This window comes from Sturnira hondurensis, unplaced genomic scaffold (assembly GCF_014824575.4).
Source record: "Sturnira hondurensis isolate 20B ecotype Veracruz unplaced genomic scaffold, ASM1482457v3 Scaffold0014584, whole genome shotgun sequence".
Lineage (NCBI taxonomy): Eukaryota > Metazoa > Chordata > Mammalia > Chiroptera > Phyllostomidae > Sturnira > Sturnira hondurensis.
In genome coordinates, this window is record NW_028087215.1 from 539,177 (window position 1) to 827,534 (window position 288,358).

The 288,358-nt window shown below is 37.4% G+C and overlaps 2 protein-coding genes across 8 annotated transcripts; both read left to right on the forward strand.

Moving 5' to 3' along the window:
- The first annotated feature begins 29,945 nt into the window (after positions 1-29,945).
- On the forward strand, positions 29,946-186,294 carry ANKRD17 (ankyrin repeat domain 17). Of its 5 annotated transcripts, none has more exons than XM_037063434.1 (34): positions 29,946-30,865; positions 95,711-95,864; positions 102,439-102,595; positions 105,962-106,109; positions 106,355-106,502; positions 107,586-107,819; positions 110,363-110,457; positions 112,539-112,776; positions 114,406-114,597; positions 114,953-115,062; positions 116,958-117,045; positions 120,591-120,718; positions 120,967-121,110; positions 121,509-121,611; positions 123,050-123,802; positions 127,988-128,136; positions 136,107-136,218; positions 136,360-136,505; positions 140,926-141,068; positions 141,626-141,839; positions 142,573-142,748; positions 143,865-144,027; positions 147,283-147,378; positions 148,877-148,993; positions 159,829-160,000; positions 160,995-161,445; positions 161,916-162,071; positions 163,931-164,080; positions 165,346-166,982; positions 172,544-172,741; positions 182,539-182,787; positions 183,295-183,473; positions 183,835-183,999; positions 184,874-186,294. In XM_037063434.1, exons 1-34 carry the CDS (start codon positions 30,422-30,424, stop codon positions 184,931-184,933), a joined length of 7,869 nt encoding a protein of 2,622 aa, XP_036919329.1. In that variant the 5' UTR covers positions 29,946-30,421; the 3' UTR covers positions 184,934-186,294. The 5 variants fall into 5 exon arrangements, with proteins under 5 accessions (XP_036919329.1, XP_036919330.1, XP_036919332.1 ...); XM_037063435.1 differs by having other exon boundaries at positions 127,991-128,136; XM_037063436.1 differs by lacking the exon at positions 29,946-30,865 and adding an exon at positions 60,172-60,378.
- A 4,831-nt stretch (positions 186,295-191,125) lies between these two features.
- COX18 (cytochrome c oxidase assembly factor COX18) lies at positions 191,126-201,970 on the forward strand. 3 transcript variants are annotated; one of them, XM_037063439.1, is made up of 6 exons: positions 191,126-191,625; positions 192,733-192,833; positions 195,703-195,881; positions 196,552-196,676; positions 198,679-198,786; positions 201,451-201,970. In XM_037063439.1, exons 1-6 carry the CDS (start codon positions 191,287-191,289, stop codon positions 201,622-201,624), a joined length of 1,026 nt encoding a protein of 341 aa, XP_036919334.1. In that variant the 5' UTR covers positions 191,126-191,286; the 3' UTR covers positions 201,625-201,970. The 3 variants fall into 3 exon arrangements, with proteins under 3 accessions (XP_036919334.1, XP_036919335.1, XP_036919336.1); XM_037063440.1 differs by having other exon boundaries at positions 195,703-195,866; XM_037063441.1 differs by having other exon boundaries at positions 195,703-195,866; positions 196,555-196,676.
- Positions 201,971-288,358: the final 86,388 nt, after the last annotated feature.

A 288,358-nucleotide genomic window follows, 5' to 3' on the forward strand; every position in this document is an offset into this window, starting at 1 on the left:
TGGGCCTTCCTGTGCTGCTTTTTCTGACTACATATCATATTATATCATATTTATTATATTATCTTATATGTTACATTATGTTTTTGCTCACTTAATTCTTTTGCAATTTGATTTGCATGTCTAAGGGCATGTTAAATTTAATAATTATACATATTGAAATAGGTTAAAATAATATTCTTCAAAGTATAATAAATTATCTCTGTTACATACACCAGCTATCAAACTCTGCAAAAAGAAAAATGAAGAAAAGGGGAGAAGAAGAGATGAAGCAAGAGAAAATGAGAACTTAACAGTTATGGTCATGTAACTTTTTGCAGCATAGAAATAAAAACACAAACTGTATTTTTTATATTATTTGTAAGTGACTGCTATTTTCACTTCCGAGGTGGAAGGCTCTCTACATTCCTGAGAACAAGTACTATCCTAGGCTTCAGTCACACTTAGACACTCTGTAAGGTATGATTTTGTTTATCTCCCATCCTTTGTGTTTCCAAATTCTGAAAACAGGAATGTAGAGATTTAGATACGCACCGCTCAGGGCAACGAAGAGAGCTTCTCAACTATGCAGACAAGTCTTTTCCTGTTAGGCTGGTCTCCTCTGTTTCACTGAACCTTTTATGTGTGTTTCTGAATTGTCACAATGTTCATCAGTGAAGTATCAGAAAATGGAAAGTAAAAAAACAGTGCAGAAGACTCTGGATTAATAGCTCTAAAATAATTAAGGCACTTTGAGGTGGCGACAACTAGCACTTACAAGAAGGTATTGTTAGAATTCCTCACTCTTAGTGTAATACGAGTATAACAAGGAGGGGAGTTGGGGGAAAAGTCAAATATTAAGATGCTTATGCAACTCCTGGGTTAGCCCCACGACTGCTTTTAAACGATCCCTCTTATTCACCCAATGTATTCAAGTCACTTTGAAGGACAATGATTTTTAAGTCTTTACCACCCTCAAGAAACATATTTGAAGGTGAATTAGCATTTAAGCGATTAACAACTATGTTTTCAGTTAAGACTTTTGGGCCAATAGGTGGTTTAGTTTGCAACAAAAATTATTATTTGTCATTTGAACATGGAACCAACCAAAAGTATTGAAAGTTGTAAACTGTCACAATTGATTTATTATTTTTTTCAATTTTACTTTTTAATTACAGTTTACATTCAATATTATTTTTGGTTTTCTTGGTTGATTTTAATATATTGGGTTTAACATTAACTCTAAAACCCTAATTGAAAAAAAGTTTTTAAAAAAAGAATATATCTTTGATAAGGATATCTAACTTAAATTTTCAAAAAGATATTATCGGCACCTAAATATCCTAGGAAGAAACTGATTTTTAAAAATCTATTTATGTTTTTAAAATATAAAGTCTTAATAATCGTGCCATAAAATTAAATAAAAATAATTTCTGCTTCTTCTTTACATGTTTATGACCATCAGTTATAGAAAACAGAAGTTTCNTTTTACTTTTTAATTACAGTTTACATTCAATATTATTTTTGGTTTTCTTGGTTGATTTTAATATATTGGGTTTAACATTAACTCTAAAACCCTAATTGAAAAAAAGTTTTTAAAAAAAGAATATATCTTTGGTAAGGATATCTAACTTAAATTTTCAAAAAGATATTATCGGCACCTAAATATCCTAGGAAGAAACTGATTTTTAAAAATCTATTTATGTTTTTAAAATATAAATCTTAATAATCATGCCATAAAATTAAATAAAAATAATTTCTGCTTCTTCTTTACATGTTTATGACCATCAGTTAAAGAAAACAGAAATTTCAGCCTTTAGATTTTATGTACTGTTGATTTTTTTCTATTAATGTTTCATCATCCCTGTTTTTACATGTTCTAACTTCTAGCTAGAGGTTTGAGTAGAAGGAGCAGAGTAGGACTGTTGCCAATATGATCTCCTTTGAAAGAGTATTTTCAACAATGAGTCCTTATTCAAACCACCTCCAGTCTAATCTACTTCTCAGGCCCTAGAGTTTCCATAATCTGAACCTATCTTTCCTACTTTATTCCCAATAAGGCTGAGGGGTCTTCCTCTCTTCTGGGCGGACCTATTAAATTTGTTGGTTCAATAAATATGTGTTGAGTGCTTACTATATGACAGGCACCAAATCACAATGTTATGGTGGCACAGCTCCAGAATCAAACAGACCAAGTTAAAATACAGACCAAAATCCCATTACTATGAGGCTCCTTAACATCCATGTGTCTCCGTTTTCTATCTGTCATAAGGAAGTAAAGTAGTATAAGTTTATTCTAAGAATTAAAGGAAATAATATATGTCAAGTGCATAGGACAGTTTCTAGCAAATAGTAAGTCTTCAACAAATGTTAGTTGTTACTAGGGAGGATATAGTGTTTAAGAAAAAAAATTAAAACAACATTGGGCATGTGTGGTTCTAGGGGAAGCAAGGGTTTCATGGCAGGGCCAAACAAGTCAACTGCGTTGTCAGGAAAGGCTGCCCAGGGGGAGTGACCTTGAAGCTGGACCCTGAGGTATGAGTTGCAGTCAGCTTGATGATAGGTAAAGGAGTGGTCTAGGCAAGGAGAGCTTTTTGCGAAAAGGCCCAAGAATGAATGAACGTGGTACTTTGGAGAAACTGAATGAAATTTAGTAGGGCTGAAGAATGAGAGATGAGTCCAGAGGGGTGGTGTAGGATTCAGGTCAAAAGATGCTGTGAGAGAATTTCAACTTTACCCCCCAAATAATGAGAAGCAATATGGGGATTTTAAGAAAAAAAGACAATTGACCATATTTGGGTTTGCAAATTAAGGGCTGCAGGATGGAAAATAGACTGGAGAAGAAAGGGAAGAATAGGATCATCTCTTGTACCCTACAATTATCACATGCTTTACTGTATTTCAATGACCAATCAATACCACAGTGATTCGAAAGGCTTTCTTTACTGCTTGAACTCTCATTGAGCACTTTTTTCTTTTTACATTCCAATAGATTTTTTTTATTCTGACAATACACCTTTAATCTATAACCTCATCACAATGCCAGTATCTGAAGAGAGAAGGGTTGAGAGGAATGTTAGTCATCTGTCTTTCTAAGCACAGCTCCAAGAAAAACTCACAATATATACAGGTGTTGTAGGTTGAATTCCCAGAAAGTACACTCTGAGACTGAGTTTAGTGTACAAGGAGTGCCCATAGGATCAACAGCTGTGGAAGGAGGGAAAGGAAACAGGAGTGGGGAGAAGTCAAGCAACAGCCTTAACCAACATTATGAAAAGATTTGGAGCTAGAATGGACTTTCAGACGGTAAAGCCTTTATTCTCTAAATCCATCAGCTATTGAGGATGGGATTTCCTGTGCCTCTGTAACTAAGGCAATTGCTAAAGGCGCTGAAAACTCTGTGTAAATATCTCCTTCAGCAGCTGAGGCCTCAGTACTTCATTGAAGGGGATCTGGGTGGAGTATCACATACTGGGATAAGATAGCCTGGACTGCTTATCCAAAAAACCTGACCAAGTTAATCAAAATCTTTTATCAAGCGTCATACATAGCAACCTAATCATACCTCCTAGTAGCTGTGACCTTCTTCTTGGAAGGATGAATTTCCAGTACAGATAGACAAGTAGAGAGGAGGACTGTGGGAGAGAAGAAAAAGAAGCTGAGTTTGTACTGAGGTCCAAACAGAGCCAGAACATTTGGGGGGAACATATCCAGGCATATATGTTAAACAGGCATGTGCTGTTAGAAGGCCATTATCAACTAACTAGAGACATACAGTTCTGTGAACTCCTGAAGTAAATTAGACACAATACTTTCCCTGAGTCTAGCATTCCCATAAGTCATGAATTGTAGTACCTGGTGCTCTCGCTCTTGAGGAAATACACACACACACACACACACACACACATACATACATGTGTATTATATACATGTGTATATATCCTTAAGATATATCTAGAATATTATATACCATGTACATATATATTATGGTGTTCTTTTAAAATATTTTACTTATTTATTTTAGACAGATGGGAAGGGAGGGAGAAAGAGAGGGAGAGAAACATCAGTGTGTGAGAGAAACATTAATCGGTTGCCTCTTGCATACCCTCAACTGGGGATCTGGCCCACAACCCAGCCATGTGCCCTCACCAGGAATTGAACCAGCAACATTTTGGTTTGTGAGATGACTCCCCACTCGCTGCATTACACCAGTCAGGGTTATTATGGTATTCTTGAAACAGGAAGCAGATATTAACTGTGAATCAACAGTTGACCACATGACCTATTTTGCATCTGTGGCTCAAATGCAAAAAGAAAAATGTATGTACTCTACTCTTTGAAGATTCCTATGTCCTCTAAAATTTCATAGATTACATATCTATGGCAATCTCACAACTCTCTTTGCTTTTTTTTCTTTTGCTGGGGGCTCTTTAAGAAAAGAATGAGAAAACCTCAATTCTTCCAGGAATTATTGCAACTGGAAAGCTGCCCTGGTATGAGGCTGCTCATTCCCAAGGCCTTAAAAAAATTCAGAGAGAGCATGGAATCTAACCCCTATTCAAGAGAATATTATCAGTCCCTGGCTGGGTAACTCAGTTGATTAGAGCATCAACCCAATAGTCCATGGTTTTGGGTCCAATCCCCAGTCAGGGCACATACAAGAATCAACCAATGAATGCATAAATAAGTAGAAAAAAATGATACTTCCCTCTCTCTCTAAAATCAGTAAATAGAAAAAAATTTAAAGAGTACATTATCAGAAAAATGGTCTTCTAGATACACTTGGAGTAATTCAAGTACTTGGTGATACTCTATAGTCACTGGAACATTCAAGTAGTTTTCTGATTATCCATGATCAAAAATGTAGCTTCACATGATGTCCTGGGTGTTGTGGCCGTAGGACCACTATATAATCTTTACCTCTGAGGAAACTCCAACAAATGTATCTTTGAGAGCTTTGGATTTGAAATGTCTGTGCTGGATTGTATCAGCAATGTAGGTAATATTGAAAACTACATTTCTCAAAATTTTCTTCCTTCTATACTATTAGGTTAGAGTTGACCAAAAGAAGAACTGCATGAAATCTGGAAGGCAAAAGTGAAGCAGAAGTCATTACTCTGTGTAGGTCATTGAAGTAAGACATGGTGACAGACACATAGAAAACATCAGCAAGTCCACACTTGTCCTCCCCTGCGTTTGGCTCGTTTCCCCCGATCCTGGCCTTGTTGGCCAACGGTGATCCCAGGCCTTCCACCAGCTGCTTGACTGTGGTCCCGCCAAGGCAATAGCTATGTGAAGTAATAACTTCCAAGAGGCAGCAATTTCCATTGACCTCAACACCAGTCTCCCCTTGCTGTTGCACTTTGGTAGCCTGAAGTAATGGGCTTCTTGCTTTTTCCTGCATATTTTGACTTGTCAACTAGGCAGGTATTTTTAAAATACTGAGGCTCATTTCTCTGAGGCTCTAACTCCCTTCTTTCAAGATTTCATTTCCGTGGCTCCTTTCACATTTTATAAGTCCCTTGTTCCCATAAATTTTATAGTGGCTCTGTCATCCTGACAGAACTCTAAATGATACCCTTTCCAGTCAAGCAAGTTAGAGGAATCAGATATCAGTGGTCTACACATGGTAATTACCTTTCAAAAGTGAAAGAGCTTCTTCACCTCAGTCTCAATCATACCCTGTCATCCATTTCCTCCTCACATCATAAAAAGCAGCCTCCATCATCTCCTTGGAGGGATGCATGCCACAGGGGTACCTCAGGTTGAGGTGAACTCTGCCCCTGCCTGTATTTCTGGAGAACATTATATAGGGCAATGATTAATTACACAATATATGAGGCTGGACAGGGTCACTGTAAACATGGTCTTTAAAACCTAAATCCATTTACTTGAGAGGACTTCAAACTCTTCCATGGCCTGATATTCTTAACAAGGAACAGTACAAATGACAGGGAAGCGAAACACACGTCAGGTGCAGTGTACCATATTCTTCCGGGAAGTCAAACTCCATATCATGTATATACTGGGTACATATAAGGCAAGAAGATTCTATTAATTTATTGAAAGACAAGGTATATATGTCCGAGTGTCTTTGTTCAATGACTGACATGGCCCTACAACCTTGGCCCTGCAGATAAGAGTAAAACATGTCATCATGGGGTAACATGAGACAGACACTTGGTCCAAGCAGCATCTGAAGGAGTTCCAGAATTACTGCAAGTAGCCTTGAAGAAGCCTCAAGATGTTGCTCAATCACCTTGGCCAGGTAGCTGGGTTGGAGTGTGGAGTGTCATCCTGATATGTCAAGGCAAGGTTGCAAGTTCAATCCCCAGGCAGGGCACACACAGGAATCAAACAATGAGTACATAAATAAATAAGTGGAACAACAATTTGATGTTTCTCTCTCTCTGAATCAACCAATAAATTCAAAAATTATAAGATGTTGCTTCACCAAAGAGAATCCCAGACAAATGTTGACCTGGCTGCTTACTGAGGTCCATTCAAGACCCTAAATATGATGCATGAGGATGTCTGGTGACCCTTTTTCTGACAAAACTTTCCAATGTATACCACTGCTTACAAGATTTGCATCTGGAATCAAAGCAAGTTCAGGATGCGCTAGGGAAAATTATGCTCTGGTCTCTCAGAACTCATTAAAAAACCATTTCCATGGTTTGTAGTAGCCCTTCTCTTTCATATAGATTTGGTATAATTCTTAGTGCTTCCACCAAGATGGGGCATGAAGTATTCTTTACATTTGGTCATATTCTGTTTCAGGGCTTGCTGCCTTGCTGAGTAAGGAGGTATTTTATCTCCTTAAACTACCTGAAAATTGGGAGTGAGTCTATGCATTGCAATTAGTCGTGCTTCTAAAGTGCATCCCTCAAGATCTTCAATTTACTCCTCCCCTATTCATTATCCACAGACGAAGTTTAAAAAGAATGATCAACCAGATATAGAAAAACTTTTATGGCTACATAGCAGATAAACAATATTACTGGGTCACCCATCTTACAGCAGAGAAGTTGGCCTTTAACAATTTTTATATATTACTTCATCAACAAATACGGATGCCATGCCCACTGCTTTCCTTTATGCCCAGTATCACCAACACTTTTGCCACAGGTTTATTCCTGGAAGAAATCCAAACCAACCCAAAGGGCTTATGGACATCTGATACAAAGCTTTTGTGGTTTCCACTACCGCCCATGCCCCAGGGTACGTGAGTTTTAATTTCTACAGTCAGCATTGTCCAAATTTTCCAACCTGTGGATTGCCAATTTCTATACCTATGGCCAAGCTGGCCAAATCCTTTAGCTACTTCCCACCATCTGTCCCCATCAAAAATATTCACCATGCCTTTCACCCATACTTCCATTATATGGCAAATTGTATGGTCACCCAATCTCTATTTCAACTTCATCATCATATTACTTTCCATTCCCTTTCTTCAAATCTGTCCCCACCCTTTCCTTCACTTCCGAACTTTAGTAAAGAGCCCAACGCAACTTCCAGGACTTGTTCAGAAAACTCCACTATATCCTTAGAAACTTCTCTGAGCTCCCATTTTACTCCCTTGCTTTTACTGAAATCTGGCTGTTTGTCCCCTGAAGACACCACTTCTCCTAAGTCCCTCTCTAGTGCATGTTTGTTGGCAGATGAATAAGAAAGCTATTGTCTAATAGCTTCTATTTTCTTAGTAAAATAGGAGGTGAGATCATCTAAACATGATCAAGGAGGTATGTGGGGGTGTGGTTGGAAATTGGAATAAAAATTGTCCTTCATTTTCAAATCATCAGCAAGTTTTATTTGCTCTGATTTCAAAATGCATCTTGCATCCAACAATGTCCAGCTTCCTCCACCACAAACACAGTCTAAGCCAGCATCATATCTTGCCTAAAGATAGCAAATCAGCATTGCAGACTGGTCTCCCTACACTCCTTTTGTCTCCTCCACATACACAACTGAGACAATCTTCAATACACATAGCATAGCACTATCTGGCTTGATACACTCCAATGGCACCCCATCTTTCTTTGGGTACAGACAGAAATCTTTGCAAAGCCCCTTTATGATTAGCCTTTACTTGCTCCCTAGACTCATTTGGCAACATGCTTTTATAGTTTTCTGACACAATGGCAACAATAGTGTTCTTTCAACTACTTGAAGCCACCATAATTCCTTTTACCACAGGGATTTTGGATGAATATAGTTAATCCCTCCTTTGCCTAGCTAGTTCCTACTTTCCCTTAAGATCTCAAATCAACCATAATTTCTCAGGAAGTCACTATTATATTCTCTTATAGTACCATGTACTTCTTCATTATAGTACTTAACATAGTTATAGTTTTCTCTTAATTAGAGTTATACTATTATATTTATATTTGGCTATATGAGATAGTTATAACATTATATTTAGTAATTATGCTCATTAAATCATTTTTGGATTAATGTAAAATTTCTTTCCCCCACTTAGCTTGCACACTCAGTAACAATAGGGGCCATGTCTGTTTTTGCTTGCCATTGTATTCCCAGCTTCTAGTCCAGTGCCTAATACATAGATGGTCAGTGCTCAATAAGAATCTATTAGATAAATGAAATCTTAAGTTGACCATCTTGAACACCGAGGGAGACAAATACAGGAGCACATTCTGTGGCTTTTCTCATAATAGATAGGTACAACCCACCCATCACTACTTCCTAGCCTATAAAGAACAACATTCCTGACCCATAAAGTGCAGACCTTCCACGTCTAGGTTTACCATCCTTGTATTCTATATTCATTTTTATTAATCCTTGTACACATGGCCTTAGAACTCTACTTTGAAACTAATACCTTTGCCACTTACCCCAGCTGCTAGGGATGAGGAGCCAAAATACACAATAGAAAATGATCTGGACTTTGCCATGATTATAGCTAGCCCTGGTACTTCATCTGGTAGAGACAGTACTTAGAGAGAAAACATATAAACAACCACAGATGTGATTCCCTCATGTAAGGTCCAGTGGTCTTGGCTGAGGCACTGCTCCATAAGCAGAAATTGGATGCTGGTCCCCAAAGAAATGGGGTTAGATTCCTACAGAATAATGAAAATGAAGTAGTCTGAAGTGGGAATAATCATTAGAACATTTTTTTTTTTTAGAGCAAGCCAAGAATCAGAAAGAGGAAGCCAAATACCAAGTCTAGTTCAAAGGACAGGAGCAGGACTATAAAATGGGAATGGAGCCACCATCCGAGGCCAGATGGACTATGGAATGAATGAGTGCAGGCTAGGAACCGGGGCAGGAGGGTTGTACACTATAATTACAGTAAACAGATCAGAGCAGGCAAATGCCTAAGGCCATGGACATACATAAGTTATTTAAGACACATAAGAGGAAGAGAACTTCAGACCAAGGAGAACTGATACCTTCCAGGGCAGGCCCTGGGAAAGTTTTCCCTTGCTTGAGAGGAGAAGCCTGGGTGTTTGTGTAGAGATCAGAGGGAAAATCACCCCACCAGCCAGTTTCCTTTAATTCAGACCCCTCACATATTCAGCGTGGGACCCATACCCAAGATTCTCTGGTAACTAACAGGGAGCTTCCCACAGTCTAGCCCTTCTCACATCTAGGGTTCTAATACACTACCTCACTGCTCCTGCCTCCCACTATATTCTTGTGCTGACACAACTCGTGACTCTGATCTGTCCTCTGCCTTTTGGCCCAAGGAATATCCATTCCTTGTTTGTGACAACATATTGAATTTTATCAACTTGCTCTCCAGCTTTTTACTTTGGGCAATGATTTATACGTATTTTTTTCTTCCTTTTGTTTCTAGCTACCCCAGATAATGAACTAAATGACCTGATTTTGCCTCTGGAGTCCCTTGTCTAGCATAAACTTGAGTGGCTGAGTTCTCTCAATATGTCTTAAACCTTCCCACTCTCAGAGCAGCAAGGACAGAATTTATAGAATATATAACTTCATGTGCATTTAGTTATTATCTTTTATTTGTATTTATATTCCAAAAATCCTCACCCAAGGATATGTTTATTGATGAGAGAGAGAGAGAGAGAGAGAGAGATATCAGTGTGAGAGGAAACACCGATCTGTTGCCTCTCATATACGCCCTGACCAGGGACCCAACCCACAGCTAGGTATGTGCCCTGGCTAGGGATAGAACCCACAACCTTTTGGTGTATGGGATAATGGTCCAACTAACTGAACCATGTGGCCAGGGCTAGTTAGTTTTTAAATAATTGGTCTATTTATTCTGTTTCCTGTATACAGGCCTTACCACACTAAATAAATATTTACTTTCTTGAGGAATAATATTGATTTTATATTACCTCTCTGGTGCTTATAATACTGAGTACCTACCTAATCAATGCATTGAATTTGCAAATAGTGACAAATTGTAGGTGAGATACAATGGGTCTGGGAATGCTAAGACTAATTAAATACTATCAGATCCCACTGAACACTTCTACAATCAAATTTAATAAAATACTATAGTCTTAAAAAATAAAATAGTTTTCAAAATTATGCGTTCATTTTCAAAGAATGCACTGGCCTGGTAGTTCAGTTGGTTAGAGCATCATCCAAATACAACCAGGTTGTGGGTTTGATTCCCCACCAGGGTGCATACAAGAAGCAACCAATGAATAAATAAATAAGTGGAACAACAAAACTCTCTCTCCTTCCCTCTCTCTCTCTCTTTTTCTCTCCCTCCTTTCCCTCAAAATCAATAACAAAGAAGAATACATATTATGTCAAGTCATATGAATTTATCATTGGAAAGACCCTCAGAAATTATTTAACCTAATACTTTGATGTATTACTGATAATCTACTTAATATTGATTTCTGAGCCTATGATATATTACTGATAAACTACTTAATATTGATCTCTAAGCCTGTTAATAATAGAAAGTTAACTTACAAGGTAGACCAAGGGCAGTTTCCATGAAAAAAATGACATTCAAAGAAAACTCTGAATTATAGGTATGAGTTAGCTAGACAAACAGAGGATGCACAAAGTATGAAGTAAAAGCATGGGGTAGGAGAAACAGAAGTCTAATATATATGTGAATACACACACACACACACACACACACACATATATATATATATATATATAATTAGACAAAATAGATTTCAAAGCAAATAATATTACCAGAGTTAAAAAAGAACATAAAATGGACAAATTCCTTAAAATACACAAATTACTAAAGTTCATTCCAGAAAATATATAACCTAAATAACTTTATAACCATTAAAGAAATTGAATATTTAGTTAAAAATTTCCCACAAAGAAAACACTATGCCCATATGACTTCAATGGCAAGTTCTACCAACCATTTAAACAAGAAATAATACAATTCTACACAAACTTTTCTAGAGAATTGATGAAGAGGGACTATTTCCCAAATCATTCTGTGAAGACCACATTACTTGATACCAAAACCAGAAAATAATATTATAAGAAAACTAAAGGCCAATGTATCTCATGAACATACATGTAAAACTTATTTTATTGATTGACTGAATTTTAGAGAGACAGAGGAAAGGAGAGCGAGAAGGGAGAGAGGGACAAAGAGGGGGGAGGGAGAGAGAGAGAGACCGATTTTGTTGTTCCATCTACCCATGCATTCATTGGTTGCTTCTTATTTGTCCCCTAACTAGGGACTGAACCCACAACCTTGGTATATTGGAATGGTGCTCTAACTAACTGAGCTACCTGGCCAGGGGCATGCAAAACTTCCTAAAAAAATACAATAATATACAATATGGATAATGAATCATGGCCAAGTGGAATTTATCTCAGGAATGTAAAGTGTATTTAATAGTAGAAAATCAGTGAATATAATTCATTGTAATAACAGACTAAAAAAGGAAAACCACATGTTCATCTCAATAAATACAGGAAAAGCATTTAAGAAATACAAAATTTATGCCTGGTAAGAACTCTCATAAAACTAGAAAGAGAAAGAAACTTCCTCAACCTGATAAATGGCATATATAAAAAACTTACTGTTAACATTTTACTTATAGTGAAGGACAATGTTTTCTTCCAAAAATCAAGAACAAGGAAATAATGCCTATCTTACCACTTCTAATAAACACGATAGTGATGACTCTAGACAGTGAAATCAGGCAAGAAAAACAAATAAAAGACATCAGACATCAAGAAAAGAAGAAATACAATTCCCTTCATTCACAGACAACATGATTACTTAAATCCACTCATTATTGTCCATCAGCAAATGACTATAACCACTCCAGAATAATTGTAACTAGTTTAATTGAGAACACTGTATCAATAAATTTGACTCTATCTAACATCATGTTCCTTTTTCCTTCATCTTTATATATATTCCAGTTTGAGGTAGCTGAATATAAATGAATAAATCTTACCACACGTCTGTACACAAAACTTTGCCTAATGGATTATGGTTCTAGTTTCAGGTCTGGACTGGCTACAAGAATTGGTAGTGGTATGACATGAGGAAGCTCCCTCAGGGAGGTTGCTACAGGGATTGCAGGCCTGGAAAGGACAGTTTTGACATAAAGAGAAGAGGGGATGCTGGCAAGGAAGACACACTAAGGTTCCAGATGTTTTGTGGAACAGTTCATTATCTGAACTCACCCAAATGTTCTCAGGGTCCCATGATATCCCATACCTAAAATTCCTGTCTACACATCGGTCCTAGAAATTCTGTAAATTCAACCTTCATTTTAATTTGATTTGGAAGACCAGACTCCACATTTAATTTCAGGTGTGATTGTTTTGGATTTAAAGGTACAAGAGTTTCTTTTTCTATTTATTGATTGAGTGATTGATTGATTGATTTACCCTTCAAATACTCACCCAAAGATATGTTTTTTTTTATTGCTTTTAGAGAGAGAGGAAGGAGGAGAGAGAGGAACATCAATTGTTTGCTCCCCTAACCCTCATACAGCCCCAAATCTGAAACCTAGGTATGTGCCCTGACCGGGGACTGAACCCACAACCTTTTGGTGTATGAGATAATGCTTCAACCAACTGAGCCACCTGGCCAGGGTACAAGAGTTTCTTATAGGACAATTATAGAAGCTCCCTGAATCTTTAATCTTGCCCTAGCCTAGAATTTAAAATCCAAGGTTTATCATGGCCTGTATTTAATGCTTCTTGGTACACTAAAAAGCAGACAGCCCACCTCACAAAACTTGTACTACTCATTCTCACTGTAGTAATGTGGTTTCAGTAGACGCCTCATTCCAGGCTATCACAAAGTGGTTATTTATGTAAAAGACTTCCTGGTTCCCACCTGCATTGCTAGAGTATTTTTGCTTCCATAAAACCCACCCAGGTCAGATAACCAATCACAGGTCCCCATTTTCTTGAAAGGATGCTGTGTATAGCAATTTTTGGTACGTCTCTATTGGTCAGAGTTACATTCAAGACTGTAGAATATACTGTAGTTTAAGCAGAATGAGATATATATTTAGGGCAATAAGTGATTTACAAAATTGTTTTAGTGGACAGATGAAATTGATTTTAGGTGAGCTTCCAGAATTAATACTTAAAGCCCACTTCTGGGGTGGGGGGCAACTGATGCTCCTGCCAAGGTCAGGAAGGTACCTGCCAAGTTTAAATCATAGCTGAAGCATCTGGCTCCAAAACCCGGTATAGCTCTCTTGCTAAAAGTTTTGGGTAAAAAGTATCATCATGGTTATAATCAGAAAACTTCCTCCCAAGTCCTGTTTATGTTTTTAGAAGTTTTTGTCAAAATTTGTACCAGCAAAATGCATGTTCTGTACACTTTTTCTCTCTCCTTTTCTTAGTTCTGACTTCAAGACTTTCATGATTTGAATGTGTTTGGAAGAGCCTATATCAACTACGGACCCATATTTGCAAGGAAGGCTGAGAAAACTAGTTTTTACTTTCCCAAAGTCTTCTGTGCAGGAAGACACATTAGGAGGAGGTGGGACCTTTCTGTTGCTCTGACCTGCACCCCACCACCCCAACGACTTTCCTGCTTGTCTTGTTCCTCCATCAGTTCTTTATTCAGCTGACACTTCTAGAGGATAGTTTCTGACTATCTTGTGGCAGATACAAGTCTCCCCCCCACCATTCAGCACACTCTGTCTCTCTTTTCTTTTTAATTTTTCTTTAGGTTTTATTCTCCAACTAAAATAGAAGTTAAATATGGGCAGGAATTTGGCTTATCTTGTTCACAGCTGGGTCATCATTGTCCTTTAGTCCCTTACTGGGACGAAGTAAGTGTTGATCATGTGCATGAACTAATGGTGAGCCGCCAGATTCACTAGATGCATTGTGAATATCTTTGGTCATAAGAAATGTTTCCTTGTTTGGTTGGTGACATTTATCATATTTTCCTTATGGATTATGCTTTTTAGTATTGTGTTTAAGAAGTCCTGACCTCATAGGTAACACACACCCATATATATATATATATATATATATATATATATATATATATATATATATATATATTTGTTTCAAACTTTTACTTTAAGATTAGTTGTTATGTATGTTACTAAGTGGGGTGCTAGTTTCATTTTCTCCAGTTGTCTCATCATTTATTGAATAGTCCGTTTTCCCCTCTAAATTATAATGCCCCCTCCATCATGTACCAAGTTACATGAGCTTCCCCAAACTGGAATTCATTTACAAAAATTTGTGTATTTATTCTTACATGTTTAAACCACGATCACTTTCCAAGTCCTCTCCATTTGATGCAATATACCTATCACAACTTTTTTCCACTGTTCAAAACAATTTTTGAACTCGTTAATTTTGATGCCTTTTTATGCTTCCACCATTTTTTGTTTCACCTCTTCCACATTGGCAAAATATTTCCCTCTGAAGACTTTTTTTCACCCAGGGAAACAAAAAGAGTCACTTGGGGTGACGGGTGAAGTCAGGTGAATAGGGAGGGTGGGACACGGCGGTCATGCCATTTTTGGTCAAAAACTGCTGAATACTCAGTGTGGTGCGGGCAGGTGTGCTCATAAATCACCCAGCGTGAAAAGAGCAAACACACTGAAAGATTCTTAAAAGAAAAATTTACTGAAGCCTCTCACAGCCTCTCACAACAATGTCAGCTAGTCCACCAATACAGATGGGTTCTTAGAGCACTCATGTAGCGTGGGAAGCCTGTACTACAAGGGGCCCACCCTCCACAAGATATTTCCAGTTTTGGGGGGTGCCCCCTCACATCTCTGTTTCTGATTCTGGACTTGCTATTGCATTGGTCTATTTCTGTATTCTTGCTCTATTGTTTTAACTGCATGCTTTCTTTGATCCACCCTGAAAATCCATATGTTTTGATTACTATATTTACACCATTTACATTTGAAGTGATTATTTATAAAGTTAAATTAATATTTACATATTTGTTACTGTTTTCTATTTGTTGCCTTTGTTCTTTGTTCCTACTTTTTGACTTCCATATTTTTCTTTCTTTTGTGTTGCTATTTGATTCTATTTTCTCTCCTGCCTTAGCACATCAATTATAATTAAAAAAAAACACTTTTAGTGGTTTTCCTAAGGTTTGCAATATACATTCACAACTAATCTAAGCCCATTTTCAAGTAACACTATACTATAGTGTAATTTACAACAAAATATTTCTAATCCCCTCCTACATCCATTATATCAATGTTGTTATTCATTTTACTCATACACAAGCATATACAGGCATACTTTATTTTATTGCAATTCACTTTATTGTGCTTCACAGATATTGCTTTTTTTTTTTTTTAAACAAATTGAAGGTTTGTGACAGCCCTGCATCATGCGAGTCTATCAGGGCTGTTTTCCCAACATTTGCTCCCTTTGTGTCTCGGTGTTACATTGTAATATTTGCAATATTCCAAACTTTTTTCATTATTACTATATATATAATGGTGATATGTGATCAGTGATCTTTATTACTATTGTAATTGTAATATGGGGCACCACAGCAGTACCCATATCAGATGATGAACTCTACCAATAAATGTGTGTGTTCTGACTGCTCCACTGATTAGCAGTTACCCCATCTCTTTCCCTCTCATTGGGCCTCCATATTCCCAGAGACACAACAATATGGAAACTAGGACAATTGATAACCCTACAAAGGCCTCTAAGTGTTCACTGAAAGGAAGAGTCCCACATCTCTCACTGCAAATCACAAACTAGAAATGATTAAGCTTAGTGAGGAAGGCATGTCAAAAGCTGAGACAGGCTGAAAGCTAGGCTGCCTGTACCAAACAGTTAGCCGAGTTGTGAATGCAAAGGGAAAGTTCTTGAAGGAAATTTAAAGGGCCACTGCAGTGAATACACAAGAGACAAGGAAACAAAATGGCCTCATTGCTGACATGGACAAATTTGTAATGGTTCAAACAGATCATACCAGCCATGACATTCTTTTAAGCCATAGCCTACTCCAGAGCAAGGCCGCAACTCACTTGAGTCCTATGAAGGCCTAGAGAGATAAGGGAGCAGCAGGAGGAGAGTTTGAAGCTAGCACAGAATGGCTCATGAGGCTCAAGGAAAGAAGCTGTCTCTATAACATAAAAGTGCAAGGTGAACAGCAAGTGCTGCTGAAGAAGTTGCAGTGAGTTATCCAGAAGATCTAGCTAAAGACAGTTGATAAATGTGGCTACTCCAACAGACTTTCTATTCAGATGCAACAACCTTATTATATGTATTGAAAGTAGATGTCATCTAGGATTTTCATAGCTAGAAAGAATTCAATGCCTGGCTTCAAAGCTTCAAAAGACAGACCAATTCCCTAAGGTGCTAATGCAGTTGTTGGCTCTAAGTTGACACCAATGCTCATTACTTATCCAAAATCCTGGAATACTTAAAAATTATGTGAAATCTACTCTCCCTGTGATCTATCAATAGAAAACAAAGCCTGAGTGACAGCCCATCTGTTTACAACATAGTTTATTGAATATTTTAAGCCCACTGTTGAGACCTACTGCTTAAAAAAAAGATCTCTTTCAAAACATTATGGCTCATTAACAATGCACCTGATCACCCAAGAGCTCTGATGCAGATGTACAATGAGATTGATGCTGTTTTCATGCCTGCTAACACAACATCCATTCTGCAGCCCATGAATCAAGGAGTAATTCTGACTTTTTGTTTTATTATTTAAGAATGTACATTTTGTAAGGCTATTGCTACCATAAATAGTGATTCTTCTGATGACTCTGGGTAAAAGAAACTGTAATGGTGAGGTCTGGGGAGGGGGAGTGTTCCATTGTCCTCTTGGTCTCTGGTGAATCTCTGTCCCCAGACCAGCGATTGTCAACCTTTTTTTAAAATTTCATGGCACACATAAACTAATTACTAAAATTCTCTGGAACACCAAAAAAATTATTTTTTACCAATCTGAGAAAAACAGGTATAATTTTTATTGATTTAAAAATTAATAATACAAAGAATATCCCACCTTTTTGCTCCAAAGCAACTTTGCTGTTGTCCTGGTTCTGTGAAATACACCATTGGTATCTTGATAGAAATTGCATTGAATCTAGGATTTTTTAAAACATATTTTATTTATTATTCACCCCCCCCCTTATTCTCCTCCACCCTGCAGACACCCTCCCACCTGCATTCCCCCTGCCTTAGTTCATGTCCATGGGTTGTATATATAAGTTCTTTGGCTTCTCCATTTCTTATACTGTTTTTAACTCCCCCCTGTCTATTTTCTACCTACCATTTATGCTACCTATTCTCTGCAACTTTCCCCTTCTCTGCTCTTCCCACTCCCCCACTGATAACCCTCCATGTGATCTCCATTTCCGTGATTCTGTTCCTGTTCTAGTTGTTTGCTTAGTGTGTGTGTGTGTGTGTGTGTGTGTGTGTGTGTGTGTTTAGGTTCAGTTGTTAATAGCTGTGCGTTAGTTGTCATTTTACTGTCCATATTTTTATCTCCTTTTTCTTAGATAAGACCCTTTAACATTTCATATAATAAGGGCTTGGTGATGATGAACTCCTTTAATTTGACCTTATCTGGGAAGCACTCTACCTGCCCTTCCATTCTAAATGGTAGTTTTGCTGGATAGAGTAATCTTGGCTGTAAGTCCTTGCTTTTCATGACCTTGAATACTTCTACCTAGACCCTTCTTGCCTGCAAGGTTTCTTTTGAGAAATCAGGTGGTAGTCTAATGGGAACTCCTTTGTAGGTAACTGTTTCCTTTTCTCTTGCTGCTTCTAGGATTCTGTCCTTCATTTTCATCTTGGCTAATGTAATTATGATGTGCCTTGGTGCATTCATCCTCGGGTCCAACTTCTTTGGGACTCTCTGAGCTTCCTGGACTTCCTGGAAGTCTATTTCCTTTGCCACATTAGGGAAGTTCTCCTTTATGTTTTCAAATAAGTTTTCCATTTCTTGCTCTTCCTCTTCTCCTTCTGGCACCCTTATAATTGGGATGTTGGAACATTTAAAGATGTCCTGGAGGTTCCTAAGCTTCTCCTCATTTTTTTGAACTCTTGTTTCTTTATTCCATTCTGGTTGAATGTTTCTTTCTTCCTTCTGTTCTGAACAATTGATTTTAGTCCTGGTTTCCTTACTATCACTGTTGGTTCCCTGTAGATTTTTCTCTATTTCACAAAATGCAACCTTCATTGCTGCCTGGGTCTTTTTTATGCTGTTGAAGTACCCAGTGAGTTCTTGGAGCATCCTGATTACCAGTGTTTTGAACTGTGCATCTGATAGATTGGCTACCTCTTCATCGCTTAGTTGTATTTTTTTCAGGAGCTTCGATCTGTTCTTTCATTTGGGCCATTTTTGTTTTGTCTCAGCACACCTGTTACATATGAGGGGCTGCATGTGGGGAAGGGGTCCGAGAGGGAACAGTGCCACTTGCTCTGCTCTCTGCTGGTTTTCAGTCACTTCCCCTGCTACCCACAATCAAATTGGCCCTTTTGGTGCTGATTCCGTGAGTGGGCTTGTGTATGTTCTAAGACCCCATGGGGTCTCTCCAGCAGACTCTCCTGTGAGGCTGGGAGTTTCTCTCACTGCCACCTCAACCCCCACAGGTATTTTCGATCAGAGGTTTGAGGCTTTATTTCCCCGGCTGGGACCCTGGGTTGTGCGTTCTCGCTCCCCAGTTGTTCCTCCCGGTTTATCCACACATGAATATGGGACCACCCAGTCCGCCAGCTGCCTCAAGTCCTCTCTGTTCCAGCTGCCCATCTCTGCCCTTCCTATCAATTTGGATGAATGTTTCTTCTTTAACTCCTTGGTTGTCAGACTTCCATACAGTTCAATTTTCTGTCAGTTCTGGTTGTTTTTTGTTTATAAATCTGTTGTTGTCCTTTTTTTGGTTATGTGAAGAGGCACAAAGTGTCCATGTATGCCTCCATTTTGGCTGGAAGTCCATGAATCTGGCATTTAAAAAAAAACAGGTGTCTAGCCCTGGCTGGTGTAGCTCAGTGGATTGAGCACAGGCCTGTGAACCATAGGACCGTGGTTCAATTCCCAGTAAGGGCATATTCCTGGGTTGTAGACCAGTTCCCAGCAGGGGACCCACAAGAGGCAGCCATACATTGATATTTCTCTCTTCTCCTTCCCTTCCCCTCTAAAGATAAAAAATTTTTTTTAAAAATTAAAAATTAGGTACCTATATTTGTATATGAGAACTTCTGGTACCGAGTATTAACCAGAATACTTATTATGCAACCTTATCCTGCCATGTGACTAATAAGATACAGCTGTATCTTATGACCTATATTTTTATGGTTCAAGACAAGGCATTCACACCTGACAAGTACTGTATTGGCTGTTGTCATTTTTCTATTTGACAATGTAAGGGAAAAGAGGTCAGTGTCTCTGACTAAATAGTCAGGTATTGCATGTTTTAAAAATTTTTGTGGCACACCAGTTGAAAATTGCTGTCCTAGAAAGAATTTCAATAAGCCTTCTTAGTCTCTTCCCTTCCTTCTCCCATCTCCCCTTAGGAGGGACAGGATGTCTAGAGGGAGCAAGTGTTGGGTGTTTCCCTTCCCTAGGTAGGTTAGACTCTGATAAACACCCCCAGCAGGTTGGGCTTTGATAAAATAGTCTTTCTTCAGGGCAGGCCTTGTTAAGATCATGATGCTCTGGCATATTTCAAAATGGTGACTTTTCCCCTCCTCCTGAAAAAAATATAAACACCAAATTTCCCTCCAATATTCACTGAGAGGACCTGTTGGGCTACTGAAGGTAAAATGCATTAAAGCATTGGGCTCCCCTTTGATTAGATCTCCTGGCGTTTTTACCTCTCAGACTTATTCACTGTAATAAGCCTGTAGCAACTTTTTTTAAAATTACGGTTCAGGTTCCTACCACACGGCAGGTTCTCATGGAGGTTTCTGTGCTAGTATGTTGCAATTGTGTATCCATTTGTCTGTGTATCCATTTTGGGCTAGTAGTTTGTTCTGTGACCTCCTTTCTCTAATAGAACTACATAGGGCTGTTTGCAGTTGGTCCAGCTTTTTTGCTGAGGATGGAATGGCAACTTTTAAGCTTTTTATATGCCAGACCAGAAGCTGTGCCTTTAAAAAATTCATTGTGTGTGAAAGTACCAAAGGGTGGTTTTAATTTATTCAATTTTCTGGGTTAAGCTATATAAAATATTTGCATATTCCAGGATTTAAGGTTATGGGAGAATCCCTTGTGTGTATGTCAAGGGCCTATTATACTATTTCCTGCACAAAATGCATTAATAAATTGTGCACTTTTGTATGAGCTATATCCAGTGCCCTCAATAGTATATATCACACAGTAGTTATTTAATAAATATTTGTGGGATAATCAATAAATGAATGACTAAAAGATTACCTTGGGAATCCCTGGAATCTTTCAGGTATCACCAGGTCACGCCCCAGCTTTCTAATGGACTTAATTTGTCCTGAGAAAGAAACAAGCTAGGAAATGTTGTAACTATTAATATTGCTTCTAGTAGTTCATATACTTGCTTGCTCTGAACCTGAACTCACCAAATGTGTCTCTTGATGTTCAATTTGAAAGTTACAAATTTAGGAGCTCACAGATCTCTATGGAGGAACTGTCCTATGCAATAACTGCTTCAGATCTTCCAGACAAAAGGGCAAAAATTCTCAAGCTGACATAAAATGGAACGTGAAAGTTGAATGTGGGTAACCTATTTGTTTAATAACCAAGAGCTAATGCACATTATCAGTTGTAGATTATCCTTGGCATATTTTAAATCTCAGACTCTTTCTCTTTCTATCCAGGAATCTCTACATTTTTCCATACAAATTTATTCCCCTCCTTGTCCAACTTGAGAGTACAAACAGAAAAGCAATCCTGATTTTAATTTTAATCTATGTGAAATACAAGAAATGAGACACATTTTTGAAAAAAGTCAAATTTAAAATGTATATTTATTATTCAACATATTTAAGTGATTATGAATTATGTAGCAACTATGTTTTACCAAAGTGGCCAGTAGTTAATCAGTATTTGTGTTAGATTGTCATCCACCTGGCCCTGTGTTTAACTATTTCTTATTTGGCCCTTTTCAACTCAAATGTAACTCCCCTCCCCCAAAACAAAAGCAAGTAAACAAAGAAGACATCTAAAAACGACAATGAAATAAAAACAGGTGACAAAAATGAGGGAATACACTGGGCATAAGACAATATGAGTTTGTGTTATTCTGGAAACCATGAGGAATTAAAGAGAGTTGATCTTATATAAAAGCATACAAATTCAAATAACTTTGAAATGCTATGATGATAAAATATAGCCATGTCCATACACCAGTTTTAGTTATAGGCTGCCAGATTGTACTGCTTGTCTTAAATAAATTGACATATTCATTATATGCCCCCCAAAATGCTCTTATAGAGGAAATTTAATGCCATGATAATATGCTCACATATTTTTAAAAAGTATGTTAAAAAGCAGCAGCAGCAGCAGCATTCTCATTTTATTTAAAATACACAGAAAACACTGAAAATGTCTGTATTAAAATGTCATCAGTGGTTATCTCTAGCTGATGGAATTACATATTCCACTGAGTGTTTTCCTGTATTTTCTTAATGTTCTACAATGAATGTGTATTGTTCTTGCAGTTGGAAAGGCATTGTTTTTACAAGGTAGAGAAGTCATGTGGCAACATGGAATGAAATGGAGCAGAGTGAGATCAGAGGCACAGATTAATATTCTTGCTTAATGTGGGTGAAAGATGGTAGAAGCCAAACTAAGGCAATGGCTGTGAGAACAAAAAAAGCAATGCAACCTAAAGAACAGGGTTTGAGGATCTTGGATTTCTTTTTTAGGGTGCAGATAAAGGTTAAAGAAACATTAGCTTAAACACAGCATTCCCCTTGGTAATCTTGGATCTATGTGGGTTGGATATACGGGTTATAAATTCATTATCCTCCAACATGATAAATGAAATTGTGACCCTAAATGAGATTCCTTAGGCAGAATATATAAAGTAGAAACAGGGCAATGGCCTGAATCCTGGGGAACTTTTAATAGTCAAGAGCCAGATAGAAGAATAAAAGAGCATATAAAGAAAAGTAAGTAGGAATGATTAGAGAGATAAAGCAACCAGGAGTTCATCACAGAAACTAAAGGTAGGTTTCAAATAGGATTTGGTCTACAACGCTAACAGAGAAAGCTAACAGAGAAAGATCTCAACCAGTTGGAGGTCTTTCTCTGCACTTGGAGAGACTGAGAAACTTATATTAGGAAATTTGTGAAGAATGTCTAGTTTAGCTTTGTCCTCCAGCCTCCAAGAACAAGACTGTCTAGAGACTGAATTCTCATTTGATCCTGCATGCTGTCCTTGTCAAATGTTGCTAGGAGCTGGAGGTATAAACCTGCCTAATACTGAGAATCGGTTGGCAGGCCTACTTGGTTTTCATACAAAGCAGTATCAACCAACTCAGTTTTATTAGTAATGAAGTGATATTTTAGCCCCTATTTCTACCCTTCGCTTTATTTCCCAAATTCTTCAGAACCTAGGCAAGAGGGGGATTAGTTTATTGGGATCTCCTTGTAAGCTGCAACAATTGTCAAATTTCACAAGTCAGGCAAAGAGCAGAAAAGCTAATGATTTCGGCAGTTAGGAAGTAATCACAAATTGCTATCTTCCTTAATAAAGTTAGTTTCTGTAGGAAAGGCAATTAAGGGGTGTCTCCATGATGGTGTTGGTGGGGCAGCTGTAACTACTACCCCAATTCTTGTTCTGGAAGGTTATCTAAGAATAGGACACTGCCACGTGGAAACAATACGGGTCAGGGTGATTTTATTGGCAAATTAATAAAATCTACCTTAAAAATGCCTTAAATGAGGGTGGGTGGGAGAAAAGGCAGAACTCAGTGGCCAATTAGTTAATAAAGAACAATGGGTGCATCTACAATCCTGGCTTTCAAATGGTATCATCTGGTCTCTACTCTCTACTGCTCTTATCTGCTTTCTTCTGTTCTTGTTATATGGTAAGAAAGGCTTGCTCCATATTGTGTCAGAGATCGTCAACAGCAGATCTAGCCTGAGGAAAATTTTCATAGATGCCTCTGGAAAGATTGGCTTGGCTTATATACCTTTCTTCATGACAGGGGAAAAAAGTCACATTTTTTCCTTATTCCATGTTGGTTGTATTTTTATCCTCTTTTTTTATTGTTGTTCAAGTATAGTTTTCTGCCTTTTCTTCCCACCCCTCCCTATCACCCCAGCCCTCCCCACCTGCCTCCCATTTCCACCAGGCCTTGTTATTGTCCATGTGTCCTTTATAATTGTTCCTGTAAACCCTTCACCCTTTTTCCCCATTATCCCCTCCCCTCTCCCCTCTGGTCACTGTCAGCCTGTTCTCAATTTCAATGTCTTTAAATGTCACATATTGACAGCTTTATCAGTCAATTAGAGGAAAGGCATTTCCAGAAAGGATAGACATACAGAAAGTAACTCTCGTCTACTACATTCCACTCTTTGGCTGTCCAGCATCTATATTCGTGCTGCTTTCAGTACATATAATTTAAAAAAATGCCCTAGTCCAAGACAATGTAATTATCCCATAGACAACTCTTCTCCCCAGTGGAAGACATGTCCAAGTCTCATCCAACTACTGCGTCTTGCTTGAAAACCAAGAGTTCTGGATAATGGGCATTTCTGTTGGTCAGGTCTGGACATAGCTCTTCATGGTACAGCATAATCAACATAATTTTACAGTGGCATATACTTAACAAGAGTAAGAGCACCCTAATTACCTATTAGATGAGGCCTTGGCCAGTTAATCTAGTGGTCTTGAGTTTGCTCTCTGGAAGGCACTCCCTTACCTCTTGCCCACACATAAAGGATACTGGAATTAGGCAATCATAGGCCTTTGTTTGCAAGGCTTCGTGTTCCTGAATTCTCCTGCAATCTTAGCAGCCTGCTGGCCACTTTGCATTTCAGTAATTCTGTAGTTTAAAAACCAAAAACAGAGACAGTATTTCAATGCTTTCCATCCCTTTGCAATGGGTTTCAAGGTTTCAGTTAAACTAAGTGTTTCTATTTTGACCTTTGTAGCTGAAATTATAATCTGAAGAGTGAGTTTGGGAGAAATACGGCTAGGTTTTATCTGTGTTCCCTTGCCCCAAATTCCATCTCAGTGAATGGCTTCTCACAGTATGACTAATTTGACAAACTTTGCCAGACAAGATATACACAGCAAGAGATGCCTGAGGTGAGCAGGATTAGGCTCTTTTTCCAGGGTTTGAATGACATTTTTTACTGTGTTTCTAACACCCTACCTTTGTTTGCACAAACTTTAGCTCAGGAGAGAGAATATGGGTTTTCCGAACCTTCAAACTGCAGGCTTTTTTGATTCTTAGACACGTGGCTTACTGAGTACATGTGGAAAGGGGGTGTCAGAAATACATTCCTTTTGCATTTAATTAGCTAGCTTGGAATGTATCTCTTGCAGGACCTCATTAATGGACATACTCCAAAATCCTGACATTTTTCTACCAAATTCCCTAAAACTTCAATCTTGATATAATTGTCTAAGACGTAAAATTCAACAGGCTGCTTGCTTGCTACAAGATAGTGAGTTTTGCCAAAATCCTAACCAGAGCTAAGAGCTTCTTATTACTGTGCATCCCACCTAGACTCACCAGTTCCACATTTCAGGGCGGCTCCTTTGTTGATACTGGTACAATCGTGTGTACTTGTCAGGAATAAAAATCCAGACCTTGCTATTTTGAGATTTCATACTCTCTTCCAATTTCACGTACTGTTTTGAATTTCACATCAATTTTGGATTCAAGTTCAGGGAATTTAAAGTTTAAGGTATTATTAGGTTCTTTTCATCTCTCTGAGATTTTATCTGGTTGCTAAAGGTAAGTTCTTCACCAGCATGGTATTGGAAGAGGGGCATCTATTGAATTTGTTGCTGAAAGGTCCATTGTTGCTACAATTTGCATGTATTGTCAAATGTGACTGTTTTCCCTTGACCCTCAACTCAGAACTTACCGATGTTAGTATACTCTCAAGAGGACCCTCTGCCCAACCCACGGATTCACACCACAGACTCTGCCATGAGTTTCCATTACCCTGTACTGCAGCAGGCCCCTGGAAAGCAACTGGGCTCTCACTGTGAACCAAATTCACATTCCTTTCCAAGAATTCTGTATTTCCTTTTCAGTCCACTGTAGTCAATACACAGTCCTTATCAATGCTGCCTGGTCCTCTCTGCTTAAACATATTTTGCTGCCATTTCTACTTGATTACAGTTGCCCATATGAGGAAAATTTCCAGGTGGGTGCTTGGCACAAGCCATAAGCTCCTGTTTTTTAACTCCAAAGTCTTCCTGGCTGTATCTATCCCTTCCTCCTTAGGGTTTCAACCCTGAGGGAAGAGCCAGGAAATATGTCCCAATTTATGGGCTCTTTTCCCCTCTACAAAACCACTGACTCTGCTTCCATTTTCTTCTAATGATTTCATTCTCAGACAGGTTCCCTCTGCATGCTGGCCAAAGCCATAGTTAAAGATTTTGCTCAATTCCAGGGTGAGGTACTTTTTCTCAAGTGTTAACCCAAATGATGAGATTGTCTCTGATTGGCTTCATTTTGTTAATTAACCTGCCCATTCCCGAACCAACCATTATAATTGAGGAATAGGGTACTTTGGCTGGCCTGATTCATGGGACCACCCTGTGGTATGGGAATTTAGGACCAGGTAATGGATGGTTGCACCTGGGGAAAGAAGGGTAGGTCTGTATTACAATAAACGCTCATCTCAATGACTAAACACGAAAGAATGCATATGATCTCTAACACAAGTATTCCTAATAGGCAGGCAGTGATCCTCCAAGTGATGATTCAGGAAACCAGAATCCTTCCACATTGGGTTTCATCATCTTCAATACCTAGCTTCCAGTACAAAGGCGTTCATCTTTCCTCAAGTTGGTAGGGAATGGGGAGACTTTGGAGGACTTCATGTGCTATTTTTATGGACTAGGGCTACAACAGCAGCACATCGCTTCTACTCACATTTGTAGTTAGTTAGAACCTAATTGGCACATGTAACTAGTTAGCTTAATTGCAAGGGAGGCTGGAAAGTGTAACCTGTGTGCTCAGAAAAACAATCTAGTGTCTTTGAGTCCACAATTACGGTCACTAAATATTTATTTTACCTCTCTTCATACACATAAAATACACCCTATCCCAATGGAGACAACCTAAAATTTTAACCAGTCACTAAGTCAGGCTTAAAGTCTAGATTTTTAGGTAACTGTAGTCTTTTCCTTTTGGTCCAGAAGCAACCTGTGAACTAAAAAGACAAGTTCTTTCTCATATCACCCCATGTCCCAGGAAAACAATGTAAGGGAAAGTGAGGGACAGGTTACAATACGTTCATGTTTAGAAAAGAGAAAAATGTGACAGTAAGGAATACGCATGCAGAGCAATAAGGAAATAATGCACAGGCATTTTGTGATCTATTTCCCTCCCTCAGTGGAAGAAGTTTTGATGAGACCTCAATCTAGTGTTTGAGAGAAACTCCCTTGTTCTCTGTCTCTGTATGGACCTGACATTGGCCTCTGAAATGTCCTTTGACCATTACTCTCCTTGACCACATCTTATGTAGATATTGGGGAGTTGTAAAGCATTTATGCCCCATTTCCTACTTAAGTTTGGAGTTTAATGATTGCCTGTTTTAACACCTGAACAGTATTTGAACCGGGTACATGATTTGATTAGTAATAAAATTCCTTCAAAAATTTATTTTAATCTATTTACTTGCAGTAACTCTCCTAAAATTCTTTCTTACATAATCGTCAATCCTGAACTACTTTTTTGCTTCCTTGTTCCCATGTCAGTTTCTCTAAATGTTACTGCAGTGAAAATAATGGTGTTGGAGGTGAAAGCCAGAGCCTTCCATCCGATCTTTGCTCTGGAACTCTATCTTAAAGAAACTGTACTCAAAGCCTTTTTGTTTCTTTTCTTACTATTCAGGGTCTAGAAGAAGTATCTCTTCTAATCTTTTCAAATATCTCTGTGCACTTTAATTTCTGCAATTATTTACAGAGCTTATCTCTATAGTAAAATCTTTCTAAATGTAAAATTCAAAATATACTATTGCTTTTATTTTTTGAACTATTTTCCTCTGGACTACTGTATCAATAGATGAGTGATATGCTTTTCAATTATTGCAGGTAACAGTTTTACCAATTACTTTGCCACTACAAGACAAGTCTCCTTCCAGGCTCTGGTATCAGTTTATTCAACATGTGCTATATCATTGCTAAGCCAATACAATGTATTTTAAGTTACTGTCTAGGCAGTACTCCACTTCTGATACCAATTTCTGGATTAGTTATGGTCATTCTAGTTCCCGTAACATGTAAATTCTCAAATCTAAATTTTATCTGCTATAGTAAGTGCAAAAAGAAGCATTTTCTGATTTGGAGGTAGCTGTCTTCCACATAGTGATTTAGCCAGTCATGCTCCTTCTCCCTCCTAGCTCTAGAATCTCTAACATGTAGTTTTCAGGTCTACCATACTCACTAGCTTCAAGCTCATAGGGAAAGGTAAAGGGAGAATGGGAGGACCCCATCAAGCCTGGAAATGAGCATATTATGTTCATTCATATCTCACTGACTAAAAGTCAACCACATGGTCACAACTAACTGCAAGGGAAATTGGGAAACTTAGTCTAGCTGTATGACCAGGGAGAAGAAATAATTCTCATGAATGGCTGGTCAAGTCTCTGCCACAAGATTCTGTAAGAAAAAAAAATGCTAGATAAAAATAATAGGAAGTCACTCCATTCTAATAGGTTTGATCTTTTCCTATTGGTTCCACCAAGATAGTTTCACTACTATATAAAAAAGTAGTAATTCACTTTCTTCTAAATAATGGGATTACTTTGAAGACTATTTTTCATAGTGTAATAGGTACAGAAGTTAGACTGCAGAGGGTTAATGAATGAAATTAAGATAACAGACATTGAACACAGAATACTCTTTAAAGCTTGACTGTGAAGGAAATACAGTGGAACTAGAAATGTGGAAGATTAAAGACAGAAAAGATAAACGGAAGAGAAAGATGATATGGAACTAGGGTACAGATGAGTAATACATCTTTCATAAGAGTTAGGAGTGTTTCATTCTTCTAATACTGGAGAAAAACAATGAAGTATCTAATTTTCTAGCATTTGGAAAAATTGAAGGAATTTGTACCTAACACCATTAATTTTCTTGTAAAGTATGAAGTATAACATATATACTTCATATAATGTGGCTGGAAGTTAAAGACTGCAAAAAGTATTCTGGTGGGAAGGAAGGCAAAGGTGCTGAAGGATATACAAAGTAGGAGGGAGAAATCTACCTGGGGTTATAGGACTTAAATCTGTAGTGGTAAAATATACAATGTAGCCTATTGTTCTGCACAGGTACTCAGCAACTACTGTAACAGACTTTTGGTACTTTGTGTGTAAATTTACTACAACACTTATTACACTGTAAAGCCTCTGGAAGTAGATACTTTGATGTCCTAAACTATGCACACAGTAGGCACATGACTAATTTTTGCTTGAATGGATTGATTCAGTCACTGCCAATTCTGCTATAGTATTCTGTAGGGTACTGGCAGCTGCCCACATTTCATTCGGTATGCCAACGCTAAAAAGAAAAAAAATGCTAAAAAAACCCAGGCATATGCAGCTAAATTTAGCAGCCTTAACATGGCAACTATGTCAGCTGAGATACACTTTTTATCTTGTGCCAGCACATCTCCTTTTAACGTGTACTTCATTTTCCTTATGCCATTGTGCTTTAATTGGATCAGAAAGAGATAATTCTGTTTAATAAGCCAGGCTATTATTTCTAAAGTCTCACACTTTCGAGGTTCTTCAGACACCAACGATAAATTCAAACCCCCTATGACAATAGTCCTTCATAGAGGTGCATAAACAACGTTGTTCGCGATGCACACTTCAGAAATAAAAGCTGAGTCAGGTGAGGGGTGGGAGAACTACACCGGGGTCTTTCAGCGAATCGCCTGTGAAGTCTGGCACAAATCCTGTTTTTTCCTCCCCTTCGGAAATTTACCGTTGTAGTGATCAGAACTTATTTACAGAAGCGTACACTCAGGTTCAGGAAGTCTATGACTCAACACTTAAACTAGGCAGAGAGCTCTTTTCCTTTTATTAGGCTATGTCTCAAGATCCACCCCCTTAACTCACGATTCGGCTGTGGGCAGAAGGCCGAGAACAAAACAATGTACAACAATGCAAAATGAGGCTCCACCTCCCAGACCCGGTGGTCCCGAGCTCCCGCTAACAAGGTGTCCGGACCGTGCTTCCGTGGGACAGGCTTCCCATCCAGCCGGAGCTACTCCTCCGCTGCCTGTCCCACGCACTGAGGAACTGCCCGCCCGCGGGAGCCGGGCACAGTCCCTGGAAATTTCACTTTCGTCCACTCGCGCGCCACTCAGGCGACGCCTGATGGCGTCACGTGTACTTCCGCTTGCAGCTGCGTTCTAGTCTAAAGCGGGGAAGGAAGAAGGGATGGCTGAAGGGTTGTGAGTGGAGGAAATAGCGAGGAAAGAGAGGAAATCAGGGCACTCGCGGGCGCTACGGCAGTAACCGCGGTCCTCCTCTGTCCCCGCAGTTCTCTCCTCGGAAGTCGCCCTAGGCACACTTTCCTCGCTTCTTTGTAGTCTCCCTCTGTTGAGTCTCTCGACACCCGGGTCTTCCTGTACGTCTCCCCCCCTCCCCCCCCGCCTTACTCCCTTACGCTCCCCCCTTCCTCCCTCCCATCGCCAGGCTCCCCGCCCTTAGTATCGCGAGACGAGGTGAGAGCTGGCGGAGCGGCGGCGGCGGCGGCGGCAGTAGAGGTGACCGAGACGGTGGCGGCGGAGGCGGCACCGAGCGCTGTGTCGGCCCCGGTGCGGCAGAAGTCGCGGTAGAGGTAGCCCCCTACGCCCCTCCCCCGTCCGCGCCCTCCCTCTTTCCCTGGGGATGGAGAAGGCGACGGTTCCGGTGGCGGCGGCGGCGGCGGCGGCGGCGTCGGCGACTGAGCGAGAAGGGAGCCCCCCGGCGGCGGCGGTGGCGGCGGCGGGCCCCCCCGCGGCGGCGGCGGCGGCGGCGGCGGCGGCAGTGGAGGTCGGCAGCGGTGTTGGCGGCGGCAGCGGGGCTCGCTCGGCCTCGTCTCCTCGTGGGATGGTGCGAGTCTGCGACCTGCTCCTGAAGAAGAAGCCGCCGCCGCCGCAGCAGCAGCAGCAACACCACAAGGCCAAGCGAAACCGGACTTGCAGACCCCCTAGCAGCAGCGAAAGCAGCAGCGACAGCGACAACAGCGGCGGCGGTGGAGGCGGCGGCGGCGGTGGAGGCGGCGGCGGCACCAGCAGCAACAACAGCGAGGAAGAGGAGGACGACGACGACGAGGAAGAGGAGGTTTCTGAGGCAAGGGCCTGCTTTAAAGGAAGGAGGGAGGAAGGGGCTGTAAAGGGTAGGGGCCGAAGGTGGGAGGCCACTTGCGGTGGGACCGATTTCCGTGGGCAGATTTGCCTTAGGGGCCAGGCGTCCACTGCCCTCTTTCTTCCCCCGGCCTAATTCGTGAGGTGTGGGGCTGTGGGGGAGGGTAGCTGACACGTGGGGGTGGGAGGGCCACAGAGTCCACAGAGTTGGTGAGCAGTACGTTCCTGGGGATGGAGGGAACTGGTTAGATTCCCTCCTTGCAACTCCAGGTGGGCTCGGCCCGGGGCCGGTGGGGTCTTATTTCTGGGGTGGGGTCGGGACCACAGTGGTAGGGGTAAGGTAATGATGGGTAGATGAGTCTCTTGGGGTACGACTGCAAGTTGGTAAATTTCTCGCAAATACGAGGTTCGAGGAGCAATTTTTGAGGGAGGTAAGGTTGTAATGGATTTAGAGCTAAGTGTATATGTGAGAGACACGTGAGAAGCTGTACTTTTCCATACTCTTCTGCTGCAGGTTTTTTTCATAATGTGGCTGCCGAAGGAACCTTCACTTCCTCCATCTTTCAAGGGTTTTGCGTGAGCTGATCTTATATCCATATACATTTGTATAAAATGCAGTAGATGAGGAATACATTTGATCCTTGCGCGTACACTCACATGTATCTTGAAATGCTTCCTCAGCGAGGAGGAATTGTTAGGTGCTGTTGTTTTCCAGATGATACGGGGCAGCTAATGCGTCTGGTGTGGAGCCAGCTTTGGTAGTGGTGAGTTGGACCGGGAAGGCCTCTTGGTTTGTCCTAGTGCTCTGGTTTCATAACTGTTTATAATTTTTCCTGGGTCCACAGACAGGCGGCGTTGCAGGACCTCTTTCTTCCCAGAAGGCCATATTACCCCGCAGCTCAGTGAAACATACCTTGCTGACAACCAGCTAAGGGTTAGGCTTACTTGTTACCAGCTTTTTGGGTGACTCTCTTGTCCACCCTGAAATGGAAGCTAGAAAATTTTGTTGTGGATAAAGAAGTTGTAACTTAAGGCCGCTGAAGGAAAACAGCTTTAAAGGCTGATTATGCATTTAGTTCTGAGAGAACAACTGAATTTTCTGGAAGTACCACTTGCCATTTATTCTCTTCCACAAACACAGAGCATAACTTGGTGCAAGGCTGGTTTCTTTAAAATTGCATTATTGGATCTTGGGTTCTTTTCAAATAGAGAAGTATCTTTTAAAGAGTTTGAGATGGGCCTGTGAGTAGAACCCCTGATTCTTTTTTACCTTGGACTATATGATGTTATATAAGTAGAGATGTAACCGTTCAAGTTTATATACCAAGGAGATGGACACTCCCTGCTATTTCACTAACCTATTGAATTCTGTGGGTAAGCTTGTGTTGATAGATTTTGTATTGCCCTAGTTGGATGTTTCGGAAGGTAGGCTCAGGCTGCACTTGAAACATTGAAGACAGGCATGTGATGGGATCCTGTTCCCAATAAACTCTATAGGTAGGATTATTCAGTTCATGTGAATTGCATCAATTCTTCACAGAGATAAGAAACATTGTACAGAAATCTAGTCCAACCCTTTTATTTTAAAGATCAAGAAAACAAGGCCTAGAGGAAACTTTGTGGTGGGTAGTAGCAAAAATAGAAATCAAAATTTTCTAATGGTTCACATCAGTACACTTTTTATGACAGTTTATTTCCTTGTATTCCCTTCCTGACCTCTTTCAAAAAATAGGCAGCAAATTGCATGCCTGTTTTTGTGGTAACACAATCATGCAGCTATGGGCAAAATACCAATATTAAGATTTTAGGTTCTCCAACAAAATGTCAAGCTCTGGTTTAGAACTCATGCCAAGTTGAGTGCATTACTTACTGGAATATTATGCTGTAAACTTCACATACCTAGGTATTTTTGTTCATTAGATTGGCCTGATAAGCAGAACTTTGTTACTTCTTAAATCATGTAGAATAGTCTTAAGTTTAGTAAGTGTGTTCATTTTGTGTTGGTTTTCCCCGAAAAGCAGGAAAGGTATATGTTGACTTTGATCAAGTAGGTTTTGTTGTTTTAAATTTATTTTGTCTTCTGCACAGTGGTGTAAACAGCTTTGTCATTTGTTTTGACGATGAGTTGAAAGAAGTAAGAAAGTACAGCCATTTGAAATAAATCTGTATGGGTACATGATAAGGGATGAACAAACAGAAAGGAGCACAGTATGCCTACAACTGCTTCCATCCTTGACCAAAATAAATAAATAAGCCTCAGAGTCGCTGTATATTATAAATCGATCATTTCTGCAATATTTTTCACTTCATTACCATTTTATTGCCATGTCAGCAGAAGTTGAAATTTCTAGTGTTAGGCAATCATGTGGTTAATACTCATATTTAAGTCCTTTTTGTAATTCATTATGTTATTGGCTGTGCAATGAAAAATGTGGATAACATGATCCTTGAGATTATCCTACCATTAAAAATCACAAGGTTAAAGAAGAATATGAAAGGTTATTGTTTTGGGGTATTTAACCTGAAGAGATGGAGAATAATTTAATAACAATATATATGTTTGTTATGAAAAAGTGCTAGCTGGATATTCACTGTATCTGCTGAAAGAGGAAAAGTTGGAAAGAAAGGAGATACAATTTAAACAAGAGCTTTATTTGAATGTTGAAGAACAAGAATCTTAACTCTTATTAAATGTTAGAATAGGTTAATAAGGTTGGATTTTCTGTTCAGTATTTCGGAATAGAGTAATCATGTTTTAGAATATGTGTAACTTTGAATATACCAGGGAACAAAAATATAAGACCAAGACTTCTCCTTTCATCTGACACGAAACTTTAGATCAGAAATGGAAAAAGGTATAATTATCTTGTCTTTCCAGTGGATGGCTGACCAATATGGAAAACAGAAATGTATATGCTAACAGCTTTTATGTCCTAAAAGCTTTTATGTTAGCATATACATTTCTGTTTTCCATATTGCTGTGATGTACTTCTTTTCAAATTAGTGGACTAAATCAAATTACTAACTCAAGTATTGGGAAGAAAAACATGTTGAAATTGGAAGTTCATACTTCATTTCAGAAATAACATTGTGTTCTACTGAATGTGTTTTTAAATGTAATTAAACTGCATCAGCATTTGCTAAAGCAGAAATCAAAGGGGAAGAACTTGCTGTTTAAAAGTAGGATTTGTGTACAAAAGTAACATTTTTGTGTGCATAAAATGGAAATGTAGCAAAAGTTAATCAGAATCTCATATTTGTATAGATAACTTAAGGCTTTAAATTTAAGGGACACACCTAGTAAAGAAATTTTAGACAAAGGAAGCCAGTAAATAAATTAGTACTGACTTAGTTTCTAAAGAATTTGGGAGAATCAGTTTCTTGACATGAAAGAGGTAGGGTTGAAAATCAGAGAGAAATCTATTTCAGAAGTAGATTGTGTTTCCTCACGTTCATTTCCAAATCTTTTTTGTTTGTTTTTTTTTTAATGGAAAAATGCCATCCAAGCTCCTCTATTGTAATGGTAGAATCCCAAATAGCCCAAAGAAGCTTACTTGTTTCCCATTTTCATCTCTTAATTGATAAGCAGTATTTGTAAATCAGACATTAGGTTCTTTGAAGCAATAATTGTGTCATAATTATCTTGTTTCCTATTCTGCATAGTACATGATGAAAAACATTTTCCATGAACTTGTTTGGGAAACCAAGAGAAGTAATAGTGTTTCTTCTTTCTTGGATCCAGGGCTGCTGGATAGTTGAAGTTTGAATTTCAGTATCTTTCAATTACTTAATTTCTTCTCTTAGTGATGGTGATCCTCCATGTGTATTTGGGGGAAAGGCATTTAAGCTAATAGACATTGAACACTGAAGGTCTGAAAATACCTTAAGCCACCTAGATGAGGATACATTTAAAAAACAATAAAAATTGTTACTTACTCAGTGCCTATCATGTGTCAAGTCTAACATAATGGTTAAGAGCATGGGTTGGAACTTGTAGTCAGATCCTTGATCCATCACCTTGATCTTGGGCAAGTTACTTAACTTCTCTCCCCCTCAGTTTTCTTGTATGTAAATGGTGATAATAATAGATCCTACCTAATATAGCTTTGCTGTGAGATTTAAATAAGTTGATACAGTTTTCATGTATTCTCATTTTATTTTCACCATAACCCTATATGAAATAGATGTCATTGTATTTGTTTCATTCAGTAAATGTTTCAGTTTTGTACTCTATGCCAGGCATTTTGCTCTACTGGGTAGGCAGTAGTGAGCAAATCTGTCTTAAGACACATTGGTTTGAAATGTGCAGTGACGAAATGTAGATTTGAGCTGTGAGAAATTGAATGGTTAAATGTATATCGGAATATTTCAGAAACATACAGATGTTGGAAGGAGATATTTTAAAGGCAAAGATACTAGTTTAGAAGGGTTTCAGGTAACTTCATTAGTGTTACATAGCTAACACATGGCAGAGTGGGGCTTAACCTGTGTCGTTTTGGTTCAAACCTGCTCATTCATGCATTCATTCATATACTCATTCACATGCTCTGTTATGTGAATGAGTTTTATGATGTTGAATGTAAAGGAACATCTTTGATGTTGGCATTTCAGATAATGTTAAGATACATTAGGTAATGTAGAATAATACACTTTTTGGCAATGGGGTCACCATTGAAGACAGGTTGACTATCCTGAGTTTTTCTTTCTTCTTCTGAAAAATATTTAAAGAAAGAAATACAGAAAAGTACAGATCGATATATCTATATACCACAATCTGGACTTAACAGTTGTTAACAAAATGAAATTTTGTAATGAAAACTGCCCTCTCTGGAGGAAGCCTGTTGCTTCTCCCACCCTCTCAAGATTTTTACTTTTAAGGTTATCTTCCTTTTTTGAGCTAAAAAAAATTCCTTTTTAAATAGGAGTTACTAACTTGAGGTCTTGATAGGCTCTTGAAGGTGCTTATATATATTTTTTTCTTTCTTCCCTACCTCCACAGTATGTGTGCAAAAGAAGTCTGTGACTGCCTACTCCCTCCCACCATGTTATTTTGAAACTTTCTCACTGCAGTGGTAGTGGGGAATGTGGCAGGCATTTGTGTGGATAGTTTGTAGTTGGGAAACTGTGGTAACAAAGAAGGCCTATTTGTGTTGTGAAGTAGATGAGTCCAAGATTTAGCTGTCCTTTTTGGTAAACTAGCCCTATACTTGCTCTCTCTTCTCTTAAATTCTCATATGTTGTCTTTTAATTGATGAAGCAGTTTTCATCTAGTCTGCTGTGGGCTTTTAGATCTGAAGACAAACTGTCTCACATCTTTTTGTCTCCTATTGCACTGGGCTTACATGTATTCTTTAAGTCTTAGCATCTTACTCCTGTTAGATTTTCATAAAGTCAGATCTCTGGAGTAAAAGTAGTTCATAAGTATTACTTCTTTAGCCAGTTTTCTGGAAATATTTGGAACCTCAAATCTTAAAGTATCCAAATTTGGTTGCAGCTGTTTATGGTGGACCTCTGTCAGATGTTTTAATTGTACTCCACTCAGTTTAATACAGTCATTGTTAAACTTCATCAACCTAATCAGGGTATTGTGAAAATTTTCACTGTTGAATAATCATCAAAGCAGCACATTGTGACTCCCAGAAATCCACTAGATTATTCATTACATGCTTCTGTTGGCATCCAGTTAGTTAACTAGGAAGTTGGGGGGGGGGGGGAGTGCAGGAATGTCCTTGAGGTGGTATATTTGCATTTCTAACTGTATTCTAGTCTACATTTTTATAAAGATAATTTACTGGGTTAGGGAATGTGCATATAGTGAGTTTTTTATGTTTTTCCATATTTGACCATATATGAAAAGGAATTTTTGCTTCATAATTGTAGTGCCTGCTAATACCACTTAGGTTTTTGTTAGGGCCAGTAGGGGGCACCAGTGTTCTTGGTAAACTATGCCAAACCTGATTGCTTTAAATTTTCTGCTTCCGGAAAAGCAAGTATATTAAGGGATTGGAGGTAATGGGTCAATATGAATGAATACACTTATAGTCCCTTGAACCTTTCCTGTCTGGTAGAGTTATGCTTATCCATTTGCTGTCCAGAAGCAAATTACCCTTCCTGACTTACAATGCTTGTTAACTTTTCTTTTTTTTTGGTCTTTAGAAACTGTCTTATCCTGTCATGAGGGGAAGTGGAACTGTGAAGCAGTATAGTTATCATTTACCCTGATTTGTAATTTGGTATTTTAGTTATTGAAAGCAGGATGTTGAATTTTATTTTCACCAAGAATGCTATGAAACTTAAAATTAACATAGGCCAAATTATTGAAAGGAAAACTGAGGTTGCTTTCTGTCATCCTACATAACTCATGTTAGACAGTGATGCTTTGAAGTTTACTTTTGGATGAGACTAGAGACAAAAGAGGGTCAGGTAGAAAAAAGTGTAAAAATCACAATACTTCACAATACTTTGGAGCCAGTGTTATTTAGTTTCTTTATAAAACAAGTTTGATATATGATGTAGTCTCTCTCCGAGGGTGCAGGTAGATCATATTGAACTGTAGGGATGGGAGTGAATAAGAATGTTGGGAATAGGCTGAAAATGTTAAATAGGTTTATTGAGTCAGGGGTAAAACATGTTCTTTTTTCGGTAAATGGTCTGACACAAAGTTCAGTATTATAATGAATGAGATTAAATAAGGCATTGTGGATAACCAAAATCCTAATTCTTATTTAAATAACACAGCTATACAAAATAGGTTTTGTACGTGTGTGTGTGTGTGTGTGTATGTGTGTATATTTCTGCCTCCTGTACCATGAAAATGTCACTAAAACTAAGGAGGTTCTAGAGAGAGGTAGTTTAGAAATGATTGGAGGGTTAGGGATGGAAACCATGAACAAGGAGGACTGGAGATTATACTTAATCATATTCTCGTTGCTTGGTAATTAATGATCAAACTAACCAGTTACCCAAACTGAATCAGAACATGGAGAAAAATGTGAGGTGTATTAAATAGTGATATTTTAGTTTTGAAAATAAGTGAAGTTCTCATTTCTCACTCTTAAAATTATTTGAAAGTACAGAGTAGACATGAATTTATGAAACTAGTCTATAGCTCTGCATCTCCAGTAGGGCATGTCCCTTTCCTAGGTTGTCATTTGGTCCTATTTAATCTTTTATTTTTTTGTCCTCCTCCCCTGCCCCCCCCCCACGAAAATAACCCCCAGAAAAGTTAAAAAAAATTAAATAAAAGTAATTTTAAAATCTTATTCTGGAATTATTTCTTGATCTGAGTTTTTCCTCATAGATTGTCTTTTTTTTTTAAGATTTTATTTATTTATCTCTAGAGGGGAAGGGAAGGAGAGAGGGAGAGAAACATCAATGTATGGTTGCCTTTCGTGCGTCCCCTGCTGGGAGTTGGCCTGCAGGGAACTGGCCTGCAACCCAGGTATGTGCCCTGACTGAGAATCGAACCGCGATCGTCTGAGTCGCAGGCCCATGCTGAATCCACTGAGCTACACCAGCCAGGGCAGATTGTCTTTTAATTAAAGGACCTTTGATTAGAAACTCTTCAGATATTTGGGAAAATTAGTTTTACCAGTTTTGAATTTGGAATAAGTAACATGGAGTTCAATTTCCCTTTTTCTCTTTCCTATCACCCTAAATATGAGGCCTGAGAAGGAAAGGAAGTGTTCCTGCTTGTGTTACACCAGTTCAGTCTTTGACACCGTTATTACCTCTCCTCTATGCCAGGTTTTCCTCTTATTACAAGTTAATAACAAGAATAGTTCTGGTGTAGAGCCTCTGACTATATAGCTTTTACTAGTGAGAGATGCAATATAAGAGTTAATTCTTCACTTGACAAAACATAAATATTTCCTATCTGTGGCTCTTCAAGTATATAATAATCTCAGTCATTGCCCTCTCAGTGGATTTGAAACAGTTTGCTACATTTAAAATCGTAGCTTTATGTGTTGAATTCAGTGATTTTATACGTACTGTAGTTAGTAAAACTTTAAAACTTATATACATAAAAACAGCACAGTGATGGAATTCTGTTTTTTTTATGATTTTTAGAAGATGTATCGCTATTAGTATATTTTTCTAACTAACTATTTAAGAAGCATTGAGACCCAGTATAATTACTTATGGATTATGAGGGATTTGAAGAAACTGAGACAGTATTCCTAGCTTTATAAAATTTAAATCTTGTTAAGATAAAATGATAATAATTTAAAACTATGAAGATGATTTTAATCCTGTGTAAGGCCTTTACTTGGGAGTTTGTTTTCAATGTAACTGTGTGCGTTTAGGATTGGTCTCATTGTAGGGATTGTTTTGTTGTTTTTGAATACTACTAGGGTATACTTTGTATCTTTTAAGAGTATCTTTTGAAATACTCAGTAATTTTTTTTGTAAGATGAGGTCGGTATGTGATATATTGTAGAGCATCCTTAATAATAAATCACACCAAAGAATTATCCTAATTTTTACCCTGGAAATTTTGTTGTAAGAGAAGAGGTAGGTGTATTAGTAAACTTCTCATTGCTGCAGGTGGATATGTGGTGAAATATGAGAAATTGAGTTACTGGACAGTGGTTAGGGTGCAATGTTAAATAGCTTTTAAATTTGATTTTAAATAAAATGTTCCTATTAATATTATTATTAAATATTCATATGCATAGAAACATACAACTTAAGAAAATTTGACAAAATCAAATATATCTAAGAAGAATATAAAAATTACCTAGTAATCTTAAAAAAAGTTTTTTTAAAAGCTTTTATTCATTTATCTTTAGAGGGGAAGGGAAGGAAAGAGAGAAATATCAACATATAGTTGCCTCTCATGTGTCCCCTGCTGGGAACTGGCCTGCAACCCAGGCATGTGCCCTGACTGGGAATCAAACCGCAATCCTCTGGTTCTCAGGCCCGTGCTCAATCCGCTGAGATACACTAGCCAGGGCAAAATTACCTAATAATCTTACTCTCCAGAATTAATCATTATTATTTTAAACTGTCTTTTCTTTTTCCTTGGTGTATTTAATCAGACTATAAATTTTGTCCACTAAAAGTTTCATTGATGAGCATTCTTAAAATAGTTGAAGAGATGAGTTTTCAGATAATGGTTATACATTTATTTAACTTTAAAAATTAATGAGTGCTTTCATAACTTCTAAAAAAGAGAATCTTCTAATACATTAAGGTTTTATCCCACTCTTTGTTAGGATAAATGCTGCTAACAGATTGGTGTATACCAGATGTTCTGCTTGCTTCCTTGGCGAAACACATGTGTGTGTCTGAGAGTATGTTAGGATTTGCCTCATTGTTCTCATTTATTAATGAATGTTCCACAGTATGAATGTGCATAATATAGTTTTATCTTTTATGTTGGTTGACATTTAGGTTTTCTGAATACACTGCTATTGCACATACAGTGCTGAAATGAACATTCTTGTACAGTATTTTTAAGTAAAAAATATCTCTTTGAGATGGATTCCTGGAAATGGAATTGCTGAATCAGAGGGTTTTGCACATGTTAAAATTTGATGAACACTCCCAAGTTTTACTTCCATCAGCAGTGTATAAGAATGCTGCTGGCCATGGTCAGTCTTCTTAGTTTATAAAATCTTTTAAAGATGGTATTTTATTTGTTTTCATTTTACTGATTGCTGTTGATGATGAGTACATTTTCGTGTTTATTTTTTCTATTGGATTTCTTTTGAAAACTTACTGTTTTATCCTTTACCAGTTCTATAAGACTTGTTGTTTTCTTACTGACTTGTTGGTGCTATTTATATTTATGGGTATTAATTCTTCACAGTGTTGTTACATATATTCTCTGTTTACAGTATTTTCAGGATGTAGAAAAATGTTTATTTTTGTATAGTAAAATGAATTTTCTTTGATGAGTTCTGGAGACCTCAACCCTGTATTTTTTAAAAGCTTTTAGAAATATTTTCCAAAGATACCTTGAATTCTTTTTGAGTATAGTAATTTAATTGTGTTCATTTCTTATTTACTCTTTTCATGTAGCATTTGAGTTTGCAGATCAGTTTTTGCCTCTTAAAAAGTGCTACCCTCTTTGTTTTTATATTATCCTCTCCTGTTACTATGTTACTAGTTGGTTTTTGTTGTTCTTTCTTCCTCCTACTCCCCTCACTATACATTCTTTGATTATTTAGTATCTCTTTGCTCAGTTCTGGGCCCTTTTCCATCTGGTATCTGGGCTCACTTTTTAGGTGATTTTATCTAGTCTAGTGTGTTTATATACACATTTGCTAGTGACTCTCAAGTGTAATTCTCCAATTTAAACCTTTTTTTTTTTTTTTTTTAGTATCAGGACCCTCTGGCTATCCAGCATTTGTATAGTCTTTTCTTCCAACACAGTCTTCTTCCCTTCTCAAGAGAATCAATCCAAAGTCCTTATCCAGTTATATAACTTAAAGTGAGGAATATCTATGTAATGCTTTCCCTCCTAATTCAGTAGTTGTAAAATAATAAATAATGTATCTGTCTCTGTTTTGCCCCACCCACTATACAGTGGTGAGTAGGAATAGGATAATAAAGGCTTTTTTGGAGAAGGGAAGAACAGAAAGTAGAAAGCTGTCATTGGTCCATATTAATAATGAAATCCGCTGGGCAGGAGAATACTTTGCCCTGGCAACATGTAAATTCCTTGGTTAAACTCTGATGTAACTCTGTGGGGAGATTGCCTTTTTGACTATTATGTGTGCCCTTGGCTTTGTTCTTAGGTAATTCTTACATGTTTGTTATCTTCCCTTGCCGCATCTAAAGTAGTAGGCATTTGAGAATATGACATCCCTAAGAATTGCACAACTTTTTGTAACTCCCTAAGAGTTGGTATAGATTAGGGACTACAAGGTAAAATTCAATCATAGGTTTTTATAGGCCAGTAATACAATTTGGTGGTAAAACTCTTTCATATGCTTCATAGATTTCTACTGTTGGTACTATATGAGAATAATTATAGCAAGATCTCTTTTATGTCATATTTTTTGAAAGTCTACTCATTCTCTCTCTTACTAGTCTGTCTTAGGTTCCCCTCTCTTTCTCTCCCCTCTTCTCCCCTTCTCCCTGTTCGCCTCTCTTCTCCTCTGTGTGTGTGTGTTACCTCCCCATCTTGAGGGCATCTGAGATAATAGGCTTGGATGGTATTTCAGTTAGGGTTTAATAAAAGAAACAGAAAAAGCAGGAGCTATATAATGTAATAGAAAGTTAGGTATGTACTAAGAGATTTATTACAGGGAAATGGTTTATACAATTCTGGGGGTTGACTAAGCAAGTCCAGAATTTGTAAAGCAGGAAATAGTGAGGGAAGATCTCAAGAGAGGTTGGAACCCATGGGCAATATGCTGTTCTCCATAGGCAGTCAGGAATGAGGATCCAGGAAGAGCAGTTGCAGACACAGCTACTGTTTGGAGTCTTATTTGCCAGGAAAAAACCATCTTCTTTAATAAAGAGTTGGACTAGGTCTGGCTCACTAAGGATGATCTCCCTAGGTTAAAGTCACCTGTTTGGGGATTTTAAACACATTTGCAAAATCCTCCCAACAGCACCTAGGTTAGTTTTTGAATAACAGAGAAGGTACTTACAAAATGGCTGCTGCCCTCCTTTCCTTTTTGTTTAGCCTAGCCAAGTTAACACATACAAAATCATCAAGGGTGGGAAAGCAACACTGTTAACTTGATGGTATTTGTTACTACCTGGCAGAGGACCCTGGAGGTCACAAAGTTATCTCCTTGTGCAGGGAGAAGTAGCTGCCTTTTCCAGACTGAGAGGTCTCAAATTACTGGATTAGTTAGAATTTGCTGTTGAGTGGCATTGTTTTTATGTCTATCTCCACTTGGAAACCGCCTTGTTTTTAGTTTAAGTTGATCTTTCTGGTTGTTCTTTAAACAGCCGACACACATCAGTATTCTGAGTTTTTCTAATTGCTTTTCTTAGAGGTACACATTTGGTAGTGATGTGTATACCTTTTTTTCACAGTGACTTTTGTAAACCACTGTAAAATATGCCCATTGAGATTTTGATTGGGTTTATGTTAAAATTTGTAATATTTTACAAATAGTAGGAAGTAGATAGGTAACACAGAGCATTCCCATCCATAAAAATGGCCTGCCTCTTTTTTTTTCAGGCCCTTCTCCTGTCTTTAATGAAATTTTATAGTTTTCTTACATATTTTGCACATTTCTTGTAGAGTTCAGATTGTTTTGTAATTATTACTATTACAAATGGTATTTTACTATTACAAATGGTATTTTTTCTTCCATTACACTTCCTAATTAGTTATAGTTGGGTAATAGAAACCTACTGATCGTGTGTATGTAGCCCCTAAACTGAATTATTTGGTTGAGTTTATTCTGTGTGTTTTCTGACTAAACTGTTGTATTGACTTCAGTAAATGATTTTTGTCTTTTGTCTGTTCTTTTTCAAAATTTATACCTCCTGTTTGTTTTTCTTCTATTGCATCAGTTTTGAATACTCCCTAAATGCTAACTAGAAATGGTAATACAGGCTTATCTTTCTTTCCTTTATTTTAATGGAGTGCTCTTGTGTCACTATTAAGTATAATGTAAATATTCTGTACTAATCTAGTATATCTCTTTTAGCTTACTATGTTTTATACATACATTTCAGTATATATAAAATACATACTGAATTTTATCAAATGCATTTTTGGCATCTATTGAAATGATTATTTCTCTCCCCTCCCCTACATCTATTCATGTAATGAACTACAGTAATAAATTTCCTAATATTAATCCTAATTTTAGTATGATGTATTGTTCTTTTAACTCACTGTTGGATTTGATTTTATCAACATTTAAATTTATATTTTCTGTGAAGATTATCCATTTTATGTTAGATTTTGAAAGTTCTTGGGAGAAACCATGAATAATTTCCTTCATGAAATCAGTCTTGTAAAGATTTGTGCTTTGTAGATTCAATTTATATGCATTCTATTTCTTTTTAATTTTACATGTTTTATTTTTAACCATATATACCACTGCGAAGTTGGAATTTGATCAGTTGCTTTTTCAGATCTCTTTATAGTTTATTTTTAAGTGACTTATATAATTTGGTCTGTACCTCTTATTTTCTTAATAATTAAAAGTAATTGTGGTAAATGACAAAAATTAGCATTTTATACATTTAAATGTACAGTCAGTAGTGTTAAATATATTCAAAATGTTGTGCAGCATCTCCAGAATATTTTCTCCTGCAAAGCTGATCCTTTGTATGCATTAAACAAGTCCCTCTCTACCCGACTCCGGGCAACCATCCTTCTACTTTCTGTTTTTTTGAACTTGACTACTTTACATACCTCATACGAGTGTTACCACACAGTGTTTGTCTTTTTGTAACTGGCTTGTTTCACTTAGCATAATATCCTTACAGTTCATCTTAAGTAGGCAGTCTTTGGACTTGGACATTTTTATGTATTTTTACTATTAGGGCAGGACCTATGAACTCGATGAATGTGTTTCAGTTGTCTTTCATTATCATTCTAGCGTTCTTTAGTTTTGTTTCCATGTTTTTAAAATATGTTTCAAATAAACCATATATTCCAGTGGCGGAAGTGCTGGACCAAAGGTACATGGGTCTGTTTTTGTAATTCCCATTTTATTATCTGTGTCAATGCCATATGTTTTAAACTACAGTGGTTTTGTAGCAGTTTAGGATGTGCTAGGCTTAATGTCAGCATTCAAGCCCTAGTAATAATCTGTTTTCTCTGGATGTCACTTTCTTTTGGCTGCTAATTTGTCCATAAAGAGCCAGATAAAATATAACTTCTTCTCTGGGGTGTTCATAACACTTAGTGCATTGGGTGATTATAACCTCAGTAACTAATATTTTAATAAGTAATATTTTCATGAATGCTTACTATATGCCAGGCACATTATAATTGCTTTACATATAGTATATCATTTAACTTTACAACAGCTCTAAGGTAGATAATGTTATGCAAATTTTATAGTTAAAAAATCAAGGCAAAGAATAAACTTGCTCAAGGTCATAAAAATGAAATAAAACATAGTCAGTCTCACATCAAAGTCTGCTTTTTTAACTCCTGTAATCAACTCCCTCCTTTCCATTCTTTGTGGCCTCCCTAGTAATTGCTCAAGAAATATGTTTTATGTGAGTGATAGAGCTCAATAGCTCATTTGATCTTGTATCTAGGTCCTTATTATAGATCTTTGTGAATGACCTCTTAACTCTCATTTAGGACCTACCTCTAGATCATTACACTTGAGAATTATAGTAAATCAGTCCTGTAACGTTTTAAGAGTTTGTTAGAACACCAGATTATAAGACAAACCCCTCTTTCCACCCAAATGAGTTTATCATAGTGTAGCTAGTTAATGTAGCTCTGTTCCATTGCATCTCATTTTCCTGATTCCATCCATTTTTGGAAAAATTCATGTGATTGATATTGAAACAGATTTCATAGACTGTGAGTGAATAGTATACTATCCACCTTTGCTAGAACATCACATTCAAGTACCTAACTTGTAGATATGTCTTACTTTTTTATAGTATATATCTTACTTTTTTATAGTAAGTTCTTAAAATGTGACATGAGAAGAATGCAGGTTTAGACCCTCTTCATCTCTGAATGCATGCTGTCGTGTAAGTATGATATGCAGGCTGAATCTCAGATCCTTATGTAAAAGGGACATAAGAATGCCTTCTTTTGGTTGGGGGGGGTCAGATGAGATAATGTATATGAAAACATTTGTAAACTACAAGGATCTCCAAAATTTTAACTAAATATTAGCTATTGAAACTGAACTATGAGGAACAGTGGAGAGCTTTGTGAAAATGGGATTACTGACTAGTAAGTAAGAGGTTTGGCTATTTTTAAAAAATACAATAAAAATATGTAATTTAGAAAAATGTAGCTTTTTTTCTTCTTAATTTCATTTAATTTGAATTTTTATTGAATTCATAGATTGGCACTAAATTTCTTCAGCTGTAATTTTGCATTTGGGCTAATGTATTTTTGGTGGAACCAGGGTTAGCATAGAGAATGGGAATCTGTAATGGAGATTTCACAAATGATAGCTGTATGGGATAGATGTCCTTTTGTGATTATATTCTGGATTCATTAGACTTTAATATTTAAATAGAGTACATTCATAAATTCCTTCAGAATTTAAAAATGTATAGCACTTTATCATACTGTTAATAAAGAGGAACATAACATTAATAGGGAAAAATAAACTCTTTATCTTTTTCTGGAATTATGGAGCAAAATTATATTTCTGTGACTTCTCTCTACTATAGACTTAGCCCATAATTCTCTGGTTCTAGATAAAATTACAGTGCCTCAAAGATGTGGCATGTTCTTTTTTTTTAAAAAGATTTTATTTATCTTTAGAGGGGAAGGGAAGGAAAGAGGGAGAGAAGCCATACATATTATCAATGTATGGCTGCCTCTTGTCCATAAAGAGCCAGATAAAATATAACTTCTTCTCTGGGGTGTTCATAACACTTAGTGCATTGGGTGATTATAACCTCAGTAACTAATATTAATATCAATGTATGGCTGCCTCTAGTGTGTCCCCCGCCGGGAACTGGCCCACAACCCAGGCATGTGCCCTGGCTGGGAATCGAACTGCGATCCCCTGATTCACAGGCCCGTGCTCAATCCACTGAGCTACACCAGCCAGGGCGACCATGGTCTTTTCTAAGTCTTAGAATCTTGAAAACATCCCTAACTTGCTGTAGATTGTTTTCACTTGTACTTTTCTACCTTTCTTTCTTTCCTCTGCTGCCATGTAACCATCCTACACGATAAAATCTTCTCTACCCTTAAGCCCAGCTTTCTGGCTCCAACCCAAACACTAGTACTTGAGTTCTCTTGACCAGATTCAAGTAATGAAGTATGCTTTAAGTTGTGAATGTACCTTAGTATGTGGGAAGTCTTACTTACCTATTTTAGCTTCTCACCAGATTCTTGACTTCTCTGCCAAGATATAAAACACAGAGCTTGGTGTTGCAGCCTTTTGTTTTGTATGCATGAGCAACTTGACTATGTATATCATAGAGTCCAAGGAAGAGCTTTGCTTGCAAGACAACCCATTCATTGGCTTAGGCAGCCTTGAACATTAATAAGATTCATTCGTCTTAATCAAATACTAAGATCTTCCTGATCTCTCTTCCAGAAGCAGAAGTTTCCCTTGAAAATCTTAAATAGCAGTTAGAAAGAAGGGTCAGATTCCAGTCTCGTTAAACCCCAGGCATGTGGGAGCTTGGCAGTTTCTGTGCCTGACATAATATTATATTCCATTATGAAATAATCTGTTGCTTTTGTATTTTCTTATCAATATTTCTGGAAAAAAGGATTACATGGAAAGAATTTGAAATCAACTTGGGAAACTTGCTTTTGAATCCTGCTTTAATAATGGGTAACTTTGGAAAGTTACTACTTAACCTTATTTTCTTCATGTTGGTGCTAATAATATTTTTCTAACAGTTTTTCTAAAGAATGGAGATATCTGTATATCTAGTATACTACTGGCTTATTTGTTGGAGGTATTCATTTCTTATATATTTCTCTGGGTTTAATTATTCATATAATTCTTAAATGAAGTTGTCATTATCTTGCAGTCAGGAGCAGTTTTTACCTTTTTCAGGTCATGGATTTTAATTAGATTCTTATGAAAATTGTGGACCTGTTCTTCCCCAAAATGTACTTATATATGTAGAGCAATTTATACTTTGTTTCAGGAGGGTTATAGAGTTCTTCAGGCCTATGAACCATAAATTATGAGCCTTAGGTAAAGAGTACTGGATTTTTGTCTTCCATTCATTGAAGAGTTCAGTGACGTTCTTTGCTCTTTGTCACCTCCAAAATTATAAAGTGCCTTAAACAACCTTTTCCCTCCCTATGCTCTAATAATCACACTAAGAGCTACAGAATTTTTCTTCCAGGGTTTGCCATTGTGTAACCATTCAGAGAGGGTTTTTTGTATAATAGTAGATTTAGGAAATTTTAAGTCACTGCACTAGCATTGTTTCCTTGCCCTTTTTGAAATAATCGAAATCTTGACTCAGAAAACATCTAAGAGATAATTATGATTATAATTGGATTTTATATGCTTTTTCCTCCCTAGAAGTATGAAGGCTGCCTTATGCAGTGATAAGATATACTTAATGAAGTTTACATCTATTTATTCATTATATGTTTAACACCAAACTATAATGCTTTAATTTCATTTTTTGCACTTATTTTATAGTTATTATCCTAACTTTTCTTTTAAATGTGGTAAGTTGAACAAATTTTTAAAATACATTTTTTATTGATTTGAGGGAGAGAAGAAGGGAGAGGGAGAGAGAAAGAAACATTGATTTATTGTTCCTCTTATGTATTCATTGGTTGATTCTTTTATGTGCCCTGACTGAAGACTGAACCTACAACCTTGGTGTGTAGGGACAGCCTTCTAACCAACTCAGCCACCCAAGCAGGGCAACAAATTTCCTTAACTTCCTTTCTTTTGAGGGTCCCACTGATACTGTTTAAAGATTGAATTAAATTATAATTCTGAAAAGCAGGAACATATGTTGTTATATTAGTCAAAACTACGATAGAGAGGAGCAGAGGACCTCATTAGCTCTCTAACTTTGTGTTTGCATGTGTGCGGGGAAGGAGGGGCCAAGATTCTCCTTAGGCATAGATAAATCCAGATCTGAATAGTGTCATCAGTACTGTTTTTCTCTTAATGTTTTTCGTCTGGGTTCTTCTCTATTTGTTTTCAGCAGGCAAAAATGGCTGCCAAAGGAGAGGGTATGGGATATTCTAGCCAGACCTGGTCATATGACCACCACTGTGGTGGTTGGAAAGAATCACCTCTACCCAAATCACATGCAGTATTTTTCCTGTAGACAATAAGGATTATTTTACTAGAAAAAGGGGGTGGGGGAAAAAGCATGTTGAGCAGTAAAATTACAGTTCACAGTCCACTACAGGTACCATCAGAAGACCAGAAATTTTGGAGAAGATAGAAAGTTCACAAGATCGGATTGACAGCAAAATCTCAGAGGAAACTGGAACCCAAGATAACAGAGGTAAGCTCAGGTTTTCTTAGGGGAATCTCAGAAAGGCTCCAAGCTTGGAGTCAACCAATACAAAGAACAGTAGTGGGCAATTGGGTAATAATCAAGAATTTTTAAAAGAATTATTTTCCAAAGTGCTATGTTAGGTGGGCCTTCTTGCTGCCCTTTCTCCAGTCTAAATGGCTTTGGTGGCAGTGGTGCCTGTCCTCAGGCCTCAAGTCTAAGAACTGTTCTTTTAATGTGTCAGCAGTTCAGTAGGACAGCTACTGAGATGTTGGAACCCGAGAGAGAAGCAATGGCATTAAGGCATGCTACTCTAGAAAAAAAGCAGTTTTGGCAGTACCCAGCAAATTTGACTTCATGTCCAGGTACCTTTCTGGGATGCCTGCTTATCCATGTGCCCTGTTTAATTCATACTACTCTCCCATTTAAAGGAGAAGCCAGTTGGGAAAACAAGCTTGAACAATCTCAGAAAAGGTCACATTGGCTTCCTATACTCTCTCTCTAAAATAATCATTCGTTTGCCAGTATAAATAGGGACAATCCTACAGTTGAGGAGAATAACGATGGAAGAAGATTAACATAATAAAAGAACAACTAACCTCAAATATAATTCAGAAGAAAACTTCAAAGAAGAAGTATAATTTTATTTCATTTAAGATTTAAGAATGTGTTGCAGTGGAAAGGGGGCCCTGAAAAGGGGCAGAGAACCAGAAAGATTTTGAAAAATAAAATGAAAAATTTAATGGATGGGCTAAATAACAATTTAGCATGAATGAAGACTGAATTGTTAATTTACAACTAAGGAGGAGGAAGTCTGTGTGTATGAAGTAAAAGAGAAAAAAAACAACTGGAAAAGCAGAAAGTTAAAGAGGTATGGAAAATACATCACAAAGCTTTCATGTCTGTAAATATGAGTTCTTTAAGCAGAGAACAGGAACAGTGAAAGGAGAAAATACTGAAAGAAGCAACTGAAGAAAAGTTCATGAGCTGAAGAAAAATAATGCATTTCAAACTGAAAGAGCCCATCCTGCACCAGACAGGATGAATGGGAACGATCTGCATCTAGAACCTAAACACATCTGGTAAAATGTCAGAACTCTAAGGATAACACGGTAACCCCAAATTGCTGCTAGAGAGAGGGAATAAAAAATGTAAAACCAAATGACTGAGTTCTTAGCAGACTCGCTGAATGCTTGTAGACAGTGTTGCAGGTCATCGTCATTTGGAGGCAAATAGATTTGGACCTAAATTTTCTATATTAACCATGCTGTCACATGAGGATAAGTACATATTTTACATTAGTCAAAACGATGTATCTTATATGAAAATGTTTGAGATTCTCTAGTTCAATGAAAACTGTAAGATAGAGGATATTGTGATAGGGCAGTCTGGAGGGGAGGAAACAGTTGGTAGCTACAGGGGCAATCTTTGGCCTTACTAAAGAATTGAAGAAAACCAGAAGAAAATTTAAGAGTGTTATCGGCCTAGAGTACATGAGCAATTCTCTTTCAACTAGTAATATCTAAATGACATAAAATTACATTTACTTTAGTGATTAGTATTTACCTATTCACATTATATATACATTTAGTTTTTAGAATCAACCTAGAAAATACATAAAATTTAGGATGCATTATAGTTATGAAGAATGTAGCATAACCATTATATAAATAATATAACCTGTAAAATTAGGATTTAGAGGGCAACATAGTAAAGTTCAGTGCTCATTTCTTCAATGGACAGTTAATCACATATAAAATTGGTGAATGAAGAAACATATAAAATATTAAAGTTTAGCTGGTAACCACACTAGAAGGCTTTTAACATTGTGATAATTTAATGCCATTTGATGCAGGTAGATAACAAGATTCATTACTCTTCTTCCTTTGTGGCCCTTGAATTTTTAAAAAATATCCCACTCTCTTGCATCGCACTTACAATATTAAAAAGATTGTGGACATGCTGCATCTTCCTAGTTACTACTTTTGTTTATAATGTGTCATATAGGACCACATGGTTTTTAGAAACTATCTGAGACAGAAATGAGGGCACATAGGGATTAATTCTAGAAACTGGAAAGTTGCATGGAATATATGTGTGATTACTTTTATGTAAGATGCCTAATTATTTCTTGACTGGCTTACATTCTTGATTTTATGTGTCAAGTCCTGAATCCTTTCCATGATTTTTTTCCCTAAGCTTATTGTTAAAAATGTGGTTACATGGTAAAATTCTGAGTCCTTCCTCCTGATAATGCCTCATTCTGATAAGTAAGGTGACATTTTTCTCTTGATGTATTTATTGAAGACCCAGATTAGAAGCCTGGTTTATCCATACGAGGAAGTCATGTCAGAGCCATAACTGCTGGAGGCTGAGTGTGTCTTCTGGGACAGTTGGTAGGAGGAAGATGCCAATAGAAATGATCTTTTTTACCTTCTGTAGAAGGAGCTGATATCGTGGCCCTAACCAGACAATATTTGTTCAATGAAATAAGTTTATTTTGATGCCACTTAATTTAAAGGCAGATTGGCATCTTGTTTATGCTCCACATAGCTAAATTGTGTTTTGGGAGCTTAGTTTTAGGAGAAGCATGGTCTTTGGGATATAGATTTCTAATTGTATGCTTTTTGGATTTGATTTTTTAATATAAAATCTTACTATATCACACACCTTTGAGTATTGCAAGTGTAAACCGGAAAAGACCCTATGACCTAAAAACGGTATAACTACTTAAATTTGTGTATAGTTTTCTAAGCAAGCTGGAGTGCTAAAAAATCAAGTTATACAAATGTATATCTTTAAAACAATTTAATTATGAGAAATACTTTAAAAACTAAGCATTTTACTGGAAATTATAGAATTTGTGTAAGAGGGAGAAGTTTTCCTTGAGCATTCAAAAGCAAATTAAGTATAAAGTGTTTGACAGTTCAGTTATGCTGTTAAACATTTTGTAAGCACTCCAGTGGCCTCCAGCATTCAGTGGCCTTCCCTTCAAACAATAATACCTTCACTGAGAGACATAGCTTTATGTCTTTGAATAGGATGGGAATTGATAATCTTTCTTAAAAAATTCTTGATTCTGATAATATATTGGTGATAGAGAGGTTGAAATATATGGATGTTGGTTAAATTTAATTTCATAAAGCATCCTAATGAGATAACTATTACACACATCAAAGTTAGTAGATACTGCCTTTACTATTTTTATATTGTTAGTTTTTGTTCTAAATTCAGTAGTAAAATTGGATATCTGAAGTTTGGGGTGAGGGGATTGAAACTGATGATAACATTGCTTCTGACATAGTTGTGTCTTGAGATATCCTCATGATAATTGAAGATAGTTCACAGTTAAATTGACTGAAGAAATTATATTCATTTGTGAGCATTGTGTCATAGTCCTGTCTATATAGCTCCTTTGGGTATATGAGAATGTCACAGTTATGCTCTCAGAATGTCATAACTGCTCTGAGGTTCTTTTTATGTGAAGACCCCTAAAGATCCTCTATCTGGTCAGGACTGGGTGAGTGGGAAGGGAATGGTGCTTCTTTTGTAATTTTTGGTCTACCCATATTTCTCAGGAGATACAATTATGAGTTTGAAAAAGGAGTCTTTTGGTGCTTGGAATAATTGCTTACAGGGAAACCATTAAAGATTTGGTGTAAATAGGATAGAAATGGCATAGTGGTAACAGGCATTTTGAGGGACCAGACTGATAGAGCTTGTTACCAGCGACCCCAGACCATCAAGGAATCAGAGGAAAGCCAGTGACAGCACTTGGATTCCAAGGTTACTTTGGTAGTTTTTACATCCTGATTATTGTCCATGCCTTTGATACTATTTTAAGTGAGTTACCTGGCACTTCTTTTTTTAGTCTCCTGGGGTAGGGCAGTTGTCCTTCAGGAGGGCGGTAGAAATTGGTGACCCTAAAACATAGGCTTTGGACTTAAGTCTTTTCTTGTAATTTGTGTTTTTATTCCCAGCCCCTTCACTCTCCACCACTGTGCATGTGTGGAGTATATGGCGGTGGAGGACGCTCTGGTTATGTTGGTGTATTTTATTTATTTGTAGATCTTGTTACTTTGGAGCAGACGACGGTTTATGTGTTGCTGACCAAATAGAGAATGGTATACTGTCAATAGATAGAGCCTATTTAAAGCAAAACAAAAAACATTGACATAATTTCTTATTACATATGCCCTTATTTTATTTTTATCTGAAGATATATGATACAGACAGATTTGAGGGGTGAATGTAATCTAAAAACAATAAATATGTTTTATCTATTTGTATGCATAGAGCCTATTGTGAAATAATGGAAAAAGAATGAATTCATGGGTAGAGACAACAAATACAAGTGTCCAGCAGGCACAACTATTATTGGAGATGTGAAAAGATGGGCAAGCTGCTTTGTTTTTTTACTTTGTATAATATGTTACTAATATTTGGACAGGACTGTGCTTGTATTTCATTAATCACGCAGGACACATCTGGGTGAAATAGTTTGTTTAAATGTAGTATTTTTGTACTCTTCAAGTGGAGTTTTGGATTTTACTTATTAGTTGGATTATAGGAAAATGAAAAGGTCTGTAAGTCAGAGAAGAGGCAAAAAATGTTGAAGAATTTGATATTAAACTTTGTCTAGAAATAGGATCAATATTATAGACTCAAGAGTCTCGATTATAGATTCTTTGAGGTATACTGATTTTATTTGCCAATTTATTATCTGTTATGTGGTGTAAAGCATGTAGCCTAGTGAGCACTTAGTAATATTTGTTTAAATGAATGGTCAAAATTGGTAAGTATGATCTTTTAAAAAAGTTTACTAGGCCTTATAGTAGCATTAGTCTTGAGAAAAATTTAAGCAATTAAGTAAATTATTGTAAAATATTTTATTTATGAAGTTACAATTTTATATATCATCATCACTTAATCCTTTGTTACCTAAGTCTTTTAGTTATTCCTACATGTATCTGAAATGGTGTCCAACTGTTAACATTTACTTTGAAGGTGCTGCTGAAGTTTAATTGTTCTTATTTTTAAGTATTATCAAAATTAGACTGGGATGTATGTCAAGAAACTAAGATAAAAACTATTTAGGGATCTTTGTATTAATAAAAACTGTTTATGTGTGGCCCTATCTTCTTAGTACACATTTGATTTTGGATTACTTTATTGGAATTTTAGACTTTAAAAATGAATAGTATGAAATGTGTCAGGTAAACTAATTAAATATATCCAACAATACAGTATTTTATTTAGTGACAGTATAGTCAAATAATTCTAGATTTTTTTAATAAAGTGGGAAATAAAGATGAGTAGGGGAGAGGTTGTTTTTTTTTAAAGATTTTATTTATTTTATTTTCAGAGAGATGGGAAAGGAAGGAGAAAGAGGGAGAGAAACATCAATGTGTGTTTGCCTCTTGTGCACCCCCTACTGGGGGACCTGGCCTCACTGGGAATTGAAGCAGTGACCCTCTGCTTCACAGGCCCATGCTCAATCCACTGACCTACACCAGCCAGGGCTAATTTTAGATCTTTAGAATACTACATTCTGGCAGAAACTTTAAAATTTACTCCTAAATTTTAAAAAAGTACCATGAAACCCAGATGGAATTTTACTTTAGCAGAAGTCGATGTATACCATATTTTTCGGACCATAAGACACACCTAGGTTTTAGAAGAGGAAAATAGGGGAAAAATTTTTGAGGCGAAAAATGTGGTAAAATATTTAATAACATAAAAAGCATAATATTTCACCAATGTAAATGTAAACAGAACTCAACAGCAGCATTAACAACCATTATTCCTCCCAAATGGGGGGGGCGGTGCATCTTATCCTCGGAAAAATATGGGTGTGGGGTTTTTTGTTTGTTTTGTTGTTTTTTTTTAAGACAAGATTATTTGACTTCTCATTCTTCTCTCTTCTCCACTCATATATGTATACATATATACATAGTCTGTTGTAGCTTTTTCTTTTCTTTTTTCTTTCTTTCTTTCTTTTTGGTAAATGAAGTTTTTAACCTGTCAGGGAATGAATTTATGTGATTTGGTAGTGTGAAGGGTAAGGGGCAAAAGTTAGATAGGAGGTGTAACTTTCATTTGAGATTTCTTGAAAAATACAGATGATGAGGAACTACAAATAAGTCTAGATACAGGTTTTAAAACTAATGCTGTTTCCTGACCTGGGTTTCATTTGTAGGGAAGCAGACAGTCTTCTTCACTGTCAGAGTATGTATTCAAGTTGTTCAGAGGGTAATTTAGTAACAAAGTTTTATTTAATTTATTTATTTTAAAATATTTTATTTATTTATTTTTAGAGAAGGGAAGAGAGGGAGAAAAACCTCAATTCGTTGCCTCTTGTGCACCCCCAAGTGGGGACCTGGCCTGCAACCCAGGCATGTGCCCTGACTGGGAATTGAACCAGTGACCCTTCAGTAGGCAGACCAGTACTCAGTCCACTGAGCCACACCAGCCAGGGCTGGTAACAAAGTTTTAAATATGTATACATACCCATTAAGAAATTCACCATACAGTTACATTGAGGCATGTGCAGAGTATGTGTGCCCTTTCACTGGGTCTGTTCATTGCAGTGTTATGAAATGTTAGAAAACTACACAAGTGCCATTCAGTAGGGAACTGATGAAGTAAATTGTAGAACGACTCTTCGGTGAAAATTTAAGCAGCTATCAAAATCAAAGAGATGTACATGTGTTAATATGAAAATTATGGAGAAAAGTATGCATACTATGTTTTCTTTTGTATAAAAATAATCTTACACTAAGGTAATGCTTCTTATGTGTAGGTTGTTCTGGAAAAATACACGTAACTGTATCTTTAGGAATTGTGAGAGGTTACTTTCTGGTATAATATTTTCATGAGCATGTATTACTTCATAGATAAAAACCATAGTTAATGAAAAAGTAAACTATGAAGTTAATGAAAAGAATATTACCCTGCTGTATTAGCCATGTATTTGAAACTCAGTCATATTGTGGCATGATCAATTTTGGAGAAATAAATAGTAAAATCACGGGGTTGGTATTGTTTGGTAAATGTATAGGCTTTCAGAAATTTTACCAGAGTTTGTTAGCCTTTTAAATGCTGTTTAACTCTTTAGTACATCTATCTCATTTATGTTCAGTCCAAACTATTTTACAGTTGAGTTTCATATTTCTGCTAAAATATAATTTACAGAGTAAAGAAGAGAAAAAAGATACTGTAAAAGTAATGACTATATTTCATACATTTTATGTGAAAGGTGAAGTGGGTTCAGATTTTGTTTTTATGTAGGTAGGTAAAATCATCGCATTTGTCCTACCACAAATTATCTGTCCTTGTTTTGTTTGAAAATGTGAATTTGAAAAGCCTTGCCTAAATGGAAAAAAATATATAAAAATATATTTGATGGGAACGGAACTCCTTTACAAGTAATTTTTGATTAATATGGGGAAACAAACATCAAAATTTTAAATTTTACAATATGTGGTTGCTTGTTTGTCAGTACATTTCTGTGTGTATGTTTGGTTTTCTTGTTCCTTTTGCAAAAACCCTGTGCTTGTCCTAAGTAAAGTTGTAAATTTTAGAGGATTCCTTTACTGAGCCCTCTGCCGTCATCACCCTCCCCCTGCACTCTGCTTTTAATGGCAAGCTTTTCACTTTGGACATTTGAATCTTCTCATTTTAGTATTTTATCTTATGATTTAAGTTATTTATAGGTATTGGTTTAGTTTGCATAGCTATTAGTATGTTAACTACTAATTAGAACTTAATGCTTTTGCCATTGGCATAAATAAAAGATCTTGTAACATTGAAATCCATTTTAGGCAGATGGAAAAAGGTTTTTTGCCTACATAATAAGGTTGAGGTGGAAGGAAGGTGGCTCTGTTTTTTAAAATATGGAGTCTTAAGGCCGACAGGTGTATATGAATCTCCTTTCATACCCTTTTGCCCAGAGTGTCTTCTACTGTGGCATAAGTCATCATACTAACAAAAAAGGAGCAGAAGATAAAATTAATTTGTTGTATAACAAAGAATTACAGAAATTTTGAAATATATATTGTTTATATTTACTATTTACTATTGTGACCAATAGATATAGTCACAGAACAAATGTTTTTGTCATCAGAAGTTATTCTGATGACAGGATAATTTAAGAAGAATTAGGATGCATCACTGGATATCATATCATTCCTTTATTCATGCATTTGTTATTTAATCAACAAATACTTAAGTTCCTGTCCTATGCCAGAGACTGCTGGCCCTGGCTATACATTGGTTAACAAAGTGTTGCCTACTTTCTTGAAGCTTTTGCTCTGTAAGGGAGAGAGATGACAGATGGTATAAAACACCCATAATTCTGTAGAAAAGCTATAATCACATATTTATTGGTAAAAAGCTTAACAGTAAAAGTCAGAAACCATAAGAGAAGTGCTCTCATAATCCTTTAACAGAAAGGAAGGGGAGCGAGTGGTTTGATGGACTTGAGCCTTAGAAGGCCAAATTTCTTATCATGTAAAGTTGGAAGGACTTTGATTTATGGGAAATGAGTGCCCAACGTGAGAAGCCTTTGAACTCAAACTTGTCTTTGCTTGCTTGTGTTAGAGGAAGGTTGGAGAAAGAAACTTTATTGATGGATTCTCTTAGTCTAAGAATGAAGCAGTTTATTTGACGCATAAAAAGAATTAACCTGGAACTCCTGAAATAGTAAAAACCAGTTTGCTAGGTCTTTTTAAGCTCAGTCTTAACAGTGGAATTATTTTGTTTGAGAACCCTCCAAACGCGAGACTTATCCATACATAAGCATTTTATTGGGTTGGCCAAAAAGTCAGATTGTTTTTTCTATATGATAACTGTTATAATGCTTAGTTGTCTTTAACTTCATTCAAAACAATTTTGTTGTATTGTGACAGTTGTCATATCAGCATGCATTTTTTAAAAAAACTTCTAAATTGGTGAGTTTTTGTGCAGTCATTTTAATATTGAAGATGAAAGTAGATAGATATGCAACGTTTTCATTGAATTACGCTTTATTATTTCAAGAAAGGTAGAAACACAACTGACTTCCAAAAAGAAGATTTGTGCAGTGTATGGAGAAGGTGTTGTGACTGACAATGTGTCAAAAGTGGTTGGCGGGGCTGGGATGGGAGTGAAAGACAGAAAACTGTACTTGAACAACGATTAAATACATAAATAAAAGTGGTTGGCGAAGTTTCTTTGTACTATTGACATTTTGGTCAAATAATTCTTTGCTGTGGGACTGTGTTACGCATTGAAAGATGTTTAGCAGCACCCTGGCCTCTACCCTCTAGAAGCCAAAAGTGGGAAATAGTGGACATACTCAAAATATCCAAATCAATACAGTTACTGGTGAAAATAAAAAATGTGTCTTATTTTACCCAAGAAGCATAACAGACTTTTTGGCCAACCCAGTAAATATATAGAATGAGGGAAAACATTTTAAATAGCATTTGTTTTCCTGTAATTTCACACAGGCTTTGGTCAAATTGTTCTTGGTTTGAGTCCTAGCTTTGCTACATAACTCTGTGTACTGAGACTTGATCTCATCTGGAAAGTCAGGATGACACCACCTGGAGGGAATGTAGTAGATGGTTCAGAAGATGGAGCCAACTGCCTGTGTTCAGATGTTAGCTCCTCAACTTAATTAACTACATTAGGAGTAAGTTTGGTGAGTTGCTTAAGCTGTGTGTGCCTCAGTTTCCATGCATGTAGAATGGAAATAGTAATAGTACCTTATGTTCTTTTAGGATTATTGTGAGAATTAAATGAGTTAGTATATACAAAGCACTTGAAATAGCATATGGCATATAGCAAGCAGTATAATTATTAATGTTATTGTCCTTTTAAATTACGTTTAGGGTTATTTGTGAGGGTTAAATAATATGTTTATGAAAAAAGACACATTTCCTGACAATAAGGGTACCTCCTAAATATTGGAAACTGAGTAGTAGATACTTGATTATATTTCATCTTCATATAAACCTGTCAGGAGAAATTTTACCTGTCCTGTTGACTGTACCTAGGACAGTTTCTGATAAACAGTAGATATTTCATGTTGAATAAATGTTATCTCATTTTACAGATTAGTAAACTGAGGCCCAAGAGAACTACAAAATCTCTTTTCATGGCATCACTTTGGGGAGACATTACTGGCAATACCTTTGCATAGCACTTTCTCAGCATAGATTTGGCCATATGTATTAATAATAATAACTCCCTCCTCCATTTTCTGGACTTTTTTCCTAAAAATTCTTTTTTTTATTAGGAAATTTTAGACTGGAAGAACTCTTTACTTTAGAATTACAGTTAGATTGGTTAATCTGCACATTAGAGGATCACTTCAAATTCAGTTGGTGTGGCAGTCCTGAAATGCAGGGTTATTCTACTAATGCCACGGAGCATAAGACAATGTTCCTTTCCTACTTAATTTTTAATATTGCACATTATATAGGGAAGAAATTTGCAAAGTAACAAACTTTATAAACTGAGGAGCAGTTATAATAATGAATAGAACATAAATTGGTTCTGTCACTCATTACGTTTGCTGTTTAATGATCCAGTGATCCAGATACGGTGTTTCTGAATTTCAGTTATCTGATGTTATGTTTGCCTCTTGTAATATTTATGATAAGGGGAGTGCATTTCTTTGGAGGTAAATGAAATTAAAGGCATTTCTCTCTAGAATATGCCTGTGTGAGTATAACTGCTATGCCTTGCTTCCGTAATTATAAAGCAGTGGAATGGTCATCTCATTCTCATATATTTTCAAACATTTGTTTATAGAAAACCAGTTACGACTTAAAAAAAACTGCATTAACTATTTTTGACACTCTCAAGCCAACACCTGTAATAGGTATATTAATAATTCATTTGATTGCTGTAGTGAATTGCTAATTTTGTATTACCTTGCCTCCTTTGCATGTTTTATACAGCCATTAATCTCACCGCAAGGTTTTACTAAGGATAAATTGCTATGTGACCCACTTCAACCTCTTTTGTTCAACCAGGAAGCCAGGCGTGTTAAATAGCTTTAAATAAATACATATGTATGTGGTTTTTGAAATTTTAAGATTTTAGGTTTTGAAAGGGTAAAATAAGAGACTTTATCTATTTTGCCTATTGAAATTACTTGACAGAAGTTTGCTTTGGAATAAAGCTTCTGTATCTTTAAAAAATACAGAGTGAGTCACCCCCTGCTCTTTTGGTAGGTGCCTGGCTAGTGAACAGCTAAGCCGCTTTAGGCATGTAATAGAACATTCCATTTCCTGTTCCCTTGCTGACACAGAGGAGTGTTCCTGCTGGCAGTGATCTAATCATAGTGCAGTAAGAAACATGGCAGTTTGATAAAACATGGTGGAGACAGCGGCTGAAATGGAAGCATATGTTCTAGAAGACATTCTTGAGGTAGGGCTAGATTTGTAAATGAAATGAAAGTTGAAATCTAAACAAAGAACCTTATGTGACGGAATTATTTTACAGATGAATAGATTAGAGGAGAGAGCAAAGAGAGGCAGAGCATAAAAGCAAGATACGGTCAGACCTTTTTCTGTTTGAGAATGTTCCAGTGTGATTCATGTGATTACTAAATAAGTCTAGAGTTATTTTGGTTAAACTTCATGTTTTATAAATTGTAAGATATATGTTTGATAATAAATTTTAAAAAGAACGGGCCTCGGACTTAATAAAAAGCCTGTGCTGGTGGTGACCTTTAGATTAACTCATTAGAAGGTGGGGTCTGAAAAGCAGCTTTGAGTAGGTTTAGTATCAAATGTCTTAGAATTCATTTATATATCTAAACCTAAAGCTATGTTGGCAGTTAACTATTAAAAACAACTGGTTATTTTACTTTTGAAGATAAAATTAAGTATATATGTATATCAGTGTAATTGCTTAATTTAGCTGGTACATTCTGGTTCTAGATTTTTCATGTGACTTTGATTATTATAAAATAAATTATTAAATAAAAATAAAAGGGTCCTAAAATTTAAGACACTAATGCTTCAGAGCTCACAGTAAAAACCTGCTTTTTGAGTCATGAGAATTTTAAATTTTGCTTTTTTTTTCCTGGTTGTATCAATTTTATAAGAACCTATTTGAATATATAAATCAGTTCAAGGAGATACATGTTAAAGTGAAACTACAGTTGATTTTTGCCTTGGATGTTGTGTGTTGTCAAACATTTGTATTTATAGATATAGGTATTTAAAATTTTCTTATCTGTAGGTTGTAGGGTTCCCCCTCCTCATTAAGATAAGACTGGCTAATTTAAATAAAGAGATTTCATGATGGTGAGTGGTATTCCTAATACTCAGACGGTTAAGATAATTTATTAAATATTTCCCTATTTTCAGGAAGACATTTGATTAGAGAGAGAGGGCTTGAGAGAATAAGCTGCAGAAGGAAGCTAGGCGGGGTTAGCAGGAGAAAAAAGCCTATGCGCATTATAAAGTGCTGCATGATCAATGAGCATTTTCTGGAGTCCCACAGTGTGTGCTTGGAGCTGACATTGCAGCAAGTCTCATGGTGGTTCTGCAGAATGAAAATTGATTCCATTGTACTATCTACCTTCTTTCAGACACCTGCCAACACACTCTTTCCTCCTCTCCTAACAGCTTGTCTGAGTTGAATCCTCTGGTTAATTTCCATTATTTCATTTTTTTTATGCTATTAGTGAGTTTCCTTAGAAATGATACTGTGAATTATCTACTTAGAAATAGTGGTATATACACTTTCATCAAGGAACTGTAAATAGGAGTGGTCACATGATTTTAGTGCTTGAGTTTAAACAAGTCTAATTTGCTTATAAGGTTCCAGTGCTACATTATAATTTGTTTTTAAAAATATTTGCTTTGGAATTTAAAGAAGTGTATTTAGTAAGTTTTAGTAGGTCTCTTTGACTCTTTTTTTGCCCATTTAAAATTGCAGTAGATAACAGATTTCAAAAGTCTTATTTTCTAGGAAAACCTACTTGAACATAGTTTTGTGCCTTAAGTACAGATTTTCCTAATGGTGTCTTAGAAATAGGCTTTATATGATTTCCACTAAATTTTTTAAATGTCATGTTAAGATTTTACCAAACCTAATTAGTTCATTGTTACTAGTTATTAAAATAACCTCTGTAATTTTAATTATTTGTCCTAATTTTAAATCCCTCTTAATTTGGTTCCTATGTACCTGTTGCATTAAACCATAGTGAGTAGTTCTTTCTTTTTTAATATTATTTGATTTAACAATATTTTTCCATAAGTGGCAGGCCAGATATAAGAATTTTCCAAGTAGTAATAAAATACACTTTTATTTCCAAAGTTAAAAGTATTTATAATGACCTAAGTCTAAAAATAAAAGTTCAAAGAGGATAAACTTGCAAACTCTCTGAACCTATGTCTACCATTTTTTGAGCTTTCTCACTGCAAGTGAAGAGATTCAGTCACACAACCAGTTTTCCAAAAATTTACTTTTATTTGTTTAAAGGATTAAATAACTCCTTGTGCAACTGTCCAATAATGAATAATGAAGTCCCTCTTTATACCACAGTGACAATTTTACTGTTTTCACTGTGGCTATTTTAAGTGTGTTACCTTAATATTAATCTTTGTGACTTTATTAAGCATCTGGAATTTTATGTAGGTTTTTGCTTATTTACATTAACCATTGGATCCCTTCTGTTTTCTTCTGTCTTCCAGTGTAACTGGGTTCTTTCTTTGAATCATACATTTTTCTTGTTCTTCTATTACAGTTGTTCCAATTCCCCCATCCCCTTGTTCTCCTGTTCCCCTCCCACAGTCAGTCCCCACCTTGTCCATTTAAAAGGCTTTCTTAAATCTGAATCATCAGTGAATATTGTGTAGATTAATTTATATAATGCTATGGTTCATGGTCATTGTTTTATTATATGACAGTTGTTTTTTAACTCGAATTTTTAAATGATCTTCAAAATTTTAAGGAAAATATTATGTTTCTAAGTAGTTATAAAAAAACTGGAAGAGGTTGATTTCAAATTGTATCATTGCATCTCAGATATCCCAAGGTAATGGATTAAACCAAAAAACTTGGTTACTTAAATTATCCAAATAATCCAGTCAGTAATTTTATCCTCTAAAGTAGTCAAAGTGTTTCTGTTCCTTTTGCTCACCTTAACTAGTTCCAAGGGAGCTAGTCAAATACAAATGGTAAAAAAGGGCTGAGAGCCTGTTTATATGTCTCTTTTCTTGTATTGCTAAGACATAACTATAATTTTAGAATTTTGATACTTTAAGTCATATGTGATAATGGAGCTTAGTATTTAGAAAGGTCAATAAGAAGAGAAAACCCTCCAGATTTTTTTTATATACTCCAAGTTGGTCTGACCAGATGCTGTGTATATAAACCTTAAGGGGTTTTTTGTAATAAGAATATATGTAACATGAGAAGTCATTTTAGAAACTTTTTCTAGTTTTATTTATAATTGAATTAGTACTTTTTCTCTAAGAATTGTGCCCTGGCTGGTGTGGCTCAGTGGATTGAGCCCGGGCCTGTGAACCACACAATCGCGGTTCGATTCCCAGTCAGGGCACATGCCTGGGTTGCAGGCCAGTTCCCAGCAGGGGACTCACATGAGGCAACCATACATTGGTATTTCTCTCCTTCTCTCCTTCCCTTCCCTTCCCCTGTAAAGACAAATAAATAAAATCTTAAAAAAATAAAAAGAATTGTTTTAGAAATGAGAAATTTTCACAAATACTTATTTTCATTTTCAGTTATATTCAGAATGCCTTGTTCAGGGTATTGCATTTGATACACTTTTGCTTAAAAAGGAGCAATTTTTATGAAAATAAAAATATTTACAGTTAAGTGTAACAACTCTCATGTCAAGTCTTGTTCATTTGTTACACAAAGGCAGGGTTTCTAACTTCATCTGTATTTGATTTTACAGGTTATATGTAAGAGAAAAGTCTCAAATCTCTATGATTGTTACTTAGATTACCGTGGGTGTAGGGCTTGGTTGAACCCTTTTGGTTTGTTATGGGACCATATCTTGCTCTGTATTTATTTGGACACCAGAGGTTTAGTGTTTTGTTTTGTTTTTTTAAATTAGATTGAAGGAGTTATGGGGAAGTTGTTTTGTTTTGATTATCAATATTATTGGCTGATGGTAAATAGTGCACTCTAGTTCAAACAGGAAATCTACTTGCTATTATTTTAGTGATGATATGAAGTTACTTTTAGTAATGACATAAAATCTCCATGAAGTAGACTCTTTTGACAGGTCCTTAGTATATTTCTTTTAATTCTATAAGATGTATTGGCTTATGTGATACACATACATTTCTAAAGTTAAAGTCTTCTATTTAGTATAACTATGGTGACCTTTTTCATTAGGAAGAATTGGAGTATCTCTTAGGACATGAGTGTGTATGTTGATCTAGAGACAGAAAAGTTTAGCTAACATGTAAATTATTTGAATTGATATAAGTAGTATTTTTAATTTATTAAAAGGTTTTGGAAATATTAGACATGTTGGGTAGATTGAATCTTAACGGTTTCATGCCAGTACTTACTGAGCACATTCAATGTGCTAAGCCTTGAAATTCAATGAGATTAGTGCAGCTAATTTTTCTTCACAAAGGTAATAAGATAAAATGTCTACTATTGATAGTGAAACATTCTTGAATTTAGAATGCCTACAGATATGTGTTTGAATACTAGTATTTTACTTCATTTGTTTATCTGAAGAGTTTGGAACCCATGTTTTCCATACTCTGAATTTATCAACAAGCAGATATTTTTCTTTATCTGGACACCTTTAGTTACATTGTTTATGCTTATTTTTGTAATTGTTATGTATCGTTTTGAATATTGGCCTATCTAGAAGGTTTCTTGGATCCTAAGTTTATCTTTTTGTCCTTAAAGGTTTTTCCACTAACATTTAAATCAGTGTATTTTGTGTATGTATATATGTTTGCGTACATAACCTCACACACACACGGTTACATGAATGCTGCATACACGCATTTGTGTTCCCTATATATTACACATTGTGAACATGTACTCCTACTTGAGATTGGAGTTTATCTTGAGTGGGGAGTAGTAGTTACAGCATGGCTTCCACACTCTGACTTTGAGGGAATGCAGGAGGAGTCATAGAAGGCACACTTAGGGCAGCTACTAATCTCTGTAAAGAAGACTGATATTTTAGTAGAGCATAAAGGCTGCAAACAGGTATCAAAACAGTAGTGGAACCAGAAATATGTAAATTAACCTATTACTGTTAAATGAGAGTAAAGGCTAGGTTGTCCAAATGTCATTAGTCCCACATTAAATCATTTTAGTTCAGTGTTTAATACATGCTGTACAGAATGAATTCAGCAAGTTCTGTATCATGGATTATCTGCATATACAGGCAACAACAGGGGCACTTTCCTGGTTCTAAATTGTTAGGGGCCTTCGTTCTGACACTCGAATAAAGAACCTATTCTGATATGAAGTGACTTGATCACTACAGAGTTGGTGAGCATCAAAGTCCTGCTTAACCACTGGTTTGGTTTAGTATATAGTTTCCAGATTTGCTAAGACAAAGGCCTTTTAGGAGGTGTCTGTGAATGTTGAATGTCTGTAAGGTAACTTGGTTTAATAAGTGGTTAGATTAACATTGGCCATTAATAATTTGGTCTTGGATATGGAATCTGCCTTCTAACTTTTACATACGATGCTCAGATTATCTTGAGTGGGGAGTAGTAGTTACAGCATGGCTTCCACACTCTGACTTTGAGGGAATGCAGGAGGAGTCATAGAAGGCACACTTAGGGCAGCTACTAATCTCTGTAAAGACTGATATTTTAGTAGAGCATAAAGGCTGCAAACAGGTATCAAAACAGTAGTTTTGATAGTATCAGTAGTATCAGATAGTTTTATGGTGGCAATAGCAATTAAGCACATTAATTAACATTTATTACACATTTAAGTTATATAGAGGGACTGTGTCAAATGCTATACAAATACTATTTTTTAATTCTCTAAATGATTCTGTGAAGACATAAGTATCCATTTTCTAGATTTTGTAAGGGAAAATTAGATAATCTGTGTAAACATTAAACCCAGCACTTAAACTCATAGTTACTACTACACTGTTAGGTATTTTTAAGTTATGACCCTTATGTATTATTTTATGCTTGTAAGTATTATCCCATTTGATAGAGCAAGAAAATTTTAGACTCACAGATGGTTAGAATAGCATTTATCAGATTTTTTGATATCAGGATTATAATACTCTGAAAAATTACTGAGGGCTCAAAAGACTGTTTGTGAGAGTTATATGTATATATATATGTTTTTAATAATTGATAATTGAAATTTAAAAAATTACATATCTATTTTAAAAAGCATAACGGGTTTAATAACACTTCATGTTAACATACTTTTATTAAAATAACCTTTTTCCACCCTGGCTGGTGTAGCTCAGTGGACTGAGCACAAGCCTGTGAATCAGACGATCACAGTTCGATTCCCAGTCAGGGCACATGCCTGGGCTGCAGGCCAGTTCCCAGCAGGGGACACATGAGAGACAACCATACATTGATATCTCTCTCCCTCTCTCCTTCCCTTCCCCTCTAAAAATAAATAAATAAAATCTTTAAAAAAATAAAATAACCTTTTTCCAATTAAAATTTTCTCAAAATACAAAAATTTGAGAACAGTGGCATTGTTGTTAATTTTTTCAAATATATCTGAAGTGTGGTTTTAATAGGAGAATAGACTCACATGTCTACTTTTTTTTTTTTTAGATTTTATTTATTTATCTTAAAAGGGGAAGGGAAGGAGAGAAGGAGAGAAACATCAATGTATGGTTGCCTCTCGTGAGTCCCCTGCTGGGAACTGGCCTGCAACCCAGGCATGTGCCCTGAATGGGAATTGAATCACGATTGTGTGGTTCGCAGGCCCGCGCTCAATCCACTGAGCTACACCAGCCAGGGCTCACATGTCTACTTTCATATTCCGTCTGTTACAATACGTTGTTTTGGAGGAAGTCTAAGAAGAAAATCTGCTCTCCCACTTACGTGATGATACAAAGGGAAGAATACTTTAATAACTTTTAAATATTTGGACGTTTTTCTTTGATATTACTTCTAAAACTACTCAAATGATAGTTTCTTAGAGGGAATAGTGTGGAAAATGATAGTTTCTTAGAGGGAATAGTGTGGAAAATGATAGTTTCTTAGAAGGAATAGTGTGGAATCTGAAACATTATCAGTGAATTTTCTGAACTTTGTTAGGTTAAAATGCACTGGTTCATTGCACATTTTGAATGGATCTTTTACCATGCTTAATTTTCTAACAAGTACAAGTGGTCATTTGGAAAATACTGGTTTACTTACTGACTTCCCAATACTGCTACAATATTTTTTTAAAAGTTATATTTGCTAATATCACCAATGATCTCTTTAGCAAGGTCAAAAATTGGGAAGATGACACATTCACAGTGCCAGATATGTTTACCAAATTTTTAATTTTTGCTTTAAAGCTTGAGTTTTATCATGGATGACAAAGTGAGTTGTTTTCCTTGTAATGACAGACTCACTTTACTTATTTTCAAGAAAATTTCTGCCAAATAAGTCTGAATAACCATACTCTATCTTAAGTAAAAATGATATTCCATGAAAAAAAGCTACTTGTTTAGCTCATATTTACACAAGCATTTTTGTTGCAACAACTATGTAATTAGGTATGCAGTAGAAATTTTTTTGTTTTGTTACAGAGAATAATAAGTCATTTTCATTGTTATAATTTTAAATAGTATTCTTTTTTGCTGCTTCATAATGGAAGTAGCCCTTTCACCCTTTATTTTTTTGAAAAAAATATAAATCATGGCCTTGATTTACATTAAGGAGCCAGCAGTTTTAGCCACCATTACTTTTTTTTTTTAAGATTTTATTTATTTATCTTTAGAGGGGAAGGAGAGGGAGAGAAACATCAATGTATGGTTGCCTTTCGTGCGTCCCCTGCTGAGAGTTGGCCTGCAGGGAACTGGCCTGCAACCCAGGCGTGTGCCCTGACTGGGAATCGAACCTCGATCCCTTAGTTCGCAGGCCCGCGCTCAGTCCACTGAGCTACACCAGCCAGGGCCCACCATTACTTTTGTTCAATGTAAATGCCAACAGAGTGAAATAGACAAATGACATGTTAGGATTATAAAAATGTTTGAACCTCATAGATCCTCTGAAACAGTATTGGGGATCCCCTTGGGTCTCTATCCTTCAACTACAAAACAGCAGGTTTAAGAATGGGGAAAAAGTTTGTGTAGGAATTCGAATATTGTTTCTTTTCAATATCTTATCACAGGTTCCTGCATCCAGTCAAGAGTTTTTTTCTCTCAGACTAGTTATCTTTTATATTGTCTATAAAAATGAAAAATAAGATATCACTAATATATATCTTGGTTATCCAGAGAGTAAACTCTTGGTTTCAGATTCCTTGGTAGCAAAATGAATCATTTAGCATCTATACCTTGTATTTATATTTGTATAAGCATGTGTTTCTATTTGGACTATATTTTTGTCGAAATCTGAAATTGGCATTGAAATCATGTGTTTTATAGGAAAAGAGAAATGTCAGTCACATCTGCACATCTCGTTCCATTTTTCAAATGCTAACCCTTCCGAACTCTTAAGTTCTAAGTAACTGTTGAGGAAAGTTGTTGAGCCACTGTTAAACTGCTTGTTGATGTTTTCTTCTGTTTAGTCTCTGACCTTTTATTCTATAGTCTCTTTCTCTGACTATTGATACTTGCTGCCAACTTCATTTTGACTTTTTTTCCTGCTATAGATTGTCCAGATTCTGATCCTGTACTTGATGTTTGGATGCTATGATTAGTCTAACTCCATGTTTTCACACAGACCTCATTTGTTGACCTTCTCATTCGTCTAACTAGAGTTTATTCTTAGCTGGTTCTAACCTTGAATTTATCCAGTTGCCACTTCCCCAGTCCTTGTCACATGTTCTACATTTGTAATTTATGCCCTGTCATTGTAACAAAGACTGACATATATTTGTGTTGAAATGTTGTAAGCAAGTTTGAAAAATACAGTTTCTAACTTCTTGTATTTCATAAGGAAATACTGTTTAGGATTTTCCAAAAATATGTGTTGATGTTCTAAGCGTTCACACGGATTGGAAAATTTTCCTTTTTAATATTTGTCACATTTGTATAATATTTTATCTTCTCAAAATATTTTCTTTAGTTTTCCTTTCCATTGTTTATAATATTCTTCATGAAGTAAATAGAGATAACAATAAATAGAAAGGTTTCTCTTCTAAGAAACTTCATTTAAATAACCAAAATATTAACATTATGTCCTACATGTGTCATTTAATACATCTTGTCAGGTGGATTGTCATTTTACACTTTATGAATTAGAAAGGCTCTATCTTTTATAAAGTGATAGGGAAGTGAGAATGCTGAATTATGTTGACATTGATTTTTAAAATTTTCTAGATACAATTTAATTGGCTTCTCTTTTCATTGTTTTGAACTTTTAGTGTTACTGTATGATTTTTGGTGAATAGTTTTATTCTTCTTGGTGTCTTCAGTAACTTAACATTATATCTCAAACACAGTAAATGCTTGCTTTTCATTTTAATTTGAGATGGTGTGTAGTGAAAGAATCAGCTTCCTGTCTTTTTCCCTTGGGAAGTTCTTTGAACTCTTAGCTTTGGTTAAGTTTATATGTAGAATGAAGACTAAAAGTTATTCATGTTACTCAAATCACCCAGGTGATTAATAGGGTGCAGTGTTAAGTCTCATAATGTTTATGTTATTTGAAAAAAGTATTATTGAATTTTTTTCCTGATTTTTAAAGTTAACTTGTACCATATAGTTTCTCTAGGATTCCTTCTAGATGTAAAACTCTGTAACTAGATCACATTAGGTAGTGGCTTTAAAAACTTCTAAACAAAAAAGTTTGAGATGATGTATCTCTCTTATATTTCAAAACGTTCACAGTCTGTTTTGCAGCATTGTTTTACATTTAAGAATCAAATCTAGCCCTGGCTGGTGTAGCTCAGTGGATTGAGCGCGGGCCTGCGAACCATGGGATCGGGGTTTGATCCCAGTCAGGGCACATGCCTGGGTTGCAGGCCAGTTCCCAGCAAGGGACGCACGAGAGGCAACCATACATTGATATTTCTCTCCCTCTCTCCTTTTCTTCCCCTCTAAAGATAAATAAATAAATAAAACTAAAAAAAAAAAAAGAATCAAATCTAAGCTCACTTTTGCATCTGACCCATTATATGACTTCTACCCACCCTTTATATTTATCGTATTTAATCTGAATCATTTGCTCTACATTGTATTCTAATACTCTGTTACTGTTCATATTGTCTACTTGCTACCCTCTTCACTTATTCAAAGTCCTAATCCTTACTTGGGTTTTCTCCCAAGTTTTCCTTTTATGTTCATTATCTTCCACTGTTTTCTGCTCTTAAAAAAATAATGTGACACTACATGCATTTAAAATGACTTTATGATATTGCCCTGACTGGTATGGCTCAGTGTTTTGGATGTCATCCCACAAACCAAAAGGTCACTGGTTCGATTCCTGGTCAAGGCACATGCCTGGATTGTGGGCCAGGACTGCAGTTAGATGCACATTAGAGGCAACCAGTCAGTGTTTCTCTCCCTCTCTCCCTCTCTCCCTCCCTTTCCTCTCTCCAAAAGTAAATAAATGATATCTAAAAGAAGAAAATAATTTTATGATCTTTATTTTGCCCTTGATGAAATAGTGAATTCTTAAAATGGATACAATAACTCTCTTTAAAAATATTTACATATATATATTTATTTATTAATTATTTTAAAAATTATTTATTTAATTTTAGAGAGGGGATGGGAGAGAGAAAGAGAGGGAGAGAAACATCAGTGTGTGGTTGCCTCTCACATGCTCCCTTACTGGGGACCTGGCCTGCAACCCAGGCATGTGCCCTAGACTGGGAATCGAACCAGTATCCATTTGGTTTGCAGGCCCGCGCTCAATTCACTGAGCTATGCCAACCAGGGCTATTTACTTATATATTTAGGTAAAAGATATTTCATCTCAGAAAAGAATTTAGATTAGAGTGAGAAATATTCTAAGAAATAATATAAAAGGCAGTATTAGTAAATTAAGATCAGAGGTAAAAGTATATACAGAAATGCATATACAATATGTAACTGCTAAACTTAGATCAAATTGAATGCCATCCAGACAGTCAGATTAGAAACTTGAGTTGTGAGGGTAATGTTGTCCATAAACACTGTAGGCATGCTAGATGATTTGGAGAACAGATACATTTTGTGCATTTTAGGTCTCAGAAAAAATTTCTCTTTGGGCCCCTATGATGAGGTACTGCATTGTTAGGTAAATAACTTCTTTAACATTCCAAAAATAAAAAAAACTTTAAATTGTTTCTATCAAATGTAAATTAAGAATATACTGATAGAATGCACTTAGGTTAAAAAAAACCATGTAGTCTGAATACTTAGTTTTCTGATGATCTGGTTTGTTCCAAGGATAATAATTTAGAACATTCAAAGCAGAGTTTGCAAACTAGTGGCTCGGTAGACTTAGAAATTTGTTTTGTTTAGCAGGCATAATCTTAGCTCATATGATTACCATTTAGTTATATTTTATGTAATTTCTCCCAGCTTTGTTGTGTAATTTTCACTGTTCAGTTCTTGCAGATATTTTGTTAGGTTTTAGTGGTTGGGGCTGATAATTAAGCTGGTAAAAGAAAGAGTAATAGAGAAAATTTATTGTGCATGCATGTGATAACCTCACAGAAAATAGGTGAAAACCCAAAGAAAGTAGTTAGGTTTGGGAGCTTATATATATTATTTTTTAAAAAGGATGATTAATTACGAAGTGACTAGACAAAGAAAAAGGAATAGGGGTGGTAAATTATAGCAAGATGAATACAGTATATGGGAAGCTAATGCTAGATAAGGGTTATTTATTAAGGTTTCTTAGGCAGACTTAAGTAGGGAGCATCACCAGTTATAATAGTCATCTCCAGTGATCAAGCATCTTTCTCTTCCTGGTGCAGGAGAGCAGGAGGAAACACTTCACAAAGGGAAATTCCTGCCCTGATTTTAGGCAGAAAAGGGAGGCCCATAAAGTTCCTTCTGCATCTCAATTACCTTCAGTCAAAATAGTCCTTATGCCAAAGGTACTTATTAGGGGATGTCATGTTTTGATACCTTTCGTCTTTTGGGTATTTTATGCTTCTTTAAATTATGGTAAATGATAATTTTTAAAAATTTGTCCAATGTGTGTTGCTTATAAATAGGAGTGCAATTGGTATTAGTATATTGACCTTGTATCCTACAGGGTTGCTGAATTCACTTAGTTCTACCAGTGTTTTCGTATTTGAAGTATGTTTCTTTGCAGACAGCATATAGTTAACTTGCCTTTTTTATTTGTACTATCAAACTCTGACTTTGAGTCACTAGTCTATTTTAAATTAGTGTAATTATTAATATTTTATGTTTGAGTCTACCATCTTGCTAATTGTTTTCTGTTCCAGTCATTATTGCTTCTTTTCTCTTTGTGCCTTTTATTTCATTACTTTTAGTATCCCATTCTATTATCTCTGTTGCCTCATTTACCTCTTTATTTTTGGGGTGGTGGTTTGGATTTTGCAATATATGTGTTTTAACTTACAGCTGCCTTCACATAGTAATATACCAATTCACATATAATGTTAGGAACCTTACACCAGTATTTTTATTTCTCTCCTTATGTTTCTTGTGGGATTATTGTCCTATACTTTATTTCTATGTATGTTGGAAATGAGCAAAATAGATTGTTATTATTTAAAAATATTTTCTTTAATGAGGAAAAAGAAAGCAGCCATTTTATATTATTTTTTTGGCTCACTGTTCATTGTGTGAATTCAGTTTCATCAGGTACCTACTTGTATAATTTCCATCCACTTGAATAATTTCCCTTAATTTTTTTTTATAGTGCAGGCCTGCATGCATTGAATTTTCTCAGATTTTGTTTGCAAATGTTTATTTCCCCTTTAGGTTTGAAGTATGTTTTCACTGTACATAGTATTCTTGATTGAAAGATTTTTTTTCTTTCACCACTATAGAAGAATCTTTCGCCTGCTGGTTTGCATTCTTTCTGATGGGAAACCAGCAGTCATTCTTTTCTTCCTTTGTACATAGTGTCTTTTTCCTCTTGCTGTTTTAAAGATATTTTTCTCTATTACTGCTTTTCAGTAGTTTTATTGTAACATGCCTTGGTATAGTTTTGTGTGGGATTATTCTATTTGAAGTTTGTTGAGCTCATTGGATTTGTAAGTTTTTATTTTTCTAATTTCAAGAATTTTTGGCATTATTTCCTCAAAATTTTTTCTACTTTTCCTCTTCCTGGAATTCCAATTACATACATACTAAGTTATATTGTTCTAAAGGTAAATGTTGCTTCTGAGTACTCTTTTCAGTCTCCTGCCTTCATGCTTTTTTAATTTGGGTAATTACTGTGTTTTGCCCCAGGTTCTCTGGTCTTCAGGGCCATCCAGTGAATTTTTTGGAAACAAATACTTATTTTTCTCAACTATGGAAATTCTATTTGATCCTTTATTTTTATAGATATTATCACTTGTCTTCATTATGTTCACATTCTTCTTTGAATCCTTGAGCATATTTAAAAGAGATGAAAGTCCTTCTCTGCTAACTCCACACATCATTTCAGCATCTGTTTCTGTATAACCATTTTATCTCTATCTATGGGACATTTTCTTGCTTTACAAGTCTGGTAATTTTTATGATGGACATTGTAACATTACATTGTTGAATGTCTGAGTGTTGTCTTTTTTAAAAGAGTATTGGATTTTATGTTTGTTTGTTTATTTGTGCATGGCTAGCAGTGTAAATAAGCTTCATTCTTTTGAACCATGTTATGGCATCTTTCTGGTAGCCTGTATTGCACAGTTGGTTAGGTAGCTCGACCCTCATATGTGGCCTTTCTAGATTCTCTACCAAATACCCCAGGTAGGTGTTCAGTGTAATCCCTGGCTGGTTGGATCTCAATACATCCCTACCTTGTAGGAACTCATATAGTTGTTAGCTTACAGTTTCTTAATAGTTCTTTTCCCAGTTCTCCCCTTCTCTTCTTCACAGATTTTATCTTTCTCAGCTTTTTCAGTTTCTAATCTTCATCTCCTGAATTGAGTAAGACCCTAGTTCTCTGCTGTGTTTTCCTCAAACACGGCTGGACATGGCAGGAAGATGGGAAAATAGCAGGATTACAATTTTGTTTCTTTTGAAAAATGTGCCCTGGCTGGTGTAGCTCAGTGGATTGAGCACAGGCCTGTGAACCAGAGGATCGAGGTTCAATTCCCAGTCAGGGCATATGCGTGGGCTGCAGGCCAGTTCCCTGCAGGCCAACTCCCAGCAGGGGACGCACGAAAGGCAACCATACATTGATGTTTCTCTCCCTCTCTCCTTCCCCTCTAAAGATAAATAAATAAAAATAAAATCTTTAAAAAAAAGATGAAAAGGCTAGAATTGAGGGTAGCTTCAAAAAAGACAAAGATTTACAAAAAAAAAAAAAAAGAAAAATGTTACTGTACTCCTGTTTTGCCTGTTGTTCATTGTCTGAAAAGAGATAGGAAACCTAGTCAAGTACCAGTTACTTTATTGTGACTATAAACCATGTAGTCACTGTATTTAAACTACTAGATTGTGGAGAGAATTATACTAAAATTGGGTAAGTTGTGGCTAATTTGTAATGAAATGTTTTTCATGGCTAATAGAGTGCCACATCTTTCTAGCTTGAATCTATTTAGTTATAAAGTCGTTTGCTATCATGTAGGTGGAGTAAGTACTCAACAGATACAGTGTCACACAGTTTCATTGCAAATGCTCCTACCACAGATGATTGCATGTTAACTGTTGCTAGTGTGCTGTATTTGTATTGCAGCATCTAACATGCTTACGTTTCATAGTACATTTTAAGGCGCCCTACACGTATAGTGAACATTTTAAAAAATGCTCTCAGCAAGAGAGCATTGTGTTTGGAAGAGTGAATGCATTTTGAAGCAATTTAAAATAAACTATTTTAGGTTGTTATTAATGGCAATCACTGTATTGTCAGCTGATGGGATGCAAAACTTTATTAATTATATACTCAGCGTGGTTCAAAGAAAGTTAAAATGAATGATGCTGTATTTTGGTATTTTTCTTTCAGTCCATTCTCTGTGCAAATACAGGTATATGCGTATTTTTAACATTGGGACCATATTATATAAAAATATTACTTGCATTTTTCTGACTATAAGACACACACACCTGCCAAATTTGGGAGGAATAATGGTTGTTAATGCTGCTTTTGAGTTCTGTTTACATTTACATTAGTGAAATATTATGTTACTTATATTACTAAATATTTTACCACATTTTTTGCATCAATTTTTTTCCCTATTTTTCTCTAAAACCTAGGTGTGTCTTATGGTCTGAAAAATACGTTATATATCTTAATAATTTTCTTCACACATTTATATTTTCTTTATTATTTCATATTTATTGGAAGTATTAAGTAAGTCATTTTTAGTTTTCATTTTGCTGTTATAAATAAAACTGCATTATTTTTCTGTGTTTCTTATGGATTTCTAAGAAATTTCCAGTATATTTATAAATCAAGGGAAGTTGATTTGAAACAAACTAATTTGTTAATCTGTTAATTATATGAATACATACTTTTAATGATTTTGAGGCATAAAATAAAAACATGAATATTTTAGTATTTATATCCAGTCTTTATGCTCATGTTTGAAATATTTTAGGCTTGAGAATTTGATGTTCTAATTTTTAATATATGTATGTCTTGAGGTTTTCCTGTGTTAATTTCTTTTTAGAAAATAATTCTTGTGATTCTATAATATTTTATCTTGAGCATATAACTTACCGTATATTTATATTGTTGGATATTTGGGTTGCTTTCAGTTTTTCTATTGGAAAAAAAGTTTTTAAAATGTCCTTTGGTCATTTTGCTAATAAAAGTATGGCTTTATTTTTTGAGAGAATATGTATTGATGAGAATTTTAGTCCAATGTGATTAAAATTTTTGCTGACTTTATCCTTTTTTTGTTAAGGGTATTTTTTAGAGAACTTTTATATGAGCAAGTCTTTTTTCTTTGTGATTATTTTATTTTATATGTAGAAAAATCCCTCTGGAGATCAGATAATATTAATATGTATGTTTTTATCCAGTCTTGCTAGAATTAATTTTATATTGTAGTTCATTCACAAATACAGTAAAAATCTGAACTCCCTCCCCTCCCACCATTAAGCATATGATTAAGTGAGGTCACACTTTGTATTCTGGGATATCTATTCTTTACAGAATTAAGGTCATTTTTTTTAAGACAAGGAGTGACTAAGTCCTTTAAATAATCCTCGAGTGAAAGCAGAGCTTAACATCCAACAAACCTGTAGTTAAAACTGAACACTGGTCCCCAATATGTATATATTTGTCATTGCAATTGTATTCTGATTCAGTGCAATCCTAGTGGACAGAGCAACGATGGTGGTGGTTGATGCGAGGACACCTGAAAGGTAGAGGCAGGGTACAAGAGTACAGGGATCCAGTTTTATCCATCAGTGCCTACCTTAGTGCTGAGTATATTATAGGTGTTCTGATAACGTTTGCTTAATAACTAAGAGATACATGAGAAAAATTCTGCTGGTGCGTTTTATGTGACTTATAAAACACTGGATTATTTTTGAGTATAAACAAATCTAATACAGTTAAAATGTCCAAATGCCTTCCAATTAAGAGAAGTTATTTTTATCTTTATGTAATAAAGTACTTTCATGATAGAGCTATTAATTTTTGTCTTTTAAGCAGTGGTTTAACCTTGGTCTTACATTAGGGAGCTTTTAAGAATTCTTATGCCCAGGCTGTTCCCTAGAATGATTAAAGCAGATGTCTGAGAATGTGACCCAGGCATCAGTACTTTTTCTCTTAATTTCAGTATAGAGCTATTAAGTTTAGAGCCGCTGCTCTAATACTGTGGATGAAGAGAATTTAAAGCAGTATGTCCCCTAACTTTTCAAGTGTCTTAGTCAATTTATAAACAACAGAAATTTATGTCTTACAGTTTTGGAGGCTGAAAGTCTGAGATCTCAGGGTGCCACCATGCTGTTGTGCTTTGGCGAGGAAGCTCTTTCAGGTTGCAGACTGCCAGCTTCTTGCTGTACCCTCATGTGTTGGAGAGCAAAGAGGAGGCATGTGTGCTCATGATTTTTATAGGGACACTAATCCGATTCATGAGGGTTCTGCCCTCATGACATAATTCTAATTACTTCCCAGAGGACACACCTCTTAATACCATCATATTAAGGGAGATAGGATCTTAACATGTAAATTTTGGAGGACGCAAACATTTAGTCTGTAAACACCAAGGGAATAAAGCTGTTTCTTTATTGAAAGCTGAATGGAAGCAGACCTTTGAATTGGCTGGCGCTTTGTAAAAAAAATTTCAGGTGGAGCTCTGGCCTGTGTGGCTCAGTTGGTTGGAGCATTGTCCAATAAAACAAAAGTCCGCAGGTTCGATTCCTGGTCAAGGCACATGCCTAGGTTGCAAGGGTTTGGTCCCTTGTCAGGGTTTAAGAGAGGCAACTGATTGATGTTTCTCTCACATCAATGTTTCTTTCTCTATCTCTCTCCCTGCCTTCCCCTTTGTAAAATCAAGGAGCATGTCCTCGGGTGAGAATTGAACAAAAAAATTTCAGGTGGTAAGATTCATGGAAAAGTCTGTCATGGTGGACTTTTTCAGTGTTTTAAGTATCTGGACACAAATGTTTCTGCTGTCTTTAATTTTAATCCAAACCTATTTAATTTCATCATCAGTGCAGAGACAAAAAGCCTTTCTATGTTTCTTTTTGGGGATTCTGAAATTCATGATGGATTAAAAATATGAGTAAATCTCTGTTAGCACAAGAACATTTTTGGTGGCTAATGTTTTTCTGGCTTCCAAAAGGGATACATACAAAACTGATAAAAATTTTCATTGTAATAGTACTCTGCTAGATGAAAAAGATACAGTTTATGGATATATTCTGTTAGAAACTTTTTAAGGAGATGAAAAAATATGGGAGGTATAGAGATGTATTCTCGGGTCTCCAAATTAAGGACTTGTCAAGCTTAAATATATTTAATATGTATTTAATAATAGTCATTAAACAAATATTTATCAACTGGCTTGTAGGTGTCCTGCACTGCTCTTGACTTAGACTAGCATTGAAAAAGACTGATGAAGTTCCTGTTTTCATGGAGCTTACATATTAGTTGGAAAGAGTAAAGAAAGACTCTTGTATGACATTATATACAATTAATCTATAAAATAAATAATACAACTTAATATGGTCATTAGTACTATTAAAAAATAAAGGCTGAGTTGATGAAGTAGACCATGACACAGGGGAGAAGCTATTGTCATAAGGTCAGAGAATACCACTCTGAGGGATGAAAAATTTTAGGCAGAGGGAACTAAAATTGCAAATTCCTGGGGGTATGCCAGTACAGTTAATGTTTTGAAGGGGATTAGAAGAGGTAGAATTTTGAGGGTATTTTATATAAGATAATGAATTGGAAACTGAGACAGTTAAATAGGGGACTTCTTGCTGGGAGGTGCCCAGTAGCCTGACTTTCTCTTTGTCCGTGGGTTTTCATTTCTATTTTCATCTTTTACTTTCCTTGACACACACTTTACCAGCCCATAAGAAAAAGGGTCCAGGAAAGCATGGATATAACTTCTGTAGCTGTGGCATGATCGCTGATGTCCTGTTATCAAATTCTTGAGGCAGGATTTGAGGCAGTTGGATCCATGCCTAGGATGAGATGTGTTGGGAAGAGAATGGGAAGTTTTCAGAATGCACTATCGCCACTTTCTGTTGGATTTATACTCAGAGAGTAGGAGGTTGAGTTTTTTTGACACTGAACTCTCGAAATCCTTGTATTTTTATGTTACAAAGTTAAGGTCATCTTTCTTAGCTAGGATGTTTAACCTTCACAGTTCTTAAAAATGTGTAATTTATTTTGTTCATGACTCATTTCATTTATTATGTCATTCATGGAGAAAGGATTTGGGCATCATTCTGTGGGAAAAGGATGGCTTTGATGTTGGGGAATGTGTGAGGGAGGCCAAATGTCCAATGAAAGAATTTTGATTTAATTTTCATAGTGATTTAGGGTGAAGCTGTAATTACTAAAATAAGTTTTAATTTTTTTTCTTTCTGGTACTCGACTTTTTGTACAAAGGAATTGCTTTTTGAAATATTAATGTTGAATCATGTGTCTGTTAATAACATTCAAGTTGTCTTATTTCTTTTACAAAAGTATGGATTTTGGATGAACATGAGTGGTATTTGCATAATAATTCCTTTTCCAGCTTCTACCACAAGAACCGTTCTTGTAGATGGGCTGTATTAGCAACACGAAATCTAACAACTGTTTCAGAACTGTTCCTCAGTTGAGAATGACTGGTAAGAAGTCTCAAAGGAGACTGTTCAGAATACATCCTGAGTTTTAAATAACAAGACAAATAGAACATTTGAGTTAGAGAATGCTCATAGACCTTTTTCTGAAAACTGAATATTAATTTCCTTTAAACATTTTAAATGCAGGAAGTACAATATGCTGTTTATGTTAAATTTGACCAGCAACTATGACCTATGTATGACATGTGGTGGAATAGAAATGAGTAAAGACATAGATCTTACCAACCAAGAGTGACTGATCTCATTACTGAGATACACATCCAAATTAATTAGCTAAATAATGTCTGTTGAATTACGCATGAAGATTCTTTTAATAATGCAGATGATAATACATTTTAAATCTTTTTATCTTTTCATTGAATATTTTTGGGATTACACTGGTTAAAAAAATTATACAGGTATCAGGTGCACAGTTCTACAACACATCATCTGTACACTCTATTGTATGTTCACCACCCCCAAGTCAAGGCCTCGTCCATCACCTTTTATCTCTCCATACCCTCCTCACTGCCCCCACCTCCTGCAATCACCACACCGTTGTCTGTGTCCATGAGTTTTCTTTGTTCTCTTTTTGCTCAATCCCTCCAGCCCTGCCTGCCCTGCACCCCCACCCCACAGCTGTCAGCCTTCTCTCTATCATGAGTCTGTCTCCATAAGTTTGTCAGTTCATTTTGTTTATTAGATTCCACATACGAGTGAAATCATATGGTACTTGTTTCTCTGGCTTATTTCACTTAGCATAATGCTCTCCAGGTCCATCCATGCTGTCCAAAAGCTAAGATTATCTTTTTTCTTTTTCTCCTCCTCTTCCTCCTCCTCCTTCCTCTTCCTCTTCTTCTTCCTCCTCCTTTCTTCTTTTTCTTTTTCTGCTTGATGGCCAATTAGTATTCTGTTGTGTAAATATACCACAGGTTTTTTATACACTCACCTGCTTCCAAATCTTGGCTATTGTAAATAATGCTGCCATGAATATAGGAATGTGTATACTCTTTCAAGGTAGTGTTTTGAGTCATTTCAGATTAATTCTCAGAAGGTATTTAAGATATTTTAATTTCTCATTTGCTTAAGCCAGCTGCAAAATAGACCTGTTCCTAGGCTAAAGATAAGACTTTTGTGGTAATATGTGATTGAGACTACATGTCTGTTGCTTGTTTGTGCCAGCAAGACAACAAAATCAGTGATTTCTGTGGGGAAACCATGACAGGGCAAGTTATGAGTAATTCTGTAGTTGAATATTTTTTCCGGAGCATGTGTTGTCATGATTATAATGTCATGTAAGTCCAGTAAAAATATTTCAAAATGAGAGTTACTTCGTGATAGCTAGCAAAAGCAGTATTATTTCCAGGGGTCATTTGAATAATTTTGTGTACCTTTTATGAGGCCAAGCCAAAAAACAAAACAATAAAACAAACCAAAAAAAAGCCAACCCACAAACTTAGTTATGGAAAGCTCTATATGTTTTTTTGTTCTATGAAATGGTTGTAGAGGTCAGTGCTGATCAAAGAATCCATTATAATAGCTTCTTAAATATAAACTTCAGGATATACGTGAACTACTTAAATGTATACTTATTGATAAAGTAATTTGGAAAAATACTGATTCTTATCCACTCTAACATTTAAAAAATAATTTTATTCTTATTCTTTACATATACCTTTGACAATGATATCTTTAATACTAAATTAATGTTTTGGGTCAGTAGCACAGTTTTGCAGAACATATCTTCCCTTTAAGATTTGTGAAATAAAGTATTTTCACAGCTATGTGTAATGATTATGTCTCAAACCACAGATACCTGTTACAACTTTAAGACAGCTTGGGGCTTTTGTTTTTTCTCTTTGTAGCTATCTACTTTTAATCTACACAATGAAATCATTTAGTGGTTAGTTTTTTAAAGTGATCTTAAAAAACCACCTTTATAATAACATGCAACATTTAGAATTGAAGACTAAGAAAATATTTTTAATCTTTTTACATTTTTTGCCTTAAAAACATTGCCGTGTAAATTTTACATAGACTTACTACGAGGTCTGCCCAGAAAGTATCCAGTCATGTGATATGAGAAACAGAAACATTTATTTATAAGAAGGAGATACGAGAAACATTTACATAGGACAGTGACATCTCAGTCCCCTTCAAAGTAGGCACCTTGGGACCTCACACAGTTCTTCTAGTTGCCATCAGCTGCCCCATTGTATTTTCCTGAGTCTCATCAACAGTCCGAAATCTTTTTAGTTTCAGAGGTGATTTTAGTTTGGAAAAAGCCAGGAGTTGCAGGGCACCAAATCTGGGCTGTAGGGGACTAAGTCACCTTAATGATTTGATGTTTCAACAAAAACCCTGCAGGAGACATGATGCAGGAGCTGGTGCATTGTTGTGATGAAGCTGCCAGTCACCAGTTGCCCACAGGTGTGGCCTTCTGAATCATCCAAATAGTTTCTTCAGAGGAATGTTCAAGTTTAATGTAAAATCTGATGCAGATCCCTTTGCTCTACTCACTCAGTCATTTTAATTTTTAAATTTATTTATTTATTTATTTGTTCTGAGAGAGACAGACAGACAGACAGACATCAATGTGTGGTTGTCTCTCACGTGGCCCGCACTGGGGGACCTGGCCTGCAACCCAGGCATGTGCCCTGACTGGGAATCGAACCAGCAACCCTTTGGTTTGCAGCCTGTGCTCAATCCACTGAGCTACACCAGCCAGGGCTCACTCAGTCATTTTAAATGGAATGTCTACACAGTACACATGTTCACTCAACAGCATCTACACCCCCACTGACTGGTCCAGTGAAGCCGTTGTTGTTCACACATGTGCATTTCAGTCCACTCTCTTTGGCTGCCAGGTTACATCGATGTTGCACAAACCATTCTCATTATATTGATAATGGCTGGACTTTTCCCGGACAGACCTCCAAAATCCTAAACTTGCATTGCTTTAGGCTAATGTGACTTCCCCAAACAAGAAAATGTATAAGTTGACTACCTCTCTTTTGAAGGATTTATTGAGGGGGGAGGTGGAGGGTAAGAATTGCTTTTACACATTTGGTTGTATACTTTGCATCTATATGCAAACTCAGATTTTAGGAGTAATTTCTATGTAAAGGGCAATTCGTTTTAAAATTAAAAATTATTTTTTCTTAATTTCATCGGGATAGATAATCCAGATGTTCTAAAGCCTCAGCTAACAAAAGATTCTCATTTTCTCTAGCTTTAGGATTTTGAAAATCAGTGAAAGTAAAAAATAAGCATTAGTGAAACAAACTATTTTTATTCTTATTGCATGGCATAGATATAAATGTGCCTTCTTTTGGATACTACATTTAGACTTAGCTAAAGCAAGATTAATTCTTAGAAAAATAATGGACAGCAATGACTTGTTTGAATTTGTCAAATATAGTACATATATACTTACCAGTTAAGTGAGCAAGTGTCTGGTGTTCTGTTACTTCTGCTCACCATTGTTTGGTATGCCAAGAATGTTCTTTTTTTGTTGGGACTCACTCAAATATAGGAAATTATTTATTCAGCAACTGTTTTATTGAGCATCTATCATATTTTTGTACCTTGGATTATATGTGACTGAAACCATAATAATTCTTGTCATCTCAGGAAATTGTAAAGACTTTGACATTGATCTAGGTGTAATGGCTGCCATATTATAGTCCTGAAAAAAAAGAAGGGCAAACATTAACATTTTAACGGAAATTGGAATACTTAGAGATCTGACTTTTAATTATTATTTGAGCTAGATTAAGATTTAAGTTATATATATGGATATATAAAAATAAATTAGGGTTCTATCCCTGTTGTTGCTGCTTTCTGTATAGTATTGTTTCTGATCAATGGACCCAAAGAGAGGAAGATTGTAAAGGCAAGGCTCTATACTTTTCTCTGGAAAACAGACAGAAAGAAGAGGTTTTTTTGGTTTTTGGAGACGGGGATATGGAGAAAAGAATACAAAAATGGTGTGTCTATAGCACATCCAGAGGAGATCTCTAAAGTTTCCATTAATATAGGAATGCAACTCAGCAGAGAAGTTTGTTTGGGAGAGAGAAATATCTCCAACTTATTTTGAGATACTTACCTCAATTTATTTTGAAATGCTTATCTCAAAATAATACAAATTGTCATGTATTGACAGTCGACAGTTGGAATGTTAGGAATATGGAAATGTTTAGGTGATTCCTGATATTTTTCTCTGAAGGTCTTAAGTTGTTTAAAAAAATTTTATTTTGCTAAAAATAATGCACGAGGAAAGTATAAGGTCATTTTTTAAATGCTAAGCAAAATAGAAGTATACAAAAAAGTAAAGTTCATTGATTTCTTTTTTGATTACCACTATTAATAACTTGGGTTTGTACACCTTGCAAATTTTTGTTTGTATTTTTACATGTTTTTTAATCAACAAATAGATACATACCATGTGTGCCCTTTTTTTCATCTAATGTAATGTGAATATCTTTCTGCACCTATATTTGTATTAATTCAGTAAATATTTTTAAGTATTTTATATTTAAGGCTGTATTCTTGATGCAAGGATAGAACAAGGAACAAAATAGGGTCCTTTCCCAAATTAACTTAGATTCAAGTAAGAGAAAGCCAATAAGCAAATTGGGGGCAGGTGTCACTATTGATAAGGTTCATAAAGGAAAATAGTGAAGGCTAAAGGGATGAAAAGTGATGGGATAGAGAGAACAGGGCAGGTTCATTAGACAGTTGTGGTATGCTTTAAAAATAGATCTGCTTTCTTTATTCAGACAGCTATTATTTCATGGTATTATTTATTTGACCATTGTGTTGGTGGTCACATAGATTATCTATAATTTTTTCTGTATTAGTATTGTAATTAACACCCTTGTGCATTTTTTTTTGCTTACATGTATGTACAAGTATTTCTGTAAACTAAATTCCTAGAAGGAAAATTGCCTTTTTAAATGTTGGTTTTGATTCTGTCAAATTATCCTCTAAAACCTTAGACATTATTTGTTAATGGATGAAAAATAATACATCATTTTAATTTGTATTTATACCCCTGATTCCCAATGAAGATTTCTTATATAAATTGCCTACTATTTTGCCCATTGTGGGGTTCGTCATTTTCTTACTGAAATTTTAGGATATGTTTATCACTCTGTTTTTAATACTTACATTATATTTTATAATATTTTTCTAACCTGTCAGTTGTCTTACTTTATGGAATCTTTGGGTTTTTCATTTTTATACTGTCAATATCACTTTTTTCCTACCTAGCTTCTAGGTTTTGTGTCTTTCAGAAAAACTACCTTAAGAGTAATTTAGTCTCATATTTTTTTCTTCTTTATTTTTATTTGTTTCTAGTACATTTTATTTTATTTCATCTGGAAAATATTCTGTGATAAAGACTTCACCATTTTTTCCAGTTTCATAATCATTCTCCCAAAATAATTTATTAAACAATGTCTTTTTTCCCATTGACTTGAAATACTACCTTTATCATATTTTAAAAAGCCCAAAATATAGGTATTTCCGATTTAATACATTCATTGTTTTAATTATTGTCATTTTATACTTGACATCTGGTAGGACACCCCTCCTACTGTTTTTTCAAAATTTTTTTGGCAATTTCTGTGTATTTTCTCTTCCAGATGAACTTTAGAATCAACATGTCAAGTTCCATTAAAAATCCCTTTGGGATTTTGATTGGAAGTGCATTGAATTTACAGATTAATTTGGGGAGAATTGACATCTTTACACTATTGAATCTTCCCATCCAGGAACATGGTATGCCTCTCCATTTCTTCAGGTGTTCTTTTATGTCCTTCGGCAAAGTTTTAAAGGTTTTTTTTTTTTTTTAGTGTAAGTTTTACACTTTCCTTGTTAGGTTTATTCCTGGGTATTTTATCGTTTTTGTTGTTATCGTGAATTACATCTTCCATTTTACATTTTGTTTTTCAATTGGTTATTGCTAGTCTATAGGGAATCTGTTGGTTTTTGTATGTTGATCTTACCATTTATTTAGTTTTCAATTCTCTTGAAATTTCTAGAAGGGTCATTATGTTTTCTGCAAATGATGGCATTTTTGTTTTTGTTTTGTTTTTTAGTATTTCTAGTTCTCTAGGGATTTTTTGTTTGTTTTGTTCTTTCTGGTTGGGTTGCATTGGTTGGATTTCCAGATCTGTTAATAGTTCTAATTTGGGCATCTCTCCTAATGTAAATGGAATACTTATAATTTGTAATCTTTTTGCATTTATATATGCCTTAGATTTCTGGTAAAATACGTTATCAGGAACTGAAGTTTCCTTCTTGGCTTATCAAGTATTTTCATGGTGATGGATATTGTGTTTTATCCTGTGCTTTTGCTGAGATGATCCATGTTCTTTTTCACCTCTAATAATTTAATGTAAAGAATTATATAATACATTTACCTCATATTAGTTATGATGTTTTCATTTTTAATATTCAGCTAGTATTTATCTGGATATTGTATTGTGCCAGGAACTTTGCAACACTGGTGAGAGCTGGAAGTCTGAATGGATCCTCTTTTTTTATGTGGAGAAGAGAGAAAATAAACAAGTACCCAAGAACAAGATAATTTTAGGCTGTGATAGTACTGTGGAGGAAACCAAGAGGGTGGAGTGGTAGAGAGATGAGGAGAGTACCTCCTCTTATAGCGTCATCTGAGAAGGTAAAATATAAACCAAGACCTGAAGAAAGCTTGGAAAAAAGCATTTCAGCAGGGGAAGATCCCTATTTCTGTATGTACAGTTAATTGTTATTTTGAGTACTGTAACTTCTTTCTTATATGTGTTGAATGATATTATTTTAAACAACTGCCAGATTTAATTATCTAATGGTATATTTTCTGTAACTTTTTTTGAAATTTTATTTTTGTGCTGCTCTTTTTCAGGTTTGGTAATAGGATTATTTATGCTTATGTGCTAGGGAGTTTTCTCAGCTTTGTAAATAACACAATGCTCTGTTCCTTCTGAAGGGTAGACCTGTGACTACCCTTAATATTTCTTTTATGGACATACCCTGTTAATATTTCTATGATCTCCTTAATTAACCTTTATAATTCTTTTTCTTAGGAAACCATCCATTCTGTTTAGACTTTCATATTTATTAATTTATAGTGCTGAGTTTTCAAATTTTAATAGTTTTCCTTCTCTCATTTTCCATGATCAGATTTGCCAAAGTCTTGTCTCTTTCTTGCTTGACTTACAGAAGACACAGGTTTTGGTTTTATTAATTATTTGTCTCATTAATTTCTTTATTTATATTTTTACTGTACACAAATTATTCATATATTTTTATCTTACTCAAATTTTTTTATTTTTGAAAGTTTTCATTTTATGTATTTTAAATATTGTTGTGTTGTAATGAACACATTTAAGGCCCACATTTTTTCCTTTAAGGACAGCTATGACCAAATCCAACGAACAATTGTGAGCATAGGAGATATGCTCACAGTTTAAATTCTCATTTCCTCTGTACTCTCAGGGTAATTGGTAGGCTTTTTTTTTTCTTTCTAAGTTTTCAAGTACAGTATCATCTTTCTATTGTTGATTTTTAGTTTTTTTTAGCTTTATGAGCCAAGAATATAACCTTTATTATTATTATTATTATTATTATTATTATTATTATTATTTGCTGAGATTTGACTTTGCTTAAGAGACAGTCAGATTTTTGTTTTCAAAGACTGTATTCTCATAATACACCAAGTTTTGTGTCACTATGAAAGAGAGTTATAGTCCACGGAATAATTTCTGAATCTTCCATATCCTTGCATAATCTGTTGCTCTTCTCATTTTCTCAGATAGGTATGTGTAAATTTCCCACTAAGTTGTATGAACTTTGTGGTTCTTTATATTTCTAGTGTTTTTACTTTATATATTTGTATTAGATTGTTAGGTATGTAAAAGTTGAGCAATTACATAAATACTTTCAGTGTATTATATTTATTATAAAATATCTTGTTTACTATTTAATGCTTTTGCATTTAATTCTTTTTAACTGATATTAATAATAGTACCCTTTACTGGAATTGCTTTTTCATGCATATATTTTCAATCTTTATGACTAAAATTAGATATTTTTCTTAATATCTTAAGATGTTATATCTTAAAATAGCATATATCTGTTGTTTTCTTTTTTTTAAAACAGTAATCTGTGGGTCTTTTTTTTTTTTTTAAATAAGAGAAATCCTCTCACTTTTATATTAACGTGGTCTTTTTGGCCTTTTGGTCTTTTTCCTAATGTTGAACGTTATGGCAAACATGTATTTCCTTTTTATCCATCCTCTCTCACCTCTTATCTTTAGCTGAATTTATGGAATTTTCTTATTTTGTTTTGATATCCAGTTTGAAAACTGTGTTTTATTTCAGTTCTTCTACAGGCATTGATTTGAGTTAAACAGTATTTGAAACTAATTGCCCCCTTTCTCTGAAAATAGGCTTTTGGCATTATTTCATTGAATTTTGGCTTTCCTACTTTTTAAATAATTTGCCATTTTAGTGATATGTTTATAATGTAATATGCTTTTTGTTTTCTATCTTTAAGTTATTATTTTTTTATTAACAACTACCTGAGATGTTAAAGACAGGCAGTATTATACTAGCTTTTTTCCTACCTGTTTATTAGTCTTATTATTCCAAGGCTGCCCTTTTCTTGCATTAATTTTTGTTATTGACTATACCATTGTTTAAATTCAGAATCGACATTTTTTTATTACACGGATTTTGTGTGCTTTTCTTTAATCATTTTACTTTAGTGTATACATAGATCCATGTTCAGTGACTCTATTGAAGATTTTATCTGAATTATGTTGAACTATATTAATTTTGGAATAATTTATTCTTTACTAAGAATCATAGTCTTTTAATTGAAGTTTACTCTATTTAACAACATTCCAAATAACTTTTTATTAGGTTCCATGGCCATGTGCAAAAGAATTAATTATTACAACTACAATTATGAATGTCTTATTTTACATATAATAAATCTGTGTTTGTATCCAAAGAATGAGGAAGAACAAATACCCATTTTTGGGGGGTTTGTTTAGGAGACATAATGTAAACTATTCAGAATTTATTCAATCAGTGTTAATAAATTAATAGACTCAAATTCAACTTTTTAATGTCTACCTATTTATATGCAGCTTTTTAATGTATTTTATATACAACAGATATTTTTATGATAAGTAATAACAAGTTTCACAACTAGTGTTGCTTTGAATTAATGTTTACGTAGGCTATTCTCTGAATATCAGTAAATAAGGGATAACATGAATTATGTAATTCAGTCCATGGTGATGGTTTTGCCTTGAGTAAAGTTCTAATGAACTTTAAAAAAATATTTTATTTATTTATTTTTAGAGAGAGGGGAAGGGAAGGAGAAAGTGGGAGAGAAATATCAAAGTGTGGTTGCCTCTCATGTATCCCGTACTGGCGACCTGGCCTGCAACCCAGGCATATGCCCCGACTGGGAATCAGATCAGTGACCCTTTGCTTCACAGGCTCATGCTCAATCCACTGAGCTACACCAGCCAGGGCTGAACTTTTGTTTTTGTTTTTTTGTGGGTAAAATGACATCTGTAAAATCACTTTGTCATTGAAATGACAAAATTGGTTATAAAAATAAAAAACAATAACATTTATTAAAAGGAAAAGTCATGAAAAATCTTTTAAGATTTTTCTGCCTTAACTGGATTAAGAAATCTTCAAATTTTAAGCACGGTGGATTTTTGGATTGAAGGTAATTTTGCTTTCCTGGACCAAGAGTGGGAATTCTTTGTTATTCTAAAAACATTGTAGTATGGTCAAGATCTAGATAACTTTGCTTGAAATACAGGTTAGCATCTTGAAATTGCCATTACCAGCTTGAAATTCAATGGTAAATAAACAGGGCAGTTTCTAATAAAACAGAAGCAGTAATAAATTGGTGGATAGGAGTGGGATGGAAGAATGGGGAGTGTTAAAGACCAAGAAGTTCAGATTCTGGAGTTACTGGATTTTCATTTTCTAAAGTATGTTTATGTGGAGAGACTGACCCTTTTCCCCATTTCCACCTTGCATAATGTCATCTGACATTATTGAAGTAAGTTCCTACTAGGTTATTTTGTCGTCACAGCTATCCAAAACCGTCTTTCACAGGTTCTTTAGTTATTTTTCTCAAACACTGATTATATCGCAATAGTCATGTGAATTTTTTGGTTTCCCAGTGCATATAAAATTATATTTTACCAGTCTCTTAAGTGTCTAATATCATTTTGTCTAAAAAAGTATTTAAAACTACGTAGTTGCTAAAAAAAATTGTTAACCATTGTATGAACTCTCAGGTATGAATCATCTTTTAGCTGATGAAATACATGTCTTGCTGCTTACCTGTCAGGATGGTGGTTGCTGAAGGTTAGGGTGGCTGTGGCTGTTTCTTAAAATAAACAATTTAGTTTCACTCATCAATTGACTCTTCCTTTTACAAAAGAATTTTCTGTAGCATGTGATGCTGTTTGATGTATTTTACCCATAGTAACTTCTTTCAAAATTGAAGTCGGTATCTCTCAGACCCTACTGCTGCTCTATAAACAACATTTATGTGATATTCTAACACCTTTTGTCATTTCAACAGTCTCCACAGCATCTTCACCAGTAGATTATATCTCAAGAAACCAATTTCTTCGCTCATCCAGAGATTGCAACAATTCACTCACATTTTAAGGCTCACGTCTGATTGTAGTTCCCTTGCTGTTTCCATCACATCTTACAGTTATTCTTTCTTGAAGTCTTGAAACTTTCAAAGTCACCTGTGAGGGTTGGAATCGAAATTCCTTCTTCGAGGCTTCTTCAGAATTCCTGGTAATGTTGCTATTTTGACTTCTCATGAATCACAGGTGTTCCTAATGTCATCAAGAGTGGTAAATCCTTTGCGGAATCATCAGAGAAATCACTGTCAATGGCACCTATATCCTCACAAAATGTTTGTTCTTAAGTAATAGGGCCTGAAAGTCAGAATTACTCCTTGATTCATGGCCTCATCAATGGATGTGTTGTTAGCAGGCTTAAAAACAATATCAGTCTTATTTTATATCTTCTACAGGACTTTTGAGTGACCCAGGTGCATTGTTAGTGAGCAGTAATATTTTGAAAGGAACCTTTTTTTTGAGCAGTAGGTCTCACCAATCAACTTAAAAGGTTGAGTAAACCATGCTGTAAACAGATATGCTCTTATCCAGACTCTGTTGTTCCCTTGATGCAGTACCGGTTGAGTAGATTTTGCATAATAAGAATTCTAGGATTTTTGGAACAGTAAATGAGCATTGGTGTCAACTTAAAGTCACCAGCTTGCATACGCTCCTAACAAGGGAGTCAGCCTGTCCTTCGAAGCTTTGAAGCTAGGCATTTATGAAAGTTTTAGATGGCATCTTTTTCCAATATAAGGCTGTTTTATCTACATTGAAAATTAATTGTTTAGACTAGCAAACTTCATTAATTATCTTAGCTAGATCTTTTGAATAACTTACTACATCTTCTACATATGTACTTGCTGTTCATCGTGTACTTGAGTGTTATGGAGACAGCTTCTTTTCTTAAACCTCGTGAACCATTCTGTGCTAGCTTCAAACATCTGTAGCTTTCTCACCTTTCCAGGGCTTCATAGCATTGAACAGAGTTAGGGCCTTGCTGTGGATTAGGCTTGGCCTAAGGGAATGTTATTGCTGGTTTGATCTTCTGTCCAGACCACTATAATTTTCTCCATGTCAGCAATAAGGCTGTTTCACTTTCTTGTCATTTGTGTGTTCACTTCAGTGACACTTTTAATTTCCTTCAAGAACTTTTTCTTTGCATTTACTACTTGGCTGTTGGGCATAAAAGGCTTAGTTTACAGCCTTGCTAGGCTTTTTGACATGTCTTCCTAACTAAGCTTAATCATTTCTACCTTGTGATTTACAGTGAGAGATGTGGGACTCTTCAGTTGAGCACTAAGAGTTATTGCAGTTATTAATTGACCTAGTTTCAATGTAGTTATTTTTCATTGAATAGGGAGGCCCAATGAGAGGGAGAGAGGGGACGGCTGGTTGGTGGAGCAGTTATAACACACGTGGCATTTATTGAATAAGTTCTTCCTTTTGTATAGGTACAGTTCATGGCACCTTAAAACAATTACAATTGTAGCATCAAAGATCACTGATCACCTATCACCATAACAAATACAACAGTAATGAAAATGTTTGGAATACCTCAAGAATTACCAAAATTGAATAAAGAGACATAGAGTGAGCAAATGCTGTGGATAAGTTGTACTGGTAGATTTGCTTGACACTAGGTTGACAGAAATATTTAATTTGTACATAATGAAGTATTTGCAATGTGCAATTAAGTGAAGGTCAGTAAAACAAGTATGCCATACTTTATTCCTTCAGTAACCTTTCATATACATTCTAAGCTTCTTTGCACAGTATTGAAAGGCCTTATCTTCCTTAAGCATTATTTTCTTTGTTACTCTCATTGAGAATTGTTTTTCTCCTCTGTGTAATTATTAGTACCTATTTGATATAATTTCTAAATCTTGTTTGATATATTAGCTGCTTGCATATTGAGTTGCCTTTCTAGCCTTTGTATATTATGTGTTTGTGGAAGGCATTGATTATGATAAAATTATAGCATTTACATTCCACTTTAGGTATCTTACTGCTTTTGCACATACTATGTAATTGGTTGTGAATGAATATATAGTAAATTGAATGAAGGTTGTATATATGCTGTCCCCATTATACTATCAGAATATACTATATCTATATCCTTTGAAATGAATACCAGTTATTACACTATAAAATGGACTGGTCTTCTGTAATGGCAGAGCTCATATATCTTTTGAGGAGGAGTTAGTTTGAAATGTAATATTCACTATTGGTCTAGGTCAGGGGTGTCAAACTCATTTTCACTGGGGCCCACTTCAGCCTCACAGTTGCCTTCAAAGGGCTGAATGTAATTTCAACTCCTTAACAGTTAAGGAGTAGTTACATTTATACAGTCCTGAATTATTTCAGCCCTTTGAAGACAACTGCAAGGCTGATAATGGCCTCCAGTGAAAATGAGTTTGATACCCCTGGATGGGTGTCCATACATTTCCAAAGTCCCATGTGTCTTTGTGTTTTGAGAACAGAAGAGTACCATTAATGGCATAAACATATCTAAAACTTGTTTCATATTGTCAAGTGTTTATATTAAGTTCATTTTGGGAAGAAAGTAAAAAGGATTTTAATTACTTTGGTACCTAAATAGTATTACTATTTAGTAAAAGAATAATTTTTAAAAAATTAAAGAATAACTTTTAGAGAATAATGAATAACTGTTAAAGAATAATTTTTTTTAAACAAAAGCAGTTTGCAGTAAAAGGTCACCTTTAATCTTTCAAAACCAAAAGGATTTACTATGCACAAAAGTATAGAAGCTAGTATAACCAATCTTCTGTAAATAATCAATGAAGCAAATAATCAATGAATCACTTTGGCTCTACCTGCTTTCTAATGTACATTTTTTCTATATGTATAAATACATCATTAACTTCATTTTTTGTAGCTAGTTTGCTTTCTCTAAATGCACTATAGTCTTTTATAATAATCTGAAAGGGCAAGTTCCCCAAATCATCTTTTATTACTCTAGAATTATTTAAGTTCTGAAAATGTGGTGAGCATAGTTCTAGTTGCTTGATACATATCAGTGAACCAAAGAAGTTCCTGTTTCCATGAAGGTTAGAAAGGCAATAAATATATGTAGTAAGTAATGTATGATAAATTTGTGAAAAAATTATGCAGAATAGAAAGTTAGAGGTGGCTGAGAGAGTTGTTTAGATCTCCTAGGTAGGAGCTGAAGCCGTTTTGGTAACTTCATGTTCAGATTCAAACAGTATCCTTGAAATTAGTTACCATTACATCTTACATTGGCAGTAGGGAGGCTCTAATAGATATTTGTTCCTATTCTTTTCTTATCCTAGTATCTTTTAAAATATATGTAGAGGATTTCATAGTTATTTGTTTACTGCTTTTCAAGTTACCACAATTTTCACATAGTAAGGGTAGTGAACTTAAAAAACAACATAAGAGCCCTGGCTGGTATGGCTCAGTGGATTGAGTGCCAGCCTGTGAACCAAAAGATTGCCAGTTGGATTCCTAGTCAGGACATGTGCCTGGGTTGCAGGACAGGTCCCCAGTGAGGGGGGCATTAGAGGTAATCGATCAATATGCCTCTCTCATATCCATGTTTCTCTCCCTCTCGTTCTCCCTCCCTTGCCCTCTCTCTAAAAATAAATATTAAAAAAAAGTTTGTGGAGAAGTTTTAAGTCAATAAGAAAACATTTCTGTATTTACATATCTCTCATGAAGAGATTGACATGCATTTTTCTTAGTAAAATTTTACCAAGCTTAGTTAAGATGACAGGTATAGGGAAGTTTGTGTTTGAAAGTCACTTTCAATTGAAATTTAATACCTTCTGTGATCTAACTTTTAACTTTCTGACTTTTCCTACAGTAAACCCTGTGTTCTAATATATAGAAATTTTGTACTTGTCTACCAGGGACACATTCTTTCTTCTCCCCTTCTCTTGTACAAATTAGTTATTTCAGTCAAAATCCTTTCATGTACTTCTGTGTGCAGTGCCTTCTTGAAACAGTTTTAGTACCGCTGATCTTTACTTTTGTTGGCACTTAACCATGCAGTACCCTTTGAGATCTTTTGTTTTCTAAAACTTTAAAATGTTACTTGTTCTCATTTGTTTAGTTTACCTATGTTCGTTTTTCTGTGTTTATTTCCTTTATTTTTCCTTTTTTGTCTTCTCTTATTGGATTGAAAAATTGTGACATTCTTTATCAGAAAATTTTACTGCAAAGCAACTTCTTTAGAAACTTGCCTTCTTAAGTCACTTACATCTGAACAGTTGTTATTGATTGGTTAAAATTAATACACTGAAGTTTTTCAAATATTTACTGAGATTATTTTCAGACTGCTCTGTGTCTAGTTGTATTTGAAATATTAGAAATTTGCAGTGTTATTTTATATTAAACTGCATTAGTTTAGGAAATTTGGAGAGAAGCATTATTACCTCCAAATTTAACCTTCTGTATTAAATGTGTTAATTAAATATAACAGTTTTTCCTGTTTACAAGTAGCACTATGATGAATGTCGAAACAAACTCGTCCCTGTGTCTTAGGAGTTTGCTCTTTTCTAATTCTTTAAATTGTACTAGTATCATTGTATTCTTCACTGCCAGATTTTTAAAAAAGCCATACACTCACAGATTTTTTAAAAAAGCCATTTTCAATCTTAATGAAGCAGTAAATACTAATTTTATTAAATTTCCACTTTTGACCACATGTCATTTTAGAACCAATGTATGTGACAAAATGAAAAGTACACAGAGCATTTGTGCTGCAAACAAAAGGATGGTTTTTGGAGGAAGAGCATTTGTGGGGTTTTGGGTGTCAGGTGAATTAGCTCCTTTTTGTTTTTTTTTTCCATGAAGTGCCATTTTTGCTTGAAAATATAACTGACAGACATATATTACACTGATCAAACTTGTTTTTTTGTCAAAAGTTCTTAGAAATGATAGAAGTGAGTCTGTCAAGGAAAATGACTGGCAGTGTTTTGTTGCTGGTGATAAAATTAAGCTTTCAAGCACAAATTAGAATTTTGGAAAATGTATTTGCCTGGGCTTGACAGCTTTCCCGAACTTAAAAACTTTTCTGATGAAACCAGCGGTGATGTTAATGAATGTGTATTTTTTGATATTGTAGTTTAATTTCTAATATGGTAAATAATAGTAAATTTAATCTTTGTGTGAAGTTTTTGGGATGCAGTCCTTTATACATGTAACAAAAGGGCCCTGACAGCAAATCATCTAAGGGCAGCTGATTTTTAGGTTCTCTACCTAAGTCAGAGGTTTCATAGTCTGAAATTTAACCTTGTAACTTCCTTTTGCTAGACCCTCACTCCACCAAATTAAAACTGTTTAAAAAAATGAAAGTGCGTGTGACTAATACATTTTAAAATTCTTATATAGTTTTCTCCTTTAATTAAATAATGGGCTTATATAATCCCATTGACTTTAGGACTGTGTTGCATTTATTATCATTTATATTTACTTTGAAATATTTTTTCTCTCCTCTTTTTCTCCTGTTTATTTCTTTCTTTCCCTTTCTCCTTTCATCCCTCCCTTCCTTTCTGTTTGTATTTGTTTTCTAGGTGGAGTCTTTCATTTTGGATCAGGATGATTTGGAAAACCCAATGCTGGAAACGGCTTCCAAGTTGCTGTTATCAGGTACTGCTGATGGTGCAGACCTCAGGACAGTAGATCCAGAAACCCAAGCTAGACTGGAAGCTTTACTAGAAGCTGCAGGTAAGTCTGCAAATTACACATATGTTATAAGTCTACTTAATCATATCAGGTTATAGTAAATCTAAAGAATTCCTGTTGTTATCAATGTATGATCTTGGATATTTAGTATAATACTGTTCATAAAGGTTAATGTGTTACATTTTTTAGAGAATTACATGGAACATTTCATTAAAAGAATGTTATCATTACAGGAGTAAAATATAAGGTTGCTGTCAATCTTTTTATAAAGAGGGACTTCTTATATGCGGTTAGTTTTCGCTAGTTGCAAATTTCATATTTGTGAATTTACCTACTTAGTAAAATGTATTTATACCCCAACATTAGGACTTGCAGCACTTTTTTAGTCTTTCTGTGCATAGAAATGCATAGTATGTTGGAAAATTTGAGTCACCTTACACACATGTTCCCCACTGAGGTGGAATAAGGTGATGTTCTGCCTTCTTGTTTTAGCTCTTATATTATAAAGAAGTGTGGTTTTCATGACCCCTTTGTGCCACATTTTAAAACTTTTTGTGCCTTTTGTTGGTAATTTCACTGTTTAAAATGGCCCCCAAGTCTAATTTTGAAATGCTGCTTAGTGTTTCTAAATGTGAGAAGGCTGTGATGTGCCTTTAGAACAACACATGTTAGTGAGCTCCTCTCAGGCGGTATATAGTGCTATTAGTCGTATATTTAATGTTAGTAAATCAGCTGTATATTAAAAAGGTTGTTTTTAAACAAAAACACATAAAACAAACATATATTGATTGTTTAATGGAAATATTGTGGCCAGAGGCCTGAAGAACCCTACCCCTGTTTTCCTGTAGGAGCAGTGGCTGGGTATGCATTAATTCAGTGTTTCTAGCAACTCTACAGAACGTAAATTCCATGGATAATGAGAATCGACTGCATATAATTTCCCCACTTTTTTGTCATAGGCTGTCTCTTGAACCCTTGTAAAATGAGTCATTATATTTTTGTAAAGTGTATCATCATTATTTTGTCCCTGTAGGGACAGTGTTTTAACATAATTAGAGATCACGTAAGATTTAGCACTGTGTATATGTATGGCATTAACTATAAGAGAATGGCAAGTCCTGATTATGTAAATAACCATATGTTTTCTTAACTTTTCTAAAGTAGACATACATATACTGTGAGCATTAATTGTTTACCTTACCAAGATATGCTATATATTGTACATGCAATGCTTGTAAACTGCTACTTAATTATAGTATAATACTGACCGGCTACTCTTTGGTAAGCTTTTCAGTAAATATCTTTTAACATAGCATCTAAATATTTGAAGGACTCATGTTTAAATTTTATTTCTATCCTGGGTAAACTTTTACAATGGATTATTAAAGCGATCTTAACCAAATACAGATAAAAACATAGTAGGGACATATGCAGGGTTCTGTCCGTAAGCGTAAAAACTATTTGTACAGAAGAATAGAGATACAATTTAGCATTTGCCAGAAATTTGATGTTGTTATACAAGTTTATGTGGGGAGGGGGATTGTGAAATTATTTGAGATTGTGTTATAAGAAGAACAGGGAGCCTTTCTCCTGAAGACGAGAAGACTCAGGTTGAATACAAGAGAGATGTTTGTTTTCTGTGACTCCGAGAGGCAGAACCAGGTTGATTGCAGGTGAAAGGAGCTGCTTTTCAAGGTAGAGTTCCATTCTGTTTTCTTTATGGTAGCTAACAAGTTAGCAGGCCCCCTCCCTTTCTTCATTTTTCTTTCACTTTTCCTCTTCTTTCCTCATTTATTTTCTTCCCTTTTAAAATAAAACGTCACCTACAAACCCAGAGAGAATAGTACAATGAATCTTTGACATATCCATCATCCAGCTTCAACAGCCATCAGTGTAGGAACACTCTTGTTTTACCTTTGCACTTTACCACCTCACTAACTCCCGGTCCATATGTGAATTTAAAGCAAATCTAAGCATCATCTTTCATATATAAATATATACTTCGGTATGTAACTCTAAGTTGAGAACTTTTTAAAAAAGAAATCTAACCATAATACCATTGCATATCTAAAGAACAAAGTAATAGTAGTTTCTTAATATTGGCAGGTATCCTGTCAGTGTTCAGATTTTCCCAGTGCTTTTTATAATGGTCATTTTTACTGTTGGTGTATTTGATTTAGTATTCAAGCAAGTTTTACATTATTTTTGGTGTTAACCATTTTTCTGAAGTGTCTTTTATTCATAACAGTTCTTTCCGGTTTTTTTCTGATTATTTTTATTTTTATTTTTATTTTTATTTTTTTAAATATTTTTTTATTTATCTTTAGAGGGAAGGGAAGGAGAGAGGAAGAGAAACATCAGTGTATGGTTGCTTCTTGTGCGTCCCCTGCTGGGAACTGGCCCCTGCCGGGAACTGGCCTGCAACCCAGGAATGTGCCCTGACTGGGAGAGAATCGAACCGTGATTGTCTGGTTCACAGGCCTGTGCTCAATCCACTGAGCTACACCAGCCAGGGCTTGATTACTTTATTTTTAAAGAAATTGAATTATTTTTCTAACTTTATGGATTTTTCCCAGTTGTACTTCTGTGTGTTACTTCCTGAATCAGAATTTAGATTCAGATATTTGACCTGATTTCAGTTCATTTACTCTTTGGCAAGAGTAGGCATTCTTGGTATTTACACTTCCTTATATCACATAGGTATTGTTATTGTTTCTTTTTTTATGATACTGAAATTGATTATAGTTTAGGCATCTTGAGAAAAGTTTTTGAGACCTTGTCTGAAAATGCCTTGTACCACATGCTCCTCATACTTGATAGTTTTACCTGGTATAGAAGGCTAGTTTAAATATTACTTTTCTTTCAGACTTCGAAGTTACCGCTCCACTGTCCCCTAACTTTTGGTGTTACAGTTCAGGAGTTTGACGTTATACTTATTTGAGATATTCTCATATCTCTGCCACTTTTTCTTACTCTTTCTCAAAAGTGTTACAGTTTTTGGCATTTTAATATTTTGATCTTACTTTGAATATTTATATCTTTTACATTTAAAATTTCAAATACCAGGTGAACTCTGGGTTTTGTTTGTAGTCAATAGCAATGCCATTAAAAGCTAAATTCAGATGTGTACATTCATATTTTGTAAACTGGTAGGTTTTACTGTAGAGTGTTTATTATATATTATATATATTATGTACGTAAATATAACTAGTTTTCTATGAAGGCATAACAATTTACAATAAGTATAATGTGACACAGTACCCATTTAATATCTTTTAGTCTCTGTAGATCAGACATCAGGGCACATAATACAGCTAGATTCTCTTGCTCAGGGTCTCATGGGTTGAAATCAGGGTGTCACCTGAGTTGAGTTCTCATCTGTAGGCTGTAGGAGAAAGTCTGCTCCCAAGTTTATTATTGTTGGTAGCAGAATTCAGTTCCTTGGAGTTGTAGTACTGGGATCCCAGTTCTATCATGGACTGTTAGCTAGGGCTGCTCTTACCTCCTTGAGTTTACTCACATTCTTTAACATGTGGCACCCTCTATATTTGACTCCTTCTTGTGCTTTGTGCCTCTCACGTCCTTTTCTCCAGTCAGCCAAAGAAATCTTTGTATGGGTCATGTAATAAGGTCATATGGGTCATGTAATAAGGTCAGGCCCATCCAGATAATCTCCCTGTTTTTAGGTCTTCTGTGCCCTATAACATAACCTAATCATGGCAATAAAAATCTATCAAATTCACAGTCCCAAGAATTATGTAGAGTGTGTATACTGCAGCTGGTAATATTGGGAACAGTTTAGAATTCCTAGTATACAGTCATTGGACAGAGACCCTTCCATTTCCTTGAGAACTCTGAAATGTTAGTATCTTTAAGCCTTTTCTCAGTGGCTGTTCAGAATCTTGAGAGAGGAATCTGCCAGTTATTGTCTAGTAAATTGTAAGTCTGGCAGCTAGGGAACCAAAAGTGGGTTGGGGGCTGAGGATCTCACTGTTCATCATGCACATTTACTTAACTCCCTGATTTTCAATTTAGTATCTCATTCCTTCCTTCTCTGTACTTGGTATCTCTTAGTGTAAGGCCTTTCTCTTCTGATTGTTTTGTTAGAGAATAATCACCTGGCTCTGCAGTTTGGGGATGGGAGTCTAAGTGTCTGACTGCTTCTCATAGGTGTTTAGTTAGGCTCTCTGTTTGCTGACTCAAGCCTCACCCTTGTATCTGCTACCTGTAATTCCTGAGTCCTTTTGGGATGATCACCTTCTTTCTCTAGGTATCTATGTTTTCATTTATTTTCTCTTGCGAAGCAGTTACATCTCTTATTTACTTTGCCTTCATAAATATTACCTTAAATTTACAAATGTCTTTTACTTTTATCAAAGACAGAGTTCCTGTGGGATTTTAGCTCTCGTTTGAGTAAGTTAGAAGAGGAAAAGGGGGAAATAATTACCTTAAAATTATTTTAAAATCTGAAATCCAGGTAACCTTCTCATCTTTCTTTTTGGTTCCCAGGCAGGTGCTCAATCCACTGAGCCACACCAGCCAGGGCATCTTTCTGAGGTTATATGGTTCTGTGTTCAGCTGATTAATAGTCAGCATTTGAGAGTCATCTGGCCATCGTGTATGTTCTGGTTTTTGACCTATACTGATTAATATCTAATAACTGAATATGACTGGTAAAAAAGGATTTCCATAACTCACAGTAGATAAAATTAAGTCTCCATCACTTTCGATCCATTTGAGAGGTTACCGTATATGTTAGTTTACTTTCTAGTTATCCTTACTAAAATAGTTATCTTATGAAAATGAGTTCATAAAAATTTAATATAAGATATTTTGTCTTTTTTTTTTTTTGAAGCAGTGATTACTTTCCACCAATGCAGATGTGTCCTCACTGTTGCTAACTGTGAGAAATTGTTGTTAGATAGCTAATCTGAGTTGGCGAAAAAAATTGGAGCTAGTTCTCTCTTATGAAAATGGATCTGTGACCTTGGCCTCAGTAGTGCCTTAGAATACTTATCTAAGCATGGTGTCTTACTGAAGAAATATTACTAGAGCAGGTTTAGTCTACAGTTGGCTTTTATTGTTGGTGTCACAAATTCTACAGTATGTATCAGTCTTAAAACACCAAAAGTGCTTTTATCCTTTTCACATCTTGATTGTAGCAGATACTTAATTTGACAGCTCTGAACACCTATTATATCTAAAATCATAAAGGCTACTTGCCAAATTTATTTTTTGTTTCATGTATTTAATATTTGACCTTTTAGATTTCTCAGAAAAAAAGGGAAATTAGGTGTACATTTTTCTCTTTGAAACTTTAAACAAAACTTTCAGCCCTTCTGCTATTAGGAGAAACCTGCACAAAATGTTTATTATTTCCAGTTGAGTGGTCTTTTTGGTCTGTTAATTAAATGGTATGTTTTAAAACCTATAGTAGTTTTTAAAAAAATGAATGTGCATATAAATTACTTGGGGATCCTTTTTAAAAATGCACATTTTGGATCAGTAAATCTTAGGCCCTGCGATTATGCATTTCTGGCAAGCTTCCAAGTGGTCGCAATGCTTCTAGTACATAGAGCACATGTTGAGTAGCAAGCGTTCTGTAATATCCATCATGACATTAGATGTTTGTCTTCAAGTTGGAGCAAAGGTTCTTAATGCTAGATTAGCATCAGAATCTTCTTAGAGCTTTTATGACATGTAGATGCCTAAGCCTCACTTCCTACTTATTAAATTGCATATAGGCTAGCACCTATATTTTTATAAAGCTCCACTCCCTGATGGACAACCTGGATTACCTGCACTGCTAAGTTAGAATATTAAAGGTTAGAGATAAACTTTCCTTATAGTCATATTTGGAAGAGAATAAATTATGTTCATGCAGGTGATTACTAACCATTTCTGCTTTTGAAATTTTTTTACGTTTTGCTATTCCGAATTTTAAAAATATGGTATGTTAAGATTTTGTATGTAATTTATAGTCATAATTTGAAATAAATAGGTATTCAAATATAAGTTATCTTTTATGTAGCCTATAATGTTTTATTAGGCCATTTTTGGTCACAAGTGAGAGTAGCCCAACTAAATAGTCTTAAAAAAAGTGAGTATTTACCAAAAATACAGGGATGGTGCTGGCTTCTGGCACTACTGGTGTCAGTGAGTCAAAAATAACTTTACCAGAACTCTGTCTCCTTTCTATTTTTCTGTTCTTTTTTCCTGTGTTGACGTGTTTTGGGGTAGTCTTTTTCATTTGTGGTGATGAAAGTGGTCAAATAGTTCAAGACTCACATCTTAGCAACTTAGCAACCTTTGAACATAGGTTCTTCTTTAAAACCTATGCCAAAAGTCTGAGTGAGGATTCCTAATTGTCCCAGTATAGCCAGAGACTCATTTCTAGCACCAATGAGTCACAGCATCAAGTGGTTATAGAACACTCGGAAGGAATAAGATTATCAAAGAATTGGAGAAGAGCAGTCTCCCAAAAGATTCAGGTCAGGTAATGTATATTTTACAATGTACAATTTGTAAGTTATTTAATAACGTATAGAGTTAAGTAATTTCAATTTTGCTTTATTTCTTCTTTTGGATGCATTCACTTTGGTGTGAAAATACATAGGAATAGGCAAATTGTCCACGGCTGATGGTAAAGCCTTTGCAGATCCTGAAGTGCTTCGGAGATTGACGTCATCTGTTAGTTGTGCGTTGGATGAAGCTGCTGCTGCACTTACCCGTATGAGGGCTGAAAGCACAGCAAATGCAGGGCAGTCGGACAAGTAAGTACATTTTCATGCTGATCCATATCAGAAAATTTTCTTTAAAATGATTGAAAAAATAAATAAATAATTAAAAATAACATTTATTTTGTTCCTGTCATTATACCAGATACTTTGCATGTGTTATTCTGTTCATGCTCACAAAAAGTCTTAGGCATGGAATTTGTTTTTATACCCATTTTACTCATGAAAAGCATGAGACGTGAGTAACTTAGTCAAGTTAGAATAGGTAATGGAACGGGTGGCAAAGCCGGGACGCCAGTGTCTGCCTGGATGCAAAGATGGTTTCTTAGTGAGTATGTTATAAAAGACCTTTTGCTGATTTAGGTTTAGTTTTCTTTTAAGGTTTTGATCACAAAGAAGTGAATGTTTCCTAATTAGTCATGCCATTATCCAGTGCATATACATGGATCTAATTGTTTTAAAGGGCAAGGTTTTTATTTGTTTTATGATCAGTCAGAAAATGTCACAGATCTAGTTCCCATGACTTGTATGTAAATGCTGTATTCAAGCACATTGTAGCACATGCATTTATTTTTGTATGTACTACCTTTCCTTTTATGTAGCATAGTAAGGGCTTACTATTTTGTGACGTAGCGTTTTAAGTTTTGCCAATGTTGATATGCGGTAAAAGTTACTTTGTCATGTAAAAACATCTGTTATATAGTAGAGTGAAAAATGAATGTGAATTCCAAAGAAATGACTAGAAAGGAGCACTAGTACATCTTACTTTTTTTACTTAGAAACTCCTTTTCCCTTTAAAAAGTTATTTTATTTATTCTAGCATTTTCCTTTAACCAGTTGAGAAAATGGGAGTATTTTTTTTATTATTATTTCTTACTCAAGGATATGTTCATTGATTTTAGAGAGGAAGGGGGGGGGACATAAAACGAGAAACATCAATGTGAGAGAAACATCAATGTGAGAGAAACATCGAACTGTTGCCTCCCATATACACCCCAGTCAGCAATCAAACCTGCAGCTTAGGTATGTGCCCTGACTGGGAATTGAACCCTCAACCTTTGCGGGTTGCTTCAACCAACAGAGCCACTGGCCAGGGCAAGAATTTCCTTTTGTATGATAGTATTTTTTTACGCAACTTCTTTTAAGAGCATGAAAGAGTGGTTATATAGTATTAACAAGAGTATAAATTGCTGTTTCTCTTGGCTCCGTATTGTCTGTATTTGTGTGGGTTTTTGTATTCTTATTAATTTACTTTATCATTCTTTTCATATGTTGATCCATCTTTCGGTAACCTCAGATTGTATTCTTTAGTTAGCAGTTCTGTTTTTCTGGCCTACAATATTACTGATCTCTAGATATATTTAATGTGATGCCTGCTGAGACTGGCAAGAGAGAAAATTAAAAGCTCCTTGAAGAGTGTATTAAAGCTAATTAAAAAATGGAAATAGAATAGAAAAAAAATCATAGATTCTTTGACATTGAAAATACTAGAAATTATCAGCAAAATAGTAAACATGTTTGTGACAGCCATATTCATTTACCAAGGCTTGAGAAGTACAGTGGGGTACAGTGAGTGCTATGTGCCAGATTTTAACAGTAGTTAAGTGCAATATCACATGCCAGATTCGGCGTACCTTTTGCTTATGAGTTCTTAAGTTCAGTTGTTGCTAGAATAGTTTTATAAGGTCGTTTTAAAGCTGGCATACCAATATGGAAATAGAATGAAAGTCTAAATGATAAGGTAGAGGACGGTATGTGCCTGAGGGGGAGGGGGAGAATGAGAGACTACATGAAAGAGAGAAAAGGTATGTTCTTATATAGGAAATGTCTTGTGGGAAAGACTTATTGTAAATGTGTTTAAAGATGATAGAGAACACTGAGAATCTAGGAGCAGTCAGTATCCCATAAAATGGAAAATATAAGACAAGCTTATTAACTGCTGTTCAAAACTTTGACTTTGGTAAGGAGACAGTATAGCTAACAAGTAGATAAAATACGTAGTGTGGCACATAATGGTAAGAATCATGGAGGAGAGAACTGAATGGGGAAGTGCAAAGGCAGTGTTTGGTGTTGGAGGCCACGTGGCGTTTTTAATAGCTTGGTTAGGGAAATTCTTACTTAAAAGGTGGCTTTTTAGTGAAGACCTGAAATAGGTAAGGGAATGAGCTGTGTCTGAGAGAACTGTCTTGGTAAGAGAGACAGCAAATACATATATTTTGGCTTTGGAGCTTAATTAGCATTTTTTATTAAAAGGAAGAAAGTCAGTGTGGCTAAAGTGTGAAGAGCAAGAGTAAGAATAGTAGGTGACAAATCCGGAGAGGCAAAAAAGGAGAGCGTGGGATGCTACTGTGGTCTCTATTGAGAGAGATTAGAGCCCTTCTGAGGAGAAGAGCCACATAATCTACTTTCCTTTAAACAAGATCTCTCAGGCTTCCTCATTGAAAAGAACCTGAATTCGAGCAAGGGTAAAATCAGGGAGACTGCTTAGGTGGACACTTGGCCATAGTCTGGGCTGAAGATAATGTTCTGAAGCCTAGTAATAATAGAGATAGAGACAAGATGTTAGCAATTGATGCCTTTAGTAGCTGGATTGACAGGGCCATCTTTCAAGAGGATGATATATGAATTGCTTTAATATTTAAAATAATGAGGATATTTACAAATAGTCCTGAGTTTAGTGTGTTTTTTATAGTGAATTTTATCAAAAAGAGAGAATCATCAGAAATGTGCATTGTTGGAATTGTTTTGGGAAGTTTATAGGGCAGACACTTTATACTCTCAGTTTAATTTCCTGTTGCTCTACTTTTTCCATTCTTCTTTTACTTGAGTTCAGCCTTTGCCTTGCCAGATACTTTTTAGGCTCCCCCTAAAACATAATGACATAAGTAAATACCTCAAAAAAAGATTATCTCCTTATCAGGTATTTATATACTAGCCAAAATTACATGCTCACATTTTCCTGCCTGATTTCTCTTTACTTGGTTGGAGATCTCGTATAGGCCTTTACAGATTAGTATAAGTTTAACTCATTTTATGAAATACTTTTAAACTAAATTTTATTAAAATTTCCAGTAACTGAACAGAATGAAGTGTAATTGTAGCCTTATTTTGATAGTGTGGTATTCTATAAAGTTGTGTGTTTTAAAATTTTGATTTCTTTACAGTTACACTAAATTGGACTTTAGTTTTGCATAACAAAAAACCTTTTGTAGTGTGTAAATTTGTAATTAGGACTTTTATGTGTAGATTTATAAACTCAGTGAACTGAGTCATTTTCAGTTTTGTTTTTGCTGTGGATCCTGTCAAAATGATCATGCTTGCCTAACACTACTCTTCAGTACTTACACTGTATAGTGTTCTACAGTCTCGTAGTCTGATATTGTAACATTCTTCCCCTAATAGCCGCAGTTTGGCAGAAGCCTGTTCAGAAGGAGATGTAAATGCTGTGCGAAAGTTGCTTATTGAAGGGAGAAGTGTGAATGAGCACACTGAGGAAGGGGAGAGCCTCCTCTGTTTAGCTTGTTCTGCTGGATACTATGAGCTTGCACAGGTATGTATTACCCAAATAGAGTTTGTAGGTTTTCACATGTTGTTTTGCTTTCAATCTGCCTTGCTCAGTAAGGAAATAATAATAGCAACCATTAGACTCATGTCAGCTAAGTTTCTGCTAGTTACATTTCATGTTTATTGGCTCTCCTACTATACATATAGTATGGTTACATAGCTGTTAACATATGTTCAAAATTTTTAAATGAAGTTATCTTTTTCTAATGTTTAAAAACATTTTTTCATTAGGTTTTGTTGGCAATGCATGCCAATGTGGAAGATAGGGGAATCAAAGGTGACATTACACCATTAATGGCTGCTGCTAATGGAGGACATGTCAAAATTGTGAAGTTGCTGCTAGCTCACAAAGCTGATGTCAATGCACAGTCTTCAACAGGTTATGTGTATTTTTTTTTAGTTTTAAATATTAGTTTTCTTTGATAATTATTGCACATGAAAGTAATCATTAGTGATGCTTTTCCAGGTCTCTTACAAGTGCTGCATGTTTGCCTAGGTCTGTACATTAGGTGTAAAGTGCATAGAATATATTTTGAATGAAATTTGTCCTGTTTTGTGTATGAGGGAAACTACTTGTCCTTTTAAGATTCTTTTAGATTACACACTGGCCCAGTTAGAAGGAGAGGAAATGGAGAGGTGTGAGCTATGGCTCGCGAACCCTGGTTTCCTATTTTTCAGGGAGAAGGGAAGAGAAGATATGGAGAACAAGTAGGATATGGAATAAAAGGCAGGTCTTTCATTGCCTACTTTTATTAAGTTCTGGCCTATAGAAAAAGAGATTATATGAAAACATGTCCTACAATGGACATAACTTTAGTCTAAATTAATTTTTTATTTCAAATTTGGGCATGTATAAAAGCTCTAAAATTATATAGTAATATATTTTATGCATTTTTATGTAGGATTTCAAAATTATTAAACAATTTTTAAGGTCTACAGATTCTGGTTTGAAGGAGTTTTAGAAATCTTTATTTTACCCAGAAAGTTGGTTTTTTTCCCTTGTGACCTGGGAGAAGGAATATTTCCAAAATTACTTTAATTTTGATCAGTTAACTGATGTTGTACAGAAAACAAATTTGTATGATTAAAAGGAACAGTATGAGGTATACTTATATGATGAATATACACAGTCCAAAAAAGCAAAGATTGTGAAACATTTCTCTGATTAAAGTTAGAATGAATACAGCCTATTTCTCATCTGAAAAGTTAGTTTCAGAAATGCTCAGTTGTTCTATAACTCTACAGTCGTGGTGTGTGTATCTGATTTTTTACATGTTTTTGACTTTGATTTTAGTTGATTTCAGTAAGAGACAATGCACTGAGGAAGGGAATTATATATAAGTATATTACCTAAATGTATTTGGGTTATAGTCTCTCATTTCAGTTGTTTTTAATGCTAAATTAGATGGTTTTATTATGTTATTTTATGTTAATGGTTTTCTGTTTTTCTTTACTGAAATAGGCAATACAGCACTTACATATGCTTGTGCCGGAGGCTATGTAGATGTTGTAAAGGTGCTCTTGGAATCTGGTGCTAGTATTGAGGACCATAATGAAAATGGTCATACTCCTCTTATGGAAGCTGGAAGTGCTGGACACGTGGAAGTAGCCAGATTGCTGCTAGAAAATGGGGCTGGCATTAACACGCATTCCAATGAATTTAAGGAGAGTGCCCTTACATTAGCTTGTTATAAAGGTACAGTATAATATGTTTCTTATAACAGAGTTTTAAATATATGAAATGGCAGTTTATATTTTTTAATTAAAATAAAAAGTAAAGTTAAAATGTAATAATAATTAACTGATCAATAAAAGTGTTTAAAGTTTTTCAAAGTAAAAGTTTAATATGTAAACTTAAAGTATAGATTCTTAAAATTTGGTCAGTGAAAAATGAGTAATGATCTGGTTACTTTATCAGAAATTTGCTTTCTTTTAGTATGCTCTTTGAAATGGTGTTGCATGTCAGATTTTTCTGGTTCAAATAAAAGAATCCTATTGAATCCAGCAATATTCAGCCTGTAAGTTAAAAGAAAACACAATAGAAGTAGCCAGAATGATCTACTAATAAGAAGGTACTTAATGTATTTCTTATGATACCAAGAAGAGAAAAATTGAAGAAAATGGATGAGAGAAGTAAAATGAAAAGTGGTATAGAGGGAGTTTGAATTCAAAAGAACAATTTTAGAGTATTATTAACACATTTAGTAAAATTACAAGTAAGAGCTGGTTGAAATTGAGAATGCCTACCCCTATTTAGCTGTAGAAAGAGAGTACATGATATTTTAAGTGATGTAAACCAGCCTGAAAATACTGGTAATACAAAAAATATTCTTTTGGGGGAAGGCAAGATAATTGTGTAAAAAGATGCTTTTGGTCTTTAGCTAGCAAATGCTCTAGATTCTCCATTCTAAAAATACATCCACAGAACCGGATATTTTTTAGACTTCACCTTTATGACAGATGCATGGCTATAAATTAAAGAACTTTTAAAAAGCAAATTTTATGTCTGCATAGCCATTCAATTTAATGTTTCAGATCATCTGCATCTGTGCCATGCTTGTGTCATAAAATAAGAGGTGAATTCTTGACATTGAGACATCAAGAAAATAATCTTGCAAGGTGAGACACTACTTCTCAGTGGCTGAATTTAAGGAGGTATTCACCTTGCAAGTGAATACCTCCTTAAATTTCCAGGACTTTGTTGCCTCACCTTAGTCCTGTCCCTGGTGGTGTTTTGTTTTATTCTGATTGTTTGAGTTCTTTTGGAATAATTTCCTTAAAAACATGGTTAAAATAATACATACATAAATGACTAAAATTTAAGTAAATGTGAATATATGATCTATCTAAAGTGTTTTTTGCTGTCTAATGTTAACAGATTTTCAGATACAGCATGATTAGGAAGCACAGCTGAGGTCCCTTAGTTCTCCAGTTCTGTTGGTTATTTAGGCAGAGGCTAATCTTCTGGGAGGAGGCTAATTAAACCTCCAGGCAGACTCTTCAGGGCATGCTGGTTGGGAGGCTCTCTGCCCTTCTCACAAATACTTTTTGAACCTAACTGCATTTTACTACTGAGGCCCAGCTAGCCAGAAAAGCAGTGTGATGGGCTATATGTAGCTACTCTTTCCTCTCCTTTGCTTGTAGCCCCACCCTGCTTTCCAAAAGGGGCATTGGAAGTTCGGGCATGCAAGCTTTAATTAGGAGCTGGATATAGAACTGAGCTGGTGGAGAACATCTCAGTACTTAACATGGATCCAAGGACCCTTTCCTCTATTCTCTGGTGAGGTCTCCTAGACCATACATAGATTGATAAGGAGGAGATGGGAAGGGATAGGATTCAGGCTGAGACTAAACACTGATGTGAATCTTTGGGAAGGGCGGATGACAGAGGAAAGGGGGGAGGGTGGGTGGTACAGGGTAGGTAGCAAAAACAAGATATGGCAGATGTATATGTACTTACCAGTGTTAGTTTTAATTGTGTATCATATCTGAAATCCTTTCTAAAATTTGTCTTTATAACTATTCATAAGGTGTCTTTATCTGAACTGAAGCATATCGTTTATTTGAGAATATATAAACATAAGTATTTGTGTGTTTATATATGTGTGTATATGCTTATATCTAAATAAATGAATAAATATAGACTAACTTGTGGTGTTTCAGGATATTTTTATATGTTCAGTTGTTGAGTTACATGTAGGTTGTTCCTAAAAACTTGTAATTATTGAAACTTAAAACACAAAGGTTGTAGAGGGGCCTTGGCTTGTGTGGCTCAGTGGATTGAGCACTGGCCTATAAACCTAAGGGTCACCAGTTCAATGCCTGGTCAGGGCACATGCCTGGGTTGCAGGCCAGGTCCCCAGTTGTGGGTGTGTGAACAACCAGTTGATGTTTTCTTTTTTTTTTCCCCCCTCCCTTCCTCTCTCTCTGAAAATAAATAAAATAAAATAAAATCTTTTAAAAAAAGGATTGTAGAGTGGATATTCTGGGTGTTGGATTTTAATAGCATCTTTGTTCACCTGTAGCAAGGATTCTACTAGCAATACTTTCTAGGGTAAGAAAGTAGAACAGCAAAGATCACTTGCATGAGTTGTATTCAGCAGTTGAAGTTAGCTTGTAGCTGACTTTAGTATTACGCTTAAACATTTGCTATGATTTAAGTAAAAGTTTTAAAAATATTGTACTTTGTCTTTTTTTTTAATAAGATTTTTAAGTAATCTTGATACACTTTTGGTTTAGGACACCTAGAGATGGTGCGATTTCTTTTGGAAGCAGGAGCAGATCAAGAGCATAAAACAGATGAAATGCACACTGCCCTAATGGAGGCTTGCATGGTAAGATTGGTGAAATACATATATGAAATATATATTTATATATACATATAATAACATATAGTGTACATTGAGTGCTTTTTCCTTAGGCTCAGAAATTCTTTTTATCATAGATTTATAGAGCAGAAACTCAGCTATCTGAATTATCAATAGTTCCTAGAGCCAGTAGTATATTAACTTCTATTAAAAGTGCTTTCTGAGGCTTTATGCTACGTTCATTTTTTTTAGTTTCACATAAATATACTGGTTTTACATAGTTGGCATAAAAAATGACGTTTTAAAAGGTCAATTAAGGATATTAAAAAGCACAGTAATCCACACAGTGTACTTATAATACTGGCATAACATGTTTGTTAAAACAGTAATTTTATTTATGAAAAATTTGAAATTAGAATATTATTTGTGTTACATAATTCTCTGTCATGGTCTTATTTTGAATCTTGAATTCCTTTTGTAAGAACTCTATTTTAGAGTTTGTGCTTGGGAATGGGTAATAATAGTACTCTTAAACTTAATGCATCTTGGTCTATGATTTGTGGTACAGAAATGGATCAGAGTAACATTATTGACAGATTACTAAGAAAAAGATGCAAAAGATAGATACAGGCCCTAATGTATTTGATGTTTTCTGTCTTAGTTTCCCTTCAGAGAATGATTATTAAAAGATTGTTAATTTTTAATTATTATTTTAAAATATTAGGTATTTATGTAAGACTTTAATTATCTTTTATTTTTAGTTGCTATGCCACTGTTTGCCTTAGTAACTTACTCTTTTGAACAAACATAAGCTGGAGTTCCCAGTTTTTTAAAGATAAATAATATTGTTCTCCCTTCTGAGGGGGTTGTTATGAAAATTAAGTGAGATAATGTGTGTAAAACACATCAGCATTATCTGCACGGTAAGATTGAAGGAACTTAAAACATCTGTCACCCTTGTTAGAATAACAACCTATAAACAGATTAAGAAATTATGAGGAAGTGTTCTTTAGATCTAACCAGCAGGTACTGGAAGTAAGTGTTATGAGTAGATGAAAGTTACTACTAGTAGAGGCCAGGAAATGTAGGAATTGACTCTGGAGGGAAAAAATATTCTGAGCTGGAGGAACATCAAAGTATCCTTAATAATGAGACATTAAAGTGGTATCCTATGGTAAACATGGAGGCAAAAATGGACATAACATGTTAAAAAGATGAAATGCCTGTGAGGTAATATATAGAAGGAAAAAGTATATCAAAAGAAAAAAGGAATGGAAAAGGGAGCTTTAGAGTTGCGAATAGTTAGGAAAGCTGTGGTAACAGAAGATAATAAGAGAGTTTCTTTTTTCTTTTTCTTAATTTTCATTGGCATTTGTATGTTGAATAACAAAGAAGTACTGTGTGCCTATTGTGTTCCCCTTTCCTGTAACACATCATGCACAATTCTGCCACTTTTAAAAATAATGCATTTTTCAGCCCTGGCTGGTGTAGCTCAGTGGATTGAGTGCGGGCCTGCGAATCAAAGGATCACGGTTCGATTCCCAGTCAGGGCACATGCCTGGGTTGCAGGCCAGTTCCCAGCAGGGGACTCACAAGAGGCAACCATACATTGATATTTTTCTCCTTCTCTTCTTCCATTCCTCTCTAAAGATAAATAAATAAAATCTTAAAGTAATGCATTTTTCTATTTCTACTTAATCAAAAGTTTTCTCGTTCTAAAGGTTTCTAAATAAATCCAGCTTTCATTTCTAACATGTGTCCATTTAGCATTTAAGGTAATATGCAGGATTGAGCATGCAATGTTGTTATCTCACATTAGTCTCTTATTTACTGTTTTTCCCCCAAGATGATTAATAAACTTCTTGATTAAAGGTATAATTTTTCTGTAGAAAAATGATAGTAGTATATGTTTTATATACTCAATCTGTTTCCTGCTTTGTACTAAAGAAATATAGATAAGTCTTAATAATACTTGCTTACTAAAGTATTAAGTGTAGATTTATTAGCTTTTATATGAATGAAGATCAGTATGCTTCATTGTTTAATAATTGAGACATCTTCATTTTTTTAATGGTGCTGATTTAATTTTTTAATTGCATTGTAATTAGGATGGCCATGTTGAAGTAGCTAGATTACTTCTGGACAGTGGCGCCCAAGTGAACATGCCTGCTGATTCATTCGAGTCGCCATTGACTTTGGCTGCGTGTGGTGGGCATGTGGAACTTGCGGCTTTACTTATTGAAAGAGGAGCGAGCCTGGAAGAGGTCAATGATGAAGGTTATACACCATTGATGGAAGCAGCTCGTGAAGGACATGAAGAAATGGTGGCATTACTTCTAGGTCAAGGTAATCATTCCAATCAAGACAGTAAAGCATAATGTGTAAAATGTAAGGTTCTGGTTTTGTAAAATTCAGTATTTCATCTTTCTAACAGATAATACGTAATGAGAGTTCTCACAAAAACTAATGATAAAATACATGCTTTGAAATGGCTTCCATGCTGTGCTAAACAAAATTGAATAGAGTTCTTTAATATATAGAGCTTTCATAGCCATCACGTGCTGTGTGATGGACAACTGAACTGGAGGTAGGGCAGGGTTGTAGGTTACGTAGGAGCATATGTGAGGTTCAGTACTTCTCAAGTTAATTTAAGAGAATTTCTCTTGGGGCAGAATACCTGTTACTATTTCATATATCTATTGTTTCATGAAACACAATATGAGAAATCTTGCTATAAGTATTAACTTAATGAGAATGCACATGTAAGAAACAGAAAGCTCAGTACACATGGACTTCTTTTTCGGAGAAAATGGACATGCACTTTACTGTATTAAGATACCTTAAGTTTAGAAGTAATCTCCCATCTCCAGCTGTATTTGTAGTCAATTGTTGTATTTGTTTTAGTGATAGAGTTTAAGAGGAATGGCACATTTTAATAAAACCTTTTGATTGAGAGGTAATATTGAAATACATATATATACATATATATGTGTATATGTATACATATTGCTTCTATGCTTTTAGAACACTGTCCTATAGTGCCTGTTAAATGTCAGCTATAGTGACGGTGGTAATAATGATGATGATAATGTGACCTTGGGCAAAATAATGAACCTCAATTTTCTTAGCTGTAAAATGGAGCTAATAATAACATGTAAAATGTTTTTATTTATTTTTTAAAGATTTTATTTATTTTTAGAGGGGAAGGGAAAGAGAGAGAGGGAGAGAAGGCACATTGACTTGTGAGAGAAACATTGATTGGTTGTTTCTCACACGCCCCCAACTGGGGACCTGGTCTGCAATCTAGGCACGTGCCCTGACTGGGAATTAAACTAGTGACCTTTTGGTTCACAGCCTGGTGCTCAATCCACAGAGTCATTCCAGCTAAGGCTAAAATCCTTTTAATACTGCCTGGAAAATATAGTACTAGCGCATTAGACATTAGCTGTTATCATCATCAACATCTTTTTTTTTAATATTTATTTATTTATCTTTAGAGGGGAAGGGAAGGAGAGAGGAAGGGAAACATCAATGTATGGTTGCTTTTTGGTGCATCCCCTGCTGGGAACTGGCCCCTTCCGGGAACTGGCCTACAACCCAGGCATGTGCCCTGACTGGGAATCGAACCGTGATTGTCTGGTTCACAGGCCTGTGCTCAATCCACTGAGCTACACCAGTCAGGTTTTTTTGAATCTTTATAAGAAGAAAATGTAGTTTATTTTTCTAAGTTCTTTTATCACCTGACTTGTTACTTGTGGCTGAATACATCTTACTTAAGCTGGGTACGTCTAACATGAACTAATGGCTAGGATTTGATAGTTTATTTTTCACTGCTTCTCAGAGAAGGGGGAGAGTCACCTCATTATTTAGTGAAGTAATGGAAAGGTTCATTTTGAAGTGTGGTTTATTAGGAAATAATCATGGTTTGCTTATTTCTGGAATAAGTTAATGACTTTCTTTAAATAATTATTTTAGGGGCAAATATCAATGCACAGACAGAAGAAACTCAAGAAACTGCCTTGACTCTGGCTTGCTGTGGAGGTTTTCTGGAAGTCGCAGACTTTCTGATTAAGGCAGGAGCTGATATAGAACTAGGGTGTTCTACTCCTTTAATGGAAGCTGCTCAAGAGGGTCATTTGGAGTTAGTTAAATACTTATTAGCAGCAGGTAGGCATTTTTGCATTTGGGAGTTTTTACATGGTTTATATAAGTAAAAATGTTACAATGCAGATGATTTTTTCTGATATTATGATATACTGAATATGTGTGAAAAAGTGATATGATAAAATTTGTGTGTATTGTGAATAATTTACTTTATTGCTGTTTGACGTATATATAGCTTAAATTTCAAGTAGTGACCTAATTTTATTTCATTTTTGCTTTTAAAGATGTGGACAATATTCTTTGTTTTTAGAAATGTATAAGGCTATTTTGTCTAATTTGAGGAGATATGGCTTATCTAGAACAAATTTCTATGCATTTGTGTTTTATTAAGTCCATGTATTGTTTAATAATATTACAGGAGCTAATGTTCATGCAACAACAGCAACAGGGGACACAGCACTAACTTATGCCTGTGAAAATGGTCACACTGATGTGGCAGATGTCTTACTTCAGGCGGGAGCGGATCTGGTAAGCTTTGCAACTCTAAATCCTAGTATTTAAAATAATAGAAATTAACTTAAAATTATATGGAGAATTTACACAAAATGTATTTCTTTATTTCAAATTTTATGTTAGCCTTTTTACCATTATTTATCTCATGTCATCACATTTTTCTTTTCTCTACTGTTTGGTGTCCGTTAGTATTTTCCTTATTAGTCGGACTATCAAATCTGTTAACCCTCATTCCCCCCCAACACACACACACAAAGTGAAAACTTTGTGTTAGATATGTTAATACAAAACTTTTCTCTTAGGTATTCAGCCATTTTTTAGAAGCTTTTCTCATTTGGTATAAAAAGACAAATGTGGCTCTATTAGATGCATTTCACTGTCCTTTAGAAACAAATTGTTCTTATACTGGGCAAAGCATTATTAAATAAAAAGTTTAAAATACGGATATTTAACAAATAATCTTTTCTTTCAGATAACTTTTAGTTTAGTAAGAAGGTTGAAATACTGAGGTCATTTATAAGGAAGATTTTTATAAAGAGATGTCATAGGGAAAGTACAGAGAGTAAACAAGTCAGAAGAGGTAAATATGTCATCCCTAAGATTATTGTAATTTTGGGCTGAGTAAAATTTAGGAAGGTACAACATAAACAGCAGTGTTGTGACAAAAGATCTATTCTAGTTGGAAGAAATAGTATAGGATTGGTGTAGCCTGAGAGTCAGGGAAGCATAAAGCAAATGTGCATGGGGAGAATCCTGTAACTAGTCTTCCAGGTTAGACCGTGAGAGTGGAGGAGTGAGACGTACAAAGGTGGTTTTAGTTGTTAAAACATAAGCACTCTTATGTTCTTGGGACTGAGATTAACAAGTAAATGTATTTTCCTAAAGAAGTTCACTGTTTATGACAAATTCGCATGTAGGCAGAAATAGGATGCTCCATAAACTAATTTTGTAAACTTCTTTTTTCTCATTTATGAAAGGAGAGTGTTGAATTAGATTGTTATTGTGATCTCTTTCAGCTCTGTATGTATTAGTATCTCTTGAAGCACTTATATCACATTAATGTTTAATTAGATGTGTGTATATTACTTGATTTTGACCTTCTTCAGTGTAAGAACTGATATATGCAGTGTTCACCACAGTGGCTATAAAGCATGCAGCAATGTAATATTGCTTAGTTAATTGCAATTAGAATAACCTAATGTTAAGAGAAAAATCAAAAGTTGTTTGTCAGATGTGAGTCTTAAAAATATACATAAAATATTTTATAAAAGATATTTTTTTCTCAAACCTGTATATTCTAAGATCGGAAAATTTTTTCAGTAGTATTTTCAATTATCCAGAAATCACAGGAATGCAATAGATTCTTCATCCTTTCTAGATCTTTAAATCTCTATTAATATCTAGTCAGTGGTTTTACAATTATTTAAGTTACCACTAGCTTTGTTTTTATATAAAGTAAAATAGGGATCATGGGAAGTCATAAGGCTGGAGTGATGTACTTACAGAAATTCATATGGATAGGATACAAACTGACGAAAAGAACATCACTTGGAGTGGATGAGAGTAATGCTAATAATGTGGATTGTTTTGAGAGGTCTGTGCTAGAGTGCCACCATTCGCTGTTCAGGTTTCACAGTCCTTTTTGTAGAGAGGAGGAAAAACTATCCAGATGGGTTTAGATGAGGGTGTCACAATCATATGACTCCAGCTCTTAAAGTATTTGGTAGGACATGTTTCTAGATTCAGGTGTCTTAAATTGAAAAATGTATTCCGTAATTTTCCTTCAAAGAATGATATTTAATATATTTAGATTCAGAAATGAGTCCAATTGTTTTCCATTTGATTTTCACAAAAAAAGAGTAATAGTTCACTAGCAATTAATATCAATTAAGTCTGTATTTTTTAAACAGGAGCATGAATCTGAAGGTGGAAGAACTCCTTTAATGAAAGCTGCGAGAGCTGGTCATGTTTGTACTGTGCAGTTCTTAATTAGTAAAGGTAGGTCTGTGTAAAATAGGGTGTATTTGTATTCTGTTTTCAAAGGTGTCTCTTCCCCACCCTCAGGCATTTAAAGATTGAGGGATAAAAGACATTTTTTCAGTATGACATGCAGAGGTTTTGCAAGTAGGTAGTTGATAAACATCCTGCAAGACATAGGACAGTTCCAAACTATGAAGAATTGTCATACTGGGTAATACCTTTGTTAAGAAACACTATGATAAAGAAATTTCTCACCCTGGCTGGTGCAGCTCGGTGGATTGAGTGTGGGCCTGTGAACCAGACAATCACGGTTCGATTCCCAGTCAGGGCACATGCCTGGGTTGCAGGCCAGTTTCTGGCAGGGAACCCACGAGAGGCAACCATACATTGATATTTCTCTCCCTCTCTCCTTCTCTTCCCCTCTAAAGATAAATAAATAAAATCTTTAAAAAAAAAGAAAGAAATTTCTCTATGTAAAACTTTTGAGGATTTAGATAACTTATTGTGTTCTATTCATGTAATAATGTATCTTGAAAGTTCAATTTTTATGTTTTTTAAAGTATATTTTATTATTTATGCTATTACAGTTGTCCCATTTTTTTTCTCTTTTATTCCCCTCTACCCTACACCCCTCCTCCCATCATCATTCCCTCCCCTTAGTTCATGTCCGTGGGTCATGCATATAAGTTTTTTGCATGACCCATTTTTTTCCATTTTCCATGTTTTTCCATGATCCAAGGTTTTTCCATTTTCTATACTATTTTTAACCTCCCCCTGTCTGTTTTGTACCTAACATTTATGCTACTTATTCCCTGTACCACGTCCCCCACACTACCCCCTCGCCCTCCCCACTGATAACCCTCCATGTAATGTCCATTTCTGTGATTCTGTTTTCCTGTGTCTAGTTGTTTGCTTAGTTTGTTTTTGTTTGGGTTTGGTTTTTTTTTGTTTTTTTTTTTGTCTGTTTTGCTTTTTGTTCAGTTTTGATAGTTGTGAATTTGTTGTCATTTTATTGTTCATATTTTGATCATCTTCTTTTTCTTAGATAAGTTCTTTTAACAGTTCATATAATAAGGGCTTGGTGATGATGAACTCCTTTAACTTGACCTTATCTGAGAAGCACTTTATCTGCCCTTCCATTCTAAATGAAAGCTTTGCTGGATAGAGCAATCTTGGATGTAGGTCCTTGCCTTTCATGACTTGGAATACTTCTTTCCAACCACTTTTTGCCTGCAAGGTTTCTTTTGAAATATCAGCTGATAGTCTAAAGGGAATTGCTTTGTAGGTAACTGTCTCCTTTTCTCTTGCTGATTTTAAGATTATTTCCTTATCTTTAATCTTGGGTAATGTAATTATGATGTGCCTTTGTGTATGCTTTCTTGGGTCCAACTTCTTTGAGACTGTGAGCTTCCTGGACTTCCTGGAAGTCTATTTCTTTTACCAGATTGGGGAAGTTGTTCATTTATTTTAAGTAAGTTTTCCATTTGTTGCTCTTCCTCTTCTCCTTCTGACATCCCTATGATTAGGATGTTGGAGTGTTTAAAATTGTCCCAGAGGTCCCTAAACCTTTCCTCATTTTTTTGAATTCTTATTTCGTCATTCAGTTTTGGTTGAATGTTTATTTCTTCCTTCTGGTTCAAATTGTTGATTTGAGTCCTGGTTTCCTTTCCTTCACTGTTGGCTCCCTGTATATTTTTCTTAATTTCACTTTGCATAGCCTTCACTTTTTCTACTATTTTGCGACCGTAGTCAGCCATTTCTCTGAGCATCCTGATGACCAGTATTTTGAACTATGCATCTGGTAGGTTGGCTTTTTATTGTTTTGTTCTATTTTTGGAATTTTGATCTGTTCTTTCATTTGGGCCGTATTATTTTGTCTCGGTGCACCTGTTACGTAGTAAGGGGTGGGGCCTTAGGTATTTGCCAGGGTGGGTCAACCCATGTGTAGGAATTGTGGTGTTGTATGTGGGGGAGGGGGTCTAAAGGGAACAATGCCTCTTGTTTGGCTCTTGGCAAGCTATCAGTCACTTTCCCCCTACACACAAGCAAATTGGGCCCTTTGGTGCTGATTTCCACATGGGTAGGTACGTTTGTGTACATTTTAGGATGCTGTGGGTCTCTCCAACAAACTTTCCTGTGAGGCTGGGAGTTTCCCCTGCTGCTGCAACCCCCACAGTTTTTGCCAGAACACTGAGTTGTGTGGTCTGTCTTGCTCCCTAGTTGTTCCTTCTGGTTTATCAGCACTCAAATGTGGAACCACCCAGGCCTCCAGCTGCCACCTTGTCGGGTATCCTCTTCACCCAGGTTGCCCATCTCCACTCCTCCTACCTGTCTGAGACAATGTTTCTTCTTTAATTCCTTGGTTGTTGCACTTACATACAGTTACGATTTTCTGGCATTTCTGGTTATTTTTTGTTTTTTTTTTGATTTGTTGTTGTCCTTCCGGTTGTGTGAGGAGGCCTGGTGTATCTACCTATGCCTCTACATTGGCTGGAAGTCTGAATTTTTATGTTTCTGTCACTGCTTAACTTTGTAAAAGAGAAGGAGTATATATAGGAAGAATGTATACAATTAAAAAGGCAATTTATGCCATTTTCTTCTTACTGAAAGTACTAAAGGAATGTACAGTTTAATTGTTTATTGGTAAAGAAAATAAGAAATACCGATTAAATTATTTTAGGCAATTTGATCACTTAATTGTGATGTATGTTTTTACCACAGTGTTTTTGAAGAATGGAATTACTTAATAATCACTATACCCTCTCTTTTTAAAAAAATATTTTATTTATTTATCTTTAGAGAGGAAGGGAAGGAGAGAGAGAGAGAAATATCAATGTATGGTTGCCTCTCATGCGTCCCCTGCTGGGAACTGGCCTGCAGCCCAGGCATGTGCCCTGACTCGGAATCGAACCATGATCATGTGGTTCACAGGCCCGCGCTCACTACACTGAGCCACACCAGCCAGGGCTATAATACCCTCTCTTTTATGGTTGTTTTAATGAATCTGATTCTAGTTTCTTCTTGCTATTTTATTTTCATTGTCTACATTGTTTAGCACAGTGCTCCAAAAATGAGACAAATACCTACTTTCATCCTCAGATAATTCCACTGAAAAAGATGATACTAAAACTCTGTATCTCGTGTTCATTCTTTAGTATTTAGCCCATGGGGAGCAGTGTTTATTTTCATTGGTTTTTAGTCTTCTTTTCTACTGAATAACTTAAAGTGTAAATAAAATTTTATATTTTACTTTTTAAAAGCAGCAACTCCATTAGTGATGTATTCTTTTATCTTTATCTTTTTACTGGCACATACTGAAATATTTATAGGTGGTATTATATCATATTTGTCTGAGGTTTGCTTTAGAATAATTCAAGATGGGAGAAGAGAAGTGACATGGGTATATGTAAAACAAAATTGGCTATGTGGTTAATTATCTTTGAAACTGGGTAATGGTTATGTGGAACTTTATTATACTTTCTTCCCTTTATGATTTTGAAATTTACCTTAACTTAAGAAACTACACTCTAATAACATGATTTTCTGTGCCTTGTCTGTTTCAGGAGCAAATGTGAATAGAACTACAGCTAATAATGACCATACTGTACTGTCCCTGGCTTGCGCAGGGGGTCACCTGGCCGTGGTGGAACTACTTCTAGCTCATGGGGCAGATCCCACTCACCGTTTAAAAGTATGTACCTCAGATGTTTCAGGTAGCACTGTGAATTCTTTGTTCTCGAATATTAGAAAATCATGTACAAGTTCCATTTTAATGGCATTCTAAATGTATTCATTTTCTTCTGTTTTATTATTAGAGGCAGGTATTCTTTAAAAACCTGTGATTTTAGTGTGTCTGGGCCTGTTGCCTTTATCTTCCCTAATTGTTCTGTAAATTAACTTCCTTAAAATGTTTTTTTCCTTCCATATCCACTCTTTTAGGATGGCTCAACTATGTTAATAGAAGCAGCAAAAGGTGGCCATACAAGTGTCGTTTGCTATCTCTTGGACTATCCTAATAACTTGCTTTCAGCCCCTCCACCAGATGTCACTCAGTTAACCCCCCCATCCCACGATTTAAATAGGGTAAGATGAAAACATTAGCATTTTACATTATAGTTTATTTATTCCTCTTTTTCTCAGAGTTTCAGCTTAAACTAGATTATTTTTTGGTTGTAGTAAGTAGTTCTCTTTGTAGATGTATTTGATGTGGTTAATAAACATCTGGTATAATGTTTAGATTCTGGATTGATAGGACTTTGCTTTGCTCTCTTATGGCAGTAATAAACCGTTTGAATTAACTGTTAATTTGAAAAATGTCATGGAAAATAATTGGGTACCAACACATTTTAAACAGATATGTCTGAGGGAAATGCCATATTAAGTATATTTTGAATAAGTCTTTATAACTTCTTCATTTAAAGCATAGTATTTAATGAAGAGGGTAGGAAAAGCAGACATGTAATTACTTTCCTCTGTCTTAGGCTCCGCGTGTACCAGTTCAAGCACTGCCCATGGTTGTCCCACCTCAGGAGCCTGATAAACCGCCTGCCAATGTCGCCACCACCCTTCCCATCAGGAATAAAGGTCAGTTATACTTCTAAAGACTGTTTCTAACATGTTCTCCAGGTAAACATGATAAGATTACAAAAACCTAGCCATTTAAAATTATTTTTCCACAAAAATAGAATTTTATTGAGTTGGCATAATTAAAGATATTTTTACCAATGAAAAAAGCTTGTTATTGGGAGAAAAGCTAGTTAATAGCACTAATTTGTGCTGGAACTAGAAGTTATAGGAAGAGAAATTCAGAAGCAATTCTGATAATCCATGATTTCTTCTCATATTCTATTCATGTTAAAATGTTTGGCTGGGTATAGCTGGGCAATGCTCTTTTGGAAATTAAATTTCTGTAGTGATATGAAACATAAAATTAGCAGGTTATATTAAAATTAAAATTTATTTTATAGTAACTGGTATAATACAATTTTATATCTGGGATACCTTTTCTCAACCAGTCATTCAAAGTTACTTCAGATATGCTTGTTTGTTTCTCTAGAATTCTGAGGTCCATGTTTGACTTGTGGATGTTACACAGTGCATGCTCATAAGTTATGTCCCAAAACATTACAGCTACCAATTTTAATCAGTTTTTCTTTTCAAAAAGTTTTACCTGCAGAACCAATGTGGTTTATATTTTTTGGTTTTTTGCTACCTCTATAGTATTTTACCAACAAGAATACTAAGTATTACCATCAGCTCTTTCCAATCACTACTCCCAGTCCAGAGCCTTGGCACCTTTTTCAGTTTATAGCTTCAAACAACTGATTGCTGTACCTGTAGCCAAATCTGTTTTTTCATCTGGCTATCAGAAGATACAGTGGATGATGTAGTCCAACATCTTTTCTTCCAGGGAAACTGAATGCCAATTCTCTACTGGCCAGGTAGCTATGTGCATATGTGAATTTATATCTTGCTTTATCAGTCTTGAAGATGGTAGGCCCCAACAAAGACATATTTAAGTTGTATTTTAATTTCCTGGTACTTATCAGTGGTTTGGGTACTCTGTGTGTATGTGTGTGTGTTTAAAGGCACAGACTACTGGATGTGGAAAAACCTTGACTTAGAGGTCTAAGTTTTCCCTACATCTTAATAATTTAGCATTATTCTTCTTTTGATAAATTTTACATTATTATGACCAGATTACACGTAGCCTTAGATTTTACTTTAATTGTACTTCTTAGATATCACAAACCTGCATCCCTCTGTTGTCTAATTTTAGCCATGTGATATTTTAAAGTTTTTAAAATTAATTCCCCAAGGATTACTCTATGCACATAATATACATACATTTTATACTTATGATAAAGAAGGTGAATTTGTTTTTAACTCCTTTACAGTGCATTTTCACCTCTGTGGCTATGATAACTTGGTGCATAACTGTTGGCACTAAACCTCCCAACAGTAACTCTGTAATGAGGATGCCATTCATGTGCACTTCTGAGGGGGTTTCTTTTTCACACAGCTGCTTCTAAACAAAAGTCCAGCAGCCATTTGCCAGCAAACAGCCAGGATGTACAGGGTTACATCACCAATCAGTCTCCAGAGAGCATTGTAGAAGAGGCTCAGGGAAAGTTAACAGAACTGGAACAGAGGATAAAAGAAGCCATAGAAAAGAATGCACAGCTGCAGTCCTTGGAACTGGCTCATGCTGATCAACTCACCAAGGAGAAGATCGAGGAGCTAAACAAAACAAGGGAGGAACAAATTCAGAAGAAACAAAAGATTTTGGAGGAACTACAGAAAGTAGAACGAGAGTTACAACTGAAAACTCAGCAGCAGCTAAAAAAGCAGTATCTAGAAGTTAAAGCTCAAAGAATTCAACTTCAGCAGCAGCAACAACAATCTTGCCAACATCTGGGACTACTAACTCCTGTTGGGGTTGGAGAACAGCTTTCCGAAGGAGACTATGCACGATTACAGCAAGTGGATCCCGTTTTGCTTAAAGATGAACCCCAGCAGACTGCAGCTCAGATGGGTTTTGCACCAATCCAGCCTCTGGCCATGCCTCAAGCTTTGCCTCTGGCTGCAGGTCCCTTGCCTCCTGGGTCCATCGCAAATCTTACAGAACTGCAAGGAGTGATAGTTGGACAGCCAGTACTGGGCCAAGCACAGTTGGCAGGGCTGGGGCAAGGAATTCTGACAGAAACACAACAAGGGTTAATGGTAGCCAGCCCTGCTCAGACCCTCAATGACACGCTGGATGACATCATGGCAGGTGGGTTTATATTGTTATGAGCAGGTATCAAAATATGATTTGCTTAAGGCGAGTAAGAGTGTGCCAGAATTTTTTGCCATTGCCCGACTTGGGAACTATTTTTGGACTCTTGACCCATGTATATCTTTAGAAGCATTAGTTCAATCTCAGAAATTCTCAGATGGATACAGGTCAAATTAAAGATTAGCTCGTTCAATTCAAGTGACTGAAACTTTTTGACTTAGCTGAGTAGGCTGGGAATCTAGGTTTTTCAGTAGTGGGGTTGATGTTTGATTTTTTTGTTTTTGTTTTTATTTTCGTTTTTTCCTCTTTCAGTTCAGAATCCTAAGATTGAATTTTGTCTTTTTTGCTTCTGTATTCACACCAATAAACTGAGAAATTGATAGAAGTTGAAGTACAAAACTTAGTAGGACATCAGGAAGCTTATTTGTGAACAGAAATACTTAATATCCTAATGGATCAGACTTCAAACCTGATGGATATTTAAAAAAAAACACACAAAAAAATGACTTACCTTTAAAACAATAATAAAGTACCAAACCAAATAGGGTTTGATTATACTGTATGTCAGTGATTTTATCCCCTGTGAATGTTAATGTGTAGTCTCTTTCTAATTGTATTATGGGAAGGTGTGGTCCCCCTCATAATATCATAAATAACTCTTTTAATGTGTAGCCAGAGAAATTTTATTCCATTATAATTAATTTTATTGGCTAGAAGAAATATTTTAGAAGGTGGATTTAATGGTTTTACTTTTTTAGTGCTTATTTTTCCATGAATTGTGAAACAAAGTAGTACAGTGACATTTTTCAGGATTATAAGCATACTGAGAAGGATCATATTCTTCATTAAAAAAAGGTAAAGGGAAAGAGAAAATTTGAAGAATGAAAGGGAATAAAATAGCCCTCTCTCCCTTTTTTTTACTCTTTGGTCTATACTTTAAAAGATGATTGAATTGTTCTAATTTTGAAACTATGTTTAGTAGCATTACGTATTATGATGCAGTTATATGTAATTTAACTTTCATCTTTTAAAAGAATACACATTGTATAGTGTTCACATATTTAGCCTAACACTCAGAAACTAAGAAACCAGCTGAGACAGATTTTCTGTACTTACAAATTGCTCTAGTTTCCCATTTCCCATTCTCGTTTAGTATCACCTCAGCAGTAATACATGAAATGAAAGTCTCTGCTAATTTCATAGGGTACAATAATCACCTTGGGGGGAAAATGCTATTAGTAAGAACTGTAAAGATTTTCATTGATAATTATAAAATTGTTCTATAGATTTGAATGCTACTAATCACCATTAGCTGGTTATAATACCTGGGAATACAATTTAAAAGAATTAGATACCTTACGAAAGTTGGAACACGGCAGCCAGAAATTCCAAATTTGATCGTTACTTATGTCAGTTGATCTACCAAAGAGTATATAAAATGTTATTTATCCAATGAAATAAAGAATGGGCATTCCATACCAATGAATTTTTTTGATGTGCTATCAGAATTGACCTGATGTTCTACGACATAGTTATCAACAGTGATTTGTTGGTTAGGTGTACAGTGTGTGCTGATATAAATTATCAGAGGTTTGCAAAGTAGTTTTTCTGTTGATTCACTTACCAAACAAAAACATTAAATTCTACCTATGTGTTCCAGGTGTTTTCATATAAAAATAGTTTAAGCATGTAACTTTTCAGGAAATATGACAAATATTTGTCATATTATGAAAATACTTTACCTTTTTATTCTCATTTACATAGGAATAGGAGAGGTGGTCAGAAAAAAGAACAGGATTTTTTAAAATGCAGCCACCTACCTGAAACCTGTCCCTGCTATCATGCATGTGCGCACACATGTGTACTCATGCACTCACTTCTGCAACCTTTCTTCAGACTTCTGTGCTAGTACTTGTTCTTTCAGTTGTCTAATGACCATTTTCATTCCTTTCTTTGGGTTTTTTGCTATCTTACAACCTCATTAGGTTCAGTCATCCTTCCCTCTTTCAGTGTAAAACTCTGTTCTTTATCCTTTATTTGCCACTTCATAGTCTGCTGTTACAGGGTTCAGTGTCTTTTTCTCTAGCACTTGGCTGGTCAAAATCTGTCTTCCCTGTCCTACAAACTTGCCAAAGCAAAACCAGTTTTCTCTTTAACAGTCTTAATACCTTACCATTGCTGTACTCTCAGGTTTCCCTCTTCCCTAACTGATGTTAAAACTTTTCTGAGCACCTGGTTCTTTCTCTTTAAAATTAACCCTAAGTGAAGTCCCACATATGTGTAAAGAGCTGTACCAGAGTTTCTTCACATACCTATGTATTTATAATGATTACTTTTAAGTATAGAAAATAGATGAGTGACAGCCGTTACTTAGTTTTAAATAAGGAAAGGAAATGAGGGAATTGATTTTCCTGTCTCCTTTTAGATGAGGTGATAAGAGCAACCAATTTGACCAAAAATAAGGAAACTTATTTTAATACATTCTTTAAAAGAACTTACTCCAGTTGAAATGTAAATTGTATTTTAGTCATTTTAACAATGAAGTTTTTTTTTTGTTTGTTTGGGTTTTTTTAGTATTAAGAAATATAAATCAGTTCTTTGGACAGATTGGTGGACATTTTGTTTAACCTAATTTTTGTATTTAGCATTTTCATTTGAAAAAAGTGATCTAATTAAAGAAGAATATGGAATCTATATTAAGAGCCATAAACTTTATATCTTTAAAATGTATACATAGAATATGTACATTTAAATTCTTGATTTTTTAAATTAATATACAAGCTATCAATATGGAGTAATAATAATGAAGGTCATTAGGTGATCAGTTTAATATATTAGTATAAGCCCTTTTCTGTTGATCTGATTCCTAAGGAATCAAACAGTGTTTTGTGTTTTTGTTTTTGTTTTGTTTTGTTTCCTCCTTTGTTTTTCCTTTGGCTTTTAAGTGGACTTTAAAAAATGTATAATTATAGAATGTGTGTTGCTATAATGTGTAGTGTATGTTTGTGCTTGAACTAAGGATTTTGTAAAATAGATTTCTTAAATGACAATCATGTTTATAATTGTTACAATAGGTCGATTTTAGTTTTGTTCTTGGCAGGATTATAACCTCTTGCCCTGGTTTCAGATCCAGTTGTGAATCATGATTGTTTTCTGTCTGATGTAGTTGATAACTACGTTGGTAACACACATCTGCACTACTGGTGACCATTCAGAGATTAATGCCCAGACTTTAGTGCTATAGCATGTTAATGAGTGGGGGGGGAGGGACTGGTGTTCACATACCAACTCCAGAAGTGAGTTGATGAGGGAACATAGTACCCTCAACTGCCACCACCTTTGGAGTTCTCCCACATCAAGTACTGACCTTATTAGCCCCTTCTTAATTTGCATATTTTGGTGAAAATAATATGGTAAATTATACTTTAAAAAAGTAACAATAATCTGTATTTGAAGGATGATTGTATGCATACATTTATTTCTACCCTAATACTTTAATTTTGTCCTCATATATCAGTGTGATTGCTGGGTTGATTGGTGGACATTTTAAACCCCTCAGAATACTTCTTGTGAGAAATGACACTTCTGTGTGAGGATCAAATTTTTATATTTGTGCTGTCACTCTGAGGACTACAATTTAGAATATAATTACCCCCCTGTCTGCAGTTGAATAGTAGGAGGTGTTCTCAAGTGATTGGGTAGCAAGGTTCTCTCCAACTGTGATGTTACTTATATTAGTTTTTAGAAAATAAGGTATAAAATCGCCAGGTGAAAATCACATTTTCTCCTTCTGAATATGACTATTCTATCTTTTATTCCTTTTCCAATTAAGAAGACATGATGGACAACTTATCCATTTGCATTTATATATAATTTTAATTGGGAAAAATACTTTTGTTTTCAGGATTATTTTGAATTAAGGTTTTGTGATTACATGCCAAAAGAGGGGACTTTGTTATGCAGATGAATTATTAGGTAGGAAATAGGTTATTCTCAATATACATTATAATTTTGGAGTATTATCAAAAGTCAGAAATAACTAGGAAAATGAGTTACAGTGTTATGGCAGTCTACCTGTAGACATTTTCTTTTTTAAAAGTTTTAAAATAATTTCTAATAATTATTTCTTGCTGTTACCTAACATGTTTCATCTTTATTAAGTGCAGTTATTTTGTTTAACAGCAGTCAGTGGAAGAGCATCTGCAATGTCAAACACTCCTACCCACAGCATTGCTGCTTCTATTTCCCAACCTCAGACTCCAACTCCAAGTCCCATCATCTCTCCTTCAGCCATGCTTCCTATCTACCCTGCCATTGATATTGATGCACAGGTAAGCTTCAAATTCAGGAGTGATGGATTTCACATCATCTTTAAAAACATTAATCAGTGATTTAAATCATTGTATAGTGCTTTGTCTCGGGGCAAAGACCTGAGTCACAAGTATAAATAAATTAAATCTACATTTTTAAACATAAAATACCAAATGCAGATTATTACTTTGTGATAGTCTGGTTTCTAAGGTCATCAAATAATTTTTTAAAACTTTACAGGAGGATGTGCAAAGAAATAACTTATTTAAGATTTGTGTATATTTTCTTCTAATCTTAAAAGATATGTTTTGAAATTCATGATGGATTGCATATAAAAGAAAAGATTGTTTCATTATATACTTAATTGCATTTATATCGTCTTTGAAAATTTGATCCTGCTGACGGGCATATGTAGTGAGTCTCTGTGTTCGTATCTGTTAAACACTGTTAAGTAAAAAAAATAAATAACAAAAAAAAACCCAGTTCCCAGGAAGGTGGGTGGAGGTAGAAGAGGGTGTAGGGGGGATAAATGGTGATAGAGGTAGATGGATTAGATAGATAGATAGCCCCCCTCCAAAAAAATTTTAAAAACCCACAACTAGTTTTTAAAAAAATTGTTTACCATGAAATGTCATGGTAAAGTGAGATTGGAGAGGAGAGGATAGCTTGTGTTTTGTCCAAAAGAAATGCTAAGTGACCTAGCTTAGAAGACAGTCAAATAAGGTAAGGGTGTATAGCCTTCTACAAGATTGATAAATGTTTACAGTTTATTTAGTTTTGTATTTTGACAGGGTATGTGTCTCTAATGGGGCTGTGCATTATAAAACTTTGAATTTTGTAAATAATCAGTTCTTTATAAACTTGAATTTCATGGTGTGTCTTTGTGTGTGTGTTGTTGGACCATTTAGACCATGTACTCTTAACCTATTTAGACTATAGCCTGTCCTTAAAGTGTTTCTTGGTAATATTTGAAAAGGAACTTCATTTTTGTTCGTACTTGCTTCCAAAATGTTTATTGTTCTATACATACTAACTTTGTCTTTTTTTTTTTTTGAGCACTTTAAAATTCTCAGGAACTGTTTTTAAGAAGTTAATCTAATCTTCAGACTACATACATGAGATAGCTATCTTAAATACTCATTTCCCTGATGAAAAAACCTACGCTAATAGATTGTTCATTTTGCTTACAATCACTTTATTTAGCTAAGAAGTTGGGGGCTTGGGGGTCAAATTTAGGTTACTTGACTTCAAAAGCAGCCTTCTTAACATACTATACAACCTTCTTTAAAAATATGACATGGAATTCATTTTTTGAGCTATAATGCCTTATGTTTTATATTGATAATATAGAATTGGATTGAATTTGTATTATTTTCTTTCAGTCTTTTTTGCTCTTGAGGCTATTATGTTTTAAGCAGAAATGTGTTTTCTAGTTTTTGTGGAGTCAAGAATTGATCCATAAGCAAAAGTAAAAACTAAAATGTAAAAGGATTTCTTTTAAAAAATGCTTTCCAATAAAACAGGCACAGAAAAAGTTCCTGCATGAATGATCATTTTATTAAATTTGAAGTTATTATAGTGGCAGTGAAATTTTACATGCTATACCACAAAATCAACCATCAATTAATCTCTGAGAAGTTACACATAAGTACTTTTTTTTGGAAGATTTTATTCATTTATCTTTAGAGGGGAAAGGAAGGAGAGAGAGAGAAATATCAATGTATGGTTGCCTCTTGTGTGTCCCCTGCTGGGAACTGGCCTGCAACCCAGGCATGTGCTCTGACTGGGAATCGAACCACGATCCTTTGGTTCGCAGGCCCGCACTCAATCCACTGAGCTGCACCAGCCAGGGCACATAAGTACTTTTAAAAGGCCTTTTTTCATTCAGAAAAGTAGCTTACATTTTAAATGTAGTAGACATGCTTATGTAAAAAAGATTTGACTGTGGCTCCTGAAAAAAAACTCCTTTTTTAACCTGGTCTTTACATCGGGGTTTTTCAGTTGGGTTAACCTAACATGAGTTACACAACTTTTCATGGAGTGTACCACAATAGCTAGTTAGACGTTAGAAAATTTCTTCTTTGGAAAACATACAGTAAATATTCAGAAATAATTCTTCGCCATTTTTCTTTAATTTTTTATGTTAACTTTTTAAAAAGCTTACTAGTTTTTGATATAAAGCAGATACATTCAGTGATAAAAATATTCTTCATTCAAATCTGACATTTTCTCTAGACCCTAAGATAAAAGTTCCTTGAGGTTTTACTTAATGGAATTTTGGTTTACGCTTGACAGTACTGTGCCATAGCAGGGAAGGGATATAATAAAAAAATTAACACCAAGATTTTTTCTCTATTTTGAAAAATTAAACATTCTGTAATAATTGTATTCTTTGGGTTTTTTTTGTATTCTTTGTTTTTTTAAATAAGCTTTGACATGTGTATTTTTAACACTTTATAACTTTTTAAATTTAAACTTGATTGCAACTCCATGAAATAAATGCTGCTACTATTCACATTTTACATACAAGGAAAGTGAGACTTAGAACTTACCCAGTAGCTAATTTATGGTAGAACCACCTTTCAAACAAACGCAGCACTCAGGCTCTCGAATCTATGATTTTAACGATTGTCTGTGCTACCTGTTTTTTTTCCATTTTCATTTTAGGTATGAATTTTGAATTTGAATTCTATTAACCTGGTAAATTAGATGATAGAAAATGAGTCCACCACCTAGTGGCAACAGATCATGTATCCTTCCTCTTCAATCTTTCAGCATGTTTCTTTGACCATACCCCATATTTATATTAAATCCTAATTTAAGGAAAAACAAAAGTTAATTTTTTTAAAACCTCAGTGTATGTCTCCTTTTAAAAATGCTAATGATTCTTAACATTGTTCTACCTAAGCTCCTTCAGTTGATTATTATGCTTAGGAAATAGTAGTTTTGTTAAGGATGGAATCCGGTGTAATTTCTGGACATTGAAGAGTTCTTCACATGAGAGTTTGTATTATTCTTTATAAGGTTCCTCTAACCTCCCATTATGTGACTAGAATGCACTGTTGGGGTGCCAGTGTGTGCCACAGGCTTTTCTTCTCTCGGGTCATGGTTTTATTGAATCAGGTCTGGATGTTTTCAAAACTTAAGGTTAATAATACCACATCAATTAAAGTTTGTTTTAGGAAACATTAATAAATGATAGTAGGAAGGAATTACTTGGGACTGTTTTACTATAACTTTTGGTAGCATAGTTCTAATCCTTATTTCTGTTTTACTTGAATGATGCAACAAAACTTATACTGGATACTCTAGATATAGAAATTAGGAGTCATGTAGATATTTTTCAGAATCATTGGTTTTATATGAAATAGTAAATCTGGTTGAAGGTTAGAGTTGAATGCCACTGAATTAATTACGTTTTCTGCATTTTATTGTGTGAAATTTGCTTAACTTTAATAGCCAATAAAAATGAGAAAAAAGGTTATTCTGTTCATAGGTTGGAAAAATTTGTGTTTCAGCTCCCCTGATCCCTTTCACTCATATGTGTAGACTGAAATGAAAAGTATGTAAAATTATACTTTACCTATAATGTTATAAATACTATTTTTAAAATAAATATCTCTGGTTCTCTAGGTTTTATAGTACAGAGGCCAGAGAATCATTTATCACAATGATTTAATGAGAGAACTTCAGACCAGAAAATATAAGTTAACAAGTGATAATGTGAATGCTGCTATTAAAGAATTTCGCTTTAAAAATGCATGTATTCTACTTATGTGTACTCTTAAATAGGTTATTTTTATCTTAATGATTATTCATATTTATTAAATACCCTAAAGTTCTATCATTTTTAATCTCACATATGCCCCCTGACATGGTTAGAGGATGTTTGGGATTATGAAGTTTGTGGAGGTCTAAAAAGTTTAGCCATTTAATTTCTAATGCTTTTCAAAGTCTTTAGATGCAATTAATAGATATATTTCCATTTTTATAGACAATTCGGGAATGTTTTTTCACCTGCATTCCATATCATTAAAAGTTGCCTTTTGACTTAATATTGCATCTGTCTTATGATTCTTTGTTTTCTCATTCTTACAAATTTGAGTAGTCGTATTGATACTTAGAGAATATTTTTATATTATATATAATTTCACCTTTTTAAAAAGATTTTATTTATTTTTTTTAGAGAGGGGAGAAGGGAAGGAGAAATAGAGGGAGAGAAACATCATTGTGTGGTTGTCTCTCATGCGTCCCCCATTGGGGAACTGGCCTGCAACCCAGGCATGTGCCCTGACTGGGAATCGAACCAACCATCCTTTGGGTTGTAGCCTGCGCTCAATTCACTGAGCTACACCAGCCAGGCTAATTTCATTGTTTTTATAAGCCAGAATCTTCATAATATCTGTTATGGTACAGAATGGCCTATTTTATGAGATCATGGGCTAAATGGGATTTTTATTTTGAATATAAACCTGGATAAGCTCTTAGCAAAGTTCCAGACATCCTTCTCCTTCTCCCAGTGTCTCTTAGGTGTATGACAAAGAATGTTACTTGTTTTCCTGTATAATATAACATAACTTCCATGATATTTTGCCTTCTTGAAAGTCATTACCTATATAGCTTTCAAATTTCTTTGATTGACAATATCTAAAATACCTACTTTTTTCTGTGCCTTCTAAGTCACTATTAATTTTAACCTAAACTTCTACTTCAGTTAATTTATTTCTTGATGTATTGTAAATCAGGATAATATTTCTTATTATTTGGGGATTGGGTAGGTCTCTGTTTAGGGTGGGATGGTGGAAACCTCACTTCAAAAGTTCTTTCATTCTTGACTTTAGAAGATGGTCATAAAATATTCGTTGCTATGCAACTAATATTACAATGCAGGACTACAATGAAGTTACCCACTCTTAAGGTCCCCAAGGGATTTGACCAGCCTTCCTTTCTCAGGTTTAAATACTATTCAATTTTCATAATACATTGTGTATGTTTCCCTCATAGTTTGAGCCTAAGTTTGTCCTGTACAGTAATGGGTAAGTTCATAGTGAGCAGGGTCAGTACTAGAGTACTTATCAGAGTACTTTGATATAGAAGGTGACAGTAACAGTCAGTTGAAATGATGTTTCATAATGTGATTTTTTAAAAAGAAAATGGTATTTTACTGATGCACTAAACGTTTTCATACTTTTTCAGATTCTGTTCTTTCATTCTGTATTTAAGATTGGCATCACTTTCATAAATTATGTTTTAACCCCCAGAAGAGTTTTAGAAACCTCATAAACTTCATAGAGTTGACTCCTAAACCGTTTGTCTATATGCTAACAGAGAGCACATAAGACAGACCGGCTTAATGTTACATTGCCCTTAGTCAGCTGTACCTTAGGGCTGCTCTATGATGTAATGGATAAACAGGATTTTGTAATCCAAAATCTTCCTGATTTTTTAGTCCAGCAGGTATGAGTTACTGAGATATTGGGCCATCCTATGGTCATTTCTCTGAGCCTTTGTCTCCTTTTCTCTGAAATCAGACATAATGCTTTCTTCTCTTATAAACCTTGAAATGAAAATCAAATACTGACACAATCAGAGCTGTCACTCATTTAAGTATTCATGTCCTTCTCCGTTGTTGTAGTTGGTGCATCTCTCCCTTGTGGCCATGCCTGATCTCTGCAGTCAGTAGCTCTGCTCTCTGCCAGCCTCTTCTGCAGAGCAGCTTTTGCGGTCTCCCTCTTCATCACTGACTAGTAGGCTTTTCTTATTTCTTGACTATCAATTTTGCCTTTTGTCTTTTGTTATTCATATTTTTTTATAATGGAGTTTGGTTTTGAGAGCTGTTGACCTTCTGGGAGCATATGCCTTTCCTTTTTATATTATAAATACAATAAATATAATGTATAATGTAAATATTATGTAAATATATAAATATAAATACAATAAATACAAATATACAGAGTGGGGCAAAAGTAGGTTTACAGTTGTATGTGAAATGCAGTTTATTATTATTTATTAATTGTATTATTTTCCATGTGAACAACTGTAAAGCTACTTTTGCCCCACCTTGTATAATCCTTTCATTTATTAGTAATAGTCTTTGAATGTGACTCTATTGTCATTTAATCAACTTAAGTATTATTATTTTTTAACAAAGCATCAATTATAGGTGGAGAGTGCAAACATAAATAGGAAATGTTTATGGCCCTCCAGGAATTTATAGTTCTCTGAGGCTGATAGCCACACAACTAATATTAGCACAGGGAAGATTGGTGTTAAGTGCTGTAATAGAGGTGCATATGTAAAGATGAGATAAGATGGCATAGACCAGTGCTATGCAGTAGAAAAATAATGTAGGACATACAAGTAATGCAAAATTTTCAAATAGCCACATTTAAAAAGCAAACAAATAGGTGGAATGAATTATAAGAATATATTTTGTTTAACTTAATATACCTGTAGTACTATTGTTTAAATATATAATCAATATTTTTAAATTGCTCAGTTATTTTACATTTTTATTTCATACTAAAAGTCTTCAAAATTTGGTGTGTATGTTACACTTACATCTTAAAGTGATCAAATAAGTCTGTCCCCAGCCAATTGGAATATTTTTTCACCCTATTTAAAAAAATATCTCAAGTTGGACTTTCCTGGAAATACATGATTTGCACTTAGGTTTGATTAAGTACATTAAGTAGATTTGATTCAGTTGGAAAAGTAAATTTGTGTACTCACATTGTTCCAGGCATACTAAAACCTTTCCAATAACCAAATCAAGTATCAGTTTTAAAATTTAGATGAAATAAAATTTAAAATTCAGTTCCTCAGTCACACTACACATATTTCTAGTACTAATAGCCACGTGTTGCTAGTAGTTACCCTCTTTGTTCAGCACAAGTTTAGAGTACTCAAAGTCAAGGACTTCGATAGTTCAGTAAATAAGCATTTTATGATAGTGTATGATCACAGTAAATCCAGTGTTGGTTACTGTCATTAGCAAAATCAGAAATAAATTGTGTATAAATAGTGTCTTGTCTCAATTATAATAGTCTTTGTCTTTCCAAATACTTTGTATATGGATAGATACATAGATGTATCTATCGATATACATATAGTATATGTATGTATGTGTATATATATATACACACACACACATACATACATATATGTATATATTTCTTTTAAGTATTTTGGGGCTTTGTTTTTAAATGCAGTTAAGTTACTCAGAAACAATTTTTTCAATTCAAAGCTTGATTTTCAGCTTTTTTAAAAAAACTGGGTCCAGAACAGCTAATACGGCCTCACAACTGAGGATCTTACTTAGTATCCTTTGTGTTTTGAGGTTTTTCTGCTTTGGTTAGTAGGAACCAAACTATTTCCGTCCGGCCCTGTGTAAGATCTGGGTATTGTTCAGCCTGATCCTTCTGGTGGTCTTTCCCTGACCTCATAACGTATGTGCTGATCGAAACTCAGCTGAAGACTGGAACCCTCTGCAGATCTCTGGAGTGCTCGTTCCCTGTAGTACTTTCCTCTCCAGTTCTCTGCTCCATGAATTCTGGCCACCTTGACCTCTCTAAACTCTGTCTTCTTGGGGAGACTACCAGGCTCTTTCTGGGTACCCTCTTTCTATAGTGCAGCCTGGAAACTCTCTAGGCAGTAAGTAAATCATTTCTGTCCTCAGACATTCTTGTCATGTAACTGCCATTAATGGCTGGAAGTGAAAGTGAGTCCAGTGGATTTTTAATCATGAGGTTGAAAACAGCATATGGTTGAGATCATACTTTTCTTAATGTTTGCTTCAAGAATTGACCATAAACAAACATTATTTGTAGACTTTAAAAAAAAGCACAAGTTGATCACTGATGGAAAACAACATACTATCAAAATATTTACTACAATACAGTGGTACATATCTATTTGTGTGTATATATTACAGAATTGGTGTTAACATTTCTTAATTATTTAATGAACTAATAAAATTAATTTTTTACAGACTGAGAGTAATCATGACACGGCGCTAACACTTGCTTGTGCAGGTGGTCATGAGGAGCTGGTACAAACATTGCTAGAGAGGGGAGCTAGTATTGAGCACCGAGACAAGAAAGGTATGGCCTGCGCTGATCTTTTTTTCTAGAATATTTGTGTTCTGTAAAGAAATACTATTGCTGCTAGCCATATTTTGATGGAAAATAGTATTATTCTTTTGCTTATTTGCAAGTAGTGAGGTGATCATTATTTTTCTTCAGGTTTTACTCCACTTATCTTGGCTGCTACAGCTGGTCATGTTGGTGTTGTGGAAATATTGCTGGACAACGGTGCAGACATTGAAGCCCAGTCAGAAAGAACCAAGGACACACCGCTATCTTTGGCTTGTTCTGGGGGAAGACAGGAGGTAACATTTTTTCCAGTGTAGTTTTTTCCTCCATCTATTTAGCAGATGTATGCCTTAACTTATATGATTTATGGTAGATCAGTTGACATTTAGATTTATCACAGTAACTGAAACTATTATCTGTTAGCAAAAGGAAGAGTATCACTATTAACATAAGCTGTCTCGCCCGAAAAATCATACATTATTACTCTCTTCATCTAAAAGTAGTACCTGCATAAGAGTCCCCATGTGCTACATTCAGGCTAAGAGAATGATTGAGACATTCCAAATAAAATCAGTAAGCTCCTGATAAGCCAGATTTATCCATATTCACTCATCTTTTCCTGTCCCAGAGCACCTAGCATGAAAGGCTCTTAAGCTCAGCCACTATTGCTCTCTATGTATTCAATTTTTAGTTGTCCTGAAGACTTTTGTCTTTTAATTATTCCCTACTCTTCTTCAACTCTGGGAGAAAGGTTCTCAGATAAGATCATAGGAACTTTTAGTTTTAAAGAAGGTAGAACAGCTACTGTGATCAGGTGGAGGCCCAAGAAAGTATAGTTTACACTGTCTTGTGTCTCTTCTTCTGGCATTATAATCAGCTGGATAACCTAATTTTTAAAATTTAATCCTGTGTACAATGGATTTAAGGATTTGAATTAGTCAGTCATGCTGTCACTATAGATTGACAACTTCTTATTCAGAGAGTTGTTGAATCTTATATTTTGGAAGAACCCTAGAACATCCAGGTAAGTTTCCTACTCAGCTAAAAATCTCTGTCCACCCCCAACCCCCATCCTAATTATTATGAAGTTCTTCTACTTACCAAGCCCTGAAGTATGTCTTCCCTAAGTTTCCCTGCTATTTTTACCTCTGTTCTTGAACCAGTGGAAAGAGGTTTATACTACCTTGTTTTATCTTCAAATATTTGAGTCTGTAGCTGCCAGTCACCTGTTCTTTATGTGAAACATACCCTATCCTTTGATTATTAGCTTGAGAATGCCTTTTCCAAATCCTTCACCTGGCTTATTTCAAATACCCTCAGTATTCCTCCTGACAGTATCTTAACTGGACTCTGACCATGAACCAGGGTACTATTATTAGGTCCCTCTTTACGCATCTTAAATTGGCCTCCTCTGCCCCTTTACTATTGAACTCTAATCAGTTAAATCCACTAGGGTTTTAAATAAAATAGTAAATAAAAAGTTTTAACACAGGAATAATGCCTCCATAAAAATAATGGGAAATCTAATAAAATGATATATAGAGAAAAAATAGGGTTTAGTGATCTCTTACTCATTATGAAGAATTGGAGCCCAGGGTAATATAGGCATGATTTTTTTCATACAGTGTTTGCTTTTGGTATTTTTATAATGTTTGCTTTTTTACATTTGGAGTATATATTTACATGTGTGGGTAGTCAGATGTACTTGCTAACAGAGATGTTCTGCACAGAGACAACGAGAGACACATCCCTATCTACTGTGTTATTCCTTTTGGCCGGTAACATGAATACGTTCTTGTCTTTGGTTTTTGTTTTTGTTTTTTCTGTACACAGTGGAGGTGATTGGTATGTTAAAAGGATTTTGAACCAAATAATATTAAGATAGTAAAAAATAAGCTTCATTTGATAAATTATTTTTACTATATCAAAAAATAGAGATCTCTGTCATTCTTGAAATGTGATGGTAGAAAATTTTGCAGTTAAATACCAACATTAAATGGAAATGCTTATATCAGTCAGAAATGTAAATGTTTCTGTTTTGAAACATGATAAAAATAAAATTTCGACTTAACGGAAATTATCAATTATTATGTAGCTTGAAATAACACCTGCTTATATAATAGATTATTCAATGTTGAATCAAAAAGAAATCAGTTGATTTCCTTCTTTTCTAAGAAATAATAAAGCCTACAGTCTACCATAATCTTTGTGTTTTTATTAAAATGTAATAGATAAAAAAATGTGATAGCTAAGGTTATAATAGTTATAGAAGTCTTTTAGGCTAATAATTTTACCTGTAATACTGTGTTGCTTTGATTTGCTGTTATTGGAACAGCTAGGTATTTTCAAGTACGTAATTAGGAGAACATTGAAAAGTCATTTTACCATATAATTTCTTTTGTATTATTGATTGGTCATTCCCTCTGAGAGATAACTAAGATCAGTCTATCTTTGCATAGTAAAATTCAGAAAACTATAGAAATATGATTAGTGTTTTCTACTTTATTGCTTAAGGGGCTCTTGTAAAATAAAATGGCCTCATGCCATTTTTTGGTCTCATTTTTATACATAAGACAAAGTGGTTTGGTCACATAGGCTGCCTAGTCTTATGCCTCTAGAAGCAAAAATGTGATGGACAAAAAGTCGTATCTTAAATTACTTACTGCTTTATTCAAACAAGAAAAGTATTAGCTGGTACATAAACCAAAACACTTTATTAACATTTGTTACTTCCCAGTTAGTATTCTAGGATGTATTATTAATAGTATGAGCAAGGGAAGGAATTGTGACCTTAAAACATCTCTTAACTTCTCTGTGCCTGATTTTGTAAAAGGAAGATGAAAATACCAGGACCTGTTGTCACAGTTATTTGGTATATTAAATGACATAATGGACAAAAGATTTATGAATAGTCAGTAAGTACTTAAATGCTAAATATTTTTGGCTACCAGGGAATGCAAATTAAGATAACACTGCACACCCACTAAATGGCTAAAATTAGAAAGACTGATAGTACCAGATGTTGCCAAGGATGTGGAGCAACCAGAACTCACTCATGGTTGATGGGTGTATAAGTAGTACAGCCATTTTAGGAAGAAGGTTGGGTATAAACAAACATACCCAGAAATTCTACTACTAGGTGGAACCTGTGAGCAATGAAAATATATTTCTACAAGAATGTTCATAGCAACTTTATTCAAAATTCAAGAACTAGTAGCCCTGGCTGGTGTAGCTCAGTGGATTGAGCGTGGGCCTGTGAACCAGACAATCGAGGTTCGATTACCAGTCAGGGCACATGCCTGGGTTGCACGCCAGTTCCCGGCAGGGGCCAGTTCCCGGCAGGGGCCATTTCCCAGCAGGGGATGCACAAGAAGCAACCATACATTGATGTTACTCTTCCTTTCTCCTTCCCTTCCCCTCTAAAGATAAATAAATAAAATAAAATAAATTCAAGAACTAGAAATGGCAAAGTTATTCATCAGTTGGAGAATAGATAAGCTGTCCCATATTCCTTTAATTGAATGGTACAAGTACACACAAATGACTATCAAACACTGCGATTTCATGTATGTGAAGACCTAGGTAGAGGAAATTAATCTGTGGGTGGAGTTGACTTGGCAGGGGCATGAAGAAATAACAGGGATTTAAATTACATTAGGTTTATGAATGTTTCAATATTCAGTGAATGTGCTTTTAAGTTTTGAGCAATTATTTTTTCACCTAAAAAATCTTATCTAAAATTTCACCTAAATAAAACAAGTACATAAGAGTCTAGTTAATGATATACATATCTGTGTATTTAAAGAAAATTGCAGATGTCTACAATTTACTTTGAGATGGAATGCATTGAAAAATGATGGATTAAAAATGATGGGGAAATATGAAAAAATATAATATTGTAGAATCTAGGCAACCAGTATATGTAAATTTTTAAAACAAAATGATGGGAAAAGATAAGTGTTAGCTGTACTCCAAGTTTTGTTATAAATATTTGTTTTTCTTATTTTTTTAAGATTTATTTCATTACTTTTAGAGAGAGGGGAAAGGAGGGAGAAAAAGAGGGAGAGAAACATCGACGTATGAGAGAAACATCAATTGCAACTGGAGACCTGGCCCACAACCCAGGCTGTGCCCTGACTGGGAATCAAATCTATGACTTTTCAGTTTCTGGGATAATACCCAATCCATTAAACCACACCATTTGTAGCTAAAGTTTTTTATAAAAGTATTTTAGCCCTGGCTGGTGCTCACAATTGAGTGCTGGCCTGCAAACCAAAGGTTTGCTGTTTCTATTCCCTGTCAGGGCACAAGCCTGGGTCGCGGGCCCAGGTCCCTGGTGGGGAACAAGAGGCAACCACACATTGATGTTCTTCCTCTTTCTCCCTCCCTTCCCACTCTCTAAAAGATAAATAAAATCTTTATTAAAAAAGCATTTTGAAGACATTCACTTGTTCAAATAAAAAATTGTATTTTATTTTACCACTGTATAGTGAAATAGCACAAATACTATTTCCAAAATACCATTGTAAAGCAGCAAGTGGAGGCCAGATCTTTCATGAACACACTGCCAGTTCAACTTCTTGCTATCATCTGAGGCTGAGTTTGTGCAAAAGATGAGACTTTCCCTTCCTTTGTTATATAAAAGAAATAAAAAATATATATCTTGCAAATGGTCTCACTGTAAGAAGAAAACATGTTTTCCTTTTTTCTCTCCAGGTGGTGGAGCTGTTACTAGCTCGAGGGGCAAACAAAGAGCACAGGAATGTTTCTGATTACACACCTCTAAGCCTGGCTGCTTCTGGTGGCTATGTGAACATTATCAAAATATTACTAAATGCAGGAGCTGAAATTAATTCCAGGCAAGTTTTATTCACTTTTAAAAGCTCAAGAGTGTTATGTTAAAATGATATTTGTAGAACAATTATCTTTTTAAATGCTATCTTTCAGAAATACCTTCATTACAAATTTAGAATCCAATTTGTTAGAGATTTGTTAGATTTAATTGTATTTAAAACTGTTGGCAGAACTTGAAAAACTATCAATTACTGTATTTATTACGGCACTAAAAGTAAACACATCTTTCCTAAGAGCTTTTATTAAGCAAGTATGTACTTTAAAAATGGATGTTTATCTTAATCATAGTCTAATAATTTAATAATCATTTTTCAGCACTTATCATTATTTTGAATGAGATGCAGAAAGTATTCTAGTTCTGGGTGGTAAAATATTCCCAATGGAGTGTTCGTATTATCTAAAATACTTACTATGGCTGAGAATAATGATTATTTTAAATAATCTTGCAAGATAAATAACCTTAAATCATATCCTGAAATCCAATTCTGTAATGCCGTCTAATTTTTCTGGGGTATTTAAAATATATATTTCCCTTTTGTTCTCCTCATATCTCCACCCCCAGAACTGGTAGCAAATTGGGCATTTCTCCTCTGATGTTAGCAGCTATGAATGGGCATACAGCAGCAGTTAAACTCCTGTTAGACATGGGCTCTGACATAAATGCTCAAATAGAAACCAATCGGAACACTGCCCTTACCTTAGCCTGCTTCCAAGGAAGAACTGAAGTGGTTAGTCTTCTGCTTGATAGAAAAGCAAATGTGGAACACAGAGCGAAGGTAAGAAAAAGTTTGAGATTTATACATGGATTTATTGGTGTGATAATTAAGGTATAGAGTAACAATATGCTAAATATGGTCTTAGTATTTTCTAGTAACATTTTCTTATTAAACTGTATGTATTTAATCAGAAGTCACTTTCTGTGACTCTTTCAAGCATTAACTCTTTTTTTTAAAAGATTTTTATTATCTTTTGAGGGGAAGGGAAGGAGAGAAGGAGAGAAACATCAATGTGTGATTGCCTCTCGTGAGTCCCCTGCTGGAATCTGGTCTGCAACCCAGTCATGTGCCCTGATTGGGAATCGAACTGCGATCCTCTGATTTGCAGGCCTGCGCTCAATCCACTGAGCTACGCCAGCCAGGGCCCTCAAGCATTAACTCTTGAAAATGCCTCAACAATAAATTTTATAGATAATAATGACATTAGGATTATCCACTAGAAAATATGTATTCTATGAAAGAGAAGACAGGGAACTGTCATTAAGTGCCAGTTACATGCTAACTGCCTACATCTTATAGGTAATTTTTTTTTGTTTTTACAACAAATTGATATTAGGTAGAGTTGTCTTTTAATAGATCACACTATAACTCAGAGCTAGCAAGTGTCAGTGTTGAAATTTAGTTGCAAGTCTTTGAAACACCTATACCATATTGCTCCCCCAAATTGTTGTTCTTTAACATTTTAGCTTTTTCCTTTCTCTTACATGTTATTTTTATTTTTCACTGAACCTAGACGGGACTCACACCACTAATGGAAGCTGCCTCTGGTGGATATGCAGAGGTGGGCCGAGTACTTTTGGATAAAGGTGCTGATGTTAATGCTCCTCCAGTGCCCTCCTCGAGAGATACAGCTTTAACCATAGCAGCAGATAAAGGGCATTATAAATTCTGTGAGCTTCTCATTGGCAGGTATGATGTTAACACACCTTTCGTATGTGACCATGGTATCAACTAGTCATTACTGTTCTCTCTGGGCAAATATTTTTTGCCCAGTTTGTACTATTAAAAAGTCAAACATGACCATTTTTATAAATTACATGTTTTACTTATTAAACCTACCTCTGTTAATTTTCCACCCATCTAGAGCTATGCTACATTGTTGGATTTATTTTAACACAATCTAGAAATACTTTTCTCCCTTTCTCGTGTGTGTGTGTGTACCTTTTGAAAATACTATGATAAGCTGTCTGAACATCCAGCTATTGCCATCCATATTCACATCTCCCACAGATTTTGAGTTTTCCAAAGAGTACCACTTCAGGTTCTAAAAGTCTGGCAATAATTTAAGTCTTCATTGTTGATTTTGTGTGTGTGTGTTCTTTATAGTAATTCGGACTTTAAATGACAAGTTCTTAGATAAGATCCAGGATAGTTTCTGTTGTCAGTCACTTAGAAGTTGCCTGTCAGTTTTCCAAAGGTACTTGCCTGTTTAATTGGATTTTCTGAAGACCTTTGGATGATGTTCTAAACAGTAGTAATTAGTAGTAGTAGCTATTAACAACTACTGTTATTCTCTATGAGTCTCATCTGTTATGATGCCTACTGAGATTTAGACCTGCATGTTATTCTGAAGCTAAAACAAAGGCAGGAATACTAATAATCTGAAATAGATGCAGTTGTCTCTAGGATACTGTTTAGTTAACTTGGATTATGATATTAGCAGGATATACTTTCACTTTTCACTAAATAGAATTTTATATTTTCCCAGGATTTAAAACTCAAAATTATACTGTCATTATTTTTAAATTAAAAAGCAATTAGTGCTGTATGGTTAATTTTTAATTCAGTGGCTTTTAATTCGACAACTGGAAATTCTTTGTAATGTTATTTTGAGAGAAAAATGTATTTTAGTCCTTCAATATTAAATAGTATTTTCGTGATTTCACCAGTAACTTTATTGATTTCCATAATATTAAACAGATTTTATCTTTACAGAATATTTTCATAAGTTAATGGTTGAATTGTATTGTCAGCTGAATCATTCTATTTTATTTTAAACAGTGATACCTGTTGTCATTCATTTAGGGGAGCTCACATTGACGTACGAAACAAGAAGGGGAACACTCCATTGTGGCTAGCTGCGAATGGTGGACACCTTGACGTGGTTCAGTTATTGGTGCAAGCAGGTGCAGATGTGGATGCAGCGGATAACCGCAAGATAACTCCTCTTATGGCAGCGTTTAGAAAGGTGGGCGTCTTTTATCCTCAGGCACATGAGGATTTTTCATTAGGCTATGAAGTGCATAGTTTAGTGATCACTGAGGACTCATTCTAGGATTTAACAGAGTGATGGAAGCACTCCAATGGCAGGTACAGGTATCACAGAAAGCTATTAATATAACCCATATTGAACATAAAAGCTAAACATTTAAAAACTTGTTCCTAGTAGTATTTTAGAATCTAGTTATCGTCTTAATCTTTCATAAAATGTACATCGAATTAAGAGTAACTATTCAATAATTAGTTGTTTGTTTATGTTTTCTTGTAGTAGCACAAGAAATAAAATTTTAACTTCTATTGACTTTTATATATTTACTTTTAAAAAATATTTATTTATTTTCAGAGAGGGAAAGGGAGAAAGAGTGAGAGAAACATCCATGTGTAATTGCCTCTCACACACCCCATACTTGGGATCCGGTCCACAACCCAGGCATGTGCCCTGACTGGGAATCAAACCTGTGACCCCTCAGTTCGCAGTCTGGTGTTCAGTTCACTGAGCCACACCAACCAGGGCATGTGTTCAGTTTTTATTAATGCTCAACAGTGTTTGCATCACCATTGTTCTCATTTTTTTTACTTTGAAATCTTATTTAGAAATTTTTTTTTGTTGTTTAGTTACAGTTGTCCCCATTTTTCCCCCCATTACTTTCCCCTACTCTACTCACCCCCCACCTCCCACATTCAGTTCTCCTCCCCAATTGTCCATGACCATGGGTCCTTTATACATGTTACTTGACTTGACCTTTCCCCCCCCCCCCATCATCCCCCTCCCCTCCTCCCCTCTGATTACTGTCAGTTTGTTCTTTATTTCCATGTCTCTGGCTCTACTTTAAATTGATTTTTTTATAATCAACTTTAATTACCAAGGAAAAAGGAATTAAATGAAAACCCAGCCACCAGTATTTAAAACTACTGAAAATCAAGTGTACTAATTCAGAAATGGAAATAAATTTTGTGAAAGCAAGAGAAACTTTTTTGCTCTTTCTATACTGCATAGCATAGAGCTGCATGTAAGTAATTTAATGATTTGGTTGATCTCTGAAATGCAGTTTCAGTTTGTTACTGGGAAAATGAGATTAATGTTTTGGGGATTATAATTGTGGGTTTTGTCATTCTGAGACATGTAGGTAAAATCCCTTGTATATTTCAAATTATTTTGTTGTATTGAAAATCTTTAGAAATTGCGAGAAGTCATCTTTTTTTTTTTTTTTTTGCTTACTATTCTCTTTGATCGCACTCTGCCCTGGGTATTACAGACTAGCCACTGACTCTCTTTCCTCAGCAGTCAAACTTGACCGCATTTTGCTGTGTGTAATGTACACCCACGTTTTTGTGAGCATTATACACAGTGTTACTATGCCCATGGTATGTGACTATTATACATATAGTGTATAATATACACTATTATAACACACATCCTTATTTTTCTCTTCAAAATTTGGTCCAAAAAAAGTGCATTATACATGGCAAAATATGGTATTCTTTGTCACTGGTTACTTGCAAGCTAGTGTATCATTATTAAGTTAATCTTCCTAACCACTCCACTATGTTAGTATCATCTTCAAGAAACTTCCTGTCTTCTCAGTCTCTGGAATACTTTGAAATCCACTGTTAGTTTGTTACTCAAAACTACCGCACTCAAATGCTCTAAGAGCTCATCTCCCAGTATGAGTCCCTAATATAGAAGGCCTTCTTGCTTGGTCTGTTCTTTGTCCTTGTGTCTCACGTAATCTTTGTTTTCATCTCAGGAATGCCCACACCCCTCCTAACTTTTTCATATTTATTCATTTTTGGAAATAGTTCATTCTTTAAAAAGATTTTATTTATTTGTTTATTTTTAGAGAGCCGGGGAGAGAGGGAGAGAAATACCAATGTGTGAGAGAAATATCAATTGGTTGAATCTCACATGCCCCCAGTTGGGGACCTGTCCTGCAACCCAGGCATGTGCCCTGACTGGGAATCGAACCAGCGAGCGACCTTTCAGTTTGCAGGCTGGTGTTCAGTCTACTGAGCCACACCAGCCAAGGCTGGATGTAGTTTGAATCTCCCCTTTGATGAAACCTATTCCTGTCCTATTTGAGTTCACATTGTGATATCTAATCCCCTAAAAGTTGAAATTTTACAATTTGTTAATATGTTCTTCATTCAGTTTGACAAGTACATATCTTTGTACTCCTCTAATGTCTAACATGCGTATATCTTATCTTTCCAAATAGACTTAGCCATTTAAGTACAGTGCTTATCTTTTATACTCTTGTATTCATCCTGTTATTTATTTTTTTAGTACCTACCATGTACAACTGGGATATTACATTATACTCAGTGCAGCAGCTGTTTTTTTAAAATGTGTGATTTAATTAGGGAAGCAAGGCCCACACACAAATTCAGGTAGATGTGGGTTGTCCCATATAAATAATTAAATACTATAGAAGTGTTGGCAGGATATCAAAACATGGTACAAGTGACATTTGAGCTATTAATTAAAAGATAAAGGATAGTTTTAAAAGGGATAGATGAAAAAGAATAGATGCAATTGAGGAAATGTACTAAATATAAACAGCTGTTTTTCTAGACTGGCTAATTTATAGGTGTTGTGACAAAGCAATAGGGTGGATTAAAGAAAGTGGAAAGCCTTTTAAATGCTGAACTTGATAAAAACTGAAGATTTTGAACTTAGATGGTGAACTGTTACAGTGAATAATATCATCATAGTTCATGCTTTGGGAAAAGTGTTTTTTATTTATTTCACACTATCTAGTATAGTGCCATGCATTCAGTTTTTATCTGAAAGAAAGAACAAAATTGTTATTTCTACTCTTTTAGTGCTTGGAATTGAATGGTTTGAATAGAAATAAGAGGTGGCTCATTTCTACTGAATTAGCGGGGGGGCGGGGCGGGGGGAGGTGAGTTCTGGGTGGGATTTTTTGTTTTGTTTTGTTTTTTTTGGCATGTCCCTATTTCTTCAAACTCATTTTTGGGTTTTGTTTTGTTCACAGTGATATAGATTTTAAGTCAGGTTATTCTGTAACCTATTTTTGGAGAGTGGGATGAGAAAGAACAATGTAGATTAGAACCAAAGTCTCTTTCATTTACAGTGCAAAATATTTCCAATTAAGTCTCTGTTTTATAGCACTAATGCCAAAAGAATCTTAGTTAAGTCAGACTGTAGAATTACTGAATTCTGTTAGGATCTGTTTTAAATCTGACAATATCTATTTTTTAGGGTCATGTGAAGGTGGTGCGCTATTTAGTCAAAGAAGTCAATCAGTTTCCATCAGATTCTGAATGCATGAGATACATAGCAACCATCACTGATAAGGTAATAAATTGATCAGATTCACCCTACTATATGAGCTAGGGATATCATGTGCTTTGATATACATATATCTCACACTAAGAAAAAATCTTAGTTTGAGCAGTAATGTGTGGTATATAGCAAGTTTCCTTTATCTAGTATTGGGGAATGGAGTATGCTATTTAAGAGACTCAGGATTATTTACATATGTAATGAAACAGTAAATATTTTCTATGATAGGTTTACCTTTATCTTTTTAAATAGTACTAAACTAATTTAATTTTATGAGAAAACTAAACAATCTAAAGCAAATGTTATTATTCATTAGTGCTATATATGTTTATAATCTATATATGTTTATCCAGACTGATAATATATTTCAAAAGAAGCCCAGAGAATATTTTTAGTGCCTAAACAAAAATGAATGTAGTACTTTTAATCATGGGAAGAAAACTTTAATGTCTTCGATATAATATAAAACAGTTGGAGTAACTGTTAGCTTAAGAATGAACTGATTATGATTTTTGCAGAAAAGTAGGAAAGATAGATTATATTCCCATTAGAAATCTAAGTGAGATCTTCCTTCTGTGGCATTTTGATTTTGAGTTTGTAAGACATGCTCCACAAACCTAAGGAAGTCAACAAACATAAAAAAATATCTTACATTTTCTCAGCAGGTGTTATACGATAGTAAGCAACTTTTCCCCATAGGGTTTTTTTTTAATCTTCACCCAAGGATATGTCTATTGAATTTAGATAGGAAGGGGGTGGGGATGGGTGAGGAGAGAGATGAGAGAGAAACAGTGATCGGGTGCCTCCCATACATCGAACCTGCAGCCTTTTGGTGGATAGGGTGGTGCTGCGACTGAGCCACCTGGCCAGAGCCCGGTAGGCTTTATCGAATGTCAGTAAGTCACTGTCTTGCCTGCCACCAGATTACTCTAATGATAATTAACATTCCTGGACACCCCTAGGCTTTTTTGAAGATTAAAAGTAAGCATTTTTGTCTTAATGGGGAAATAACCTTTTCCTGTCAAAACAGTGTCCTATCACAGAGAATGAAATCAGTAAGAAAAATAGGTAATACCTGTGTCTGTATTTTTTATGTGTGATTCTCGCACATGAAGTTGTAGCAATAAAGCCTAAATATGTGACAGTTCTTGTCAGGTATTCAAAAATTGTTAAATCTTTTTTTGACATTGATTGTTTTTCCCCTTAAACCCTTTCATTAACCAGCTGACATCAATTCTTACCATTCTGTTTGCTGTGTGATTTCTTATATTCAGATTATAGGAGTAAATAACTTTAGGTTCCAAAGTTCCAGTCAAATTAATATTTTGAAGAAAAGTAGAAGCTCTTTGCTTTTATATTTTTAAAAATATGTTTTTATTTTCTTTTTTGCCTTACCACTGATCTTGTAGTTTATGTTTGTTTATTCAAGTACCTTATATCTTCATGTTTTTAGGAATCTCTCTAAACGTGAACTGTTTTTTTGAGGCTGGAAACATCTTTTGTATTTTAGGAGATGCTGAAGAAGTGTCATCTTTGTATGGAATCAATAGTACAAGCCAAAGATAGACAGGCTGCTGAAGCAAACAAAAATGCCAGCATTTTATTAGAGGAGTTAGACTTGGAGAAGGTAATGATAACGTTTACATGTAAAAATATATACTTTTTTCCTTCCTGCTCCCCCAGCATTTGTAATCTATTCTTTTTTGTTTTGTTTCATTTTGTTGTTGGTTTTGCTTGAAATTATATACATAAATTTCTCTCTAAATTTGGCTCAAGCATTAGAAATAATTATGAGTATTTAAATATCATTAAAATAATTTTCTTTGTAATCGAATTAACAAAATTTGATTATAGGAATTGCATTGATCTGAAAGTGAGAAAACCTACCCCCTAGTGCTCAATGGTAGTCTTATCTCAGCTGATGAGCTCTTAATCCCCATCCAAATCTATACATAGTTGCTCTTAGGCCTTGTAATTTGTTGACAACACTTTACTAGAAGGACCAAATATTCTACTGAGGTATAACCACCTAGTAAAATTCCACCACTTGGTGGGATGTTTAATAAGTACATTTTTTAAATGGATGGATTCTCTTGTACTTTTCCTTTTCAGGCAGACTATAGCACTTTCATCTGTTCTCAAGGGGAGTAACATACACCAAACAAAGTTCAGTTTGGGTTGTCCCATAGCTGCTTTCTTACTCCCCTTCCTGTGACTCACTGTGTCTTCAAGTGAGTAATAAAAATAGTAATCAGGCAGGAAAAGAGTCGGTTAGCTTTGAGTATTGTGGAATACATATTCTATCATATTTTATTACCTATAAGAAGGTTAAAATGCTGTAAAATTTAACATATACAGTTAAAATTTGTTAAGGATATAATGATAATTATCATACAACCTTTTGTATTTGAGTCAGGTCCATTTCTTACCATTATACTTGTTGACTTTGTTAAGCTATCTATTATTTCATTTTTCATCTTGCATAAGCATTTTATTCTAATTTAAATGTGAAAATATACTGCTATTTTCTGGAAAATGTATTTAATAGTGGAGATTCTTCCTTTAAAAATTTCTGACGTTCTGATCAAGCAAAATTAGCTTCTTTGGCCATTTTGAATTATATTTTAAAGGAATGCATTGAGAGCACTTACTGTTATAAACAGTATAGCTGTTACTTTACCTATTTTCACATTTGTTTTCACCTGATATTTACTTAATGCCTAATAAATACCAGGTAATAAAATAGGGTCAAATATGCTAGAATACGTATTATTTAGTCTTCACATTAAAAATATTATTACCTTCATATTACAGGTGGAGAAGTTGGCTAACTTGGCAGAGTTAGGTTAGGATTTGAACCAGTTTTTTTTTTTTAATTGTAAATTTCCTGGTACCTTCCCTTCCCTTAATTGAAGTTAACCTACCTCTCAGTTCTTTATTCCTAAAGTATTATGACATCCTGATTTTTAATTACTCTCTTATTTTTAAAATGTTAGCATTTCTAAGTAATAGTTATTTGATTGTTTATTTTGCATTTTTATGAACCTGAAAAAACATGTGTTCTATAGCTGAACATAGATATCATTATTAAGTAAAATCTTTATTTTCTCACAACTCTGGTGTTTATAAATTACATTAAATACATAAAATCAATTGCACACCTGTGAATTACAAAGTAGGGAGCACTTTTTAGGAGATACTCTATTAAAGAGGTCTGTTCTCAATCCACTTCATTGATTCTTTTTTTAGTACAATAATGTGTTCAGTTTAAACTGTGGAATATGCAAAAATAACAAGAAATACAATGTCATCATTGTGAGTTAACTAAAGTTATAAACCTTGTATGGCTACCATACACCATACAATTACCTGTGAAGCCTGTTAAGACCTTAACATGGTGTGTCCACCCACTCTATTCCTTACACCTCTCTCATCTTATTGTTTTAATTTTTTCTTTTGGTCACTTTGCTCCATCCATACTGATCATCCTTTCTTTGCTCTTGCTGTGCCTTTTCTCTTGAAGTCCCATGCAGATGCCCCATATTTTATTCTCTCTTCTGCAAACACTCTTCCTATTCTTCTTCCCTTATTTATTTTTACTTTCTAACATTCTAAATACTATATTTTATTCAGTTATTTATCTCTTCTTTCCACTCTTAATACTTGCCTTTCCCTCTCTCAGTAACTGATGGATATTGTCAGTTGATAGTGATTTAAATAAGTGCAGAATATACTCCATAATAAGTTTATATTTTGGTCCTTTTATTTTTATAGGGTAAGCCTATTCACTTGGGCCCATATGTTTCAAATTTGATACTTTCAGAATACTTATCTTAACTACCATCAGCAATATGAGTGTCAGCGAGTGACTTGAATTCTTGCCAATATTTCTTACCTTGATGTTCATGGTTTCAAGAACCTCAGATTTAAAGCAAGTCAAATGGAGCTTTCAAATGTCATTAGTCATTTTTTCATGATATTTAAACTCATAAAAGTGATAAGTAATTTTAAATTATACATTAATTAGACATAAGTGGATTGTTCCACATGCATTGATACTTTATAAACAATTTTCAATTGGGGTGGTGCATAGATAGAATTCTAAACTATAGAGGAAGTTCTGTAATTTCAGTGTTTCTCTTTGAAAAATTACCAGATTGGGATCTGATAGGGTTTTTTTAGTTATGATTTGCATCTAGGAAAATACACTTTTTTTTTGCCTTTTGAGAGATGGCACGTTCAGGTTCCACCATTTCTGATTTAGAAACATCACTGGGGTTGGTTTTGTGTCTGGTCTAAATTGCTGTTCTACCTGGGAAACTTACTGCTTATATAAAAATGCTTTTTGGTCAGCCTAATTTGAAAATGTTGGTTAATAGGATTGCCACAACTGCTGCTGAGAATACTTCCCCTTGTATTTATCAGATTCATTCATTCCCTTATCACTCACTCTTCAGTAAACGTGTACTTACTGAGGATTTACTGTGAGGTAGAGTCTCTGCTCTGGAGCAGTTTATCTGGTCAAACCAAGGAACTTCCAGTCAATTCCTTTTTCACTTAGGGCATTAACAGCTGGATTATGTTCTTGGTGGTTAGAACCGTTAGTGCATATTGTTGGTTTGCATTTTTGAAAAGCTTCACCTTCTACTTTACTACTTATGCTCTTCCTGCCTTTTTTCTTTGTGTTCATCACATTTTAGGAAGCACTGTAAACATTCCAGACGGGTATTTTCAGTTGAGGTATTTTTGTCGTCACCGCAGTCTCAATTTTGTATATTTAATTCTCTGATTAAATTTTCTATTTTTTTCAGCTTTACTCCGTTTAGAATTCTACCTCCAACAGTCCTGGCAACACTCTGCTTACCAATAAAGTATAGGATCCATTTAGTTTTCCACCCTTCACTGTTCCATACTCTTTTCTTTCTCCTCATTTTCATTTGTATCCTAGTAACTAAAAAAATCAACCTCAGTGACTAATTTTACTTTAAACGTGTGACAATAAATTGTGTATTTCTCTAGTTTAATCCATTCTCCCAGCCACGTACCACCACCATTTAATACTTTCTCCTTTAGCCTCCGATGTCTCCTTCAACCTCAGTTGATCACCTAGCATTCAACATCATTGTCGCCAAGACTTTTCCCACCTCATCTACCCACCTGCCAATCTCCATACCCTCAGACTTTCTATCAGTTACTAAATAAACTTTTTGTAACCATTCGTGAACTAGATCCCATCTGGTCTCCCTTACTCAAAACACTGCTGTAACAATTCTCTTTTCTTCTGTATTGTTTATCCCCCTCTCCTGGATTATTCTCATCATCATACACATTTATTTCTCCCATTTAAAACTTTTTTTGATTCTTCCAACCCCCACTCTCCCGTTTTCAGCTACAGACCCATTTCTTTACCATCCTTTGCATCAGTCCCCTTGTCCATTTTGCCTAACTCCAACTCTTTTTCTTGAATGTACTGCTTCCAGGTTCTCATTCCCACTCTTACTCCACCAGAACTGTACTTTGATGGTCTCTGATGACTTTGATGTAGCTAAATCCAATGATAAGTTCTCTATCCTTATTGTGATAAGCCTAATAACACCTGACGCACTCTCTTCACTTGGCCTTCGTTACACTACATGCTTTTAGTTTTTCTCCGACCTCTTCTGTGTCTATTTTGCTAGTTCCTCCTTGTCTCCTCTCTTAATTGGTGAGGCCCTTAGTTCATTACGTGATATACTTCTTTATCCACTGGTCATCATCCTGCTTTAATTTAGCTTTAAATATAATACCAGCTAATCCCAAATTTATATTAGCCCAGATACCTTCCCTAAATACCAGTGTCTTATACCCAGCTTGCTGCTCAACATGTCCATTTGGATACCTAACTAGACATCTCATACTTGTGACCCAATGTGAATTCCAGGTCTTCACCCATCCCAAACCCTCAACCCTCTCTCATAATTGTTCAGGGTAAAACCTTGAAGTCCTTGATTCCTCTCTATCCTCCAGTGTGTTGGGAAAATCTTGTTTCCTTTGTCCTAGAACTATGCTTAGAATCTTAATTACCTTTGATCACCTCTCACCCTGGTCAAAGTTGTTAATATCATCTCTTAGATGTATTACCCCAGTAGTTACTTAACTAATCTCCCTGATTCCACTATTGCTCTCTATTCTGTTTAGCACTACAGTGATTCTCTTACATTATTTAAACCAGTCAGTCTTCTGCTCAAAACCCTCAGAATAAAAATATAAAGTCTTAAAAATGCCCTGCCAGGTAAACAAGATACCCCATGCTCTTGATAGTCATTTTCTATAGTGAGCTACACTAGTATACTTGAACATTGCAGGGCCACCTGCAAATGCTTATGTACTGGCTCTTTTCTTTGTGTGAAATACTTCATATCTTTTAGATGTTTGCTTAAAACTTCACTTTCATGAGGTTTACACAGATCACCCAGTTAAAAATCAAAACCCTTTATCTGTATGTACACACTTATCTTCCCCTGCTCTTGTATTCCTGTTTGACAATGTGCATAACACCTTTTTAAAAACTGTATACAGTTGGCAGGTTTTGAATATATAAATTTAGGTGCTGTGGGTCAAACATATTTGTTGGGGGAAATGTTATGTTGTTGCTCACCTGTGCTTGTAGGTAGGCCTACCATGGTTGCATCTGTAGCAAATATGTGCAGGCTTTTTTTTCTTGTCATTATTTCCTAAAAATATATAGATATACTATAAACAGTATAGCAACTGTTTACATAGCATTGATAGTATATTGAATATTATAAGTCTTTTACAGATAATTTAAAGATTTTATTTAGTTTTAGAAGGGAATGAATGGAGAGAGAAAGAAAGGGAGAGAAACATTAATATGTGAGCGAGAAATCTCTTGAGTTCTTTCTCACATTCCCCCAACTGGGGACCTGACCCACAACCCAAGCATGTGCCCTGACTGGGAATCGAACTGGCAACCTTTCTGTTCCAAGGCTGGTGCTCGGTCCATTGACCCACGCTAGCCAGGGCCTAGAGATGATTTAAAGTATACAGGAGGATATGTGTAGGTTATGCATAAATACTAAGCCATTTCATGTAAGGGCCTTAAGCAGACTTGTTATCTGCAGTGAAGGAGGGGGGAATGGACCTTGAACCAATTCCCAGTGAATACTGAGGGACACCTGTAATGCGTTTATTATCATCTGTGTGCCTCCCAACCCCCCAACTAAATGTTAGTAGCTTCCTCAGCTTCATGAGTTCAGGGATATTTTTGTCTAGTTGACCAAAGAGCTTTAAGAGACTAGAACCATGCTCAGTACATGACAAGTTATCAATAAATTTTTGTTTGATTCTGCTCCTTACTTTTTTATGTCTTTTCTGTCTATATCACTACCCATTATTCAGAAACGAAATCTTGATGTAACTTTCAGCTTCTCACTTATCTTGCTGTCCATTCCCTACATCCATTAAATGAGTGTCATAAATCAACTTAATCCAGCGTTTAACACATTAAACCCCTACGTACAAACTACGTCAGTGTCATCATCATCAGTTTAACTGAGCCTGACAGTCTCTGTGGGAGCCCGTGTGCCATCCCCTTGAGTCAGCCCTTCTCACCAATGCAGTAGCTTCTGAGCTGTCTCCCTTTTAGGTAAACAGCTTTGCCTCTCTCACCTTTTCTCTTCAAATACTTCCTTGTTCGAGTGTAACTTTTCCACAGTTTCCTAAGTTTTCTAATACAAAGGTGGGAATACCTTACTCCTCCTTCAGAAACCGGTCTCTTTGTAGTCTGCATGGGAAATTCCAAACATTCAGATCCTCCTACCTTAATTTTCCAGGTTCATCACATGGTTTTCTACTCCTCATATGTCTCTTTCACAGATCTACATTTGTGCAGATGGTGCTTCTCTAGTCAGGACTACCCCTCCCAAAAATCCTTAAATCCTCATGTTAAAAATCTTACCTGTCACATGGCACTTTGTTCCTGAACCCTGAATTAAAAAACACCTGTTGGGTTGGTGCCCTCCTTTTCTTTTCCACAGTGAGGTTATTTTATAACTGACTCTTCTTCAAAGCCTCTCCCCCCCCCCCCCCCCCGCCACATATACTCCCAGTTTCCCCAGGTAAGTCAAATTTAGGATGTAGACTGAATTTCTTTTTTATTACTGCATTTTCTATTATTATTTAGTCCCCTTATACCGTTCTCTTCCTGCAATCACCATACTATTGTCCATGTCATGAATCTTTTTTCCTTTTTGTTTAATCCCTCCACCTCCTACCGCCCCCTGCCCTTAGCTGTCATCTGTTCTCCATTTATGAGTCTGTCTCTGTTTTGCTTGTAGTTTAGATTCCACATATGAGTGAAATGATATGGTATTTATCTTTCTATGACTGGTGTGTTTCACTTAGCATAATGTTCTCCAAGTCCATCCATACTGTTGCAAAGGGTAAAATTCTCTTCTTTTTTATGGCCAAGTAACATTCCATTGTGTAACTGTCCCATAGTTGTTTTATCCACTCATCTACTGGTGGACACTTGAGCTGCTTCCATACTGGCTATGGTAAATAATGCTGCAATGAACATAGGGTGCTTATGTTCATTAGTGTTTCGGGTTCCTTCGTATATATTCTCAGAATTGTGGTTGCTAGGTCAAAAGGCAGATCCATTTATAATTTTTTGAGGTATCTCCATATTGCTTTCCACAGTGGCTGCACCAGCTCCCACCAGTGGTGCAAAAGGGTTCTCATTTTTCCACATCCTCACCAGCACTTGTTTGTTGATTTATTGATGGTGGCCTTTCTGATGGGTGTGAGGTGGTATGTCATTGTGGTTTAATTTGTATTTCTTTGATGATTAGTGATATTGAGCATCCTTTCATATTTCTATTGGCCGTCTGTATGTCCTCCTTGGAGAAGTGTCCATTTATGTTCTTGCCCACTTTTTAATCGGATTCTTTGGGGGTTTGGTGTCGAGTTTCGTAAGTTCTTTATAAATTTTGGATATTAATCCCCTATCAGAAGCATCAGCGAGTATGTTCTTCCACACTGTGGGTTGTCTTTTTATTTTGTTGATAGTCTCCTTTACTGTGAAAACCTTTTTAGTTTGATATAGTCCCATTTATTTATTTTTTCTTCTGTTTCCTTGAATTTCTTACCCTATTTTTTTGTACCCTCAGACTTATTTGAATCTTAATGGTCTAGTTATTTTTCATCTCTTCTCTTTGGGATCTTGTACCAGTAATTACCGTGTTCCCCATACTCCTTTATCTTGAATGTCTATTTCATTAATTACTACCCTCTGTCTACAAATGAGTCAAGGTAACTATCCTAATGAAACTTCACCTCAAACTTAGTATTTTATTTAGTTCTCCAAATATTTTAAGGAAATAATCTTACTGACTCTACTTTTTATATTTTTAATCCTCAATCCAGGATTATATGCCTGGTCCCCCACTATTTTGGTGAACTATGGCAAAGATCACCAATGGCATCTTTACTGCCAAACCCTGTTACCCTCTTTTCAGTTCTTACTGGTAACTTTGTGATACGCACCAATATTGATTTGCCTTCCTTCCTGGAACTCTTTCCCATTGAGGCCATTTTCTTCTTTTTGTCTTCATGTGCCAGATTAGGCCTTACTAAAGTCTCATTTACTTTTTTTAAGTAGGGGATATTTGTTCTCCCTTTACACACACATAAATATACACATGCATAGTCAATCACTTTTCCATTTGGTAATTTCATTTAAGTCGGTATCTTTCTTTTCTAATTTTTAGTTTTAGAGACCTCCTTGTAGGTGGTCCTTTTGCAGCCATTGAGATCTCTCTTCCAAAAAAGTGTTTCACTAGGACCTCTGAATTTTTGCCCCATTTTTTAGTGAGTCTCAAAGGGTTAGTAAGATTCATGAGATTATCAAAATACTAGCCTTAGAACTTCAAAATTTAGAAACAAGAATAAATTGTAGCCTTTATGGCCGCTCTTAAGTTTGATATCTAGAGTCTTCCTATTGTCAGAGGGCCAGCTTACTCCGAGCTCTGTAAAGCCTGAAACATTAGCACATCTGAGGCACAGCCACACCCCACACTAAGACCCACCCTAGAACATAACTCCTACCTACACAGGTCATATGGTCTTAGATGGAAGCCTGCTTTCTGATTTAAACTTTTCTATTTTTAAAAAGTCTTCCTCTCCTTTGAATACTAATCACAATTACCGCTTGCCACTGAACAAATGTAAAAATCCAGCCAAATCAAAAACCCATCCTGGCTGAGTCAAAAGTTTTGAACTTCCCCCATAGCTATTTTGATCCCTGAAGGCTATTTGCTGTACCTTTCTCAAGACTTCTCTGTTCATACAGATATGATATAGATTAAAATATATCATTATCTGTAATTCTGAATTATATCGATAGCCTCAGTTGCTTTGAAAATACTTTTCTGGTGCACCACCCTGACTTTCACTCCTTCCCCCAACACTCACCTATTCATTCCCTCAGAATCAGGGTGAGAACAAGCACAGCCTCCCTAACTGGGTGGGGCTCAGGAAATGCTTATCCTGAGGACTGGCAGGTAGTTCTGCTAAAGCAAGGCTCTTTTTTGATGAGCTGAGGTACACATGCTCAGTTTCTTCTTTGAAAATCACTAGTCATATGTTACTCTTCTTCCATGGCAGTAGAGTAGGAAGTACAGGTCACCAAACAATTACCAGTTTTTCCACAGTCCTATGAAAAGCCAGATCTCCTTTCTTCATCTTCAGACCTGGGCTCGTATACTTCTAGAGGACCAGCAAAAATTCCTAGGGGGTACTATTAGGACAGTTTCTCGAACTTGAGCTTCCATTTGTATTCTTTCCTGAAGTCTTAACTGCCTGAGAAAATACCAGTTTGTGATTTTCCTAAACTAATGGTGCATTGGCCCAGGGTATAAAAACTTTAAAAGTGGACTAAACCTTTTAGGCACCTAAAAGGGATAATTTGAAAAGGCAGGAGGAGTATCTAGCAAAAGACTTTAAAAAAATGAGGCCAGACATTTTCTAATGAAAATAAGTCAATTTTTTAAAAAAAAGAAGTTATTTATTTTTAGAGAAAAGGAAAGGGAGGGAGAGAAATGCCGTTGTGAGACAAACATTGGTCAATTGCCTCTCATAGGTGCCCCAACCTGGGACCAAACCTCAGCATATTCCTTGACTAGGAATGGGAATCAGTGACCTTCCACTTTGTGGAATGAAGTTCAACCATCTGAGCCACACCAGTAGGGGCAAAAATAAGTTAGTCTGCCTTATGAGCTTGTCTTTGAGTTCTGGTTTCATTAGTTAGGATATTGTGTTATTTTCCATAAACTGAATGTCATTTTTTTGACACATAGTAGTTAAAATGCATATGAAATATACAGAGTACTAGACTATGTATAGGGAGTACATAGTTTGAAAAAACCTATAAAGGGACATGCAAACAAATAGTTTGGAGATTTTTTCCAACTTTATGAACCAAAGAGGGATAGCTTATTAAGAGATAAGCTTTTAAGATATCTCTTATTAAGAGATAATAAAAAAACTTATTCCTAATTTTTTTACTATGAAAGTAATATGTACTCATTTTCACAAATAGAAGCAGTGTACAGTTTTATAAAGTAAAATGAAAAGTCACCATTTTCAACTACCCTTCTCCAGTCCCACTCTCTAGAGGTAGTGCCTGGTAAGCCTTTGATTTATATCTTTAGTCTTTTTTCTGTATTACTACAAACAAATTCGCATAAGGGTGGCCTTCCCCTATAAGTTGGAGAACTGGTCTGCAGTGTGCCTTCTTTATTTCCTAAAACAATGTGAATTGTGAACATTTTCCCAAGTGCATATTCAGAATTTCATGGCTGCCTACTACTTTGTGAATGTGTGTTGTTAATTTGTCCCTATTGTTTGATGGATTTACCTTTTTTTCTGTTTATTGCCATTAGAATTAATTTTACACTGGAAATTGTTGAACCTGTATATTCTCACTAGAGATAGATACTCATTTTATAAAGAATGAATTCTTAGGATAAGTAGTTTGTAATTTTCATAGGAGGCTTTCATATTATCTTTCCAGAAATGTAAATATTTATAACCATAGTAGTATAAGAAACAACTTATTTTCCAAAACTTATGCTGATACATCTTTTTTATTTTTTCCAAATTAATGAACAAAACATGGTGCCTTGTTATTTTAAATTATATTTTTAGCAATTATATAAAGCTATATAGCTCTTTATCATTCACCATTTTTAAAGTCAGATTTTTATCATTAATTTGATATTGATCTTTTAAAAATATTTTCTCTTAACAGCGCTTTGAATATGATCTTGATCAAACAATGAATTGAGCTGTATGACTTTGAATTTTATGGTATTTCAGTTTCCATGTGATAAAATTATATTATGTGCAACTTTTTTCCACAGTAAATTCCAATGTTATTTTCTTTTATTGACCCTTTAATAGTTAAGAGAAGAAAGCCGGAGGCTGGCTTTGGCTGCCAAAAGAGAAAAGAGAAAGGAGAAGAGAAGAAAGAAAAAGGAAGAACAAAGAAGAAAACTAGAAGAAATTGAAGCCAAAAATAAAGAGAACTTTGAACTCCAAGCTGCTCAAGAGAAAGAAAAGCATAAAGTTGAAGGTATTTTCTTCAAAAACCATCAAATTTGTTTCATGTAGTACATTCTATTGAAAGTTATATTTTTAAAATATCAGTAAGTCAGATAAAAATAGATTTCTATGTTATTAAGCCCTTAAAAGTATTTATATACTATTTTCATTTATAGACTTCTCTTTAGCTTTTTATTATGAAGAATTTCACACTTACAAATTGAAAGAGTGGTACAGTTCACCTAGATTTTAAAAATAAACATTTTACCATATTTACTTATTTTCCTCTAAGTGTGTATACAGACAGATTTTTGTAGGCCATCTGAATGTAAATTGCAGACATTTTGATACTGCACCTATAAAGTGTCAGCAGCTGATACTTGCTTACATAATTGCAATACCTAAAATATTTAATGATAATTTGATGGTATTATCAATAATCCAGACCATATTCAGATTTTTCTCAAATGAGAGAATTACTTTTAAGTAGTTTTAACTAAAAGATTGTTTGAGGTGAGGACGTTGTGAGCAGGAACCATGGCTACTGCAACACCAAGTGTGCATGCAGGTATGCGTGTGTGTGTTAATTTCTCCCTCATTCAGCCTTTTTTTTTGAAAAAATTGAACTAAAGAAATGTTTAAGATGAGTATGATGAACACCTGAATATCACCTAGATTCTCACAACATTTTGGTACATTTCTTTTGTTTATCTTCTTTCCTCTCTTTTTTTTTTTTTGAACAGTTTGCATATAAGCTGTATGCATAATGAGAAATCACCCCTAAATACTTGAGTATGTATTTCACAGAAAGACAACATTATTTTACATAACCACAATAACATAATTACAGCTAAGAAATTTAATTATATAAAATATATAGTATAGATATATATTCATAAAGACTGATAGCTTTATGTCTGGTAATAGCAAAGTAACTCCTGGTTTTATTTCTATTGAAGTACTTAAAGCTAAATATATTCTAAGAACTCTTAGAATTTGCTGATTTGTTACCACTACTTTTACAGATGAGCCTGAAGTCTTGACAGAGCCTCCAAGTGCCACAACCACCACTACCATAGGTATATCTGCAACCTGGACAACTTTGGCAGGTTCCCATGGTAAAAGAAATAATACCATAACTACAACCAGTTCAAAGAGGAAAAACAGGAAAAATAAAATTACTCCAGAAAACGTTCAAATTATATTTGACGATCCACTACCAATTTCATACAGTCAGCCAGAGAAGGCGAATGGAGGAGAGTCAAAAAGCAGCAGTACCAGTGAGAGTGGGGACAGTGATAACATGAGGATTTCCAGCTGCAGTGATGAAAGTAGCAACAGCAATAGCAGCCGAAAAAGTGACAATCATTCACCCGCTGTGGTCACTACCACTGTGACCAGCAAGAAACAGCCATCAGTTCTGGTCACATTTCCAAAGGAGGAGAGAAAATCTGTTTCTGGCAAGGCTTCAATAAAGTTAGTTCCAGTTTTTGTTTGTACTATTTATAGTCTCATGAAATGCTTTGTTGATGAATTTTTTGATAAAGCAACGAAATAAAGAATGGCAGAGCAAAGATTTGCCTTTATGCTAAAGAAGGCGTGATTTTTCTTTGATTTAAAGACTAAGCTACTTTTTAGATTTTGTATTAATGAGAGATAAAATTATTTTTACTATGTAATTTATTCATTGTTGTTGTCAAACTTAGCCCATGAAATGTATTGATTGTGGTTTCTCAGGGATGGTTATTGTGATTCAGCTCTGCTAAATTCCACCTCTAGATGCTATCTTTTTAAATATTGGCTTCTCAATTATGTGGAAAAGTGAAAAAAATATTTAAAAGTGCAAATTAAATTCTTCATTTACTTACCATATACTGATTGCCTTTATCAATTATAAGTTCTACATCTGTTCTATATTTAATGTACTTTCCCTCCATCTGTTAAAGATTGTCAGAGACAGTCAGTGAAGTGACCAGTAATTCTCTATCCACTTGCACAAAATCGGGTCCATCTCCCCTTTCCTCTCCAAATGGGAAGTTAACAGTAGCAAGTCCAAAGCGTGGACAAAAGAGGGAAGAAGGATGGAAAGAAGTTGTCAGAAGGTAATTGTTTACTTGGTTGTTTTTCTCGTTCTTTTTATGTGTTCTCTTTCATAGTGAAATATTGTTTATTACCTTACAATTAAATTCCTCTAAGTATTCCAAAGGTTGCAGACTAGGTGGCCCAAGGCCGTATCCAGCTAACAGAGACAGCCTGCCTCATGTTTTAGATGGAAAAACAAAAGTATATGTTAACACTCCTCACATTGGGAGTCTTCACATAAAAAGATGACTTTAGATGGTTTTGGTAGAGAATTTAAGTTCTTTATAGCGATAGAGTTTTGTTCAAATTTGTAATCTCAGAGCTTGAGTAATATCTACTACATGCTTGTAACTATTCAAAGGATGAATAAATACTGGTTTAAAACTATTCTAGTCTTTAAATTACAGGATACCTTTATTTCAAAGATTTTAGGAATAAAGTAGTTTTATATTTTGCTTGGGATTTTTTAACTAATGTGTGTCAAAAAGTAAGGCAGTATTTCTGAAACTCAAAGCAGTAAGACACTGCAAACCCAGAAAGGCCATGACTCACTGTAAGTCTTTGGTAACATATTTTAAAGAACTCCTCAGAAATTCCACCGAAAAAGTAAACTTTTGAATATTTTAAAGAACTGTCTTTTTCTCTACCTCTGCCTTTGTCTAATACATACACACTAACCAACCAAGTACACTATTGAACTAACTGAAATCACAATAGCAGAGCACTCTATACAAAAGAAAGGTAATTCAGTGTTTCTACATGCATTTTATATTGTGAAATACAAGATATTTGTAACTAATTTGAAAATAATCACTGACTCATTGTTATTCTCTTTGAGGAAGAAAGAATTGTCAAGTATTTATGTATATAAAGGGCAGGGATCATACCTTACCTTTTAAAAATAAAGCATCTTCATTTAATATTTAATCAATAATCAAATATTCAGAATCAATAAGATTCTGAATATTTTACTTGTTCATTAAAGCATATTGGCTCATTCTTTTTATTGAAAACTATACTGGGTTTTAGAAGTATTCTTTAATTTAGACTGGTCAGAAATGTCTCTGCCGTTCCTGAATCTGAATGTTTAAAATTGTAATCAATTTTGCGAGCATTAGATATGTTTTGCTTTTTTGGAATTCCAGTGAGCTTTTTTTTTTTCTCTCACACTACTGAACATCCTTTTAGTGAATTTCCATATCTGGATAATTTTAATGCCTCTGGTAGAATGCAGGAAAACAATAAATTTATAATATCATCCTTTCAGTTATATATTAAGAATAAAAAGAAGACTGTACCCATCACCCAAATGTACCCAAAAGAAGCCTTTCTTAACTCTTAAGGCTGTATTGGATACCCTAACCACTGTGGGTTTAGTACGTCCTGTTAAAGCTATTGCAGTTTTCTGATGTGGTGTCTAAATAGTATACATGTGGCAGGAACCCATGTCTGTCTCTCTTGCTATTCTTTTTGCATTAGCACAGTGCATATCTGCATAGCATGTACTTTACAGATATTTATGAAGAAGGAAAGTCAAAAAAGCAAATGGTCTTTGGTAAATGAGATGTGACACTGTGGTAAAGCTTTATCTTTCTTCCCCTGTACTCTGTTCTCCCCCTGCTCTCTCCCTCCTGTCTCCCTTCTCCCCCCTCCTCTTTTTCTCATCTCCCTCTCCTTTCCTTTTTCCTCCTCTCTTCCTTTGTCCTGTAATTCCTAGTTGCCTTTTATCACGTAGAGTGAGAATAGGTAGAAGACATTTATTCAACAGTAATTTATACTATATTTTCAGAAACATTTTAGTAGTACTCTTTCCCCTTATTTTAATCACAATCACTAAGACTAATGGTCTATCTTAATTTTTGTTTTCAACTTTAAACAGGTCAAAGAAAGTGTCTGTTCCATCAACTGTGATATCCAGAGTGATTGGAAGAGGAGGCTGTAATATTAATGCTATTCGGGAGTTCACGGGTGCACACATAGATATCGATAAACAGAAGGACAAGACAGGAGACCGGATAATAACTATAAGGCAAAACTTTGTCTCTTATGTTTTCTTCCTTTGTGTTTTATTGCACTATAGCATAATAAAATACAAGCATTTGAGTTTCAGTGGAACTTTGAATTTAATAGCACACTTTTTTAAAATGAGAATTTGAGAAGATAACCATTACCATATTTTTCTCTGATTTATATGCTCTTGTGCAGTATTTTAAAGGGCTGTAAAGGAATTGTTTTTGTATGTGTGGCAGAGGTTTAGATTATTTTTTCTTACATAAACTGATATGGCATAGACTTTTTAAGAAGGAATATGTCTCTAGCACATTTTAAGCAATAGATTTCCATCCTTCTTTTAAATTAGCATTTGAGCTTTGTTATTCTGAGATTGTGTCCTTAGAATATGAACTCAGAAATGGATTTAAACCTGAAGTGGACATTTGTCTTGAATTGCATATGTCTGTGCCTAAATATTCTTAAAATAAAGACAACATTTTAAGAAATTAAAAATTTGGTTGTGAGAGGCAGGTGCCTCTTAACAGTAATAGAAGAACTAATAGTTATGTCGCTTACCTCAGAAGGAAGAGGCCGTATTTTGCACTTAGCCTTCTCTTCTATCTTATTATTTCCCTTCCCTGGGATAGGAGGGGAGGTAGCCTGCCTTTTCTAGAGCGAAGGGAAGCAGATACCCTTTAGAAGTAATTTTTCCTTGGGGGTTTCCATAAGGCTTTCCTTGCAATCAAATATTTTCCTAGAGACTCATCACTTTGGTGTGACCTTATGGTTATTGTTGGCATTATCAGGATCCCTCTCATTTTTGAAATATCATTTCAAAGGAATTATAATATCATTCTTAACAAATATATTGTAGATAGGTTTGTCATAGGTACCAGGATTTAAAATAAAATGCTCTTTTCTTAGTTGTATTATTTTCCTTGTTTATTTGTATTGCTTTTAGTATCAGGCATCTGGTTAACTTTATAGTAACATTATGGATTAAATGGGCTTTTGAGGGTAGTGGTTTTTCTGACTGTGATGTATTTTACATAGGGAAATTATTTCTTAGTCTAAGGAAACAGTAGTAACATGAATTTCTGGAAAATCACTGTTCCTTTGAAAAATACAGCAGCAATGTCAGGGTAGTTTATGGCTTTATCTGCAGAATACCTCAAGCGAAGTCAGAAAATTGCTGCTTAACTTTGGTTATTGTTCTCTGTATGTACATATATACATATATACAAATGAATTTTGGCTTTACATGTTAAAAAATAGACCTAATTTTTTTTTGTCAACTTACAGGGGTGGCACTGAATCAACAAGACAAGCAACTCAGTTGATCAATGCTCTGATCAAGGATCCAGACAAAGAAATTGATGAACTTATTCCAAAGAATCGTTTGAAAAGCTCCTCAGCAAATTCCAAAATAGGGTCATCAGCACCTACCACCACTGCTGCTAACAGTTCCTTAATGGGAATTAAAATGACGACTGTAGCTCTGTCATCAACATCTCAAACTGCCACAGCACTCACTGTGCCTGCAATTTCTTCTGCATCTACTCACAAAACCATTAAGAACCCAGTGAATAATGTGAGGCCTGGTTTTCCAGTTTCTCTTCCATTAGCATATCCTCCTCCACAGTTTGCACATGCTTTGCTTGCTGCTCAGACTTTCCAGCAGATCCGTCCACCAAGGTTGCCCATGACCCACTTTGGAGGTACTTTTCCACCAGCTCAATCTACTTGGGGTCCTTTTCCTGTCAGGCCGTTGAGCCCTGCCAGAGCTACTAACTCGCCTAAGCCTCACATGGTGCCTCGCCATAGCAATCAGAATAGCAGTGGTTCTCAGGTGAATTCAGCAGGTTCTTTAACTTCCAGTCCAACAACAACAACCAGTTCATCAGCTTCAACGGTGCCTGGTACATCTACAAATGGCAGTCCAAGTTCACCTTCCGTCAGGAGGCAGCTTTTTGTCACAGTTGTGAAGACATCTAATGCCACCACCACAACAGTCACAACCACAGCAAGCAACAACAGCACTGCACCCACAAATGCCACATACCCTATGCCTACTGCCAAAGAACACTACCCAGTATCATCCCCATCTTCCCCATCACCACCAGCCCAGCCAGGAGTGGTTTCTAGAAACAGCCCTTTGGATTGTGGGACAGCATCTCCAAATAAAGGGGCATCTTCCTCTGAACAGGAAGCAGGTAGTCCACCAGTAGTGGAAACAGCAAATAGTAGACCTTCAAACAGCAGCAGTTCTTCTGGGAGTTCATCAGTCCATTCTGCTCAGCAACAGCCTCCAGGATCTGTTTCTCAGGAGCCAAGACCACCTCTTCAGCAGTCTCAGGTTCCTCCCCCAGAAGTTAGAATGACTGTTCCTCCTTTAGCAACAACAAGTTCTGCTCCAGCGGCAGTGCCTTCTACTGCCCCAGTGACTTACCCTATGCCTCAGACGCAGATGGGATGCTCCCAGCCCACTCCGAAAATGGAAACCCCTGCTATTAGACCACCCTCTCATGGCACAAATGCCCCTCACAAGAATCCAGCTCCAGTGCAGAATTCATCTGTTGCAGTCCTCAGTGTCAATCACATTAAAAGACCTCACAGCGTTCCCTCTTCTGTTCAGCTACCTTCAACCTTAAGTACACAAAGTGCTTGTCAAAATTCAGTACATCCAGCAAATAAGCCTATTGCTCCCAATTTCAGTGCGCCCTTACCATTTGGGCCCTTTAGCACATTGTTTGAAAACAGCCCTACTTCTGCTCACGCCTTCTGGGGAGGATCTGTCGTTTCATCTCAGTCAACACCAGAATCTATGCTTTCAGGAAAATCCTCCTATTTGCCAAATTCAGATCCTTTACATCAGTCTGATACTTCCAAAGCTCCAGGTTTTAGACCACCATTACAGAGACCCGCTCCAAGTCCCTCAGGTAAGTTTGTACTTTCTGATGTTCTGTAGCTGCTCATGTACACAAATGATGTGAGACTTCCTAGTCGTTTTCTAATACTTTTACTCTCAGCCAGATGAACAGAGATCACTATACTCATATAACTCAAATGGTTTTCAGAACTACAGTGGATTTTATTTTGAATTTCCTATAAATAAATTTATCAAGTATATTTTTCTCTCAAAGTAAAAAAGTCTCTTATGTTTTAGAGAGACTTTTAAAGTCTCAAAAGTTAGCTTTTGTTTCAAATAAAATATTAATATAATTCACAAAAGAATTTTACAATTTGATTTCATTTGATTGCTTTTAAAATAATGAGAAAAAATATATAGGTATGTAGTTCAATAGGATAGCCACTAACTATGTGTACTATTTACATTAAAATTATATAAGTAACTTTATATAACTTTATGAAGTTATTTATATAACTTTAAATTGAAGGTTTATTTTAGTCAAGCTGGTCATATTTCTTTTTATTTTAATTTGTTTCCTGTTTCGTTGACATTTGTTACTGCATAAGTTTAAGGTGAACAGCATACTGGTTTGACTTACATATATTGTGACTTGATTACTGCAATTAAGTTTAATTAGCATATGTCATTTTAGACAGGTATAGTAAAAAGAAAAACCAAACCAAATTATTTTCCCTGTGATGTGAACTCTTAGAATTTACTCTCTAGCAACTTTTATATATACCATATTTTGCCGTGTATAATGCGTGCTTTTTTGCCCAAATTTTTAAGGGAAAAATAAGGGCATACATTAACACATGGGTAGTACTAATTCCATACCTATATAAATAGGTATGGAATTTATATAGGTATGGAATTCTTTCAATTCTTTTATTTATGCTTATGCATTAAAAGTGTAACTCTAGAAAGCAGTAGTGATATCTGTATGCAAAATAATACCCTGGAATAAAATAACTGGTTTTGTTTCTAAATATAAATAAATAAATGATTGAATTGAAAAAGTAAAGTGAAAGATTTTTCCCCCTGATAGTTTGGGCCAAAACCGTGGGAGTGCGTTGTACACAGGAGCACATTATACATGGCAACACATGATGTTATATACCGATGTCAACTATAGTTATCATTTTGTACATTATATATCCTTAGTACTTCTTATCCTATACTGGAAATTTGTATCTTTAACCACTTTCCTTCATTTCTCCTTCCTCCCACCCCCAAAATTTAATCTCTTTTTGTAGAGTGTGTTTATTTTTAAATTCCACATGTAAGTGAGATTCACAATATTTGTCTTTCTCTGACTTTTTTCACTTATTGCAGGGATGTGAAACTCATTTTCACCAGGGGCCACATCAGCCTCGTGGTGGCCTTCAAAGGGCTGAATGTACTGCAGCTCCTTAACAGTTAAGGAGAAGTTACATTTATACAGGCCTAAAATTACTTCAGCTCTTGAAGGCAAGCATGATGCTGATGTGTCCCCTGGTGAAAATGAGTTTGACACCCCTGACTTCATGTAGTAATGCCCTCAAGGTCAACCTGCTGTCAATGGCAGGATTATTTTTTAAGGTTAAATAATCTCAAACAACCTCTTTATTTATTTATTTACCAAACGGACACATAGGTTGTTTACATATCTTGGCTATTGTAAATAATGCTGCTATGAACACAGTAGTGCAGATACCCTTTTGAGTCAATATTTTTTGTTTCCTTTGGATACATTCCAAGAAATGGAATTGGTGAGTCTATAAGGTAGTTCTGTTTTCAATTTTATGACAATCTTTCATACTGTTTTCCTTAGTGTCTGTAAGCTGGCCATATTTCAAGGGCAAAATAAGCACATATCTTAAGTAGCTACCACATTGGACAGTACAAACATTGAACTCATATTATCATAGGAGTTCTGTTAGTGCTATTTATAGAGTATATTTGAAGTGATTGCTTTATTACTTTGAAATAATTTTAGATTTACAGAAGAATTTTTCTATAATTACTGCTGCTTCCTCTAAGGTAAACATCTTACATAACCATAATGTATTTATTAAAACTAAGAAATTAATATTAGTAGAATATAACTAACTAAACTGCAGGCCTTACTCAGAGTCCATCAGTTTTTTTTCCAATAATGTCCTTTTTCTGTTGCAGTGTCTAACCCAGGATACCAAGTTGCATTTAGACCTATGTGTTATAATACGAACATTTCAAGCAATTAAAGATAATCCATGCAAGCGATAGACAAACCTATGGTCCATGGGCTGAATGTGACCGGTTGCCTGTGTTACACATGTAATTTTTTAAAACAGATACAACATTGTGTAAGATTGTAAAACTATATTTATTAATTTTTTTAAAGAATAATATTAGGGGCACAAAAGGAGGAAATTCAAATTAGTGTTCATACATAAAGTTTTACTGAAACACAGCTATGCCCCTTCATTTAATATTGTTATAGTTGCATTCATGCTTTAATGATAGACCAAAAATATTTAGATTGGCCCTCTGTAGAAAGATTGCCAACATGATCTGTGGTATTGAAGATGTGGCGTTCTGTTAACAAGAAATTTCTAAATTTAATATGAACTGAATGCTATTTTTACCTATTTTTATAACATGTAACTATTGGGTTAGCCAAAAAGTCTATTTTTTTCCATAAAAGATACATTTTTCATTTTCACAAATATTTTATTGATTTGGATATTTTGAGTGTGTGAGCTATCTCCTGCCTGATATAACCTTGATTGTTTTCAGTTAATGTCTCCATTTGATCGCTATGAACTTCAACTGGTCTACCTGACCATGGAGCATTGTCTAACAAGAAATTTCCGACACAAAACTTGCAAACCACTTTTGACACATTCAGTCAGTCACAGCACCTTCTTCATACACTGAACAAATATTTTTTGCATTTCAGTTGTGGTTTTACCTTTTTTGAAATAATAAAGAATAATATGCCAAAAAATGTTGCATATTCTATTTTCAATATTAAAATGGCTACACAAAAATTCACTACTTTTGTAAAGTTTTTTAAAATGAACACTGATATGGCAGCTGTCACAATACAGTCAAACAAAATTGTTTCAAATGAAGTTAAAGAAACTAAGCACTACTATAGTCATATTACTAATAAAACCAAACGAACTTTTTGGCCAACCCAATATAATGTAATTCCATCAATAGATATTTCTTTGCTAGGTGTGTATTGAAATATTTGTGTGTACTTTCAAAAACAAAACAGTATAATCTACGAGGGGGTGCCCAAAAAGAACTGGAATTATCCTCTGGAGGGTGGGCCCTTTGTAGTACAGGCTTCTCCCGCTAGGTGGGTATTCCAGGAACTCATCTGTAATCAGTATACCAGCCAGCATTGTTGTGAGAGGCTGTTTTTGGCCTGAGTGAGTTTTTTCTGAAGACTCTTTCAACATGTTTGCCCATTTCATGATGGGTGACGTACAAGCACACCTGCCCACATTGAGCTGAGTGAGTGTTCAGCAATTTTTGACCCAAAACAGCTTGACTCTTGTGTCCCACCCTCCCTATTCACCCGTTCTCACCCCAAGCAACTTCTGTTGTTTCCCTGAATGAGAAAAGTCCTCGAAGGAAATACTGATGTGGAAGAGGTGAAACAAAATTTTAAAAAGCAAAAGCACTAAAAGACATCAAAATCAATGAGTTCAAAACTGTTTTGAGCAGAGGGAAAAAATGTCTTGATAGGTTTTTTGCATCAAATGGAGAGTACTTTAAAGGTGACTGAAGTTTAAACATGTAAGAATAAATGGATTCCAGTTTTTGGAGGTCCCCCCTCATATAATTTGATTTTAAAAGAAATAATTCAGTGGAAGTGCTTTTACATTTCATTTTATAATAGTTGGAATTTAGTGGCAGTGCTTCACCTTTCAAAAAATGAAAATCTAGGTGGTGTATTGAGAAAGACTAAAAAAAATAAGGATTTTAGTCTTAATTTAGGGGGTGGTTATAGTTGATGAGAGCCAAAATTAGCATTGATTTTTAACTTGAGGGTCCATCATATGACATTTCACCAGATTGAGGTTAAAAAGGCGTGTTTGCCTTTATAGCTACTCCACTATTACTACACCCAGGAAAACTAACACCGGTCCAGTAATGACACCAAATATGCAATAACTTCATCCCAAAATACTTTTTTAAGTCTATGTGTGTGTTTTTTTTTTCCTTTTGAGCCAAGGTCAAATCAAACATTTGCATGTTGCTTTTGGCTGTTATGTCTCTTTATTTACCCCAAGTCTAAAACATCTTACTACCTTCGTTTGTTCTTCTTGATATTTGAGTCCTCTGAACAGAGTTGAGTTGTCCTAAAAAATGTCCCACATTTTATATTGACCTATTTTTTTAATCCATGATTACATTCAGGTTGGACATTTCTAGCAGGAACATTAGATAGGTGGTGTGTGGGTGTTTTTTTTTTAAGAGTTTGTTTTTAGAGAGAGGGGAAGGAAAGGAGAAGAGAGGGAGAGAAACATCTACGTGAGAGAGAAAAAGGTCATTTCTCTCTCATAGGCTTCCCTACTGGGGAACTGACCTCCAACCCAGGCACGTGCCCAGCCAACTGAGTCACGCTGGTCAGGGTCATAGGTAGTGTTTCAAACCTCACATTGCAGTACATCTGGAGGGAATGACAGATTGTGCCGCTGTTGGATATAGAAAGTATGGCCCCTTAGCTAAGGTGCTTATTAACAGATCCCTCTATTGGAGAAGTGTAGCCATAGCCTGTTCTTTTTCCCCTATAGTTTTCTTTCTTTCTTTGTTTTTTTAAGAGAGAGAGGGGGGAAGGGAGGGAGAAAGAGAGGAAAACTTCAATGTGTGGTTGCTCCTCACATGCCCCCAGTGAGGACCTGGCCCACAACCCAGGCATATTCCCTGACTGGGAATCAAACCACAACCCGTTGGTTCACAGCCCACGCTCAATCCACTGTGCTACTCCAGCCAGGGCCCCTGTAGTTTTCTTAAGACTTTATTAATTTTTATAATACTTTTAGGTTCACAGCAAAATCGAGAGGAAAATAGAGATTTCTTATATACATACACCTGTCCTCACGAAGGCATAGCCTCTCCCATCAACATCCCATACCAGATTGGTACTTTGTTAGAGTTGGTGAACATCCATTGACATGCCCATATCAAAGTCCTTACCTACTTTACATTAGGGATTACTCGTGGTGATACATACTCCATGGATTAAGTCCTCTGTGCTTTACCTATTCATCCTTCCTCCCCCGCCTAAACTTTTAAAGATACCAGTTTCATGCAACTCCTCTGCCATTAAACCTATTTAAATTCCAATGTTGATATTAGAGCTACCATGTATTTTATAATTGATAAAATATCTAATATTTAAATTGTTTTCCTCGATAATTATTTTTTATAGTTATGTTTATAAAATAAAGGGGGAAATGGTGAATTAATGGACAAAAATAAGTAGGGAGACCTTTTAATCCAAAATACTTTTGGCTATATTAGGGGCTTCTTGGAATTTTAAGTTTTCCTAATTATTTTTCTTGGGGTAGGGTAACTTATAAATCACAGTTATTTTCTACATTATAGGTATTGTCAATATGGACTCACCATATGGCTCTGTAACACCTTCTTCTACACATTTGGGAAACTTTGCCTCAACCCTGTCAGGAGGTCAGATGTATGGACCCGGGGCACCCCTGGGAGGAGCACCTGCAGCTGCTAACTTTAACAGACAGCATTTTTCCCCACTTAGTTTGTTGACCCCATGTTCATCAGCATCAAATGGTGAGTATTACACACTGTGATTTCACAAGAAGAGTTTGCTTATGTTTCCTTAAAAACAAAAGGATTTAAGTTTTTCAAAGTTTGGAATTTTTAACTCTTAAAGCTTACCATAAATTTAATACTATATAAAAGTGTAATTTGTATTCGTGGCAATTTATGAAATGAGGGGGAATTTCAGTTGAATTTCTAGGTTTTTAAATTACTAAAATCAGCACTGGCTGCTGTAACTTAGTGGATTGGATACAGGCTGCAAACCAAAGGGTCACCAGTTCAATTCCCAGTCAGAGTGCATGCCTGGGTGTTGGGCCAGGTCCCCACTGGGGGCCATGTAAGAGATAACTACACACTGATGTTTCTCTTCCTCTCTTCCCCCTCCCTTCCCTTCTCTCTCTAAAAATAAGTAAATAAAATCTTTTTAAAAGAAATAAATTACTGAAATCAGTCTTAATAAGTTATATCAAACAGGATATTTTATTGAGTTTATTTTTAAGAGGAATTACTTGTTGAGGGGGAAAAATCCCTATTGTACTGCCTATTAATTTATCTTCACTTTAGTTCTGAGAACACGGCTACCAAGGAAAAAGATTTCTAACCTTAAAAGTATAAATATCACATGCTTTTTATCCACCTTTAAATCTCATTTACTGCATTAACAGCACAACTATCAGATGTGTATTTTAACTGTAGTCAGACTTTAGAAACAATGATTAGATCTTCAAACTAAGGAAGTCAGCTATAAATAGGAAATTTGACTCATATTAAGAGAGTTATGTAGTAAGGTTATTGGGTTTTTGCATTTGTGGTTTTCAGTTTCTTTGTGTGAAGATAAAAAATGAAATTGCTTTTTCCTTGAGGAAATTATAATAAGAACCATTTTTTAAAACTGAATTCCTTTCTAAGAGTATTAGAACCCAATTAATACAGCCTGGTTAACTGAATGAAATATAAAAAGAAATGAATAAATATTTAAGAAATGCATATCAAAGTACATTGCCAGTTAAAGCATGAAGTAAGTTGTAAATTTTCATTCTGTATAGTTTTTGTGTGTTTGTCAAATAATGAAGACTATCACAAAGAAAGAATATTTAATTAGCCTTGCACAGATGTCCTTATGAGAAGAAATGGTTTAAGAAAGAATTCAAAGTGATTGTTATTGTGAATATGCCAGAAATAATGTAAGAAATGTTAAAATAATCTACCAATATAAGAAAATAATGTACCCTTCAGGGGAAAGACAAATAGACATCAGACAGATCTTCAGTTTACTTAGGACATCTGTTTAATAATGTTATGAGTAAGCCATTCTAACACTGTATGAGATGCACTGTAGGACTGAGAAAATGAATAAGTATATGATGTGATCTAGATATTCTGTACATTTAAACAGAATGTTGGAAGGTTACTGTTATTTTGCTTTTGCTTTTGTTTTTGGAAGGATACAGGAAAGGAAAGAGAAACTAGATCATATACAGAGGTTAGGGCAGGCTCCTAGGAATGGGCCTGGGGGAAGGTAAGATTCATTCATCCCTTTTTCTGATCATCCTTCCTGCCTGCCTTCCTGCCTACTTCCTTTGACTACTGTATTTTGCTGTGTATAATGTGCCCTTTTTGCCCAAATTTTTGAGGGAAAAATAAGGATGCGCATTATACATGGGCGTAATGATTACATGCCGTGGATATTATAATGGAAATGATAACCCTGTGTATAATGCACACAAAAGCGTGGGTGTGCATTATACACAGGAGTGCATTGTGCACGGCAAAATACGGTATGTCTTGGTTTAGTTGTTCTGGGTTGATTTTTCACAGGTATGTAATTCTGCCCTTTTAATACATAGTTTAAAAAACAATTTTAAAAAATGTTGTTTATCTTTTATGTTTATACCATCTTGCGTTCCTTATAGTTCAATTTAGTCTTTTCTAGAGTTTCTTTCATTTCTAATACTTTCCTAAATCTCGCATGTTGTTTCCAGTTTTACTAATTCTGAATTATGCTGTTCTTTCATATATTTTTATGACTCACTTTGGAATTTTAGATTATAGTTCATTTTTTCTTTTTTTAAATATATTTTATTTTATTGATTATGCTATTACCATTGCCCCAGTTTTCCCCCCTTTGCCCCCTTCCACCTGGTACTCCCCTTCCCTCCAGCAACATCCCCCCCACCCCCCGTTCCTGTCCATGGCTCATGCTTATAAGTTCTTTGGTTTCTCTATTTCCTATGCTATTCTTAACCTCCCTTGTCTATTTTCTACCTACCATTTATGCTTCTTATTCCCTGTACCTTTTGCCCCATTCTCTTTCCACCTCCCAGCTGATAACCCTCCACATGATTCCCATTTCTGTGATTCTCTTTCTGTTCTAGTTGTTTGCTTAGTTTGTTTTTGTCTTTTTAGGTTTAGTGTTGATACTTGTGAGTTTGTTGTCATTTTCCTGTTCATAGTTTTTTTCTTCTTTTTCCTAAATAAGGCCCTTTAACATTTCATATAATAAGAGCTTGATGGCGATGAACTCCTTTAGCTTGACCTTGTCTGGGAAGCACTTCATCTGCCCTTCCATTCTGAGTGATAGCTTTTGCTGGATAGAGTAATCTTGGTTGTAGGTCCTTGCTTCCCATCACTTTGAATCCTTCTTGCTAATCCCTTCTGGCCAGCAAAGTTTCTTTTGAGAAATCAGATGACAATTATATGGGAACTCCTTTGTAGGTAACTCTGCTTTTCTCTTGCTGCTTTTTAAGATTCCCTCTTTATCTTTAACTTTTAGCATTTTAACTATGATGTGTCTTGGTGTGTTTCCCTTTGGTCTACCTTATTTGGGACTCTCTGTGCTTCCTGAACTTATATATCTATTTTCTTCACCAAATAGCAAAGGTTGGTTTTTTTTTTTTTTTCATTTTTTCAGGGAAGTTTTCGATTTCTTGCACTTCCTCTTCCTCTTGCATCCCTATGGTTCGATGTTGGCACTTTTGGAGATGTCCCAGAGCCTTCTTACTCTCTCCTCTTTATTTTGAATTCTTGTTTCTTCATTCTGTTTTGGTTGACTGTTTCTTCTTTCTGTTTCAAATCGTTGATTTGTCCTTTTCTTCATTGTTGATTCCCTGTAGAATTCTCTTTATTTCATTTAGTGTAGCCTTCATTTCTTCCCTTAGCTTCTGCTGTACTCAGTCAGTTCTCTGAGCATCCTTATCACCATTGTTTTGAATTCTTCATCTGATAGGATAGCTGTCTTCATTTTGTTTAGTCATTTTTGTGGGGTTTTGTTCTGTTCTTTCATTTGGGCTGTATTTCTTTGTCTCCTCAATTTGGCAGCCTCCTTGTATTTGTTTCTGCGTGTTAGGTAGAGCTGCTTTAACTCCATTTTAATCTACTTGTTAAGTTGTATGGGGTGGAGCGGCAACCCACTTCACCACTTTGTGTCTTTGTATGTCAGGGAGGAGTCAGAGAGAAGATGAAGCCGCTGCCTGGCCACTGGAGGCTTCCTTGGCACTCACCTCGCTTCTAGTCACTTAACCCCCTCTCCATACACAACTGGCACCCCTCTAGCTGTTGCCCTGGTGTTGGTCCCTAGAGTGGGTGTGTTTGCATATGTTCTGCGACCATGTGGGACCTTTAAATAGACTCTCCTGATAGACCAGCAGTTGCTTCTGCTGCCCCAAACCCCACTGGTTTTTATAGCCAGAAGTTATTAGGTTTTATTTTCCCAGAGCTGGAACCCTGGACTAGTGGTCTGGTGTGGGGCTGGGATCGCTTGCTCCATAGGTATCTTTCCAAATTTTATCCACCACATGTGAATATGGGGCCACCTGTTCTGCTAGCTGCTGCCACTCCACCTGCTCCTGCCCTATCACCTCATCTCTACCCTCCCTTCCCATCCCAAAGAAGGATGAATATCCTTCTTTAAATCCTTGATTGTCAGCCTTCCATACAGTTGAGTTTTCTGGCAGTTCAGGTGATTTGTGTTTTGAGGATACTTGTGACCTTTCTTATGGTAGTGCAAGGAGGCGAGGCATGTCTACCTACACCTCTGTCTTGACGAGAAGTCCTTAGATTTTAGTTTATTTTTAATGTCCCTTTGGAATATTAAGATACAGCTTTCTTTCTAGCATGCTTTTATTGTCTATAAGTTGTTCTGGATTCATTATCTCTTTTATTTCATATAATAATTTTGTGTGGTATATGACTCCAGTTCTGTTGTTCTGCAGTTTTAAATGAGTTTCCCTGAACTTATACAAGGGATAAGTGGATCAGAATATGTTTTCTAGCTTAAAGGTGCCAGAAATGCTTCTTGTGGGGAAGTGTGCAAAAATATGGCCTTAAAGTTTATTAAATCCTCTGTCTTTGTTGGCCTTACCCACCTACCCTTATCACATCTCTTCTACTCTTAATTGGATGTTCTCTTTGCTTCTGTTGTCCCTTTCCTGCTCAGTTTGGAATCTGTTCCTAGAACTTTCTTACCAGTATGTGGCTTTATCTTGGAAGAAGGCTTTAGCAGGTTCTTTTGAGAGTTCATAGGACATACACTGCATCAGCCCTTTTAGACTTTACTGCACAGGTGGCAAACACAAGGCCCACGGGCTGAATCTGAGCCTCCACCTTGTTCTATTCAGCCCAGCACCTTGTTTCTACCCGGCAGCAGTGCTGAGCTCTTGTTTAACTATTAAGGAGTAACTACATTTATACAGTCCTAAAATTATATTCAGCCTTTTGAAGGCAACCTTGAGGCTGATGTGGTCCCCAGTGAAAATTAGTAGGACACCCCTGCTTTACTGTGAAGCCCCTGCAGTCACCACACTTAGGCAGAACTTTCCCAGTTTCACCTGCTGTTCTCATTTGGCCTGCCTTGCTTTTCCTGTGAGTAGTTTTGACTGTTTGTGGTTCTTAGGTCTGGAGAGTTGCTTCCTTCCATACAGATGCTGGCACGGCCTGAGCCTTACAGCTATTGGTGATTTGTCCCCATTCACGTGTGTCTTTGGACTCATTTGGATACCTTGTCTGTTTGGTTTTAGATACTGTCAATGCGCGTGTGGGGGGCGGGGGGATTGTTGTTGTTTTTCGGCTTTGCTAACTTAGTACCTTTTTTGTTTTGTTTTATGGGAGGGTTTGGGAAGAATCAAAACCTGTGCTACTGCCTAGAATTTCCTCTTTTATCCATATAATTTTAAGGTGAATTTTCTTATTTATAATTGCTTTAAAGACACTTATGTGACTTTTCCATTTTCTTATGATGTGTTAAAAGTGAGTACTGTCATATAATACTAGTAATCCATTACCACAGGAGATATTCTTTAATTTATTATTAGAGGGTAACAGTTTTCTGGGTTTACTTTTACAGATAATAAGCCCATTACATTTTATGCTTTTTTCCACAATCATACCAGTATCTGTATAAGTTATAATTTATGAAGGACTTTCCCATTCTTTTTAGTTAGTAGTCACTACAACTCAGTGATAGGAGTTACTATCAGTTCAACCACAAATAGACCTCTGCAAGTGCCAGTGACAAATTTGATCTTTACAGTACTTTCCATTCTGTGCTACAATTCTAAAATATGTATAAGTCTTTTAAAAAACATACTCTGGCTAATAATATTACTGATTTTTTTTTTTGTCTTCCAAATTCCCTGAAAGTACCTTGGGAAATAGAAGCACTATGCTTTTGTGTCTGCGTGCGTGCATGCATGCATGAAGATAGATCTTTTTTACTGTATGTTTTTCATTACCATTTACCTGTAAACTCTTGTACCCGCCTCCCCCTGCAATCACACTATTGTCCATGTCCATGAGTCGTTTTTCCTTTTTGCTTGATCCTTCCATCCTCTAACTTCTTCCACCCCCCGCCCCCAATAACTGTCATTCTGCTATCTATGAGTCTGTCTCTATTTTGCTTGTTGGTTCAGTTGTCAGTGGATTTCACTTGTAACTGAATCATATGGTATTTGTCTTTCTATCACTGACTTATTTTACTCAACATAATGTTCTCCAGGTTCAACCATGCTGTCACAAAAGGGTAAAATTTTCTTCTTTTTTTACAGTCAAGTAGTATTCCATTGTACAGCAGTCCCATAGTTGTTTTATCCACTCATCTACTGATAGACACTTGGGCTGCTTCCACATCCTGGCTATTGTAAATAATGCTCCAATGAACATGGGGTACTTATGTTCATTAGTGTTTCAGATACCTTCGGATATATAAGTTCTTTGTACATTTTGGATATTAACCCCCTGTTAGATGTACTGGCGAATATATTCTCCCATTCTGTGGGTAACTTTTTAGTTTGATATAGTCACATTTATATTTTTCTTTTTGTTTCTCTTGCCTGGGGAGATAAGTCAGATAAAATATTGCTGTTATCAATGTCCAGGTTTTTACTTCATATGTTTTTTTCTAGGATTTTTAATTTTGAGATCTAATATTTTAAGTCTAATGCATTTTGAATTATATTCTCGTGTGTTGCCTAGTTCCATTTTTTTCTGCATGTATTTGTCCAATTTTCTCAACCCTGTTTATAGAATAAACTATCTTTAGCCCATTGTATGTGTGGCTTTATTTCTGGGCTTTGTATTCTGTTTTATTGATCTATGTGTCTAATTTTATGCCAGTACATGTTGTTTTGATTACTATGGCCTTATAGTATAGTTTGATATTAGCGTGATTCCTCCAACTTTGTTTTTCTTTCTTAGGATCACTGTTGTGATGCGAGGCCTGTTTTGGTTGCATATAAAGTTTTGACATATTTGTTCTAGTTCTGTGAAATATGTCATTCAAATCTTGATAGGAATTGTGTTGAGTCTGTAGATTGCTTCGGGTAGCATGGACATTTTAATGATGTGAATTTCTCCTGTCCATGAACAGGAATTGCTTCCACTTATTTACATCTTCTTCAGTTTCTTTAATTTTCCAAGGACAGGTCTTTTATATCCTTGGTTAGATTTATTCCTAGGTATTTTATTTTTTTGAAGCAATTGTGAGTGGAATTGTTTTTTTTTTTAATTTCCCTTAGTTCATTATTGGAATATAAAAATTAACTGATACCTGTATATTAATTTTGATTTTTTAAGTACTCTTTTGATTGTTGTTCAAGTACAGCTGTCTCTATTTTCACTCCATTTCTGTTCCCCCACCACACCCTTGTATATTAATTTTCTGTCCCACTACTTTCTTCTCTTTTCCTCCTCCCGCTTCCTCACTCCCTTCCCCTCCTCCCGTCCTCCCCTCCCTTCCTCCTCCTCTCTTCTTCTTCTTAGCCCTTTAACATTGGTGCAGTTCTGGTTTGGTATTAATAACTCCTTTAGCTTTTTCTTGTTTGGGAAGCTGTTTGTTTCTCCTTTAATTTTAAATGATAGCCTTGCTTGTTAAAGTGGCCTTGGCTGTAGCTCCTTGAATATTTCCTGCCAACCCCTTCTGACATTTCTGTTGAGAAATCAGATTACAATCTAATTGGAGCTCCCTCGTAGGTAACTACCTGCTTTTCTCCTGTGGCTTTTAGTATTCTCTTCTCTTTAGGCCTTGCCATTTTAATTATGATATGTCTTGGTGTGGACTTCTTTGGGTCCATCTTGTTTGGGACTCTGGGCTTTCTGGACTTGTGTATTTTTCTTTCACCAGACTGGAGATGCTTTCAGTCATTATATTCAAATAGGTTTTTGTTTACTTGCTCACTCTTCTCCTTCTGGTATTCCCATGGTGCAGATGTTGTTACACATGCCGTTGTCTCGAAGGTTTCTTAAGCACTCATTCTCTTCATTATTTTTTTCTTTCTGCTGCTCTGCTTGTGGAATTGTTTCCACCTTGTCTTCCAAATTGCTGATTTGCTCCTCTGCTTCATCTGACCTTCCATTGTATTATTTATTTCAGATACTGCATTCTCTATTTCTGACTGGTCCTTTTTTATTTTTTTCTGTCTTTGTTCATGCTATTGAGTATCCTTATAATCATTATACTCTATATCTGATAAATTTTTTGCCTCCTTTTCTTTCAGTTCTTCTTCTGGTGGATTCTCTTGTTCTTTTATTTGGGGACCATCATTTTGGCTGCCTCTTTGTGTTTGTTTCTAGGTATTATAGGTAGAGCTGCAAAGACTGGTGTAGACCTATGTCAGGTATTGCCTGTGGCTGTCCCTAGGCAACCCGCTTGGGTCTATGAGCAATCTAAATCTTCAGCTGTGGCTCTTTCTGCTGGGCCTGGCTGTGTGCAGAAAGAACCAGCCTGTGCACCAAGGCTGGCTTTTATCAATACCAAGACCCTGGGGAACGGCAGCTAAAGTCTCAGAGCTCCCAGAAATCCACCTTTTTGTTAAACTTCATCACTGAGATAACCTCTAACAGTACTCCTCAGCAACTGGGCTTAAGCTCTGTAGGCTAGGGCACAGTGATTCCTGTGCCAGGGCTATTGCTTCCCCTCAGGCAGCTGCCACTTGGAGGGGAGTGCTCTGCCTGAGAAAGCTGGCTTCTGCAGTATGGGGAATGACTCGGCACAGGGATCCTGGTGGCTGTTCTTTCAGTTCTCTCCCCAGAGCCACCAACCCTAGTCTCTCCTCAAGCATCTCTAGTCCACTCTGCCTTCCCTCTGCTAGTGCACAGGGCAAGTGGCTGCAATAAAATTTTGTGCCTCAGACCTTTGAGAGGCTCTTTGCATCTCTTGCCATCTTGCCCTAGCTGACACTAACCCTGCTGCTTTTCACAGCTGGATGTTATCTAGGTTTCTTTCCCTGCTCTGCTGCTATAGGCTGAGGAGCCCAACTTGGGGTGTAGAAACCACATGTCTCAGGGGAGGGGGAACCCCCTGCCCACTGAAAGATCCCTCCAGGACTTAAGCTGCTGCCTGAGAGCGCAGCTAGCCAGCCTCCTTCCTGTGCGTCCTCCACATTCCCTACAGTCACATTTGGTGAAGCTGTTTTTTCTGTCTGTCCTTGGCTGTATGACTTCTTTCCAGCTCATGTTCAGTTGGTTATACAATGTAGCTGAAACTCCAGTTTGGTTCTGGGAGGATGTTTGTGCAGCTTCCACTTATTCCTCCACCATCTTGGATCCATTAGATAGATCTTTGCAAATTTATTAATTACCTGAACCCTTTGGATAATATAAACACACACTCGCACAATCTACAATAACGGAAAGTTGGTTAACAAGGCATAACCTTCTCTTGGCTTTTTTGTTTTTTAGATTACAGTTTATTTTCAATATTATTTTGTTAGTTTTGGGTGAGTATAGTATGCTGGTACTTTATAAGCATATTTAGATTCTGTGATATCCTCTTTTTAAGAAACATCTTTTTCTTCAGCTAACCTTTTTAGACTTAGTAGATACCCGAACCCCTTTGTTTTTTCATCATAATTAATATACCAAGGGACAAGCATTCCAAGGAGTAGTTTGGGAATTGCCAATATAGATGTGATTGTCCCCACCTCTATCTACTTCGTCGTTGTTGGTTTGTTTGAATTTCTTGTCTTCATATTGCTCTGGTGTCTTCGTATTTTATTCAGTGTCAAGGATTAATTTATTTAAATATTAATTTGTTTAGTGGTTTATTACATGGTAGTTGCAGCATTCACGTCTTCACATTGAACTATCACATAACTAAATGGAAAAATTTTGAGCCAGATTAAAAATGACTTCGAAGTCATGGAATGTTAATCAAATGTTAATGTGCATGATTTATTATTTAAATATTATTCTCATATTTTATTTTTCCTCAGAATGAATATTTAAGGTATTTTTAGAATTTAAGATGTAGGTTTACAAAATTACATATTCTATAGATGACATGTATATATTATTTCAAAATGTCTTTTCTCTAGATTCTCCTGCACAGTCGGTATCCTCTGGAGTTCGTGCACCTTCTCCTGCCCCATCGTCAGTACCTTTAGGGTCAGAAAAGCCCAGCAGTGTCTCTCAGGACAGAAAAGTTCCAGTCCCTATTGGAACTGAACGTTCTGCACGTATCAGGCAAACTGGAACTTCAGCTCCGTCTGTTATTGGGAGTAATTTGTCCACATCAGTAGGGCATAGTGGCATCTGGTCCTTTGAAGGGATTGGTGGCAATCAAGGTATGATAGATACCCTGTCCTTCTTACAGGAAATTAAGCTTATGTATTTAACTGCAGTATTGTAAGCAGTATTTAACATTCATAGTCTTAAAAGATCGGTATTCATCTCTCTTTGTTTTGACTAATTACTTTTATTTAAGAGTTTAAAACATTGTTCCCATATGATCTTCCATTGAATTTTTCATTGCTTTCTGAAAATAGTCTAATGCAAGCATATTTTCTTCATTTCACATTAAGGAGATGTTAATATTTCCTTTGGGGCTCTGTAGCCTTTATCTTAGCTTTTTTCCTTTTGTAACACAAAGTGTTCGGGTAATTTTATTAGGGTATTATATCATTACCTACAAACATGGAAATACTGCATTAAATGTACAAAAGTAGATCATTATTCTGACGGAATTCACAATTTAATATGGAAAATATTATAAATACTTATAAATATTTTACTGTCTTCTGATTTTTAATATCACCAATTATTTTCTTTCTGTCTCTTTGTTTTTCTCTCAGACAAAGTAGATTGGTGTAACCCTGGGATGGGAAATCCTATCATTCATAGGCCAATGTCTGATCCAGGAGTGTTTTCACAGCATCAAGCAATGGAGCGAGAAAGTACAGGAATTGTAACTCCTTCTGGTACATTCCATCAGCATGTTCCTGCAGGATACATGGACTTTCCTAAAGTTGGGGTAATGGTGATTTAAATAAACATTTTTATTATTTCCAAATGTTTTTCCTATTAAATGATTCTAGGGCTTTGGCCTACAGTTATAGGTCAAAATCTGACTAAAATATAAATATTTATAAATCCTAATTTTGTTTCAGTTGTTTAGAAAAAATTTCTTTTGCAGAATATTTCAGATATAGTAGGCTTATGTATAATCCAATGCTAGAAGAGATCATAATGGAAAATAATTTTTAGATTACCTAGATAACTTACACTTTTCCAAAATGAGCTAAAGTTTCAGATATGAATCTGATGGCTGTTGAATATATTGGGAAAAACAGTGAATCGAATGTGCATAACATTTGTTTTCTTCTTTTTTTCAGGGTATGCCTTTTTCTGTGTATGGGAATGCAATGATTCCTCCAGTAGCACCTATTCCGGACGGAGCTGGAGGACCCATATTTAATGGCCCTCATGCTGCAGACCCCTCTTGGAACTCCCTGATAAAGATGGTTTCAAGCTCCACAGAAAATAATGGTCCTCAAACGGTAAGACTGATCATCCAGTGAACATTAATTTAGTGTTTCTGAGATGCTAGGACAAGCAGGAGGCGGATAAATCGTGGTAGTGAAAGTATGGTGAATATGGGCAAGTTGAGAAAGTCGACAGAAATGTAATGTAGCTGAAATGTAGCAGAGGGATATAGAAAATGGTACCAAAGGTAGTGGTTTGGGGCTAAAATTATGAAAGGTATAGTATACAGGGCCCAGCAGAAGTAACGCCTACTCGAATATGGTTGGTGGGGTAATAATGTGGATGTAATAATTTATAGTTTTAATTTGAACACCTCACATAAAATGTAGTATGGTATGCTTGAGTGTGATATTGTTACATTACCAAATTACATGCTTATGATTTTATAATAAAAGATTTTGTAATAAAAAGGCATTATTTGTGCCTGACCCTTACTTCATTGGGCAGCAGATGCTAAATAAAAATTTTTAAGTTTTTAAATATATTTTTATACATCAAAATTTACCAGTGTTATGGAATGGGCCATTTAGAGGTTATTTCTTGAGAGAAACTTAAATGTCAAAACTGTGTATAACCACAAATCCATAGACATTTATATATTTTAGCATTTTTTTGGTGTGTGTTTAATATGTTTGACTCATTTTCCTTCTACAGTCATAAACTGTATGTACTCTAGTAATGGTTGTTTTAAAACGATGATAGATCTTGTTTGAGGAATAAGAGGAAGGACAAGGAAACAATAGATAGAAGTGATTTATCATTGCTTTTCTTCCTTGTTTCCAACTATGTTGCAAATTAGATTTAACTATTTTAGTTCATAGCTAGAGTTTTATTTTAATCAAGTGTGTTGAATATGTATTTAATAAAATGCATGTTCCTTATTCTTAGGTGTGGACTGGACCCTGGGCACCTCACATGAATAGTGTGCATATGAACCAGCTTGGCTGATGAGGATCAGCTGTTAGCCTGCAGATTCCTTTTCATTCAGAGGAAATCACAAGTGGCCAGAAAAAAAAAATTATGCTCCCAAATCATTCTACTGATGTGCTTGACTGAAGTGTGTAGGCTTTTTGCAGAAGAACTTACTAACTGACCTATTTTCTGTGAACATTTGTGACTGCCCATTCCCCATCATCATCCGTTTTACCTTAGTTAGCATTTTTCTTATCATTTTTCTTTTTTTTCCTCTCTCTTCCCTTTTGGATATAACTTTCTGTTGAAGCTGTTCTTTGGCTGGTTGGTATTAGTACTGTAAACTGCTTCTGAGCAAACATGGAAATTTAGCAAAATTATGTAAACTTGATCCTGAAGTTTTAGAATGGCAAATAAATGTACAATTGTTTACATAACAGAAAAGGCTAAGCAGAAAGTAAATTTCAATATGTCAGTATAGAGGCTCTACTTTATGTAGACTTAAATTAATGTGAGGTATGTACCTTCATATTCAGAAATCTGGATGTGTCCTTCATACATTAAACTATTAATAAGCATAACTTTTCTGCTTGTGTAATTTAAGTATAAAGCATAAAACAGTGGGCATTATCAGTGGATGTTTCTGAGATTGGCTTTTTAAATACCCACCTTGCTCTCTTTTGAATTTGTTTGCAGCAAAGCGCATATAGAAGAAGAAATTTATCACTTTTCTATTGTCTTTTAATTACCTTGTCACGCTTAAAACTAATGCACACTTCACTCTTCTCTCCTTATCTTTACCACTAATACCAGTAAAATTCTCCTGCTGATCATGAAATAATTTGTAAACATTTTTAATGTAATGGCTGCTACAAAGACATGGAGCACCTTTGTCATTGCCTGTGGTTTCTTCTAACCATAAAATGTTTAGCTTTTCTGAGAATTTAAAAAGCCACCACTGGTTCCCAGTCAGCATATACAAACTCTTAATATATTGTTTATTATTAAACAATTCAGTGTACTATTTTATATTGGATAATATTGATTCTTAACACCGGCTTCCTAGTCATCATAAAATGAGAGTCAACATAAGAGTCAACATAAAATTTCAATTTTCTGTTACTTAGGGGAAAGTATTTTTTCCCCAACTTTAAAGGCTTCTTATTCTTTACACTTGTGTATTACCTGTGAAAAGGATCAACAGCTAACTTGGGGCAAGTAATAAAAGAAATTTTGCATTTGTCATGAAGACAATTTATGGTGGACGTGAATACACAGATTGCAAAATAAAGTCTTCATTTAACCTGTTTATATACAATACAGGACCACACTAAACTATTCAGTGGGATTTATCTATTCCCTTCACTTGAAACAATAAATAATAACATACCCAAAAAGAATGTGTCCTACCCTGTCTCATATGGAAAAATAAATTTGTATGTTTGAAATGTAAAAGAAAAGTAATCATAAAAGTGAAGTAATGTATGTATCAATCTGTTTTTTTTTTTAAACTAAACAAACTCCGCAGTGGTGAAACATTAACTAACATTCAGATAAATCACACAGTACTGACAGTATTAATATGGTTCTTTGGCTCTTCAAGTAAATAAGGTATTCTTTTTTAACTGACAGCCTGAATAAAGAGTAAAAGATTTCTCAAACATATCTTAAGGCTTCTAAACATATCTTTTAATGTAAGAGGTGGTCTTAAAATAGATGAAATTGTTTTTCTATCTATGATTTTAATTATTTTATTTTTTTAGAGAGAGAAAAAGGAAAAACATCAGTTTGTTGTTCCACTTATTTAAGCATTCATTAGTTGTTTGTTGTGTATCTCCAGACCGTGGCTTGAATCTACAACCTTGGCATATTGGGACAATGCTCTAACTGAATTTCCTAGCCAGGGCCCATCTGTCTATGATTTATAGCCAAATTTAAAGAAAAACTAAATGAGATCCTACACATAAATGCACAGCTATGAAATAAAATTATAGCACTTTACTAAGAAAGGGGTGCAAAGCTTTTTAACAGAATGTTTTATATATGATTTTTGCCACTATGCTATAATTTTCTGGCTATTTTCTTTCCTGTATTAACTAGGGTTATTTTCTAACTAAAATAATCTTAGTAGATAACAGATATCCCCCAGCATTTATTACAACATGTGAGTCACAGTGCGTTACAAAACAATTTCTTAAAATGGGGTATCTTACTAAAAAAAAAAAAAAAAGCCCTACATTCTCTTAACTTTAAAACTGGTGAGGGGACATAGATTGATATGTCCCGTATTTAGTTTTGGAGATCGGGCTTGTTAAGTACAATACCATGCTTTTAGATGTCTATACTGTGAACATTTTTCAAAAATTTTTTTTTTTTATAATTCAGATGAAATGCAGTACATTTTTATTTGAACAATAAAATAACATTTATTGAGACCATACAGGTCTTTTTTTTCACCTTTTTGAAAGTATGTGGTATGTATACTTGTAGATTACCCAGTGTATTTCTTTTCTCTTTTACGAAGGGACCTAATTCTTGGAAATAACACTTATGTTAGTTCACACTTTAAATCCCAAAAAGTTAACGTCCCAGTTATTGTATAATCTGTTTATACTAATCATTTCATTTTCTCAAATACTTTATTTTAGAGAGGAGGGAAGGGAAGGAGAAAAAGAGGGAGAGAAACATCAATGTGTGGTTGCCTCTCACACGTCCCCTATTCAGGGCCTGACTTGGCATGCAACCTAGACATGTGCCCTGACTGGGAATTGAACCAGTGACCCTTTGGTTCACAGGCCAGTGCTCAGTCCACTGAGCCACACCAGCCAGGGCTCATACTAATCATTTTATTTTAGAGGTGATTTTTTTTACCTCTGCCAACAGAATCCTCATGTCATGCCTTTCAAACATATTTGAACATATATCAGCAAACTTTTAAAAAATATTTTAAAATCAAGATTATTTTGAAATGATTAAAATGCCAAAGGAAAACCAATTCACTATTTTAAGTCACTATAATATAGTCAGTATTCTACTCACTAAGATAAATGAACCTATCCAGATTTTTCTGTAATGTTAGTGTTTTGTATACTTAGGTTATAATTCTGAATGCTCCTGAGTCTCTGGAAATATACATCCCATTGATAAATGTTTACTTAAATCACAACACTCAAGGAGCTAGTACTATAAATCAACCAGGGTTAATTCCAGGCAAGAATTTTAACATGACTTAAAATAACTATGTTTACACACCTTAATTGATTGCAAATATACCATCACTTGTAGGTAAGTGAATATGGAGAGAAATGGGCACTGTGGCTTTGACATAAAAACATCTTCATAATGTGACAGTTGGAATACAGGACCAATAGATGTAAGACGTTTCATACTACTGCCTCTAAATCAATCATTTTCAAAAGGTGTAAAAGCCAGTTTTGCATGTTCAGTGTTCATAAGAACCAGTCATAAGAAAGCTGATAAAAGAGAATGTTTTCCAACAAAGAGAAAAATACCAGGGGGGACCCAAGAAAAACAAATTATCTTTTGGAGGGCGATCCCTTTGTAGTACAGGCTTCCCCTACTAGGTGGGTGTTCTAGGAACCCATCGGTATTTGTTTTACCACCTGACCTTGTGAGGCTGAGTTCAGCTTCAATGAATTTTTTTTGAAGATTCAACTGATCTGCCCATTTCGTGATGGGTGATGTACGAATGCACCTGCCCACACCACACTGAGTGTTCCATTTTTGACCAAAAATGGCTTGACGCCCATGGTCCACCCTCCCTGTTCACCAGATCAAACATTGTGATGATTTAGAAGAGGTGAAGCAATAGCAGAAACACTAAATCATGAAAACCTAGTTCAAACCTGTTTCGAGGATTGGAAAAAAATGTCTTGATAGGTGTATTGCATCAAATCGACAGTGCTTTGAAGGTTACTGGAGTTTAAACATGGAAGAATACACAATTTTTATAAATTCCAGGGTTTTTTGGTGCCCCCATTGTGAGCTAACCCTGCATTAGGTAGCTTTGGTTTTCAAAAGTAACGCCTTAAGTAAAAAAAAAAATGTAAATGAGAAGTTTAAATGACTGAGAATATGTACACACAGTTTCTAGGGGCCTGTATTCAGACTTTGCCATTCCTTTGTTCAGAAGCTATAGACAAAGTTAAATATAGTCTTCTTAAAGGAGCTTAAAGTTTAAAAATTAGTCTGAGCTTAAAAATGTTTTTATATGTTGCAAAAGTTCATTTGCAACGTGTTAGGATTGACATGATTTGGTTTGCTTGATATTTGATCATTTTATACTGTACTCTGCAACTCAAAAGATGCAGGACACAGGGAGAGGGGTCACACTGCTGGATGACTAGTGCGTACAAATATGTCACTGCCAACACTTGTTTTGAGATTTAGTGTTGACATTTCCCCCCAACGTTTCTCTACGACTAGATACCATCCCTATTGTATGTTTACATACATGAAATAAAAACTCATAATTTTTTAGATCACAATATTCAAACAAAACAATGGAATAATCAAAGGAGAATATGTGACCTCAGTAGCAGAAAAGGTAGACCTACACTGTTTGAAGAGGTCCCAGACCTGACGCCTGTGCATGATACAGCTCCACAGTGGGAAGGCTTTGGGATCTGAGCAGTAGCTTGAAAACTCTTCATTCGTTGATTGGTTTTGATTACCCTGAATTTGTTTTTATTGTTGACACTACTGCTGATGTCCCCATGCCCCCAGCCCCCCAAAACTGGATTGATTATATAAATCGTGAATGCATAAATAAGGATTTTCTGTTTTAGGATATTTTTAAATCAATTCCCTCCAAGATATTAACAGTACCTGGGCTTAAGTGACACTGTTAAGGACCAACTTCCAACCTCAACAGTTCTCTGGAAGGAGGAGAATGAGGGGAATTCCCTTCTCTCTCAATCTATAGGCAAAGGTAGTTCCGTTTAAAATCTTGCCACTTTTACAACAGCAAAAAATTTGTTTTTAAATGTTTTAAAAGACCGCAAAAAAATAATTTCCCCTTTAATCAACAGTAGCAACCAGCTGCTTCTTTTTAACTTTCAACTGGTGTGAGGCACTCTGATGGGCCACAAGAATTTTTAGAAGATGCAATACCTGATTAGTCAGGGGCACTGGCTTTCTTTCCTTAGCCCGTCAAATTAAAAAAGTGACAACAGCCAATGCAACAGGAATTGGAAGAATCAAAATTATACCTACTTTTTTGTCAGCAAAAAATATATGTATTTTTGGTGTGCTGCAGAATTTTAGATACTAGTTTTTATATAGCATATGTTGGGTGTGTGTGTAATCACATTTAAAAATTCACGTATGAATTTACCAATTTTTAGGAAAATGACTTGCAGGATTCAGAGGAGAGTATCTGGCACCAGTTGCTATAACTTGGCATTACCCCAACATCTGTCGCAGGCTTCTTTGTCTTAATGAGCATTTTCATTCCACGAAACACTATTTGGCCTCTTAAGTATAGGGGTGACCCTCCTGTGGAAACTACATGTCATTCCAGTTTAATGTTGCCAGCAATAATTAGTCCATGTAGACTTAATGTATCATTCCTTTTAACCAAAAGACACCTAATGTTGCTATTCAGAGTCTAAAGCTTACGTCGGATATACGTAAACGCATGTGCTGCCAGTGGTAATTCAGTTAACTCAGGAAATGGTACTTTACCCTAAGAGCGTTATTATAATGAAGGATAAAAGGTAGGAAACTTTGCAAGTGAGGTTGAAATTGCTAACTGGAACAAACGAGTCCATTAAATATTTATACCACGGACTGAACTGTGCCTAGGGCATAAAGGATAGTAATGATTAAAAGGGCGTCGGTCAGAAATCCATGCCTCTGTCCCAGCTGGCTTTACAGCCACGTGTTGACTCCGGCAATATAATCCATCTCGGTCCCTAGCGTAAGTAATCAGGGTGCACTTAAAGAGGCGGAGGCTACCCACTGGCCACGAAAACAACCCACCAAGCTTAACCATTACAAATTATACAATTAGTTTAAGCAAAACAGAATGAAAAGGCACCGCGTAAAGACCGCCTTTACAAAAAACAAGCCCCGCCCCTGCGTCAGCAATCCTCCGAGGAAGGACACGCCAGCAGCGCGAAAGTTTCGTGTGTGCGCAGTAAGCCAGCCCAGTGCCGCGTGGGAAAGGCGGGACTTCCCTACCTCCTACGTCACTCCAGTGCGACGCTAGCGTCACTGGCTTGACTGGGAAGGTCAATAGTGGCTGCGGGCGGCCCAGCGCTCACTTTACGCCTGAGGTGCCGACGCATGCGCCTGGCGGCTTCGACGGAGGTAGAGTCGCAGCTAGCCTGGGAAGCCCGCGTTTTGGGCTCAACCCTGGCGCACACATGCTCTGCCGGCTTGGTAGGTGGCTGCAGCCGCTGTCTGTGCTGCAGCTCGGAGCGCACGGTCCGCAGTTTGCGCGGGCCCCTACTGGCGGTACCGAGCGCTCCGAGGTGCGGGTGTGGGCGTTGGCTTCAGTCTCTGCAGTTAGCCCGAGCGGTGCTAATGGCTGGTATGAGGCCCTGGCCACGTCGGCGCCCGTGCAGGGTGCGGAGGATCTGCTGCTCGGCGCGCACAGCGCCATGGGCCTGCCCTGGTGGAGCACCGTCGTCCTCACCACCGTGGCCCTGCGCAGCGCCGTCACGCTGCCCCTAGCGGCGTACCAGCACTACATCCTGGCCAAGGTGAGGGGCGCTGATCTGCGCGTGGGAGCTGAGCATCAGTTTAAGATACCTAGATTATTTCCGGAGTGCTTACAGTTAATTAATCGTGGCCACTTCCTTGTAAAGAAAGTTAACCAGCGTTCGATGTGTGAAATAAGAGATGTTTAATGACACAAGTACCTGTCATTTCATTTATTCTACTGGGTTTGCTCAAAGTATAAGTGGTTACTAAGCTTGTTAGAGAAGTGAATCAGCAGAAGTATGGTGAGACCTATAAAATTACTGTTTTTGAGGTTTAACAAGATTGTATGTCTGCAGCATATTTAGTCCCTAAATATTTCAACAGATTGTTTTAGAAAAAAACAGTTAAGCTAGCGATTTGCACACATGATTCCCTATTAAGGCCGTTCCACCTACAAGCCTGTGTTTGGTTAGTCTTAGCCACTCATCTATCAATGCTTTGTTATCTTTTCTGTGGAATTAGGATAGCAATATGTTCCTGCCCTACTTCACGAGGTTCTGAGATCAGATCACGTAATATGGGTTAAAGTGCATTGAACGAAAATATTATTGGTAGGTGAAACTTAAGAAAAAATGGCTTCAATATTTTAAGATTATTGTCATTAGGGGAAAAAACCTGTGGATGCAGAACATAAGGGAATTCATCAGCAGTAAGGCTGTGAACTTTGCAGAAAGAATTAAATGCAAAATTTGGGGGACTGTGGCTGTCACAGCATATGAAAGACTTATTAGCCAACTTCTTTTCTGTTTATGTTACTAGGAAACCCAAGGATGAAACATAAAAGTGTAGGGTGCAGTTTTCATTTATTCCTTACAGTAACTGTGAAGTACGTAATATTACATGTTTTGTATATGAGGAAACAAGACCTTAGACGTTAAGTAACTTGCCCAAGATCACAGCTAAGTGTATCATCTGGAATTTGAATTTGTTTGTAACTGAGCATACCCTAAGCAAATTAACCTCTTATGCTTACACTCAAAGTTTCTTGACGTGCTCAGTAAATCATATTTTTAAATGTGTTGAGGGAATAGAAAAGAAAATTATGACTGGTTATGAATAAAGATCTTTTATGTGCTCATAACAAATTCTACATTTTTTTTAGCTAGGTGGAAAATTTGCAGCCAGAAATAAAAAACATTGCGCGGCACCTTAACCAAGAAGTTGCAGTTCGTGCAAATCAGTTGGGGTGGTCCAAAAGAGTTGCCAGGTAGGCTGATTCTGTGTATGGAAGACCATGAAAATGTGTGTATATAGTGTGTAAGTAATGATATTAATTATGCAATATACAGTTCTTTTTAATATTTTAATAATTTTATGTGGCATAATAGTTTTATTATTTGTATTTTACTTTTTTAATTTATTGCTTTTAGAGAGAGAGAGAGAGAAATATTGATTTGTTGTTCCATTTATTGATGAATTCATTGGTTGATTTTTATATGTGTCCTGACCAGAGATTGAACCTGCAACCTTGGTGTATAGGGACAGCACTCTAACCAACTACCCAGCCAGGGTATGATAGTTTATATATTGGGCTGAAAGCGGAGAAATGGAGAAACAAAGACAAGAAGATTAAATTTCTTATTCTTAAAGGTCCCCAGCCGACTGAAAAGACTTGCAATAAAAAAAATGACTGAATTAAGTACTATAAAAAGGTTTTGTGGAAGAAGTTGGGTTATGGAAAGTGAGGGAAGGCTTCACAGGATGAAGATACTATGCCACTCTGTTGGGATTTTAGTCAATGAATGATACAGGCTATTTACGGACTTGACCTTTTTGAAAAGATACTGTAGGCGATAGTCCACAGGAATAGGGGAGCAGAAATGTGAATGTCATGATAGAAGCCAGGATGCTGTCATCCACTGTATTTACCCTGTGTGGTCATCTGCCTGGTGTCTTAGAAAAGCATTGCCCAAGGGGTGTGGCCATGCTGCAGTCATCTGTGGGGAACTTCTAGGTCCTCCTGCTTCAGTCAGCCTCAGCTGCTACTTGCTTCCCAAATTCTGATCCTTACTAGACTGTAACACAGTGTTCACCTTTTCACAGCAATGAGGAAAAAATATATGTTAGACACACACACACAAGGTCTGTCTGGAAAAAGTTCAGACATTGTTAATATAATGAGAACGGTTTGTGTGACATTGATGTGACCTGGCAGCCAAGGAAAGTGGATTGGAATGCATATGCATGAGCAATGACACCTTCACTGTACTAGTCAGTGGGGGTGGTAGGTGCCATTGAGTGAGAATGTGTACTGTGTGGCCGTCACATTCAAAATGACTGAGTGAGTAGAGCAATGAATCTGCATTAAATTTTGCATTAAGCTTGAACATTGCTCTGTAGAAACTATTCCTATTATTCAGAAGACCATAGCTATGGGCAACTGGTGATTGGCAGCTTCATCATGATGACGCACCCACTCATGCATCATGTCTCATGTAGAGTTTTTTGGCAAAACATCAAATTATCCAGGTGACTGAGCCCTGCTGTGCCCCAGATTTTATGCCCTGTTCCCAAAACTAAAATCACCTTTGAAGGGGAAGAGACTTCAGACTATAGATAATATTTAGGAAAATATGACAGAGCAGCTAATGGCGATTGGGAGAACTGTGTGCGGTCCCAAGGTGCCTACTTTGATGGGGACTGAGGCGTCATTGTCCTATGTACAATGTCTCTTGTATCTTGAATCTTCTTCAATAAATGTCTCTTTCATGTTACATGGCTGGATACCTTCTAGACAGACCTCATTTATGGGTATCCATATATTTTATCTATATAGGTGTAAATCTGCCAACTATCTTCAATATGAAATTGCTTCTCTTTATTTAGTGTTAAAAAGACCTGACATTTAAGTCATTGCGATAGCTTAATGTCTTTACTCAATAAAATAAAAATTTGGCAAACCTGTAGTTTTAAAGTTTTGCTGATCAGAGAAATCTCAGAACTATTGTTCTAGGCCAAAAGAACAGGTTTGTAGCTGCTCACCTGGGTTATAAATGCAGCCGAGATAAATCTGTGGCACCCTGCTTATGCTGCAGTGGCAGGACAATTGTCCAGCTACCTCTTTATGCAGATGGGAGGCACATTCTTGGAGGACACATCTGAAGGTTTCCTGCATTTTCAGTGGAACTGAGTCTTGACAGGTGAATGGGAATTTGTCAGATAGATAGCCAAGATAGTGGGTTGTCTACACAGATGGTATGATCATTTCCAAAGACATGCTGACGTGGAAGTGTGATTTGTTGGATGACCTAAGTAATGCAGGCGCCAGAAAATACAGGTCTCTATAGAGGAATAACAGGAGATAAAGATGGAAGAGTAGGCAGAGGCTAACTTACAAACGGCCTGGAATGCCGGTGAGTACCATCGAAATTCTATACACTATAATTCAATTAAATTCAATATACTATAATTCGATTAAGTTCAGCAGACCTATTGAATACCTTACCTTTGTACAAAAATATGCTGCAACAGACTCAGAGATGAGTAATACCCAACACTTGACCTTCAGGAGACTATAAGCAAGAAAGTGAGACTTAAGACAAGAACAGGAATAAATAATATGGCTAACAGAAACAAACAAAGAAAATCTATGTGAGAGAGAATTGAAGAATGGAGACCATTTTGGCAGGCTAAGAGCATGCACAGTACAAAACAACACTGCTACAAAAAGTATATTCAGGAACCAAGTAATTGAGCTTAGCTAGAGTGGAGGGATTTGAGTAAAATGTTCTTTCACTTTTAGTATTTTCTATAGAAACCACAGTAATACCATGTTGTGGAGTGTCTGTCGTTAAAGCCTAACTGGCCAAAGATCACTATGAACAAAGCCTATAGTCTGACAACATTCGATTTATTGAATTGCTATGTAATTTTTGTGCCTTGCTAGGGAATTTTAATAGAAGGCTTAATTTACCTTTTGTGTAGTCATCCCCTTAGTGGAGCTATGACAGTTAGAGATGCTACCTAAATCCTTCAGCCAGTAACCCCCACCTGGCTGCATTCGGGCTGTGGTTGTGAAGCCCCACGAGTAGTCAGACGACATCTCCTTCCCCACATCCCCTCTTCCCTCACAACAGGCTCACCTATCTGAAGAACATGCGGAGGCTTGTTTCAGAGCTGTACGTTCGGGACAACTGCCACCCGTTCAAGGCCACAGTGTTGGTCTGGATTCAGATTCCAATGTGGATCGTCATGTCCGTTGCTCTCCGGAATCTCAGCACAGGAGCGGCCCGTGCAGAAGGTAGTGGTTGCGGAAGTCTGTTTCCCGCAGAGAAGTTCTCTAACACTGTCTCTGTGCTCTTAAGGAAAAAGAAGAAAAACCCCATACTTTTCTTCATTTGAATACTTTAAGCATGCCCCTTGTAAAAGGTGCAGGTGCGGAATTTGAAGTGTGAGTGCAAGCGGACTGTGTTGGGAGAACAAATCCAGGCGGGACAGTGGTGCCACCGCTTCTTGGAGGACACAGTCCAATCGGTGTTCAAGTTCCAACATTTGATGTCCTAGCCGGTTGTTTTTCCTTATAAACTTAAGGGGACAGAAAAACTTCCATAGTTACAAGTGTAAACATTAATTAAGAAACAATATTATCTAGAGCATTTGGTTTTTACTTAAAGACATTTCTCATGAGAAAGCAATCTGAATAGACTTGAAAGGAGCAGCCTGTGGCTACATAATTATTTAAAAATTAAGTCTGAAAAGATTACTGCTACATATTTTTGTGCTCCCTACATCTGTTTTTTACAGAAAGCTGCTTGCTGCTTTCTCCATATGGGAAGGACTGATTTGTGCTATGGCATGAACATAGCCTGAATAAAGCCAATGCAAGTCTTCCGTGTGAGGGACACCTTATTAGAATTATATTACTATGTCTTACATATTCCCTTCTCCTGTTTTTAGAAATTCTTTATTATTTATAAAACTTTCAGCAGGTTTTTCTGTTCAGGAGCAGTTAGCTACTGGTGGTGTCCTGTGGTTTCCTGACCTCACTGCACCAGATTCCACTTGGATTCTGCCTGTCTCCGTTGGTGTCATCAACTTACTCATAGTAGAGGTCAGTGGTTTTAAGTAAGGTTTGTTTGCCAGCTAACTTTTCAGGAGTGCTGTTGCTGCTTTCTTGACATCAACTCTAAATGTGTTTGAGTCTTAATTCTAGTTGGTAGCTAGAATTAAGCTTGTTTTCTGGTTGTAGGTCAGCCATGGACAAACTGTCTTAGACCAGTTCCTTAAACTGTTTAGGGGACAGATGCTTATAATTAAAATAAGAGAGCTGAATTAGAACAATTACAAAGTCTCTTTCAGCTTTAAAATTCTATGATTCAAGTGCCCATCAATAGATGATTGAATTTTAAAAAACGGTATATTTACGTGGTGGAATACTACATCCCCATAAAAAAGAAGGAAATCTTAACGTTTTGCAACAGCATGGATGGACTGGGAGATTATTATTCTAAGCAAAATAAGCTGGTCAGAAAAAACCACTTACGTGAGTCTAATGAACAAAATTAACTGATGGACGAAACAGGAACGGGGGCATGGACACATGGAACAGACTGGCAGCTGTGAGTCGGGCCAAGGGACTGGATGAAAGAAGGTGAAGGGATTAACAAAAGAACATACATGTGTAACTCACAGATGCAGGCAACAGTGTGGCGAGGGCCACATTAAATATAACCTCAGCTACATCTTACCATTATCCCATGCTTCTTTATCACCAGTTGATGGGAAGCGTGCTTTTAATTTCATAAAGAGCTGCTCTCAGACTCTGAGTAGAACATAGACTCTTTGAACTGAAAGAAACATTAGAAATGATCTACCTCTGTTGAGATCTCATAGGCCTTATGTCCACTGGTCTCAGAAATCTAACACACCGTTATTTTTTTAGATAAAAATGAAGATGATACTGTAAGGTATTGGTTGAAAATTTCTTGAGGAAAGACTCCAGTCTAAGTGTGGTCTGAGTGTATCTCCTAGGAGCACCTAGCAGAGTCTTGTGAATGTGGTTGGTACTTAGTGAATATTTGTTAGAAAGAAGAAAGTGATAAACACAAGGTCACCAGGTCACCGTGGATTAATATCAACCCTCTGGTCTTTCCTTTATGCCATGTACTAAGCCAGTATGCATAAGTTTAACAAAAGTTTATTCTCAGTTCACATAACCATATTTTAGGCACTGTTTTGGCAGGTTACATTCTTGAGCTCATTTAATTCTTAGACTAATCCTGTGATGCAGGTATTAGTGTTAAAGCCTATTTTAAGGTGAAGAAAGTGAAGCACAGAGAGATTCAGTAACTTGTGTGAAGTCGCATGATGCCTAAATGCAGAGCTGCCTTGTGAACTAGGAAGTTTGGGCCTAGAATCTGTGCCCACTGTGCTGCCTCCTAAATAAGTCATTCACAACTCAGACTGCTTTCTCCAGTGTTGGTTGCTTCCCTTAATCCATATAGCCAGATGGCAGACCTTTGAGAGACCAAGTTCCTGCTTTATGCCAGGTGCTGTATTTAAGTACTGAGAACAAGGGTAATGATTCACACATAGTACCTATCTTGAATGGACTTTCAGTCTTACAGTCTTTTAAAAAATCAACTTATAAAAATTATGCTGTGATTCTGTTTAATATAACTGAATCTCTTTCTTGTGGCTGCATTTAAAACTTCTGCACAATTGTTACATTTTATAAAAGATTCAGCGATGTCAGACTCATTTTCACCAGGGGCCACATCAGCCTCTCAGTTGCTTTTGAAGGGCCAAATGTAATTTCAGTGCATAACTGTAACTACTCCTAAACAGTTACGCGAGAGCTCGGTGCTGCCGCCAGACAGAAACAAGGTGCCAGGCGGATGAAACAAGACGGAGGGCCGGCTTCGGCCGTGGGCCTTGGGTTTGCCCCCTGTGAGATAAATGACCAACCACATAAATTTAGCCTTGTCTTGATTTATTTATTTTTGCTTTTATTAAAATAAAGTGGAGGCTAGTCGACAATCAGTGTGTGTCTTACAGCTTGTTTAATATGCATTTTAATAATAATTTTGTGTGTACATATTCTACCCCTTCAGATTTTTGCTCTACAGAAAATTGGAATGTCTCGTTTCCAGACGTGTGCTACGTACTTTGTTCGAGCAGTGTCCGTGTTGATGATCCCAGTTGCTGCGACAGTGCCTTCGGTGAGTGAGCACCAGCCCCGTTTGCTTGTTAACCTTGTCTGAGCTTAGCTCGACTGGCTGGGTGTCTGCCTCCTCTATTGAGCTTTCTCCGACTGCTCAGTCCCTTGCTGGTTTCCGAGTGCTCTGTGTGGTAACTGATTTACTGTCTGTTACCTTGCGACACTTACATCTTGGGACTGGCCCTTTATGTGGATGTGTCCTCATCCTCCTACTAAATCAGACTCTTTTTCTCTTTTTATAATCTTGCAAAATACCTTGCACAGTACTGTGAACAAAGTATTCACTCTGTTTGGTTAGCTGCTATATTGATTTTTTTCTGTCTACACAGACAGGGCCAAGGAATTTAGCACTTAAAAACGAAGCAGAACTTTGTGCTGAATCCGTGTGGGTTCATAGGTCATATTAATTATTTAACCTTGAACAGCACCTCATGAGATAGGTACACTAGTCCCTATTTATTTGTAATTAAACTTCGGTAGAAGTAGAAAAAGAAATAGTTATGTTTTCAGTTATTTTGTGTTTTTATAGTCTTCTGTTTATTTGTCATGAATACTCAGTGCGAAGAAGGCCAAGCTTTGTCAGGGGTAACTCAGTCTTTGCCTACACTGACGTGTAGCTCAAAGTAGAATCTGTTTGTTGCTGATAATTGGGCTTTTACCGGTTTTTCATGGTACTTGCCTTATGAATCTGAAACAGTGTGTTTTCAGCATCAAAATGTGTTTTTAAAGCTATCCCTTAGACATAATATTGTCATTATTCCTGTGTAAAGTAAGTCTCCACACTCCTAAACTAGACATCATAATGTCTGTGAGAATTAATGGAATAACATCGAGTACCTATTATAGTCATTTGTATATAAAAGTAGTGAAATACCCTGTAAAATTTTTTTTAAAATACAGACTTGCTACATTTCTGGGTAGAAATAATATCAGTTGTAACTGAGGAGACCCCCAGCTCAAATAAAAGAACAGTGAAGTTTCAGTGATAGGCTGGGTTCAAAGTGAGTAACAGGTCTAATATAGTAACGTAAGTACCCAAAAGTTTATTCTCTTAAATATAGAACTTCAATTAGGCAGTTTAGTGTAGAGCTCTCGGGGCACCAGAGAGGCCCAGCCTGCTCCTTTCTCAGTGTGCCATCACCCACAGTCCGTGATTTCTGTCCCTAAGGCACACGGTGGCCGTGACGGCCGCTGGGACTCACCACCCGGCAGGAGTGGTAAAAAGGAACTTCACGTGCAGCCAGCCCCTGGTGAGGAGCCTTGGCAGACGTCCCACCAAACACTTGTGCTTACGTCTTAGTTACGTGGCCACATCTCACTGTGGGAGAGGCTGGGAAGTCTTTTTTTTTTTTTTTTTTTTTTGAGATGGCAATATACCAGCTGAAAGGTAGGACTTTATTAGAAAGAGGAATGATTTTTAGTAGACAGTTTGTAGTCTGTGTAGTTGAATGCAGGATACTTTTTGCTTAGTGGATAAATCAGATGATGATAGGTCATGTTTAATCAACACTGGCTTTGTGCCAGACACTGTTTAAAGTGGTTTTCATATATCAGCTCATATAACTCTCCCAACAGTGCACTGAAGCAGGTGCTATTATAATCTCTCTTTAGTGATGAGGAAGCTTCAGCACAGAGAGGTCAAGTAACTCATCCAAGGTCACTCATCTTTTAAGTGGCGGGGTCTTGGCGCCTCCAGGCAGCTTGGCCTTTGCTCCCAACTACAAGCTAATCTACCTTTGATGGTTTGTTACTTTCTCTTCATAAAAACTTGCTTTTGGAACAAATGTGAGAGCTTAATGTGGGCCAGACACTGTGCCTACCGCTCTGTGAATTATCTCATTTATTCTTCACCGCAACCTTCTAAGAAAGGTGTAGTCCTGTGCCCATTTTGTAAATGAGAAGACTGAAACAGAAGAAAAATAACATACTCAAAGTCAAGTAAATAGAATGCAAACTCAAGCAATTTGACTCCAGGACCTGGGTTCAACCACCACAAAGTTCATGCCTCGGGGGTCTGATTAGCTTCTGGTGCCAAACCTTTGGAACACGTGTGGGTCTGGGATTGGTGTTAGAGGCTGCGGGACTTCCTCACTGGCCTGTGTGAATCAATCTGGGTGGCAGCACAAAAGAAAATTGAAGATGTTAAGACTGTATGTCTCAAAAAAGTCAAAGGTAATGCATTCCTGACCATACTTAGCACAGTTCCTGGAAATTTTGGTGGTTAGAGGACTGTGTGGAGGAAAATGAGGTCTAGGAAGGCCAAGTTTGCTATCATAAATGACCGTGCCTCCAGCGCCTTACCTCCAAAATAGCAGCTGGTCAGAACGCTTGGTGCGGGGAGCATGCTTCAGTGCCAAAGGAAGGAGGGGAGGCCTCTCTTGGCCTCTGGGAGCTACTGTGTTTCTTCTGGTTTCTGTCATGAATGCCTTGCCTTTTGCTTTCTCTGCTCTTGGTCTTCCTTTCATCCTTCCTTCTTACCTAGTAGATCCGTCACGGGTACCTAATAGTGAGCACAGGTCTCGCTCCCTCCTGGGTGACCAGGTGTACTTCTCTTTGCAGAGATTGTAATTTTCTTTGTTGTTGCCTGCCTGTCTCTGGAGCTTGGTGTCCTTGGAGAATGGACAGGTGTTAACATTCATGTCGGGTTTTGTGTGTTTTTTTACAGTCGATTGTTCTCTACTGGCTGTGCTCCAGCGTCATGGGCCTTTCTCAGAACTTGCTGCTGCGTTCTCCTAGATTTCGCCAACTTTGCCGAATACCCTTGACCAAGGGAGATTCAGACACTCCTTATAAGGATCTTTTTGCTGCCTTTTACGCCAAGTTTATTTCAAGGAAATGACATATTTTTCATCAGTTTTGAAACAATTTCAAATGTCACTACCACTTTGATATATTTTGAAGATTTATTCAGATATGATTTAATTTGCCATCATTTAAAATCATTAACTCTGCGAAGTACTATTGCTTAAAATATAATCTATTTATGTTTGACAACACTTAAAGTCTTTTAAATGCTAGAAATGTATTGATACTATGTTTAATTTTGTCCTAAGAATATAAAAGTGTCTGGCTCTGTTTACAAAATTACAATTTGCTAGAGGAGACAACAACTTTGGAAAACAAGTAGATGCTCAGTGATGTCAAGTTGTACTGAACAGTCCCACACATTAAAACTTTATAAAACAGCCCTGGCTGGTGTAGCTCAGTGGATTGAGCGCAGGCCTGCGAACCAGACGATCGCGGTTCGATTTCCAGTCAGGGCACATGCCTGGGTTGCAGGCCAGTTTCCAGCAGGGGATGCACGAGAAGCAACCATACGTTGATATTTCTCTCCTTCTCTCCTACTCTCCTTCCCTTCCTTTCTAAAGATAAATAAATAAAATCTTTAAAAAATAAAAAAAAATAAAAGTAAGTTAGCTGTGAAAAAAGAAGAAAAAAAATGTTATAAACAAAAGAATCCAGTGAGGTGATTCTTAAAATATTGGAGGTGTGAATGATTATAGGCGTGTTTAAGCATCTGATAAAACTTTTTCTCTTCAGAAAATTTCTAAGACTAACAACGAAGGGGCCATCATTGACCACTGCCCTGAAATGCCTCTGGCAACTTCCAGTTAAGAAATCTTATCTTAATGGAACATACATTGACAGTGGGTTAATGTGTGATTTTTAAAAATGAACTTGAGATACATGGTAGTCGAGTACTCCGTGCATGCAAGACAGCACCTCGTGTGGTAGATGGCGGCCTCTCAACCACCCTCTGAGAGAGCACAAGAAGCGTACATTCCTTTTCCCATCCCCCGAGAGGTCTGGAATATAAAATACGGAACTAAGTACTGCTAGAGACCGAAGTGAAAACCTAAGCATTAAGTTCTTTTAGTCGAAGGAGGATAAACCAGAAGGGGCTACCTGTTATGGAGGAGATTTTATAAACTTGTTTATTTGGAAGGATTAAGTACTCCAGTGGGTTAAAACTGTGGTAGATGTTTAATATAGAAAAAAAAATTCACAGGTAATGTAAATTGTGGACCCAGCAGTTTACTTGTTGAACTAAAAAATGTGATACAATTCTGGTTGAGATTTTTAGGAATAAATTTGACAGACATTTGAGGAGATTATAAATTTTCACTATTGGAATATGAAGTAGATTCTGAGATGCCCTATCATTCCATCCTATGTTTTTTAATAAAATAAAAACTAAAGTGAAATTATTGATCATTAGTCATTTCTTGAGTAATGTCTGTTATGCCTTAGCCATGTTGGCTGCCCTGTTACTGCAGCTCACCGAGGACGCAGAGCAGCGGAGGCTGGGTTCTCTTCCTGACTCCGCAGCCCTGGTTCAGGACTGTCCAACTGAGAACAGCCGTGCTTCCTCAAACTTACCTACAGTCAGTCCTCTGGCAGATTTTGTATTTGCCAGCTTGCCAACCTGCTAAGACTTATTTGAATGCCCAAATCTATACAATACTTCTGATGACATTCTTGGGCACGCACAGAAGAGTAAACCATTCGAGTCGCGTGAGGCACACTTTTCCCTCAAGTCAAACAAGGCAGTGCTGTGCCTTCATGTCTCGTTTCTCAAATGGAAATAAGTGTCCTTTGTGTGTGTGTGTGTGTATTTAGTGCTTTTTTTCTTCATTTGTGTGCTTTTTTGTTAGATTATTTCTATATTTAAAATGGCCTCCAAGTGTCATGCTGAAGTGCTAGCTAGTGAAGTTTCTTAAGGAGAAAATTCCTGCATTAGATGAACTTCGGTCATGAGTTCTGTTGGCCATGCTTTATATGCCAATGAGTCAACGATACATTGTTGGTGGTTGGTAAGAGGGTGACCAGAGGCTTGCAGGGACCGAACCCTGTAGGAGCGACAGTGCAGCGTTCACTAGTTCAGTCTTGTGCTGACTCAGCAGAGTACAGCTGCCTCGAATAACTTTGCAACGTTGGCAATCCAGGAAACAGACGGAAATGTGTGTGCTCTTTTAGAGCAAAAAGGGGACAGGAAATTGGGGAAAAATTTGGGGTATCTCGAACAAATTGGCCCTTGGTATGTGTATCATCGTGTACTGATTCAGATATTTTTCTTATGATGGGGTGAGGGAATTCAACCCACTTCGTTTGTCCTCAAAGAGGTTTATCATTTTCTTAAAAGTGAAAAATAAAGGAATGCTTGACTCCTTTTCAAATAGGTGAATCTCCTTTCATGAGTATACTTTACCTGGTTTATTGTGATTCCTCTCAATTTCAAATTGTACACTTGTATCTTTTTTCCAATGTATATTTTACCTAATTTCCTGTTGCGCTACCATTTTCAAACTTTTTGAATTGCTCCTCAAAGGCATACAATAAATTTATTTGAGAATAAAAGGTCCTTCCTTCCAGATCTCAAAGTAATTTTCTGACAGGGCTGGGAGTGTCTGGGATCTTGAGATACACTCATGTATAAAAACAAGTAGTTACGAACTGAGGTGAATCCATCGCTTGACTTCAGACTGGTAAATAATACCCCCATTTCTTTCTCCAGGCAGATTTTGTAGTAAGTAGCAAGTCATATTTCAGAAATTCCAAGTCTGATCTTTTACTTCCCCAACAGAATGTGGAGCACTTCCAGAGCCTGAGGTTGGGCAGGTGGGTACAAAATGGGCACAGAGAATATGTGCTGTTAAGATCCCTTGACACTTCTATTTCTTCTATCTTTGCTGCTGAGGGACTCCTGGCAAAGCTCGGTCCAGGCCCTGCAGTTCAGGGAACCTTAGGGTTCAGGTCATGGCCATGGTCTGTTTATACCTTGTCTCCAGACAGGGTTCATTTTTTTATGAGTGTGTCTCAGCCTAAGAGTCAGCAAAGGAGACTCACACCTGAATCAGTTTACATCATACCATTATGATACTTCAGCTCAGAATTCTGTTACAACATGAAATTGGCCTACCTGGAATAACCCCAAACTAGTCTTTCCAGGAACCATTGGGAGAAAACCTGAGGAGCCCTGTCCTGGCCAATGCCATCAGTGGGAGGATGTGGCTTTACAAAAGAAAATCAAAACAGTGAAAGGACAGCAAACACACAGTTATTAACAACCACACCTAAAACAAAAGCAAACCAAGAGGACAGCTAGATCAGGAGTGGAACCATAGAAATGAAGAACACATGGAGGGTTAGAAACAGGGGGGTGGGAGGAGGAGAAGGGGGGAGAAGGCACAGAAAATAGCATAGATGGTAGGTAGAAAATAGATAGGGGGGAGGGCGAGAATAGTGGGGGAAATATAGAATCTAAAGAACTTGAGACACGTGGTTATAAACTAAGGGGGGGAGAAGGGTGGGGGAGGGAGTGTGCGGGTGGAGGGGAAAAAGGGGGGGGAATAGAACAACTGTAATGGTATAATCAATAAAATATATTAAAAAAAAAAAGCCCTTGATTGCCGCTTTTGCAGATAACCCGAGAAGTTGCAAAACTACATGAAGGACCTTGAGAGAAAAACCATACCTGCAGCAAAGCCTTTCCAGGTACTGTATCTTTAAAGCACTCAAAAGCTGAAAGACCAAAGCCTCACATCTCAGAAGAAGTTCAGCCAGTCCAGAACCACACGGAGGAAACTAGTTTCTGGGAAAGAATGGAAGAAAAATTATTTTCCCAAATAAACCTGAGTAGCTTCTCTTATTTTTTACCTGTACTTAAATCACCCATAGAAAGGTCTGCCCAGAAAAAGCCCAGCTATTGTTAATATAATGAGAATGGTTTGTGTGACATTGATGTGACCCGGCAGCCAAGGAGAGTGGACTGGAACACTCACATGTGAACAGTGGTGACTTCACTGTACCAGTCAGTGGGGGTGGTAGGTGCCATTGAGTGAGCATGTGTCCTGTGGCCATTGCATCCAAAGTGAGCAAGTAGAGCAACAAATCTGCATCAAATTTTGCTTTAAGCTCGAACATTCTTCTATGGAAACTATTTGCATTATTCAGAAGGCCACAGCTATGGGCAACTGGTGATCAGCGGCTTCATCATGACAACACACCCACTCATGCATCACATCTTTTGTAGAATTATTGACAAAACACCAAATTATCCAGGTGACTCAGCTCTCCTATAGCCCAGATTTGGTACCCTGTGACTTCTGGCTTTTCCAAAACTAAAATCACCTTTGAAAGGCAAAAGATTTCAGACCATTGATGAAATTCAGGAAAATATGATGGGGCAGCTGATGGCTATTGGGAGAAGTGTGTGAGGTCCAAGGTGCCTACTTTGAAGGGGACTGAGGCATCGTTGCTCTATGTAGAGTGTTTCTTGTATCTTCAATAAATGTCTCTATTTTTTTACATTACATGGCCAAAATACCTTCTGGACAGACCTTGTATCTTCATAGTTTCCTCTGAAGATCCCAGGAATCACTTTTTTTTAAAGAATCACCTTTTAAATTGCTTAAATAATCAGATTAAGCCCTAAAAGCAATAGGAACAAAGACCCCAGGAAAAAATTAACAAAAGTAGGGTTTTTTTCCCTGTAGGGTGGTAAGTGGAGTCTTTGCACAGATTGCAAAATTTGAAATTCTAGGTGTGACATTTGAATCATGAAAGAATTCAGATTTCTGTAATAAAGCTAAATATTTAAAGCCATATGCAAATGTAAGACATGAGATTGCAGTTACAATGGTCTGTCATCACAGATACTTGTGTCTTTGTGACTTGATTCTACCATAACACAGATAATCTGGAAATTATCCAAATGTATGGAAAATTTTCTATTTGAAACTTACAGTATAGTTCAAAGTTATAATAACTGATTGCCTAATAAATACATATTTTTGTGAAATCATTATTTGGCTTTGGGATATTTGAATTCCTGAGGTATTCAAATCATATATTTATCCAAAATTTTATGAAATTTTTGACTTTTACACCATGTTTACACAATTGAATTTGATTATACCCTAAGAATCCTGAAACACCAAAGGAACCTATGCACCCCAAGTTCATAGCAACATTATTTACAATAGCCAAGTGCTGGAAACAGCCCAAATGCCCATCAGTAAATGAGTGGATCAAAAAACTGTGGTACATTTACACAATGGAGTACTATGCAGCAGAAAGAAAGAAGGAGCTCCTACCCTTCAGGACAGCACAGATGGAACTGGAAAGCATTATGCTAAGTGCAATAAGCCAGGCACTGAAAGACAAATACCATATCATCTCATCTGTGAGTGGAACCTAATCAACCAACCAAACAAGCAAAACACAACCAGAGACATGGAAATAAAGAACAAATTGATAGTGACCAGAGGGGAGGGAGCAGGGGTATAATGGGGGAAGAAGAGGAAGGGTCAAGTGAAGGAACATGTATAAAGGACCCATGGGCATGGACAATGGGGTGGGGGAGAGAATTGAATGTAGGAGGTGGGGAATGAGTAGGGCAGGGGAGAGTAATGGGTAGGGGAATGGGGACAACTGTAATTGAACAATAAAAATAATTATTTATATATATTTTATATATTATTTTTATTTAAAAATAAAATATAATTTTACTATATCCATCTCTATATATACCCATATAAATTCGTATTTTGAATATTTCAGGCAAAACCTACAAATCTTCACATGTATTGTTTGCTAGTCATATGTAATTTGAAGGTATCAGATATGTCCTTGACAAACCTTTTAAAAATTGAAAGATGGGCTGAGGTCAAGCCAATAGTAGTTGAGAGAATCCTGTAGGTAGACCTGTAAACCTTGGCATGACAATATATAGTGTTGTTATGGGGAACTTAATATACTACAAAATTCATTATTTCATGTCTTGGAAAAAGAAATACAGTCATTTTTTAATCTTTAGCCGAGAATATGCTTTTGATTTTTTAGAGAGAGTAGCAAAGGAGAGAGAGTGGGGGGAAAACATGGAAGTGAGAGAGGAACATTGATGGGTTGCCTCCCACGTGTCCCCAACCAGGGACTGAACCCGCAGCCTAGGCATATCCCCTGACCAGAAATCGAACTTATGATCTTTCAGTTTACAAGACAATGTTCCAACCAACTGAGCCACACTGGCCAGGGCAGAGCAAAATGATTTTGAAAGGCTTAAAAGATCAGGATAACATTTAGCAAATTTTTAAATAATTACTGAATATAAGGGAGGCCCACCCCCCCAGGACGGAATTTATTTATAAAAAATTATGTACTCTTACGTGTTTAAACTTCTGTCGCCTTCAAAATTCCATTTGATGCAATACCTATCGAGACATTTTTTCCACTACTCAAAACGGTGTTTGAGTTCATCAATTGTGATGCCTTTTAGTGCTTCTGCCATTTTTTGTTTCACCTCTTCCACATCAGGAAAATGTTTTCCATGAGGACTTTTTTCATCCAGGGAAACAAAAAAGGAGAGATCTGGTGAAAAGGGTTTGGAGGTCATGCCGTTTTTTGTAAAAAACTGCTCAACACTCAACCTGGTGTGAGTAGGTGCACTTGTAAATCATCATGAAATAGGCAAAAACATTGAAAGAGCCTTAAAATTTTTTCACTAAAGCCCAACGCAGCCTCACACCACCAGCTGATACACCGATACAGACGGGTTCCTAGCATACGCACCTTGCAGGGGAAGCCTCTACTACAAGGGGCCCACTCTCCAAAAGATAATTCTACTTCTCGGGGGGCTCTCATCTCATATTATACGAGTACATTAGTTTTAATGTTACTAGAAATTAAATAATAGGTGAAGATTTACCTTACTCAGCCAGAGAGTGTGCATATGAATCTTGTTCTTACAACTATGCATTCAGTCATTAGAGAATGCAGGTAGGTCAAATGATTGTGAAGTAAGATTGTTGGGGAGAATTCTGGAAACAGCCGCTCCAGTGTTTTCCGTCATCTCGAAGCACAGTAGACCCTTCCGCTGGCAGCTGAAGGCCAGCTACCACCTGCTGAACGGTCCAGTTATGGGCTGCGATAATGCCAACAAACAGAGCGAACTGAGCGACTGAACCGAGCTTCACCGGATCAGGACGACACGCGGCCCCAGGAAGGGAGTAGCTGGCCAGCTCCGCAAATTAACCTGACTGCGATCCTGAGTCAAATGCAGTCCAAAAGCAGAAGGGATTACAAGAAAGATTTAAATTTCATTCACTAATTGTATCGCCCTTGTTAATATTGCATCGTTATTTTGGTACTCATTTATTTTCAGGTAAAATATACAATGATATTTACTAGGTGTTTTAGTTTTCTGTAAACGCTGAACAAATTTCTTACACTGCTTTTGCTAACAAGAGAAAAATACTTGGATGTATTTGTTGGAGATATAAGATACAGTTGACCTTAGACAACAGGTTTGGTCTCTGCCGGTCAACTTATTAGCAGATTTTTTTTCCAATAAATAATATGGCGGGCTTTTTGTATCCCTGGTTTCCCATCAGCAGAGTCGGCCAACCGCAGGTGGAAATTATTCTCCATTAGCAGCTGGGAATCTGGAGACGCGAATCTGCGGTGCGAGTCCACAGAATTGGAGGGCCAATTTATGTTGTGCCTGGACGTCTGACTGTGAGGGAGGCCCGTGCCCCACACGGCATTGCTCAAAGGTCAGTTGCACGTCATTTTCAAATGCTTCTTTTAGGATAGATTTAGGGATTGCCCCTGAGAAAGAAATCGGCCCCCCTCAATAGATTGGTCTCTTCCCACGGTTCTCCGCCCCCACACTCAGAAAGCCCAGCCTTTGTAGCTGCTTCCCCGGAGACCTCCCACAACCCCAATGAGGAAAGAATTGGAGTGTCCTGCCGTGCATGACCAGTTAGAAGAGATGGGGTACATAGTAGGGCGGGACACTGCTCAGCCACCAGGAGAGATGAAATCCTGCCGTTTGTGACCACGTGGATGGACCCTGAGAATGTTATGCTGAGTGAAGTCAGTCAGTCCGAGAAAGCTAAGAATCATCTTTTTTCACCTGTGCATGGGATAGAAAACTGAAATTCACAGACACAGACAAGGATATGGTGGTTACCGGAGGGAAGGCGGCTGGAGAGTGGTGAAGGGTAAAGGGGCCGAGTATGTCATGATGGAAAATGAGCCGACTTTGGGTGGCGGGCACACAGTGCGGTATATAGGTCACGTACCAGAGAAATATACACTTAACTCCTATAGAATCTTATTAACTGATGCCACTTTAATACGGGTGGTTAAAAAAGAGAACTATATATAAAGGCATTTTGATCCTGGTGGATTCCCATTCGTAAGAACCACAAAGCCTGGCCGATACCACGAGAAAAGAATATAAAAAGTTACCAGCTGAGGAATGACGACAAAATCACCAAGAACCATCTAGACTAAACCAAGAAAGCACTTTCGTACGGAGGCCTTACTAAGATCTTAGAACAGCAACTTTTTTGCTTTGCTGTGACTTCAACACGAGGGAGTTAATGGACACGACCGTCCCAAAGGGGCAGGTGACAGAGAGGACCCTGTTCTCTTGTGGCCTACCGCCCACTGCCTTCCGGACCACCCAGTTCTGTACTGCTGCTTGTGTTTTAGAAAAAGAGGACAGCTGGGTGTTTGGGAGCAAAAGAATGTATAGAAAAACCTGAAAGAAAAATAAAAGTAAGTGCTCCAAGAAAGCAGCCACTTCTATGGAGTTATTATTCTATCTATGACCACAAAAAGTAAATTTCTATCCTTGACGTTCTCTGCTAGACTCCGGAGATCCAAAAAATTCATGAAAACAGTCCTCTAGGGAAAGTACCCAACTACTGTCTTCCATTTTGAGAAAATTTCACAGGCATGCTTCTCTCTCTGTATCCCTGGTAAAGCAATTACATTTGTTTTGCCTTAGTTGGGAAAGGCAACATTGTGTTTAATTTAGCATTGATTTCAGGCTTCTGGCTAAATTGTAGTTCTCCAGAGGAACTTAAAAATAGAATATGAAACATATCTAACTCTATTCTTTTCATTGCAGCTGCATTTCTGAATGTCCCAACTGGTACAATTAATTTGAGGAATTTCTTCTAATGATAACCTGAAGCTTCCTGGATCTTCTGTGAATGATGGGTGCTTCTAAGCATAAGGAGTATTAAAAATATAAATTTTGTATCTATGAGAGCATTAACAGCTTCAGAACCCATGCTGCTTAAAATTCATTCCATGCGTTACTATAGGTAAGAAACTCACTCTTGTAAGTTTTATTACAGAAGCTTCAGCTTATACTTATTTGCGTTTTCACATACATATATTCTTTTTGGCGCCCAAATCAAAACTGAGGTTCCTATTTAAAATTACAGTCACAATCAAGTACAGATTTAAAAATGAAATGTTTTTCCCCTCATCTTTAATGTTCACCTACCTATGAGATAATGTATTGTTTTACTTAAAAATGCCGTCGATCCTCATTTTTCACAGATTCGTAGTTTGAATTCACCTACTCAGTAAAATTTACTTGCAGAATGCTTATGCTGATTTTGCTGCTATTAGTAGACATCGTGCATGCGTGCTTACGCCGTGAAAAACGTGCGTTGCCGAGCGCGCACGTCTCCCGGGTGACACTCCGCCTGCTTGTTTCCGCTCTGCACTGTAAATAAATGTTCTTCTTGTGGTCTACTTTAGCACCACGTTTTTCTCCTTTTTACACTTTTTGTTGATTTCTCTGTTTAAAAGCGCCCATGAGCACTAAGTGTAGGAAGGCTATGATGACCTCACAGAGAAAAAATGTGTCGGATACACCTCATTCAGGCATGAGTATAGAGTACTATTGGGCAGGAGTTCAATGTATATGGAGCAACTTTATGTTAGGACAAGGTATGTCTATTCTGTTTGACAAATTGTTGTGAACACAGGCACGAAGTCACCTAACGTTATATTTCCCCTAAGAGCAATGGTTTGCTGCTCTAGCCAGTGTTTCAGTGATCCGTCACCAATGCAGTGTTTCCAGTGGTTGTATAGAATGAAACCCCCACAAATAACGAGAATTTGCTGTACTTCATCCTACACCATGTAGTATATATAATATGTGTGGGATAGTTTCAATCAGGGGTCCTCAAGTTATGACCCATGGGCTAAATCTGGCTCACTGCTTTTTTGTACAGCCTGAAAGCTAAGAAGAGGTTATACACTTCATTTTTTTTCTTGCAAAACAGACTATTGGGGCTTATAAACACCAGAAATTTGTACCTCACAGTTCTAGAGGCTGGGAAATCCAAGATCAGATGAGGTGCCAGATAATTCAGTGTCTGGGGAGGGCTCGATTCCTGGTTCAAAAGTCCTAATTTCTCTGCGTCCTCACATGGCAGAAGGTGGGTGGGGGCTCTCTGGGTGCTTTCTTTCTTTCCTTTTTAAAAAAGATTTTTTAAATTTATTTTTACAGAGAGGGGAAGGGAGAAGGAGAGGAAGAGAAACATCAATGTATGATTGCCTCTTGTACGCCCCCTACTGGGGACCTGTCTGGGCCCTTTCTTATAAGGGCACTAATCCCATTCATGAGTGCACCACACTCATGACCAAATCACCTACCAAGGGCCCCACCTCCAAATGACACCAGGGATTAGGTTTTAACATATAACCCTGTGTGTGTGTGTGTGTGTGTGTGTGTGGTGGTGGTGGAGGGTGGACTACAAACAATGAGTCTACAGCAGATGCTTTGGTTTAAGTCACTGTTAACCATAAAGTAAATGTCTTGGATTCATGTCTCCATATGCCCTATTCCCATACAAATGTGGTTAATGCTCCTCCCCAGCCACCAGACTCCATCCTTGTCTTCCTCATTTTAAGATTCAATAATACCCAGCTAAAGTTAAAGGCTTGGCTTCGACTACTCCTTACTGTGTTTTGTGCACCCTTGGGCATGATTCTTAACCTCTGGCAGCCCCGGTGTTCTCCTTTGTCAGCTGGGGATTAAACAGGCCCTAACTCACCAGGTCCTTGCAGGGAGTAAATGAGCTAAAATATAACAAGCGATCAGTACAAAGCCTGACATTTTTTTCCTATCCCTGTAATATAATGCTGGGCAGATATTAACATGGATGATGGAGAAGATAATGAATGATATGGAGATGTTCATGGTATAATTAATGAGGGAAAGCAGATTATAGAACAAAATATAGAGATTATTTAAAAGTAAACATTAAGTGGATAAATTATAAAATGAAACCAGTGATATTTTCCAAATGTTAAGATTGGGGGCATTTTTATAGCTTTTTGTGACTTTTCTGAAGTTAAAAATTTCTGTAGTGAAACATAGCACTTCCATCATCATAAGAAGTGCTGTTGCACACACCTTTTCAGAAACACCTCTATTTGGGCAAAGCAGGAACCTATGTAGTTGTTCTGGATCACTAAATACGATCTTAATTCTTTTTTTTAACAGTTATGGTTTTAATGAACTGATATTTGAATGCATAATTGAAGTGATTAATTCATGCTTGAACTAAAATGATATCACTTAGAGTGGGGTCTAATGATTAATTTATAAAGAAAACAATAATGTGAAGTTTTTATTGAAATTTTTATTGATTTACTTTGGTGGATGTATGTTATAGCCAACACAAGACAGTGATTACAGCAATGGGTATAGGTGGGCTGCAGGCCATCATGAGAAAAACGTTGCAGAGGTTATTCTTTTTTTAAATTGTTGTTCAAGGACAGCTTTCTGTCTTTTACTCCCATCCCAACTCACCCCCCCCCAGTACTCCCCACCTCCCTCCCACTTCCACACCCCTTAGTTTTTGTCCATGTGTCCTTCATACTTGTTCCTGTAAATCCTTCCCCTTTTTCCCCTGAAATTCCCTCCCCTCTCCCCTCTGGTCTCTCTCCCCCTGTTCTCTATTTTAGCGACTTTGGTTTTTTGCTTGCTTGTGTGTTTTGTTGTTTAGCTTCCTGTTAAAGGTGAGATCATATGGTATTTGCCCTTCAACACCTGGCTTATTTCACTCAGCATAATGCTTTCCAGTTCTATCTATGCTGTTGCAAAAAGTAGGAGCTCCTTCTTTCTTTCTGTTGCATAGAATTCCATTGTGTAAATGTACCATAGTTTTTTGATCCATTCATTTACTGATGGGCCCCTAGGTTGCTTCCAGCTCTTGGCTATTATAAATTGTGCTGCTGTGAACATTGTGGTGCATAGGTTCTTTTGGATTGGTGTTTCAGGGTTCTTAGGATATAATCCTAGCAGTGGAATTGCTGGGTCAAAAGGCAGGTCCATTTTAAGTTTTGCAGAAGTTATTCTTTGTGCCAGAGTAATCACCTTGCCTACTCTGCAGGTTGTGTCTTAGACAAATAGACCAACATCGCCCACTAGTGGTGTGAGAAATGAAGTATCAGTGCTAACAAAGGATGGGTGTTTCATATAGGCTTTATTACACCCATGACTTTCAAATTACAATGAAATTATTTTATGTTTATAGAGTTTTATAATTCACAGTAAACAACTTTATTTTATAGATGAGAAAACTAAGATGCTAAATGAATAGCCTTAGATGCCACAGCTAGACAGTAACGAAGATGGGACTAGAACTTCGAACTCCAATGTCCTGAGCCAACATGGTTTCTGCCAAGCTGAGCTGCCTTCTAGTTAGTTTGCTGATATCATGGAAATCCAAGGTATTTGTCAAACACAGTCCTGAGTTGGGGACTCAATCATCACAGGAAGCTCATAGCTCCTCAGTATTTTCAATTACCCCTTAACTGTGCCTGGTGAGTTGTGAAACTTTGGGTATAGATAGGCCTTTGAGTTTGGGAGGCCCTGTTTTTTTATCCCAGTTAATGTTAGGAAGATGAGATGTACAGATGACTAATTTAAAACATTGCCCGAATGCTTTGTTATTGGTGTGAGGTAAAGCCCACAGGCGAAGGCAGGACTTCCTGGAAATGCACTCCTTGTCCCCGACTAACAGCAGCAATAACTGGCAGGCTCTAAGGTAATTTGTTGCAGACATATTTCGTTGTTAAAAGGGAATGCTATTCCTTGAGTTGAGGCTAATGTGAAGTTATTGTGGTTCCAACTTCATGACCCCCTGACTCCACAAAGGTAGAATCGTGACTTTTATGTCATACCTTTTTCTTGTAGAATAGACAGTAAAGGAAACCACAAAGGTGCTAACGAATGAGATGGAGACACAGATAAGTCTCAGGATGGGGCGGGACGTACATATTTGCACATCTCCTCTTCATCTGGGTTCACACCCCTGACGGTGTTTAGAGATGGGGAGCGCTTTAAGTCTGTGATGAGGGAGAACTGGATTTCGAACTGGAGTTGATTGAGGTGGGAGTCGGACTTACGACTAATGCCTCTAGGTGGTGCCTGTGACCTGCGTTTGGATTCAGCAGCGGTGTCTGTCAAAGCAGAGGAGGGACAGAACTGAATGGGCTTTTGCCTCCTGTGTTCCCTTCCTGAGTTCTCCTGTAGGGAGGCAGAGTTAAAGACCAAAAGGTGACCTGTGTGGTTGTTCAGTTCTCATTTTCCCAATTTCCTTTGTTCTCTGCCTCCTTTGTGAAGAAAATCATGAAGCTGACATAAGAGGATGAAACCCAAGGAGGAAATTTGAATTTTTTAAAGCTCATGATATAATTTTATGTTTTTAGAAGTGATGAAATGACTCTTTTGTGTGTATATTAGCATATAATATTTGTGTCATAAGCACACACAGAAGGCATTCTGATAGAATTCCAGTATCTTTTACTCTCTGACACTTAAGCATAGCTGTCTTTTCCTTTCCCTTTGCATATTAGTCCTAGACTGTATAGAATTGCCCCTGTTTTCAGCTTTGGGTGGTTGGTTTGACCACTCAAATGTTTTTTTTTTTTCAGGTTGATATCACGTATGATTGGCGGTGCTGTGAATGCTACAGTGTAACGAAGGCAAATGTATACCCATTAGTCTAGACAGCAGACTGGAGGAATCTTCGGAGAGCAGCAAGGAAGGGCGTTTTCACATCTTTGTTTTTCATGATCAGTAACTTTTTCAGGGCAGAGTCTAACCACGTCTTGGGTTTAGAACAATTAGACACAGCACACAGGTCACAATAGTTCGTGATAAACAAAGCCTGGGTTGAATGATCAGAGCCTAGCTAACTGTCTCCAGATTTCGCTATCTTTCTACCATATCCTCACTTTTGGTGCATTAAACTGATTTCACAGACTCCAAATTTGGGGTCAGCTTGGGGTTAGCGATGTTTTCTTTAGTAGGGACATTAAAGCCACCCCCAAAAGTATCCCATGTTTTATGTCCCCACTGCTTCATAAAACATGGGATACTTTACCAGCATGTGAGTTCCAGAGGGATTTAATCTCAGAATCGACGGTAGTCTTTTGATTTGGTAATTCAGCTGTATGCAGACCTCCACACTCTGCTTTCACCAGGGACACAGGAATGCCATTTGTTGGCAGTCCTGAGGTGTGCCAGAGAAGCCCTGATCTAGGACAGTCTCTTTGTTTTTCACATGGAGAAATTGAGGCCCAAGTTAATTGATTTGTTTAAGGTAATATATCTAGAAAGCAGCAGAAAACTGTGTTTTCCTTATTAGTCTCCATGGGTAGGAACTTGGATAGCTGGCTCCACATGTTTTAGTTGTTGCAGAGTGAAGGGCCCACCCAGAAGCTAAAAAGAGGCAGTAGTGTATGGCAGGCAGAAAATAGGTTCCATAGTGAAATTTTAAATTCTATATTATTACGGGATTTTTTATTTTCTATCAAGTTTATTTTTCCCTTTATTCTCTGTTTTATTTTCATTTTAATTTTCCCCAGTTGTCCCAGAAGTGTAATTGAAAAGTAGAATTGTCTGTGTAAGTGGGGACCCCCCCAATAAAAGGAATTATCTTCTGGAGGGCAGGTCCCTTGTAGGACAGGCCTCCCCCACTAGGTGAGTGTTAGGAACTCATCTGTATCAGTGTGCCAGCTGGTGTTGTTGTCAGAGGCTGCATTCGGCTTCAGTGAATTTTTTTAAAACTCTTTCAACATGTTTGCCCATTTTATGATGAGTGATTTACGAGCACACCTGCCCACAATGCACTGTGTTCAGCAGTTTTTGACTAAAAACGTCATGACCTTCATGCCTCACTCTCCCTATTCACTTAATCTCTCCTTGAGCAACTTTTAAAAAAATTTCCGCACATATAAAAAGTCCTCAAAGGGAAACATTTTTGGTGATGTGGAAGAGGTGAAACAAAAAACAGCAGAAGCACTAAAAGGCATCAAAATTGACAAGTTAGGAACTGTTTTGAGAAGTAAAAAAATGTCTCAATAGGTGACGGAAGTTTAACCATGTGAGGATAAATACACAATTTTTTAAATAAATAAATTCAGGTTTTTTGGGTCCCCTCTCATATTTGAGGAGAACAACACAATGATTTGATATCTGTGTACAATGTGAATTGAATATCACAATCAAGGTAATTAACATATCCATCAACTCACAGAGAGACACTTTTTGGGGGGGTCCATTTTGCTTCTGAACCTATTTAGAAATTTATCAGTAGTTCTTCAGGGAAAGGAGTCACATTTACTCACTACTTGCTGTGTGACAGGCTCTTCGTTGGGTGTTTTGCATAGTTATTCAGTCTTCTCCTGTCTCAGAGCAACAACTGACATTGGTGTGAATCACACTAAATGCCCCAGTTTTCCACGTCCTTGCTTTTCATTATGTTTGGCCTTTTCTTTAGAAATATAGAGCAATGACTTCTTGTCAACTGGAATTAACCATGTTATTGCCAATATATGTTTATAAAGTCTTCCTAGTTGGTCATTTTACTAAAGCTGTGGTCTTTAGTAAGGGCTTCCCAGGAGGAAAAATGGAAGGGCTTTTGGGAAGCACCAAGCAATAGGGTTGGGGGAGGGAAATAAACCAAGATGAGTTGTATTTGAATGTAGATTAATGAAGAATGAGGGTGTGGGGGAAGTAGGAGAATCAAGTCATCAAATACCATTTCACCTTTTGGAGTCATCACCCACGTAGGAAAATGGGTGAAAAATCCTGGAGTAACCAATCTTCACTAATATGACCACCAGAGGGCGTTCCACACTGTCACATTGCAGTGGTTTCTTCTCCAGTAAAATCATAGCAAAGCAGTTTTTCTGTAATTATGTCTTTCTCTGTGTCCATCCTTTCTTCTTCAGGATGAGTCCACTAAGCAGATAATTTGTTCTTGAATGTGTCTTGAATTCTGGCACTCTATAAGATTCCATGGAAAATAAATAGTCTTTTAGGAGATTAGATTCTTTATTCTACACGAAGTGTTAAACTTGTTAGTCACCTCGATGATTGACCATTGGCTCTTAGGATGACCTTTCCAAAGCTTTCCGTGAAGACGGTGCCCTAGGACAAACGTGCCACTGGAAGACCCTCTGACTACTCCCAGCTCCGGTTTTCTCATTTTATTCAGCTCCAGCCCGTTGTTTACTTCCTTTCTCTTAAATGAAATATTTTCTCACCCTTTAGTTTTCAGAGAACTTTCTTCTAAAATCTTTTCTTTTTTAAAATTCCATTTGTTGGGGTGACACCAGGCAGTAGAGTCATATAGGTTTCAAGTGCACATTTCTATGACCCACGATCTGTACATGGCATTCTGTGCCCTCCACCCAGAGTCAGATCATTTATGTAACGACATGTTTGGCCTCTTTACCCTTTATTACGCCTTCTAAAATCCTAACAGCATTTGGGCTTCAGGCCCTGATTCTCCACTTGGTCCCCAACTGTCTAATACCATCAACTCAGGTGTTGTCTTCCTTCCTCCACCAAGGTTCAGCATTCCTGGGGGAAAACAACGGGAACCTTTTCCCCTCCCAGGCCACACTCGGTCGGAGTGGAACTAAGGCCTCATGACAACGGTAAAACATATTTTTAGCCCTTCGCCTTGTTGCACCCAAGAGATTAAGGCAGGTCACCAGCAGCTCTACTGGAGCAGTCAGAGAGAATGCGGCCAGCGTTTGCGGCCTTGTGGTCTGCGCAAAGGTGTGTGTTCTCATGTGAAAGTACGGCCTCAATATTCGTCGTCACCAGGGTTTCTGTGCAGAGGATACAGGCTTCATTAAGTTGGGCTAAGTGAACTTCCTTGAGTGGGCCGTTCAAGACACCTCCTTACCGCAGAAACAATGCTGGCTCTTTGTACATAAAATTTCAAAAAAAAAATACAACAAAACTTCAATACATGTGTTTTAATGTGAATGGAATAGCTACGAGATAACAGAAATCACCTTTTAAAAAATTGTTGTCATTTTTTTCAGTGGATTCATCTTTAAAATGTGTGGCTTATCTTCCCATTGGTTATTATTATTTATTATTGTTATTTTGTAAGCAACTCCCCTTCCCCCATAGTTTATTTTCCTCGTGTTTACCCCTTTCCCTTCTCAGTGAGACAAGGAACCAAATAGCATTTTGATGCGCGGCCTTGGCTGCGATGGGGCAAGGACTTCCTGCACGAGTCCCTGCCACTTGGCTCCAAAATGGGAGGCCAGCCTCACGTGGGCCCTGCTTTCTTCTGTGTTGGGGTGCTTTGTGAGGTGACCTCACAACCTAAAAAGCAAATGCTGCAGTTGGCAAGGTAAGTTCAGGCCCAGTTCATCTCACGGAGCAGGTCTTTTTAGGTGCTTACTGCGTGCCAAGCATTTTCCAGAGTGCTGGGGGCCCAGTGAATGGGATGCAGTCCCTGCTGTGACGGAGCTTTAAATTCTCCACGGGGACAGGAGTTAAACTGAACTGATCTGAGAGCACATGGATGATAGGGAAAGGAGAGATAAAAGGGTGCTGTTTTAGACAGGATAGAATGGGAAGACCTCTTTGGGTTGATGTTTGAACAGCGAGCTGAATGAAAATGGAGGGAGCCTTGGAGGAATCCCCGAGAAACATGGTCCAGGCAGAAGAGCAAGTTAGAAAGGTCCAGAAGCTTAATGTGCTTGGCGTTTGGGAAAGAAGCCAGGAGGCCAGGGTGTTTAGAGTGCAATGAGCCTCTTCCCCGCTGGGTTCCATTGTTCACGTTGAACTCTGGTAGATGTCAGTTTTGTTTCTATGCTTAAAAACACATGTTTTGCTATGTAAAGTGCCTGCTATATGTATACAGGAACATCTAGTGTATGACCAGTGACAAACTGTCTCACCGGTTGGGGCAGTGACAATAAAGCTGTTGAAAAATGGAAAAAACTAACATGTTTTCAGGCTCCGATTTCACCCTTATTGTGAGAAGTCCAGCCCCACAGACTCTTCCAAACCAGTTCTGTGCGTCTCTGTGGGGTTTCTTCCCCCGCCTGGTCTGTTAGTCCCGGTGGCTATGGCGCCGGTGCTCGCTCTTCCCTCCTGCGGTGATGCTGCTGCTTCTGCTGCCAAAGCCGTGGGAGACCCTGCTGCGCAGGTGGCTCCTGCCGGGCTGCCCCTGCCTCCAGGGCCGCCGTCAAAGCCGGCCTCCTCTCGGCTCCTTCTGCCGTGGGGCCCCTCCCGCCTCCCTGCGCAGGGTCCTGCGCTCGTGCGGGTGAAGTGAGGGCAGGGTGCAGTTAATCCTCACTGTGCTCTGTTCTGTGCAGTACAGCCTGTGAGTGTAACTAACACCAGAAAGAAACCGGAAAGAAGTAGTTGTTTTAGTGTTTCATGCCCTTTATTTACCATCCTTTTATGAAAAACCATCTTTCAATTTTTTCCCAATTTACATAAATCCAAGGCCTTTGATCAAAAATTGTACATGTGGAACTGTGCCTGTCTGTGCTGAGGTGTGACTGTCTTGTACATGTGTACGTGTGCATGTGTTTAGGGAAGACGTTGTTTTTACAAAAGGGGCATGTCACTACGTAATTTTAATCACTTAGTTTGAAAAAATCTGTGTTCACATGATATGGCCATCTCTCCGTGAAATATCCAAATAACGATGGCTGGGGCACCACCCTCACAGAGGAGCGGACAGTCTGCTCTTTTCCTGGGCGCTTTTTTCCGAGTATCCAAAAACCCTCCCAGATGACTCCCACCTCTGCCTCCATTCCTTGCCCTCGTTGCTTCCTTGGCTGCCCTCTGCGCCTGAGCTCCGCCCCAAGGGCCGTGGAGCCCGGATGAATTGCCCCAAGGATTGTCCCCACTGCGGAGCCACCACTGTCAGGGGTTCTCCAGCGTGCTGCTGCTTGCTTTTGTCCCTGGTGCTGGTGGAACTCTCTGTGCTTCTACACTTGAGGTTTGAAAGAAAGACTTCTCAGCACCGTGCTTCATTGAGGTGCCCACAGTGAAACTGCCTGGTCCCAGGTGTCCAATTTTGATTCACTTATTGATTCATTGACTCGCTCTTTTTTTCCATCCAAGAAGGAACATACTAAGGCACATCATAATTACATTGCCCAAGATTAAAATGAAGGAGAGAATCCTAGAAGCAGCAAGAGATAAGGGGACAGTCACCTACAAAGGAGTTCCCATCAGACTGTCAGCGGATTTCTCAAAAGAGACCTTACAGGCAAGAAGGGGCTGGAAAGAAGTATTCCAAGTCATGAAATCCAAAGACATACAGCCAAGGTTACTCTATCCAGCAAAGCTTTCATTTAGAATGGAAGGACAGATAAAGTGCTTCTCAGATAAGGTCAAATTCAAGAAGTTCATCATCACCAAGCCCTTATTATATGAAATGTTAAAGGGACTTATCTAAGAGAAAGAAGATAAAAAGTATGAACAACGAAAGGACAGCAAACTCACAGTTACTAACAACCACACCTAAAACAAAAGCAAATCAAGAGGACTGCTAGATCAGGAGCAGAACCACAGAAATGAAGAACACATGGAGGGTTAGCAACAGGGGAGTGGGAGGAGGAGAAGTGGGGAGAAGGTACAGAAAATGGCATAGACAGTAGGTAGAAAATAGATAGGGGGGAGGGCAAGAATAGTGGGGGAAATATAGAATCTAAAGAACTTGAGACACGTGGTCATAAACTAAAGGGGGGAATGGTGGGGGAGGGGTATGCAGGGTGGAGGAGAATGAAGGGGGGAATAGAACAACAACTGTAATGATATAATCAATAAAATATATTTTAAAAAATAAAATAATAAATAAAAACCAACAACAACAAAAAGAAAAATGTTTGTTGGGCATTAACTGATTTCACAGCATGCACAGTGCTAAGGGTAGGACAGATATTTTCCTCTTGTGGCTCCTCGCTGGGCCCGTTGGAACAGCATTAGGTGCATATCAGTCCTGAAACCCACCTTCCCTTCCATTTCTTGGACCCTGGGTCTCAATTCTGGTGACCTGTGGCCTAACCTTTCTTATGTGGGTTTCCTTGTGGGCAACAGCTTGTCTTGACATCTGGCTCTGTCTTGACATTTGACATATCCATTCTCCCGGGTATGGCTGTGGGACTCATTTTGTTCTCTTACCAGAAGGCATCTCTTTTTCCAGACATGTTTATAAAAGTAGGTGGTACTATTCGTCCCCACCAAACATACCCTAGATGGAATTGCTGTGTTGAGAAGGAACATAATTCTTTTACCTACACTATCTAGGCTCTGGTTCACCTGTGACGTCCTGTAATAACTGTATATAATTCACAATTCTTTTTTTGTCCTGCTTATCCCCCTCTACCTCTCCCTTCTAATTTAACTTTATAATAAATGCTAGCAGATATCACCAAATATTTCTTGAAAACATGTCTTTAATACTTGCATGATCGTCCATTGTGTGACTGTATCATAGATGATTTCACCATAATATCAGATAGCATGTGGGATTTTTTCGTAAATTTTTGTTACATAAAATGTGATGAAAAACTTCACATGTAAATATCAGTCCACACTTATTTCTTTAGGAATGGTTTCTAGGAGTAGAATGAATGGTTCTTTTTAGACAGGAAACATTTTTTAATAGTTTTTTTTAACCAATTTTTCTCCTGTCAGCAATGGAGGAGACTATCCCACTGTGTCTTGGTTAACAATGACTTTCAGCATTTGTAATTTTAGTGATTCGATAGATGCATTGTTAGATGCATTGTTTTAATTTATATTTTTGATTACTACTGAGAATGTACATTTTAATATGCTCTTGGTTTTCCATTTCTATTAATCTTAATGCTTTCCATACTAACGTATAAACTTCCTTTATAAAGTAAGCATAATGACCCTTTGTTATATTTGTGCCAAGAGGTTGTTTCTTCATTATATTGTCTTTTCCTTTTGGCTATAGCATTTTTGATATGTATAAACTTAAAAGTTTTATGTGTTCAAATCTTTTTGGGTGTGTGGGATTTTCTAGCAAGTATCATTCACACTCATATATCAGCTAAATATTCACATATATTTTCTTATTTAATTGCTTTATTTTAAAACTATTTTTAAAACATGAACTTCATTAGATTTTATAGAGTAGCTTCTTTTTTCCCGCCTGAAAGTTTGATCTGGTGTACCTTACCTCCTTTGTTGAATAATTTATTTTCCCTCATTGTTGCATAGTGTTGCTTTTATGCTATAGTGGGTTCTTCCATGAGCTCTGGTTATTTGGGGTTTGTCATTTTTGTTTATCTGATCTGCCCATCTCTTTCCCTGTACAACATTGACTTAATTACTACGATTTTAAAATCAATGTTAATACTTGCTAAAGCTTCTTTCTTACTGCATTAAAAACTATTTTTATAATCTTTTCTATTTATAACTTCAGATTAAATCTAGAGTAATTTTATCCAGTTGGGATTTTTAAATTATTTCGTTCCACAAGTATTTATGGCGTCCTTTACTGTGCCAAGCACCCACTGTTTTCGGTGCTGGGGACAGGATGGGGCTGTTCACGCCACAGCGCTCACCCTCCTTCAGGAGACAGAAAAGAGACACCAGGATGGCGGCACAGCCCAGCGTGAGGTGGGGACAGTTGTGATAAACGAGAAAAGGCAGAGGATGATGGACATGGTCTTAGACAGTGTATTCTGAGAGTGCTTTTTTGAAAGATGACATTTGGGTAAAGTGAGAGAGCAAGTGGAAAGAAAGGATTAGCCACAGGCAGCGGGGTTGCAGGTGCCTGGTGGTCTGCAGGGAGAGGAGAAGGTTTGTCGGGTGGAAGGAGTGAGGGGTGGGAGGGATGAGGTCAGAGATATAGTTAGGGCCCTGGAGCCCTCTAGGGCCTAGAGAACACTTTGGATTTTAACCAGATGTTTTGACTAAGATTATAAAAAATGTATAAATGAACCTGGGAAAAATGGATGTATTTTTAGAATTCTATGAGTCCATTGAAGAAAATATGTGTCTCTAATCATGTTTTTCTGTACTCCCACCTCTTCCTGGTAAAAATACATTGTTTCTTATTTTTTATTTTTCTAGTTCTTTTTAAAAATACATTTTATTGATCATGCTATTAGAGTTGTCCCAGTTTTCTCCCTATTGCCTCCCTCCACCCAGTACCCCCATTCCCTCCGGCATCCCCTCCTTAGTTCATGTCCATGGGTTGTGCATATAAGTTCTTTGGCTTCTTTATTTCCTATACTATTTTTACTATCCCCATTTCTATTTTGTACCTACCCACTTACACTTCTTATTCCTTGCATGTTCTCCCCCATTCTCTGCCTTTCCCCTCCCAGCAAATGTATTAATGCCTTACTGATGCATGGATATCAGCTATTGCAAATATTGTCTCCCATTACTTAGCTTTCCTTTCCATTTTGTTGACTTGTTGTTGTTGTTGTTGTATGGAAGCCTTTTAGTTTGATGCCATCCCACTTGTTTATTTTTGCCTTTCTTGCATGTACTTTGGTATTATATCCCAAAAATTGTTGCCAAGACCTATGTCAAAAAGATTTTTCCTTTGTTTTCTTTTTAGGACTTTTACAGATTCAGGTCTTTCATTTATGTCTTTATTTCCTTTTAATTTTCGGTGAGCAGTGTAAGACAGGGGTCTAAATTTATTTTTCTGCATGTGGTTATTCAATTTTCTCAGCGCATCTATTTTTCCCCCATTGGATAGTCTTGACTTCAATATTAGTTGGCTATTACATTAATTTTTTAATCAAACTTGAGAAATTATTGGCTACTATTCCTTTACATTTTTTCCTGCCCTTTTCTTTTTGTTCTTTCTCTCTGTGACTCATTCGCACATGTTGGGGAGGCAGCTTATTGGCTTCCCATAGGTGTCTGAGGCTCTGCTCATTTTCTTCGTTCATTTTTGGTTTTGTTTCGTGATCTGGATAATCTCAATTGACCTAGTTTCAGATTCGCTAATTTTTTTCTTCTGTCAGTTCTGCTCTGAGAGGTAGTCAAGATTAACTTCCGGCCGGCACTACTTCATCTAGAGTGCCTGTGGGAGGCTGCTGGGGGTGCCATTCGGGGTGAGGCTTGGTCATAGGAAAATATGTTTCCTAAAGATGGGGGACTGTTCCCAGAATTAATTGTAAAATCTGGTTTCATGGATTGGAGAAGGGGGTTAACTCTTCTCTGGGATTTTCACAAACCAGTGCATTAGGTGGGAATTTCTGTGTTCCAATTTGAGCTGTGTAAATGAATGTTCTAGTTCTGAGGGCTTTGTTTTTTTAATAACTTACTACCAATTGTCCTAAAACTCCTGCATTTGCAAAGGAACCTTTATTATTTAGACAGACTTGAATTTTTCCATGGAGAAGTGGGAGGACTTGATTATAGTTTCAACACACATTGGCATGCTTGGGGCAATTCAGAAGGAGATCAAAGAATTTTCAGGATTTATGTCAAGATAGTTATTCCCTCTGAATAATGGTTTGACCTTCTATTTATCTACCAGTAAATATTCCCGTAGGTACCAGGTAATTTGGGCTTTGTTATGTGACCTGAAGGCAAATATTCCTGAATTTGGTGAAACCAACTGAAAAAGTGAATTCCGAAGATGGGATTTCTCCGTGGAAAGAGCGGTGCTTCCAGCGCACGGTCTTCACACGTAAGGTCTGTTGGCAGCTGTGCACCGGCCGGCGGCAACAGGTGTGGTGGCGCATGAAGGCGGTTTCTATGGAAACCTGAGCGCGAATGATATTGGGGTTTTGAGGTTCAAAGGCAACCCCCTGAATTGTTTGGAGAGCACATTGAAGGTCAGAACTTTATTGTTCTCCACGGAAATCACTACAGCCAACACTTCAGAACATTTTCTTCTCCAAGTGCTTTGGAACCGAGTGCACAAATACAAGTTGGCAGTTTGCTTGTGAATTTGTTTTAATTATTTTTCCAGCTATTTTACAACCTCCATCTCTGCCATAAGGAAAATTGTCATCTAATTTTTCCTTTCCTCACTTGTAATTTAATAAATAAGCGAAGTGATAAGACTCAACAAGAGTATATGCTGAGTTTGTAAATTTGGTAGCAGATAATGATTTTTTCCTTTGGTAAATCATGGATAAACTAGTCAGTGTATCATTTTTCACACACTTGATGTGTATGAAGGACCAGGTTGCCAGATGGGCACACAGCTGATGGCAGTTCCACCTGGGAAGAAGACTGACCTCCGTCACGTCCCCTTGCAGCAGCGTGTTCTTGAAGAAAATGCCTCGTTTGGTATTTGTGTCACAGGCCTGATCACAACCTTGGCAGAAATGAAAGTGGAGAGGAATATGTTCCTATCAATGTGTCTTCCCAGGGTACATTTTTTTAATTTTGTGGATTCCGATTTAGACAGGTTTCCTCTCACAAGCTCCCATCTTATAGAAGTCCTGATGAATGACAAAGGGGCATTTTCTTCCTGGCTGATGAAGAATGTCAAATTAAATATGTGCACGCACCACTTTTATCTGTGGAAATCTGCATGCTGAGTTTCAAGGGCTTTTTAAAAAAATTGACTGGACATATTATGGTTAGTTTTACTCTGCAAAAGCACCATGTCCACCATGAAGTCATGGAATGAAGACTGAGTGTGTTACACCAGGATTGAGAACTATATGAATCTGTGCACATCAGATATGGAGTAAGGGAATGGTATAATTTAGAGAAGCTCTATATTGGAGTTTCTTTAATCTCCAATAGCTTTTGGTTCTCATGGGTGCCCAGAACCAAAGTAATCAAGTTACCAGACTGTACTTACTGGAATCTAGGTTTTGGAACATTTTGGTAGGAAGAAGTCGCTTTTTTCCTGCCTCATAAGAGCACACCTTCTCGGCTCCTCTTCTTTGGGACAGATCCGTTTAGTCCCAGCCACGTCTCCAGGAGAGTTCTACATACTTCCTTTCCTTCTCACTCCTGCTTTTGTTTTTCGCCTCTGGAGGATCAGGTGCATACTTGCCAGAGACTGCGCTCCTGACAGACTTGCCAGAGACTACTTTCTCCTTCCCCCACAGCAAAGGAAGGGCATTAGACTGAGGGTTGTGATATACCTTAATCTAGAATTTTCATTTCTCTCTATGCAAAGCATTATGGTTCAATTATGAGCTGTAACTAGGGTTCAGATCAAACTGGCTCTTCTGTCAATACACAGAATCATAGGATGAGAAGATACAGAAGGGATTTTGGAGAAGGTTTATCTGTATTTTCCCATCATTTTCACTAAAGGTCTTCTAACACACAGAGAAAAGAGCCTATTCACCAGATGTCTGGAGGTGCAGATAAAGTTTACCGAAAATGAGCATAATATGTCTTCGAAATCTACTAATTTTAGCCTTAAAAAATCTGACAACTTTGAAATTGACTCCAAATTATGTGTTCACTCTTTTTTCTAATGAAGGTAATTGAGTACAATGATTCCTTTGCATTGCACCTAGCACGTGTTTGTGTCCTTGGAGAAGTTTGTAAACCCAGACACAGAAAAGCACAGACTGGAATGCCCCACAGTACATGAGAGAACTGAGACGTATAAATGTAAACAGACTTGCTCACCAGCACCACAGCACCAGCACAAGAACTTGGGTCCAGTGACTTCCAGCCCCAGTGGGTTTCCTGTCGCAGTCTGCCATATGTTTCAACCTGATGCCTTTTCCACATGAGTTCCTGGAAACCGGGGTTTCTGTCAGTCAGGAAAACTGCTGGCATTGGACTGACCCCATTTGATCCGGTTTCTGTCCTGTGTAAGTGCAGCTGGGAGATGGCTGTGAGGGGGATGTGCGTCCATATACAAGGTGGGGCAAGAGCACGTTTGCAGTTGTGTGTATGGAAAATAATAATACCGAGTGATAACACGAGATTAAACTCGGGGTTTTCTGCACTTACAACTGGAAGTTCACTTTTGTCCCGTCCTGGGTGCCTCTGACAGCAGCCTGCCCAGAAGGGCAGTTGTGAGGGCATTTGTGCATGTGCGTGTGTGTGTGTGTGTGAGACAGTGGATGAATGGGGGTGAGTGGTGGTAGCACTCAACAGGAGGCCGTGTGCTTTCTCATTTCGTGAAACCATTACTCCTTCCTGAACCCCGTTCTTCTGCTTCGGCTCCAGGCTGCCAGGGGGAAGCACTGTTTCGTGAGTGCTGCAGGGGCTGAGTCTTGCAGAATTCATGAGAAATGGGTCTGGCTGGTGCCAACATTTTCATAAGGTTTGGAATTTTCGTGGTTATTTTGTACCCTCTTTGTGAGTTTGATATAAATAGTCTTGTTCTCTATCTCCCAGATAAAACCCATGGATTAAAAAAAACACCTCGTTTATTCTCTATGGAAGATCCAAAATATGTTTGAGTGACTAAATAGGTGGATCAATCTTTGTAATAACCATTACTTAAATTTACATCACCAGTTTCACAAATAAGAGGGAAAATTTGCTATTCTAAACTGAATTGTTGAGGAAAGGTAATACTATGTTTTTTGAAAAATTATAATACAAGTCAAATGTATATAGTGCAATCAACCAGGCAGATTCAAGGAAAAACCTTTATAGCTTCCTCTCTTGGATGAGATGAGAGAATTCTGGTTCCTCTCCTCGGTCAGGCGGACTACCGATTGGTCCTGATTACATGAACGCTTTTTTCATGCAACCCTGAACTTGCCAGGACACCTACTGAATGCTGGTCCCTCAGGTAGAAGTGGGGATACAAAGATGACTCTGGTCAGTGAGCCTCAAGTTCCTTACTGTCCGGTGGAAGGACAGCTAAAGGAATAATCAAACCATAGTGTAATGCAATGAATGAGGGTTATGCTAGTGAGAGAGACCAGCACAGGGATTGTGTTAATTGATATCATCTTGGGAGGTTAAGGGGGATTTCACTGAGACGGTAAGTCAAAATGCAAGCATGTATAAACACCTTTTCCCCAGACATAAAAGGAGGAAATGGGGGAGGAAAGCAATGGTAAGGTGATGGATGGAAGTGGGGAACTGCTATGATCTTTTAGAGAAATAGCAAGGAGGAAAGGTGAGCGCAGATTAGGTGGAGAAGGGCATGAGTGGCAGGCCAGCGTGCAGGTGGGAGCTAGATAGGATTTTCGTCCAAGAAATCAGTGACTGGATGCAGGCTCTGTAAGCTGACACGTCTGACAGGTGCTTCTAGAAGTGGTTGGATGGTGGTCGGTGAGAGAATATTGGAGAGAAAGGCACCAGGGTTATCTGATTCTGTGGCCCCTTTTTTCATACAGACTCAAAAAATGTTGCTAAAAATATCAAGGCAGGTTTTAGAAAAGCTGATTTCATTTCTGACTGATAGGCAAGGCAGCTGCAAGTACAGGTAAAATGAAGTTGCATGCAATGAGATGGAGAGTGTGGGTGCAGGGACTTGTGACAAGGGAATGAAATCTCCTTAAAACGAAACATCCAGAACCAGGGACGTGTGCGGGGTTGGAGGGGTGTTGGAAATAGTCCCAATATGTGACGATATGACCCTTTAGCCCCCTAAAGAAGGGTGAGAGCACACTGAGAAGGCATATCCGAATTATGTATTTATTTATTCCACACGATTTAATGCTAAGTGAAAAGATACCCGGATAATAAAACTTTTTTAGTAGACATACGCTCTTCCCCTAAATATTCACAGCCTCCCCTACTATCGGCACCCCACACCAGAACGGTACATCTGTTACGATCTGTGAACCTTCGTGGACACAGGATTGTCACCCAAAGTCCATAGAGGACGTTGGGGATCAGCCTTGGGATTGTTCGTTCTGTGGGTGTAGACAATTGCATAATGACCTGTACCCACCATTACCATACCCTGCAGGACAGGATAACCATTAGACCATTAATGTAAAACATTTAATGGTCTAAAGAAAGAGTTCTTAAAAGTGTTTTAACATATGTTATAACATATATAAAAATGCATACACAAAATCAGAATGAAATTTGACAGCCCATTTTAAGAGCCCTGGTTCTGGCTTTTCAGTTCAGACTTCCCGCGCGCTCACAGGGTGCCCTCCAAGCTCCCCTCCGCTGTAGGCCTTTCCCGTCCTCTCCACCTGCGCTCAATGCGGCGGGCCCCCTGGGTTCGTCTCAGCGCTGGGTCTAAAACTCGGTAAAATAGGGGTACCTGCACACGGGACAGAATTCCTTTTTCCATGAAAATGTATGGATATAAAAAAACATGTGGGGGACGAGGTTCCTCTGCACTCCATCCAAGAGCAAAAAAATAGCCATATTAAGGACACCTAAATAATTTCAAAACCTCTACGTTTGGGGAGGGCAGCTGTGTAGAGCCCCAGAGGCTCGTATCACCCACACCCTCAGACCCTGTGGCAGCGGGGCAACCATGTAACGGGATGGGGGGTGGCAGGGCGGTGTGGGGGTGGGGGGCGCCATGGGGGGAGTGCCGGCGCACTGCTCTCTGCCGCAGCCAGGGCAGCGGGGTGTGCAGGGCAGTTACTTACGTGAAAGTCAGATTCCAGGATTTAAAAAAGTGTAGTTACCTATAGGGGGACAACAAAATTTAATGATAGCTTTTAAAGAAAGAAAATGGCACAAGGAAAAACATTCTATGAAAAAGAAAATTTAGCAATATAAGTGTCTCATACTTTCTTGTCCTCTTTGTTCTTTTTACTTTGGGGGATATACTGGTTAGAGAAATATTTAAAAAATGAAGAATGAACTTTTGTTCAGTTATGTATGGGATGAAAGAACATTTCCATAGCATTCCTTGAACAGGAACTATAGCTTTGAAGAGAGATGGGCAGTTGTCAGAGTACAGCTACGATAGAACAAGTTCAGGATAGTTTTGGCAAATACATGGCTGATATTTAAATTAAATACAAAGCTGGAAAATTTTAAAAAGGGAAAATGGTTGGTTGTATTTTACAGGATAAATGAATAATTCTAGGAAAGCTTTTTCTCTGTCTATTTACCATCTACTGTCCTGTGAATTAAACGTGGGCACGATCATCTTCACGAGAACATTGGAATGCCACCCTTTGGAATAATTCCCATCTTTTATGGTGTTTAAAGGAGGCCATGTTTTGGACATGCTTGGGAAGGCAGGACAGACTGGCTTGCATCCAGCTCTAAGTCCAGTGTCTGTACCTGTTGATCTGTGAAGGCAGGTAGCAGGGACAGGGAGCACAGCGTAGGGCGAACACGGGGACAGAGACAGGAGAGGATTTGGGTCTGTCGTGAGACCCACCTCTCATGCCTAGCCCCCACTTCTGGAATTGGTTGGAGTCCATTACAAATATGATTCCAGTGAACCATGCAGGTATCTCTTCTTCAGATTTTGCACACAGTATTAATATGTATTCTATTGCTGGAATGAATGTTTCTGTGTCAATAAGAAATGCTACTGAAAATCAATACATGGAAAGGTACAAACTAAATATCAAACCCTCAAAGCTCACTCATGAAATAGATGCTGACTTCCTCATTATGTAGTAAGAGCTTGTGAGAGCATGTGTGAGCGGCAGTAGTGGAGTGGGAAGGGTCTTCCTGCTCAAACCAAAGATATGAGGATGTGAAGGACCATTATCAGGACTCTTTCTGCAAAGGAGTTTCAAAAATTTTGGGGGGAAGTAAACTAACCAACTCACTGACCAATACAGTGAAGAGATTCATTGAACTGGGCAGTTGTGCTGTGTGTACCTGTCTGAATGTGTTCTACTTAACACAGTTTACACTTAACACAGTTAACAAATAGTGGTGAGTATTTGGGGGTTAATAGATAGTAAGCCCATTGGGATGAGGGCATTTAAATAATGAAGAGAGAGAGGTATTGACTGGTGGTTTCTGCTGAAACTATCCCCCCCAGGTAAGCAACTTAGCTGGAGATCCTTGACAACTGGTCCAAAAGCTTGAGATACTGTTGGATTGTTATTGATGATAAATGTTTTTGAAATATTACTTATTCTCAAAAAATATTGCTCCCACATTCTATCAGGGAGGCGACCATAGAAACTGAAATAGCAATCTGTTTTTCAGTTGTCAGGCGAATGCCTTTACACTTGTGGGTGGGTGCTCGTGTGCTGAAAAGAGACGTTCATCAAAGGTGAGATATAGGAGTTAGTTCAAGAGCTGCAGGACAAGCATGGCCGCTGGGAGAAAGAATGGACATGACAGAAGCAATGACAGATTGGTTGGAGGATGTAATCCAAGGGGAAAATGACCCCTCTAGGCCTCAGTGAGGCAGAGAAGCATCTGGGATTTGAACTTGCAGAGCTCGGTGTTCCAGTATCAGTGGGATCCTCCCTGCACCCTCGGTGTCCCTGTCACCCCCCTCCCCTGGCTAGCGCACCTACAACTGATGGACCATATCTGGATTGCCATTTCAATTGTCCTCTAATCTTGGTTGTTTCCTAAACTGGTCATTATGCAATTGGCTAAATTAATTTAGAAATTAATTTATATTTCAAATTAAAATAGCTGCAGGGTGGGAGTTGAGCTTCATTTAAAATGTGTATAAGTATAAATATATAAGTATATTTAATTCTATCTCATATTCAATTCACACATAGATCCCAAGCAACTAGTTAGGGCATTGTGCTAAGTGTTGCGTGGGGAACCAAGACGTTAAGACCCAGGCTTCTTCCCTCTCAAGAAAATACTACTAAACTGTTTCCAGGCTTTCAGTTCCAGGACTGGCTGGTGGTTGTCTAGTGAGTTGTTCAAAACAGGCTAACCACTGTGAAAACAAAGCAACACAACTCCCAAATTGGGCAGTTTTCACGCTGTGATTCACTGCCGGTCAGTGTGTGTGGTGGGGGCTACTCCACGCAGGAAGTTGGGGCCCTGGACTTCTATTCCATGCCTCCAGCATCACACAAGGCTTATGAATTGTCCACTGGATTCTCTGCTTCTGGGCTTCCATTAGGGGTCAGAACTGGGAGCAGCGATTCTACTTCTGTCGCAGTCTCATGGCCACATGACCCATGACCTCAAGAAGTCTGAGAAATGCCTTTGCTCTGTATTCCTGGAGGGAACCCAAGTGGTGGTTTGGTGGTGCGCAGCATGGTCTGTGTTGTGGGAAGGGCCTTTTATGCTTTCTGGGAGCTTAAGTTGGATTTTCCAATCACACAATTCCCCACCTTTTAACAGGAAATAGAGGCAGGGGAGACAATGAATTCTTATCAACTGCCTACTATATACATACAGCAGTCCTCAGTCTCCCACGATGGCTGTGGTTCTGGAGGGCATGTGTAGTTGCTGAGGCTGGTAGACACCAGGCAGCTTGCTGGAGGGCACCGAGCTAGAAATTGGTGGGATAAATATTTGGATCTGCATGTCCGTTTCTAAGGCATTTTTGCTCTTTCATTATCTCTGAAGCAGGAAGTTTGGTTCAGGAGAAACAAATATTTGCTGAATGAATAAAAAAGATAAAAGAATTAAGTTATGTAAAAGAACAAATAATACACAATTTGGAAAAAATCAAAAAACATTTATGGGGCTTAATAATGAAAGAAAGGCAGGAAAAGTAAATACGTATGCTTAGAATTATCAGTGGAAGTGATCGGTGCTTAGCTGGAGTCCCCCTCTAGACCTAGGGAGCATTTCTGCCACCACGTGCGCATCGTGAGATTCAGGGCTGGAGAAGGCAGACCTAGGCCCTTCCTTTGTGAAGCAGACTCACACACCTGGCACTCCCGCGCAGCCGTCTCTTCCGTAGGTGCTGCACTTGAGAACTGCCAGATGACAGCTTTGTTCTTTCCAGGCAGAGGAGGGGAGTCCTCCTTATAGAGCAGTGTCTTGAGAGTTCTTTCTGCCCGGAAGCACAGTTCCAAGCACCAGTCTGCTTGTCTAGAATTTGTGGGAGGGCTTCTGCCAGACCCAGGGGGAGCTCATCATTGAACTGCAAGTGCCCCAGACTGTCTCCGGAATGGGGTAGTGAGATAAGTTTTTCAAGGTTAAAAGTTATCTTTTCTGCTCTGCACAATTGGCTTTTATTCCTTGCGCTTATATTCCTCCTTGTCAACGGAACACAGTGATCTTGCACTTCTAAAACCGATCTGGGGCAAAAAGGAGACTCCCTAAAGCTGGGGATATGAAAGAGGAAATGACTGGTGCTGGGCAGGACATTTCCACTAACTCCACAGCTACTGACTACCTGGCTGAGACTGTACAAGTCAAAACAACGTAATAGAAGAACCATGATTTGTTTTAAAATATCGTTTAATATACTTAATAAAAATATTGATCTAATATTATTTAATGGACTTCTGTTTGTGTATAGAGAGTTGGATGACTGGAGTATTGAACCACTTGTTAATCCTGGTAATGGAAGCACTTTTATTTTGGTAGCTGGTGAGCTAAAGTGGTATGGGGGAGGGGAAGGCTCTTTCTGACCTTTTTGTTAGGGTCACTGGCTGGGTCTGAAAATTAAGCAGACAAAGACAGATTTACAAAGGAAAAGCAAACAAATTTTATTAAATTTTTACATGTACAGGGGAGCCCTCACGAGAGAACAAAAACCTGAAGAAGTGACCAGAGCAGGCTTTTACACCTTGGAGACAGAGAAACCATTAATTTGTGAAGAATTGTCAAGACAAACAGTTTAACCCAGCAAGGCGTAACCCAGCTAGGGCTAGGTGGTCCTTATCTTCCTTGACTTGGAAGATAATGGTGAGTTTAACAAAGTTTGTTTGAAGATTCTTCAGGTTTCATCTCTGAGCTGGTAAGAGTCTCCAGTAAAAAGAGACTGCTGGAACAAAGAAGGCACATCACCAGCTGAATACCAGACCATCAGATTCCCTACTACTGGAAGCAACTGAGGCACAGCTGGGGGCATCCTGGTAGAAACCAGCTGAATCCTCACTGCCCCTCCCTTGTTCCTCAAGCTTTTCTCAGAAGCAAGACCCATAAATCTCCCAGACTTTTCTGTCGCTGAATCAGCCATCCCTGACCAGAGGACGTTGCCTTGCAAACACCTATGCCCTGGACACCTGGGACACGTCAGCAGGGTGACTCACCTTCCCTGAGCTCTGCCACACCCCCCTAAAAACCCTCCTACCCTGTCCCTTGCTGCTGCAGTCTGCTCGGACTCAGACAGCCTGATCTCAGTTCCTGCCTGGAATAAAAGCCCTTAATTGTACCTTTGTGGCTCCTGGTCCTTTCTTAGCCACCTTGGCTATCCAACAGAGAAGAGTCTAAAGGACCAAGCCTCCATAGCTTGCTAAAAAATGTCTGAGTTTTTTTCTAACAACTGTGAAGGGAAGTGGGTGCTTTTTTGTTGATGTTGTTCATCTCTTATCCCTATTTCTCTTTATGCAGTGGCTGTATTGGACTGTCTCTTGCCAAAGTATAACCACATATTACTGGTCAAGGGTAAAATAGGAAGACTTTGGGAAGCAACATATAAACCAAAGACTTTCTACCTCCACTACTGCAGCATAGGATGTTTTAATTGCTTAAATAACTGGTTAAATCAACCTGAGTGCTTAGTGTATGCTGCCTGTGTGGTGCTGGGGTGCTGGGGAGCCATGCAGGAATGCTCCCTGCTTTCGGAGCGTGTAGTCCTGTGTTAGGGAGCCAGTACGGAGAAGAGGAGAGAGGTGGTTGATGAGGCAATTATAATATAGAGTGTTACACCTTCACCAAAGCAGAAAGTAAGCGTTCTGGGAAAGCTCAGGGAAAGGGCACGGGGGCAGCAGGTGAGGCTTTCCAGATGGAGTGTGATCGGAATTGAGGAGTGAAAGTTAAGTAAGGTTAGCAACTGATGAGGAGGAGGAGGAGAAAGAGGAAGGAGCGATGATAAGAGGACTCAAGCAGACAGGAGGAAGCTAGACTGTATTTGAATACAGTCCCGTGTCACTTAATGAAAGGGATAAATTCTGAGAAACGGGTAGCTAGACATTGCTGTGGTTGTGTGAACATCGTGGATGTATTTACACAAACTGAGATGGTGTAGCCCACCACACAGCCGGGCTACCTGGTAGAGCCTATTGCTCCTAGGCTACAAGACCATACAGTGTGCTACTGTACAAAACAACAACAGAGTAAATCAAGCACAAGAGAAGATGACACAACGAAGACAGGTGGTAAATACAAGTTGTGCGAGGCTGCTTGCTGCCTGCCCAACGTGGCATGCCATTTTACAGAAAACTGTTTTATTTTTAGTAAGTAGAAGGAGCACACTCTAAAATAGTGCTGAAGAGTGTACTATAGTAAGTACATAGACCAGTTATATAGTCTTAGATTATCACTGCCAGGTATTATGTACTGTACACAACTGTGTGTGCTGTGCATTCACGCACATGGCAGTGCAGCGGTTTGTTCACCTGATCGTCACCACACACGTGCTGTGCTCTGCCACAACAGCATGACTGTCACAGCATCATGACTGCCACAACATCCCCGGGCAATACGACTTGTTTCAGCTCCATTTTCACCGTGTATGCAGATTTCTAAAACTGGAAGACAGTTTAGAGTCTAGTCCACTCACTTTTCAGGTTACCCTATCCATTTCAAACCCTTCAGTGCCTCCAGATTGCCTTTGTAATTAAATTCAAAACCCTTCATAATACAGGTTCTGATGTCTCCCTTCTTCTCCACCTTGTTTCTTGCCACTTTTTCTCCCAGATCCTTCTTCAATTAGACAGAAAAACATGCCTTCCTCTAACTGCCTCATTTCTGTGTTTCTTGCTCTCCCTGGACTGTTCTCTCTTTCTTGCCCATTTCGAGACCCTCTCAACTGTTACCTTCTCTGGAAGCCTTTCCCTAACTCTCCTCCCTCTCCTTACTGGTCGGATGCCCCTCTTATATTTTCCCACAGCACTTCACATGAATAATTCTCATAACACTTACTTTGTTTTGGTGTAATCATTGGTTTGATTCAGGGACTTCTTGACTGGACTAGAGTCCTTCAATGGCAGAAGACTTTTTGAGACATTTTGTATCCCTAATTTCTAGCATAGCACTCGGAGTATTTTCAAATAAGAACAAAGTATCTCAGCAAGTATTGAGTGCTTCCCATGTCCTAGGTACCTTGATAAATGCTAGGGTTCAAGTGACAACCAAAAACTGACAGGCCTTGCTGTCACAAAGAATGCTGTCTTGTAAGTAAGGCAGATATGGACCAAACAATCACACAAATAAGAAGGCAACCTCGGTAAGTGCTGCACACGTACGGATTTCAGCTCTTAGTTCCTCTCTAGTGTGACTGCTCAGTGCTTGAGCAAAAAAGTTTATGATTTGGCACTCAAAATTATTGCAGTTTCAGAACATGTAGAATTATTGAATCCCATAAATAATAATCGTATCTACCACATTATTATGGGCGAGGCACTGTCCTAAACTCTTTAAAAGGATTATTGCATTCAGATCTCATTGAGCCTCATGAAAATCCAATCAGTTATAGACTATTACTGCAGAGAAATACATTTTGTAGGTAGTGATCTTATTTTATTTTCTTATTGGTTATGCTGTTAGAGTTGTCCTGATCCCCCCTTTGGCCCTTCTCCAGCCAGCACCCCAACTCCCTCTGGTGATCCCCTCTCCTTTACTCACGTCTGTGGGTCATGCATGTGAGTTGTTTGGCAACTCCGTTTCCTGAACTTGCTGTTCACATCCCCTGCCTATTCTGTAACTATTGATTTGAACTTCTAAATCCCTTCACCTTTTCCCCCATTCCCCCAGGCTCCCCTCCCCACTGGCCACCATCCCAATGTTCTCCTTATCTATGATTCTGTTTCTGCTCTGCTGTTTGCTTAGTTTGTTTTATAGATTCAATTGTTGGTAGTTATGTATTTGTTGCCATTTTGGTGTTTATAGTTGTCATCTTCTTTTTCATTAAATAAGTCCCTTTAACATTTCATATAATAAGGGCTTGGTGATGATAAATTTCTTTAGCTTTACGATGTCTGGGAAGCACTTTCTGCCCTTCCGCTCTAAACGATAGCTTTGCTGGTTAGAGTAATCTTGGTTGTAGGTCCTTGCTTCCCATCACTTTGAATACTTCTTGCTAATTCCTTCTGGCCTGCAAAGTTTCTTTTGAGAAATCAGCTGACAATCGTATGGGAACTCCTTTGTCAGTAATTTTCTGCTTTTTTCTTACTGCTTTTAGGATTCTCTCTTTATTTTTAACCTTTAGCATTTTAATTACGATGTGTCTTGGTGTGGTCCTCTTTACATCCATCTTGTTTGGCACTCTCTGTACTTCCTGAACTTGCGTGTCTATTTCCTTCACTAAATTAAGGAAGTTTTTTAAAATTATTTTTTCAAATAGGTTTCCAATTTCTCATCCCTTTGATGCAAATATTGGAACATTTGAAGTTGTCCCAGAAGCTACTTACACTATCCTTGATTTTTTGGATTCTGTTTTCTGCTTGCTGTACTGATTGGATATCTTTTTCTTCCTTATATTCCAAATCATTGATTTAGTTCTTGACTTCATCCACTCCTCCATAAATTGTTCTTTATTTTAGTTAGTATGTCCATTCTGCCAGGGTCTCCTTTATGCTGTCGAAGTACCCAGTGAGTTCCTTTGATATCCTTATAACCGGTGTTATGAGCTCTGCATCTGCATCCGAAGGATTGCTTATCTCCATTTTGTTTAGTTCTTTTTCTGGAGTTTTGTTCTGTTCTTTTATTTGGGCCATGTTTCTTTGTCACCTTGTTTTGGCAGCCTCCCTGTGTTTGTTTCTATGTGTTAGGTAGAGCTGCTTTGACTCCATGTTTTGTTAGTGTGGCCCAATGTAGTAGATGTCCTGTAGGGTCCAGTGTCACAGCCTCCTCTATCTCCCAACCTGTGTACTCAAGGTGTGCCCTCTGTGTGGGTAGACTACTTCCTCCTGTTGTAGTTGAGTCTTAATTTCTATCAGCAGGTCAATGGGAGGAATTTACCCTGTCCAGACAGCTGGTAGGACTGGTTGTGACCCCTGGCCAGCAACTGCCTCTGTCCATGGCTTGTGGAGGTGGTTGGGTGGTGCTCTGATACGGTCTGTAACTGTCTGCTGGATGTGCAGGCTCTGGGGTTTCCTGGATGGTGCAGGCCAAGTTCAGCCTCCACCTGTGTTCTGTCTGGGGTCCTTTGGCATAAACCATAAAGCAATCTGAGATGGCTGTTGCTAGTGCTGGGCCTGGGGCCACCCAGTGAGAGATGGGGTCTGAACTCAGCTGTTGTTTATCTGAGAGGATTTAGGAAAATCTGAAGCCTGTGCCTAGCCCCTCCTTTTATATGGAAAAGCCACTGTTACCAGGGTGGGAGAATTGCTTGGGTCGGCCCAGAAATTGCATGGGGTAGATCCTTAGGTAATCATCAGAGAGGGTCTTACTGTGTGAGCCAGACTGATGAACACTGAGATATGGTGCTGTGCCTTGTAGGGGGAAGGCTCAGAAAAGGTACAATGGCTGTTGTCTGCAGTTCTCTCTGGGAGGAAGCTGTCCTCCAGCTCTCACCCTGATTCCAGACACTTTAGTCCCTCCCTGTATGCCACGATGCCCTTCATGCTGCTGCCCTAGTGCTGGAGCCTAGAGGGAGTGCGTCTGAGTAAGTCTGTGCAAGGCCCTTTAAGAGGAGAGGCATGAGAATCCTGCAGTTTATTCTGTTGACCCAACACTCACTTTTTACAGCTAGAAGTTATGGGGACTTATCTTCCCATCACTGGAACCTTGGGCTGGTATGGAGGGGGGATGCCTTGCTCCTGAGATATCCCTCCATTTTATATCCTCCACATGTGGATATGGGACCAGCCAGCTCTGCACCTCAAATCTCGCCCCCTCCATTTCTCCTACCCATCTGGATGAAGGTAGTTTCTTTAAATCCTTAGATGTTGGACTTTCATACAGCTTGATTTTCTGGTGGTTCTGAGTGATGATGGTTGTTCTATGTTTTAGTTGGAATTAGGCTTTGGTTGTGTGAGGAGGTGAGCTGAGTTTATCTATGCCTCCATCTTGACCAGAAGTCTGCAGAAAGATAAATGTATAATACTGTCTTGGACCCAGCTCTGATCCGACATCCAGGGTTGTGTGAGAATTGACCTACAACTCCCCGTTTTTCACAAAGAGAATTAAAAATGGGGTACTTCTCAGATCTCGTGAAAATTCCCTCCAAATCAGGAGTATATTGTCATCTGTATATTCCTGTGATCACCTGGGGCAGTCTGGGAAAGTGTACCTCCACCTAAGGCTTCCCTGCATGCTCCTTCCTTCCTTCCCTTCTCTCTTTTCTCTCTAGCTTTCTTCCTTTCCTTCCTTGCCTCCTTTCCCTTTCCTTTCTTACTCTTACCTTCCCTCCCTCCCTTCCTTCTTCCTTTCTGTCTCTCTTTTCTTTCTTGCTTTCTTTCCTTCTTTGTTTTGCACTATTCATTGTCTTCACACAATTATCCCCACTGTTCAGATGGGAAAATTTGGACCTAGAGGGATTATGTTGCAGGGGCAATAAGTAATAGATCTGGAGGAGTGATGTGATTGGCTTAAATTAAGTCATGAAGAATAAAATTCCATTTTCACTCATAAAAATGTGATGGCTCAGAGAGAAAATAAGAAAAATATATAGGTTTATAATTTTAGCTATCTGAAACAAGGAGGCATTCAAGTTTTTCAAGGTACACTTTGGCTTCCAATCATAGAAGGAATTGTTTCTGGAATTTTATGATTATTCATTCATCCATTCGTCCACATATGGAGGTGACAATGTTCGATAGAACACTGTCCTTTTCAGAGCAGAATAAAATAGATGCACTAGCAAATGTAGGAAGACAGAGGCATTTGATCCAGTTCCTTTAGTTTGAGTGGAAATTCATGGAACTGAGAGAGAAAGTATGAACCAGGTTGAGTACACGATGTACTAGGAAGAGAACAGAGTTGAGTACACTTGTCACAGAGGCTCCTGGGAGCGTGGTGGCAGGAAGAGAGTGAGTGGAAGGAAGGCAGCCAGATCATGAGAGGCTTTCTAAACGATGAGTAGCAGTTCAGATATTATCTTATATAAAATATAAAATGTAAATTTAGTGAAGAAATTTGGGATAGGAAAAAGACATAAACAAATTGCTGTTTTCAAATGGTAGGAAAGAGGGATTGCTTTGAGATGAATTTAGGAGATAGGATTTATGGGACCCGAAGTAATTTAGGTGAAGGTAAAGAATACAGTTGTACTTTCCAGCAGGGCAGCCACATGTGGCTATTTGAATGTAAATTAGTTAACATTAAGTGCAGTGAAAATTATTTTTCTACTGGCCACGTTTCAAGTGCTCTATAGTTACAAATGGCCATACTGGTCATCAGAGACACAGAATATTCCCATCATCACAGCAAGTTCACCGGGGCAGCAGTGGACTGGAGAATCACTCTGCTCTAAATTTGAACGGTGACTGATAATGGCACTTATCAACACAGGAAATATAAAAGAAAGAGAAAGTTTGAAAAAATAAACAACTCGTGTTTGGACACTAGGAGTTTGAGATGCTGTGGGGCATTCAGTTAACGTGTCTGGTGCTCAGGAGGGAGGCAAGGATCAGAGGTGTCCAGGTCAGCGTCTTTGTACACACAGGATGAAACACGGAAGTGGGCGTGAGAAGAGGACTATAAACACCCCATAGGTCTCCCTCACTCAGAGGAAAGTAGAATACAGCGTGAAAGGCAATCCAAGGAGAACCAGTATAAAAAACCAGAGAAGAATTCTGGGAGAGTGATGACCATAAAGTCAAAAATGGCAAATTAGGCAAAGATGTCCAAAGCTCTAGAGCATCCAAGTAGGAATCGTCCTGAAAAGAATCCTCTGGTTTCAGAGGTCAGGCAGTCGTTAGTAAACTTTCCCGGAGCAGTTTCAGCGACTAGTGGGAGAGAAGGCCGAACTGCGGCGGAGCTGCAGTGGAGCTGGGTCTGTGGGCGCCGGTGGCGCAGGCGAGCTCTCCCTCCTCGGTAACCTTTGGCTGAGAGGATGGCAAAGAGAGGTCACTAGCTTGAGGGACAGGCACGGAGATGGGAAAGTTTTTATTTTTTAGAAAGTGTGAAACTTGAATTTTCTGTACCTGTAAGGAAGAAGTGGGTGGAATGGAAAAGCCTTACATAACCTTGGAGTAAATGTGTAATCACTGAGTCGACTGTCAGAGAGAGTGGAAGAAAAAGGTGGGTGAATCTTGCAAAGGGGGAAAATGTTTCTGTTTCCCAGAGCCAGGATGTAAGGAGAGTAAGATTAATATTTCGGGGTGGGGGAAGAGAAGTTTGGAACCGTTCACATCTCGGTTTTGTAACCTATCTTTTTCAACTCCGACTTACAGACCATACAAAAACATTATGTGAATGGCCAGTGCTGAACCATGATAAAAGCCAAAGGCATGGCACCAGCATGTGGAACCCAATTTATATGATTTTGTAGCGTGGAAAGCTACTGAGGTCTAAACGAACAATTTTTCACGCGGAGTGACTTGGTAGTATGTTCTTAGGCTTCCCAGACGCCTTTCTCTCCTCGGACTTCTGTATGGCCGGTTAATAATCTGCTTGAGGTTGACTTTGGTGGTAAGGGGGGGCCCAAGGAACACAAAATAAATAAATAAGTGTCCGGGCACCACGTGGTCAAACTGCGGAGCGCCAAAGACAGAATAATAAAGGAAACCTAAGCCACTAACAGAGAAGAAAAGACACGAGCTCTACAAAGATAGGTAATTAGATTGGCGATAGACTTCTCCATGACAACAACAGAGAACAAAGGAAAAGCAAAAATATCTTTCAAGAAAGCAGAGTTGCCCAACTACTGTAGCCAACTAGACTGATTTAAGGGCAATGGTGAAATGAAGAGATTTAGGAATAACTAGTTATAGATTCTTGCTGCGGAAAAAGTACTCAAGGATCTACTTTAGGAACAAAAACACTGAATGTTAAGGAAGGAGTGAGAAGCAAGGAGCAATGTGACAAAAGGAAACTGGTAAACATGGAAATGTGTAGATAATCAGTTACTAACTGTAAAATAATGAAAGTTGTACTGATTATTTTGCAGGCAAAACAAAAGTGGAAATGAAATGCTAGACAATAATAATGTGTATAATAGGAGGAACATGATTATACTAAAAATTTTTGAATATCTTTAAATGTTCAGGTAGAAGAAAAAATTCTTTCAGATTTTAGGTCAATTTATGCATATAGAAATTATAACAGTAACTATAACTAAAATTATAGAAATAGAATAAATAAAATGCAAACAATTCAAAATCTGAAAATAAAAAGATAAAAGAAAACTTAAGCCAAGAAAGAGAACAGAAAAAAAATTGTAGAGAATTTTCACATTGTAACTACTGGCTCTTTTTAATCTTAATTTAAAAATTTCTCCTTATCAATTGTGAGTGATTTCAAGTGTGTGGGCTGAGAGAAAACGGAGACTATGTGGTTTTCTTCCATGTCCTACTCCATGGAGACCAATGCAGTGCTAACCGTGACTGTCACAGAGCGTCCGGTGCAGGTGAAATCATTGTATGAATAGAAACTGCAGCACAACTAAGAGAAAATGGTTAGAACTAAAAAGAGAGTTTAGCAAAGTTTGGGGTGTAGGAGTAATTTATAAAAATCAGCAATTATTGACTAGACAATATAATTGAAACAAGATGCTGTTTATCATATCACCAAAAATGAATTCATTTCTAGGAGCCAATCTAAAAAAGAGACCCAAAATCTTTGTGGACAAATATTTAAAACTCCATTAAAAACATACAAGAGGGTTTTAATAAATGTATAGGCAGACTTAACATAGTAACAATGTCAATTTTGCTCATATGAATCTGCAAACTCAATACAATTTCATCAAAATTCCATTGATATTTTTTGAAGAATTTGAAAAATTCTTTCTAAAATCTGTTTGAAAAAATAAAAGTCTAGGAACAGCTAAGCCACATTTGAAAAAAGAAAAGCAAGAGGATTTACTATGACAAATATTGACACAACAATTATAAGGGGAGATGTCAAAGAAAATACCAAAATTACCTTCTGGAGGGCAGGCCCCCTTTGGTGTTCCCCAACTTGGTGAGTGTTCTAGGAACCCGTCTATATCAGTATACCAGCTGGTGTTGTTGTGAGAGGCTGCATCCAGCTTCAGTGAATTTCTTTTGAAAACTCTTTCATCGTGTTTGCCCATTTCATGATGGGTGATTTCCAAGTGCATCTGCCCACACTGTGCTGAGAGTTTATCAGTTTTTGAGCAAAAAAGGCATGGCCTCTTCCCCCACCTTCCCTATTCACCTGATCTTGCTGTGAGTGACTTTTTTTGTTTGTTTTCCTGGATGAAAAAATCCTCAAAGGGAAATATTTTGACAATGTGGAAGAGGCAAAACAAAAAAAAATGATAAAAGCACTAAAAAGCATCAAAATTGGTGAGTTCAAAAACTCTTTTAAGCAAGTGGAAAAACATGTAGGTGTATTGTATCAAGTAGAGAGTACTTTGAAGGTGATTGAAGTTTAAAGATATAAAAATAAATATATAATTTTAATAAATAAATTCCATTTGGGGGTTCCCTTTTGTATATGGTTTAAAAAACAATGTTGGTTATGGAACAGACAAATAGATCAATGGAATGGAATCAAGAGCTTGGAAATTGTCTAGTGTATGTGAGAACTTCTATAGCTGATAGAGTGATGTATTGAAAATGATGGAAGATTATTTTAGTGGCAATGGGAAAATTCTCACTTGTGAAGAAAAAGAAACTTGGATTCCCACTTTACACTGTATACAAAGGCAAATCTGCATGAATTAATGACCTCATTGTGAAACTTAAAATAAATCTAATATATAAAAATATTTATAAGAAAACATCAACACAATAAAGGAGATAAGAAGCCCTATAAAATGGGTTAAGAATATGAAAAGGCAATATAAAGAGGGAAGTCGGAATGGTTCCCAAATTCACAAAGAGAGATCTCAAATGTCATAATTAGAAAAATTAAATTAAATCAACAGTGAGGTGTTAAAACAATCAGAGCAGCAGATGTTAGGGATGTATATACAAAGTGTTGGTCAGGATGTGCAGTGATGAAAACTTTTAAATTTTATTTATTTATTTATTTTTAGAGAGGGGAAGGAAGGGAGAAAGATAGGGAGAGAAACATCAATGTGCGGTTGCCACTCATGCACCCCCTACTGGGAACCTGGCCCACAACTTTGGCATGTGTCCTGACTGGGAATTGAACTGGCAACCCTTTGGTTCACTGGCTGGTGCTCAATCCACTGAGCCATACCCACCAGGGCAATGGTGAATACTTTTAGGTTCCCCTGTGGATGTGGGCTCAGGACAACATGTGGGGATTTCCTGAGAGCACACCAGTGGTTGTGTCCACTGACTTCAGCAGTGGAAGCCAGCACGATGCTCCGTAGGCTGGGAGTGACCGGCCACATTTTAGTAGATGTCATTGTAGAATGCCCACGGTCAAACCATATCCAACTGCTTCATAAATCCAGGTACTAAGAAAAGGCATAAAGACTTACAAGATCTTTCTTCTAATAGTTAAAAACACATGATTTCCATAATGTCTGTAGAGAACATATTGGGGAGGAGAAAGAGGAAAAGCAGGAACTATAAAAAGACTGAGAATGCACTCAAACAAGAGTTCACCAGAAAGAAGTAGCGAAACAGGAAGAGATGTCTCAGTTAACATGGAAGATCAGATCGGCTTTAAAATAAGAAGATGCTGCATTCCTCCCTATACATGGGAATGAGAAGGGTGTGGCATGACCCAGCTGGGTTGCCATCAGATCCGTTTTCATTGCACCAAATCAAGTGCGTGATTTGGGTCATACTTTTTCACACTTGATCTAAACAGATGGAAAACCTGTGGAGGGAACTGCAGGGTGATTCAAGGTGGGACCCACACTTTCATAAGGAAACGAGCCTCACGGGGCAATGGTCCTTGTGTGTGATGGGCTACCCACCACCTGCCAAATGGAGGTCCTCGCGGGGTGAAAGCAGCTCTGTGACATGCACACATTCTGACAAGCTGGGACACTTGAGTTAGCCTCACTCGGGTGACTTCAGGACTCCAGCAGAGTTCCCGTGTCCCCATGTTTCTTTTTTTTCATCTCCTGACAGATGCCATCCTTAGCTTTTCAATTTTTGACTAAAGCCTTACAGTATCAGTAATGAAGGGGAATTCAATTTCATGGTTTGGACTATTCGGAGATCTCCATACATAGACTATAGAGGTCCATTCACTACTGGGTGAAAGACAGTGGAGAACCCAGTTTAGTTCTCATTTGTTTGTCTACTTATCTGTTGTGAACTGAAATAAATAGCTATTATTGGGTGTCCTTACTTTTTGTTGCAATGTAGTTATTTGCATAGATTCAATAAGAATCTGTCTTTTTAAGCAATTGTGTAATTAAGGCTTTCCTTGCAGTTTAACACAGAAGGATGATTCTAATCTCACCTAATCTCGTGTGACCACTCACTTTAAGGAACAAAGGTGGGCTGTACTTATAAGAAGTATAAGTCTGAAGTCTACAAAGTGATTCCAGGAACACTGGCCTTGTTCCTGGTTCACAAGGGTCCATGTTTTCAGGTGGTAGGGAAGACATGTTCTTCTTAGGTCAGAAACCTTACTAAATTTGGGGGACCTCAAAAAAAGAATTTACCAAATTTATAGATATTTCATTTGAAAAATAATTAACTCTTAGTTCTGGGAGGGGCTGGGGGTGGAGAGATGGAGCAAAAAGGAGAAAGGACTCATGGACCACAGTGTGGTGAGGGCTGGGAGGAGGGTTGGGGGAGGTGGCAGAGAATATAAGGGGGATTAATGGTCATAGGAAAAAGACAATTAAAAAGTCTTTTACAAAAAGAAAGAAAAATACAATTGATACTCTTATAGCACTTATATAAATTACCAGACCAAACTTGATGAGGTCAATCTTGTTTTGTGATCAAGAATAATATTTAAGATTATTATAATCACAGGTGAGGGACATTGCATTCCAGGAAATACTGTGAAAGACTTTGAAATGGGCCGGAGGAGGCTGCGTGTCCCTGCTGTGGGGGCTGTGCGCTGACGTACCTTCCAGGCCATCTGACTCTAGGAGTCTGAGCCTTCCGATGTCCTTGAGCTCCGTTTTAACTCTTGGTCTCAGAGAACTCCTGGCGATTCCTGTCCTTAGAAATGCGATGAATTTTGTCCAGTGAAAATACAATTGATTCCACTCTATTAGTATTCCTGATCGCCTCTGTGTATGCCTGTTTGAATTCTCTTTGAAACAGTTATTTTTGCATATTTTTGTTTCCCTCATTAATCAGTTGAATACACTTTTTGACATGACTTCATATTTGTATGAGAATCATAATAGTCTTCCTTAAAATTATACGTTAACATAACGTAATATATTAGAGAGGGAGAAAATAAAACATTTAATTTCTGATATTTGGTGTTGATTTTGCACTCATTTTATTGAACTTTAGCTTATAAACAAGAAGGCTCTAAATAAAAGGAAAAGTTAGATAGTTCTTTTTTGGAAGTTCTGGTTAATGCTTTGTTGGAATTCCTCCCTGAAATTGAGAAAGTGAAATAAGCCAGGTGTTGAAGGACAAATACCATATGATCTCACCTTTAACAGGAAGCTAAACAACAAAACAAACAAGCAAGCAAAATATAACCAAAGACACTGAAATAGAGAACAGGCTGACAGTGACGAGAGGGGAGAGGGGAGAGGGGAGGGAATTTCAGGGGAAATAGGGGAGGGATTTAGAGGAACCTATATAAAGGATACATGGACAACAACTGAGAAGGGTGAAAATGGGAGGGGGGAGCACGGAGGTGGGATGGGATGGGAGTAATAGACAGAAAACTGTACTTGAAAAATAATTAAATAAAAAAATTGAAAAAAAATTTTTTAAAAAGAAAGTGAATAGCTCTAAAGCAGGTAACAAATGTTTTTCAAAGTGAGAAAAAATTTTTTTAAATTAAAAAAAATTTTTAAGCAAGTCAATTTATAGACACTGAAGCAAATTCTGGTGATAGAGCACTGTATTTGTTTACTGAGGCTGCCGAGAGAAGTGCCACCGACTGCATAGCTCAAAACAACAGGAATTTATCGTTTCACAGTATAGAGTCTGGAAGTCTGAAATCAGGGTCCTAGCAGAGCGGCACTGCCTCTGGGCAGTAGAGAACCCTTTCTCGCCTCTTCTAGCTTCTGTTATTGGCCAGCGCTCCTTGGCATTCCTTGACTGCAGATGCATTACTCCAGTCTCTGACTGTTATCAGATAGATGGTTGTCTTTTCCTTGTCTGTCTTCACCTTCCCTTCCCTCTGAGAGTGTCTCCATTCACATTTCTTCGTTTCCTAAGGGCATCAGTTTTAAGGGGTTAGAGGCCCGCCCTGTTCCAGCATGACCTCATCTCAAGTGACTAATTAAATCTTTGGCAACCCTGTTTCCAAATACGGTTGCATTCTCAGGTATTGGAAGTTAGAACCTCATCCTACGAATTTGAGGGGGAGAGTGTGAGGAAGGACACGATCCAACTCATAGCAAGGAGAAGGTCAGAATTCTAGAGGAAAGAAATTGCTAACTTGTAGCCAGGGAACCAAGAACCTTGGTTTAATTAACCAAGAACCTTGATATTTTTTAATGTTCTCTATTTTTGTTCAGGCCTGAGTCAATATACATTGGGGGTTCAGCTGGGTCCCTGAGTTTTCCTCACTGGTTAGGGAGCTGTATGGAGGATGGGTAGGTCCATCAGGAGCATAATCCTGTTCTTAGAAGTGGGTTGGCATCTGGAGCTCACCGTGGGTAAAGGTAGGATAATGTGTGGGCAAGCCAGCAGGAGGGGTAGACGAGTCCAGACACAAACTGAAAAGGACCTTTCTACTCCGGACTCCCTTCCCAGAATGTCACAAAAAGCAGTTTCTGCTGGACCCAGGCAAAGCGCCTTTTCTCTCAATAGAATGTGAACCTCTCCTTCCAGAATCACAGATTTATGAGTTTCCTGCTGGTTTCTTTATTTTCATCTCCCTAGTTGCTCAGAGGAAAATCAGGATAATTCTGACAGCAGAACTCTCAACCTAAGGTCTTTTATCGCTCCTGGGTTTGTGGTTTTTTGGTATTACTCATACATTTGCATCCACAAAGTAAGCTTGAGTTGTTGAAATGTGGTCGTTAATTAATCAATTAATCTAAGTAAAACTTTCCCTGCTGGGCATTCTTTGTATCATCTTCATAGTAGGTTTGAAACCAGGTTTCCAGTAATTTCTGATCATGAAGGATCCTCTGGCTTAGAACTCACAGTAGAAAAGTTCATGGAAAGCCTAGGGTGTTAACTTCTTTCCTGGCTGTATTCCAGCTGGTTTTAAATCCCTCTGCTTGCTTTGGCTTTCCCACATTACCTCTTTATGTGGGTGTTAAAGGAACCTTCCTTTCAGTGTCCAATAAAAGTCACCCCTTTCCACTCCATCTTGCTACAAAGAGCTGGAAAAACCTTATGGTAGTCTTACCTTAAAATTAGGGTCAAAGGGTAGACGGAGGTAACTCAGAAGGCGAAGTTAGGGGTGGTCATCATTTTTCACACGAACTGTTCCTCAGGCAGATCAGGACTGGAGAGGACAGAGGGAGTGGTCCTTAACTTAAAGAGCCCTTGAGAAAATATGAGTCCCGTGAGAATGTGAGTTTCACCTAGATTTAAGAAAGGATTAGCAATTCCCATGTGCTAACAGCTAAAGGCAAAAAGGAGGTTATATTCTTGTGTTGTGAGTGGTTAAATGTCCATGGACTTATGGAGTGGTCTGACAAAGGTGACGAGCGATGAGGAAAAACCAAGAAGGTATTTCTTCTAAGCAGACAGCTATACTCTTAAGTCATCCAGGTAAACACTGATGGGGATGTTCAAAGGCAGCGAGTACCAGACTCTCTCAAGAACCCAAAGACTGGGGTTTCTGTCTGGGTTCTGCCATTAACCATTTGGAGGATTGAATACAATTCCTCAGCCCCCCACGAATCTCATGTGTCTTACTATTAGCTTGGATTCAAATAACTTTCTCATGGGTTTGCTCTGTTGCTTGAAAGCCCATTTGAACAAAACTTTGTTAAAATGCACATATATGTATTTTGGAGGAATACTGTTAGGGCTGTTATGACTCCTGCTACTGTTATTATATAATGTGGACAATTCTGTGATGTGCACCACAGTTTGAGTACTTTATATCCATGAATTTTTTAAAGCCCTACAATGAGCAAAAGAAGAGGTATCATCATCATTGATTGCTGGGGGGTTATTTAAGTGTCTAAGTGAGAATGGATTGTACCCAGTCCATGAACAGGGCCAGTGGAAACGGGACTCAGACAGGCTGGGCTGGGGAGACGGCGGAGTGGGAGAGGCCTGTGGTGAGGGAGGCCTGAGGGGTGGGCTAACAGGGCTCCCTTATTCAGGAAAGCAGCAGAGAAGGAGGAATTTAGTGGACCGAGGAGATGGCTGAGATCTCTTAGAAGAGCCAAGCAGAAAAGGAAGGTGCTAGAAGACAAGATTTTCTTCATGAAATAATTAAATCATTGTTTTTACTCCTCTGTTTATAATTTTGAAAATAACATATGCCTCTTCATGGACTGTACGAAGAAAGTTAAAGAGCTGAAAAAACATACATATTATAGACCTTCTACCACAATTATTTTTATTATTGCATATTACCTTTTTGTTTTTGTCAAATCCTGTCATTTTCCTCGAGTTTCAGTCTGTGTAATATAAAATAATAACCATTATTCCATGATGTTTCATAGTCTATATCATTCTCACTTTACATGGCAACATACTGGTTCATCATATTATGTGTAGTAAGCAGCTCACCCATAGTTAGATATTAGGAGGCGTGCACCTGTGTGGGTTATGTGAGATAGATTCTGGCACTCTGATACATTACATTTAGGGGGACTGTGATTTCTAGGAACCATCTTGGGTTCATCAGACACATGAATTTGTGAAAAATGAGAGTTACCCAGGATCTTGGCCATCAGCTGTTCATAGTAGATGAATACGCTACTAGAAAGTGGATAAAGTGTGATTAGCCTTCTAAAAAGAAAAAAAATATCTAAAAATAATGAATGAAAAGGTGTCAAGAATCAGATAGAAATTGAAGGCACTCGCAGAGGGATCAGTGACTGTGGTGGCGGATTTCTGGGCTCTGGATGAGGAGCCCTTCGGCATGGTCTGTGCATAACGAAGCCAGAATTCCAAGTAGAAATGCAATAACTTTAAGAAAACTTTTCTTGGCACTGTATGCTCACACATGTACTTTTATATGCTACAAAGTTGAAAAAAATTAAATTCTGAAGTATTGAGGCCACAGCTATAAAAAATTAAGGTTTTAAACTGATTTGTGAGAGTAAGAAAATATGTGTTAGGGTATGCTAAATGCTATTCTATACAGTATTTTTTCATGCTGGCTAATGTTCTACTTCTAGCAATGTGAACAATTATTTTTGCTGGCAAAAACAACTCAAATAAAAACAGAAGAAAACCACCATTTCTTCACATAGCGAAGTTGAAAATCTCAAACATTTAATGGAAATTATTTACACATTTATTTCATTGTTATTCAAAGGAAGTAGTAGAAATTCCATGGAAGTTTGTATTTATGACAAAAGTAAATTGCTAGTATCAAGGTATTTTAAGGTTAGAGGTATGATAAATAGGAGATGATTTAGAAAGAAACAAATGTATCTACTTTTTAAAAATCATTGTTGTTAGATTCAGTCTTCTCTGCCCCTCAGACTAGGTAAGAATCTAGAAGAGACTGAGCGAGTAGACTACCAAATATTTATTCCTTTCTTTTTGCTGTTTAACAGAAACCAAATTTTGCTCAGTGTGTCCACAGCCCAGTTAAAATACTTTCCCAGACTTGCTTGCAGTTCGGGGAGACTACAGGACATTTTCAGCTGATGAAATAATCTAAGAAATCTGCTAGATTTGACTTTTTCTACTCTTCCTTTCTTCTTGTTTTTAACTACGAAAAGTAGGCAGCATGGCTGAGGGAAACAGCCAGATCGAGAGCAGCCGGCAGCGAGGCTGAGGAATGAAGCAACGGAATGAGAAGGACGGAGTGAATGGGGGCAGGGTCCCGGGGCACTGAAGATGCTCTGGGCAGCTCATCGCTGACTTCTTTCTCTTTTTTTAAAAAATATTTTATTTATTTATTTTTATTTTTTATTTTTAAATATTTTATTTATTTATCTTTAGAGGGGAAGGGAAGGAGAGAGGGAGAGAAATATCAATGTATGGTTGCCTCTGCCGAGGGCACACAATGTATCATGTGTCCCCTGCCGGGAACTGGCCTGCAACCCAGGCATGTGGCCTGACTGGGAATCGAACCGCCATCCTCTGGTTCGCAGGCCCGTGCTCAATCCACTGAGCTACACCAGCCAGGGCTGACTTCTTTTTCTGTGACACGACTTGCCCAAGGCTGAGTGGTGAAGCCACTGTCATCAGACATCTGTTTCATGCAGGACACACAAATTCTAAATGATGCAGAGACCTTGGTATTGCCTCTTTTTATACCTTTTGCTTTCATGTATAAACTATCCATTGTGGTAATGATGTGTCTCATAGCTGTGGTCCTCAGATACTGATTACAGCCATGAGTTAACACTTGTAAAGCATTCCCTCCTGCTCATCATTGTACTCAATGCTAAAATGTGTCTGATACTGTGTGCATGTAATGAATATATATTTTCCAGCAATTTGGAAAGTTATTCTGACAATGTACACAGACCTTTACATAAATTATGTATATGCGAACATTCTATGTATTTATAATGATAAATTATGTGTTTTAAAAATTGTATGGCTTTGAAATAGTCAGACATTAGTAAATTGCACTATGCAAATAATTGTCACTATTTACTTCCTTTCCAATTAGATTTTTTTAAATTTTAATTTTTATTTAATTCTTGTTCAAGTACAGTTTTCTGTCTTATATTCCCAGCCCTGCCCCCCCAGTGATCCCCACCTCCCTCCCATTTCCGGACCCCCCAACCCTTACTTATTGTCCATGTGTGCTTTATACTTGTTCATGTGAGTTCATCCCCTTTTCCCCTGTGATTCTTCCAATTAGAATTTGTGTACTGCTATTATAATGGGCATTTACGAGTTGTGATGCACTCTGAGGTCTTAGAGAAAATAAGAGACCTGATGTGACTGAAAGGGAGGTAAACAGCGACTTCAACAGCATTTGTCAGACCATTGAATAAGCATTCTTGAAAAACAAACTGAATTTTGAACTCACCTAACTTTTGGAAATGCAGCAAGTTGTACCCCTTTTTTGATGCTTTGTAGCCCATTAAAGTTGCCTACCATAGAGAAAGCTGTTTAACTTTGTTGAAGTGTTCAATCCAGCACTCTTCAATCTTGTGTGATCATGGAATCTTTTTATTCAAGTTACATCTATTGATTCCTAGTGGAAACCATACGTGACACATACTCTGGGTGACCCTGTGACAACAACCAGCAACATGAAAAAGAACCACTGTTCCTTAGTATTATAATGTCTAGTGCAATTAGATTGTAATCAGAAATAAGACATATGACTATGAGAAAAGGGAAGAAATATAAAGAACTTTTTGCAGAAAGTAGGAGTTCCATTTTATCATGAGGGCGAGAGTTTTATTTTGTTCCTCGTTTTATCTCCGGTGGCTCTGTATGTGACGTGCAGACACTCAGAGAACTCTTGTTTGCTAGTGGCGGGAAGGCTTGAGGGAGAGAGGAAGGGAGTCTCACAGAAACCTGTGCCCCAGAGGAACGCTGGGGAAACACACCCAGAAGCCTTGACTTTATAAGCTTTCTGGAGCTACATACCTCACATATTGCTTTTTTCTCCAACTTCTCGTTGTTTGAACTTTGAAGATTTTTTTACTCCAGTGATAGAAAATACGTACATTTGGTAGTTATCAATCAGAATCCTGCTCAACATAGGACTGCAGGCAACTAGTACTGATTGATCAGAGCAGATGAGGGAGGTAGAACCTGACAGCTCTCTCTCACGTGAGCTTTACCTCTCTTCTTTCCTGATCAGGTAATTTGCACTTGCTTCGTAATCACCAGCTTCCACTCTGAAGACAGATTATTTGCTTTTTTTTCCCTAGAATGCTATTCTAATTTCAAAATTCCTCTCTTCAGTAGATAGAAACTAACTCCCCTTCCACTGAGTGTGGGCTGGAGTGGGATTTGTGAAATGAAAGGACGATAACGGATATGATGGTGTGAGGCTTTGAAGACTGATTTTTATTTTTATTTTATTTTTAAATTATTTTATTGTTGTTCAGTTACAGTTGTCTGCATTTCCCTCCCGTCACTCCCTCCCTACCGAAGTCCAACCCACCTCCCTCCCTTGCTTCTACGCTCCCCCTTGGTTTTGTCCGTGTGTCTTTATAGCAGTTCCTAAAAACGCTCCTCCCTACTGTCCCCTCCCCGCTCTCCTCTGGCTATTGTTAGATTGTTTTTCGTTTCAATGTCTCTGGTTATATTTAGCTTGCTTATTTGTTTTGTCAATTGTGTTCCAGTTAAAGGTGAGATCATATGGTATTTGTCCCTCACTGCCTGGCTTCTTTCACCTAGCATAATACTGCCCAGTTCCATCCATGAAGCCTAATTATTTCTTCTCTCTGTTTCTGTCTGTCAGATCATTCACTGGAGGGAAGTGGCCACTGTGCTAGGAGAAGCCTATTATGGCAAGGAACAAGGCCTCCTGAAAGCAGAAGTGTGACTGAGCCCTCTGGAAGTGGCTCCTCCGGCCCCAGGCAGGCCTTCAGATGAGACTGCTGCACTTGCCAACATCCTAACTAAATCCTTATGAGAAACTCTGAGCCAGAGCCATGTAAATTAAATATAAGCCACTTCTGAATTCTTGACCCATAGGAACAGAATAATAAGTGTTTACTGTTGAAACCACCAAGTTTATTTAGTGCATGAATAGGTAACTGACAAAACTATGTTAAAGAGTTTAAACAAATATAACTTATTTATAGCCCCTTTAAAAACCCACCCTCCTCTACTCTGGATTTCACCACTTTGGTATGGCCAAGTTAGCTATTATCCATCAGTACTTTTTTTTTCCTTCTAAAAGCAGGCATCAGTAAACCATTTTCATAGAGGGCCAGACAGTGAATATGTTTGACCTCATAGGTCATGTGGTCACTGTCACAACTACTTAATTCAGGCCTTATAGCACACAAGCAGCTGCAGACAATGTTTAAATGACTAAGAGTGGTTGTGTTCTAATAAAACTTCCTTTATAGACACTAAATTTTTTGAATTTTGCATAATTTTCACATCGTGAAATATTCTTCTTTTGGTTTTTTCAACCACTTAAATATGTAAGTATTTACTTACATATTGACTCTCAGTGTGTAGGTCCCTTCAAACCAGACAGTGGCCCAGATCTGGCCTGCAGGTATGGTTTGCACATTTTTGTGTTAAGTTAATAGAATCCTTGATATATAGCTGATGCATGGATGCCCCAGATAAAGACAGCCTACTTTTCAGACAACAGCCTGTCACCATGTTAATGGGACACAGGTGAGGAGGATGTGTGCAGATCCTGAGTCATGCCCTTAAGGGAAGTGGGGTCCTCCTCCCTGCAATTCCTCTTTTCCCACTTTTGACTGGCTTAGATGAAGCTCATCTTGGACCACGTGGGTGACAGAAATGTCCTTGCAATGGAGAAACAAATAGGAGGAGCCAAAGTCCTTGCTTCTGAACTGCGTGTAGTTGTACTGTTATGAGAGTTAGAAATAGACGACAGTCATGTTTAAACCCGGGCTGATGTCCCTTTCACACGTCACCAAATCCTGTTCTAATGAATCCAGTGGGTGTTTTGCTGAGATCTCTTGATATAAGGAGAGGTTAATGTTCAAGAAACACTGCAGACAGTGTTAATGGCTAATGGCTATGTGTGGAGTTAAAAAAAATCATTCTTAGTTACTGATCAAGTCAGGATAGTTTGGACATAGGATAGCTTTAACTTCTTTTAAGCCAGAATTTCTAAAATATTGCAGGTATTTGCCTTTTCTTCTGATTGTTGATTTCCTGAAGTTTGGAGGTGAACAAATGTGCCATTGTATCCCTTTTTTTCTACCTCGATCACTCCTGTGGTCAAGGAAGGAACACTATTAATTGGGAGCAACATACACAATTCACTCCTTATAACCTCTGAGGAAGAATTAATTCACATTGCCTTTTTGAAGTTTATTTATGCAAATGAATGGGTTTAACTCCTCCTCCCCCAGTATCCCACAGTCCCAGGAATTTTCTCATTCATATGACAAATGAAAGAAATTGTAGTTGTAATAGACATACTTATCTTGTGAGCGGTTTTTATTTTCCACAGTTAGGATTGGGGGTCCACAGCTGTGAACAACAGTGAAAAACGATCCCAGAGTCTCAAAGTCTGGAGAGCACTATGAGAATTATCAACCACCCCTGGGCAGCCCAGAGCACCATGCATTGTCCAAACACAATTGTTTGAGTTCTCGTGCTGACACACAGTATTTCCCATTCATCTCTCTTCCCCCCCACCCCCCTTTCTCTCTCTGCCAAAAACCCAGCTCACTTTAAGTAGGCACAGTCTTCCAAACCCTGGCTGCTGGTGTCCTCAAGAGATTTCAGGGAGAAACAGTCTTGGCTGAGAGTGAGAGCCAGAGGCCAGCCAGCGAAAGGAACAATGTCTGGGTTTTGAGAACAGCTGGAGCTTCGGAGGGGGAAAGACAGCTTGGCGAACGAGGAAAGAATGTGCTTGTCACTTCAAGAGGCAAGAGACTTCCATTTCCCTCCTGCCTCTGCCAACAAGTGTTTATTGGAAAGGACAGAGTGGTGGTGATGGCAGGTGACTTTTGGTGAGGATTTTACGGAATTTTTCATGTTTATTTTACCTTTCAAAGAGCAGATAAATGTACAAATCCCACAGTATAACTGTTCTGAGTTTCGCTCGTGTTTTTATTGGATAAGTGAGTGTTGTTCTTCAGAGTTATTTTTAAGAATGCCGCCCCTGGCCCATTTGAAAGCTCTGCTTGCTTTTCCTTGCATGTAAGCTAATATTTGTTATAGAATTTTGGAGAAAAGTAGCACAGGGTATTAAATGGAAAGTGAAGGGAGAAAAGGTCCTACTCTGAGGACATGAGCCAAATGCACAGTTGAGGGAATCAGATGGCCTCATTTAGACAAAAGAAGAAAGTTTTCTCTGAAGCCAGGGTGAGCTTATAAAAAGTTTGACAAAGTTTAGGTGAAAATAGAGTTTTCAATATATCATATTCTTTGGTCGTGTTTTGATTTCTCTGTGATTTTCTTGGATTCTTGTGGAAATGAATAACACAACAGAGACTATTTTCCCATTCTAACTTCCATCTGTTAGTCTTGGAGAGTGCGACCTGATTTCACGTATCACTTATAAAGTGAACAAAAAGACAGTCCAATATCAATATTCAAATGATAATAATTGTTACCATTTTAAAATCCCTTGCCTGCTTCCCTTCTTAACTCTGAACATTTTTGTCTACTTCAAGATTTTCTCTTTAACTGTACCTCCCTATTTTTTTTTTATTTGACACTGAGAACATTCTTTAGTTGGATCTTGGGAGTACAAACACGTTTACAAGGTAAAATGGGGAATCAGGGACAGGACTGAGAAGGGAATAGATATTTCTCGAGTTCTGCCTATGGGAAGACTCCTGTACTAGCTCCTTTCCTATAAGGATTTGCAAAGTGAAGCTCGTTATTCCCATTGTAAAATGGGAGATGAGGCTCAGCGGGGGTCATCATATCTTCTCTACCATTACCTGACCGTCTATTAAGTGGTAAAGCCAAGGTATCTGGATTGAAACTTGATTTTGACCTTGAAGTCTGCATTGCTTCCACTGCTCTGTTTTGTCTGTATAATAAAATCTGGGCTGATTCAGTTTAAATTCACTAATCATTAAAAATATATTGATCAGAAGTAAGCTGGATACTGCATATACTATTTAGTGCACTTCTTTTGCTAGTGTGTTGTCATTCTAGGTAATTAGGCTTTGCTGGAAGGATGCAAGGGTCCACAGAGTCTTCAAATACATACTCACTTTGGGTCCTCGAATTTCTGAGACTAGAATTAGCACTTCCCAAGTTAAAAATAATAGGATGTGATCTGTTTGTCACTAAGCACAATGAAGTTGCTGGCTTAGAAATGTTTGTACAAGCTACTCCATGGGTGGTGGCCTCCTCCAAACTCCACTGTATGGTAACTTGTCTCTAACCTGGAGACCCTTCTCTGAGGCCAGAATAGCAAATTTCACTCAGCATAGATGGTGTGAATTATGGCAACTTTTTGCAAAAAGGGTCTCATTGGCTACTCTTTTTTAAAAAAATGTCTTATTTATTTATCTTTAGAGGGGAAGGGAAGGAGAGAGGAAGAGAAACATCAATGTATGGTTGCTTCTCATGAATCCCCTGCAGGGAACTGGCCTGCAACCCAGACATGTGCCCTGACTGGGAATCGAACCGCTATCGTCTGGTTCGCAGGCCCGTGCTCAATCCACTGAGCTACACCAGCCAGGGCTGTTGGCTACTCTTCTTAAAGAAGATTATGAGCAAAACAGAAACGTAAGAATTTTGTAGACTCATCCCCAGGACAAGTATGAAGAGACACAGGGATGTAAGAAAGTCAGTGAACTTCGTGGAATATCCCGGGAGCAATACCTATCGTGATGCTCATCCATTCACTAGCATCAAGAGCATCTGCAAGGGGTTGCCCCTTTTTTTTGAGTATCTACTTTGTCCTGACCATGAATATTAAAAATAACATTTAGAAATTGGAAAAATTCTTAACTCTGAGATCCCTATTTTGCTTTGCTGTGCTTACAAATACAATAAAATCAATACAAAAAACTGCTAAAGAGTGTGTTAACCACCGTGGAAATACAGTATTTCTTATAATCCAGAATATTTAATCAATCAGAACTCTCATTCCCAAGCATTCTAATTGATTGATATTTTCTTTTATGAGTTTCAAATGAAGAATCATGTGTACTATGACACATCTGGGATGTTCAGTGTACTTTCTTTTGAATCCTTCTTTAATATTATGTGGCTTGCACATGGGAACATATGTATAAATAGTCACGGCCATGGTCATAATGAATTCCAAGTGGGGACTGTGTGCTCTAATTCCCACATATTGATGGGGTCTGATATTTTTATGTTATTGTTTTCTATAATAGGACCTAAAACCAGCTGCACATGTCTGGCAACTTAAAAGTTTCAATAAACTAATGCTTGATAATAATACTGAGCTATTATTTCTCCTAAGGATTATATAAGTGGACTTTCTATCTTATGCCTAGTTTGGAAAAGAACATATATCACATGAACTGATACTATGGGTATAATAGAGTTTTGCTGTTAAGTCAATTGGATGAAACATGTAACAAGTTTTGTCTCTTGACCAAAGTCTGTTCATGGGGCAACGTGGACTAGAATAGTTGTTCAGGGTGATCCAGCTTCACAGGCCTGATGTTCCAGGTGTCCTTATCGTAAAACTGAATACACGGTGTGGCAAAAGTAGGTTTACAGTTGTTCGTGTGGAAAATAATATCATAATAAATAATAATACAAGAATAAACTCTGTGTTTTGCATATGTACAGCTGTAAACCTACTTTTGCTCCACCTGTGTATCTTATGTACTTTTGTGTCTAAAATTGAAAAGCCTACTTATAGATATTTTATTGGGTACTTTGATATTTGAGTGATTCACTAAATTGATTATTAAAGGAAATAATACTTATTAAGAGGTAATTTTTAATAGATTTTCTAGATTGGGTAATAATTCTCTTTTTAAAATTTATTTTGTTTTAGGAAATGTTTTTTTATTTATATTTTTTCCCCATGACCATTTATTCGTCCTATTTGGTCTTCTACCTCCATTCCCTCCCACAACTACCACGCTGTTGTTTATGTCCATGAACCCTTTTTTCCCTTTTTTGCTCAATCCCTCTCCCCCACTCACCCCTCTCAGAGCTGTCATCTGCTCTCTACCTATGAGTCTGTCTCTGTTTTGCTTGTTAGTTCAGTTTGTTCATTAGATTCCACATGTGAGTGAAATCATACAGTATTTGTCTTTCTCTGACTGGTTTATTTCACTTAGCATAATGTTCTCAGGGTCCATCCATGCCATTGTAAAGGGTAAAATTGTCTTTTTTAAAAGGCTGGGTAGTATTCCACTGTGTAAATTTAACATGTTGGGTGTATAACCCTCAATATTTTAAAGGTTCATAAATTTAAGATTGAAGAGCAACGAGATGGAAACATTGTCTTGGTTTATCGACTGGTTGATGTACTGTCTGATCTTCTCTTGGACTCTGGGCGACCACTGAACACTATCTGGCACTCAGCTTTTGGCCTAGGGACCCCATTTTATTAGTGCTTGAATTGTCTGGCATCGGGCAAACTAAACAGAGTTCAGCAAACCCACCAAAGCTTTGTGTCTAGCAATTTAGCAGGGAGGTTAACTACTTGGGTAGCTGGAGACAGGCTGCTTGGTGAAACCCTGGCTTTGCTTTTTACTAGAGTGTGACCTTGGTCAAGTTATCTGACCTGTGTGAGACTCAGTGTCATCCTCTAAGAGACAGGATAACAATAGTGCCTCACATATCACTATGAAGCTTGAATGAAATGATGCTCCTCAAGCACTTGGCGCAATCCCGGGCGATACTACAGACTCAGTGCATGTTGGATGTTCTGACGGTTGTTGATGATGTCACCGTTGCTACTGTGGGTCTTCCTCTTTTATTATAATCATGAAATACTTTTACTACAGAAGGCAGAAAGTTAGCATATCAATTCATGATGGAACATGGTATAATTCCTGGAATGTTGTGTAACCTCTCAACAGCATTTGGTTTCTTGATTAAGGGATCATTTAAATATCGACCCAGTAGTTAGTTAGTTGTCTGGTTAAAGAAGATATACATTTAGTTTGTAGACAGATTAAATCATTATTCTTTCTTGCCTCTAGCTGAACTTTTAATTCATCTTAATATAGTAATTTCCAGTTGTCTGTCATGATAGAATGGTGACTGATCAGTTTATTTATCTTTTATTATTTCTTCTTATTGAGATGAAATTCACATAGCATAAAATTAACCATTTTAAAGTGTACAATTTATTGGCATTTACAACATTCACAATGTTGTTCAAATACTCCCAATATATAGTTAAAAATGTTTTTATTGCCCGAACCAAACCTGGTGCCCACTAAGCAGTCACTCCCCATTTCCCACTGTGCCTAGCCATGATGACCACCTGCCTGCTTGTGTTTTTTTTTTTTTACAAATCTGCAGAATTTTTATTTTTTTAAATAATTTTTAAATTTAATTCTTGCTCAATTACAGCTTTCTGTCTTATATTCCCAACCCTGCCCGCCCCCCACCCCATGCTCCCCGCCTCCCTCCCATTTCCACCCCCCCCACCCTTAGTTATTGTCCATGTGGCCTTTATACTTGTTCATGTGAGTCCATCCCCTTTTCCCCTATGATTCTCTCCCCTCTCCCCTCTGGACCCTGTCAGCCTGTTCCCTATTTCAGTGTCTTTGGTCATATTTTGCTTGCTTGTTTGTTTTGTTTAGATCCCTGTTAACGGTGATATCATATGGTATTTGTCTTTCACCGCCTGGCTTATTTCACTCAGCATAAATTTATCCACTTTGGATATTTCATGTGGATGGAGTCACACAATATGTGACCTGTTACATCCTGCTTCTTTCACTTACCCTAATATTTTTGAGGCTCATCTGTATCGTATATAGCATGGATAAGTACTTATTGCTTTTCATGGCTGAGTAATATTTTATTGTATTTAAATGCTATATTTTATCTACTCATTTGTTGGTTGTTTGTTGTTTTCACTTTTATTGACAAATTACTTAATAAATACAACCCAGTATAAAAGTACTTTCAACATGGATTCAAAAGGGAAGATGTTCAGACTGTAAGTTATAAACTTTACATTTATCTAGTAATCATGGGATCTCTTATGGCTGGTACAGAATTGGCACATAGTAGTTGCTCAATAGGTATTTATTGCATGAATGAATAAAGCTCTATAATAGGATGTTATAAAACTGACATAGAAACAGACTCATAGATGCAGAGAACAAACTGATGTTTGCCAGATGGGAGGGAGTTTAGGGGACTGGGTGAAAAAGTTGAAGGGAGTACGAAGTACAAATTAGTATTCACAAAATAGCTGAGAGGATGTAAAGCTCAGCCTATGGAATATAGTCAATAATATTATAATGACTACGTATGGTGCCAGGTGGGTACTAGACTTGTTGAGGATCACTTTGTAAATTATATAAGTGCATAACCACTATGCTATATACCTGAAACAAATATGAAGTAATATTGAATGTCAACTACGATTGAAAAATAAAAATAAAAAACTGACTTATAGATACATTCAGGGCTCCCAATAACACAAACCCAACTGAAAGGCAGAGGGCACAGGAGCGCAATGATAGAGCCTGGAGCCTGTGCAGGTCAGTGCTAAGGACCTGAGGTGGATGGAGCAGTGTGGATCTGGAGGCGCCAGCTATGAAAGTCAACCTAGGTACTGCGAGTCCCTCAGGTTGTAAGGGGGCAAGTAGCTGCACATCTTACCTTATTCAGGGCCATGGAAGAGTGAGCTTAAGGAGCATAGGCATAGACCCCGCACTTGTGCTTCCCCTCCCGAAGCCTCTCCTATTCTGGTTATACTGCAGAGAGCTAAAAAACCGAATATAACAACTTATAGGAACCTGCTGATGTTTAAGTCCCATAGAGCAACAGTAATGCAGACCTTCAAGGGAAGTTGAAACATGCCACCCTACACATGTCAGAAGCCCCAGATCTGACTGCAAAGAAGCAAAATGAAATTAACAGGAACTCCGCCAGTTTAAAGGGTCTGGGAACAGGTCCTGTGGTGAAAGAACTCACATTTGCAAAAATAAACCAACTTGATGATGTAATTTTTCTTGAATGTGAGGATTGAAGAATGAATTTTCTTTGTTAGCTTATTTTATGAGCATGATCAGAATACTTTCACCACCCAAAGCACCATTTGGTTATTCTGAGGATTGTATTAGTTTTCTCTCCTTCTGAATTGCCCTTTGCTATGATTTTTAAAGCTGGGAATAATTTCATGATGCTTTTACTTGGCTAGCTTGTTTCAAGATTTAGCATGAATGCTTACAGATAATTTTAAATAATTATTTTATGATTTATAGGTTTGCCAGGAATTAGATACAGTCTGTATACACCTCAGTTGGACATATTTTATTGAGGAATCTAGAGAATTAAGAGGTGGAGAGGAAGAAACATACCTAAATAAAAAGAGGAAAACAATATATGAAAGATGACTAAGAAATGGGTATAATCTAGCTTAAGGAAAGGGTGTTTGAATAAGAACTATATGAAATTACTGACTAACAAGATCTTTCTCTTTGTTATGAATATGGGACAGTGAACTTAATGAATATGAGGTGAGGACATAAATACTGGTTCAGAGACTTGGGTGAAAGTCTCAGTGCCACTTACTAGGAGTCAGATAACTTTGGGCAGATTCCTTAACTCATCCGACCTTCAGTTTTCCCACATGAAACACACAAATAATAACAGTAATTACCTTACGAAGCCATTGAGAGGGTTGAATGAGTTCATCTTCGCACCCTGATGCACAGTTAACGTCCAACAAACATAAGCTATTTTAATTGTTCAGAGTCAAGGACATTTAAATATCGTAGTACCTCATCAGAGGAGATTCGTCCCTTGAGAGCAGTGAGAGTGTGACAGGGTCACCTCTGTCTGCAAGTTGCAAACTTCTGATGATGATCCATTTATGCACTATTTTTTCAGCCCTAGAAGTAAACTGAGGCTAAATCCTAGCAGTAAACTATAAATAAGGAGCAGCTGTTGTGAAAAATCCTTTTTACTCTGTCAGTGTCAGCTTGCTATTTCTGGGAAGAAACACTGTTCTATGTAAATTTCACATTTGTCCCTGTGGAGGTGGGTTGTCCTTGAGCCTGTTGTTGCTGGGGCTGTACCGAAGCTTCAGGTGGGGAGTCTGTGTCCGGGCAGATGCTGTGGTCGGTGCCCTGCTCCCGTCCCTCAGGTGAGCCTCATCGCTTCAGAGAGACTGGCAAAATCTGATGTTGTTTCCAAAGCCAGGGGTAGCTACTCTGCCTGGGTGTGCGTGACAGGTGGAAGGGCCAGGGGACTGACACTCTGCCACAGCAGCCCTCCCCAGTGACTGTCCTGGAGTGGGTGGGTAAGTTCTTGAGTGCCTTTACTTCTCGGGTGAGAGCATTCTCTTCTGCACTATTTTCCCATAGACATCCATCCCAGCCACCCATGTGAAACTGGCTTGATAATTCACATTTGCTGATTGCCTCTTCTTCTTTGATTCTCTTCCCCCACTTCCCCTCCACTGATTTCGGGATCTCTTCTCAAATAAATTGCCTGCATTAAAAATCCTTGTTTCAGAGTCAGCTTTTAGGGGTAGTCAAATTGAGGCAGAGTATCAGTGGTTATTTTTCATGATTTATATATTCATTTCCCCAGCTTTCTGATGTGTAATTGACATATAACACTGCGAAAATTTAAGGTGTACAATGTGATCATTTGATACACATATATATTGTGTCTTTCATGTTTTCAGAGCATTATACATTGTAAGAGATTGTGAAATTTGGTGTGAATGGGAAAAATGGGATTTATGGGGGAATTGGGAAGATAAGTGTCCACTCACTCTAATTACAAGTCCCTTATTGAATACTAAGTTTGGAACACTGGGCTAAACCCTGGTTTAGCATAGGACATGGGTTCTACCCTGGAGAGACTCATATTCTTCTAGGGAAGACAGACATAGCAATTCATCATTAAACCTCAAGGTGATCCATGCATGACTCAAGAAAGCTGAGTCGAGTGCCTTGGGAGTACAGATAGGAGAGAAGCTTAGAAAGCTGATGGAAGTGCACTTCAAATCCACAAAGCAAGCATTGTTTGTGCTAAAGCATTGTTTGTTGCATGGGACTTGGGTAGAATAAGGTTAAGAGCTTTCTGGGAAGGGAAAACAACATGCACAGAGCTTGAAGATGCACGGAGTGCTGGGGCGGACAGTGGGAGAAACGTTCATTCTGGAGTCAAGAATGGGCAGTAGACAGGTCTGATTATGAAAAGTCTTGTCTTATCCTTAAATCATAGAGCAGGTGGTAGGAGACGGAAAGGCTTAATGCTTCAGGAGAAGCTAGTGCAGGGTCTTGTCCCCACACTTCTTCTCTGTTTGTTTTCAGGGAAGGAGGAAAAGGAAAGGAGAAGAGACTCAGAGAGAAGCTCTGTATTTTCAGCTGCTGCACGCCCGGCACTAGACTAGGTCCTTTTCAAACCTTATCCCTTTTCATCTCTGTGCTAAGTGTGTGAAGTAGGACTATTAGCCCTTTTTACTGATGTGGACATGGAGGCTTAGAAAAGGTCTGGAAAACTGTAACGGTTGGAGCTCATGCTCATCTGGCTCCAAAGCCCTTCACCACGACACTAGACAACTTCTCTTTCGGAAGAAGCCGCGTGGTCATGTCGCCCAGGGTGGGAGGACTGCTGAGTGGGGTCCCCTGAAGGGAGAGGGCCACTTGCTGAGTTCTGGTCCTCTGGGAACAAGTAAATCAGAGGGAAACAGGAGCAGCCATCATGGTGAAAGGCAAATTTTGTTTCTGTTATTTACTTTGGGGAAGCCTCCAGAAAGTATTTTGGATTCGGAGTACTTGTTTTTTAAAAAAATCAGATTCACCCTTAGCAAGTGCCAAAAGCACCCGACAGAGGAAGAGAGAACACAAAATTATTTAGGCCACAACTATGGTAATGACAGTGTTACCGGTCAAGTGCGCTTTGACCTGTGGTTAATTACTTCCTCTCACAGCACCATCAGAATTCTACCGTACCTCAAAGCCGTCTTCTTTTTTAAAAGCCTTAAATACGTAAGATCACAGCTTTCCTGCTATGCTCTCAGCACGTTTCAACTATTTAATTCTTTTTTGAAGTTTAACATTTATCTTCAGAACCTGGTTACTTGAATGGAAATGTGTGAGTACAATGTCAGTTAATACCAGTGGAGAAAATTGGGCCTCATGGGTATGACTTTTTAGTTTTTTCCTAAACACCATTTTTAAATTCAGATAGAGGAAAATAAAATTGGATCATATCTTTTCTTAATGAACAATGAAAAACCAGACACTTAAGTGCTTTTGAAAATCTTAAGCCCCTTGCATTCTCATGCTGCGCCAGCGTAGAAGAGGGGAGGGCAGAGTTCCTGCGATGTAGGAAATGGGACCGCACCTTTTAAACACGTGACCAAAACCTGTGTGACTTTATGAATACCCTTGTAAATTTACACAGGAAAACCTGTGTAAATTCCAGAATAATCAGTTATAAATCTTCTTCTAGACTCTTACTTATTAAAGAAACATAACATAATACAACTTCAAAAATGTTTTGCAAATGAAACATTATTCAAAACGTTCCATTTCTACAAGAGAGTTTCAAATACTCACACCGAATGCCCTGAAAGCTACTACCCTAAAATGATAGGAATACCGTAGAATACGTGGACTGGACGCTTTGCACTGGGTTCGTTTCAGGTAGCAGTCTCATAATAAGCATTACGTGATTTCTTGACCAGCAACGTGACCCCCGTCTCCCTTTTAGAACTGGAGCGACGTTCAGTCCATATCACAGACTCCCGAGGCCTTTGAGACGCAACCGGAGCACGTTAGCTTGAGGTTCCTGGTGATGGTGATGGCAGTTCCTCTTCAGGTTGAAGAAGGAGAAAATCCGATGCATTCATCTAAAAAACTTTATTTGCTATGGGAATTTGCTTTGGCTAGTGCAACTTTTAAGACCTGGTGGTTCACTGGAAGGTCAAGGAACATTTATGTAAGGAATCTTCAATAACATTCTTTCAGCTTGGCGAGCAGAGAGTGCCCCGATGCCAGTTTTTCCCTCTTTTGAGTATTAAATTTTTGCATGTCTTCATTTGAATTCTCACCAAGTAGTGAAATTGTTTTCAAAATATGTGGATAACATCATGCAAAGTTAGAGACATTTGTTTTATTTCCTTTTCAGTAGATTTCTTTCTTGGTTTACCAAAAACACTGTTTTTGAAATATTGAGCATAACCAAAGCCTACATTATATGAAAATTATTTTTTTTGCATAACAAATCAGTTTGCATTAATGATGCTCCCTAAGGGGATGCTTGTCTGCATTTCCCAAAGTATGTTCTGCAAACCTGGAATTCTGAACACCGGTCACTAGGATGGTAATAGCTGACAGGCAATGAAAGTGCTCTGTGATTTAGTGTTTGAGTGATTCTAGGAATGTGGTGACCAGAACACAGCTCCCTTTCTTCCACCTCCAAATTGAAGCTACTGACTGTCCTGAGCCGGGTGTCTGTTGAGCTTGTGGGCCCTGGGGCTTTGGGCACTGTGGAGTCCTTTTAGTAAAAACTGGTATAGGACTTGCTTGCATTACAGAGCACTTTATTAGCACTTTGTCTCAGAGCCAAGGCACTTAATACTAGAAAAATCTTAGGGGAACATCCACTTAACTTTAATGAGTGTGCTAGGTCTCCCCTCCTTAAGCGTCCATAGACCAAGGGAGACGTGAAAGGCTAATTCGTGTTTGTCTTGCCATCCAGGTTCTGCAGGGAGATTCTACAGGACTGGTAACCTGCCTTCTTGTGTCAGGCCCCAGATCCTGAAACCCTTTTGCCTCTCACTGCCCGTGAGCCTCATTGCCCTTTATGCTATGTACACACTAAAATGTAAGTTCCAAAGACACTACAAAGAAGGATGGCAGCCCAACTAAAAATACTCGGCCACCCAAAAGAGAAGGAACAAGCTGAGCCACCAGAAGACATGCCACAAAAATAGAGACAGAAGGACAGCAGAAGAAATCCCAGGTCAAGATGGCCAAGTAGGAGGACCCTGGGCTCGGCTTCTGTCACAGAAACACTGAATAAGCAGCTGCATGTGGAACACGTTCCTCTGAGGAAAATCAAAAAGGTCTGAGCATCTCCTCTGCATCAGGCAAAGGAGAAAAGGCCCACATCAAAGCAGGTAAGAGAGGCTGGGAGGCAACCTCACTGTAAACCCATCCCCAGCACTGCAACCCTCAACAGAAGGGAACTCAAAACCCAGAGTTTCTCTCTGAGAAGTGAGAGGTTTGAACTCTGCATCGAGCACCCAGACCCTTAAGACCAGCACCTGAGGTATGAGCCCCCAAAGGTTTCTTTGAAAACCCAGGGGGCTGGATGTCCATGAGGCCCGCATGGCTCTAACCATTTGAGAAACAACTCACAAATCCTTGTGAGCTAGACTCACCCCCAGGGCTCAGTGTGGGGGCAGCCAATTGAGAGGCATCCAGGTTTTGTGTGAAAAAGGCTCCTTTGCTTATCTCAAAGTGTGACCTGAGGGGCAGGCACCAAATTTAGCACTGTGTTCCCATCCTGACAGTTCCCCTCTGCCTTGCCCTCGCTGGCAGGTATCATCATGTTCTCTTTCTTTCCTTACTTTCTCTTTTCCCCTGTGGAAACCATCTATTGTATAAGGCCCCCACATCATGCTTTATTCTGGCCACAGGTGCCATCTTCCGTTCTAGCTGGCGGGTGCCATCTTTTTTCTCATATTTTTCTTTTTCCCAGTGGGCACCATCTCTGTGCCTGCCTCAGCCTCACTCGGGCTGGTGGACACCATCTTTCTGCTCTCCCTCTGCCGTGCTCCAGAGTGCCAGCATTTCCTGGGGGGAGATTTTACATGCATCAACTAAGAAACATGCAATTGTGTGAGAATTTTTTTGAGTTTGTTTGAGCCAAGCTGACAGCGATTGCCAGGATGCAAAATCTCAATAGATTGAGAAAATGCTTCAGAGAATGGCAGTTTTACCACTTATTTTATACATCAGAATCAAAGGGGAAAACGTAAGGGGGTGACCTGAAATCCACTGGTGATAGATTAGGGAGGCAGGAGAAAGCAAAGCAGGGAAATCACTGGGGCTGGATAAAAAGTACAAGGAATAGACACACACTTCTTTTACATAGGTGGGTACAGGGTAGTTAATAGTTAACAATTAACATGTTAACAATAACAACGAGGGGTTCTGAGGTCTTGAGACTCCAGTGGGAGATTGTATCCTGAGAGTTCTGGAAAAGGGGATTACTCAGACATCCCCAAGGTCTGTTATTTTCGATTTAAAAGAAAGACAGTAAGCAGGCTCAGTTAAGGTACATGTGGACCTTTGTCAGGGAAGATACAGGCCGAGGACATAACTAGCCGTCCTATCTCACTTTTATTTGTTAAGAAGTTTTAATTTCAGGCCATCCTGTGTGATTTCTTCAGGTTTCTGAGTGTGTGAGGCTGTCGCATAGGCCTCCCCTGAGCTTTTTAGGTTTAGTGTGAGGCCCTTTTTCATCCACACATGTGACTGGTGCCCTGGTTTTTGGGGCTGTCACCCGAGGAACACCTCTTGATTACCTGGCTCTGGAGACCAGGGGTGCTTGCATTCCCGGCCCATGGGGCTGTAAAAACTGGAGGCAGTGTTTGGCAGGCCACCCCAGGGCACTGTATGGACAGAAGACTAAACATACCCTCATTCTTTCTGTTGAAGAGGTCTATTTGCTTGTCCTGGAGCTTCAGCCCAAAGGATGAACTTCAGGTCTGGCACACATCTAGAAGCTTGTTAAAAATGCCCTCAGTGTACACAGGCTGGGCAACGGCATCTGTGCACTCTCCCTCTGCATCACTGCCACTCACTAGTGTCTCCCAGAAGCTGCTTATATGCTCACCTGGAGCCTTGATTTTTGCAACTGCTGCCTAGAAAACACTTCCAGATCATCTGACTCTGGTGGCTAGCAGGGCTTTTGTATGGGGCCCCAAAGGACTCTGAATATTTCGCAAATTTCAAAGTTGCTGCCTAAGGGTCTGGGTTCCAATCAGTCTAAATCTAGGTGCTGACTGAGATCTCCCCTTAGAGGCATGACTGGTCATGACACACCCTTAACAGCTGGAAGCCATCAAATAAAACAGGCTGCAAGACAATTGCAAAGAGCTAGGTCAGGGTTGAGTGATAAGGTTTATCTACAGGAGGCCACTCCTCCGAGATGAGGAAAGGTCACTCTTTAACTTAATGCATAGAAACCAATACAGACAGTCAAGTAAAAATGTAGAAACAAAGGAATATGTTTTAAATGTAAAAGCATGATAAAAAAAACTTTTGGGAAAAATCTTTAATAAAATGTGGATGGTAAGTAATTTACCTGATAAAGAGTTCAAAGTAATGTTCATAAAGATCCTCACCAAACTTGGGAGAAAAGTGGAGGGTTGAACACAATGAAAACTTCAACAATGATATAGCAAATACAAGAAAGTACCAAACAGAAGTCACAAAGCTGAGGAATACAGTGACTGAACTGAGAAACATGACAAGGGTTCAACAGCCAACGAGGTGAAGCAGAAGAAAGGAGAGGTGAACTCAATGACAGAGCAGCGGAATGCCCAGTCAGAGCAGCAAAAAGAAAAAAGAATCAGAAGTTTTTAAGGGGAGACAAAATTAAATTATGAGAATACTTAAGGTGATCTACATGTTGCACAGAAGAGACTTCCTGTACATTAAATACATGATTTGAAAATGAAAATTTTCAGTACATAAAATAATGGTCCCCACTGCAGCACAACTTAGTGGCTCAAAGATCGAGTGCAAAAAATAATGTCAAAATATAGAGCAAAAAACTAAATGGAAATTATAGGTAAAATATAGTAGGTTAGCAGGTAAGAGCAAGAAATTGAAAATAAAGGTAATGGGTATTCAGAAGGAGAAAAGTGAACAGATGAAGAAATGGTAGTTACACAAACGGCAGGGGAACATTTCTCAGGACTGAGCTAAATTTTGAGCCTGCACATTTAAAGCACTCACAGGGTTTGAGGATGGACTGAAGAGAAGGGATACTCAGTTATTATCTGGTAAAATTCTTAAACTCTAATGGATCAAAAGACATTTTATAATCTTTCAGTAAATAAAATTAAATTATCTACTGAAGAATAAGAACTATAGTGCTACTGGAATACCCATCTGTAAACAAAGAAAACTAAAAGGCAATCGAATGACATCAGAAAAGGAGGATAGCACCTCAGGACTGCTATATTCAGCCAAGATATTATTCACTGAATAAAAGTATTCAAAGATATGTGACCAAGCCGTCATTCAAGCAACCCCTCTGAGAATAATACTTGAGATGGTCTAGGATAAAACACAAATGGACCCAAATTAAGAACTCTAGTCCGAGAAAAGATGAAGAGGGCAAGAAGAATAAATAATGAACAATGATCTATATTATCAGATTAATTCATTCATTCAAAAATATGAATGAATATTTGTGTGCCTAATTGTATGTGCCTGATATCTGTGTGCCTAATTTATTGTGTGCCTAATACATGCCAACAAAGTTGTTTGTAATAAAGGTACTGTAATGAATAGCATAGATGAGAATTAAGTCTTAATGGATGAATATAATCAGGGAATAAATAAAAATGTTAACTAAGGAGGCTGAATCACAGGGCATGCACTATAATGGACATTGAAATAAACACTAAAATATGCCCACAAAGACTAAGAGAAGTGGATGGGGAGGAGTGAATGCATTTCAAAAGCAGCTTGGGGGAGAGGGAAGTGGCAGGTCTGGGGAGAGGGAATTACAAGTCTTCTAAAGGACTTTTTCCTTTGGGGAACAGTGGCAAGGCAGCTGTCTTAATTGCAGATATCAGCTGTGGTAAGCTGAAATCTAAAGCCTGCTCCCCAACATTTCTTTGCCCTAATCCCCAGGACTGTGACTACAATAGGATATTAAGAGTGTGTTTCTGTTATCTTACATGGCAAAAGTATTTTGTAGATGCAATTTAAGTTACTAATCAGTTGACTTTGAGTTATCCAAAGAGAGAACACCAAGCACTGACTGGTGTGGCTCGCTTGGCTGGGCATTGTCCCACATAGAGAAATGTTGCTGGTTCTATTCCTGGTCAAGACCCAGGGCTGGGTTGTGGGTTTAGTCCCCGGATGGGGTGCTAAGACAACCAAGCAATATTTCTCTCTCGTGACGATGTTTCTCTCCCTCTCTCTCCCCTTCCCTTCCTTTCTAAGAATAAATAAATCAAATCTTAAGAGAGAGAAAGAGAGAGAGAGCACCAGGGTAATTCAATATAATTACATGAGTACTTTAAAAGGAGAGTTTTCTGTAGTTGGTGTCAGAAGAGAAAGTCATTTTGATGTACCAGTGATGGTTTTGAAGATGCAAAAACTGGAGAAAGGCCTCTAGTTGCTGCTATCTCTGGCTAACAGCCAGGAAATAAATGAAGACCTTCTTCGTCCTACACGGGCAAGGAACTGGATTCTAGCAACAACCCGAATCAGCCTAGAAGCCCATCCACCAGTTAAGAGCACAGTGTGTCCAACACCTGAATTTTGGCCCGAGAAGCACGAAGCAGCGACTCCAGCTGCCCAGATTTCTTTCACACAGAACCGTGAGCCAATAAATGGGTGTAGTGGTTTACACTCTGAGTTTGTAATGCAGCAATGCAAAACTAAAACATCACCTGTTTAGGTATTAACTGAGGCTTGATCTTTCCTAAATATTTTGATGCTTTTGACTAATGACAATTTTGTAATTTAAATTTAGTTTAATCACAAACAATTAGATTATAAAAAGCTGAAAACAAATATCTACATAGAAATAAATAATAAGGGAAATAATGTTTGTGGAAGTCATTTGTATATTATAGAGTGACACATACTTTATAGATGTGTACACAGAACTTTAGGAAATACATTCAGAGCTTTGTTCTTTACTTTGTTAACTCTCCTTTCTTGGTGTGACCTTTATTAATATTAAGTGTATTAACTCAAATGGATAATGACCTTTAACTGTTAATACAAAGCTTTCATTGCAAACCTATAATTAACACAGAGAAATGTTATGTGCCTTTTACAGAAATTTGCCTGCTAATAGATTTTTCTCATGCTTTGTCACTGTACCTTTTTATATTTAAATGTATTTTATTACTTAAATTTTAATAGTGTTGTGCTCTTATTATTTTCAGCTTTGTATTTACTCTTACAGTTTACATTCCCCCCAACTTTTACAACTACAAATAAACCATTTTTATTCCCTTGTATGGAATATGGGGTATGGTGCTCCCTAAAAAACTTGGATACTAAGTTGACCTAACCTCATGGCTTCTTAATTAAGAGCTGTTTCAAAGTCATACAAAGGTCAGGAGGCAATACAGAATAGCAAAAGTAAAACTGTGCCATAAAGAAGTTGGTGAACTGAGTGCAGCCTTCAGCCTACTTCCATTAGCTGGTACTGTGACCTTCAGCAAGTCTCCGCCCTCCCCTCCTGGGCTCTACCTTCTCTCGTGTGCTACTCAAGGGAGTGGCTGTCTCGCTATAGAATCCCAACCAGTTTATTTTAAGGAATGGCTCATGTGACTGGAGGCTTTGTGAGTCCGAAATCTTCAGGGTAGATAGGTCAGCAGGCTGGAGGCTAAGTGAGGAATTTCAGTTTAAGTCCAAAGGCTGTTGAGCTGAATTCCTTCTTGACTGGGTCAGGATGCTGGTGGTGGTGGTGGTGGTGGTGTCTGTCTTTATTCTATTAAATCCTTCAACTCATTGGATTAGGCCCACTAACATTTGGAGGGCAATATGTTCTTTTCCACAGTCCACTAATTTAAATGTTCATCTCATACAAAAAAACACCTTCACAGAAATACCCAGAATAACATTTGACCAAATATCTGGACATCGGAGTCTGCCAAGACTACACATAAAATTGACCATCACATACTATAGAGAAAATAAAAAAGGACATTGTAGCTATATAGTTAGCCTTTTAAAAAAGATTTTATTTATCTTCAGAGGGGAAGGGAAGGAGAGAAGGAGAGAAATATCAATGTATGGTTGCCTCTCGTGCATCCCCTGCTGGGAACTGGCCCACAACCCAGGCATGTGTCCTGACTGGGAATCGAACCGTGATCCCTTGGTTCAGCAGGCCCGTGCTCAATCCACTGAGCCACACCAGCCAGGGATATAGTTAGCCTTTTGACAATAGACAATGATAATAATATAAGGTAAAATATTGAGTGGATTTTATTTTATGGAAAATAACAGAATTAGAAAATCAAAGTTTAACTTTGATAAGAAGTTTGCTATTTGGGGATGATAAAGTGGCTTTGGATTTTCAGGTTAAATTGCTTGGAAAATAATTTCTCCCCTTTGAGTAAATGTTGGGCATGGTGTTACAGAGAAACATTCCCTCCCAAGTGACACCTGTTTCTTCCACTGAGGATCTAACCCCACGTCCTTAGAAACCCATGGATTCACCAACGTCTCAAACTTTATAGAACTGCATTTCCTGTCCAAATCTGCACTTCCCCTTTCGGCTTACGATTCCCCTTTCTTATTCCTCCCTTCTTTGTCACTTGTTGTCTTCAGCAAACTCTCAGTATATTGTGGCATTTTCCAAGAAGTAAATGAACATATTCTTAGTAGCTTGTTTTCTATAGAAATCATGTTTCTTTCTTAATTTGTTCAGTTGCTCATTGTCTTTGATGCAAAAGGAAAGGGCAAGATATATTCATTTTGCAAAAGAATAGAGAAATGAAACGGTTGTTCAAATTTACTGGTAAACATAATGAGTAATAAAGGTTCTTTACTTCGTGGCCCAAATGAAATTTACATAACTTAGTAAGGTAATATCACAGAATAAAAATAGCCTGTGTAAGTGCCATAGCTTCCCTTGAAATAGGTTCCCCGCCACAGGATAACACTTTATTGCTTATTTAATTATCCTGTTTTCTGTACCTTAAGAGCTGTGGAGCTGTCCAGATGTTGAATATGCTTTAAAAAAAGAAGTGTTTCATTATGAAACGACACACGCGGCATATTTGCGTGCAATGACACCACACCACCAAATCCCCACCGCAGCAACGATGCAGTTTCTCAGCCCTCCTAACAGCTCATCTGTATTCCTTCAAGGTGATTCTTTGCTTAGGTACTGGTTTCTTGTGTTGGGCCAAAGTCATAACTGGTTTACCTACTTTGCAGCCTCAGGTAGAGAATGATACTTTATCTCCATGAAAAAAAAGATGATGAAAAAGACTTTCAAATATATTTTTTTAAGATTGAAAAGATCTGACACAAAACTCTGGAATGGAGAATAAAACTTTTTAATGCTCCCAAAATATTCAAATGCAAGGAAACAGCAGGTGGTCAGGTTGAGCAGGGAAGACAACGGGCTGGTGAGCACATGTCCTTCCTCCTTCCATCTTTCAGGAAATGGCCAAGGGGCCGATTCAGAGATCACCAGCTTGTGAGAAAGACCCCATCACCTCTTCACCATTGGCTTGAATCGCTTTATAAACAAGGCTGGTATGCTCAAAGTTTTCTTCGAGGTTGTGCTAGGAATAAAACATTCACCTTTGCCAGAAGTTAATGGAGAAAAGAACAGATTTTAAAAATTGAAAATAGTGTTCTACAGTTGAGTTAGCATTTCTCTCCCATGGAACATTTTCTTCCTTCTGCTTCCCCAGCTTCATTAAGACCTGAACTGTGTTTTATTTAGTTTTGGGTCTCTGGTACCTCACATTGGTCTTCAGACAAGATTCAATATTCAAGAAATATTTGTTAAATTAGGCTAACTAAACTAGTTTCCTACTATGTATGTGCTATTTATCCTAGATTTTTGCTCATGCTGTTTTTCTGTGGGATCTCAGAATTAATTTGATTGATATTCTTTTAAGTCCCAGAAAGAAGCAACCAAGCAGCAGTGATGTAAATGGTAACATCATCTGTTTTTATGAATCAACATGGGAAAGAAGATGTAAAGGCAACTCTCAGGATGAATATAGAACTTTTGTGTCTATATGAACTTTAACACTACAGAAATCTTGAATCCTTCCAGTGTCTCCCCCCAAAAGTTAAATGTTAATTTCCAGTGACTTCAGTCCAATTTAAATTCCTTGAAATTTCTTTCCTAAGCTGTCTCTTACAACCAATCAACAGACAGCTGTGCCCTCTGGGCTCACTAATATATTAGTGTTCTGCCTAACCAGCTGAATTTGATTATTTCTAACATTGGCCTTATCAGAAGCAAGAACTAGAGATGAGAAACTGCACCCTGATGGTCTGCACTTTAATGTGGCTTGCATAGTTGGTTTGTTTGGTACTTTTTACTACTTTTAAAAATTAGTACTTGTATTTGGGGGTCCCTAAAAGGTTCGATCATTTGCTAGAAGGACTCATAGAACAACAAAAAAATCTGTTATACTTATGGTTACTGTTTATTACAGAAAAAGGATCAGGATTGGAATCAGGAAAGGAAAAAGATGATAGGGCAAAGTCCAGGAGACACCAGGCACAAGCTCCCATATGTCCTCTCCCAGTAGTCATGAGGACAGTGCTTAACCCTCGGGCAATGAGGAATGACACCGTGCATGGAGCATTGCCAACCAGAGCGGCTCTTCAGCCTTGGGTCCAGTATTTTCTTGGTTGGTCATGTAGGGCTGACTGACTTTACTCTCTAGTCCCTCCAGAGGTCAAAGTGATATCACATGAGCCTAGTTCCTTACCATAGATCACATTGTTAATGTAGATTACTTGGTAGAGTCCAAGGCCCTTAGGTAACCAAAAGACTCCTATCAAGCAGGGCATCCCAAGGGCCCGGCGTCACCCTTCAGGAGCTAGGCAACAGCAGAGGTAGTCATCCCAGGCCTGTCGAGTGAACCTTTATTGCACAGTACTAACAGTAAACCTGCGAGGGGTAGAAGATTCCACATTAAATATGGATTATTGTATGGTCTTGTAAAGCTGGACAGTCTGGTCCATTCATGCATCGACCTGGCCACCACTGATGGAAGCTGAGCCACTTTTTTTTACTGGATTCACTTAATTACATGACTTACTTATCTCCTAGGAGGGTTAGATCATAGATGGTTTGCAAAGGAAGAGATCTGCCCAAGATTCAGAGTCAAACAAAGATCATCCTTTTGCCTACTGAATGTGTCATGTGTCTCCTCAAGTTGTTCTTCTATGCTACTCCGTTTATCTTTTCTTTGCTTAACCCATGAGATAAATTGTTATTCTCAGAATATCATTATTATCCATGTCAAAGAACCAGGAGGATACTCAGGAGCAATAGTTTTCATATTTTTTTGGAGCGGGGACTAGTACACCAAAGTAACTATTGATTGTCTACTTTTTCTAAATTCACTCATCCCTTTCTCTTCCTAAATTACCCTGAGCAGAATTAAAGGAATCAATATTGTTTCTCATTTCAATAAGATTTTATGCAATATCACATAGAACTTTTAGCTTGGAGGCCAAGACAAACTTTTAGATTACATATGACCACTCGTGACATTTTGTGTAGGGACCTCTTTTAAGTGACTCCCCTACAACCTGGCTATTAGGTTACAATGAAAGAAACTGGCCCCAAATGCCACACAGCCAGGTATCAAATAATACTCCTTCAGAAAATGCTCACAGAACAATTTACATTCTTTCTTTGGTAGGCTTGATGAAAGCCCAGCTCTGTGTCCTTTCAGATGTGTTGGTACCTAGTCACCAGAAGGATTTGCTCAAGGCACGCCTCCGTCAGTACAAGGGCAGCTGTAAGGCTCCTACATTCCACCTACTGCATGCACTCCAAGCAGGACCTGAAGGGATCAAGCCTGAGCATTACCTGTAAGGGTGAAGGTCAGAAGCTCCCCCGATTCTTAGTCAACTAAGTCAATTATGTTCAGGAAGGCTCACGAAAATATTTGAGCTAATCCACCTATCTTGACTAACCTTGAGTTTATTTCTCACATTCACCTGGCTAATTCACAAGCCAGTACTTTCTCCAATAAAAATCATTTCTTATATTGACTTTGCTGTTTAGCAAAGCCTCAGCTTTTGACTGACATGTGGCAAACCAACATGCCAGCACTGGCCACCTTGAAGTGTGGCCTTTTGGACATAACACTAGCTAGTAACTATCTTTGCAGTCTGTGCTTGTAAGACTGATTGCTTACCATAGATGTGAATCTTAAACTGACACATTGATAGTGGTCAATGGTGAATGGTCTCTGCTGAATTATTTTAAAGTAAGTTACAAATATCCTAGCACTTTTCTAGATTTCTAGTGATAACGGCTTTCAGATTACCCTTTGAGAAAGAGAGTAGGTATTCTAGTCTTTATTCCCTGGTCTGAAGTAGGAGTTGCACTTAAAATGTCCGTGTGCATGGGTATCTGCCTATTCTTAAATTCTGGAGTCATTCTGGAGAAAGGAGAGACATTATTAGTGAGCTAATGCATTTTATATTTTAATTCTCTTGCTGATATTTATTTTGAAACATGCCAGTTTTTTAAATTAAAAATTAATGATTAATAAAGGAATATGACTTATATTACATCAAACATATGGTCATAATGCAATAAATCATAATGAAAAACTAGCACCCAGAATGCAGGGGCAAGATTCATTCTTTGTAACAATGAGTAAAATAGTTGTAAAAATCTAAATGATATTGTTCATCTTAGTGTAATAATAGACAAGTGAGGCTCGTGAGTTAGTAATTATCAAGAAGTGGAAGTTCCACTTATAGCAATGCACTGAGAAGCCATTATAAATTCAACTTCATTACTGAAAGTCTGGAAGGAAAACTCAATTTGTTATTACGACTCTGGAATTCTCAAGCCCCAATCTCTTTTTTCCGTCTCTGAAACAACTGTTTCTGCAGCATGACTTTGGATAACTAAGTTTCTTTGGAACACAGCAATCACAGAACACATGGCATTTGGTGTGACATTAATGGTATATATGAGACTAGAAAGAGACAGGTGGGAGGGTTTGTGAATATTTGAGCCTTTTCCTATAAACCTTGTGTGTATCTTACAAGCAGGCTTTTAGCTTCTTAATGATTCATTCTTTTGATGTTTACAAAGAGAATGATGATTTTTCTTGGTTTAAAATTTATATTAAGCAACAAGTACCTGAGTTCACTCATTACAATTGATATGAAGTCAAACATCAGGTTAGTGTGATTGCATACGCAGTTGCAGAGAACCCTACAGGTGCTGTTATAAAGGTTCTTTTGTTCTCTCAAGGGTTCTCCCTTCACGTATTCACATTGCATGCATTTTAGGGATTCTTCTCTCTGCTCATACATACATCACTCACGTTGAAAGATAAAGGTGATAGGAAATGTGTATAAAAATGCAGTTGGCATAGGAGCAAGGGAGAAACAGAGTGAAAGAAATTCTGCGTCAGGGAAAGGGATGTTTTATGTGTAGAAACTGCAGAGGCAGTAAGATGTTGGGTAGTATTTCTCCGTCATTGGAAGGAATGTCACAAAATGTGTTAATCATTAAGGGAGCCAAACCCTTTTGGATACCTTATTCATGTGTTATCTTTAAGTAAATCTGAAACTGGTGCTTGTTCTGCTAGTGATTTCCTGTCTACAATGAGGAAAAAAAGAGTTACTATTTTTAATTATATTATAGTGGAACCCTTGTCAGTAGGGCACATTGCTTTCATTTGAGAACCATTTTGCTGTTTTTATTTCAGGGATGTTAACAGCTTATTTTATCAGTCTTGAAAGGTTTCCAGTTAAAAGTGTAATGAGGGGTGGGGTGAGGCTGAGGGGTGAAAGGGACAGAATAGAATAGGTTGCAAAATTCTTTTTCCCCCAGTGCTAGCCAGAGTTTTCTGTACTTTGAATTCTCCCTCTAGACAAAGAATCAGAGGAAATGTGATAGGCATCTTTAAAAATATTTATTAAATAAATAGGAAAATAATTCATAGAGTGCCAGCCACTTTTACATTTTTTAAAATATAAAGATGTGGAGTCCCACCACTTAGAGAGAACTCTCGGTTCCCCCTTAGTCCAAGCCCAATCAGTGCAAACCCATTGTTCATATTTTAAATTGTGTTAACCTCTTAAGGATGTCCCTTTGCATAACCACAACTGTATCCAAATCTATATCCAGAAAACTCCTGGGACACTAACGTAATTGGCAGTTATTTGTTAAATTACTCTCATCATCTTAGATTTATTTTTCTGAGTATTCCATTAAAGAGCCTAGTGGTTATCCAGCTTTCAACCAGCGTAGTAATGGTCATGGAGAAGAGGCCCAAACAGTGAGCTTGTAGAGTGCACCGTCTGCATCATCTTCATATGTGTGTTCCTAGCCCTCAGTGTGGTGCCTGGTGTATATAGTAGGAGCTTAGTAAATGTTTAAGTTTGAATAACTGGAAATGAAGAATGCATAAATACTATGATTGACATGCTAATGTGCTCTTCATTTAATCCTCAAACCCTTCACGGAGGTGCTTTTATCTATGTTTAATTAATGAGGAAACCTTGACAAGTAGTTTTTGTAGCTTCCCCAAGGTCCTATAACATAATAAATGGTGGAGTTGGAATTTGAAGGCAAATCCTTTTTTTAAAATTTCTTTTTTATCCTCACCCAAGGGCATTTTCCCCCTTGCTTTTAGAGAGAGGGGAAGGGAGAGAGAGAAACATCAATTAGTTGTCTCCCACATGGGCTCAGACTGGGGAATCCTACGTGTGGTCAGGAGCAAATGGGCAACCTTTCAGTTACAGGATGATGCTCCGACCAACTGAGCCACACGGGTCAGGGCTGAAGGCAAATCTCTAGCTTTCTGTTATGTGAACTTGCCTTTGCCACAGAATTCGGAATACTTACACTTTTTTTAGAAGCAGAGGAGAAGTACCAGGTTTGAGGTGAGGTACCTTTTTTGTCCCAGCGCAGTGACTGGTGTGTAAAGTGTGCCCCGAAGATTTTCAATGCATGTGTGGACGCTATGAGTTTCCGCTTTGGATAGGAGACTTTTTTTTTAATGCAAACATTTCAAATGGGAAAAGGAAGGAAAAACCTTAGACATCCTTTATTGTCTCTTGAAAAGCCATTTGAATATGTAGGGAGAAAAGTCTTAGCCCTGGGAGGCAGGGGCTCGAACCGGGATGCCCATGACTGCTGATAGGTCCAATTACACCGTTTATTCTGACAATGGCACCAACTTATTTTCTTTTCATTTCGACTCAGTTTTCTGTTCTAAGTTTAGATTTTTGTAACATTAAACCATTTCTGAGGCAGTTTCTAAGGAAACCTCTCCGGCGAGGCACTGAAGTCAATAATTAGAAAGTCAGTGTGTGCAAGTGAAGAGAAGCAGGGTGTGTGCCTTGAGGAACAGATGGGAAGGGGCAGTTTCCGAAAGTTCCGCTGGAGTGGCCTGTACATTTTACTCCTTTCCTGACAGCCCCCAGGAAATCGAGCTTTCCAAGGTCTTCAAGGATGTCCAAGGTCAAAGTGTAAGAACAGTTTTTTAGTCATCAAAATTTGTGTGTCCTCTCTGCCCCCTCAGTGATCTTGGAGCCTCACCTCACCCCAGAACTGTGCCTTTACCCCATCCCTCTCTCTTTCCACCACCCCTCCACACACAGGTAACCTCAGCAATGAGGAGCAGAGTGAGAGACCTGCACTTGGATAGTCTCCGACTACCCCACCTGGAATGATTTTATCTGTTAGATTTAACTGAAATTGATGCAACCGCCTTCCTCTAACCTTGCATGGTGCTTTTGGTGGGAACTCACTACCAGTTTCAAAATTTGGGGCAAAAATTTTGTGTGTGTGTGTGCCAGGCAGCGGTAGGGTTGAGATTATTTCTCAGACATCCTGTGGCTCTGAGTTCCTGCCTCTGCCTCTGTGATCTCTCTCTCTCTCTCTCTTTCTCTCTCTCTCTCTCTCATTCTCTCTGCTCTGCATTTGCTCCTCTTTACCCAATTTTTTTATGATTTGCCTCAAATAAAAAATTCATCCTATTCTGTCATTCAGAGCAATTTAACTTCCTGCAGCATGGCTGCAGACTTGCCTCCAGACCTACGTTTGCATACTCATCAAAGAAGCCCACAAAGTTTCTGTGCTCTGCAAGCAGCATGAAGCGCACTCAGAGGCTTTAAGATGAGTTTTTCCTTGGGCCAGCTCAAGTTCTTGGGTAGGCCGTGGTCCTCCTCAGGCCGGCAGAAGGCTACAGTCAGCACTGTCTGTGTTTGTTAATGGACGACACTTAATTGCCAGGTTTCTCATTCCCAGGCAGAGGCACGTGCATTATGGTAACGTTTGGCCCGTCCTTGTTCCTTTGTTCATTTCTGGTGAAGCTGGAACAAAAGACTGGACATGTGTGCCCCACATTCTTCCTTCTCTTGACCTTGGTGTTTGCCTGCTCTAAGGGGGTGAGTACATGATGTCCATTTTAAGCGGCAGGTCCCTTCCCTTTGAGAAGATGTGATGTTGTCTAAGCTTCCTGTGAGTGGATGGGTAAATCTAATCCTAAAATTGTATGCATTAGAAAGCCTTTAAGCCCTTTTTTTTTTAAAGACTTTACTTTCAGGAATCATTTCTATAGTTTGCAAGCCTTTTTTTTCCTGCTGCCCTAAGGCATGTTCTCACATAGCTTCCAAAGTAATAAAGAGAACATTTTGATCTCCATTTATTTGACTTTTACATGTCAATCTCTTAGTTATTTTCAAACCCATATGGAGGAAGGAGGGGCTATTTGTTGGTTACTTCAAACTCCATCTGTTTTAAATAGCATCCCCCATCACCACACTAATGTCACGTTTTCATTTTCATCCATATCTTAGATCCACAAAGCCTGCCCTGAGTGCCCTTCAGTCTCAGAAGACAACTTCACCTCCTGCTTCACAGGGAAAATCAAGCCAGCTGTCTCTTTCTTTGCCTTAAATCATGAACATCCTTCTCCCTCTCTCCTCTAGCCTCAAAAGAGGAGGTGGTCTGCTCTTATGGTAACCACGTGGCATTGCTTTTGATCCCATGCCCTCAGGCCACAGGGAGGACCTGTCTCCCTGTACAGAACCTCCTCTGTTGAATCATCAGTTTCTCTCCTGCTGTCCCTCTTTCTGTCCCCCTAGGCATGCTTGGCTGTCCTCCGACTAAAGACCTCTCCCCTACCCTGTCACCTCTTCAGGCCTTTATCTCTCTTTTCTTTCCTCCACACACCAATACCTTTAAAGAGTAGTCTGCACTAACTCGTTACTTCCTCCTACCCATTTCCCCCCTCATCTCTCATTACAATCTGGCTTTAATATCACCCATCTAAGAGATTGGTTCCAATAAGGTCTCCATTGAATTCTTAATTACTAAGTCCGGTGAACAATTTCCATTTATCATTTAATTTTTCTCCCTGTGTCACTTACTATTTTTACCAACTTGTTCTTAAAATCCTGCCTTTGTTTTCATAACCCTGCTCCATAGGCCTGTCTCTGGAATCTCCTACTATTTGCTGGGAGACTTTGGATAAGGTTCTTAACCTCTGAAAACCTCAGTTTCACCATTTGCAAACCAGCCGTAAAGCAGTATCTTCCTCATAGGGCAGATGTGCAAATAAAGCAGAACACAGTACAAGCCAGTCTCTTGCCCTGGTCCACGGCACTCTTCCAGGAAAACGTGCAGCTCTGTGTCATTCAAAACCACACATTCTTCCCAGTCACCTTTTTGAACTCTCAAAATACTCAAGAATTTTGACTATTCTATTTTAAAAACACTCTCTTCTCCCAGTTTCCTAGCCTCCTTACTCTCTTGGTTTTTCTTCTATGTCTCAGACCAGGCTGCCCTTTTCATATTTTCTGGCTTATCCTTCTTTAGTTGAGAAGTTGCAGTTTCTCGAAATCCCATCCTCTGTTCATGTTCTGTTCTCTCCCCAGGTTATTTCAGCTATGTCCATGGAATTAATTCTTGTCTATGGTCTGATGGCCCTTTAATTTGTTATCCTGTCTAACCTGTGTTCTGAGACACACAGCCACATACCCATTCATCTCCTGGTGCCATGGGGTGTCCACAGAATCCTTGTGCTTCACACCGAACTGAAGTGTCTTATTCCCTCACCAATCCTTGGTTTATCCAGAGCTTTCTAATATCACTTAATTCTGGAAATCTTTTCCATTCCTATTAGACTAGGTCACGCTCCCTGTTTCACAGTATATAACATTCTCTACTTTTTATTATAGTGTATAACTGGTTGTTTAATATCTTCTTTCTCAGATAGTGTACACTCCATGACAGCTAATGTCTGTCTTGTTAACAACTAATGAAACAGTATGCAGCATTTGACCTTACCTAAATATACATTTAATAAATAGATAAAATAGTATGTATTAAGTGAAAAAGCATTAAATAGGATTCCTGGTATATAGCTATCACTCAAAAAATGTCAGCTACTACAACTTCAGCCACTAACCTTTAACTCCCCTCTTCTTCTCTGTTCCCTTAAATGTTGACATTTTCTGGAGTTTCTCTTATTGTACTTCATATAACCTTTCTAAACATGTAATCTAGTCTGTGGTTTTAAGTATCCCCTATGTGTTGACATTATAATGAGGCCACATAATTTATACTGAAAGACCAGGGAGATGATCTCTGAGGCGTGAGACTAAGTGCTGAGACCCACAGGACGGGCCTGGCATCTGGGGGCCAGAGGATGACACAACCACCACACGAAATGAGCGGCTCTGGGAAAGGCTACCTTCCTTGGCTTTAATTCAGCCATCAAGCGTAAGGCACCGAGATATGACGTTCTATATAAATCCTCCATTTGCTGCTGCTCCTTCTTTTTGTATTTAAGTCCCCTTCTCTGTGATTTGCTGAAGTAGTGTCGCTGGGCATGACTCTGGCTTCATCTTTCATTGCCATTTACACAGGTCATTCAACTAAACCGCAGTGATTCTTCAAGAGGTTGGGAGGAAAACTTCATCTTATCCACTCTCTGTGCTATAAACAGTTAAGGTAAAGGAAAAATAGTTAAGGTGGGGCATGTCCATATTGTTCTGGGCTCCCCATGTTAGATCTCTTTGACTTAGCAGTCACAAACACAAACAAAACCAAAATTATTAACAGTATTCCCTTTCATCCTCAAAAATATGTTGATTTGGTTGATGAGCTATAAGATTGCCTCCTTTAAGTCCACTCAGCTTAAACTGATGGGGCGATTGGAGAGAGAAGGGATTCTAATTTCAGCCCCTTGATGTGCCTAAACCTGCCTCTCTCAGTTGAGGTCCTGGCATTGAGGTAAGGTCACCAATCCTTGACCGTTTCTTTTTGCCAACTTGAATGCCTTTTTCAGAAGTTTTGGTATAGGGGCCTAAGTTGGGACTTCTCGGCCCTGCAGAGAGATTCTATTTGCACTGAATCCTAAAAGATGGGAATCAGACTCAGTCTTTTACAGAAAGAGCAGCCCTCAATCTTCCGACTTGAATTAAACACCTTTTCTCTGGTGTGCTTGAGTTCCGCATGCCAGGAGTATTATTCAGCCAATTCTGGAAACTACAGTTTCACCTTCTGCCTTATACTGTGTGGTTAAAATGTCGATTGATAAGATGCTGCCAAGAAGGAAGATCATTCAAGATCATAGGTCATTATCGCTGAGAAACTTAGAAGCAGCTCACAATATTTGAATGAAAGTTTCTGGGTCTTTTTTTTAATGTACACATATACACATTGCACACGCTTTCGTGTATGTGAGTATAAAAACAAGTTGAAGTTTATTCATCAAGGAATAATTGTAAAAGCTGATCGTTTTCAGGTCAAACTAAAGAATGAAATAAACACATAATCATTATGGTGACATTTTCATCAGCAAACATTTTCTGAGTACCAGCTGTATGCTAGACTCTACTTGAGTATCTGTCTTTTTAAGTAACATAAGCAATAAAATAATTTAATTTGAGTGAAAGTCGAATCGTTTTCGTAGTGTTGTAGCTCTCTGATCAAATTACTGTTACATTTCCCCTTCTCCATGAGACATCCTTCTCACTTCCGGTACCACAACATCCCGCTCCAACAGAGCTGTTTGCTTCCAGTTTTATTGCCTCTGCCAGGTTGTGATGTCCTTGAGGGGCAGTTCTCTCTCTTCATCTTTATAATTGAAATGGAGGGCCCTTATGACTTTGAAAAAATGTAGTTTTAAACTCTAGCTCTAGAAATCTTGTCTCTCCCTCTATTGCCCAGAGACCTGGCCCTTCCCCTGGGGAGCCAGCAGGCAGCAGGCAGCAGGCAGTAGCCTGGAGCTGACCGATGGTCACTCTGTTTGGACCTCTGGCAGGCTCAAGATCCCACCGTGACTTCAGTTAGGTTTCGGCTCCTGAGCCCTCAGGTGGAACAACCCCCTGGCCACTTTCCTATGAGACCCGACAGAGAAACGCTGGAACAGACCTCAAAGCTGTCCTCGAGACCCGAAGCAATGATTCATTATCCTTACCTCACCTCTGACCAAGTCACCCAACCCTTAACCCACTATGTTTTGTAATTTTGCCCCAAAAGAATCTGTAACCTACAAGCCACCGGGAAGTTGGATCTTGAGAGCATTATCTTTATCTCTCTGTCTCTAACTGGCCAGTTCAATATAAAACTTTTTTTATTTTTACACAGCAGACTCCTGTTTGTACATTTCTTTTGGCCAGTGCATGCAGGGGAGGTGGATGCAAGGAAAAAATACCAGGGTTCTGGTAACATAATGCCAACTCCTAGCCCAGTACCTAGCCTATAGTAGGTGCTAATTTCCCCCCCTTGATGTTTGTTTTTTAATTTTTCCTTGTATAAGTCAGTATAGAGTTAACGTAACCAAGTGGAGTTGAAATCTAAGTGCAATGACTTCGGTAGCAGGCTAAGAAGGAAGACAGTTGCAGAAATGATTTTCTAACTGAACTGGATTTTAAATAAACTTTCAGGTCTTAATGTGAAATTAGCTTGGAATTTAGAGGACAATGTTGTGGGAGCCCGCCAGGCCGCAGGGGACCAAGGACAGAGCCCCCACTGTGAAAACGGTGGCGGGACTTGGTTTCTGGTCCCTGGAGCCGGCGGGTATCTTGACATCTTCCGGACCTTCTCCTTCTCAGCCTTGAAGGAAAGAACAAGGTCTTGGCATGTGCGTCATGTTCCAAGGAAGTGATAATCTTGAGGACACTGCTATCTGTGGGCTAATGTTCTCAGGATGTGAGAACATCTTGCCCTCTTGATAGCTTTCGGGAATGTACAAACTTTTGTAAAACAGCATTGTTCTTAGGCCACTGTAGTTCTGCATATAAGCCAGCAGTTCCTTGAATAAAGTTGCCATTTGCCAGCAGAGCTATGGTCCTCTCCATTCTTTAGGCCACCGCCTCACCTCGCGATCCACCCTTGCTGCTGCGGGCAGCGGCACAATGTATAAGTCTCAGAATGATTACATTTTCCAGCAAACTTATCAGAGTTGAACATGGTGAAATTTGTTTATTTTGAATAAGAACCATGTCTTACCATCTTTGTTTAGTCCCTCTTGATAGTACCTTAAAGTAGGAGCTAAATAAAGGGCGATAGAATGAGTGCGTTTACATTTATCATAGAATTTTCATTAAATATTTTACTGGAAGTAATATTTGTTTTGATATTTAATGCTTATGTAATAATAAGGAAAACTGTTGCAGATTAAAAATGAAGCATATTCTTAGGAGTTAATGTTTCCTTTTGAGCGCAGCAATTACTAAGTGTTCAACAAATATTCGACAAGATAACAAAATCAAGTGACCATAGTTCTCTCCTCTGTAACTGATGTAGGAAAATTGGGCATTTTGCCTACTGTCGTTTCTTTTCCTTCCCTTTGTTACTTTTATTTTTCCTATTTCTTACTGAATTTTTTCTCATTACCATTTAGTCCCCTTATACCTCCCTCACCCCCTCCCACAATCAACACACTGTAGTCCATGAGTCCTTTTTCATTTTTACGCCATCCCTCCACTGCCTGACCCCCACCCCAGCCAGAGCTGTCAGCCTGCTCTCCATTTATGAGTCTGTCTCTATGCCCCTTGTTAGTTCAGTTTGTTCATTAGATTCCGCATATGAGTGAAATCATATGGCATTTGTCTTTTTCTGACTGGATTATCTCACTTAGCATAATGTTCTCCAGGTCCATCCATACTGTTGCAAAGGGTAAAATTTTGACTTTTTTATGGCTGAGTGGAATTCCAGTGTGTAAATGCCCATAGTTGTTTATCCACTCATTTCCTGATGGACACTGGGCTGCTTCCACATCCTACTGTTTCGTTGTCTTGTCTTATTTTTATGCTAATATTACCTATAATTACTCACTTACCTGTCAATTTTGCTCACTGGGGACCATTTAAGGTGGCAGTGTGTGGCAGCCTGGGGGTGTAGCACAGCCACATCCTGGCCTCTGTGCCCTTCCATTTGTTTCTCAACTTCTGAGAGTCTCAGCTTCCTCCCCTATAAAGTGGAGAAAATAATAACTTTTCTCACAGGAGGGCTGTGAGGATCACATGACATAGCACGTACAGAGGCGAGTGTGTGTCTCCTGGTTTTTCAGATATTTGGAGCCA

Bases quoted from the DNA above. Each gene is read 5' to 3' on its own strand.
- ANKRD17 (XM_037063434.1), top strand. From the start codon at position 30,422: ATGGAGAAGGCGACGGTTCCGGTGGCGGCGGCGGCGGCGGCGGCGGCG. The intron at 114,598-114,952 runs GTAGGCATTTTT...ATAATATTACAG, and splicing joins TAAATACTTATTAGCAGCAG to GAGCTAATGTTCATGCAACA. The intron at 147,379-148,876 runs GTAATAAATTGA...TTTGTATTTTAG, and splicing joins TAGCAACCATCACTGATAAG to GAGATGCTGAAGAAGTGTCA.
- COX18 (XM_037063439.1), top strand. From the start codon at position 191,287: ATGCTCTGCCGGCTTGGTAGGTGGCTGCAGCCGCTGTCTGTGCTGCAG. The intron at 191,626-192,732 runs GTGAGGGGCGCT...TTTTTTAGCTAG, and splicing joins AGCACTACATCCTGGCCAAG to GTGGAAAATTTGCAGCCAGA. The intron at 192,834-195,702 runs GTAGGCTGATTC...CCCTCACAACAG, and splicing joins TGGTCCAAAAGAGTTGCCAG to GCTCACCTATCTGAAGAACA.